This window comes from Jatropha curcas, chromosome 9, assembly GCF_041381405.1.
Source record: "Jatropha curcas cultivar XTBG-Jc1 chromosome 9, XTBG_Jcur_1.0, whole genome shotgun sequence".
NCBI classification, from domain to species: domain Eukaryota; kingdom Viridiplantae; phylum Streptophyta; class Magnoliopsida; order Malpighiales; family Euphorbiaceae; genus Jatropha; species Jatropha curcas.
In genome coordinates, this window is record NC_143159.1 from 4,571,556 (window position 1) to 4,816,090 (window position 244,535).

Below are 244,535 nucleotides of genomic sequence, written 5' to 3' on the forward strand. Positions count from 1 at the left end.
AATAAAAGTAAGGAAGGAAGGAAAACTGATTCACAATCTCTCCGAATCGAGAGAAAATAAGAAGCTATTGAAGAAAAGTTGTGTTGTGTATTTAATATTACAAAACTGTTATTCCCATCTTTACTGATTCTTGTCTATTTCGATCATTGTATTTAATTTTTTGATAGGGAGTTTCATGCTATCTCGATTAATTATAATATTCGGTAACACAATATCTATCCTAGGGTTTGGTGTTCAAGATATCATTTTATGAAACGTTATTTTCATTAACGTTTAATGTTTTATAATTTTTTTATGACACCGATTCTCATCACTTATCTTTACATTGTTCCTCTTTTTCATATTATTTTTTATTATTTTATATTAAACAGCTAATCAAATATTGTTTTGTACCAAACACTTTTATTCTAAACCATTATATAATCGTTTACCATTAATAGTTAATATTTAATAATTAAACACTATTAAAACAATTAACAGCTACTAATACAACTACATTTACAAAACAGACACTTGCTCTGCGCGAGCTAGTCAGCTAGACCCGTTGCTTCCTCCATATACACTTGTTCCCTTTTTGGGTCAATCGACGCCTAACAGTTATTGTTTAAATAAAGGAAAAATAATAAATTTGAAATAATGACATTTCCTTTCTTTCTTTTTTTTTTTCCCCAATCCAAACATAAAATGAAAATAACAAAAAAAAAAGTAAATAATATTATTCCCCAATGCTTTTCTCCGTTATTTTATTTCACCCCTAAAAATTCCAAAAAAACAACAATAAACGCAACCATCAAATTTTTTTCTTTGTTTTTTTTTACATTTTTTGTTTTCGATTTTTAAAATGTAATGTAAAATCGTTTTCATGTTTTTATCATTCGGATTCTCATTTTTATTTTTCTTTCGAAATGTGTTGTGTGAGACTCTTTATTTATTTATTTATTTATTTATCCTAGAGAATTAATGTGTTCTTGTACATTGGATGTCAATTCGATATTTGATTATTATAATCAAACTGAACTATTAGCAATTGATAATTTTGATTTTTTAACAAGATGGGTTGAAATGATCAGTAACTCAAATGTGATCCCTTCTTTTTTTCTTGAAATTCTTTCTCCATATTGTTCGTTGAGAGGGATTTTATTTTATTTTTTGTTTGGATTTTATGTTATTGTTGCATTAATGGGCTCTTTCTGCTTTCCTAAAATCCAGAGCCTTCCTTCGGATGTTCCTTTTTTTTTTTTTTTTTGTTTGTAGCTTGTTCTTTGTTTGCTTTGTATTTAAAAGTTTTGTCAGTAGAAAGAGCCAAAGAAGGGTTTGTTGAAGGAGAGAGAGAGAGAGAAGGGGGGGGGCGCGCTTGCTGTTTTAATTAGCTCCAGGATTAGTTCCAACTATAACTGCCGGGGTGAGTCCTCATTTTATTATTTTTAATTTATTATCTTTTGAAACCCTAATTTAAATTTCGTGTATAATTATAATAAAATTTAGTAATTAAGTATTTATCTTAAAAATCAATGCAAGTGGTGGAACCGATTTAGTTGAGCGTTAGCTTTCTATGTCTAAAACAAAGCATATGATAAAGAAGCAATCAAGGATTGACTTGTCTGGACTAAATTTATAGTTTTATTTAAAGACCAAATCAATAAAAAATAAATTTTTTTGTTAAAATAATAATACTTCTAACCATATATTGGAGAAAAAATTATGAAATATAAATAATTTTTAAAAAATATATATTTTTATTGATTTGATCCATAAATAAACTTCCAGTTTAATATTTCCCAATTAGAAAATATCAGTTCAATGCACAATATGTTCCAAAATTGACATTTATGCCATTCAACTCAGCATTTATAGTAAAGAAGGTAGAAAATTCTTATCTTCAAAGATGGAAAAGTTTAGTGTAGTGTCCTAATCATATAAATGAGCCTGTCACCTTTTTATATATAAAAAAGATTATTCACTAATAAAATGATAATTGAGATGGATAAGGATATCTGACTTTAATTACTGAAAAAAAATATAAATTCAATACTTGAAAAGCACGCTTTACTAAAAAAATTAAAAATCATTACATTAGAAGAGTCGAGATGAATTAGGCCTCCTGGTAAAAAAAAAAATAAATTCCGGAATGTTCTCGTATCATTTGGATACAAAACTATCCTCGTTTTTATAGTCATCCCTCTTATTAATGACTTTGAGCTACTTCTCATAAATTGACTCATTCAAATTATTTTTTATTTTATGCTTTCAAATTTAATATTATTAATGAATTGTCATTTTCCTTTGTTTTTCAGAAAAAGGAAATTACATAACTGACCAAGTGATCACAAAAAGAGTATGAATTTTTATAATCGTATATACATCCACCTCCCTACATGCATTTTGGAGACATTGTAAAAGTGTGCATCCCATGCAAAGTCTGTGTTGGTTGTAATTACTAAATACCCAAATAAAGTTTAACAATCACGTGATCGGCTGGCCAAGATCTAGAGAATTAAAAATACTAATTTTATATTTTAATCATTTTACAGTCCGAAACTCGTTGACTCGACTAATTCGGATTTTTATCATATAACTTCATAAAGTGGCAAAGCGCTTACTCCCGTATATTTAAAGGGACTCCATATCTAGAGTTTGAATTCGAAACCTCTAGTTAAACGAGAAGAGATCTCTATTATCTCATTTCACCCATTGAGAGTTAAAATTACCAATTTCGTTCTAAAAACAAAAAATTGCCGATCAAATTATATAATTTTAGCAGTGAATTTGAGTTTAAAGTTCTGTTTTCTTCTTCAATAAATATAGAGATAGCGAAATTAACAAGGGTACAAAATTTACTGTCCATTTCTTATAATAAGATAAAAAAAAAAATAAACGCTAGCTAATAGAGTTGATGAAGTTAATTAGAGCACGAAACTTATTATTTTAGATATGTAGTCCATTTTTTATGATAAGATAATAAAAAAATAAGTATTTTACATATAAATTTTGTTTTTTTTATACTTTTTTAATAAAAGCTTAGCTTTTGTTTGGATTGGTTGACTAATAAATACAACCAACCGCAGTAGGCTAAAATTACTGAGATAGTGATGCATGCATGTATACATAGACTGAACTTATGATGCAAAATATATATAAATAAATAAATATAATTTAATACTTGTAAATAAAATATTCAGGAACACAATGTTATTTCTAAATGCATGAAGTCTGTATAGAAGAATGTACTTAAAATTGTTGAACAAGAAAGCTAATAATGAATTATTGATTATGTAAGTGAATACTTGAAAAAAAATTTCTTCTATTATTTTTGTTAAAATAAGTGGTTAAAAAGAATTTTACATTAATTGATTGTTTGGAATAAATGAATTCATTAAAATTATGGAATTAATTTATAAATTTAAATTTCTGTGTTTATATGAAAGAATGAAGATTAAATTCTAAGAATTTAATTATATGAAAGTGAATATAACTGAATAGTTATAAATTAAATTTTACCAAAAAAAATGAATTTTTCAAATGAATTTTAGATTTAAACAACTCGAAATTTTACGATAAAATTATTCATCCTTATAATCTCCTAAAATTATTATACCAAGGATATTTTAGAAAATAAAGTAAATAAAATTTAAAATTTAAATTTATTCTAAATATCAAAAATTTATTTACTATCTAGAGTTCAATTGTAAATAAATTTTATATTTTAAATTCATTTATATCAAATATAATATAAAAATATTTGAATATTTGATATTAATGTATGAGAACAAAAAATACATTAAAAATATTCAAAATAAATTTATGTTTACCAATTGCATAATTCAATTTTAATTTATACAATATGTCAATTATCAACAATTAATGCAATAGGTATTTTATTATTTATTGGTGAAATAGAGTATTGAAAAAAAAAAAAAAAGGCGAGATAAGAAAACATATGGTTCTTATGAACTGCAATAACCCATTGGGTTAGCCTATAAATATCAGAGAAACTGCTAATTAGTCAGGGTAATCGTTCATACAGAAAACTCTTATTTCTATTATATTCTCGTCTTTTTCTCTTCTGCTTAAGAACCATGATAACACCAACTCTCTCCACCGCTTCACTCTCCGGTGTTCGGCTCTCCTCCGTCGTTCCGGCGGAGGTAACCAGCGACAAGGAAGACCATAAACTAACAAATATAGATTTGGCCTTGAAGCTCCACTACATTAGAGGTGTGTACTTTTTCACAGCCGAAGCAGTGCAAGGTCTCACGATTTATGAGTTGAAGAAGCCAATGTTTCCGTGGCTTGCTCAATACTACACCGTTTCAGGGAGAATACGAAGATCTGAAAACGGCGGACGACCTTTCATCAAGTGTAACGATGGCGGTGTACGTATTGTTGAAGCTTATTGTGACAAAACTATAGAGGAATTGATGACGGCAATTGCGAAAAATCATGAAGATCACAGCAGATTTCTCGTTCACGATCAAGTTCTCGGTCCTGATTTAGGATTCTCTCCTCTGGTTTATATACAGGTAATTAAATTTAAATTAAATTAATTAATTGCTAAATTACATATTACGAAATAAAGGGGATCAACTGCTGAGAGGTTTTAATGATCAAACTTTGTTCGTTAGACAAAAAAAAAAAAAAAAAAAAAAGGAAAAAGGAAAAACAAAAAATTAATTGTGTAAATGAAAAAGTTTAGTAGTTAGTGAATTTAATTTAAATATGTTTTTCTTTCAGCATCATGAATTTAATTTAAATGTGAAGGTAAAAAAATGCATTTGGAAACTAAATCCTTATTAAATATTTAATTGTTTTAAAAATTATTTTTAGACCAATTAGAACATAAGCTTTGAATTTAAAATTATTTTACCTCGTTTTAGTTAAAAAAAAAAAATAAAAGATCAAGTTTTTAACTTTTAAAATAAGTAAAATATTTGAAAAGAGAACTAAAAATTTTAAGAATTGAAAACATTTTATTTTGATTTTTATATCTTTGATATTGGAATTTAGGTTTTTTCTTTTGTTTTTATTTTTTATGAAATTTAAAAAGTAAAAAAAATATATTTTTTAGTATTTTTATCAGAATGTTTTAAATTGATTTTAAACTCTTAAATTGATTTAAAAATTAATTTTGAATCAAATTAATATTTAATGAAAAAAATTTAAAAATCCACCATTTATGGATACCTCTAATTGATCCAATAAATTTGGAAGCTGTCTTCCTTCCTTGTATGGCTAGAATAAGAACTACTAAGGAAGTTTAGAGTTTGAACCCCAGTCCTTTAAAATTTAAATAAACCGTACTGGCTTGATGACCAACTATGGCTATAGGTAGAGGGCTTGGCAGCTTCTAGATGGCTGGACTATGTTCTTAACTTCTCGTTAGGCCGGTCCAGTTCCCGGTTCAGATTGTCCAGTTTCCTTCAAACAAATGGATTTAGCTGGCAGTGACCCGGGGTGTCCAAAAAAGATCTGCGTGTCGAATCCGTCTAACATGCGATAGGACACATTTGGAGTGTAAAAAGATTTGCGTGTCTAGGACACATTTGGAATATGAATAATAAAATGGTAATCGTTAGTTTGTTTACCCATTAGCTCTTAAGCCATTCGGTAGTTTTTCATGAAAAGTTAAAAAGTAAAATTTTAGATGAATTAATTTTATTTAAAGGTTATTTTTAATTTTTAAAAATTATTTTAAATATTATATTACCTAATACTATAAAAAATAACGTTTAACATTTTGACTCAAAAAATTCTTGTTGAAAACCGTCTTAATAATCATCTCAATGTCTAAATACGATATGAAAATTAAACAAGTAATACGAATGACGCATATAATCCATTTAAATAATTGAGTTGAATATAAATTAAAAATATATGGACAAAAAAAATCCGATCAATTTAAATGCATACAAGTTAGAAAATATGACATTTATAATGTGTGTTATCCGCTTGATATATATATATATATATATATATATATATATATGAAATGATCATTTTATCCTTAATTAAATGGATAGGCAGGTTATGCGATTCAATGTGTAATATGATTTATTTAAATTTAAATTATGTATGAATCACTTATTTATGATACAAATTCATTTAAATTTAATTATAATTCGTTTAATATTGGTGTTAGGTAAAACATATTTTTATGTAACTATCCATTTTGACTCTGAGCTGACACGTTAAGGTGACAAACATTATGTCCGTGTGCAGTTACGAAAATTTATTATTTTGTTCCATCAACCGTTAATATTATGTTTTCGTGTCGTGATTTGATTTATTTCCGTGTTGTTGTGGACCTGCTCACGGGTTAAGCTATAAATTTCATTTTATCATGAAATTTGCGAGTCAAATCAATTAAATTTTTGAAAATTTTGGTGGCATTTTTTCTTTTTGAAATATTTTAAATCTAACGTGTTTCTAAAATAATAATAATAATAATAACATTGTATCGCCTTTACGTAGGTGTAGCTATGACCTTTTTATGGAACCATACAATTTATTGTAAAAGACCAAAAAAAGAGAGAGAGGGAGAGTATATAATATTTTTGATAAAGTGCTGGAAAGTACTGTTGGCTTGATTTGTTTTGAATGACCTATTTAGCAGGAAGTAGATTTCACAATAAATGTATTCCGAAAATTATTTTACTAAAGTATAATTGTTTAGTATACGAATTAACTTTTTGGAAATAAATTGTTATCAATTTATAAAATATAAATAATAAAATAAATTGATAAATTCACTGTCACTTAATTATAAAAGTGTAAATTTTATAATCATTTCTAAAAAATTTACTTCCTTTATTACAAAGGAAGTTAGATTATTTACTTTTTACGAAATAAAATTGCTAATGCAATAAATTTAAGTGTTTTATATATCTTCTAAAACGTTACGCTTCTTAATTTATTTACCTTCAATCAAACATTACTTATATTTATAAAAAATAGATGAAATGTTAGCATATGTTTGAATTTAAAGGAATAATCTCTACATGCCATGTAGTTTGTGTATTTTTGAATAAAGTTTGGACCACAAAGCTACAAAAGAAGGTAGCTATTTATTTCTTATTAATATACTTTTTTAACCAAAAAAATTGTTTCTAAAAAACTAGCTATTTAATATAAATTTACTTGTTTGGCCACACATGCTCAATCTCCTTGCACTATTTGTTGTTTGTTTCCCACTCCATTTTCTAGAATTATTATATGTTATAATATTATAGTAATAATTAATTAACTAATCTATTGTTTATTTAATTTTAAAAGAAATTATTGTTTATTTGATCAACAGTTCACTTGGTTCAAGTGTGGAGGCATGTCAGTGGGGCTCAGCTGGGCTCACTTACTAGGGGATCCATTCTCAGCTTCAAATTTCATCAATATGTGGGGCCAATTTATGAGAGGTCACCAGCTCTCCAATTCACTCCACGTGCCAAAGACCAAGAAACCCGAACACCCACCTTCACCTCTCAGGAAACCTTTTTCTATAAAACGGGTTGACCCAGTTGGGGACTGCTGGGTAACTACCGATAACTATAAAATGGAAACTCATGTTTTCCATTTCACAGCAAAACAACTAGACAACATTGAATCAAGCATTTCTGATGTAGCTCAGCCAGTCAATTTTTCGAAATTCGAACTCATTTCCGCAATAATATGGAAATCTTTATCCAAGGTTAGGGGGGATTCAGGGCCGAGAATTGTGACAATCTGCGCGAGAAATTCTCGCAATAGTGAAAGAGAAATTCCAAGCAACAAGATGGAGTTTAGCATTGTCAGAGCAGATTTCTCTGCAGCGAAATGTGATGTTCATGAATTAGCAAAATTAATTGCAGAGAAGAAGGAAGAGGAGAATAGCTTAATTGAAGAAACAATGGAGAGTGAGGATGGTAAATTCCATGACTATATAGCATATGGTTCTAATTTGACATTTGTGAATCTGGAAGAAGCAAATATTTACGGGCTGGAATTGAAGGGAAATAAGCCTATTTTTGCATATTATTCCATAAAAGGTTTTGGTGATGAAGGAACAGTTCTAGTGCTTCCAGGGCCGGAAAATGGTACTGACAAGAGAGGTGGTGGAAGGACAGTGACTGTAAATTTGCCGGAAAATCAACTTGTAGAGCTAAAGAATGAGCTTGTTGAAGAGTGGGGCATTGCTTGAGGTAAGAAATTATGTAAATGCAGAAATATTTGGTTTTTTAGTAAATGTGTTACTTGAATTTGGCTGTAATAATAATAATAATGTGTGATTAAAACTGATGCCAAACTATCAAACTTTAGGTGATGTTTGGTGATGCAGTGAAGTAAATGATTTGGCTGTTGATTGATTGTGAGGGGTGATGTGAATTTCAAGAAAGTAGCTTCTTGTTAGTAGTAATTGTTAAGGCCTTGCAAGGAGATTTTGGATTCTTAATGAATGTGTGAACTATAGATGATTATATATCATTACATTGAAGGCATGGACACCGGCCACGTAAACCGGAAATGCTTTTTTGTTTGGAGCTTCTATCGGCTATGAACCGATTAAAAAGTTTACCGAACACCTAACAATTATAAATTAACTATTGGATTATCAGCTACATGACTGAAGCAAACCCCTATAAAAGAATAGAGACTAACCAATTTATTAAGTTAAATCTTATTGTAAATAGTAATTTAATTTGTACTTTTATCTGTTTTAAAATATAAGTAATTTAAAATTTTGCACAAAGATAAAAAAAATAATTAATTTTCTTTAATTATAATAAAAATCAAATGTACCTTTTATCTCAAAATCAAGCAACTTGTAAAGGTAGTTATTGTATCTACTCATTCTATCGCAAAATATAAGTTATTTTTAAGTGATTATTTTGTCTCAAAATATAAGTTGTTTTGAGTATTTAAAGGAGTAATAAATGATGTTTTTCCAGTGTTACTCGCATTTAGATTAGTTACAATAAATATTTTCATAAATAACTACTCACTCAAACTCATTTTATTTGGATAGTTTGACAAACTATGCAAATTAAAAATTTAGTCAACGAAAGTTATTTATTATTTTTTACCCTTCGCTAATTGAAGATGTTAATAAAGTCTCTCAATAAAGGATTATAAATATTTTAACAGGAAAATAATTGTTTACATATTTGAAATTAGAAATCTTGCAAATATTTTGAAATATCTAAAAAATGAATAACAAGCAAATAAAATGGGATGGAGAGAGTATTTATTTTGAAATAAAGGATAGTTTGGTCGAATTACCCTTGAATTTGTTATAATTTAGGAGAATTAATTGATCGTTTGCAACAATTTTAAATTACTTATAGTTTGGATCAGAGGGACTAATAAATAAAAATAATTTTAAAAAATATATCATTTTATTATTTTTTAAAATAATAAAAAACGGCTTTATATAGGACAAAATAATCTCTCAAAGCACTTTTATTTTGATATGGACGGAGCAGTAAATTATGATCATTACTATAGGGGTGTTCTTGGAAATTACCACGGTTCCATTTAGAGTGATTTTGGCAATGATGCCAAACAAAAGGCAAATAAACGTTACTTTCATCCAAATAAGCCCATTGGGCATTGCCGCATTGGTGCCTCCTAATTAATATTAATACTATATTAATATTAATTTTTTTTATCCTGTGAAATTCTGTAAAGAGCAAAGTTCAAAATAAAACAAAACTAAACGAGGAATGAAGAAGCCTTCAAAATGTAACTTTCAATTATATACTACTACTAGTAAAATTTGCAAATCAATTAGGGTTGAAATTGGAAATAATTTATCAACAATTTTTGAACGATTGATTAATTTTTTCTCTTAAGTGAAGCGGAGTATTCGATTTTCATCCACAAAATAAATATTCAATAAAATTACTTTATCATTTAATGGGCTGATATGAAAGAAACATAATTTAATCTTATCTTAAACCTTATAATTTGATTTGACAGCGAATAACTAATTCTGCACTAAACATAAAAAAAATAATTCGACTAGAATTCAAATTGTTAATAAATCACCAATTATTTTACTCTCACGTTTCACTTTCGTCAAACTCAATTTCTTAGCAAATTTTAACTCTTCATGCACATCCCAAAACTCAATTTGACCCTTTCAAGTTAACAAAGACTTAATATAATTATGATGTTAGAATGACGTAATATTGCTATACGTAATAAGTTGCATGTTTTCTTGAAAAGCAAGTAAAGTGTGGTAAGCCACACTTCTCGAGTAGTGACACGTGTAAAATTACTTGTCATTTTTAGGTTTAGGTGCAAATTAATATATGATATTAATTAATATTTTAGGAGTAGATAAGCTTTTCAATTGTTATTTATTTTAACATGTTATTTCATTATATTGTTATAACATTTGACCTACAACATCTTATTATTGTTAAAAGCTACTCCAGTTTAAAAAAAATGTCATTTTTTACTTTTTTTTTTATTTCAAGATGAGTGTAATTTTTATAATTTCAATTTATAATGTTCCGTGGCATTAGCTTTTATATATTAATATTTAAAATTTTTTTCATTTTGATATTTGATGAAACGAAGGTTGTTAAGTGCCCTCGTAGGCCTATAATTCAACACAAGTTAAAGAAAAAGTGAATAGTGACTCCTTTTATAGGGAAGAAAAGGAGTAATTGTAAACAAAAGATCACATTTAATAGTTGCAGAAAGGTTGAACACCTTTTCTCACCCCCTTTGACCCTGGAAGAGAGAGAGAGAGAGAGAGAGAGAGACCCCAGCATTAGTACAATGATGAAAGAAAGGAAAAAGAAAAATGGAAAAGAGAAAGGACATTTATCATTTTCATTGAAAGAGAAGGAAGAATTGTCAAACCATGCGGCTGTGGTTGCGGTTGCATTTGCCGTTGCCATAAAGACACCAACGCGGAAACATAAAAGCTCGCTTACTTTGATCCCATCTCCATGGCGGCAGTCTGCCTTCAACTTTGCAATGACGCCTTTTTCTTTTTTTCTTTCTAAATTTTTATTGAATAAAATAAAGTTTTTTTTTGTAAAAAAAAAATTAACTGGTCAAGATCCCGGTAGGACCCACCTTAATACTCTACACCTGTTTCTCTTTGTCTTCACCGCATCTCTCTTCCACCTCCCGCTCTCTCTTTCGCTGCGTCTGTTGCTTACCCACCCCCATCTTTTAGGGCGAGGGAGGGGAGAAATTTCAACCAAACTATACCAAACCCAAACTCCGATTATTTCAAGGCCTCAAGGGTTATTTTATTTATTAATTTTTCAATTTTGTTATTGGGATTATAATTGATTTTTAGATCAGGATGAGTTCGGATTTGGTTAGGTATGTTGAGTCTGTCCTCGGGGTCTCGCTTGGTGGTTCTGTGACTGATTCGCTTCTTCTGATTGTCACGACGTCGGTTGCGGTGATAGTTGGGCTGTTTGTGTTTTTGTTGAAGAAATCGTCGGATCGAAGCAAAGAGGTGAAACCTGTGGTCGTTCCAAAGTCACTTACGGTGAAGAAAGAGGAGGATGACGCTGAGGCTCTTGCTGGTAAAACTAGAGTTATTATCTTTTATGGGACTCAGACTGGAACAGCTGAGGGCTTTGCTAAGGTATGATCACCCTCTTTAAGAAAGAATTATAAATTTTTGAGCTTTGATCGATTGATATTGTCTTTGGGATTCTATTTTGGATTTGATGTTTTGGGATTTTGCTGGGTTGGGTCCAACTGGAAGATAATTGATTATTGTGGCTGCTAATGATGGTTTCGGAAGTCAAAGTATTTCAACGACGAGCATTTAAAGTTATGATTTTGATTGATTTTGAAATTCAAAAACAGTACTTGGTTAATAGTCGTTAATAATAAGTGGCTTATGTGATCTGGTTATTTAACTTAGTCTGTTCTACATAGAAAGTTCATATTGGATTTTGAGATGAGCCAATTTTTTTCCAATTGCTTGGGGGCATTCTCTGACCAGCTGTTTGGAAATAGTTTTGTCACTTTCAAAAGAAGATATTGCTTTCCTTTGGCTCTCAAGTCTCAAGGCAGAAAGGGAAATTTTAACTGATTGTAGATTGAAGATTACAATTGTTGACTGCAAGCATAAGTTTGATGCTTGTTATCGTAGAAAGAATTGGACTGTTATTAAAGGTTTGCCCTTTATAATTTATTTATGGTTTTCATTGCAAAAGAAGTGGGGGACTTTTGGGATACACATTAAGGTTCTATGATAAATTTACCATTCCTTTATTCTTGGTTTTTCTATTATGCCTAGTGTTTCTGTAGATTTGACATCCTAGTGAGCATCATATGATGAGGAACGGACAGGCAACCAATGAGGTAAATTTGGGAACAGTCAGCCAAGGGAGGTCAAATACATGCATAATATTGTGATTTCGAGAAACTGGGAGCTATCCATGAGATGTGCAGTGGATTCCTATGGAAATTTTTGGCATAATGTGGAAATCATAGGTAGTAGGTGCATGCTGTTGTAGGGAATTTGCTAGGCTTTTTCAGAAGAGATGATTGCATGTGTATACAGATGTACTTTTTCATCTCTTTGTACATGTGTTATTGTTTGTCATCAGATATCCAGCCTTTGATTCAGAGAAGCAACAGCTCAATTCTCTGTGTTGAGCTTTGAATACTATGATCTATATAATCCATTCCTAATTTCAATTGATTATTGTTTTGATGAGGTTTTGTCCTAATATCATTGCAGTCCTTATCTGAGGAGATCAAGGCAAGATACGAGAAAGCAGCTGTTAAAGTTGTTGACCTGGTATGTTGGGAAGTATTGCTGCATAATGTTGTTCTTCAGAAAATTGGGTCTTTTGATTTGAATGATAGAATTTTGTACATGTCTATGGTTTTATTTAGGATGATTATGCTGCGGATGATGAAGAATATGAAGAAAAATTGAAGAAGGAGACTTTGTCATTTTTCATGGTTGCCACGTAAGACAAACACTCACTCTTACTGGTTTTTTGCCATATTCAAAATCCTATCTTTGGGATTTTAGAAAGAACGTTACATTCAATGTGCTTGAGCTTGGGATTGCAGTTATGGAGATGGAGAGCCAACTGATAATGCTGCAAGATTTTATAAGTGGTTGACTGAGGTTCGTGACTTTGATAAGATGCTAGAATTGAATGAGTTTCTCACAACTCATTGTGTTATCATTTATGTTGTATATTATATTTCATGCACTATCTTATTTAATTTCAGGAAAATGAAAGGGGAGTCTGGCTTCAACAGCTCACTTTTGGAGTTTTTGGCTTGGGTAACCGTCAATATGAACATTTTAATAAGGTAAATTAAGCATGATATATTCTTTTTCTTTTCTCAATTTTATAAACTGATATTATAATTTGATGGAATATCTTTGCAAAACAGATAGCAAAAGTGCTCGATGAACAACTTAGCGAACAAGGTATATTTGCATTTCGTTTTTTTTTTTCTGTGTGAGTGCTTGTTTTACTGTAATAGTTTGTAGAATTAATGTGTAGTTCTTGCTGATTGCCAAAATGCCGAGGATTTTGTTCAATAATGAATTTCATAAGTTTTCATAAATGTTTTTCATTTCTTAACTCTCAAGGAAAGCTCAATGGCTTGCGCATTTCATTTAGCAGAAAACATTGTTTGTAAAGTGCCAAATTGCAATTTGTTTCAATTACAGGTGCAAAACGCCTCATTCCTGTCGGTCTTGGTGATGATGATCAATGCATTGAAGATGATTTTTCTGCTTGGTAGGCTATCTAGTCAGCTTTGAACATTCTTTTGCATGCATTCTGCAATATTTATTCAAGCTGATGCCTTGTCTCCACTGCTGAGAAGATGGAGTTTATTTTCAAAATTCAAATAACTGTCATTTTTTTCTCTCAGGAAAGAATTATTATGGCCTGAGTTAGACCAGATACTCAGAGATGAAGATGATGTGAATACTCCTTCTACTCCATATACAGCTGCTATTCTGGAATATCGAGTGGTGATTCATGATGCTTCTATGACATCTTTTGATGATAAATCATCACACTTGGCAAATGGGAATACTGTTTTCGATATTCACCATCCATGCAGGTATTCATTAATTCTATATTTCCTCGTTAATTTGCACATGTTAATTATCAATATTATTGTTTATTGAAATTTTGATATTAATTTGATCACAACGGATATTTGAAACAAAGGATTCATGTAGCCGACTCCAGCTAGTTTGGGACTAAGGCTTGGTTATAGTTGTTCTTGTTGTATTCTTTACTGAAATTTGTGTTTTGCCTCTTGCCTCAAAGGGCTAATGTTGCTGTTCAAAAAGAGCTCCACAAACCAGAGTCTGACAGGTCTTGCATACATCTGGAGTTTGACGTAGCAGGGACTGGTATTACGTAAGTTCATTGTCTACAATCACTGTTTTTATCTACTACATGTATTTCATTATTCCAGTCCACTATAGTTACAAATTACATCTATTCTATGTACATCAAAGTATGAATTATTCTTTCGATTTTTTTCTCCCTTGATAGAATTTTTCCCGTTTGGATATGAACCTTTTATGTATCCCAATTTCACCGTCCTTTTATGGCAATGAGCTGAAGTCTAAAGGGTTCTTGTCCTGTCTTACACTTAGGTTATTTATTTTGATTTTTATCTCCAGGAAATAATGCTCTACTTAATTTTTTTTTTCTTTTATGGGATGATTTTATCTGTCTGCTTTCTCTTATTTCCTATGGTGGATTTCGGACTTTCTTGTGAGAGTTTATCTTCGCATGCTTCTTTGTCCTAATTTATATGCTTGTATGCCCTCTGGGTTTAGTGTATTATTCCCCTTAAAATGCTTTTAGTCATTTTCTGGCTTGGGGAAATCCGGCCTTTGTTTCAAAATGTGTTTTTGCATTTAATACATTTCTTCCATCTTCATGTTCTTGTTTGGTGGTGAATTATTGGTATATGGTTTTTCTCTCCCTTTTTATTAATTTATTAATTAGAATGCTTATTGCGTCTTACAGTGACGTTGAAGGTATGTAGTTCGCTAATTTTCTATCTGTTCACTTATTTCTTTAGGTATGAAACTGGTGACCATGTGGGTGTTTATTCTGAGAATTTTGACGAAACTGTTGAAGAAGCAGCAAAATTGTTGGGTCAACCATTAGATTTGCTATTTTCTGTTTACACTGACAATGAAGATGGCACACCCCTTGGAAGTTCATTGCCCCCTGCGTTCCCAGGGCCATGCACACTGCGAACTGCCTTGGCACGCTATGCAGACCTCTTGAACTCACCTCGAAAGGTGATCTTTTGGCACAAATGCCATTTTATGTCTGTTTATTTTCTGGTTGCCTTATCTGAAGTATGCACACACATGTTTTCAATTTCTTCCTTTTTTTTTTCCGTGCAGGCGGCTTTGATTGCTTTGGCTGCCCATGCCAGTGATCCTAGTGAGGCAGAGAGACTCAGATTTTTAGCATCACCACAAGGGAAGGTCAATGTATCGTTCACTCTTAGTTTATATTTGATTTTGTGAATTTCATATGCATCTTTGCCCTTCCTATCTTCCTTATGTTCATCTTTCTTTTTGTTTTTTTGTGGTCCAGGATGAGTATGCTCAATGGATTGTTGCTAGCCAGAGAAGTCTTCTTGAGGTAATGGCTGAGTTCCCTTCTGCAAAACCTCCCCTTGGTGTATTTTTTGCAGCAGTAGCTCCTCGTCTACAGCCTCGCTACTATTCGATCTCATCCTCCCCCAGGTAGTTTAATATTTGTCATTGAGTATTCAAAAATGCAATTTAATTGTTGGAATCACAAAAATATAATTTCTCATTATCTTGTGTGCAGGTTTGCTCCCAGTAGAGTGCATGTGACCTGTGCTTTAGTTTATGGTCCAACACCGACTGGTAGAATCCACAAAGGGGTGTGCTCAACCTGGATGAAGGTAACTGACTTGGCCTTAAATATATTGCATGCTGCAACTACTACTCTTGCCACACAGTACTTGATGTTTTAAGTTGTCATTATATGTGGACCACCCCTAGAAATGACTTTAGCTTTTGTAACATCTGATTTATACCTCTATCCAAATATATAATATCAGAATGCAGTTCCTCTGGAGAGAAGCAGTGACTGTAGCTGGGCTCCCATTTTCATTCGGACATCTAATTTCAAGTTACCATCTGATCCATCAGTTCCAATTATCATGGTGGGACCTGGTACTGGATTGGCACCTTTTAGAGGATTTCTACAGGTGTGTAATCAGTAATGTGTGGATTTCCTCATTTGTTATCTAAAGAAGAAAGCTGAAGTCTTTGTTCCTATCAGGAAAGAATGGCCTTGAAGCAGGAGGGCGCTCAACTTGGTCCTGCTCTGCTCTTCTTTGGATGTAGAAATCGTCGAATGGTTGGACCTTTCCTATGCACAACTCTTGATTGGATAATTATTGATAATGTTACCAGCTTATGCTCAACGTTTCCTGCTTTGGTTGTCTCCAGGATTTCATATATGAGGATGAACTCAATAATTTCGTAGAACAAGGTGTGATATCTGAGTTGATTGTTGCATTCTCAAGAGAGGGGCCACAAAAGGAGTATGTTCAACATAAGATGGTGCAGAAAGTAAGTACTTATGTACATCGAATGAAATGTGGTTGAAAATAAATCATAACTTAATATCTTTTAATGCAATTTGCAGGCAGCACAAATATGGGCCATAATTTCTCAGGGCGGATACCTTTATGTCTGTGGTGATGCAAAGGGTATGGCCAGAGACGTCCACCGTACTTTGCATAATATTGTTCAGGAGCAGGTATTTACACATTTCATTGGCACTGCCTTTTTTCCTGAAATGTGCTTGTGTACATATATATATGCCTGTGGAGGGAGGTGGTGTACGGCTCTTTCTCTTGAGAAGCATAGCATAAAAAAGTTAATGCTTGATATCTAATAGTTGTATCAGTGGATTGATATTTTTCTTCAGACTATGCTTTTTTTGTTTTTATTTTTGACATTCCTTAATGTTGAGGTCCGACTTGTACTTTGCTTTACATTGATATTATTTTGATTTTTCTGTTTCATCAATGTTAATTCTAAGGGGGATCCTTGTCCTTTGCAAACTTGTCAACTGTGGCTATTTTTTGAATTTATCATTATCTTTTTCTTCCCAATATCATGTTTATCTCCAATCTTTTGTTTTTCAGGGAAATTTGGACGCATCGAAGACAGAATCAATGGTTAAGAAACTCCAAATGGATGGGCGATATCTCAGAGATGTCTGGTGATAGCTTCCTTTTTCACATTCAATCTATGGTTGTTAGCAGTGACCTTTCTGAGTATAGCATTGAATTTATTCATCTACTTGCTCAAGCTTCTTGACGGGTATATCCAGCAGGGTCGATTAGGATGGTGGAAACCAAAACTTCCAATTCCTTTGAAAACAGAAATTACTCTCTCTACCTGCCCTTTTTATTGTCTTGAACTTCTTTTTTTTTTTTTCTCTTTTCTTTTCAAATACAAGCATCCTGTTAATCTCCTACACTCTCCTGAATTGAAAATTTTAAACGAGCAATAGCATGTAGCTAGTTACAGAATGTCAACAGACACGCACGGGTTGCATGTGTGAATCGTTGTAGTAAAAGATGGTAATGTGGAATAAACTTAAGTTTGTTCTTGAAACTGAACTTTTAATTTAAAATTTCTGTTCGTCTTTGTGCTTCTGTTGAGATGTAAAGATTTAAGCAACAACTCAGTAGCAAAATTTTATAAATGCCCATAATGGCATTAATTATGTAAGGATTAATTGTGATGCTGCAACTAGGGAGTTATATCTTGATGCTGCAACTAGGGAGTTATATCTTGATGCTGTCTCTGTTGAAGGTTAGCTGGGTTTTACTCTGCAATTTCAAACAGAAAAACTAAAGGTGATCAAATCCAATCCCGACTGAGAAATTTCTTCCTTTGTGTCTAGAAATTGTTATTAATTGTGATATAATTTTGATAGATCACATGATTAACATGATTCTGTAATTGATACACATGCATAATTTCTTTCTGTGAGGACTTTCGTAAAATTTTTTTAGGTTTATCATTTTACCATTTAATTTTCAGATTTAACTTTAAAGAACAAAATCGTGAACTCAAAAAATTACTAGTATCAGAAATGGCTAATTTGAAACTCCTATTTAATCTTTATTATTAAAGAAACCTCTTAATGCTTGCCAACGGGATGAGGCTTTTTTACTTGTACTTTGCTTTTCAATTCAACCAATCAAAATCGGACTGAGCTGGTTATTGACATTAATATCCTAAACATTAATCTTATCTAATTTGTGAAGGATTTTATTTTTTATATTATATACTCCATTTATAGCAAAATATATGGTTCTTACACTGAAATTAAATAAGCAATTAATTTTTCTAAATTATAACAAAATAAAAAATAATTTGACTGAATAAGGATAACATTAGGAAAAAAAATTATTCATTACTTTTTAAAATACTTAAAATAAATACAAATAAACGCTCAAAAACAATTTATATTTTAAGAAGAAATGAGTACACATTAGTTTCTAATCAATAAAGATGACGCTCTTGTATTTCTCTACTTTTCTTACTATTTTATAAAACGATAGGACGTTTCATTTTACCACTAATTCAATTTTATTATTATCAATTATAACTGCTTAATTATAATATTCTATTAAGTTAGCCAATTATTAATTTATAAAAAAAAAAAAAAAGTGAAAGAATTGTTTTTCCAACTTAGTGTTTTATCAAATTTTTTTTTAAAAAAAAAAGGGAAAAAAAGAAAAGGAAGATTGAAAATCTTTGTTACAGCTTAAGTGGGTTCACGGTTTCCAATATATCATTCAAGAGCTTTATTATTATGCCATTTTGTCCCATAATATCAAACATTATTGTTATTATATTTATTGATTTTCTTTTTTAGATTTTAGATAAAAATTGGATTCCAACTATGTGGGCCTCTACAATTTACGTACCGAAATCTCAAAACTCGATACTTTTATTGGTACATGATATTCTAATTTAATGAATCATCCTATAATATTCTTATCAACTATATATAATTATTTTGTTTTATTATAGTACATTCAACTTGTTAAAAATTACAAAATCTAAATTTATAGCGCTTGATATTACTGAATCCAAATTTGTCTTTCCATAGTCTCACCTACATCATCACAAGTCCAAAATCTAAAACTAAAAACAAATATTGTCCGTATATTTAGTTGAGGGCATTATAGTCATTATGTATCTCGATATCCTCTTCGATTTGCCACCCCGTTTCGCAAATTCAACCATACCGTACCTTTTTCTTTCCCTCTATACTACGCACCGTTTCTTTCTCCGCCCGAAAAAAAATTCATTCCAGTTAGGCGCTTGTCATTCACGCTCTTCAACGGTCGGTCATCGTCCGTACTTAGTACCCCTTCTTCTCCAGTTCTCTGCTTCTCGCTCTCTCTCCCGAACCTCACTCTCTCTCTCTCTCTCTCTCCCCCCGTCTAAAACCCTTGTTAGGGTTTTGGCTAATTGGGGCTTAACAGGTAGTTATTGTTCTGTGGTCTACTTAATGTGCAATTCTACGATAAGCAAACACAATGATTGAGAAATCTAAGAAACCGAAAAAGGGAATAATTAGTGAAGAGGACATTTCAACTCTTCTCCAAAGGTAACTTTTTGTTCTTGTTCTTATTTATCGAGATTTATTGGTGTTAATTGACTTTTTCTATTTTCTAATGGTGGGATTTTTGGTTTTGGGATTAAAAGGTATACAGCGAATACAGTGCTGGCTTTGCTTCAAGAAGTAGCTCAATTCGAAGGAGTGAAGATTGATTGGAATGAGCTTGTGAAGAAGACAACGACAGGGATTTCTAATGTGAGAGAGTATCAGATGCTATGGAGACATTTGGCCTATCGACACGCCCTGCTAGATAAATTGCACGACGGAGCTCAACCTCTGGTTTGCTTTTCTACCTTACCTCCTATTATCGTCAGTTTCCATCATATGCCATGTATGCCTCTCTTTTTTTTCCTTTTTTGAAGTTATTCTTGTTTTCTGTTTGCAGGATGATGACAGTGATTTGGAATATGAATTAGATGTTTTTCCGGATGTTAGCACTGAAGCTTCAACGGAGGCTGCAGCTTGTGTCAAGGTAATGCTGACATGATACTTGGTTCTGTTTAGTCAATTGCTCTGTTAATTGAAAAATTTTGAAGTTGAACTTCCCCCCATCCCCTTTTTTCTAATATAGACTAGACTAGACGTTTGATGTCTTGATTTGTGTTTTGCTTACTGGGTTCTCCAAATGACTAGTCTATCTGTTTAACTCCTGGTGAGTGGTGAGTAAACTAAGTGTTTATTGTGGAATTTTCCATTGGAACTTGGAGCTTGCGATCCTCTTGTTTTCCAAGCAAAAAAAAAAAAAAGATTTTAAATTTTATCCATTGTAAGAGTTGAATACGCGGTTGGATAAAGGATGAATTAGTGAAGAATTACTATCCAAATTGTATAATGGATTTATAATTTGCCATAGCGAGGTAAATATGGGTTGATTGATGTTTCAATGGGATAAAACATGAATGTCATGAAGTTCATCCTACTAAATAGGAATTTAAGGGACTTTTTAGCAGTCATGGCTCTTAATTATGATGCACTGTTATAATGGTCTCTGGTCCTTTCGTCTCTCTCTCTCTCTCTCTCTCTCTGTGTGTGTGTTCCGGGAGTCTTCTGATATGATGTTGGCAGGGACAAAAGCTTGAGGTTCTTTCTAGCTTCTTGGTTACTACCAACTATTGAGAATGTTGAATGGCAGAACAATTTTACTTTTGTCAAGCTGGTTGGTTGTCTACACTTGGGGATGGCATGTCAGTCTTCATGACTAGTGGAAATCAAATTTATTTTAGAAATTGTATTATTTAAACAACTTGTTGCAATTTTTTGCCTTGATTTTGTAGGTTCTGTCGGTTAATTTATCAGTGTGGTTTTGTGGTTAGGTCCTGATTGCTTCTGGTTTACCGAGTGACTCGACCCATCCAAATAGCACAACAGTTGAGGCTCCTTTAACCATAAATATACCAAATGGGAAGCCATGTAGATTCACATCAGAAAATTTGCAACCTGCTATTATGAAGGGGGTGAATATTACAGTTCCAGTTTCTGTTCAGAAACAGCCTTTGCCTGCAGTAACATCTGCTGAAGGATTGGATGCAAATGGATCTGGAAGTGGAGTGCCACGAAGGAAAAGAAAGCCATGGTCAGACTCTGAGGATCTGGAACTAATTGCTGCTGTGCAGAAATATGGTGAAGGGAATTGGGCAAATATCTTAAGAAGTGAAGTCAAGTGGGATAGAACTGCTTCACAGCTATCTCAGGTTGTTTTCCTTACATCAGGTCCCATTCACCTCACATGCAAGTTTCATCTCTTCTCTTTTCCATTTCATTCTGCGTTGTCCTTATCATGCATTATATTTGCAATTTTATTTTCTTGTCCCATAGGCTGGAAGCAAACACGTAGGCTTTTATGAACCATTTGATGATGTTTACTTAAAATTCTTTTTTACTTTCTACAATCATTTCTAGATATGTGATATCATTAATTCAATTCTGTGTGAAGTGGATGTACACATCATTGCATTAGTGGTCAATTTTCCCTGTCTAAGCCTTGATGGTTCTTGGAAATCATTGGGGTATATGATCTGCTTATATTCGTTAGTAATGACTTCAGCAGCTGAGGATGCATTTGGAATGATTTATACCTATCAGTATTGCACTGAGAACCATATGATGTTATGATACTCTCTGAGCATGTTTGCCCACTGTTCTAGAAGAATTTCTTTTAATAGAAACGTTTAAGGTAATGCCTGAACAAGTCAAATATTTGAAGATCTATGAGTAGTAGTAGAAAAAAAGGGACAAGAGATACCGATATTTGATGAGTTTTGTTATTTTGCTAGATTTTTCATGAGATGGATGGGCTATTGACAGGAGTGAAAAATTATCCACACAACTTTCACACAAAACTGTGAAGAGGTAGAGACCTTACCCCTTTTTGCAATACTCTCCCTTTGCCCAAATATTTTGGTATACAATATCTTATTTGAATACAAGCCACAATCTCAATAATTGGGGAGTCTCAAATATAGGATGTGTCCAAGGGAAAGCATGGCTTTGGATTTAGAGGCTCCCTCAGAAACTTTTAGAGTCGGTAATAAAGATGCAACTTCTATTTTCTTGTTTTAAGTTAATTAAGTGTTTACTGCTTTAGTGAGGATATGATCTAGATCCAACCCCAACAGAGAACTAGGAAACCCATTTGATAGAAGCAGGCATGTGCAAATAGATTTTTGATGAAAAGGAAAATAGAGGGATTTTAGAAGGAGCTATTTCCAGGGTATGGACATAGTGAGAAACGGCAGTCCTGATGAATGCCAGGGAGCTGCAGCTAGAGTGGATGATGTTTTCAGAAAGCACATAGTTGCCTATTTAATTTAAGAAATGTTTATAGTTGAAATGCCAACTGTAAATAACATATGTCATTTTAAATATTGCTAGTGGTTTGTGATAACTCTTCTTACCCTCTCAGAGAGCATTTATATATTCAAACTGCAATGTTCAATGAGTGTATATGTAATTTTGTTTTGCACAAATTGCCACTTTTGCTATTTCCTCTGTTGAAGAGAAGCTATGAAAAGACATTATATGATATGATCCCCAATTTGTTGCAGCGGTTTTTTCTTTGATATAGACGTGCTATTTTGGTTTTATTTGTGATTTATTTACTTTGGTCCATAAGATTTCTACCAGTGTTCTGCCCCAAGTCCCACCATGTTCCTTCACCACTTTAGCCAAAGCCCAGGAACATTTTCACATTCAATTTGATAATGTATAACTATAACTTTTACCTCAAGGCACGTTTTCTGTCAGAAGATTGAAGGTGCAACATAAAGATCAAATAAATTTCTTGTTTAACCTAGTTATAAAAAGATTAAAGTTAGAGAGAAAGAGGTTTAGTTCAAGAAAAACATTTATTGAGAACCATAAGATTTGAAAAGATAAATAAAGTTAAGGAAAATGAATGTGACTCTGATTGCATGCTGTGAAATATTGAAAATGCCAATGATATTATAAAACATTTATGAAATGGCATGATAAATTGATAAAACTGTATAGCAGCTGTTATTATATATGTCGGTTTTACATCAGATTGATATTTGGAGCAATAACTTGAATGTTTTGCTAAGATACATAGGCAGAACCAGTCCATGACACCATCTACAAGTCAATTGCATCTGCATATGTAATTATGGCATATAATGGGGGATTGCACTTCAACAGCCTTCTATCTCATGATGGCTAATCCTGCATTTTCTTCTTCTTCCAGTTTCATGGTTCCCATAATTGTTATTTGATATTTGCTACATGTGTAGTTTCTAATCAGTATCAGTACTGCTAGACTAGACAACCTTAGATTAATTTCTTCGCAAAGTATCTTCGTTAGATGTTTTTAATGCTAGATGAGGGCAACCTGAAATCCATTTTCAACTAAATGGTTAACTGCTTGTATTACTCGATCAATTTTTCTTTCTAATAAACTGAATTCAAATTTGTAAGTTGCTTGACGAAAAGTGGATTGAAATAAGTACTGCAGCGTAAACTATCCGATGTCATCTAGTTTGGTCAGGGTGTCTCGGATTCACCTAGTTTTCCGGGTTCAAATCCCGGCAATGGAACTTTCTCATTTGTAGGTTTGCCCTTTGCGGCGAGTTCTGTGAATCTTCTAACATTGTTGGTCATGTCAGTTTCAATCTGTGTTCACCTTTGTCATTGTGCTTCTCTTGTCTAATCTTCTGGTAATATTCAAGCTAAATTTTATGGTCTGAATCTGGTTCTTTTAACTGTTATGCAGTTTGAGATCCTTTTAGCTAGGTTTTTCTTTGCTTTTGTTCTCCTAATTATTTTAGTTTGTCTGAAGCAGAGGTGGGCTATCATTCGGAAGAGACAAGGCACTTCAAATCTGGGAGGCAACACAAGTAGTGTTCAACTAATTGAGGAACAGCGAGCGGCACGTCATGCAATGAATATGGCTCTTGATCCACCAGTTAAGAACACATTTACAAATAGTTCTGGTAATTTTCTTTTCCATCTCAATCCTCACATTATTTTTAAGAAACAGAAGTTCCTGATATGGTAAACAATAGTGAAAGTGCAAATTGTCATTACACTGATGAAATTTCTATTAATTCTTGCTTTTACGAGCAGTGGCAGTTACTCTGATTATTGGGAACATTGGTTCAATTCATATGATTATTGGTACAGGTGAAACTTCATCTGCCCAACATCGATTTCAATATCCCTTTGCCACAAAATCGTCTGTAATGGGAACATTGGTTCCTGGAGCAAAACCTCAAGTAAAGATGAGCAACTTAGTGAAGCCTGATATTGGTTCAGATCTAGTAAGAGCTGCTGCAGTTGCTGCTGGGGCCCGTATTGCTACTCAATCAGATGCTGCTAATTTGCTCAAGGCTGCTCAGGCAAAGAACGCTGTCCATATCATGTCCTCAAGTGGCTCTTCAATCAAACCAGCCTTGCCTGCTGGTTCATCTGGCAATCCAGAGGCTTATCCAAATGTTCGCGCTGCATCACTTTCCACTCAGGCAGCTGCCTCCCCTAGTGGTGCACACCCTGCTTTAGGGAAAGCTTGCTTACCAACCACTCAGCAAGCTCCTTCAACTTCTGGTGCAGCGCTGAACCTGTTGTCTGAACAGGCTAATACAGAACTTCCACCAAAGCAAGATTCTGATAATGCTAAACATGTTGAAACTTTGTCAAAGGATGTAGCAATAGAGCATGGAGAAGAAAAATCTGCAGTGTCGCAAAACCAAGATGCAGAGGTTAAAACTGAAGTGGATGTTGAGCAGAGTAATGCCTCACCCAACTTGGAGGTGGCTGAAAGTGACAAGATGGATGTCCTTGAAAACCAAGCTGAACCTCATCAAAATTCAAAAAGTGATAGTATCAAGGGTTTATCAATTGTGAAAGATGAGAATCGATCTGCAATTCGGGAGAATGGCAACAGTCAAATAATTAGTGCGAAACTAGCTGATCTGCCAAGCATGGAAACTGATGAATGCAGCGAAAAGGTTGAAGCTGCATGCGAGGCAGCTACGGTGACATAGAGAGAAGGTTAGAGTAATTTGTGCAGAAGTAGTGGGGAATTTGATTCTTTTACCCTTTTTTGGCCTTTTAGGTAATAATCTATTTGCCTTTTAATTGACTTTAGAGATTAGTTGGTGTAAATTAGTTAAAAGAACTGTGGAAAGTAAATGGTTGAAATGCATTTCTTTGTTATGGCACAATTTTTCTATTTGCAGTGGGATAATTTGCGGGGATTGTTTATCTGTAGATGACCATGTAAGAAAGGGATTTCTATAGGTGCTAAATTGCACCAGTTACCGATATATATAATAAAATTTCAAACCTTTGAAAAGTTTGCATATAAAATGCCAAATCACCATCAAATCCTTTGGTAATTCAAAACTTCATAGTTACATACAATCTATGAACTTAATAGTCCATCTGCTAAATTTTTTGGAGATATTATGTATTACGAAAGATTTTTTATGAAGATTTTATACGAATGTTTGTATGAAATAGTTGAATGAAAGAAAAATGGGTATTTGATCACTTGGTGGTAAGTTTCCTTTTCAATATTTTGGGGTGGGAGTGGGACTGCAAGGAAATCTTTTTGCAAAAGTAAATTTAGTACTAAGGAACGAAAAGTTGGTTTGTAATAACATTTCATCACAATCGAAAGGAAATTTTGGTAAATGTGAAACTTTAATGTAGTTTATCTTTAAGTTGCACGATTTCAAACTTCCAAAGCAGCATATCAGACTGTTATAGAAACTTAAGATACAGAGAGAGGAGGATCCTTTACTTAAATAATCACTAAAAATATTTGAGTAGAAGATTATACAGACAATAGAAACAACACAATAATGTTTTCCTCAAATTCTTTTTACGTTTCTAAAACTATCAGAATCAACCACAGAAAAGAGAGTACAATACAAGAAAAAAGATAAAAGTCTCCTTCAGTAGTTTTAAAGATTTGACAGAAAAGTGGAAAGAAAAAGAGAAGTCAATCTTCTGCGGGTGGCATATCACTTTCAAAGTCTAAAAATGAAGGACTTCCACAAGCGAAGAGCGATGGAGTTGGCCTGTGTCTTTGTTTCTTTAACTTAACACCAAATAAGAAAGATCTCAAAGGAATCCTTGATTTTGATCTTTGTCTTGGTGTTGAAAGTCCAAACTCCTCGTCTAAGTTTAACAGCATCTTCTCAACTTCATCTCTCAGATAACTCACCCTATCCACGCCTGCTCGCAGCTCATCTCCAACTTTATTATTTTCTTGTTTCATGTTCATAATTTCACCTTGAAATTTAGCAGCTTGATATTCACTTAGTTCAGCCTCTTCTTCTTTTGAAGTTTCTGCAGAAATTCTTGATATCTCTTCTTGAATACTGCATAAAGATGCATACCTACCACGCAATTCATCTTTCAGTACTGAATTGGTCTCTAACCATAATGTTAACTCTGTTAGTATCTCTTTCAGGTGTCTGTATATTGGTCTAGCGTCCGATATAGGACATTGATTTTTAACACTCCCTTCTTGTCTCTTTCCAACACTTGCTTCTTGCTTCTTGCTATTGTTCAGGTTTGCTAGCTCTTCCTTCAAGTCTTGAACCGAAGTTTGAAACTTTTTTATTTGATTGAATGAAGAGCTAAACCTTAACCAGAACTCCAGGTTTTCCTCTAATAGTCCATCAATATCCGAACGGAATTTTTCTTCAATAGCTGAAACAACACGGTTTGTATCATCGCCTTTTGTCTTTATTTCATTTCTAGTGTCCTTTGTAATCGACCTTTTAATGCCTCTGGATAATTCATTCATTGTTCCTCCGGGTTCTATGTGATTTTCATTTACAGAATCAGAAACTGACATCTGAGGTGAACTTAATGTTGAGTGATTAGTATCTGGTATGCTAACTGCTACGCTAACGCTTTCTGGAGACCCATCACTAGCTGAGTACTTAGACTTTGTTGAGTTGGTATCATTATTTTCATCTTCATTTTTTTTCAGAGAGGTCACTTTCCTTAAAGATCGAATCTCTTCATCTCTCCCAGCAAGAGCATTCTTTAATTCTCTTATCTGCAATGCCAATTCGAAGAACCCGTCTCGATTTTTCTTCTCCACGTTACCAAGTCGTCTTCTTACTTCCTTATAATTCCGCAGAACCGAAGTGTACTCTTCCACTAGAAGCTTTTCTCTGTCTTCTAGCCCACTATCAAAAATACGTCTAAAGTCCGGTTCATCTTCTCCCTCATCAGACTCCACTACCTCTTGCTGATTATCAAGGTTGGTGTCTGCATCCAACAATTCTTTTTTCTCATTTTCAGGCTTATCATTATCTTTCTTTTCTTCCTTTTGTTGGCCCTCAATCTCCATTTCGGCATTTAGTGAAGCTTTCTTTTCTTGGTTTGTGCCTGCATTGTCAACTTCTTCATGTGGCTTGGCATTTTTTAACTTCACTGACAAATGATCAATGCTACAACTTGCTTCAGTAAAATTTGTTTGAAGGCTATCATTTTGCTCTTTGACATTTTGGTTAAGACTCTTCACTCTACACAGCTCCTCCTCTAACTCCTTTAGCTTATTACTCATATTCTCTGAATTTTCCATTAGACTCTCCTTCTCCTCTTCCAAAGTCTTAATACGCTCCTGAAGCCCATCTGTTTCTGATTTTAATACATTTATAAGAGCATCTTGAGAAGAAACTGCAGTTTCTAAGCGAGCAATGGTTTCAACAAGCTCATTAATTCTCTCTGCTAGTTGCATTACTGTAAGTGAGGAATTTGAATCTGCTTCAAGTTTTTTCTTAATATTTGCTCGCAATAATTCTGTATCCAGACCATCTACATTTTCCAATTCAGTATCTTGTTCATCACTTGACGCCTGCAGATCTGTTTTATTGGAATGAAATTCTCCTTGTAGATTATTAAACTTCTTGATCATTTCCTTAACCCTCCGACTCTCTACTTTAACCTCTTCAGCTGATTGCTCTCTTTTCTCCTGCAACTTAACCAAAGTCTCATGACATGATTTTAGAGCTGTAGCTGCCATCAAATTTCGAGCTTCATTATCATCAATAACATCACCAATACGAAACTCATCTCGTAAGCTCATAACTCTTTCTTGCATACTAGTTATCTGGCTTTCAATTCCATTACACTTTGCATTACAACGTTCATATATGCTTTGCACAAACTCCCTTTCAGTTTGTAATGCCAAAATTTCTTTTTGTATCTTTTCAATTTCCTCTACAGCCTCTTCTCGAGTCAGACCTGAAGTGGGAGCAGCTTTAACAGAACTAGCAGTTCTCATTAGGTGATCCTTTTTTGGCCATATCATAGACTTGCACCTAAAGTCTTTCTTTGGCATGATAGGGACTCTTGGAATGTTTCCTCTAGACACAAGGGTTTTTGTCTTGTTGCTATTATCAGGAGAAATGGAAGGCATGGGAATGTTTTCTGCATAATCATCATCATCTTCCATTCCATACCGAACTTGTTCTGGAAAGACAGCAGCAATGGTGCGATTAGCACTCTGCAATTCTTTTGACAGATGATCATATCTCTCTGCCAATGCTCGATATGATCGATACGAGTCCTCAACATGGCCTATTAGCTCTGGCCGCTTTTTATAGTACATTTCAACTCTTTTAGCAAAAGAGTCTCCTTCATTTTCAATGATGTGTAGCATGTTTGACACCTTTTCCTCCATTTCTGCAATTTTTGAATGCATGTTGTGCATATTATTATAATGATAATCATGAAGTACACTATTTTGCACGCATAATCTAATTCCTCTCATAATTTGATTCTTTTCTATTTTGCTACTTTGTGAAGAAAATTTCAAGAATTATCAAATAATCACCTACATCTTCCACCTTCCTATTTCCTAGAAGTCCTCAACTCTTCAATGAACATTGGCAACAAAAATCAATTACAGACATTTTCTTATCAATGTTAAAGCTATAAGTTCCTAGTGGTCGAGTTAGGCCTTAAGTGCAAGAGGTCAGGGATTGAACTTGATAGTCCCTCGCCTTTAAGAATTTCTGATGCACTAAAAAAAAAATTATATAGCTACACATTCTTAAGTATGAAAATGGTAAGGAAAAGAAAAAATTGTTTTACAAAGAAACAAAAAAATCCATATTTTGACAAAGATAATGAAGCATTGCAACAGAGGTGGGCAAAATCAGTTGTGTCAATTTCAGATCATCATTAGAAGTAAGCAGAAGGGGAAAAAAAATTAAGGCTTCTCCAATTTCAGATGAAGATACAAAATAAACAATAACCCAGATTGGAATATGAGGGACCAAAAAAAAAAAAAACATTATACCTTGGAGATTTTCTTCCAGCCATTTTGACTGCTTTGTCCTGATATGGCTTGCCCACCACCATGAGTATGCATTGCTGGCTGCTCTCTGCAGCATTCTTACTTTCTGTTTTTCTTAAAATGTAAAACACCCCATAAAAGAAAGAAAACAAAAATTGGTGATTATCAAGATTTTTAAAGAGACAAAATTAAGAACACAGTAAAAAAAATAATAAAAAAGAAAGTTTTCTTCCAAAGGAACACAATGAGAGCTTTTGCCCAAATGCCTGACATGAACCAGACATGGAGGGGAGGATATTTAGGCCTGGATTATTGGAGGATCCTTTAACAAACTCAACGACAAGCATATGGATTTTTGGTACCACCCTTTCGTTTTTTGCCTGTAAGAATTTAACAACTTAGGATTAGCATTTATCCTTTATGTTATAACATATATTTACTATGTATGCATAATGACGGTTCAACTAGATAAAATATGTTTAAATTTAGCAATTCCATATTCAAACGAGATAAGAATTTTATGTTAGAAACAGGTTCAAGATCCTAACTTTTCTTTTGTTACATCAGAATTTCTAGGATTTTAAAATTGAGTGAACGATTAAAATATAGTTAATGTATGGTATTAGTTGGAATTACTTGAAACAAACTAAATTTATGTGAAACTGCTGAGCAAACCTGATATTTTACTTATCAATTAATGATTAGTGATAAATATAAAAATTAAAAGCTAATCAACACGTTCCTCTAAGGATACAATAGTGAGAGTTTTCAAATTCATATTTTCGCATCCAATATAAAAAGATTGAATAAAATTTTCAATAATGCAAAACTCAAAGTCAGTCAACATTCTTTTTACTTTCCCTAAGAATTTGTAGAATTATTAATTTTTTTTTTTTTATTAGAGAAGGGACTGAAAGGAGAGACCAAAAAAGAGAATGGAGAAAGAATTTTCTTTGGCCATTAAACCATTTTAATAAAATTAAAATATTCTAATTAGAATTGGCATGTTATATTTCCATCATATTTTTGCTGAAATTTCTGTTAAAGCAACAAAATTTATGAACTCTTTTTAAGTTATTACAAATTGATATATTATCAATACTGACAAAAAAATGTGAGTGATCGCATCACACAGTGCACTGCCAACATGAATAATTGTCATTTTTGTGGGCTCAGCTCATGTTTGTTTCCATATTCATTTTCTTGACAATAACGGATAATTAATTTTGTGATTAGGCCTACATAATAATTTCAAATTGTCCCTTTCAACTGTTACCAGAAAGAGCAAATATCAGCCTCAATTTTCAGTTGATGTTGAACCACGTCCTCACATATCAACCTCAATTTGCAATGGATGTAAAACCCCGTCCATTCTTGCTGCTCTTCTTCTACTACTACTACGGGAACTTCTTACCAGATGGCAATATCCAGCCGGCCGGTTGCCGGTTTGCCATCTACATCGAAGTGCAGTGCCGTTGATGAGATGACAAGGTAATGCATAATCGTTGCAATTATATACACATTATTTACATAGAATCAAATAATAATACAATCTGCATGGCCATTGTTAGTTATATACACATTATTTACAGCAAGAAAATGAAGCATGGACCTGCTTCTATATGCATACACGCATATATTTACATTAAAGAATTGCAATAACAGACACGACACACCTTTCTTTCTTTCTTTCTTTTTCTTTTTGTTTTTCTTTTTTTTTCTTTGTAAGATCTTACGCCACAACATAATTTCATTCATCGACGAGAGGAAGACAGCACGAAAAGTCTCCTTTCAAGCATGAATACAGAAGCCAACAAACCCATCATTCTGGTGCTTTGACCATTATAATTCCTTCATCCTTTGCTGTTTCTGCTTCTTGTTTATTAATACAATGCTTTGCCGTCTCTTTCGTTCTTTTTCTTGTTTTCTCCCCTCTTCTGAATTTTTTGTTATATCTTCAACTATATTTTTATAGAATATGTTTATGTTAAATTAATACAATAAATTCTTCCAAAATATCAGCAGCATTGAATGTTAGCCGTGCTGGAGCGAAGAGAGCCATTGTTCCATGTACTTTTTGCTATCTGCAGATTGAAGGTGAAAAAGGAAAAAAGCAAGGGTTAAACACCCAACATAGAGCAAAGATAATAAGAATTATCTATGCCTGCATCCACCATAAGAACCACACAGATGCCTATTCCAATTAATTATTTCATCAATGCAATTCTGTAACAAGTTTTGCTCCAAATTTGCATCCATACAACAAGAAAGAGTTTAACTATTAATTGACCCCTTAATAAAAAATTGCTCCCCATTCTTATTTCCTCCGCATCTTAAGGAGATAATAATCATCTGCTTCATAGAAGTTGCAAAAGACATTTCATGCAGTATTTACCTGGCAACCTTATACCGCTAATGCATTTCTTAGGAAATCATATGCTAAGACTATTGAAACACCCGTTACTTTCACAAATAGCTGAAAGCACATCTTCTTTTGGATTCCAAATAAAATTTTCCAGCATGGAAGTCATAAAGCAAAATACACAGGAGCATGCATGCACAAATAGAAATTGAGAGGAGAAAAAAAGATAGGAGGTTCTTGACCTAAAAATCTAAAGCATGGAAGATACCCAATCCTGTCTTCCTTGAATCTCTTGGGACATAACATTTTCAAACTGTAGAAATGTCCACAGTTAACTTTGAAAGTCTCAGCACAATGATTGAGTGTTACAGAATTCAATAACCCAGCAGCCACTGAAAATGGTCAGTAAATGGCTCATGTATTCAGGTCCCTATTAACTATTGATTGAAAAAATTTCAGACCTGATAACAAAGGGTGATGTCCTAGATTTGGCATTAGATATTGCTTTTCAATTTGACTTCTAACTAGATATTTGTTGTAAATAGTGGATCACAATAACAGATTACATTCAAATTCCAGTTAAAGGCTCTCTCAAACAATCACATTTCTTTGTATAACTGAGCAAACATCGCAAAGAGTACAAAGAAACCCAGTAATTCTGCACTTGGATTAATTCAATGTTTATGTTATTGCATAGCATAATGTAACACTGATCAGACAATAATATAACTAGTAGATTCTTAATCAAAAGTAAAGGAAGATAATGTTGGTAACTGCAAAATAGAGAAAAGACTTGACACAACGAGTGGAAAAAAAAAATTAATAATAATAGAAAATGAACAACTCTTACCATCAGAGTATCCATTTTGAATGTTGATAATAGCACCAAATATTTTGTTCTTTGAATTCTCAAATGCTTTATCTTGAGCTCGCCCATAACATGGGACTAGTACAGCGAAACTGTTGTCTGTTTCATCATCACTCTGGAATCCAGGTCCATGAGGCTCTAACCATCCAATAGAATAATCTGAATCATCAGATTCAGACCCAGAAACGCAGCCACCATCAGACGGTACAAGAACAACATCATATTCCCGATCAATTTTCCTCTCTTCCCGGCTATGCCATTTTCGCTTAACCCTTCTAGATGATGAAGCCACATTAGCCCCATGAACCAAGGGAAATTTCAAAGTATCTGAGTCCCATGAATCCACATCAGGTCTGGCATTCAAAGAAGATGCACTTGAGATTTGAGGCTCCTGATGCTTTCCACTCCACAACCACCATGAGAGATTGGTAAATGCCACAGCCATAATGAATAGTTAATTTTTTCCTGTTAAAAGAATTGACAATAAGAACAACATAAATATACATAAAAAAGCACCCCAAAAAAAAGAGAGAGAGAAGACGAAGAATGCTACAGTACAAAGGAAAACAAGATCTGGTCACTGACACATGAAAATAATGGAAGAAAGATTAAACCTTCTTATGATTTCCTTTGTTTCGCTGAACTAAAAAACCGAACAATCATCTCAGCTAAGCCCTGAATAATTCTTTTGACCGATATTTAGAAATTTCTCATTTAATTCTAACATAATAAGAAGCACAACCAAAAAAAGGCACAAAAGGAAACAATATAAATAAAAGCTATAAAATTTTCTCACTTTTTATTTATTTCTTCAAATTTGGCTAATTACACCCTTTATAAAACCACCAGCGGCTAAGCTGACAACAAATACTGTCAATATAATACCGCGAACACAATACAATCCCTACCTACTCTCAATAAAATACAATGAATCAACACATTCAAAAGTATAGAAAATCTAGCCAGGCAAGTTATAAACAAAAAAATCAAAACTAAAAACTATCTAAAAATAGAATAAATAGATAAATAGAAAAACACATAATTAGGCCAAAAATAGATCTATTAAGCTAACAATCATGAAAATAAACAAAATAGGAGACCATATAAAGCAAAAAAAAAAAAAAAAAGATTTTTATCAAATATAATCAAAACTCAAGCTTTTCTTTTTCTGGGTTTTACTAAAATTATTCAAACTTCCATAATCATTAATCAAAACAAGTAATCGGCCAAAAAACTGTCTTTTAAACTTGGAATATTAAAGGAGATTCAAAAAGGCACGCCTCTGCAAAAGAGTATAATGTAGATACCTTAAATTGCACAATTGGAATGTAGAAAACCTAATTCCTCTCTTTCTCTCGTTCTGTCTCTTCACCCGAGAGAGAAAGTCATAGAAATACGAATTTACAGAGAGAAGGTTTGATATTTTTTTGAGCTCTAATGAGAGATGTTTTTTACGAGCAAGCTGCCTTTAATAATTATTAATTTCCATTATTCAAAGGAAATTCAGTTCCGTAGGTGAAAAGGGCTCTACCTTGCTTACACGTGCGCAGAGGGTGGGCCCTATGGGAATTAAAAATTAGAAGTGAGGATAATTATGTCAATAAAATTGGTTTATGGTGGATAATGACGTAGATGAGTGAGGCTCTATGAACGGAGGATGCCAGGTCAGACTTGGCAGCTGCACGGCTGCCGGAAGGAGCGGAGGTCTGGAGATGGTGACGTGGCCCCGGATTGACCATAGAGATAGAAGTTGGATTTGCGTGTATGTGTGGCTCAAGCAAGTGAAAGCTGCCCCTTCGAGGAAGTCGAAGCCCACTTGGTAGGAATTTCTGGCCCTGTGGTTCTTTCCAAATGACCGGCTTGGTTCATAGCTGTTTAACGTAGACTTGAAATTGTCAAGTCTTAATGGATTTTTTTTTTTTTTTTAAATCCCTATTTAGACATAATCAATTTCTAATTAATTTCTGATTTAAGGAAGATTCATTTAGAGCAACGCCTCGTATTATAATTTCATACCCAAAATTGAAATTGATGAATTTCAATATAAATAAATAGAAATTAAATCTTCATTAGTGGCACAGATGTTTCAATTTTTTAAACATAATGATCCATTTTCGATAAATTGCATACGATGATAGTAAATAATTAAATATGTAGCTAGATTTATCCATCTATCATTTGATCAGAATTAAAAAAAAAAAAAAAAAAAAAACATTCCTCATGAATTGCTTGTTGGTGATAAGGGATTTTTATTGTACAGAACTATAGATCCCTTCATCACATATTATAATCATCTTTCAATTAAAGCAATGGTGTGTGTATATATATATATATATATATATATACAAACATTGCAAAGCAAACTATTTTATTCCACTAGTAATCTCCAATCACATCCTTTGAAATTTAGATAACTACAAAAGCAACCAATAATGTGATTCTATGTGGCATATAGCTTCTAAACCATAAAAATATTTTAATTTAAATCCTGCCCTAAAGTCCTCCCTAAGCTCTAATAGAGAAGGACAAAACCCTTGTTTGGTAGGCTCTCATTCTTCCACATGTAAAAGGAAATTATTTGATTAAGACTTGTTTTTTTTAATCATCTAATAGGATTTGAAAGGACAGTTTTGGGTTTACATCAAGTAAGCAATAGTGCACATGGTAGTTTATTGTTTGGTGACAATGACTACACAAATTTCAAAATGTTGCAAATCAAATTCCATTTCTAATTGTTTGTTTTTATTAGGGAATACTATGGTGACTTATGGCAAATTGGCAAGCAAATAATTGTGTATGGACCTACCAAATTCCAAACCCCATTATGTTTGTTACTCAATTATTAGAGAGGTCTCAAATCTCATAATAATAAAATAAATAAATTATTCAAATCTTAACTTCCTTGCAAAAACAATATTTTTCTTATGTTTTATTCTTGTTATTGTTGTGCACAATCTTGATTTTGTTCCTTGGAAGGGGTATGATAAGAAAAAAAAAAAAAAAAAAAAAGAAATTAGGTTTGGAATTTCTTGCATGCAAAAGGGTATTTGAAGGTGCTTTGCACGTCTAAATAACCTATTCCCCAACATTTTAAACATGGAACCTTATTGTATATTCTTCTTTTATTAATAAAAATCCATATATGTCTCAATAAAGAATTTTATTTTCATTTTTTATTAAATTAATAATTAATGAGTTATGATTTTGTAATACTAAAATTTTCTAGAATGCATGAGGTTGTAATAATGAAAATAAATTATTTATTATAAGATTATTTAGTTTTATACAATTATAAAGTAAAATCATACATAACTTTAATAATACTATATATATATGATGGGCAAGGAAAAGGTAACAATTATTACATGAAAATTAAAAATTTTATTTTCCTTTAGCAAACTTTCTTGCAAATTATTTTGTACTTTTCAAGAACTAATAAAGGACCTCTAATCAAATAATGAATTTTTTTTATATATTTTATTTATTTCATGTTCAAACAAGGTAAAGTTGGGCTCAAGCCCAATATGTAAGGCCGAATAGGCCCAAACACCATCTTCTCTTCTCTACCCACGAATACGATACAGTAAGTCCAATTATTTCTCTGTTTCGCAGGGAACAAAGAACCCTGCTAAAATCTCCCTTCTCTCACAAGCCGTTTTCTCCAAAAAAAATGAAATCGCACTCATTTTTACTCTCATCTTCACCATACCCACTTCGTCACTCTTCATTAACGGCCTACTTCTCTGGCCAAAACAAACCCACATCCCTGCCCTTTGTTTTCTTAGAGCTTAATAGTAAAGCCAAGGGAAGAGTCGAGAGTTTATGTATAGCTAGAGCCATGGATGGGTCCTCTCAGTCCGAGATTAAAACGAAGGAAAAGCATAATAAGGAGACTAAGCTTTGGGGAGGAAGATTTGAAGAGAGCGTCACTGATGCTGTGGAGAAATTCACAGAGTCCATTTCGTTTGATAAGGAGCTCTATAAGCATGATATCATGGGTAGCAAGGCCCATGCTTCTATGCTCGCCCGACAGGTATTTCTAATTCTCTTTTTTATTTTTTTTTAATGGGTTTTGTTTGGTGGACGAGAAAATGTGGACAGTAATACACAGAAAAGGCAAAACTTTGATTTGCTTAGAGAATTTCAGTGATGCAAATGTATTAACTTTTTTTGCTAAATGAGAGAGATTGACTAATAATGCTGTTTGTATTTGTTATTTCTTTTAATCAAATGTGCATGACTATTTAAGGTTGTATTTGTAGGGATTGATAAGTGCAAGTGATAGGGATAGTATTATACAAGGTCTGGATGAGATTCAAAGACGCATTGAAACTGGTGATTTTGTGTGGAGGACAGATAGGGAGGATGTGCATATGAACATCGAGGCTGCCCTTACTGATTTGATCGGTGAGCCAGCAAAAAAACTCCATACAGCTCGGAGCAGAAATGATCAAGTCTTGACTGATTTTCGCCTGTGGTGTCGTGATGCTATTGATAGGATCATTGTATGTATAAAAAACCTACAAGTTGCATTGGTGAGTTTGGCTTTGGATAATAAGGAGCTCATTGTTCCTGGTTATACACATTTGCAAAGGGCGCAGCCTGTTTTATTGCCTCATCTTCTGTTGGCTTATGTTGAACAGGTACCTATTGGTCTATTGCAAAGTATTTTAGTTTATTATGGTTTTTTGAATTTGATTGCTAAGCCAAATGATGGTTTATTGGCATTTATTATGGGTAACATGTTTCCTGTTTGTAACTTAAAAGAGTGTTAACTTTGTAAACTATTGAGAAAATAAAGGACATGCATGGTATGGTAGCATCCATTAAAAAGCAGCTATTGGGAATTCGCTAGACCTGTTATTACCAACTTGATATTTTTAACGACCCTTTTTGGATTTTGGAACATGTGAAAGGAAATTCTGCAGACTTTGGAATAAATTACTCATGGCATTATTTCCAAACGAAGAAAACCTTATCTAGTTTTGTTTATATACTTATGTTTTCCCGTATAAGGTGAACTTACCATGGTGCTGTCTTATAGCTTGAACGTGATGCTGGTCGTTTAATCGATTGTAGAGTCAGGCTGAATTTCTGTCCCCTGGGTGCATGTGCATTGGCTGGCACTGGTCTACCGATTGATAGGTTCATGACTTCTGATGCTTTAGGATTCACTGCTCCAATGAGGAACAGGTATGTGCTGAATCTTCGACGATTTTACTTATGAGATGCTAAATTAGATGGTCTTGATCTTATACAACCTTAAATATCTTCTGATTCCTCAATCTACAGCAAGAAATGGGGATCAATTGTCAACCAGTTAGCGAATATTTTGGCAAGACCTCTTACATTAGTTTCTAATTATCAGCTCAATCATGTCTGTTGTTATTTCTTTTTCCTCATATTGAGATGCATCTATATCTTTTTTTTCGTATTGACGATTGTTTGATGCACCGGGTATTACCATGATGAAATAATTGGAAAATTTTGCTAAATGATCAATACTTCCTTTCTGGATGCTTTTTCAATATTATTATTGTGAGTTATTTTAGTTGTAGCTTGATTTGACTCTATGAGCAGATTACTTCTGAAAAGGCCGTATATATCATATCAGTTTATGGGCCATGCCAACTGGGGATAGTTAGGTTGTTTTTATGTCTATCATTGAGATCATCAAATTTTGTTCTGTATAATTCTTGTATCTACTCTCCTTAGGTAGTTGGTTATATTTCATTATTTTTCATAGTATTGATGCAGTTTCAGACCGAGATTTTGTCTTGGAGTTTCTTTCTGCTAATTCCATCACAGCCGTTCATCTCTCACGGCTGGGTGAGGAATGGGTATTGTGGGCTTCAGAGGAGTTTGGATTTATCATACCTAGTGATTCTGTTTCAACTGGAAGTAGCATAATGCCTCAGAAGAAGAATCCAGATCCTATGGAACTTGTTCGAGGGAAGTCTGCTAGAGTCATTGGAGACCTTGTTACGCTTCTCACATTGTGCAAAGGACTTCCACTTGCTTATAATCGTGATTTGCAGGTAGATATACTTGTGCATTCATTTAATATGTAATTGATTAATGATGAAAGATTAGGCTGTGTCAATTTGTTGCTTTGGCTTATTCCATTTGTTGCTTTATATCTTGATCTTACCAGTATACTTCTGTATATAAATATCTGTCTCCTGTTGGAGATTGATTAGTCTCTCTCTTTTTTGAGACAGGAAGATAAGGAACCTGTTTTTGATAGTGTTAAGACAGTTATGGGGATGCTCGAGGTTTCAGCAGAGTTTGCACAGAACATTACATTTAATCATGAGAGAATTGAAAAGGCATTGCCTGCGGGACATCTTGATGCCACAACACTTGCTGATTATCTTGTGAAGAAGGCAAGTCGTGGTCAAAATAATTCTCCCCCCTTTATAAGATCTTACTTTTCTTCAACTTTCAAGAATGCATCACCTTATTTTACTGAGCTTATTTGTGTAGTAAGATTGATTTTGCATTTCATATTCCCAGGCTATCATAATTCTCCTTTTTTTTCCCTTCAGTTTGATTTTTCTGGTTTTATTGAGAATTATGATTATGACTACAAATTCTAATGCTGACGTGAATTATCGATCCACAATCTCTTCTGACTTGTATAACCATTTTTTGTTCAGGGAATGCCTTTCAGAACTTCCCATGATATAGTTGGAAGGTCTGTTGCCTTGTGTGTTTCCAAGAACTGCCAGCTTCAGGATCTAAGTCTTGATGACATGAAAAGTATAAGTCCTGTGTTTGAGGAGGATGTGTACGAGTATCTAGGAGTAGAAAATTCTGTTAAGAAATTCTCCTCATATGGTTCCACTGGGTGTGCGTGTGTTGCCGATCAACTTGAGTACTGGATTACCAAACTTGAAATTAGCCAAAGCAGAACTTGAAACATCAGAGATTTTCGATGGAGTTGTTTGCAGCACCTCTAAACCCATTTTGTGGAATTTCAGAACTGGCAGCAGACATTGGGTGGACCATAACCTAGACTGAGCACCCTGTTGATGCACTGTTACAATTAAGCGCTTGAGAGGGGAACATCACCAAGAAGAGGGAAGTATCAGTGTCAGGAATCAAAATATTGAGTGGACAATTTTAATCGGCCGTTGTTTGTTGCATCAGAAGAATTAAAAAATGACTTTGTAGATGGATGTTTATGTGCTTTTCTGACTATTTCATTCGTCTCCTGACTGCTCTTGATCAATGGCGGAATGTATATGTTTTCACCAATAAACTTCGTTGTTATAATCTTGTGGCATTGGTTTGGCTTCACTCCTGGGAAATTCGGTTGTGTTTTTCCACCTTGATTCGGCTGAGTTTGAACCAAATCTACTGTTTGCTCATCCTTCGTTATTAAACACCTGTTAGATAGTTAAAAATAAAATTCGTATTCAGTCTATATATCCAGTAATTAAAAAGATTCATGTCTATACAATGCTTAAAATTTGTGTACAATGAGTATACATAAACACACCATGACATTAATCCAACCAAATCCTCTGCTTCACATAGGAGATAGTTCAACTTCGCTCAAAATATGAAAGCAGAAGAAATCAATCACTTCAAAGAGACTAAAAATCAATATCCCGCAAACAAAAAGTAGTTTTGAAAGAGGTTTCAATCCCCACTTGAAACAATCCGGTTGTTGTATCTCATCATCTCAGATTTCAATGTGTTGAACTTCATCCAGCTTATCAACTATGTAAAACTCGGGTGCTCTTCCTTTAGCATTCAAGAATGTTGAGCTGGACTTGCTGGAAGAGGTACACAGGCTTCGTACTATAAACTTATTAAGCATAAAAACTTTCTCCTCTGTTCAAACGTTCTTGTTTGAGACCGCTGACCGCTTAGTTCTCGTTAATCTTTTAGGCTTATCCAGTACAACGGTTGTTTCTGCATTTTTTGGGCCCTCAATATTTTCTGGCCCTGAGAGAGACTGATCTACGAAATCAACCAAAGTAGCTGTTTTTTGCCCTGCCATCTTCTGGCGAGGTTTTATTGGACTTGAATTGACCTGTAGAGATTTATATTTTTCTGTTAGCTAGATATGAAGGAAGGGGCGAAGAAAGGGCGAATAAAACAAAAGGAATATAAGAGACTACTCAAAAAGGCATACCTGAGTGTTTCCAATTTCATGTAAAGGTTTCCTTCTAGGTGCACAATTGTTATTAGTCGCAGCAAGTAGAGAGATAACAACACCTTTCTCTGTTTCTGAGGAGCCTGAACAATGCACGGAGTCTTGACTCACTTCTTGTTGTGGTGAGTTGTCCATCTTGATAAAGAGAACTGCTCTGTTGGTGCACTTAGAGATTGCACAACCACATCCTATTCCACAGCTGCCTGTAGCAGCCCGACATTCACATTTTGATGTCTTACATAGAGACTTCTTACTGCAAGAACAGCACAACCGTGGTGTAGATTTCCCTAACCCGGCATTATTTGCTCCAGAATGTTCAGATTCAGATGTACCCATGAAGTCAATACTACTTGTAGCAGAAACGGAAGATTTGACCAGATCCACCTAATCAACAAATGTCACTACTCAATCAGATCCTATCTTTGTACGATGACTAACAGGTAAAGTTTGTTTCTGTGTCAGTGAGAATTTTTCTTTGATTAAAGTTCACACATATTACCAAAGCTTGAATAGTATAGAAATCCAAATTGGGAGATCAAGAAAAGGCAAGCCAGCCAAATGCACTTACGTCTAGCTTCTTTGTATGAACTCGAGCCCTCACAACGCCAAGTTGATTAACCAAATTACTTAGGCTGGCTACTTCTTTTTTCAGGTCTTTTAACTCTGAATCTCTCACCTTGCATTCAGCCTCCTTATCCTGTAACAAGCATCTTAAAGAACAGGGAACAGATTCCATTTAAGTGTTTCAGCTGTTGATGGTCATATATAAACAATGGCGAAAGGAAACTGTTGCAACCTTCAGGAAAATATTGAGCAACTAAACCTACCTAAAATTTTCCTGCCTCAGCATTTCCGCTTCTTCCTCAAACTTTCTGACCTCATCAGCCATCCTAGCCAAAAGCAATACTTGAGTAAATTTCATTTATTGGCTTCGACTTCAATTTGAAATTTGCAATGAAATGAGAAAATTAGAGATCCAAATCCATATGAAACGGTTGAAACAACATAGTCAAGAGAAGGGATGGAGACTCATTTAAAAGCTATAACACAATAAAGATGTACTGTAGACAATAACTAGGTAAATAACAAGAAATTGAGAGCATTGAAGTCCTATATTTAATTACACTTGAATAAAGCTACAGGTACTTACTCTTCCATTTGGCGTTCATATTCAGAGCGTATTTCCTCCACCCTTTCTTCAATTTTAAGTTCAAGCTTTATGCCCTGTACCATCATCATGTAAAGACAAATATGATAATTAACAGGTCATGGGAATAATTATTCTATCGTTCAAAAAGAAACAGACATTATATTCCTTAACTAGAATACCTGAATTCCAGTACTTGTACGAGTTTTGGAACCTAGTGGTTTTGAAATAAAGAAAAAAGGTTAATAAATCAAGATTAAACAAACAGTCATAAACTGCACCAAACAGTTGATTCCCTAACCAGAAGTTTTGGGAGATTCTAGTAACTCTTTCAGCCGCTTAGTAGCAAGAGAAGCTTCTTCTGTCTTTCGCTGCAATACCTGACCTCAAAATATGTGAAAATTGGGACAATGATTTTCTGGAAGGTAAATAAAAGGAGCATCAAAGAGGACAGTTTAGAAACTTAAATGTTAACTCACTAGCTTTTGCTTCTCATTTAAAGCCAGCAGCTTACGCATTTCATAATCATTCCTCCTTTGCTCTTTCTTAAGCTGATAATAGGAAAACATAACACAATGGAATAAAACTCATTACTTTCAGAAAATTGGCCTACCTGAATTAGGTACTGCAGTAAAATCAATTCTACAAGGATCCAGTAACACTTTAATATTCAACAACCAAATATCAAAGAACATGGAAGACAACTAAGTTGCAGAACTTCATATAACACGTATATGACTTTTTATAAATTTTTCATGGAAATAATATTTATGATAATCAGTTTAATGTAACCAAAATAGCTAACAGAACTAAAACTGATTGCTTGGGAGCATACTTATGGCATTTTAAAACATAATAACCCAGAATAGCTAATAAAAACTCAAGGCACATAATGTAAAACTCTCTTTTATGAGTTAAATTATTTGAAGCAATTCATTCTTAGCCAGTGAAATAGGTGAAATGATTAACTTATGCTTAACTACATTTTTATCACAAAAGTCAAAACGAAACTGAGGCATGAGATCTACAAGAAATTAGTATAAAAAAGGTGCGCAACTAATTTAATATCCCTAAACATGGACTATTATATTCCCAAGCCAGAATGCACAGCAAGGATAAATAATGAAGTAACAATCAACAAAAACCACCTGAAGAATTTCTTTCTCTAGTGAAGCCCTTGATAGCCTGAAATGCACAGACTCTAGCTTGATCTTGCAAAGAAGTTGAACCTTCAAAGAAGAAATAAAAAAGAGAGAAAAAAAAAAAAAAGGCAAAACTACCGTAAGTATTGCAAGCAAATACACACACAAGTAATCAACTTTCAAGGGCAAATTTCATGTGTGGCCCAAACAATCACCTTTTGAGCCTTCAATTTCTGAATTTCATCCTGAAGTGATATACCTGCCTCACCATTTTTTTGCTTTTGTGATGAATTTTGCTTTTGTGCCGAGAGCTGAGAACGTCCACTTAATTTCTTCTTCAACTCCATAACCTGAACAGAAATATATATTCAAACTTGCAACGTTGTTAAAGGAATCAATCATTCTAATGTGAATCAAATATCCACCTGTTCTTCTAGGGCACGAAACTTTTCAGAATCGTCATCTTCCTTTGGCTTTGGAAGGCCATCAATGGAAGTAGGTGAACCATTAGACAGCTTTTGCTTCAGTTCTTCAATCTCACTCTATCAATTAACAGAAAAATTAAACGAATCATATCTAAAGGTTCGGCGTAAGGAACATATTTATGCGATCTAAATAAATATTTTCCTACATTTTCTCGGGAGACAATCAGATTCAAACTGACACCATAATAAATAAATAAAAAATAATAAAATAGAGTCAAATAAGGAAATAAAAGAAAGTTTAACTAATGATATTGTGAAATAGAACATTAACCTTAAGAGCTTCATTTTCTCTCTCTAAATCATCCACTCTTCTATCAAAATGCTGTTGCTCTTGTTGCTTACTTTCAACTATGCCTGGTGATGGCAGTGCATCGGCAATGCTTGTCCTCTTCGATCGGAGATTGGGCTTCTTCATCTTCTCCGCGCAGAGAAACGTCGATCTGATCTAGGCCGCTCTCGGCTCTCTTTTGAAACTAGCAACGGACTTCTTCGCCGATCATTATAGTAATTTTGAATTTTGTGGTGTTTCCCTCTTCATTACACGAGAATAAATAGTCGAAGCGGGCCTAACTGTAGGGGTATAAGGGCCTGCATTATGTTTCTCGTTCCTTTCCTAGAATGTTTTAACAACGACAGGGCATTTGGAAACGACCCAATTGTTTGGCAAAATGGCCGCATTACATTACATGTCGTTTCTTCGGGATCTGTAATTTGATGAAACGACGAGTTTTATGTTGGTTTATAAGCGGATTGCAATTCCACTGTCGTCCCTCCGTTATTAAGTAACAGCATAATATCCATGGGCGTGAAATTCCAATAAAAAATACAGTTAAAGTGAAAAATCGTAATTTACCATTCTTCTATAATGGAAGTATTCTTGATTTCAATTGGACCAACCGATTATAATGTGATTATAGTAACCACGGGACATTAAATCACATTTGGTTTCATAATGACCATAATTTATTTGATGAATTCGCTGCATAAATAGAATATTATGTATCTAAAAAGTGATATAAAGGTCTGTTGCACAAAATCAAAATTAATTGTTTTGAATTTTTTTTTACATAATACATTAAAAAAATTAAATAATTATGGATTAATTTTTTATAAAATATTATTTTAATATTTTAAAATTAATTCAAATGCTAAGGTGCTGCGCAACAAATAATGAATCAGTTTTCTTGATCTGAATTAGATCAAACAATGAATCTGTGATACCATTAACAGAGCACAAAAACAACAATGAACAGTGTACAGATCACCACCAGAGGCTAGGAAAACATATCCTAAACTAAACCGTCTTCTTAGATTTCCAGAAAGAAATCAATTTCACATTTTTCCTACACAATCAATTACAAACTCAAGATTAATCATAATTTAGTGCTCCAAATACTTCCCCTCCAACAAAGCCACCGGAACAAGAATGTTTGATGTTAAGTGTAAATGATTATATCGGGTATGTCAGGAAATACGATCAAAGTTAACGGCCATAGTTCTCTTTCTCCTCAGAAGTTCTTGGCGGCCGGGCTGGACTTCTTGTAGGATGTACATTGGCTTCTTTATTAACTGATTCGTGTGATTTATCGGCATTCCTTTCTCTCAAAAGGGCACTGCTATTTGATGCAGCTGATAGCATAGCCCTTGGTAACTTTAAAGGCACATCTGCCTCATTCGAAACATTGTTCTCTGACTTGGCATTGTTTGATGCAGCTAATAACATAGCTCTGGGTAACTTCAAAGGCATGTCTGTCTCACCTGCACTATTATCTACCTTTTGAGGGACTTCTGCTTTTTCTGATTGCGTGGATGTGGGGGGAGCAACAGGAATCAACTGAATTGTGGATTTTGATTTTCGCCATTTCTTTCTCTGCTCAGGCTTTGGCGCATTGGATTTGGCCTGCAGGAGTTTTGAAATGTTCAATTCAATTAATAATCTCCAGTAGAAATTTTAAGCTTTAAATGTATCAGGAAAAGTAAAAGCACAGAAAAATGATATTTTAACTTAATTTGCCCAAGGAAAAAGAAGCTCTTAATTCGCAGTATTTAGTGTTATCAAAGGATCATACCACTGTATTCCCAATATCTGACAAAGGTTTCCTTTTAACAACACCATTATCGCTTGTCTCAACAGGCTTCTCAACCAATGCACTCTGAAGCAGCATTGCACCATGAGAAGCAAGATCGTGCTTCTTGTCTGTATCATCTGATCCTGAACCGGTCCCAGCAGATTCAGACATCTCTAGTTGTACCAATTCATCAAGCTTATCTTCTCTATTAGAGCATTTACTAGGCACACAGCCGCAGGATGTTCCACAGATGCCCTTGGCCGCCCGACATTGGCACTTTTGTGTCTTGCATAAAGAATATCTACTACAGGTGCAACATACTGGCGTAGTTTGTTCCATGGCAAAAGCTACTCCCTCACTAGAAGGATCCAATTTGGAGTTTTCTGGATCATTGATCTCCCCCGTACTTGAACTTCCACCACTTTTGCAAATTTTTTTCTTAACTCGCCGTTTCATTGGCCGAGCAGATTCATCATCTGCCATGTCCACATCTGACTGAACCCATTCATCATCTGCTGTGTCTGCATCTGAACGTTCTGATTCAGATATGTCCATATCCTCCATTAAAATGACAGAATTACGATGCACCTATTAAAGAGGGAAAGAAAGGGAGGCAATGATATGTAACATTAATCCAACAATAGAATCATATGTACACTGATAAGAAAATAGGGAGAAAGTAATTAATATATATACATAAACACTTCGGAATTGTTCACGTTGGATAAGAAAATTTACCTGCTTGCGCAATTCATACTTGTGTACATTGTTGAGGTCAGGAATCCCAGAATCTAATTGATTTCTCACGGAATATTTCTTCAATGCTGAATTCTGTGATCAAACATAAGATACTTAATGAACTAGAAATCAAAGAAAATAGAAAGCTAACAAATTAAAGGTCAGGAAACAAGTTGGAAAAACAAAAATGGGAGCTACATTGTTTACAATGAATGAGTTCCCATTAAAATAAAAGAGAGAGACACCTTGCATAGATATAAACCTAAATCCTAGCTCATATATTGTTCAAGGACACCAAAAAGAGAAAAAGAAATTGCATTGTTTTTAAAAGAGGCAAAATGCAAAAAGATACTTGCATCCAGCTCAGTTTACCCACAGCAACAATTTGTGTTTCTCATGTACAATCACAGTTGCACACACACAAGCACATTAAGTGGAACATAGAACATTGAATTCTGTCATGTCATATAGTTTTTTTCTTCCGTCTTCCATTTGATAAATACTAATGCATAATCTCAGAACAAGAAACGCAGGAACAAACCTGTGACATAACCTGATGGATGAGTTCTGTCTTCTGCACTTCAAGATGTCTTACTAAACTACTAAGTTTAACTACTTTTTCCTTTAAATCTTTTATCTCACTATCCTTTTCTCTGCAGTCAACTTCTTTATCCCTCAACACGCACCTTCACAAGGAGGAGAAAAAAAAACTCAGCCCCATTTATCATGAATGATATCTTACACGAATGAATCCATGTTAGCTTAGTTGACAAAATTCAACAAATAGAATGTTTTTCTTGTTATAAGAATTAGAAAGATTTCATATAGACAATTTATCGTTATGATTAGTAGCAATCAATTAGTTATAAAAATTATAGGGATAAAACATCTATATGAAATCTTTTGACTTGAAAACTGAAAAGAAAAAGAAGACACACAGGATTATGACCTGGAGGAAGATGCTAAATTAAATAGATAGTTCATGATATTTTTAGCATCAGCCAAAGAGCGAATTTGATTCCAGCGCCCCCTTCCACTGAAGCCCCGTTCACGTTCTTCTGCTTCTGACAATTGTGATGCCATGGAAACGAGGGTGCTAGAAGAAGTAGCGAGCATATTTTCAAGTGCAAAAATCCTAGAATTCCTTGCACCAGGAGACATTGCTGATGGATCACTGCATTTAAAGTCATTAAGCAAAGTATCCAATTAATTAGTATTGAACAAAACCTTAAAAAAATATCAAATTTGGTGTCAGAGTAATATTAGCACAAAGGAAACTTTACCTTAAATTAGTTTGTTTAAGCATCTGCGTTTCTTCCTTCAATCTTGCTACTTCTTTAGCCATTCTAGCCCTCCTAAAATAACAAGAAGCGCTTAATTGAAATCAGAATGTTATCAAAAACTATTAAAAAGATTGCTAAGCAACCTCAATGTTCTGACATTTAAAGTATCTGATAAAAATGTAGAGTCGTGAAAAAGATTATTGCCAAAATATACACCAATGAGGCTCTTTAAGAAAAGGCAAAAAACGTCCTCAAGATTTAGACACATCATGCATGAGTTAGCTGAATATAATGAAAGCTATAAATTTGACCTACAAAGAAAACATAGAAAATATAATGGATTTAAAGATATAATTCTCAAACTGAAACCACTATTCTTCAATGCAAGCTAACAAAATTACATATCCAACCACAAAATGAACTTTTGATAGACTTGTAATGCTATAGAGCCGACAATGGATATCTAGCTGGGTTGGTAAATGGGACTCACTCTTCCATTTGTCGCTCATACTCAGAACGTACTTCATGTACTCGTACTGTGACTTCAAGTTCATGCTCAATTGCTTGCATCATAGCCTTCTCATAAAAAGTAATTGTCAATAAGAGGATAACTCCCAAGCATCAATGGACCAAAGAAAATGCACAATTTAATGTACTATTACTGTTAGAAATACCTGAATATTGCCATTTGCAGCACCTGTATAGAATAAAAACACGTCAGCAAATTTAATTATGAACAAAGAAGTGCATGAGAGAGTAAATCTTCTCACCTGAAGAATCACGTGAGGATGCCTTTCGAGATTCTAAAAGTTCCTTTAACCTTTTGGTGGCCGTAGCAGCTTCTTCTGTCTTTCTTTGTAGAACCTAAAATCAGAATGTAAAAATGAAAAAAATTTCTAAAACACAACATTATAAGGAATTGAGTGCCCAAGTTCACGACAATTTACCATTTTCTGCCTCTGATTCAAGGCTAACAGTTTGTGCATCTCATATTCGTTCCTCCTTCCCTCTTTTTTTAGCTGGCAATACCAAAAAAAAAAAGAAAAAAAAGTGAAAAACAATAAAAACAAGTGCATCTTAATTGCAATCAATAGTGCGACATGCTTGATAATATATACCTGAAGAACTTCTTTTTCTCGAGATGCCTTCCACGACCTAAACTGCTCAGACTCTTGCTTGATCTTTTGTTGCAGAGAAACCTAAATGAAATGCAATTGCATTGACATCAAGATCATAAATTAGTTTCAAGTCAAATTGTAAACAACCCTCTTGATAGAATAAAAAGGCACCTTTTGAGTCTTAATTCTATGAATCTCCTCATGAAGTCGTTTTGCAGCCTCATCACTCTTTTGTTTTTGTCTCAACAATTGGGCTTGTGCGTCTTGTTTCTTTTTTAACTCCGCAACCTGCAAAGCAAAACAGGAACCTTGAACCAATTTCTATTTGAAGCAAAACAGGAATCCTGTAACAATTTCTATTGAAAGGGATAAGCAGTTTTTAATTTACCTGTGACTCGAGCAGAGTCAACTTTTGAAGATAATCTTCCTTCAACTTTTGAGCACCATCATCAGAAGTAGAGGATATATTTGCAAGATTATACCTCAATTCCTCAATCTCTTTCTGCCAACGGAAAACAGAGATTGAGATTGATATGCAATCATGACCATCAAAACTAATATCACAATATTACAAACCTGTAAAGCTCTCTTTTCCTGTTCCAACTCATGAACTTTCTTCTCATAATGTTGTTTAAGAACTGAAGTATCAACGCCCGTAAAACGCTTCATTTCAGCCTTTACCAAGTGAAAGAGATGCAAAAGAAAATAAGAAAACAGTAAACAAAATGCTACATTGGGAAATAAATACAAGCAAAGGTGAAAATGAATAACTAAAGTACTTTTTCAGATTCAATCAAATGGCTCGTGAACAACTTTGCACAAGTTGCAAATAGATCATATGAGATTTTTTTGGTCCTGAATGCTTCTCCCATATCTCATGCATTTTTGTGCCTTTTGCTTGTAAGAGAATAACCACAACCTAAATACTACGTGGGAACAAATATGTTCTAACTCCACAATTTTTAAAGCCGAAATGGAATAGCAAGAAAAACCGTTTGCATCATTAACAATTATATAATATTTATAGTGTTTACCTCCTTTTGTTCAAGTTTCCTATCTAATTCTTTTAGCTCCCTGTCCAATTTTTCTTGAAGGGAAGAATGTTCAAGCTCTTTTTCCTTTTCCTCGTCCTCTGCACATGATTCAAAAGATTTCAACTCTCATAAACGAAAATAAAATCTAAGTTGACTAACATGATAAGCAATACAAAAAAAAAAAAATCGAAAACTTGGGAGACAATATCAAAGGCATAAATTTCTAATTACTTACGTGCCCCTAAGGGCCCTAACCACTAGATTATCATGTATGGCTTCAATAGTTTCGATGCACTTGCGACCATTGAAGTTGACACATCAAATAAAATATGCAATAGTCGACAAAGCAAAAGCACTGCATATAGTCATACATAAGAAGCAATCTTAAGTATATTTATTTTTTCAAATAAAAAAAAGAACATTCAATAAAATAAAGCAAGAAACTATATTATAAATGTCAAACAAATTAAAATTAACGTTACCCGAAATTTCCCCAGCTTTTGAATCAGAGTTGGACGAAAGCTCATTTAGAGACGGGAATGAAGCATTTTTTGAGTGGAACCCTTCATCATCTGAATCCAAACAATCAATAAATCTGTTGTCCTTTGAGTTTGACAAAGCTTTCAGACGCAACAACTCTCCTTCAAGCTCTTGAATTTTTGAAACATAAGTCTTCATCACATCAAATTCCTAAAGGTTTTTAAAACTTTGTTAGCAAGGAATTCTATTGATTAGAATGTCAAAAAGTTGCAAATAACACAATAGTAAGTATCGCCCAAACTCTAACCTTATCTAAATTAGATTCAATCTCATCCCAAGATTTACCACTGCGAGCTGAATCAATTTGCATTAATAATTTGTCTTTTTCAACCTGCAAAAATTGACTAGTGTCAAATCTCATGATCCAATTTCATACGTGCAACTCAAACACCCAAAACTATAAATAAAGAAAACATAATATTAACTACTAAAACACATAAACATGAGGGGTAACCTGAGCATCAATAGCACGTTGTGTCAAGTGCTCACAACTAACCCTACGCTCCTGAAGCTCCCGTTGCAGTTCTGCATTACTGGCTTCAAGTAAAGATACTTTATGCTTCAGAATCTGGAAGAGATAAATATGCATCAGTTGAGCAATTCAACAAACATACGAGTACATAAATTACTTCTTATAAATAGACAAACCTGAAGTTCATCAAATGGTGCACCTGAATCACCACGGTAAAAGAGTAGTTCAGCTTGCAATTGCTCAATTTGGCTCCTCATCCTTTGAATCTGAGCTGCCATTGGATCTCGGTTCACCTTAAGATCAAATAAACGTGTAACTCATTCGAAGATAACCAATGTAAAGGGAAGAAAAAAAAAATTCCGCTACTTGCTACAAAAGCAAACTTACCACTGCTTTATTTTGAATATTGCGGGCACGATTTGCATACTTTAATGTGTTCAAAGTTTCTTCAGCATTCGTGTCAGCAGGACTAACACATGCTATAACAAAAATGAAAAAAATAAAAGGTCATAATTACTGCTTTGTACGTCACTAAAAAATGAAGTTATTTTGAATGCTAAAACACAATAAGTTTATAAATGGCTTACCAATCATCACCGTTTTGCTGTTTCCACCCAGAGAATCCTAAAATTTGAAATTTTAGCACTAGTAAGAAGAAAGCATTTTAACAAAGTAGAAAGGGAACTTTTGGAATGTTCAAGCATGATCTTACTTCTTGCTAACTTTTACATACATATGCACCATCTTATATTTCGTATTCCTCATTTTCATGATTTATTGGCGAACATAAAATATTCTTAACACTTCAACACATGTAACTCCCTAAAGCTATACAATTTCTCAATGACAAGAAGATGCCAATCGATCATAAAGCACTGCAATTTTTAGTGCGTGCAGAAGAAATTGATCAAGTAGAACAATCTAAGCCAAGCATATTAATATCTTTGTTAAACATAATTTGAAAAAATAAACTACAAGCAGCATCCCCTTCGAAAATAAAAACAAACAACTTCTATACCTGTAACAATCTAGTCAACTTGCTATCACGGTATGGGACATGGCCCCCTTCTTTCCTCTTCTTCTCATCTCCCAAGGAGCTTATAACATTTCCAAGTGCTAACAAACCCTTATTGATATGAATGCCTAAGACACATAAATTGAAATTATGCGACTAAAGTAAGACAGGGAACATAAATACATAAAATATAACATAGACTAATGCTAAAGTCAATCAAAAGCTTAGATTTTAAAGAATCAGGATATTTAGCCAAGGCAACAGTTGTTAGACACCCTTCTAACAAAAGCTTATACTATTACATTGGAAATGTAAAACAGAATATTATTAGTACCTTCTTTGAAACGCATGCCATCAGCCCCTGTTCGCTTTGCCCGTTCAGAACCAGCAAGGTCTACTAAATGTAGTTTTGCACACAATATGTCATCACCAATATCATCACTATTGACGTCATTTGTACCATGTGCAATTTTCTTTTGTTCCATAGTAATTGTAAAAATAGCATGAGAGCGACTGAAAACAAAAGATAAATTTAGTTTTAGATACTTTGTCGAAAATGGCGTTTAATGTTCTAAAATTATAAATAAACTTAAAAATGAAAGAGTTTCTATTAAAATCAATGAACACCAGTCTAGATAGACAACAATTAATTAAAAATTAGATGCCGAAATATAGACCTCGATTGGCTGTTCATGTTAGTACTTCCAGTGGCCCGAGACAGAGAACCACGCGATAAGTAAGTTGCCATCTCTTCCTTCGTTCTAACTTCTGCTTCAGTCACCCCAGCAAGTGTTATCCCACCATTCACTGTTTCCCTAATTTGGATTGGAACTCTGGTAGGCACTGCTGGTTTCATCGTATTTGCTCCTTCCGCTTTTGACAGAGCCGCTGAGTTTGGGTCTAGTAAATCAAATACCTCCTCCTTGAATATCTATTTGGCAGGAAAGAATTAGCTTAGCTAAATCCAATCTGCTCTAAAATAATTACTATGCAAAAATCAATTGGATGATTTCTTTTTTTTTTTTTTTTTTACCTCAATGAACGATACTCTTATCAAAAACTCTGTGTTCTCTTTAATTGTCTCAACCCTCTGAAATATATTCTCCATCACTTTAGGAATGATTCCACTGTTGGTTCCTTCACCGTTATAATTAGTCCCCATTGTATATGTTTTTCCTGAACCCGTCTGTAATTGAACAAACAACAAATACTCAAAACTTAAAGTTCATGCAAACTACAAACAACTAATAATTACAGGATTTGATATAAAACCTGTCCATATGCAAGAACTGTGGCGTTATAACCATTAAAGATCGCATCCACAAGAGGAGCCACACAATCGTCATATATTGAAGACGAAGCTGATCCCGTGCTTCCATAAACATAATCGTAGGTAAACGCATGTGACCCAATTTGAACCTAAATAATCCAAAAATTCGAGTTCACTTAATAAAATCTGAGCTTCCATTAGACAAAAGAAACAGAGCATTATAAGAACAACTACTCTATTAATACCTGAGGCTCTCCCGGAATGACGGTAATACAATCTGTACAGCCGATGAGAAGCTCAGATGTAATCAAAGGCCGAATATTAACAGCAACTCTCACACACTCTGCATTGTCCATCACGGATTTGTTTCAAAGACCGGAAACGATAACCTGATAACCCTAGAACACATCCAAGCAAAAATGGGAATAAAATCAATGAAAAAAATAAATCAGATGCGTAAAATCATTGCAACAACCATTTCTACTTCATTAATCAACGAAATGGAAATCTGAGATCTAACACAGAAACTGAAATACCTGAGCAGGAGACGCAGAATTTTTCTTTTTTTTTCTTCCTTTCTTTTTGCGGCTTTGTTCGTTTTTGAATGCAACAGAGAGGGAGAGAGAGAGAGAAGTGGTGGTGAATTTTGAAATATAGAAGGGATTGGTTCGTTTAGGGCGGAGGTGAATAAATTATTGAATGGGATTTGAGAAAAAGGCGCTTCAGGTCCGAATTCAAATTTGGTGGGGTAGGTCACGTGCGATGCATGTGCAGGGAATTGCAACGGCTATGGGGAGGGATTCGATTTTTGGAAACATTATTATCCAGACATGTTGACCTCCTAATTCCGGTAGTAACGAAATTGGGTGGTCACTATGGCTTGCGTTAGTTTGTCACTTTTACTGATTAGTATTTGCTATAGTTGAAGATATTCTTTTACCCTCGGTATGGTATAAAAGAATTTAAAATATCAAATTTATTTATACTCCGTTTGTTTTATAAAATAATTTATAGGAAAATAACTTGCTAAAAAATATTTTTCAAATGATTTATTTTCCATTGTTTGATTATAATATTAAAAATTAGTTAAAAATATTAAAGTCTTTATCTGACCATAAAAATATTAATAATACTATAAATTTGATAATTTAAAAATCTTACTGTCAAATATGAGAAGAATGTAAAAAAAAAAATGTCATTTATGAAAGCCGCCGATGGCAGGTGGTGGTAGTCGGCGGTGATGGTCGGCGGTAAATAGTAACTTGTGATAGTGACTATAATGTTTGTCAATATCTAAAAAATGTTTTACTATTTCTCGAAAATGGAAAATTATTTTTCTTAAAAAATAACTTAATTTTTCATAGATCAAGAAAATATTTTCCGTTGACTTATTTTTCCAAACGCTCCAAATAATAGAAAATTGTGAAAAATATTTTCCTACAAGTTATTTTACGGAAAGCAAACGAAGCCTTATAAATGAATTTTTCATATTTAGAATTAATTCAAAATTGAAAATTATTTACTTTTATTTTCTAAAATATTTTTGAGATAATAATTCTAAAAAGTTGGGAGGATAGATAATTTTATTATAAAACTTTAAATTATTTAAATTTGTGAAATTCATTTTTAGAAAATTTATACTTTTTCATGGAATTGATTTAACTATATTCAAATTCATGGATGTGAAATCTTTATTTTTTTTATACCAAATACAAAAATTTTGATTTATAAATACATACTATAAAATTTTGTGAAATTCATTCATTTCAGTCAAAGGGTCGATGTTAATTTAAATTCTAAGCACAAACAAATTTACAATAGTATAAAATAGTTAATGTGGAAAAATAACTTTGGTTCCTGTTTTAAGTACATTCTATTTTTTACTTGACTAGTATGAAATTTTTATATTTAAACAAATTTCTTTGATTATATTTTGTTTTATTACCATTCATTAGACTTACTCTTAAATATTTGTTATCACAATTTTTTTGGAATAATTAATTATTTAATTATTGGATTAAATCGTTAATTCATTCTTAAAATTTTAATTTCGATTAAGTTGAATAAATTTACCTAAATTTAGTCTACAGGCTCATCCATGAACTAAACGGATCACAATAAAAATATTTTTTCATTTAAAAAAGTGGTATTTAATTATTTCATCATTAATACAATATTATTATGTAATCCCTCAAGTCTGCCATGATTGTAGGAGGCCTATAATTTATGAATGCTATATGTCTATATATTTACCCAAATACAGATCGGGGCTCTAACGGTGTGTTGGATACATGGGCTTTAATTGTAGCCCATATGGGAAGAGTAAAATGTGGGCCCAGCAACCAACGGTAGAAGCCGGTAGTTGTAGACCGTTGAGATTCCTATGATTTAGAATAGAATTGCCTGTTCGTTGGAACATTCAAATAAGACTGGCGGCTTGAATTTTCAAATTCTACTCTTAATTATTACAAACCGCTAACCAGCTTTCTTTTTTTACGACCTTTAACCTTTTATTTTATTTTTCTTTTTAAACTAATATGACCTACTCTAAAGTGAAAGTTGTTGTGCCATTTAATTTATTTATTTTGATCTCAGTAAACATATTACACAGAGCATTTTTAACTCTTACATTTTTTTCACATATTTTTATGCTCGAGCAAAAAGTGATATTAAAAAAAAATAGTCTATTACTTCTCTTCTTCTATTATTTTATTATTTTCTCTGATTTTCAAATAAAATTAAATCGAATCGATTAAAATTAAATATGATCATTTTATTGTTTATCCTTAAATCTTTGTTTCAAAAATAGAAGAATGAAAATAATGATAAATTATTAATTTTCTCTCCATAGTTAATTTTTTACCTTTATATTTAAATATGACGAATAAAAAAATTATATTTTATTTTGTTTAAAAATAATAAAATTTTAGAGAATATAAAATATTATTATTTAAAATTGATAATCATACTCTCGTTATGAAATTGTGGCATTTATTTAATTTCATAAAATCAGTGAAATTTTTATTTTTCTTTGTTGATTTTCTCTCTAAAATTGGAGTGATTCCAAATGTTACTTCTTTTACTAATTTCTTCCCATTTTCCAAATCAAAAAAAGAAAAAAAAAATCTTTTTGTTAAATATTTTTCATAGCTATTTTATTAATTTCTTTCAAAAAGATACTTTTGTCCAAACAAAAGCTAACAACCTTCGTTTTAAGAGAATCAGGCAGCACTTATATGTTTGAGGCTTTGAGCTAAGTTGGGATGGCTCTCCCCTTCTCTCTCCTCTGCATTCCCATCATTGTATTTGTAGTTAGAAAAAAAAAAAAAAAACACGTTTTAAATTCATGACATTGCTTCGTGATATGTTTTAAGACGTAATATGCTTTTTAGTGTCAATGTATTCACATATTATAAGTGAAAGTTGTAATATATTTGTTTTTTTTTTTTTTTTTTTTTTTTTTTTTGTAGAATCAGACAATTGTAATAATTTTGACGTAATAACTGTTAAGTGAATATTACTTATATAATATTATTGGTACGAACTCGCCATATATATCTGTACACATGCCTTGCAAGCCCCATTCGTGGATGAATAATGACATTGACAAGGAACATATTTGTCATCTCTGTGTCCAAATATACACCATAAAATTTCACGAAATTATAAATATTTTTGGAATTTTCGCATAAGATGGCTTTTTATAGAACTTATCCAACCTCTAGAATATAACAGACTTTTATGATTGTCAATTGTTATTCCGGAAAAAAAAAATGTGACCCTAAATTATAGTTATATTTATACAACTCTCCTTCAACGTTTTGAAACTGACTTTAGCGTATCTAATTTTTAATTTTTACTTTCGTTGCATGAATGCATCTTTGCGTTGAAAATTACTCAAATATCCATCAAATGGCAAATAAAATGATCATTGTAACTTTTATAATATACAAAATTTTCTTCACAATTAATTACTTCTATTCCTCCATCTCTCTCCTTGAATCCGTCACAGAAAAAGGAAATGTCATCTCTCTCTTTAATGTCATGGAGCAATCAATGTGAGATTAACGCCTTCAAAAATAGAATTATGAAAAAATAAATAGAAATAAATGAATTTAAGCATAGCTGATTTCCTTTCTCTTTCTCATGGCAGAGATGTTATTACTACTAATTCATTATTTTTTTTTTTTAACTTTTCCCATCACCGGCTCATGTCCGGCCAGCTGCTACCTCCTCCCTGCCGCCTTTGCCTTACTATCGATCTCTTTCTCTCCATTTCTTTTCCGACTGGCGCAGTGATAGAGTGTGAGCTGCCTTCGTTTTTCTGAACTGAGTGGCTCCACCTCAGCCTCCTTCCACATTTTATGTCGATTTTTCAGCGAGACCAGGGATCAACCTGTTAGACTCTTCCACCGCTTCCTCCTCCTCTCTTGTCGAATGAAGCAGGCCACAAGTCCAAGAGTTGAGCCGACGGGATGGAGAAGAGATCATTTTCGCTGATAATGTGACTCTCTGGCCAAGCTTGATTGGTTGCTCGCCAGAAACTAAGAGGCGACAGAGGAGACGTTGGACCAAAGCTTGCGATCTCAGATCACGTCACCCAGGAGAAAACGAAAGTCTTTTTTGTGGTTTTGGTTCAATTAGCTAATTCTAGAAGGTTTTTGGTTTGGTTCAGTAATTTTTTTATGGTTTTCGGTTGAACTGGTCCAATTAGCTAATTCTATAAGGGTAGAATTGTCTTTTGATTTTTCTCTTTCTTTTGACCTTAATTTAGGAGATAGACTAAGAGAAAATTAGGCTAATTTTGAACCGAGCGAGGTAGTTGTATAACGGACTATTTAGAGAGGCGTGTATTAGTCTTAAAACGTTAAAAGAGACATATGTAAATATAGCTGGAATTTAAGGAGGTATTTTTTTCTCCCTTGTTATTATTATTATTCGTCGAAAATTAACTATATCATCCCCTTCCCAAATGAGGGAGAACATATTTTTTCTAAAATGGAAGTATTTTTTTGAAGAAAAGAAAATAACTATGTATTTAAAGAAATGTGTTTTCTCCTGTTTGAGAAAAAGGAAAAAAAATATTAAAGAAAATAATATTTCTTTTATTTTTCACCCGATTTATATATTTTGAATATCTCTTTAATTTGGAGTGAATATAACAAGGAATATTAGACTTTTACTTATTTATATTAAATTATCTAAATTTGTATTGGAGTTTCATTAGATTGGTAAGGCAAAATAACCCTTAAATAACTAAATCACATTTTATTGTTTAAAAATAAATGAGAGCATGATTGTCAATTTTCGATAATAGTACTTTTTTTCCGTAAAAAATTTTACCCTTCAAATATAAATTTGTACCACACACGCAAGAGTATAAAATAATTATAAACGAATTACTAATTTCTTATTATTTTTCTTAATTATTTTCCTTCATTGGCTTCTAAAATAAAGGGTAAAAAATAAATGAACACGTTCATTCATGCCGCTTTGTATCCATATTTGAAGTTTTTTTGTCCATTCTTTTATGGAGGTTAAAGTTTTATCAAGGTTTGTTATTAAAATGTATAATATTTGATTTCATTTGGTTGGAGAATTTATATATTGTTTAATTAATGTGTATCTTCGATCGATGGAGTCTGATAGTACGGTTTGTTCGTATATTGATGCTATTAAACTATAGTGGCATGAACTCATCCGTGCATGTCATATATAACAAGTTTTTTAAAAAAAAACAATATAAGTATAGAAGATCTGGTGAAGTTATTATGCAGTCTAAATCAATTAAAGGACCAGTTCCTACTACAAAAATTTATATCGCTCAATGTCATTTCCAAGCGGCAATATTTTTTTTACTTTTAGTTTTATTATTTAAAAGAATATAGATAGTTCTTTTATTGTTAAAGGATTAACGGACTTTTTATTAATTATATTAATTATGATAGTTATGACTGTTCTAATTGAGTATTTGTAATACTTAATTTTATTATTAATGAATTTTCTTAAAAAAAAAAAAAACAGGAATAAGAGTTCTATTCTTCGTTGACTTGTCGGTTTGCACGTGCCAAAAAGGCATTCAACAAATATCATTAACGGAACTACTCACTCCGTGAAACGGAACAAAACTAACTAACTACCCTATCCGTGCACGCCATGAAAATTTCGAGGCACCAAATCGCCACGTAAGTTCCAAAGTAAAAATGAAATTTGCGGGTCGCCACGTAAACTCTGCACAGTAATAAAATAATTAGCGGTCTAAAAAAACAAATTGCACAAAATCCAAAACAAGGCAATCTGATTGGACCACGTCAGCTAGACAATGTACACGCAAGGCGCACTTTAGCACAGTACCAAACCAATTTGTTAATCTCCATTTCCAAAATGGCAAAAGCCTCCCTCCCCATACGAAGATCTGTTCCCCATTTGAGGAAGCTACACGGAAACATAGGCAACTGTTTCGCTCGTTAAGATAACCCATTGCCTGCTCGTTTCTTGTCCCCTTTAGGGTCTACCGAATTTTCCCGGAAAGCTTTTTCTGTTTGGTTTGGTTCTCTTTGTTTATTGGAAGAGTCTCGTCCCCTTTGTGAGAGTTGTTGAAGCAGTGTTTTGAAGCACCTTTTTATGAACGGTGTTTGTATTTGTTGTGTAATTGCGATTTAATAGTTACCAATTGTGACTATATTTAGGTGATTGCAAAACTAGGGTTTTGGCTTTGGATTAGAGCTTGAAAGAAGAGGAGAAATTGAAAAAATTTGAAGGTTGAACGTTGAAAGGCGTTTTGGAGTTTCATTCGTTAAATTCTTATGAAGTAAATCTTTGATTAGGTAGATTTCAAATATCTGTGTTTTATCTTCTTAATTTTTAATGCCTATAACTGAATTGTTAGTTATTGGCCTACCTATTTTTGTTTGTTTATTCACTGAAATATTGGTGGTCTATTGATCTATCTTATCGCAGGTGTTATACTGTTTGCTCAGAACACTAATACCCGTTTGATCTCTGCATTCGCTTTCTTTGTAAAACTTAGTTCAGGTTTACTAAAGTAAAACTTGGTTGGAACGAAGTTTTAAATTGAGATCCTGGTGGCTTCTCCACTTTGAAGTCAGCTATGACACGAGCTAGTTCGATCCAATTGTCCCACGAATTATGGATTCACAGTAGTCAGGGTTGCTATGGCCAAAATACTGTATGTAACCTTATTTTTTTAAATGTCATATAAAAAAATGTCTCCTTTTTTTAAGTCTAGATGCTCAAATTTAATTTTAATATTATTTTTTAACTTAATTCTCTTTCATTTCCTTGTCATCCACAGAAAATCATTGGAAAGGGAACAAACAGAGTACATGTAGTTAATGTCAATCTTTCATCACGTAGTCTGGTATGTAATTTTTCATAGATTTGCAAACTTATCCGTATAGTAATTATTATTCTATGAGGATGTGATTGGGATAAGTTTTCTTTTTGAAAAACATGCAATTGCTTGATATCATGATGGTTTCGTTTAGCACTGTTGTTTAAAGTTTAGCTTTCAGATGTGGGCTTTCAAGTCACGAAGATTGTTCATGCGTCCAGTTTGTTCTTGTAATGCATGTGTGTATTCTGTGTATGAGTTTATGAATAATGAATTATTGTATTAGTATAGTAGCGTCTGAAACCATGGAAATTTCTATATTGCATCTTCAGAGACAGGATTCTTGGACTCTTCACTTTTTAAGTAGCACACATAGGCCAATATGCCATGCACCTTCCAGCTGCAATGCTTTCGTCTGCCGATCTCTTCTGTCTCCAGGAGGAGGAAATGGGATTCCTCTTCTAAAGTCTGCTTCTGTGGTCCTCAGTAGGTATGTATATTTCCCATGTAGAAAAGTTTTTATGCATATACACATCTATTTTCATTTTTAAAACTCAGGTAAAAGTAAATGTTGTGTCAAGCAATCTCAACTGACCTGCATTGATTTAGAAATGTATCGCTGTATTACCATTTTTCAGTGGCTGTTATTTTTTAACAATACCCTGCTCAATCTGATCATTAAGTTTATTTGCAGTTGCAGCTGTTATAGTTTCAATGGTGAGACTAATTTCATTAGGATAGGTCATTGTGTAGTTATTATTCTTTTTTGCTGATTTATCATTCTGCTTTAACTCTAATTTTAACTTTTAAGTGATAATAACTTTGCAAGATATATTTTAACTTCAAATGCTTAAACGCACTAAATATACATTGATATGAAACCAATCATAGTTGCACATAAACCTGAGTGCACAGCGGGCACCCCTTGTCTCAAAGGCAGAAAAATCCTCCAATTAAACAAGGATTTTAGGCCCTTTTCTCCAGGAATCACTTTTTTTTCATTCTTCTATTTATGGAATATATTTTTGACTGAATCTTTACTTAACTTTGATGAATTGTGTAGGTCATATGATGCCCTACGTGGAAGTCCTGTTGTGCTTAAGTTGATCCCAGCTGTTGGTATCATTGCTTTTGCTGCATGGGGTCTTGGCCCACTTATGCGTCTGAGCAGAATTTTTTTTCTCCATGTATGCATTTTATCTTTACTCTAGATCCTTCTGTTAAACCAGCAGTTCCTCAATTCCAGATTCATTTTAATCAATCTTCCACCTCACCTATTTATTTGTGGTAATTTCTGCAGAAATCTGATAAGAATTGGAGTAAAAGCAGTTCGCATTATGTTCTGACCTCATATCTTCAACCTTTGCTGCTATGGGCTGGAGCAATACTCATTTGCAGGTATTTTGGGGAAGTTGGGTTAAATCTTCAAAGACACGCAATTCCAGACAATCAATTAGTAATAACTGTGATCTGCATGTTTCAGAGCATTGGATCCTGTAGTTCTACAATCAGAAGCAAGCCAAGCTGTGAAGCAACGACTTCTGAACTTTATACGTTCATTATCAACTGTGTTGGCATTTGCCTATTGTATATCAAGGTTTGGGCACTTGCCATTGCTCTTGCACCTTTTTCAGGCTTTGTAATTACTTCTTATGATATTTGGATTTAGTCTGTTCAAGCACTTGGATGTTGATTAATCAGTTAGCATCATGTTTTTTATTCAGAACTAATCAAATGTGTTAATAGTCAGTTTTAAAAAAACAACAATGACTTTATTACCTTTTTAAAAAAATTGTGGTTTGCATAATTCATGAGCCTCCTGGCCAAATCTGGAAGCATGCATCTGAATTTTGTCTTCTGGTGTGTTCTCTTAGCCACTTACATCTGTTGTTTTTGTTGTAGGTTTTCTTTTCTGTTGTCAATATGTGTTTTCAGCTTTCTCTTTGTTATCATAAGTCTATGTTGCTTCTGCTAGTGTTGGCTTTAATTCAATGTTCGTAAAATCGCATTTTGGTCACATTTTTCTATTTTCTAGGCTATTTTTGGACGTTTAGTTTCTTTTGGGGATCAAATTGTAATTTCTTTTATGGCCATGTTTCCTCATCACAGCTTGATTCAACAGGCACAAAACTTCTTCATAGAGACAAATGACTCCAGTGATGCAAGAAATGTAAGTCCATGAATTCTACAGTTTACCATCTTTTGATTCCTCTGCATGTCTTATAGTGCTGCCGTATTTGCACTAGAAAGTTGAATTTCCTCATTGAAGAGCTCTTAGAAGTTACAGAGATTGATTAAGCATGATTGCCTTCAGCACCTGAAACTAAAAATAACCTTTAGCTTGGAACTGAATTTAGATGTTGTATCACTTAATCATGCAAAGTGATATGTAGGTTTGCTTTTTGGCGGAAACAAGGTCCAAGTAATGGTAAATGGCAATGATGCATCTCCATCCTGGCAAATTGATTAGTTCAGAGAAATTCCTTTTTTCCTTTTGGGCTCTCTTTCCATATTTATTAGCCTATTTGAAGCTTGAAGTTGACACTTTTATCCCTTTGACATGTTCAACTTAAACCAATAACTTCTTCATATTGAAACAATTGACCTGCATGTAGCATATTGCTTTTGTTCTGAAAGAATACAAATACTTGTCAGACTGTATCTTAAACTTCCTTTACATTTATTAGTTATGCATTGTGTTCTCAACAAGTTTCCTTAATATTGCTTTCATGGTTCAGAAGTATTGATGCACAATTATGCCATAGTCTTCGAATGAAAAAGTTCCTTATCTATTTCCCTCAGAACTGTTATTTATAAATAATTTGTTTTAAACATTTTTGCATTATTTGAATTTTCCTTTTCTGTGTGAATTTTTGTTTAACATTGAACGAAATTATAATTTAGCTATTGGGGAGGATATCTGATGTTTAAGCTATTACATAAAATTCTTTCTTGCCCTTGCAGATGGGATTTAGTTTTGCTGGCAAAGCTGTTTATAGTGCAGTTTGGGTTGCTGCTGTATCATTGTTCATGGAATTGCTGGGTTTTTCTACTCAAAAGTGGGTCACGGCTGGAGGTCTTGGTACCGTATTGCTCACTCTTGCTGGTCGTGAGGTAATTAATCCAATTTTCTATGCTGTTATTGAATTGTTTTGAAATCTTCATGTTATAGCTTGTATTTCATTCTCATATATGGAAGATGATCTTCATTTACTTGGTATTTTGTGCATTCAGATATTTACGAATTTTCTTTCAAGTGTAATGATCCATGCAACACGGCCGTTTGTTTTGAATGAATGGATTCAGACAAAGATTGAAGGCTATGAAGTTTCTGGAACTGTTGAGGTTTCTATTTTCTTCACTTCACTGATATTGTCATAAAAAAGGAAATAGGCAATATAGTAAGGCAAAACAGGTCCATAATGTATCCATGCATAATCTTCCTTCATTTGCAACCACATAAGATGAGTGTGAGTGAGAGAGATGGTTCCTTTTGCAAAGCAAGCAAGAAATGGAATTGGGTTACTTTTATAATTATGTTTTTTTTTTTTTTTTTTTTTTTTTTTTTTTTTTTTTTTTTTTTTTTTTTTTTTTCTAATCAATGTTTTATCTTGTTCCAGCATGTGGGTTGGTGGTCACCAACAATTATAAGAGGCGATGATCGTGAAGCAGTTCACATTCCCAACCATAAATTCACTATGAATGTTGTGAGAAATCTTAGCCAGAAGACTCATTGGCGAATTAAGACCCACCTTGCCATCAGTCACTTGGATGTCAACAAAATTAATGTGAGGTTCAATCTCAGTTTGCCCAATTCTTGAGCACTTTCACATACAGTCAGTAGGATTTCTTTTTCCTCTCTCTATTCAATCAAGACAAGGATTTTGATTGTGCATATTCTATGTGCAGAACATAGTTGCTGATATGCGGAAGGTTTTGGCTAAAAACCCTCAAGTAGAGCAGCAAAAGCTGCACAGAAGAGTCTTCTTGGATAATATTAACCCAGAGAATCAGGCTCTTATGGTGAGGCTTAAGTTTCCTTCTTTATTCTTGAAATTAAGATATATCTTCCCATGAAGACTTACAGTGAAGTAATCACTGTCTGAAGATAAAGTTGTGTTCCTGAAAAGAAATTTCTTGCAAACTTATTCCCTTCTCTCTGTTCTTTTTGTTTGTGAAGAACAAAGAGATGTAGACATTTGGAGAGAATATACTGTTTTGGTGTTGAAGACATGAAATGCATTAAACTTGTTTTTTGGACTTCATTAGGTTGTATTTCCCTTATTAAAAGGTTTTTCTCACCTGTGGTTGGCTTGTGTTTTCATTTGATACATGATGTTTGCATGTTCTTTAATGCCTTACTATCTATTGGTTGGCTTATGTTGCAGGTTTTTGTGTCATGCTTCGTGAAAACCTCTCATTTTGAAGAATACCTGTGTGTAAAGGTAAGAGTAGTTTTATTGTATAGTTATTGCATGTGATATTTATAGAAGAATTAAAAATCCATTGCTATTGTAACATAGAGCCAGAGATTCCGTGGTTAATGTTGGTTATTGTTTATCTATTTATCAAATCTTTGTCTGGGTGATGTTATGTGCATAATGGTCATTACGACTGAATAAAAAGTCTGTTATGTTTCATGGATTAATTCCTCAATTCTATTTTCTGCATGTTCTGACTCTTGATCTGCTGTTTTCTACTCGAGATTTAGCTGACTCGGTATTAACAAATGCAATGTGACAGGAAGCAATAATCTTGGATCTTCTTAGAGTTATAAGCCATCACCGGGCTCGGCTTGCCACACCGATCCGTACTGTTCAGAAGATATACAATGAGGCTGATTTAGCTAATGTACGTTCTGCTGACACTATTCTTACTCGTTCAGGAGCAGTTGCTAACCGCCCACTATTGCTGATTGAACCCTCTTATAAAATCAATGGTGATGATAAAACTAAAGCTTCAAGCCGTTCAGTATGTACCAATGGGGAAAAAGATGCGAAGGCTGAAGCAGCCTCAACATCTGAGTCCAAAGCAGATGCTAATGCAGGATCAACAACAAACACCCCTGAATCTAAGGGTTTGGCAACCCCAGCATCTGATCGCTGGCAGTCAAAAATGGTTCATGATAATTCAGTGCCAAACAATCCTGAAACAAAGAAAACTAGTGAAAGCATCGAAGACACATGGAAGGAGAACATGGGGCTAAATTCCGAAGACATAACTCTGGGAAGGGCAGCACCTGAAGAATATTCTGAATCTAAAAGAAGTGAGATTCCCTCAACTATTTCCCAGGCTAAACAGGACGTTGAAAGGTCTGCTGCATCAGCATCAGTAGCCAGGCCTCCATTGGAGGAGAACATTGTTCTTGGGGTTGCTCTGGAGGGCTCAAAACGAACACTTCCAATAGAGGAAGAAGTTGCTCCATCTCCTTTCCCCTCAGAGTCCAAGGAATTGGCTGCAAGCCGGAATGGAGGTGGGCCCCCATCTGTTGGAAAGGATAAGAAAGATGAATGCCAATAGTTCCTAAGTCAGATTGATTAGCTGGATGAAGATAAATGGTCAAATTCTTGGTGTTGTCTATGCAACTTTGAGTCTTCACCACTCAAATTGTGCAGGAATGCGACAGCTGTGTTTTTTAAGCTGTCGTTATGCTGTTTGTAAATAATTCATAAAATTAGAGCCGAAAAAAAAAGGAAAAATAAAGGCCTTGAAAAGCCAATGCGCTTATTAGCTGCAGTATGTCTTTCATTTGTTAAAAAATGTTGTTACATTATCTTTGTTTAACTGCTGGTTTATCATCTATTAAGATCATTCGGTGCCTCTGGAGCTCAGTTACTAACGGTTGTAGATAAATGATCTTTGTCCCACAAATATTTCTGTGTAGAGCTGCATTTTAATTTGTCACTTAACTATTGACTGCTACAAATACTTGAGGTTATTACTTGAAAAAACTAGTGAAAATGTAAAAACTGCAGAACATTGAATGATTGCAACTTAAAAGGATACGGATTTAATTCCCGTTGATGAAGCAAATAATAAAAAAGCCCCAGAAGGAGCAAATGCTTCCGGAAGGCACTTAACCCCTTAATGGTGGTCAACTCACCGCTTAGTTTGTCAACGTAGTGCAAGCAGGATTTAATTACAGTTGAATGGATTGAGGATACATGTGGTTAATACTAAAGAAGCGAAAAGCGAAAATATTTTCATTGCTAGAAAAATAAATTTGCCAATACTTTTCTCTAAGGAAATGCAAACCCCGAATAGATGAATGGAAGTTGATTAATTAGAAGAAAATGGAGAAGAAAGAAGAGATCAGACAAGAATGTGTAAAAGATGGAGAGACGGCCAAACTCATTCATAAATCGATCAATCAAAACTCTTGTAAGCATCATTGTTTCAATTGTACAATCCACCAAGTTTGTGTAGTGGTGATTGGAGAAGAGTAAAATCAATCTGCATATCTATTACCAGTTGCCACAACTTCGAACAAAATACAAAGCCAAAAATGTTCAGAATACCAGATATATACAAGTGGACAAAAAAAAGACAGTAGCACATGCAAATAAATATGCCCAAAATTGCAGATCTAAAATTTCTGCATCCACCCAATTATAATTGACACATACAATCAGGAATAGGGTATGTATATATTGATTGCTTCTCCTTTCTCGATCTAACCTGCCCTTGTCTATTTTTATGCCCATTGACAACTGCAACCTGAAATGCTGACCACTCCAAGCTCTTGTTCAGGAAAAGCGGGCCAAGCAGCAACATGTTTGGTCTTATAGTCTTCAGGTTCAGGTAAGCTCTATGTCCCAACTGCCATTACAAGTAACATTTCATCTTAAATTCCACAGTTGCAAATAAACAACTTATAACCTACTGTAAGCGATAGCCCACCAGAAATCTGTTTCCAGTGGATTCAACCAAAAGTAAAAAAAATTCGCCCTACAATATTCAAGAAACACATCTTTTAAAAGAAATTAACAGATTTTTTACCAAAGCATTATGCATGTTTCCTGGAGAAGCAGATATAAAGATATCACTCTGCAAGCTCACATAATAGTCGACTGCAGCCAATAATGAAGCCTTGCCTTCGACTTCAGCCAATTCCTCTTCAGAAGCCAGGCTTTTCTTGTCTTCCATGAAGGGAAATAATTGCTTCAAGGTAGAAATTCTTGCTTCTCCACCATATACCTGAAGAAAATTTCTTTAAGCTTCAACTCATAGGAAAGGAAAATAAAATTTTCATCAAAGCATATATCATTAGACTTATCATGAAAGTCTAATTGTGAGTGCCCTAAGATTCTGTAGAACTTTGGTGCTTCTTTGTTCTGTTTTCTTTTTTTCTTTTGTTGTTGTTGGGGGGGGGGGGGGGGGGGAGCGCGGAATGAATGACTGACCTTGTGTGAAGCAAGATAGAGACGAGTGCTATTGCTGAAACCTAAAGCAGCTAGCAGTAATCCAATCTCTTCAGGAGTCAATGGGCAACGGCCCTGACTTCTCAACTCTTCATCTGTAAACTGTGAATTTAATACCCTTCCTTGCCAAAGCACTTGGCGATATTTGGCCAGAGCAAGTTTTTCTGCTTTACCCCCACCAAAATCACAGGCAGAATGAGCAGCCATATCCTGTAAGGGTTCAGATTAAGGCAAGAGGACACAAAAAAATAATAATAATAATAATAATAATAATAATGCTAAAGAGTAATTCTTGAGTGATTAAGACATTTCAAAAATTAAAAAAAAGAAAAAAATCAAGTGATTAATACACCACTAGTAAAAAAAGTAAATTACTCATCAAGGAGGTACTGCAGTCTTCAACAATATACTGTAAGTTTCTAAACTTGGAAATGCCAAAAGGTCTGTTTTCACCATGGACCTTCATATTTACTAAGGGCATTCCAGGGCTTGTAAATTTTTGAAAACTGAAGAGAAAAGATTTCATTCTTTCAAAGGTAAAGACATCTGAATATATCATCTAACATGGTCTAAAATCTTCACGAGTGTTAAATAAGTCCAAAAACAAAACTTTCTGACTGTTTAGATGAGTTCAGGGTCATACTTTATCAAAGCGAAGATGCAACACCACAAACTTTCTGGATCCCAGATTTTCAGTATCATCTATTCTCTCCCTTAGGAACTCAGTCCTTGAGCTGCCAGAAGGATTGCGGAGACGATTAACAAGTGTCTCTCCCAAAGATTTTACATGAGGAACAAAAACTAAAGCTTCAAAATTGACTTTACAACGCAGGCGTTGGATGTTAGTTGGTAATTTGTCAAAAGCTAAACGGTGGGAGAATGGGGCAACAGCAGCGACTCCATAACTGCAAGAAGAAAATACCATCAAATGACATGCAATTCAATTAGACACCACTAATAATTTTTTAAAAGTGGTTGGTACATGAATACATGTTAAACATTTAGATCCCACATCGTACATCACCAAGCAGATGGTTTTATAAAGGTTATCAGAAAAAGGAAAATGGTTTCAGCTTGAGTTCAGGTAAAATCAAGGGCCAAGCCAATGAAGTCTAGAAATTTGGAAAATGTGATAAGGTATGACAGTGATAGCTCAGTAAGGAGATCAACCTACAAAATATGACATCAAACTGTATGATATCATGTAAGCATTTTAGAATCTCCCAAAACTAAACAAAGGAATATCACAACCAAACTGACATCTCCCTCTTTCAATTTTTCCTACATATGAAGTATTCAATAAGAATGTTGCAGGAAGATTTATGTCTTCAGCCATTCATTAATGAATTAACTAGGAAAAGAAATGACAATAAATTTACAACAAAATGCCAAAAAGAGATTGTATTACTATATTAGCAACTAGCAGGATATGCAAAAGGGCAAAAAGGAAAGAAGTGAACTTCGTACGGATACATAAATTTGAGAGAAAAAACCAAACAATCAACTTAACAAATCACATGGAATAGAATACTTTTTCTGAGTAAGAAACTCCACAAGTTGCAATAAATCTCAACAAAATCGGCTTTACATAATCTACCAACCTTTGCAATACAGGCAAAACATTTTCCAGATACCAGTCAGCTGAAGCATGGACAGGCGCTGTCTTGATTCTAGTAGCTCGTATACCTGTAGCATAATACTCACGTGTACTCCAAGAGTACTCATTGGGGAGCTCTTTAACAATAAAAATTTCATCATGTAGGACATCAATGAAGTGATCCACATCAAATATATCCACAAATGAACTGCAGAAACAGATATTATTTCCATTTTAAGCTCTCAATTTTAGACAGGAATTCACAATGTGAGAAATGTTTCTAAGGCAACTCACTCCCATAAATTACCTTGAATCTTGCCAGACAGGATTCACTTCAAGGTGTGGGATCACAAGCGTTGCATTTAGTATTTTAGCAACTGCCACTGCATCGCATATCTTCAAAATAAGAGAAAGAAAGTAAGTAAAAAATATTAAAAAAAAAAAAAGACCCCAACCACAATTACTTAAGTGGAAATAAAATTGGTAATTACAACAATAATCGACACATAATACTACAGAAATGTTCCTTGGTAGTTACTTACTCCCATTCTTTGCTGATTCAACCCTCCATCAAGAAATACCTGGATATAACCTCGAGATGTTTGGGGCAATGCTTCAAAATGTAATGCAAGTTCATTAGAAATTGAACAATCACATGCATATTATGCAAACATCACATACACACTATTTAAACACTTACAAGGAATAGTTACGGGTTCAATGCAAGGTTTCCATCCTTGATCAGGCAAAGGAGACCAAAGCTCAGACTGTTGCCTACTGAGCTAAAAAGTAAATATTTTCACTGATTCAGGAATATAAAAAAAAAAAAAAAAAAAAAAAAACACAAATCAGCCCCCAAATAAAATAAAGGGACACCTACTTACAATTGGGCGATTTAAGGCAGCTTTTAGAAGAGGCAAATGCCTAGGTTTTGGAGCATTCCATTCCTGCAATGCAATTCAAAACACAATCAATCCTTATAGAAGCAACACACAGAGAGACAGAGGAAGGGAATCTTGGATAAAAGGACTACAGAGAACAGGGAAGGCCAGGCTCGGCCCAATGGGCTGAAAAGATGAGGGAGGAAAATGGGAAGCAGAAGGACGAAAAGACCCGCAAATGCCTTTCTTTGAGACTGGTTATGGTGACTGTACAATAGCTGCTTCATTTTTCCCTGATTCGAAGTAGAAACCCTAATCCTAGATTTTCTCTTTACCAAATTTGATCAAACAGTGAGAAAATCAAAGCAAATTTCGTATCTTTTGGAAGTGATGAAGACACAGTGGAGGTTTCGCTTCTCTGTCGAGAAGAAGAGATCACAGACGTCTGTAATTTTTTTTTTTTTTTTTTTTTCTTCAGTTTGCAGGAAAGAGGATGGGCTATGGTGTTGGCGCCCTCACCGGTTTGGATTTACACCTTTATTTTGTTTTTCTCCCTTTTTTTTTTTTTTTTTTTTTGATTAATACGGAACTCTGTTTTTTTCAAAAAAAAATTATATATATAAATATACTTTTAATTGAGCTTAAAAAAATTCAGTAATAGGTAAAAAAAAATTTTCAACTATTTAGTAAATTATCTAATTTGATTGTCCAATAAAATGTAACTCTCATGTTTAAATTCATATATTTTGTTTCCACTAGAATGTTGAATTGAGAATACATATAATTGAAACTGAAAAATCATAAAAATCACATCATAAATCTCTAGCCACCTTGACTAATAAGTACACTTATTCTATTAATAATAGTAATAAAAATTTAAAAATAAAAAGATTTAATAAATTTTAATGATATAATATTCTCATTTTATATTGTTAGAGGTTGTATTTTTAACTCTTGTTTAAAATTTTAATTAAAAAAAAAAAAAAAAAAAAAAAAAGGATAAAGAACATAACAATGGGTTGCGAGACTCGCAGGTTCTGTTTGGCCAGAAGAAGAGAATAAACCAATGACTCTGTATCATCTTCTTCATGCAGCTTCCAAGGAAAACATTATACATTTGCAGTCCTAATTTCATGACTTGAATAATAGATATTAACACAAGAACCGAGCACTTCTCCTACAAGAGCAACCCACATGGTAATTGCTAATCATAATCGTAGTTAAAAATATAGCCATTATACTATTCACAGAATGGCATGTCGTCTAGTGAGATCCATGTTCACAATTATGTTAAACAAAAATCAAGACCGAGATTTCCACCTGCAGCCTAATTACAAGTGTAGATCCTTTGACAGGCTTCCGCCTAGAATTTCCTCCCCTTCTTCATGGGGAGGAGTAACCCTTCGCCTTTTTGCAGCTTGTTCTTCATCTGATTCTGCCATCACACTATCATTGATTGGTTCTTTCTCAGGTAATTCTGTCATCACACTATCATTGATTGGTTCTTTCTCACCTGATTTTGCCATCACATTATCACCCATAGTTTGAATATTATCATTGCCGGTGATCTCTGCCTTCTCGTCAAAGTGTTGATGCAATCCATTTTCTACTGTGTTGGCATCTTCATGCAATGTAGTTGGATCTTCTTGACTGAAGGCAAGATCACCATTTTCATCACCATTGTGTATTCTTTCAGAGTCTTCAGTACCTTGAATGGCAGAAGTCACCAGGGTCTCGACAGAGCCAGAAGCAAGTGTCTGTGTCGAACACTTTATGTTTTCCATTGACTGAGATACTTTATCAATTTTCTCTTCTCGACAAAGATCTACATCTTTCTCAACTGGGCGATTTTCGATAATCCCTATGTCAGAATCATCAGAGGCACATTCTGATGTTTCTGGAGATGAGTCATCATCCTCTCCTTGCATAGAAATTCCTCGATTCCAAGAAGGCTCGGCCCCAAAACCTCTGAGTGAATATGGAATAGAACCCGCTTGAGGTGTCATACAAGGAATTTGTTGAAAAATTGGATCTCCAGAAGGGTAATACATGAACTGCTCCCCATCTTCTGCATCATCCTGTGGTGAAAGGTACAAACATCAGTAAATTTATCAAACAAAAATAAGATCTAACACGCACATACATATGTAATAGCAGATAATCTAAAATTGCATAGGATAAATTATTCTGCTACAATAGTGAAAAAATATTGATACCTCTATCTGTTGCGACATAGCACCATTAAGACGGTAATAAGATGACTGGTCAAAGGATGAACAGTGTGCAAGTAATGAACCTGCAGCAACTCCTGGCTCAAAAAATTCCCTGAGAACCAGGCCTGGATCATTAACACAATCAGAATTCCTCATAGAAGATGCTTCCAATAGAGTGATTTCGATCCCTTGGCTGGTGTCCGAACTTGATAGATTTCCATGACAAGCTACAGTTGGAGTGCATCTCTCTGAAGCAAACTCGACTCTATTCCCTTTCACATTATTTTCTGGAAAACTAGACTCTGGTTCATCACTGCAATTACCAGAAGAGAGCTCCCTAGAACAATTGTCAAGGAGCCCAGAAATTAGCCTCTGGATTAGAGTACGCTTCAGAGAAGCCTCAGCAGGGGGAAACCAATCCACATTAAGCTGTCAAGGAAAAGAAAATCAAACATAAATGGTAAGCAAATAAGCATATGCAGAAGATCAATCAAATGGATAGCCAAGCAGCAGGCTCATCGTAGACCATGTTTACTACAATAGAAGTTCAGAGTACCTTCATCACTGAATACAGAGATAATAAAGGTTATATATTTCATCTTCTTATTCTCAAAATTTTTTTATGATTTGTACAATTATAGAATCAGTATGTTATCCATACTCAATTGCCAAGATTGATATGACTATCTAATGCAATCTAAAAGATAGCCCTCCCTAAAGGATAATATTGTTGAGGAACTTGCGACAGAGTGAAATCCACTTACGAACTTGGAAAGCTCATTTATTTTGAATGGACTGAAGTTCAGAGGAGCCTCGGCCAAAAATAGCTCCAGGTAGTGGAGCAGAAACAGGCCACAATCAAATGAATTTTCCTGCTGTGGCAACTGAAATGAACATGCATTAAATGTCAGAACAACACAGTATGCACATAAAGCCAATTCTTTTGCATGCATTCACATAAAGAGGCTAAAGCATAGCGCAATAATGTTTTAAATTAACACAAAAAGGGATTTAATACATTATGCAACAAATCAAAAATAACTTTTCTTGAACTCTTCAGCATCAAATACGAGTAGAAATAACTAAATTTTGTCAACAAATTAAATGAGTTTGGGCTAACTTATGAAAATGAATAGCAAGAAATTCTTTCCCTACTCGGCTGTAACTAGACGATGCTCGTCGCGATGAGATCATCATCTATGATTAATCTATAGATTTCTTTTTCCTTACTACTCAAAAGCAAATTGCTTAAGCTGTTATAGAAACTTAATTTTTTGCTTTAGCCTCATCTGCCTTAACAGCAACAACAATACCAACAACCAAGCTTAGTCCAAACTAATTGAGGTCGGCTATATGAACACTTTGTTTCAAATATCTGCTCTAATCAAATTACTATCAATGCAAAGCTAATTAATATAGGAAAAACATTTCAAAATTATCATAATGCTGTTACAATTTGCAATACTTTCCAATTTGGAGAGAACACAACTTTTCCAAAGGCCTGAATTTTGGTATAAAGTTATTTTGCAAGCCTGAACCAAAGATTACCATGTGAAACCAACCCTTAGACACTATTCCTTATTATGGTACCTCAGCGGCTAGAAGTAACTTTAATGCCAATTGATTTTGTTAACACTGCTGACTACACTATGAACTGAAGTAGCTAAATATCACAGTTAGTGGCGTAATACCTCAAGTGGGACAAACCGCAAATTCAAAAATTTTGAAGATAAATCTTCTGATGTCTCCTTTTGTCTTGCTTTCCATTCTTCCCATAGATAACTGTGAATTTCAGGAAAAAAAGCAACAAATAAGTAAGTGACAGCATGCAGCTTCCAGGAAAGTGTCTTTGTTCCAACGTAAGGCTAGCAAAGAAAAGACAATACAGAATGAAGTGGAGAAGTTTGTTATAAATGCATCTGTACCAAAATCCTGGTGAAAATCAACATTATATGTGAGATTTTAGCTGAATGAATTCCAGAGGGGCATCAACACAAGTTTCATATTTTTTTAATATACCAGTTCAGTCCTAGATAGAAAATGATATTTTCATATTTCCATCAAAGCACTTAACAAAGAAATCGTTAGAATCTCAACACCCTTACACTAAGTTAACATTTCGGCTGAAAGAAACACTAGATGACTTGACTGGACTATTAGGTGCAAAATGCCTTTTCACTCGCCCTCTAGTTTAACTCCACTTAAATAGATAAAATCATAAGAAACGAATATCATTATGGTAGAAAGAAAATTGATAAGAGTGTATTTTCCAATTCAGATCAATAATCAGAGAAGCTTGAAAAGACGAGAATTTTAACAACTCGGGGATACCTTTGCACAAGGTTTTTGAGACCCGCATGAGTTCCTTTGATAGAATCCATATGCAATATGCATGGCACCCTAAGGGAGTTCCCCAGGTCTTTATCTGAAATACAGTACAATTTATATGAATAAAAGGCAGCTTTCCAAACAGACATCACAGAAGACCTCTCAAGAACTCACCGTTGTAACCAGCCACTTCACCAGGATGGCATATTACTAATAAACTCCAGTGAAGACTAACATCAAAAATCACATATTGCATCAGTTTAATACCAATAAAACCACATCTCAGAGAATGCACAAGGTTCTTTTAAATCCACTTTCTTACTTGAAATTCACAGGGATGAAAACATAGTCTTTTCCAAATATATCCACTTTCCTTGTCCACTTATGAACACGTAAAAAAGCAGCCCTACCATCTGAAGCACTGGATGGATCTTTGTCTAGATCAGCAAGCTTACGAAAGAAAAAGCTATTAAAAAAATGGAACCTAAGCTTTTCTTCAGGTGGAATCTGATTCTTTAAATACCTGGCAACCAAATAATTGGAAAACAAAAGACGTTTTAAGTGTATAAACAATCATAGATAGCGAAAACAAGTAACAGAAGTTGCAAATAATGTAGGAGTTGAGCTGTACTTCTGTCATATTGCTACACCAATGAAGGCTAACTATATGATTACTTGAATATATAATGATCATGTCTACTACTTAAACAAAATAAATAATAAAAATGGAACAGGTCCCCAAAAAAAAAGGCCTCACCTATTTTCTAAAACTAATTCCAAGAATTGGAAACCCACAGGTATTTGAAAGAAGGCATATGATGCATGAAAAAGGACTTACTTGATATAGAAGTCAATAATCGTGTCATTGATAAATGTCTCAGGTTGAAGTAGATCAAAATCTCTCTTACTAATGGAAACTGCATCTGAATCCCCTTTTGGATAGACAACATCTTCAACAGCCTCTCCAAAACTGTAATTTCCCAAGAGTATTTAGCAACATGTTATAGTTTTTCAAAACAAATGCATATACATTTTATTCTCCATTTCAGTGCTACATAATACTCGTACCACAGGCAATACAGTAGCATACACGTTGTTTCAGAGGCAAACTATGATAAGGATAAAATCAATGCACAAAAGCACATCACATCACAGGCCTATTTGATAAAAGTGGCTTTGAAACACAAGGGTTGCAGAATCTTCATGAGGAGACATTGTGGCTAGGCAATGAACTCCCCTGGAAACTCCATTTAACATTTCCTAAAGCATTGCCATTTGAAGATAATTTTAAGATTGCCTTATTCAGGCAGCACCTTGGAAGTGCTTGCGTGTCTAATTGAGCAGAAATGGTGAAATTGTTCCTCCATTAATCAAAAATTTTCAAATGCTCTTGAACAGATTTACATTTTTACATTTTCAAAAGAGGGTAAGAAAGGACAGTAACTATTAGAAATGAGTTTGCTCAAACATAATCACATAAGCTCTGACTCTGATATATGTGAACTATGACAAAGACCATCAAAAGTAGTTTACATGATATTTGGGCACTCTGTTACAGGAAGCCACCACAAAAGATCTCTCTTTTATGTTTCTTATTATTGGCAGAATTTGAAGCAAATAAAATTCTCCTTTTCTTTTATTCTTTTCAATTGGTACAGTTCAAAACAAAACACTTCATTCACCTTGCCATTCCCTTGAGACGACATGTGATCCATTTATATTTTTAATCACATACAAGCATTCCATAATACTGAGTACAAATTATTTTAAAACCAAAATTTATTGCAGCAAGGTACAAAAGTACAAAGTACAGTTTTATACATAAGTAGAAATAGAAACACTGATGAACATGAACAGCAGATGAGAGACAACAGGTGGACAAAGTAGCACAAAGATACCACCAATGCCCCAAAAGTAACGTCATATGAAAATTAGAGAAGAGGAAAAAGATAGCCGTCACTCACGTTGGAAAATAAGACCTCTGTCGATGTAAGTCCCTGCCATCTATTCTGCCTTCCATACTACAAGAAAACCGATGAAATGCTCAAGAAAAATAAATAAGGAAAAACCACACAGCAATGAAATTATCAACAAATAAATAAGGCAGTAAGACATTTTGCATCCTTATATTGCAACCCATCATAAAATAATTTGCATTCATTTTATATAATAATATTTAATAATAATTAAATTTCACTGTAATAGTACCAAAACGAGCTAACGCGGGTTTTTGAGCTACGCTTTTTCCCGTTTTTGAACATTTTTAGCAAATAATTGAAAATAAACACTATATTATAATATTTTAAATAAAATAAATAGTCAAAATTTTTAAAAAATCACTAATTATTTCTGTGATAATAATATTAAAGTGATTTTTAATAGATTACATACATGATAAATTTACTGACTATATGTTTTAACCTTATGGAAAAAGTTAAGAGTATTGAATAAAATTATTTTTATTAATAAGAGCAAAATATTAAATTTGAAAAAAATAACATTATATAAGATAAGAAAGAAAAATATTGATAAATTACAATAGATAATCACATCCACCATTATCAACTTGATCCCGTGGAAGAAATTCAACATTAGCCAATCAATCTTCATACAAAGAAGAAAAATCTATTCAATTACATTAATCTATGAGGGAACAATGTTCTAAAACCACCACTATTATACCAGCAAAATTTGAAAAACTTACTCTCCCACGATGGTAGATAAAGCCAAATATTTAACATTGACCGATACAATCTCTTCCAGTTTCCCAGACCAGTTGGGCTCAACAACTGCAAACTCTAGCTGCTCAACCCCTAATAGATTTTAAATGGAAAACAAAATCAATAAAACAGGAATTTGAAGTTTCAAAGAACTGTAGAACAGTGAAATCATACGTGATATTGAAAATTTTGAATGAGGATAAACTAATAAAAGCTACATTCTAGATAGCAACTAGATTACCACAAACTGAAGCCAATTGTATGTATATAGTTTGGTTTTCTTTATATCCGGAATTAAAGTGTTAATGTCTAATATGTATCATGAGAATATCAAAGCAAGAAAAAATGAATAGAGCGGTCAGCACACGCTCAAAAAATAAGGAGAAACATCAATAATTTCAGGAGAAAAATGTTACTGAAGTTAGTATGAATTACATAATATATGAAAATAAACAAAACACATGAAGCACTAAATCTCTTTAAGGCTACCAGCCCATACCATAGGCATTAGTGGCTTGAACAGCATCCTTTGACAGTATGTCAAGCTTAACGATGACAGCTCCATACTGCAAATAACACACATAAGAAACTAAAGCTTTCACAAACTAAGGATAATCCAATTCACAAGATACCCCTCTAATGTTAACTAGAGCTCACCCTTTGAAGTTGTTGCGACTCAATATGAAGAATATCATCAATTCCCCTCTCAAATCTAAAGATTTCCTCATCTCCATGTGAAAGCATACCACTGATTTTAATGCCATCACTAGAAAAAGTTACCAGGCATCCAGTACAGTAATTATCCCGATAAAAAACATAATCAACTCCAATATTTACGATATCCTGCAAGTTTCACGAAAAGGTTTAGTCAGCAATCTTGAAGCTTTTGACCACTAAACAAAATCAGACAGTAGCCTGAATCTTAACTAAACGCAGAATATCACTTTGAACCAAAGTAGATCCTTCCTTCTACAAGCAAGCAACAACACAATATAGACTGACAGTGACACGTAATGCAAGTATCTGGAAAATAGTATAAGCAAAGACAATTCTACAGAATGCCATAAACATCACTTACTAACCAAAAAGGAGGTATAATAAAATAAAACATAAAGTGTGTTTTACATTAAACAAGAAATATGAACAAAGAGCATTTTGTCCCCCAATAGCATCTGAATATAACAGCCCAAAATGCTTCTAATACTTGGGCAACTAATTACACCCAATGGCACAGATAAAAATTCAAGAATTTACGTGACAGAGGATATATTAATTAATTCCATGGTGTTATAGAAAAATGCTACACGTACAAGGCTATGTGAGAGCAAACTAAAATGAGAAAACCAACAAATTATCAAGTGAATAATCTAAAGATTCGAAAAGGTTGGATCTTTCAAACAGAGATGTCAACTAATTTTCAATTTAGTACTCTTACTTTCATTCATGAAAGATAAAATACTATACCATTTCTGATGTGCTGAAACAATTATCTGATGAATGACCGTTTAAAGTAGCTGAAATCATGCAGCAAAGTACAGTAAGATATCAAAATACATGATTTGAATGCCCATGGACAACACACCACTCAGTAAATAAACATCAGGAGGAAATACCACCATCCTCTGCAATTCCAGAAGCAGGACTTGATGGAGAACTCTCGTTCATGCTTCCATCAGCATCTGATTTCAAACCAACTGGTCCACCCTGCAGTTTTTGGACAAAGTACGCATGAATTTTGTATAGAACAGTAAGGGAAAAAAAAATGATCCCAGGATTCAAATTGTAATTTACTAAACATGTGAAAAGCCCTAGTACATTGCATAGAGAGTCTGCAAGGACACCATTTGATTGTCTTTTCCCAGGTGACTGTGCGTCATGGCATGAAACCCCTGCCTCCTGCTCAGTAGAAGAACTTTTGGGTTCATATTTATCCATTGTAGAACAAGGGTCTTTCTTACGACTCAGAGATTCTGATTGGAATGCAGCATCTAGGATAGAATTGTCTTCTCTGGAACCAAAGTCCTCTCCAGCCATTCCCAAAGGAGCACATGTAGTAGCATTATTAGCACTATTATCGCGTTCAATTTCATTGGCATCGACACAAGTTATACTCCCAATTTCCTTTTTTCTAACATCAGACTCCTGGGTAACTGAAGACACAGCTGACAAAATTATTTATAAAATGAAAGGTGTTTACCATGATTACATCATCAATAAATTTTTTAATTTACTAGTAAAATATCAAATCGACAAGCATAAATACATGAGATCAAAACAGTGACATCAAACATAAAACAGATGGACATTTATAAGAATAGCAGAAGGGTTTCAGACTTGCCATGATTCTATGAGCAACGTGACATTTAAATTTCTTATTGCATAATAAACTCATAATGACAGAATTGCCACAATCCACAAACTGCTCTATAACACCAAATGACAGAAAAAAAAAAAAACTAAATTTGAAACAACAAGAGTGGGGGATAAGAAATTTTAAGGTAGAAGTCTTCCCACAAGATGCTTTAGAATCCCTCTGCAAATTTCTAACCAACCTCAAGAAATACAGGCTTTGTAACTTGACTTTAATCCCCTTCCAATCTATCAACAATTCTGAGTTTCTGACACGATCAATGCAGCCTTGAACCATAATTGCACAAACCTCATTACTACTGAACCCAAATTATGCAGAAACAAACGAAGTACATAGCTCTTTGTAAATGAAAAATAAATAAAAAAAACGCTTGACAACAATGGAAAAGCTAAAGCACGGATCAAGTTTCAACAGCTGTTCATGATAGAATGGTTGAGGAAATAGTTCATTTTAGCATATCAAACAAAAAAAATAACAATAAATGAACAAATAACCTATTGCATTGAATTATTAGAAGCACATACACTATATTGTGCTCTAGAAACTTCTTCTGCATAATCTTGACATGATAAAAGTGTATTATTTCCTTAAAGAAAGTCCCTAACCAGCTCCCAGAGAAAATGTCGCCAATAAAATCATGATTGGGAGTTGAGGGAGTCTTACAACTTGAAGTTACCATAGTAACCGAATCAAACTAATGAAATGTATTGATTTCGTAATCCAATTCCCAATTTGCAATACCGAACTGAAACGATAAAACTTATTCAGCCACAATTGGAGGCCGTTTTCACAATTACCTTCTATAAAAGGAAACCCTTGAAACAACCAGCAAAGCAAAAATAAAAATCGAAGGCCAAAACAGAGAAAAGGCAAGCTTAAAGAAACGGTACCGCGTTCGAGGGATTCGCACTTCAAAAAGTCGGGATTGTCAAGGCTAGGGTTTTTAAATTTGCCAACGATTTTACCAGCTGCGAATTCAGCAAGCTCGTCTTCTTCCTTGAAATCGAAAACTTCGAGGCCGTTCTTCATCGCCGAGAGATCCGAAACTCAAATAAATCGAGTCAGATACTTAGACTCGGCGAGACAAGGAAAATATCTCAAGAGACTCACTGAGTTGACCTGTATGGGTTTAATAAATTTCAATGATGATCGAAAGAGGGAGAAAGGATGCTAATTTTTGTACACGCGCAATGGGGCAATTGGAGGAAAGAAGGACAACGTTTATACTTGAGAAAAAAATAAAATTGGAAAAATTTGTTGGAGTAGATGGATTACGCGTGAGGCATGTGAGTGCACAGCACTGTTTAATCGGATGAGATGATCAGTATCTTTTTTATGACGTCAACGGGAGAGATGAATACACGCGCTATTAAGAGGAAATCGCGTCGGTTTTGAGTGTCGTAGTTAGTTAGTGTCGTATGAGTGCATCAACAAATTAATTACTGTATGGGTATTAGTGTACTTGTCTCATACAATGATGCCAGATTAAGCAACGTTTGCATATGATTATCTCCTTAAAAAATACTGATGTTATAACCGCGCAATGTTCGACGTTATATTAAAAAATAAAATTATTAGATAAAATAGATTCGCGTATTAAGTTCGAACAGATTTGCTTAACCTGTGATACGATTACGACCCATTGAATAATTATATTAAATTTATCAATATGAACACAATAAGTAATACGAATACGGCATGTATAACCCACTTAATATCATAAACATGTTAAATAAGTCATGTTGACCTATATATGACCCATATAATTTGTCTAGTAACCCGACTAATATCATAAACAGATTAACTGGATCATATTGATCTATATATGATTCACTTTAAATTTTTTAGAATGTTTTAAGTTTTAACCTATATAACTCAAATTATATTTAAAAATAAATTTGTATATATAAAATGCATAAATTCTTCAAAATTCACAACTAAAATAAAAAAAAATTAATAAAACATTAAAATTTAAATAAGATTTTAGTTGGAGTGGTTATATCTACCTATAAATAAACGAATTACTCGTCTAATCCGTATGTCAACTCGTAACACTCTAAACAAATCACACATCGGTTAAACACAATTGTGTAAATAAGTACATAACAATGGGCAACCCTTAGATTAGCAACAGGCCTTTTAGGCTATTGAGTTGCTTCTAGTGCAAGAACAAAGTCGTGTTGGCCTGAATTGGTTTGGCCCTAGGCTGCCACACAACTTGTATTTTGCGTACTAGGTGAATTGTATATATTAATGTATTATCCTTATTCAGTGTATTATGCTTCTAGTGTCTTGTAATCAACCGAGGTTTCTTTTTTTTTTTTAAGTTGTCATTTTTTTTTATTATTGAACAATCAGAAATACTCATTTAATTCATTGCACGTTATTAGTATTCGATATTACTCATTGTTTATACTCATTAATTTATTCTTGTATAGTATTAAATATGATTATATTTTTTCTCTTATATTTTTTAGATATTTATATAATGTTAAGATATGATTAATAATATTCATATTATAATCGAATAGTATTTTTCTTAAACTAATTTTAATATGATATAACATCTTTAAAAGTCAATTATATTTAATAAAATATTTATAGACAATAAAATGAAAAAATATTATTAATTATAAGATAAAATCACTTGAGTTCGTGAAGAACTTAGACATAGATAAATAGATATAAATAAAAAAAATCAAAATTTTAAAAGTTATATATATATAAAGTGTGAAACAATATTTTTTTATAGATATTTTTATTTTTTATTTTGACATTTTGAATTTTATTTTAAAATTAAAATAATGATCTGTTTTTTCAAACAATTGATATTGTAAACAACGAATGCTTCAAAGTTCAATTAGAATAATATATTAAAATAACAATACTACCTTTCAAAAAAATATTATTATTAAAATAATACAATAATATACTTTTGTTAATCAATTAATAAAAAAAGTATTAAAAATTATAATTTATCAACAATTAAAAATTCAAACTATTATCAATTATCTAATGACTAAGAATATTTTAAGATTTCTAAACTTTCACTAAAGTTATTATAGATAATCCCATTATTCCTCCTCATTGACACTCATATATATATATATATATATAATGTTTTCTTAAAATACCTATATTATTCTAGTTTTAACAAATTCTTCAATTGCCTTTCAAAAAAAAAAAAAAAAACTTAAAATTTTCACTTAATTAATGTAAATTTTTTTTCACATACTTTTAAATAGTATTTATTAACCAAGTACTTAAGCTACTTAAAAGTAAAATTATTTTATATAATTATACCAGAAATTTCACTATATTTATTTTAAAAATTTATTGTATATTAAAAATTACTTTTTAGATGAAAAGTGAAAAAAAAAAAAAAAAGTCAAACCAAACACCTTTGACAATAATTTTATTCAGAAGCTCATAAAAATATCAATTAGTAGTTGATTCAAAAATTTCAAAGCTATAAATTCCAAAAGCTCTATTTCTGAGATTTTTTTTATTTTTAACAATTGCTAACCGATTTATATTTGCAATAAAGAGTTCACTCTGTTAGATTAGATAGAGTCATAGATGTTCGTGTGTGTAAATAAGCACATTTAGCTCCAATAATACTAAAAATACAACATTATTTCAGGTCCTGGTTACTAAAATTCAAAGTTTTATATAGAAAATTACTTTTTTGAAAAAAATAGAATTTCAAAAAATATTACAGAAAAGTTAAATTATTGTATTTTAACGACAATAATTATTATTTTATAATTTAAAAATGTCATATTTTCTATACATGTTTAATTTATATTTATATATATATATATATATATATATATATATATATATATATATATATATATATATATATATATATATATATATAAGATGTCTAAATTTACAACAACCTTTATGGTGGAGAAAACTTGAATAGGAGACCTCTCAATATTTTTTACAAGAGGTACGAAAATTAATTAGATCGTGTCATTTTTTCTATATTTTTTTAATTAATTATTCACTGCTAAATTTTAAATTCATAATCTCACAATTCTAACTAAAGTATCCATAGAATACGTTCTCACTCATAGTTTGCCGACAAAACCTAACCATTTGTAATTAGCTCGTCCATATTTTCATATTTTTCCCAGCAGAGTATGATTTGGACAAAGAAAATTACTTGGTTCGAAATGTATGTTACACAATTTTTATGGTTGGTATTTAATTTATTTACCTTTTTTAATATAAAAACAATTAACTTTAGATTTCGAATCTTGATTTCTGAGAGTAAATTTTATTAAAGAATATATTTTACTAACTAACGTCGGTTGAAATAGAGTGGAGTCAGCAAACATTACAAAATTTGAAAAACTGCACTAAACCGATGTATTTCGGTTTTTCAATCTTTGATTCAAATACAGTTTTTAATTAACTTGAAGAAAGTTTAATTTTTCGGTTTGGTTCAATTTTAGTAAAAACTTTTAGTTACCGAACTAAATATTAAATGCAATATTGTTTTGCAATAATTATAATTTAAATTTAACCTATATTTTCAGATTTTGCCAAATATTAAGAATTTAAGAAGAGAAAAAAAAAAAAAAAAAGATATTGCATAAACGGAACCTTAAAATGCAGTTTCATTTTTATTCTAGAATGGTTTGGATCGGATATTAAAAATATAAAATTCAGAATCAAACCGTCTAGTTGAAATTTCTTCTCATTAATTAAATATTTTAAAATTGTCACGTTGAGATAATCCTCGGACGAGGTGAACATAGTTCCAACCCATTAGACTTGCAGACACAGGTTATCAGGTTCGGAGAAAAAAAAAAAAAAAGAATAGTGTATTTCTACAAGCGCATGACGGGGACCCAGTTAGTTTGGATCTAATGTCACACTTTGCTTACCTCAAAGTTCACTTGTAGCGGATTCCACAGTACCCATTAGTCTCCTCCGCCTCGTCCGTTGCAAAAAACTTTCCAGGTTAACTCTTTCTTTCTATTTCTTTCTTCTTTCGCATCATCGCTAAATTTTGCGATTCCATTCGATGGAGAACTGATTTAAAACATATAATCGCATTATTTGATTTCTGCCCTATTTTTCTCTGACCTTTTGTTTGGGTAGGTATGGTGGATCCATGGTGGATAGTGTTAGGTGCAGCAATACCAGCAGTAATTACAGGGCAAGCGATCAGGAAGAAGAAAAAGAGAGCAGAAGAGGAAAGGCTCAAGAGTGCAAGAGGGCGCGAAAAAAACTCTGATGAAATATTTGTTTGCGAGAAAGTATGTACATCAAAGAGAATGTTGAAGAAGGTTGGTGCATTTTCTAAGGACCCAATTATAGATACTTGTGTTACTGTCTGTGGGGTTTCTGAAATTGATGCTTGCGCTGATGCTTGTGCAAGAACTGTCTGTGTTAATCAACATCAAGTGCCTAATTGGAATGATGTTTGCTTAAGAAGGTGTCAAAGCGAATGCCTTGGACTTTCCAATTCCTCCTCTCTTAATTCTTGAGAGTTCAATGTAACTCTTTTTCATTTCTTGGATCCTTTGGTTTGAGGCTGGATGTTAAAAGCATCTTAAATTTTATTGTTGAAAATCTTTGTTTAAAACCTAATTATACTTGAAATTGCTTCTTTAGTTTTCATTGCTTATACCCTTTTAATTTTTAGAGTTCACTTGTAGAACCCTATCAATATTGATAGACTTTGATTTAAGCATAGCCAACTTCATAAAATTTAAAGTATGAAATTTTATTTTTACCAAACATGAAAAATTAGATTTGCAAATAAATTTGATAAAAAACTTTTCGTTTGTCAAACAAATTTAATGAATATGTCTATTTAGCCACACTAGAATCTAATATAATACGGAAAAGTGTGTTTGAATTAGCTACTTTTAACTTATAAATCAGTTTAAAATATATAATGTTTTATAAAACAACCTAACATTTGGTTAATAGATTCTCAGAAGTAAAGTAATTTATCAAAAGAGACCTAAAATGGTGTAATAATTAGATAGGAAGATTAAGAAATGATGTATTAATATAAAGTTTTTACCAATAGATGGGAATTCATTTCTTTTACCAATACATACAAACCTTGTTCGAAACCCATGTGATAGATGAAAGTCTCGCCTTATCTGTTGTCTATCCATCCAGGATTCATGAGTATGCAAGTTAGAAATACAAAAATACAAATCACGGTATAATTAAAATATACAAAGCAAGGATGCTCCATAGCTCATAGCAGGGAGGCAAAACCACCAAACAGGTGGTTTTGTTCATCCCCAAATGACCTTATAGGACATGGCTACCGCGATTTCATTCATAACTTAGACATCTCTAATCATCCACCAACTACCAAGGTGCAGAGCATGAAACAAACGTTAAAAGCATTCAAATTTTGGCCTGCAAATAAGATCATAAGAGAGTTCTTTATTGTCATATATGACAAATGGTGTTAGAAAAGACAGCTTCTGACAAAATACAAACTGACTCTAATCTAGCCAAGGCTCAAATCTTCCACTTCAGTTGGAAGATAAGAGACCACATTTTTGGTCTGTTACCAATTATACTAGTCTCTGATCATGTTCGGAGATAACAGAAAATATGCCCTTGCCCTATGATGATCAATGATAAGGTGAGGGAACAAAAAGGCATTATCACTAGTTCCTCATGGTCATCTTATACCAGGAATAAAAAAGAAGAGGACAACTAAAACAGAGAACTCAATTTCCTTCATTACAGATCAAAATTCACCTTTTTAGGATGAGATTACAGAACTCAAGTAGTGATAATTATATTATGAATAAATTGAAATTTGGTTATTGCACTGAAATAAACTGCTCTATGCCTATTTAGTGATCTTACATATTCAAAGCTTATGAACACAAAAGTACAAAATGCATATACTTGGCTACACAAAGAACAAAATTATGCCCTTTCAAGATATACATGACCAATTAGGGCACAATTCTCCAATTCATAGTGAGAACTTGCTAAAATGACATTGCTACATTTCATAACCTTAAATTAACAAGTTAGTCACGGTGGGTAAAAACATCTAAACTCTACAAACAAGAAGAAAAAAAAAAGAAGCAACAGATACCACTACAAGAAGTTAAAAACAATACCTATGGACTTCCCCATAGTGTGCCAGCTATAAAGCCCTCTTGCTTGAGACTTCTATACCTCTTACCAATTCAGGCCATAAAAACTTCCTCCATCTTCTCTCATTCCTTCTCTTGTAATTTATATCAAACATTTTGTAGGGGATATTTTCTTGGCCTTCCCCTTTTCTTTGCGGCAAACCCAGTGCCACTCCCATCCGAACTCCCAACTACTCCACCGCCTCTACCCGCCCCTGACCTTACCGGTGTTGGAGCTGGTGCTGCTGCTGCTGCTGCTGTTGGTGTTGGTACTGAAGTTGCTCTCACAGTACCATTTCTATCACCCACTTGGTTCCCAGAGGTAAAGGCTGGCGGTGTAGAGGTGCTGCCATCATTTTTATCACTACTTTGCTGCCCCGGGCCAAAAATTGGAGGCATCCAGTTTGGAAAAACAGACGCAGCCCCAGACCCGGAGGTTTTCGCACCACTTTCTGGATTCCCAAACATAAAGCCCAAAGGGAAAAAACCCCAGCAGCAGTAATAGGCGTCCTTCCCGGGCACTAACGGCGGTAACGACGGTATCAACGCCGCGTGAAACGCCCTCTGGCAATTCTGGCATCTTAAACAACAGTCCTGGTAAATCCGAGGGTACTCATATAAAATAAAACAATATGGACAAGCAGTCCAAAAAGACGATAGCTTCATCCTTTGACTCCGATCCGCTGAGCTATTACTACTACTAACAGAAGTTTTAACGCTCTCGCCTGTGTGTTTCTTCGATGCTGGTCGCTGGCTCCTTCTGACCGGTAATTTTCCTGAATTTGTTAAATCAACCCTAGAAAACAAGCTCAATTCGTTATCGTATAGTGATTTCTTAGCTGAATCCGATAAGACAGCCCAAGCGTCTGCGACAAGCTTAAAAGCTTGATCTGCGAAAGGGAACTTGTTCTTGTCTGGATGGAGAAGTAATGCAAACCGACGGTACTGCTTCTTTAATAGATCCTGGTCATCGGACCGGCGGTCAATTTGCAAGATCGCATACCAATCGTGGTGGTTATTAATGCGCTTCTCGGCGGACAAAAGGACGTCGGCGACGGCCAAGATCTGATCTGGGCCTTCAAGGAGAGGCTCTGTTTCTTGGGCCAAGACGGCGAAGTCTCTTGTACCGCTGAAATCACGGGATTGGAGGAGTTTCTCGGCGACTCCGAGCAGGCGCTCAGCTTCGCCTCTGTTGGTGGAGTTGGAATTTTCGTTCATTTTTTTTTTTTTTTTTTGGTGGGTTTGGGTTGAGAAATGAGAAAAAAATGGCAAAGCAAGAAAACGATGGGTGCGCTTTGGCTGGATGCTCAGTGGCTGCACGCCATATTTTGTAGGTTGACTAAATCGGGCTCTGTTTTTGATCATATTTTTTTATGAGTAATAGGTGGTGGGCAGGATCGATCGAGGGCCTTTGGTCATTTCGTCATATAATTCTAAATTTCAAATCAGGGGATGCTATTAAGTAAGAGAAATACTTCTGTTGATCAAACCGCTCAAATGGATGAAATCGATCCAAACTGTTATTTAAAAACCGAATTTTTAATTTGGTTTACAGTTCTGTAATCAAAATCGCTTAAATCGAATCAAACCATTATATAATATATATATCAACTTTTAAATAATCATAATCTAATTCAATATTTTCAATGCAAATTTTCTTTGCATTAATTAATTTATATTCGATAACAAATTATGGAATTAGTTTATATTGGATAGTAATTAAGTAATAATTTTATATTAATTAGATAAATTATATGATTATTTTATAAAAAAGTACAAATGTTAAAAACTCTTGGAAAATAGATTACTATATAATATATCCAAATTATACGTGACAAAACTATAAATTTTTATAAATTTTTACTAATATATGTAAAAGCAAATTAAAATTAAAATTTTATATTTATAAACTGCTGAATTAATATTTTATTAAATATGTAATACTTAAAATAAACGTATAAAAATTAATTTAAACTTCAACAACTATTTAAAATCATATCATAAATATTTTACGTTATAGTTTATATTAGTTAATTTTTTATATTTAGTATAATTTATTCTCTTTTTTTATTGTTAACTAGACGGATAAGGAAATTTAATTCTCTTCTTTCAAACCATTCAAATCGCTAAGTTGAACCAAATTAAATCAAACTGCAATTAAAAGTTTATTCGATATGAAATTTTTCATGATTTAACTTTGGTTTCAATTTTTATTCAAACCACTATTTTAGATTTGGTTTAATTATTGTTTCCAAACCGATCCACAAACTGCCCTACTTCTAGTGTATGAGTTCTGATATATATCAAGTAAATTATATATTGATACGTACAAATACGATTAAAGATTTTCTCTTTTTTTGTTTTTTTTTTATTTTTTATATGTCAATATATCATTTGGCTTGGTGAAATTTATAAGCATACCATAATTAGGGTTGCGATGATTTTGGTTCAATTTAAAATCAATTTTAGTAGAATTACTAGAACAACTGAAATTGAGATACGATTCCAATTTTTGATACATCAAAATTCAAATTCAAGTAAATAAGAATTTTCCATATATGAGATAGAATTTAATTATAAGTGATAAATACCGATTTTATCGAGATTTGAAGACCATATAACAAATCAAAATAACATAAATGATATGCGCTTTATATTAGGAGATAATTTCTAAATACCCCTCCCCATTATTTGCATAAGCCAGCTAGCGCTCTCACATCAAGTGTATAAGGAGGAGCCTTCCTCCTAGAAAAAGATTAATATCAATTTACAATCAAGTATCATTCATTATTAAGAGATCCTCATAATTCTGAGACTAATATGTATAAAAATTTTAATATTACTTATTTTATAAGCGGAAATGGCCAAATATGATATTTTAAATCAATTTAAATAAGTTAAAAAGATTAAAATTAGCTTAAAAAATCAAATTTGATATTTTTAATTTTCTAAATAAATTCATAGCTATAAGAGTAAGAGATTGGGGTCGGAATAACGTTATAAATTCTTTGCATAATATTTACCAAATTGGTGGTAACTCTTGTGGTGGAGATAGCTTGAAAAGATAGGAAAATCAATTAAACCATACATGGTTGGTTATAAATGAGTAATTAATAGTGTGTTTTTAATTTTACACTTATTTATATTAAATACAATAATTAGCTTTGTAATTTTTAAAATTTATTTAAGAGAATTAATTAATTTCTTATTTAACATGCAACTATCTTAAATGGCTTATATTTATAGATAGAGGGAGTACTTCATTATTTTCTCCTGTTATTTTCTTCGCTATTGTTTTTCCCTCTCCTTTCTAAATAAAATGTAAATTTTCTCTAATCTTTTAGCAAAATAAGACAATTGATTCATATAATGGTAAACATCTATGATTTGCAAAGCTCTTGTCACAAAATTTTCTTTACCGCCTTAAGGAAGGGTGTAATATTTATAAATTCCTTATTTTTGCATTTAAAACTAAACTTATTTTCCTATTTCGTTAAGAAATTAATTATATAAATAGTCTAATATTCTTAATGTAAAAAAAAAAAATACACATTATATTTTAATAAAACATGGTTTCAATTTATGAATGGAAAATAATGTTTAAAACAACTGTAATAATTTTAAAAATTAATTGTGGATAAACATCGAAGTTTATGATAATCAAACACATAATTTTAATAGCTTACGAATAGACAACAATGCCCAAAACATATTACGTTGAATTACAAAATCCAACCACATCCTATTTTGAACCGAAATGGGACCCTGCGGTGGGACACATTAAGGATTCGGAAACAACGAGGGAGCCAGTCGGCTCCAACACCAAGTGGAGGTTTGAAGCTGTTGGGTTATTGTACAGCAATTGGCAGTTTGGGCCCTAAACTGACCCAATAGGCTTTGGTCCAAAAGCTAATAATAATACTGCATTTCTTCCAAAATATAAATTGTTTTTTATTTATTATTTTGTCCTAAAATATAAATCGTTTTATATATTTTAAAAAATAATAAATGATATTTTTTCAAGTTATCCTTATTTACACCAAATACAATAAATACTTCGCAAGCAACCGTTGGTTTTGAAATAAAGGATAATTTGGTGAATTTATTATAATTTAGAAAAATTAATTGCTTCCTTAATCCTTATGTAAAAATTTTAAAAGATTTATATTTTGAGATGAAGTAATAATAATACTCATGGTTCTGAAAACCGAACCGAACCGAACCGGCCTATTCGACAGGTTTAATCGAAAATCGAACAGTGGTCCAGTCCGAGTTACATAAAGAAACCGAAAGTTTAAAAAATCGACACAAATCACTAAAAACTGGATGAAAATTGCCAACAACCGTTGAACCAGACAAGTTAAAAATTGGTTCGTTTTAAGTTTTGAGTTTTTGTCTCTAATTTGGGCCTCTTAAGAGTTGGCCCAATAATTTTATTCGTTTTGGACCTCTTTATTTCTAAATCCAAGGTCCTATTATATGAATTAAAACAATTAAATTTCTCAACTTTAAATATAAGTGGGAAAATAATATTATATTTTATTATACTTAATTGAGTTTTTTTAGTATTAAATTTAGTAATATCTTATTTTTTTGTCTAAAATTATTTACTAATTTTTATATTTATTTATAAAAGCCAAATTGGAGAATGTTTTTTTATTTGATATCAAAATTTCTTTTATCCTCTACTTTGAATTGTATTTAATAAATATATTTAAAAATATTATATATAAAAATCCGGTTGAATTGTATTGAATTTGGTTGAATCATTCAGTTCATTGACCAATCCGATTTTCAGAACACTAATAATATTAAATAAGTAATTATTAGGCTCTTGCTGCCCAAATTGTCCATAATGATAATTCTTTCTATTGCCGATAGGATGATGAGATCAATGGGATTTTAAACCTTACGAATGTCGTAGTTATTTGACCACAAAGTTGTAAATTGTAACTAAATAGTAATTTTCCTTTTAATAACTAATAAATCATTTAAAAAATATTGTAAAAATACATTCGGATTGATGAAAGGTAGAATCTTAAAACTTAAAAGCAAAGTTAGAAATCTCTGTACATATAATTAGATTCAATCCTAGAAACTGCGATTGCCTCCCTTTTCCATGTAGGCAGCTTCACTACTCTTATGAGAAGAAGACGTGTGTGGTCAATGATTCCTCTGCATCCCTTTTTTTTTTTTTTTTGCGCAAAAGAAAGAATAATTTTTACTAAGAAAATTATTTTTAATAAAAGAAAAATATTTTTTTCCCTTTTTGATAGAGTCTTGACATGATATTTTTATTATATTCTTCAATATATTCTTTTTTTTTTTTGTTTTTGTTTTTTTTTGTGTGTGAATGCAACAATTGATTAAAAAAAAAAAAGAAAATCTTATGAAAAAAGATAAATGTCTCGTCATATTTGAGACATTCCACACCCTTTCTGCACTTTCTTTTCTCTTTTTTTTTTTTATTTTGTTCTTCCTCCTTCACTTGAGACCTTTAATCGTCTTTTCACTCTTAACTTTCTACAGATTTATTTATCTAAAAATAGCACTTTATTTTTTTATTTTTACACGTTAAATACTTCAACATCTCGTTAATAAGACATTGATTGAAGTCTCGTTAATAAAGCATTGATTGAAGTGATAAACGATTCAAATCTCGTAAAGATGATAAGTTAAAACTCTCTCTATTTATTATAATTTCGATAATATAGCTTTTATAACAATTTTCAGAGATTTAAACACTATAACGTTTTAGCGGTGTTTAGTTTTAATTTTTTTTTTTACAATCATATCCATTTTTTTTTTTTCGAATTTAGTTAATTAAATAACTAATTTCTTTTTTTACCATAAATTGAATAACTAATTAAATAATTATTTTTACCAAACACTTCTAATTTAAAGTGCTGTATAAAAGCTACTCCCTCTGTCCCAAAGTTTTTTAGTGATTATTTTGTCCCAAAATATAAATCGTTTTAAGTATTTTGAGAAATAATAAATGATGTTTTTTCGATATTACCCTTATATAATAAATACTTCCACAAGTAACTATTGATTTTGAGATAAAGATTATCTAACTACGGACAACTAAACCTAATAGCTATAACAATTAACGGGAACAGATATACTGTATATAAATAGTTGTCTGGTAACATTTATTATGTTTTAGCCAAGTTTTTAAACCAAGAATAAAGTCTTATGAACACGTGCAACATTATCTAAAAATTGGTTAGGGGAGGATTGGGAGTGAAAGCAAAATTCTTGAATTTGGCATGTGAGATTTGAAGTGAATGAGGCAATCTGCCAAACTCTATCTTGGCTGAAAAACACTTTCTCCAAGTTCAAACAAGCACGCCCTCAACACTTCTCAGTTACGGAGAAGAAGATAACTGTAAAAGATTTCTTTTCTTTTCTTTTTCTTTTTTTTTTTTTAGAAAAAGGTTGGAATATATACATGAAAATACAGAATTGTATTGAAAGTTGAAATGGACGACACTACTTTTTGGACCACATACACAAATACGTGTACACTGAAGCATCTTCTTTGTTTTTACAATATTAACAACTCCAACCTTTGTCAATGTTGCATTGCACGTGACATGCATTGTCTTTGTGCAACATATTGTGAAGTTATATATTACTAAAATAATTTTTTACTCTCTCTGTCCTAAAATATAAGTCGATTTTGAATTATTATCTTGTCTCATCGATTTGAGTATTTTAAGAACTGTATTGATTTATCACGTTTCTGACATAATTATAATCATTTCATTAGGACTCCTCTCCTTTATCTTTCTAATATTTTTAAGACATTTCAAGGATTCATATAGCGTTACTGAGATCCAATTTATCCCAATTGATTGAAAATAGAAACAATAAATAAGACGTATGGATGCAAAGAGAGAAAGTTTTCTTAATTATATGTTTTTTAAGAATTAATTAATAGAAGCATATCACAACCATAACATTTCTCCTAATTACTTATATTGAGAATTTCCAAAAAACATATATTAAGAATATATAATAAGTAACTTAATAATGGTATGGTATATTAGTATATATTATAGTTAGTTCATTACAGGTTTCACTTAAAGAAATTTTCTTAATAATAATAATAATAGTGATTGACGATTGGATAAGCAGAAAGCCAGAAAGAGGGTACGATACACGGTGGGAGCTGCTGAAGGGGCAATTAAAAATCAGCCCATGATGTGATTGCAGGATGGCTAACTTTGTACGGAAAGCGATTGGATGCATAAAAAAAAAAATCAGTATTATTTTTATAATTTTAAAAAATAAAAAATATTCTTTGACATATAAAAAATTTAACTACTAAAATTAAGAATGCTATTTGTTTTTAACCTTTTTATCCAATACAAATCTCTTTTTTTCTGTTTTTAATAATCTCGCATATATATATATATTAACTCTTTAAGGAAAAAAAAAAAAAAAAGTTAGGAAAAGACTCCTGTTTAGCTACAAAGGGAAGGTATTGTAGCCTTTCCTTTCTTGAACACCAAAACCAAACTGTTTCTCTTTCTTTTTCACTATTTCCATATGCTGAAAATAAGTTAGAGGTTTTATTCATTTCTTTCTCTAATTGGTAGGTTTGGGTTTCTCTGATCGGACCTAATTCAAGCCAAAGCTGCTAAAACTGGAAAGGTGGTTTAGTTAGGTACGTATGTTGTATCTTTGCATGTTTATGAGTTCAAGATTTGGTTTTCTTTTGCTTGGATCTGAACTTTATTAGGTGTTCTTTTCCTCAAAGCTAGGGTTTTGCTAAATTCTTGTCTTCAATTTGTATAACCGTAGCCTTTTGAGTTCACTCTTGTTGCCATTTTATGCGTTAAAATTTCTCATCTTGATTGTACGGACAAATGTAGAAATTAACTATATTTGGTATTCTTGATTTTTTTTCTTGGTTCTGAAAGTAGGAAAGAAAGATCTTTGAGCTCTCTTCCTTTCTTTGCCATTTTATGCAGTAATAATCCCTATTCTTGGTTGTACGGACGGGCAAATGTAGATGAAATCATATATCTGGTTCTTGATTCTCTCTTTTTTTTTTTTTTTTTTTTTTTTTTTTCCTGTTCTTTTTTAAGAAATAAAAAGAAAGAGCGAAAGAAAGAAAAGGATCAAAAAAATGGCTAGGGAGAAGATCAAGATCAAGAAAATTGATAATATTACAGCAAGGCAAGTGACCTTTTCGAAGAGAAGACGAGGGCTTTTCAAGAAAGCTGAGGAGCTTTCTGTTCTTTGCGATGCTGAGGTTGCTCTTATCGTTTTTTCTGCTACTGGGAAGCTATTTGAGTATTCTAGCTCCAGGTATTGCTCTTCGATGGCTTAGATCTATTTATATATATAAAAAAATGTATGCACATCTGTTCTTTATTCCAACTCTTCCATTTTTTTTATTAAACGGGAAATAAATAAACTCTAATTTCATAGTTTTTTTTAGAACAAGAAGCTTCGTGTCTCGCAAACTTCTGTCTATAAATAAAAAGACATGCTTAATTCTCATAAACCATTAATCCCTATTAAGAAAAAGAAAATTAAGGACAACTTGGACATGTTTATAATGTTAGTTTGTCTTCTGCATTAAACACAATCTTCTTCATAGAGTTCGAGAAATGTACTTTTGTTGTCTAATCCATTAGGAAAATGATAATCAAAACCCATTTTGTATTACATTGCATATTTTTGGTACTTTGCTTGACCCTTTGATTACTATTACTGTTTATGTGGAATCTTTATTTATACTTGTACTAGTAACAGTGCCATCTAGTTAATTCTTTTTAATATATATTAGAGAGAGATAAATATATATTAATCACTGTTTACTTCTTCTTGTGATAAGCCATTAGTGACTAAATAAAATTGGGGTTTAATCAATTTTCTTGTGATAATCCCTATTAAGAAATTTTCAAGAAGATAGTTTCTTCAATATTTTAAATTGTATATTTACACTTTTTCCCTCCTAATTTCACTTATATTATGCGATTTGGGTTCTTGATTACAGTTTGGTTTATGATTGTCTTAAGAACATCTCTACGTTCTTGATATATAAATAACACGTTCTTGCTCATGAAATAATAGAGTCAATTTCAGTTTTTATTTATGTATATATAGTTTTATTAAGTGACTATATCAAAGGAAAGGAGTTTAACTCATATAGTTTGTTCTTTTTTTTAAAATCAAATCAAATTGTAATCAAGATAACTATTTGTGTAATTCTTTAAATAAATAATATTATACTCTTTTCTTTTCATGTCAAACAAAAAAAAGGTTATTTTTTGATTATAATGTTTTATTCTAATTAATAAATAAAGGTGATTAAAAGTGTTATTTTTTATTTCGCATGAATTTGATTTGAGCTATTTAACGTAGTTATAGCAGTTGATTGAAACTTATATCAGTTATCAGTTAGATTTGGTTCGGCTATAAATTAACTATCAACTATAGACTATATGAAACAATTACTATCAAATGCACAATTAAGAGAAATTTGATTTAACTTTTTCATATATCGAATGGGTAATTTGCACTTAACAGCTAGACCACATGTGTTTGGTAAAGATTTTAATTAGCATCTAATAACAGATAGGAGCTGCTCATTCAATCAATTGTACTTTAAAGTTTTTTCTAATCATTGCTTGCTCATTTGTCTGTAAATTATATTTGAATTATATTAACTTTATAAAAGTAGTTATTAATAAAATTATTTTGTTAAGTTAATATATTTTCAGGTGATCATTTTATTTTTAATTATTTTAAAATAAATAATTATTAGACATTATTATATATAAAAAAATTAATGTAACTAATTTGTAATGGATATTTTTACATTTAATAGTGACTATTATTAAAATTTTACTAAACAATCAGCATTCATCGACCAATTGCTAAACAATTATCGATTACTAGCTACAGCTACCAGTTATTACAAACAGCTAAAACAAACGAGTAATTAATCTTATAGAAACTTGTGATTTTGAACCTACCCAGTTGGAGAAGATTTACATGTGTGTGTTGTGAAATTCTTCAACTTGAGAATGGTAAAGTCCAAATAAGTTCAAACTTGACTGACTCTTTCCCCTTCATTCTCCTCAAAATTGTAATACTAACAGTGTATATTGCTATTTTCTTGAAGTATGAAGGACATAATCGCAAGGTATAATCTGCATTCAAATAATATCGACAAACTTGGCCGACCATCTCTTGAATTGCAAGTATGTAAACCCTTTTAGCTTTATCAGTTTTCTATTAATCAATATCAATCATTTAAATATCAAACAAAATTTTGCTATTTGTTTCTACATTCTTTGTTTCATTTTCTCTGTGACTACCAAGTTCTGCAGATTATATTAGTATGGCTACTCATCTTACAGAAACCAATTCCATTTATTGTTGTTATAGCTTGAAAATAGCAATCACGCTCGGTTGAGCAAGGAGGTGGCTGAAAAGACTCATCAACTCAGGTATGATATATATATAGTTTTCGTTATTAATGTCAGATTTTAAGTTATATAGAACTAATTGAAAGGATCGTTAATTTTGTATAACAGGCAGATGAGGGGAGAGGATCTGCGAGGCCTAAATGTGGAGGAATTACAGCAATTGGAAAAAATGCTTGAATCAGGACTTACCCGTGTGCTTGAAACTAAGGTTTACTTGCACGCACTATATATATATATATATATATATAAAAGCTTATATGATTTCTCCATTTATTGCTTAATATTTTTCCTTTTTCTTTTCCAGGGAGAGCGGATTATGAATGAGATCTCTGCACTTGAAAAGAAGGTTAGGTTACAATACCAACCACTGTTTTTTTTTTTTTAATCTTTTTTTGCGACAGGAAAAATGCGGAAATAGATATAGGAAAATGACATTTCCAATACAACTTTACATGGATAACTACATTTTACTCAGAGAGAGGGACAGACGCCCATGGCTCGGCGTTTTCATCTTCACAAATGTTGCTTTTATTATTCTTCAATAGGCTAAATATGCATTAGTAGCAGAATCAAAATATAAATGATGTTTGTTTGTTCGTTTGTTTCGTTTGCAGGGAGAGCAATTGCTGGAAGAGAATAAACAGCTAAAGCAGAAGGTAGAGATAGATTGATGAATTAATACAGTGAGAGATATAATTAAATGAGAGTTGTTAATGGTGGTTTGATAATGCAGATGATGAATCTGTGCAAGGGAAAAAGAGTTGTGGAGTCAGATATCCGTCTTCAAGAAGAAGGTTTATCATCAGAATCTGTTACCAATGTCTGCAGCTGCACCAGTGGTCCTCCTCTTGAAGATGATAGCTCTGATACTTCCCTCAAACTAGGGTAAGCTTGTATCTATAACTTTCTCCTTGTATATATAAAACCCTATTCTTCTCCTCCTGCAAGTGGCAAAAATAAAAAAGAAAATAAGCGAAGAAAGGAAAAATAAAAGAAAAAGAATCTATAATTGTAAGTGATCCTAATTAATACCAGATATATATAGTATATCAAGCAATTATATATATTGTTCTGTTCTTATTCATTTGGTTTCTTTCAACTGTTTGCAGGTTGCCTTTCTGGAGATGAGTGGATATATATGCATGGAAGGACTTACCCATTCTCGATGGATGGGCTATCTCTGCACCCAAACTAATTAAAAGCAAGTTTTTATCTATGATGAGCATATTTCTGACAATTCAGGAAAAAAGTATATATAAAACTAATTAAGTGTGATATAATTGATCATTTTATATATAAAAAATATTTGAGAGAAAAATTGAAAAATAAAAGGTCTCGAGTCTAAATATTAGCGGGGCTATCCTTGCTGTATATTGTATTGATTTAAAATGAATTACTAGATGTGATGGTCACAAAATAGCTACCGGTCAAGTGTTGACTACACCGTCTATAGGATCAGGGCATTACGGTCTTCAATCCACGTCGGGCAGCCCGCAAGTGGGCTATTATAAAAGTAGAGTCAATATTTAGGCACAATGCGTAATAAAATACTATCGTGAAGGATCCAACCTGGATCGCAGGCAGATAATTAACACCTTCGGCACAATGCAACCACCTTGGGTGGTAATAAAATAGCTAAGTTAAGGGATAGTTCTGCCATTCACATTATATTTAAGATATATATTATTGAAAAATTCTGCAGGATGTTAGCTTATGAAAGGATACCAATTTGAACCAAAACTGGACCCTACGATTGGACACACATTTAAGGATTGGGGGAGAACAATGAGGAACCAACTTGAGTTGGCTCCAACACCAGGTGAAGTGGGTTACTTTTACAGCACTTAGCAGTGTGGGCCCAACCTTATCCAATGGGCCCGGAGTTGCAGATCAGACGTCCATACTCCACATTCATAATTGTACATCGGCTAAAACGGGTGGGACCACAGCAACCTGGACATTTTCAAAATCCATTCTATTTACTGCGATCTGGTATTCAATAGGTTTGATTCAAATTGAATCAAATCGGTTTAAAACTTTAACTCGAATAAACTATTTTCTGTTAAAAAATCAAATAGATTTCAAATTATATATCAAACCCAGTTTTAAAAATTAAACTGAACAAAAATTTTAAAATTTTTTTATCTTTATTAGATTAAAAATCAAAATTGGTTCGACTTGGTTGATTTGACTATTTTTATGTACACCTTTTGATACCTATTATTGAAGGCTTTTTGCCAAATACATGTGGAGGAGAAGTCATATCGACGATGGATCTATTCATTGAAGTGACAGGCTACTGAACAAACCGGTGAGATTAATAGGATTTTTTATCATATTTTTTATTAAAACATTTGTAGTTAATATAATTTGAACTTGATAATTTTTATTTTTTATATAAGTATCGTTATCATTGAATGAAAGTAGAAGCAGTGACGGAGCTAGAGATCTAATGATAGGCCCCGCTCTCCCAAACAAATTTTTTTTTTTAATTTAATTTTTATTTTTATCCACTAAAATGGTAAAATTTTTTAATTTCACCCCTTAAGTCATGAATTTTTTTAACCCCTAAATTTAATTCCCGACTCCATCGAGGAGTAGAAGTAATGGAATTGTAAAACATTCGTCTTGGAAAGAAAAAATTTAAAAGGAAGCATGCACGTGGAATGCTGACAAATGGCTTCCAAGGAATGCGAATGGAATCTAAGAGACCACTTGTTCTCTCCATCAGTTTTTTTTGTCCTTTTTTTAATAATTTCATCACATAAACACATCTATAGATAATTGCACTAATTAATTAATTAATTAATTAATTAATTAATTAAAGTTGGTTTCCACCTGAATTAATTGCTAAGAGATGGGTTAAGATTTGGTGTATCAATTACACATTCCACGAGCTTCCTTGTGTCTTGTGTCTTTTCTTTTCTTTTCTCCTTTATTGTATAAATACCCACTTCCATGAATGAATCCATATTCTTGTTCTCGGAAGTTCAGAACAGAAATTATAAAATCTATTTTATCTTTTTTGTCTGTAATTATCGATATTTTTTTCAATATATAAAGAAAGCAACAGGCGGGCTCCATTCTCTTGAATCTTAAAGAGGAATTTGGTAAGTGGGTTTTGATGCAACTTGCCTGAACACAACACTTTCTCCGGACTTCAAACAAACACACAGATTAGATTCCTCAGTTATATATTTATTATGGAGAACCAAATTGTGTTCAAAGCTGAAATAGACAACACAGCCTTTTGGACCACATTGACAGATATAGAAAGAATCTTCATTTCATTGTCTTCCCTTAAACATATACTAATTACAGTATTAATTAATTAATTAATTAATTAACGAACTTCAACCTTTGTTAATGTTGCCTGGCACGTGCATTGTTCAACATCCAAGTTAAAGATATTACTTGTGTGGTTGTCCGATGCAATTATTAATCATTATAATTAAATTGTATAATATATATTACTTACCGTGATATTTTTAGGTTAATCACTATTATTATTTATATCCTAATATTTTACCTTTTTTCGAAAAGAAAAAATTTCATTAAAAAATAATTGAAGAGAATAATATCTCAAAATTGAAAACTATCAGGTAAATATACTATTATATCCCTAGAATTTGAAAAAAAAAATTTCCTTTAATTTTTGCAGCATATATATATAATTAAAAATAAAAAATAATTTTGCTGATAAAAAAAAGTAAATAATATGTCAAATTAGTAATTATTAGTTGATAAATGGGGACGTTATACATTGAATCCATCTTTGGAAATTTCCATAGAGAGAAAGAAAGAAGAACGATAATATTAAAATTGGCGTTGATAAGCTCATAACTCATAAGCAGAAATAGGGTACGATACAAACCAAGAGGTTTGGTTGTACGGAAAGCATTGATCCACATAAAATAATGTACTGTTTAATTGTTCTAAATAAAAAATAAAAAGAAATATTTTCTGACAAATAAAATATCGAAGTTGAAAATACCATTTTTTATCCAATGGAAATCTCTTTTTTGACTGTTTTCTAATTTTCTTTCTTTTTTTTTTTTTTTTTAAAGAAAAACTCTCCAAGGAAAAGAAAAATGTCGGGAAAAGAGTTTAGCCATAAAAGGAATGCAACCTTTCCTTTCTTGAACACAAAAACCAAACTCTTTCTCTTCCTTTTTACTCTTTCTGTTTAGCGTTTAGGTAGAGGTTTTATTCATTTCTTTCTCTAATTGGTAGCTTTCGCTTTCTCTGATCGGACTAATTCAAGACAAAGCTGCTGAAACTGAGTAAGTACCTTAGTTAGGTACTTACTGTATTTCTTTGCATGTTTATGAATTCAAGATTTGGTTTTCTTTTGCTTGGATCTGAACTTTATTAGGTGTTTTTTTTTTCCCTCAAAGCTAGGGTTTGCTAAAATCTTGTCTTGAATTAGCATAACCCTACCTTTTTGAGCTCTCTTTTGTTGCCATTTTTTGTGTTAATTTCTCTTCTTGGTTGTACGGACAAATGTAAAGTTCAACCATATCTGGTAATCTTGATTCTTTTTTTTGGGTTTTGAAAATGGAAAAGAAAGATCTGTCAGCTCCCTTCCTTTCTTTGCCATTTCATGATAATAATTCCTATTCTTGGTTGTACGGACAAACAAATTCGAATGAAAGTATATGTGGTTGTTGATTCTTTTTGTTTTGCTTTCTAAAGAAAGAAAGAAATAAAAAGATCAAGAAAATGGCTAGAGAGAAGATCAAGATCAAGAAGATTGATAACATTACAGCAAGGCAAGTGACCTTTTCGAAAAGAAGACGAGGGCTTTTCAAAAAAGCTGAGGAGCTTTCTGTTCTTTGCGATGCTGAGGTTGCTCTTATCAGTTTTTCTGCTACTGGGAAGCTATTTGAGTATGCTAGCACCAGGTATTGCTCTTTATTGGCTTATTAGATCTCTTTACATATCATCAATGAATTTCACTTCTACTCCTCCTCATTCCAACTCTTCCAGTATATATATATGTGTGTGTGTGTATTAATTAAATATGAAATAAATAAACAAACTTAAATTTCACGGTTTTTCAAGAACAAGAAACTTTTTGTACGGTAAGTAAAAAGACATGATTAATTCTCATAAAACCAATAACTATAAGGGAGAAGAGATAGTGAAAAACCGTATTAAGAATAAAAAAATGTTATTTTATCTTCTGCATCATCATAAAGTTTGATAAATGTACTTTCGTTGCCTAATCTATTAGGATAATAATAATCAAAACCTATTTTGTATTATATTGCATATTTCTTAGTACTTTCCAGCACCTCTTATTTCTAATTATACTGTTTATTTGGAATCATTATACTTGTACCAGTACCAGTACCAATACCAGTACCATCTAGTTAATTTTTATGTAGAGAGAGATACGAATATTTGTCTACTGTTTCTCGAATTTGGATCTGAACCCTTTTGATAAGTCTGAAACTCATTACTGACCAATTAAAATTGGGGATTAATTATTTTGACTTGGATGCGATATGAGTCGCAGAATGGCATCATTTTGTGGAAAAATGAACGTATTTAGGGTAGGTTTGAAGAAGTTTGGAGGAAGATATTTTGTAGAGTATTAATTGTTTCTTATTCAGTGAGGGAATGGTTGGTTGGTTTGTGGTAGATGGGATCACGAAATCATGCTAAGAACAAGTTAATTTCCAAACTTATATTATTGAATAATGCAGAACTAGAGGGATTATGAAATTTTTTAAATTATACATTTCCATTTTTACCTTAACACTTTCCTTAATTATGTTGACAAATGTTTCAACTACTACCCGGTTTGATTTGAATTCTCACATTTTGTTTTATAATGTAAATTTTCTGAAATTGAATTACTAGCCTAAAATCGATTAAGGATGAATTGTGTATGCAAACATTAATCTTTTACGATATTTATAAAGACATTTTTGAGATTTTTTTATATATAATGTGGTAAGTGGAGACAATATGTTCCAACTCTGTGCAAGTTTTTTGCAGTGAATCTTGTTTTTGTTTGTTTTGTTGGAAAGAGGAATTCTAGCAACTATTGGAGCTCCAATTTTCTTGCACATGAAATAATAGGGTCAATATATAAAAAGGAAGGAACAATATGCATTGTATAGACTAAGACAAAGGTGAAGATTTTGAGTAATCACATCTGTGATATCCATCAAAGCGAAGACTTTAACATTTTAAAGTCAAAAAAATTAATACATTTGACTTGTGTCAATTTTGGATTCAAAAAGTTAAAATTCATCAAAACATAAAAATTCTTATGCTTCTGAATGTGGTTGCTCTTGAGAGTAAAAATGCCCTTTCTATCCTCTTTTACGAATGTAGTAAGAGCTACTCGTTTCTACATCAGGTCTATGAGAATGAAATATTTTACGGTCCTACTCTTATTGTTGATGCATCGTCTAATTATTTCCACAATGAAATCATCCATATTTACTGAAAGAAAATACTTTCATTCTCCACAATTTTACTTATTTGTTTTATGAATTAAACGAATAAGAAAAATTAGGAAAAACAATTAAATTTGACAATCAAGGAAGAAAAATTAAAAGAAATATAGAAAAGATAGTATTTACTTTCTTTATAGTTAACTGTTTCATGTTTGATAAGGATTTAATCTCAATGAATTGTTGATTATATTAACTTCATTCTAGAATTGCTATTTGACTTGTATTTATATTACATTTGAACTACGTTGAACTTACAAAAATAATTGCTAAATAAAATTATTTGTTTTTTGAATTAGTATTTATATGGTTATTTTATTTATAATTATTTACAATTAAAATAAAAAATAATATATAATTATACTCAACTTCAAATATAAAAATATACGTAATACATGATACTGTATATAAACACTTTAAAGCCGACTATTATTATTATTATTATTATTATTATTATTGTTATTTTGAACAGCCAATATCTATTAGTTATAACTACCACTTTAAGCAAGCGCTACAGATTAGTAGCTATCATGAACAATAAACCAAACGGGTCCTATCATATGATGAATGTTGATTGTTTGGTAATTTTTAGTAATTGTTTTTGTTAAAATGTAAAATAAGCATTAAGAATATAATTATATATATATATATATATATATATATATATATATATATATAAATATGTGTGTATTTGTGAAGGTGAATATATTATTTTATTTTAATGTATTGTATAAACAAAAAATATTAATTAAATTTGTATAATGATATCTAATACTTAATTATTATTTAAATAATGATTTCATAAAAGATTGATTTAAAAAAAATGTAATTTTGTTAGTATGTATTTTTATAAGGTTAATATAGTCTAAATATGATATAACTACAAATCACTTAATAGATGATATAAAAAAATTTTAAAATGCAGCTGATAAAAGCTTATTAGTCTTTTTTTTTTTTTTTTTTAGCAGCTGTTAGTGGTTGATTTTTGTTTTTTAAAAAAAGAACAACATTCATCTGAGATAAAAGCATGACAAATTAGTATGTTGTGTTTTTTTTATCAGCAAATTATAATTATTAATTATAGATCGAGTCAAAACTTAGCAAATACAATAATTCTAAGCTCAGACCAATAGATCTTTCAATACGCTCAGACCAATAGAAGTTCCAATACACTCAACTTATCTTATAGATGTTAAATGAAAAAACATGGAAAACCTCAACAACTAAGAAAATGAACTTACTTCCTGAGATAAGAAGATACAAAGAAAACTATACAAGTAAAAATATGGTGCAATATCAAATGTTATAACTAAACTAGGAAATCATCACAAGCTTGTATGTTGTATTACTTGCAATCGTTTAGGAAAATTTGCATCTAACCTTTCAAATTAAGATAGATAAATCGAAAAAAAATTAGAAGTATAGAGCAAAATTTTTTTTTCTTTTGTAACTTCCTTGTTTCACTTAAAAAGCCTGAACCTTCTAATAAAATTTTAAGTATTGACAGTTGGAATTTCTTAAAAGGTTGATTTTACTGTTTCTTTCTTTCTTTTTTTCTTTTTTTTTTTTAAACAAACAGAAGCATGTTACTTAGGGTTTCAAATTTCAACTGCTACATATACATTTTCTGATTATCTTGCACTTCAAAAGTTTGTAAAGGAAAAAAAGGGTTATCAAAATTAGGGTTTGTGATGATTTTCTTTTATAATTTAAATCATTTAAGTATATATATATTTATATGGCAAATGATTGAATCTCCTAATTTCGCTAATCTAACAGTATATATTGCTGTTTTCTTGAAGTATGAAGGACATAATTGCAAGGTATGATCGGTACTCAAATAACATCAAGAAAGGTGACCAACCATCTCTTGAATTGCAAGTATGTAAACGCTTTAAGCTTTATAAGTTTTCTGTTAAATGATACTATAAATGTAGCAAATCTTTTGTTTTTTGTTTGTATTTCATTTTTTCTCTGCGTTTAATCATGTATCGAGTTCTGCGTTTTATATTTGTATGGCTACTCATCTTATAAAAACCAATTCCATTTATTATTGCTACTATAGCTTGAAAATAACAATCACATTCGGTTGAGCAAGGAGTTGGCTGAAAAGACTCATCAACTGAGGTATCATATGTATGGTTTTTGTTATTAATCTAAGAGTTTTATATATCTGTGTGTAGAACTAATTAAATGAACCAATAAGTTTGCATAACAGGCAGATGAGCGGAGAGGATCTGCAAGGGTTAAATATAGAGGAATTGCAGCAATTGGAAAAAATGCTTGAATCAGGACTTAGCCGTGTGCTTGAAACTAAGGTTTACTTGCGCTCATTGCTTTTATATATATATATATATATATATAAGCATATCATTTTTCCATTTGTTGATTGAGATATTTGCTTTTTTTCTTTTTTCAGGGAGAGCGGATTATGAATGAGATCTCTGCATTTGAAAAGAAGGTTAAGTTATAATACCAGTTACTCAAATTCAGTTTTTTACTCAACTCTGATATTGCACTTACAGATAGACTGAGCCTATTGCTAGTTCTTGCGTGTATATATATATATATATTATATATGTTAATTCAAGACAGGATTTTAATATGCAAGTGGAAGACTTTAATAACACAAATAAAGTTGCATATGTAGAACCACACATATATAACTTCCTTCATAATGAATTTGCACACGTAATGCCATCTTCGCTGATTTGGAGTCTGACTCAATAATTAAGGAAGAAGAAGAACCCTTAAAAGAAGAAGTGGAAATACCACGAATCTCAGCCTCATTGGCGTTGATAATTTGATATCCCACGAATGATAGAACGAACAGGAAACAAACTCTATGTTCTATCAATCCGTGGGAGTCGTTGTAACTGTTTGTTCTATAAGAAAACTAACTCTACTCAGCTCAAAGTATATATTATCAGCTGAGGCAAATTTTATATTTGTTTAGCTTGGTTTCTTTCATTATGCAGCGAGAGCAATTGTTAGAAGAGAACAAACAGCTCAAACAGAAGGTACAGGTGGATTGATTAATATAGTGACAGATATAATTAAGTGAGAGTTGTGGCTTATTATGTTACTGGTTTTTATAATGCAGATGATGAGTCTATGCAAGGGAAAAAGACTTGTGGAGTCTAATATCCATCCTCAAGAAGAAGGTTTATCATCAGAATCTGTTACTAATATCTGCAGTTGTAGTAGTGGCCCTCCTCCGGAAGATGATAGCTCTGATACTTCCCTCAAACTAGGGTAAGCCTCTATACAGAACTATTCTACCTACATTGATAAACCCTATTCACCTTCTTCTTCTTCTTCAAGGAGGAAGAAAAAAAGAGACAATAAAACCCAGAAAGGAAAAATAAAAATAATAGAAAAAGAAAACAAAGAACAGAGGTTCCATTATTAACATTTGCCTTTTTTAAACTCCAATTTGCAGATTGCCGTTTTGAAGATATAATGAGGCATATGGGAAGATAAAGTAGATTCTGTTAATATAAGGAATAAAGGCAGGTCCTTGTATTGATTATTTGAAGATAGGCTTATTATATATATATATATATATATATATATATATATATATGTCCATTTGTAAAATATAAATAAGTTTGCACCTCATACAAATGAAAACTTCAATATTCACCTAGTTCTCTTAATTATTTATGGCTGTTTCCCTCTTATAATACTGTACTGTGCTGTGATGTTCCTGTAAGAAAATTAAACAGACCTACTGTCTTGCCTCTAACTATATTACACTCTTTTAGAAAATACATGACTTGGAGGACTGGTCAAAATTGCGCTATAAAATTGAATCTTTGTGTTAAATATCGGTGCAAAACTCAATTTTGGATATATTTTTTCACTAATAATTTTTGATATTGTACAGTAAAGGGAAAAAAAAAACATATTTATTATGATTTATTAAACTGGATGGTTCATCTAACACACGAAACAACATGAAATAATTCTATTCAAAACCACTCAAAGAAAAATTTAAGATATCCGAATTGAAAATAATTCAATCCACCTTTATAAACCTCACCGGATTGCTGTCTCTAAGCTTAAGATATATAGATATTGGCATGACATGATTTCAAAACCATCAACTTTTAGTTTTAAAATGCTAGTTCCGTTCATACGAAGGATGTTTTAGAGCGGGTTTTTAGATTGCCCGTTACGATTTTCGTACCGTTTCGGAATCGAAATTAGATAATTTTTTTTAATTTTACAGCACAAATAAATAATAATAATAATAATAGAAAAAGACTAAAGCAATTTAATAAAAGCTTATAATTTATTTTTAAAAAATTATAATAAATAAAAGTTCAATCATAAATGCAGTAGTTTTCTTTGAAACAGAAATTGCCGACTACAATTTTATATTAAATTTTAACGGATTTAATTTTAATTTGAAACTGAACCATGGTTGTACCTACATAAATATAGCAACATGGGAGGGGGTAAAATTATCATCAAAACAACATCAATGGCATAGATAGAATTAAGCATGGAGTACTTTCTGGTACATCGGACATGTTTAGTGCATATTCAAGTAATTATAAACAGATTTTTGATAGATACTATAGCAATATTAGATCATTAGCTGTAAATAAGTATTGATACGTGGATAACTGCTCTATTAAGTGGATTCAATCACACCTAGTTTCTCCATTATTAATATAAGGAGTATTCTAAATCGCTAATATTTTAGGTCTGGATAGCCTAAAATTTAAGAATAATCTATTATTTTAAAAATATTTTAATGGGTGAAATAGCTGCAAATAGTAAAATATTAGCAAATTGAATATAAATAATGCTTAAAAAAATTTAAGAATAAATATTTAGTTGAAAATGAATATGAATAATACTAAAATTTTATATGGATTTAAGTAGATTGTTAAATTCAGCTGAATTAGTATTTACCTTCCTGGGGTAAAAAAATTGTCAATCAAATTGCTCTAGACCTGAAAAAGCTGCTCCATGTAATTTTTTAATATTTTCCCAACACCATTACCTGCTCATTAAGTTCGTGAAGCAACATTCCATTTCACTATCTCCACTAAGAAGAAAAACTTAACATGGTTCAACTAGCGAGTCCCTCTCTTGCGAAACCCTGTTCTCATTTTTAACTGGTAAGTGCCCAAGTTGCTTTTTCTTGTTATTTAGATTCAATTCTTTGGCTTTGTTCTATGTTCATGAAAATAAGATTCTTTTCAGTTCATTACTGAATTTTGAAAATTAGAGCTTAGAAATTTTTTCTCTTCTTTTCCTCGTTACCCAAAAGGAAGTTGATGGGTTTGTGCTCCATTTGGTAAAAGCAATGTAGTCTTGGGATGTATCTTGCTAAGCTGATCAGATTATAGTTTTTTGGGACTTAGGGTTTTGAATGTTTTGGTGGATCACTCACTCCCTGACATGACTTATGTTGCTAGTGGTGCTCGTATCAGGGCAATATTGGCTTTCTTTTGGGGTTCATGAATGGAATGCGAAATGGGGTTTATTGAAAGATTCTCTGTTCTTTTTTTCCTTTTTGGCTCCGTTGACAAAATAAAACTGGATGCTAGTTCAAATGATCATATTGGAGAATTGATTAAGGTATAAAATTAGAAATTTAAGAAAAATGAATGACTTCAAAGAGGTTTTTCTTTTTCTTTTTTTTTTTTTTTTTTTATTTAGAAAAATCAATGATCTACGTAACTATCAAATATACTTATCATAGTGGTTTTCTTGTCAACATACCCATTTGCGTTTGCAACTAGATTTGTCTGAATCAAAGCGAAAAACTATGGAAGGTAAAAGCTGCACGAGTAGCAAAAATCATAATTCAGGTGATGCCGAGGAAAGTAATGCTATTATGCAGTTGGAAGGGGAGCCCATGCTTGGGGACATAACTTGGGTGAAGCTTCATGGCGACTCCTGGTGGCCTGCAGTGGTAGACCACATAAATTGTTTTATTGTTTTTATGCAGCCTTTATTTTGACAAAACTTTTGGATTTACTACTTCATTATTTTTCAGGTTTTTGGAAGCAATGTCAGTGGGGATAGAGAAATAAAGGGTGTTCGTGTTAGGCTGATTGGGAGCTATGAATAGTTGGGGCCTCTTTCCCTTTCTCTAGTGGTTTCCATTCTTACTAGTAAACCTGTAAATTCTAACTTTGCTTGTATTTTGCTTCTAGCATGTACGTGGATCCTATTAAATGCCGCTCTGAGTTTCACATTGTAAGTGCCGAAATGCAACTCTCTGATACAGCCTATTCTTTATGTGTGATTGAACATATGCATTCTACAATTTTTGACTTTCAACCTGTTTATCTCTGTTTTTTTTTTTTTTTTTCCATAGACACTTGAGAAGAATAATGGTTCATATGAAGAAATATTTAGGAAAGCTCTAGAGCAGGTAACCTTTTTTGACCTTTCATTTGGAACTAATCCTAAGATGGTCATTAATATGATATAGAAGCTGCTTTTTGAGCAATCAAATAGTACATTATAGTAATTTATGGCTTCTCCAATCATTTGGATATGATGATAGGATATTTCTCAGTCGAATTCCAGTCGAGTAAAGGGGAAAGTAACGAAATCTAAAGGTTAGCCGTCTTTCTTTCCATTTTCTGGTTCACATGGTCTTTTCTCCTTTCTTTTCTGACCATCCCTTTCCTTTTATGCTTAGCTTCTGCATTTAGTGGTGAGGAAAGATTTATGTAGATGGATAAGTGAGTTAAGCAAGGTTTATTTAACCTATCCAAGTGGTTGGGGACTAAAGCTTAGTCAAGCGGATTTGATATATGATGGATTTCTTGAGAACTCTGTTAATTTTAATGCATTATGAAAGAGATTTGAAATAATAGGGCACTATGAGAGATGGAAATTTGAAATGAAAGAATCAACTGAGCCTCAATTCCATAGTGTTAGTATTAGCTGTATGGATATTTTTATTTGTGTGTTACTTCCTGAAACCATCTTTCATCTGCTTTTTGTCTTCTTCACTCTTGTGATTTGGATGTACTAGATATCATGTATCATGCATATGCCAATCTATGTTGGATATAGTCAAACAATCCTCAGCAGGTTTCACGTCCATAATTTGGCATATTCATCTTAACACTCTAATTTCTGCCTCATTTACCATTATAGGATATTGTTTCTCAGTTGCCCATTATTTACTACTACATGCACAATATTGAACTTGTATAAGGATGATTTGGAAAATTGTTGTTCAAATTTGAACTATTTAATTTTGCAAATAATTTTGATGCACTGATATGTGATTCAGTTATGGTTAGATAAAGCTTTGAAGCATGAAGTGTTGTGCTTATGCTTATTGAATATGCTGTATTGGGGATTCCTTAAAATAACATATTTCAAATAGAAAGATGACAATTAGCAATTTGCTTTATAATAGAAGGTGAGAAAGCAATTAGCAAGGCCTCCAAGCAAGATGGGGTAAAAAGAAAACTCAAATTAGACAGCTTAAATCCAGAAAAGAATACAAAAAGGAAAACATCTAACCGAGATGGGATGCAAAAGAAACTCAAGCAAAAGAGCTCAAGTACCAATGAACGAGTGGAAAAAACTGAAGAGTTTGACAGCACGCAGAAGAGAGTCAAGCTGAAAAGGCAAGGTGGGAAGGAAAAGCATAGCCCAAGAACTGCAGAGCGTGTTAAAAGCAGATCTTCTAAAGAAGTTGAGGTGGAAAATAAACACAAGCTCAACATTACAAACTTTGTTACTTTAACTTTGTTAGTTTCAAAGATCAACTTATTTAATTTTGTTATTTCTCTTAGGATGCTGCTTCGCCTGGAAGATCTCAAGAGCTGAGTGCAAGAAGAACCAAAGTCATGCAAACTCTCGGTCTAATTGCTCCTTCAGGATCTCCATTTCACCAAAAGGACAGATTTGTCTAAGTTTTGATATCTTTTCTTCAACTTGCAGATAATTTTTCATTGCCTCACCCTGCATATTGTCAATCCATTTTTTGTATTGCATTCAATTTTCATGTAGCTTGCCAAAATTGTATATGGATCCGAGCTCTTTGGCTGTGAGGTCACATGGATTTGTACAGCTCATTCTTGTCTAGTCTGAGCTCTTGATTGCTAGTATAAAAAATTCTGGTAGAAGGAAATCAGAACAAATGTTTAGACATCTAATACATATCTTGTGATGCTTCAATTAAGATATGTTTGAATCTATATGGGTTTGGTCGATTGAGTTGTGAAATCTAGATTCTGACAAATGTTCTATAAGGCATCTGGCATGTTTCTTCTTCTTTTTGCCCTCTTTTTATTCTTTTCCTTGAATAATTTTCCAACGATGTTTTCAACAGAGATTTGAAGTTGGAAGTTTTCTACTAGAACAAGTGGCAATTTATCTAGCATGCAGAAATAAATGATGGCAAAGATGGCCATACCATATGCATCTGGTGTCTGATATTTAGTATGCAGAAATAACTGTGCGTATCTAGCTTGCATATATTTTCTTGACGTACAAAAAGGGTTCAGCTTTCTTCTCAGCAGCAGAAGAAGAAGAAGTAGGACCATGTGTAAGATTTTATTACTGTTACAATAGTCTTACTCATCTAACTTCATATATGTCTTTTCTTTTCTGTTGCTTCTTGTTTGATTCTTTGCCCTTTCACTTGCGGACAGAATTAGAGAAGGATTTGAATGAACATATTACGTGTCAATGTCAATTCTCGGGATTGGATGAAAACACATGCCATATTCTACATTATCATCAAAAATGAAAAATAGGTTTATTATTCAACATTTTGATTCTTTTGTCCAAAACAGTCTGACATTAGTTCTTAAATAATAATCAAATTAATTATAAGATTCCTAATTTATGATTCTGTTAATCAAAATGTTAATAGAATTATAAATTAAAAACTTATAATTAGTTTTTTTAAAACAGAAACTTGTTTTAATTTGATTATAATTTTTTTTTTATAATATTATTTGAATGGGCCCGAGAAGTTATGGACATTAACAAACGTACATAAAGCAGGATGAAGTGTACTGAGAGCATAGAAACATGCCAATTGCAGTGAGGAAGCGTCACCTTCTATCTACGGTGTACAGACAAGGCCAAGGCCAAGGCCAAGCAATTGGAATTGCCTTCTTCTCAGTTATGTACGATTGTCCATCGGATGATGATATTACCTTACCTCTGGTGGGGGTCCACCCAACAAGCTCACATGCTTGTTTATATATTGTCCCTCTCTCTCCTCTTTCTAACAGTTTTCAAATTTTAACACATTGTACTTCGTATTGACACGTGTATGTTGTCAATTTATTAGTTTTCGTACAAGTTATATATAAGATTTTCCTTTAAAAGGAAAAAAGAAAATTTAGCTAATAGGGATACTTCACTTTCTTTATCAAATGTAAAATGCTAGAATTTGTAATCATATGCAACTATTCAGTCACAATCATAATTATAGAAAAATAAAAATTTCGGTACTTCATTATTCAACTATTAGCTTAATAATAATTATGAAAATTACACGATAAGAACATTTTGAGCAGCAACAACGATTAAATCTTAATTCCGAATTAATTAGAGTGACTATTTAAAATTTTTGTTTTTTGCATCCGCTCTTATCAATATCAATGCAAAGAAAAGTTTAGTTAGAAACAGTTAATCTACCTGGATTATTAAAAAAATTTCCAACCCAAAGCATTCAAATAATTTGGGATATTTACAATTATTATATAATTAATAGTAATAATTAGTACTATTTGTTGGTCCCCAATTTCCAGAAGAGAAACAGCTTTTTTTTTTTTTTTTTCTAAAATATATGCAATGAAAATTCCAGAAAAGAGTGATGCTGCTGGTTGGAACAGATGAAAATCCAAATCCAAATCCAAATTAATAACACCAGTAAATAATAGTGTAAACGAAAGGTAAATGCTACAGTCAATAATGCAAGGTTTAACTGTGTGGACAGTACGTAGTGTATATTATTAATAATGTGAAAGTGAAAATGAAACAAGCAAGCGAAATGATGGTGGGCAAAAGAGGTTGTCGGGGCATGATCGCTCTTGTCCCTTTTGATTCCCTTTTCTTACAACTTCTTCTTACAGAAAAGCTGTCGGCGCCGCCGTATGGGTGCTTATATAGTAATCTTCTGCCGTCGTGAAAATGACTCTGCCACGTTTCGCTTTCTCAATTAAGTACCAGCTTAATTATTTTAATTAGTGTTGTTTATGGAATTAGGACTCACCCCATTAACAGCTTTGTTGTGATGAGTAAGCTAGCAACTGTGTAAAGGACTATGGACACATATATACACATTATAAGGACAGGATTGACAGTGCCAATTTTTTTTTTGGGGCAAATCAGGTTCGGCCATAACTTTAAAAGCTTGGGTAATAGGTTGTTGCTAATTTGGTCATGAAAGTTTGGATTTTTGAAATTAGTTGATTGTGGGATTATTTCTATTTTTACCAGAAAGCCAGCAAATCAAGTAGTTCGTGTCTTTGTTCGGATTGTTAATTTTATATTTGAGTTAATGGGATGAGTCTTAAATCTTTTGTCTATTGTTCATGTCTATTATTCATGATGTCCTTTTGATTGATACTAATAATAATTTATCCATTTTTTTCAATAAAAAAGGAGTTATTTTGTAAAAAAATATTTGTGTTTTAAAAAGATTAATGAAATTCTTCAATTTTTCTTTTATTTCTAGAAAATCCAATAAATATTTTCTAAATTTTTCTAAGATCCATCTTTACCTCTTTCTCTCTTTTATTTTTATTACCAGATCAATGAAGAAAAAATGATTGAAAGTGGAGTAATATATTAGATGAGATAAATTATAATTTAATAAAATTGAGGATTATGTTATTATAATTTAGGTGATGCACTTACTTTTTTTTTAGTTACTGTGTAAAAATTTTAAATGATATATAAAATTAAACGATGGAAAAAATAAATAGGAGAAATTTTAAATTTGATATTTTCAATTTCCTCAAAAATTAATTAGACTATATATAACTTTAAAATTTAATAGTTAATAATTTATTTTTATGTTAGGATAAAAAATTTTATAATAATTGAAAAGAATTAAGATTATTTCAAAACTAAACAAAAGAAAATGTTAGTATAAGACAAAAACTCAGGAACACCATACTGCATGAATGCCATGTGAGAATATTGGAATTTGGAACTTAAAATATTATCTACCAGTATTTACAATTTTAGAATGTAAAATAAAAATTACATGCTGATAGAAAGAGCATCTCCATAAATTTTTCGAGAAGAGTGATTTGTTTTTATAATTTTTTTAATTTAATTGACCAATATGCAAAGAATCAACAAAAAAAAAATAGAGGACAAATGTTAATAATTAAATCCTTGTATGTATTAAAATGGCAAAAAAGAAAAAGAAAAAGAAAAAAAGGCTTTTAAGCTATACTACAAGTGAAAATTTGTCCTTCAACGTGCAAATTAATTAGAGTAAATCTGTCGAATGATTATGAATTACAACTTATATTGTACGTTTTCTACTGTCCACAATAGATGACCTTCTTATTTGTTTTCTTGCTTCTGGATTTTGGTACTTCCTCATGATTAAGTCAAATGTTCTAATTGAGATTCTGAATCATTAAGCTAATTAATTAACTAGTTTTTTTTTTTTTTAAATAATAACATTATCTATTTTTGGTAATTACTAATTTATATTTTTATAAAGAAAATTTATTTTAATTTTTTTAATCAGATATGAGTATTGGATCTCTTTAAATATGCAAGAGAAAACACTTTATCGTTTTGGTATAATCGAGAGATGTAATTCTTTAAACTGTAAAGCGTAAAGATTTTTTCATCTTTCTAGCAAAATATTTTTTTATGAATTGAAGTTGTATTTTTACCTAGAAATCTATTTGACAGGCGGGTTCGCATCTCGTACAACCAACCAACTGCAGTCATTTATTCTTAGAGTAGGAGAAATTTGCTTAAATTTACATTCATCCCAGAGTATCTTTCTAATAATCTTTCTAATACATTTGAGGAATAGGTTAAAGTTCGATTACCTCCCAAATTAATATTTTGTCGATAAAAAACACTTTGTCGTCTTATGTGGACTTATAAAATGTAAATTTGGATTAATTGAGCTGATGAGCTGGAAGGCTTAAAAAGAAAAAGAAAAGTTATGAATTGCATTTGCACCATTTGACATTTGCATATATCTTGACATGGCATTCGCCAGAGTGTACGGTTCACAGTTCTCACTTCCACTAAACCACTCATCAGTCCTTTGATTTGTCCTCCAACGCCCAATAAGATTCACCCTTTCTTCACTTTTACATTCTTAGTGGTAAAAAGCCTTATTATTGTCTCTGTTTACTCCTCATTATATAAGACTTTCAGTCTTCTTCTAGTACTAATAAAAACTTCCACTTTCTACTCTCATTTTTCCAGTTTTCTCTTCTTCTTTCTGCAACTTTTCTTCCTTACCTTGTTTTTATTCTCAACAAATGCTTCCTTTTCAAACCTACTATGGTTTTGATCACAGCCAGAACCGTTTTGTTCAAGAACCAACCTTAGTCAACGTCATGGAAATGGACGGTGCTGGTGAGTCCGTCCTCAGTTCATCATCAAGATTGGAAAAGAAATCAACCGAGGCATGCAAGAGTCATAAGGAAGCTGAAAGGCGACGTAGACAGCGTATCAACGCTCATCTCTCCACCCTTCGTACTCTTCTTCCTAGCTCCACTAAGGTTAGTTGGTTTGGTTTCGTTATATGCATAATTGTTGATTTTGTTAAACCGGAAGGGTATGGATGTAATTTCCGATTTGGTTTCTATATATGAACAGACAGACAAGGCCTCGTTGCTGGCGGAGGTGGTTCATCACGTGAAGGAGCTAAGGAAGCAAGCGGCTCACGTGGCGCGTCAGGACAGGGACAGTTGCTGTGGCAGCGAATCAGAGAGTGAGAAGTACTGGCCGTTTCCGGGAGAATCTGACGAGACGATTTTGAGTTATTGCGATGGTGAAACCAAGACGATGAGAGTGAGCGTTTGTTGTGAGGATAGGCCCGGGTTGAACCGGGATTTGTCGCAGGCGATCCGGTCTGTCAAAGCGAGGGCGGTTAAGGCTGAGATGATGACGGTTGGTGGGCGGACTAGAAGTGTGGTGGTGTTGCAATGGGGTAGTGGCGGTGGCGGTGGCGGAGAGGAGGATGTAGGAGTTTTGAGAAGAGCGTTAAAGGCTGTTGTGGAGAATCGGGTCTCGCGCTCTGGGCTGGGTCAGGTGGTCCAAAGGAATAAACGGCTTCGGGGTTACGATTTGGTTAATGGGGTTGATTAGTTTTTGGATAGATAGCGAAGCAATTCTCATTTTGATATGCTATTATTGTTTATTGAGTCTTCTTTATAGAAACCAAAAAAAAAAAAAAAAAGGGGATAACATTGACAAATTTTTAAAGGAGAAATAGATTTCGAAAGCAATTTTCTTTTTCTAAATTACATAACAGTTGTGCACTAAAATGAAAAAAAAAAAAAAAAAAAAAAACCTATCCAAAACTAATCCAACAAGGGGTCCTCTTGATTCAGCTGCCAGAAATTTATTCATACAGTAATTTTTTTAATAAAATAAACTGCCACTGATAAATTTCATCTGGTACAATTTAAGCCAAAACATTAAAAAATAAATAAATTGCAATTTAAAAAGAAAATAAGACCTGAATCAATTAGAGGTGAGCACACAATTTTGGAATTGACTAATTGAAATTGATTCGGTTTACGGTTTGATTGGCCATCGCTAAATCAATGATCGATTAAGGTTGGTTTGATTTATAGCATTGCACTTGTCCTGGTCCAAATTGCAAAGTATATACCATTCCTAGGAGGCCCTTCTGGCCCTGGGGGACCAAGCTCAAGCATGCTTTGCTTTCCAATCCTAAAAATATTCCCATGTTCTCTTTATAAAGTTCGAATAAAAAAGAGAGAAAAGTTGAGCTGTACATATGAATATCCCAATCATATTCCCACAAAAATGGGATAAGAAGAGAGCCATACATTTGGATAAGCTTGCCTCGTCTGCGTAAATGTCAAGCGCGTTACGAAACCATAAAACAAAACGTTTATATTGAAGCTCAAGCTCATAACCGCTCCAAATGATTAGACGACGCCGGAATCGGAGCCCGAGCCGGAGATGGTTTGGCAAACACGTAATTATTAAGCTGTTAGTTTAATTATTGCTTTCTTTTTCTGTTTCTTCAAATTCTTAGTAGTTCTGTTTTCTTGCATATTACAGGATTGAGAACTGGTTCGATTGTTACAGCAGTAGTTGCTTTCAGACATGTTTCAGTAAAATGGGGATTTCATGGCTCACCCTTTTCTGCTATCGATGGTTTTCCCAGAAATTGGCTTAATTCTGCCTCAGTGGGTTCCTTTGGCCTTTACTTTATTAATTATTTCCTTGACTTAATTAATTGTCTTGCAGAAGTATATCTTATTAAGTACTCTCGTTTTCTTTCTCTTATTACAGGAGAAGCTAGCGAAAGTTAATGATGTTAGATTGGGATTTCCCTCTTCGCATAAGTAAGTTCATGTGCTTGACCCTTCTTTAGTACGTTTACTAGGAATAAAACTTAAATTCAAGTTTGCTTGTTGGGTTGAATTATTTATCTTGTTATGTTAATTCTTTATATAATGCTTTGTAGAGAGAATCCAATTTTGAGAGTGGATGCTTCAATAAGTTCGTTAGGACTTGTTCAGGAAGATAGAAGTGTTCAAGTACAGAATGTGCCCAAAAGTGGTGGCAGGCAAAACTCGTTTGATGAGATGAAACAAAGGTTTCTGAATTTCAAGCAGTATAAATATTTGTAAGTAGAAGTTAAAGTACAAGCAAACGCAGGAATTTAATTGAAATTGCTTTGAACAATTCTGTTTCCTAACATCAGTTTTTCATCAGAAAGGAAGCTGAGCATTTTAAAAATCTTGCTGAATTGCAATCTCCAAAGGTGATTAACAAACTTGATTCTGTTAATTCGGTGCTTCTTAATATGCTAAAGAAGTAAATATTTTGTTTTCCTTTCTTGGATTCTGTTTGTGTTTTGTTAATTTTATGCAAGGAAAATTTGTCTAGTTCTTTTCAAACTGACAACTTGAACAGTTTATGGTGATTGCTTGTGTAGACTCTAGGGTTTGTCCATCTAACATTCTTGGATTTCAACCTGGAGAAGCTTTTACGGTTAGAAATGTTGCAAATATTGTGCCTCCACTTGAGGTATGACAATTATGCTTAATACCAATATTGGCTATCAAGCATAGCTGAGTTACATAATTCAATTCTTTTTTTCCGTTTTATAGAATGGACCAACAGAAACAAATGCTGCACTTGAGTTTGCTGTAAATACTCTTGAAGTAAGTTGTTGTCCTTTGAAAATAAACTAAATTTTTTTCTTTCTGAAGGATGCAAATTAAAATTGTGTTCTTGAGGCCATATATTAAGCTGATGCAAGAACTACCTTCCTCGCAAATTATCCAACATATCGTTGTTTTAAAGATCAAGTGCTTCTATATGTTTGAGCAAGCAATATGGTTGTTAAATTCTTGTAGGTTGAAAATATATTTGTCATTGGCCACAGCAACTGTGCAGGAATTCAAGCTCTCATGAGTACTCAAGATGAAAAGAACTCAAGGTTTTATTTCACAACCTTTTTCCTTCTTTTGTTATTAATAGATATTTGGAGATTACCTTACTAAAATCTCGATGAATTTTCTCGACGATAACTTCCTTACTGCTTTACATTTCTCATGTAGCTTTATTGAGAAATGGGTTGCCACTGCCGATATTGCCAAGTTAAGAACAGAAGCTGATGCTAGTGGCCTTAGCTTTGATCAACAATGCAAATACTGTGAGAAGGTTTGTTCTCCATACCTATCCACTTTATGGTGATGGGAAATGATTCAAGATTCTCTGTTAAAAATAATTGCAATTCCAATGAAGAAATATATTTATTGACTAAGACTTCAATTTTCATCCACTTTATCATGATGGGACATGATTCCAAGATTCTCTGCTGAAACTAATTGTAGTTCCAATGAAGAAATATATTTAGGGACAAAGACTTTAATTTGGCTTTGACTGGAATTTCAACTTGCAATCTCACAATTCTTGAGATAATTTACTAGGAATTCTTTTGGCACAGGAATCTATCAACCGTTCATTGCTTAACTTGTTAACATATCCCTGGATTGAAGTCAGGGTGAGGAAAGAGATGCTATTTGTTCATGGAGGATACTATGATTTCTTGAATTGTACATTTGAGAAATGGACCCTCGATTTCATAGAAGGCAACAGATTCTCAGCAAAAGACACAGAGTTCTGGTGCTGAGTTTGTTTGCATTCCACAAAATATGTTCTGCTATTGCAAAGATCATATTGATTTTATCATTTTTAACTGCTAATGTTCCTTTTTAGACAGTAAATGTAGATTTTTAATGATAAAGGTCTTGTGTGTATATCAACAATTATCAATTACGACTTGTTGGGAATCAAGGGACTATATTGTAATAAACATTGCTGTAATAGGTTTTAATAGCCTGCATAGTATTTCAGTTACTTCAACTTGTGATTAAATGTTTATGGAGCTGCTGATGTGCAAGTAGCTGAGTTGACATTTAGATACAGGCTACTGCATATCTGTTTGTATTTATGGAAAAAGACAAGTAATGACAAAGTATACTCTTTTTCCTACATTCGCTTTAAATTTCGGTTCTTCTATCGTCCTTTTCTTTATTTTCCTCGGTGTTCATATATTTTCTGGGTTACCAAACACCCTTAACATAACTACGAATGCTTTGTTTATTAAGAAAGAGTTTTCTGGGAGTTAAAGTAAAAGAGATAATAAAAACACCACAACTTTATATTCAAATAACATTTATCAAAATTGACGATAACTTTCATGGCAATAAGGATAAATAAACGGTTGAAGATCGTATTGAAATCTCATATCTCATATTTTTGAGGCGAAATTTTAATTCAAAATAAATCTCATAATATATTAGGATCCTAATCCTTAAAAAAATATTTGCAATAGCAAAATTTCTCTTAAAACAACTTGGAGCAATAGCTTTTAATCATTCTTGGATTGAGCAATACCCATGACCAACTAGCTCAGCGATAATAATCTTAACATAAAATCTTGCAAAACTATCGTAAAGGAGATTTTTAGTCTATGATGACTCGAAACCTTACTGACTTTCTCAAACACAAACTAAAAAAAATGTAAGAAATTATAGATAAAAAGCTTCGACACACTTTATATTAAAATATTTAAATTATACTATACACACATCAATATCCAATGTAATTCTTCAGATTTCACATCACTTATGGAGTGCGTGTGCATGAAAAGGGAAATGAAATAGAATATTTTACCAAAATTATATACTTGAATATCTGGTCATTGTCTCATGGGTACTGTGTTTGGACCATTATCTTTTAGGTTTTGGTTGCATTATATGGAATCTAAGTGTAAGCCTCTACAATATGAAGAGGATAACAATTATTTAGTTAGGTTGTAAAAAGATAAAGTGTAATGACAACAATTATTTACTAGGAGTTATGTTGCATGGAAACGAGATACACGATAATCTTATAAAAAAAAGTAAGAGATCCACACGTTCAGAACATAGCATACTAAATAAATAATATATTAATATTTTAAATAAATAAATAATCATTTATAATAAATCATAAACATAAAATAAAAATATTTAATTTCTTATTTCAATATAATTAGTTAAATTCTCAAAATTACTATCACTGTTGAAAAGTATATTAATAATGTGTATGCATTTTTTTTATGTAGGTCATACCATGCATAACTTTTACTATTGCATATTTTATGAAAAATTTTGCATGATACGTAATAAGACATATATTGGCATCGCAGCTTTTCAGCATATTTCAATAAGATACAATTTATCGTTTCATTATATAATTTTACTATTTTTAAATAATTTTATAAATATTATTTTATCTTTTAATATTACTCTATACATCTTACATATTATAAGGGAAAATAATTATATTTTCAGATAATATCACATAGGAGGAGGAAAAAAAATTAAATTAATATTAATAAGTAAAACTATTTTTTTAGAAATAAGTATTGTGTTTGTATAAGCACATGTCGTGTTTATGATACTATCACTTAGAAAACATGTCATGTTATGTTTACGTCGAAATTATAAAAAATTATTTTATCATTTAATATTAGTTCGCGCATCGCGCGGATTTTAACACGAGTGATATTGATATTGATAAGATAAACTCGGTTTAAAGCCCTCGAACGACAGGACGTGTGCGAATCGGTCGTTCGACCATCAAACGGTTTGTTTCGTTGCGTTGCCTCGTGCTTGCGCATCAGTCCATCGTATTTCGTACCCGTAATGGTTTTGCCCATTTTGCAAGCAATAGTCAAACGACAACGCATTAGCGACCCAAGAATGGTCGTTTTTGAGCATTAAATTTATTAAATTACGAATTATAATTACAGATACTTTTTGGTTTTCGTTTTGGGCTTTTACAGATTACAAACAACAAGAACAAATCGCCCAAGCTTAGTTTACAGAGACAGAGAGAGGAAATCTCAAGGAAGAAGAGCAGCTATTAATCATGATCTCTCAGTTCTTTGTTCTCTCACAGCGAGGCGATAATATTGTCTTTCGCGACTGTGAGTCTCTCTTTTCCTATCTGATGGATCTATTATAAAATCTTGTATAACCTTTGATAATTTGTAAATTTCATTCGTTTCTATTCATAGCCAGTTCGATTTTTAATTTTAATGCAATAGATCCAGCAGCTAGTTCTTCATTTCCGCATTTTGAAGTTTACTCGTGATCTAAAAATATTTCACTTAATTGTAACATCTCACTGGTCTAGCAGTTAGGGTTGCATTTCAGGAATTTATTAATCAATGAGAGGGAGTTTGTGTATGAGGACTTGGGAACTGGATTTTGCATTGTTTTATTCTATGTTAAATTAAATTGCATTTTGCAGATCGTGGTGAAGTAGCAAAAGGAAGTGCTGAAATATTTTTCCGTAAAGTGAAGTTCTGGAAGGAGGATGGAGACGAAGAGGCACCGCCTGTCTTTGTAGGTATTATGTTTCTGAATAATGTTTGGAAGTGTATTTTTCATATCCATTTATGGTATGAACATATTAAGCCAATGAACGTATGCCTTGTTTGTTAATTCTGAACTGTGTCATAAGCTTTTTGTTATGGGAAAATGTGTAGAGTTCTTTCTGGTATACATGTACGTATAATTTTTTTTTTAAAGAGAGAGAAATAAATTTTATTTTATTACTGCACCTCTTATGTGAGATATCCCAACAGTTTGCCTTAGCTTAGTCTTTCTCTAGTAGAGAATTTCTTTTTCCTAATTCAGTCTAGTAAAGGCTTATTTAGTTTAGCAAATGCTATCTTATTTAGTTTCAGAAGAGTTTGTAATAACTATTAAGTGAAATTTGGGATACCATCGGCTAGGAAAAGTTAAGAATGTTGATCGTATAGCTTCTTGATTATTTGTTCAGACTCGGAGCTCTTGGCATCTATGCTTTGGCTTCTACTTCTGTATCATTGCATTCCAAACAGTCCATATTTGGTTGTCATAATTTCTCTATATGCTGCTATTTGTCAGTTTTATTTATTTATTACAGTATTTTAGCTTTTTTTTCTTTTGATGTAGTTTTAAGAGTATTTTTCTTTATGATAACAAATATCTCAGCTAAAGTCAGTATGCTAATGTCCTGTCACAATTTCTTGTTTTATTGATAGAATGTGGATGGGGTGAACTACTTTCATGTAAAGGTCGTTGGATTATTATTTGTTGCAACCACAAGAGTTAATGTGTCACCTTCTCTGGTGTTGGAACTCTTGCAAAGGGTCGCTCGCGTCATCAAGGATTACCTTGGCATTCTCAATGAAGATTCTCTGCGGAGAAATTTTGTGCTTGTCTATGAATTGCTTGATGAAGTGATAGTAAGTTTTCTCATCATGCTTTCTATCCCTTTTTGATGGCATGTTTCTACAGGATATATGAACATTTGCTGCTTTCTCTCCTCATATTCTGTACTGTTCAGTCAGTAGATTTAAATGTGGAACCCAAGCCAATCTGTACATTCTCATACTTGTGTTCCTGGAGATTTTCTTTTAGCTCTTTGTCCTTGCTCTTGAGTTCAGAAATTATATAATTTATTCAATGCATCTAGTGTGTTTTTGCAGTTGGAGAGCCCTTATTGGCCCATTAGTTTTTTAAGTGACATTCTCTTACCCATATGCAGCTCAATCCAAAAATTCATTTACTTGACTGGATATCTTTTTTTGCAGCTCTTGCATCATGATGTATCATATGTTAATGTTAGTCCATTTTAAGTGTAATAGATATGTCCTTCCCATGAAATTTTGACGTGTTACTTAGCCTGTGCTCAAGTATTTGGGAAGCTTATATGATATTTAAACTCCTGTATCCTTGTTCCAGGATTTTGGTTATGTACAGACAACATCCACTGAAGTGTTGAAGTCTTATGTATTTAATGAGCCAATTGTGGTTGATGCCAGCCGTTTGCAACCTCTGAGCCCTGCTGCGATTTTTATGGTATGATTTAATCTGTGTAAATCAAGTGATACTCCGAATACACCTAATAATGATTGTACCTAGCATCTAGTTATAATTGATTCTTAGTACTTGGAATCAAATGCAGCAAGGGACCAAAAGGATGCCAGGTACAGCTGTAACGAAATCTGTTGTGGCAAATGAACCTGGAGGTAGGAAGAGGGAAGAAATATTTGTGGATATAATTGAGAAAATCAGTGTCACATTCAGCTCCAGTGTAAGTATTATTTAATTCATTTGAGAAAATCTGGTTGATATTTCAGTTCCAGTGTATCATGCAGCTATTGCAAATAACAATTGATAAAAGCAAGCAGTGACTCAGACAAAAAATCCTTACAGATCATTGATAACATTACATCATATGCATGTAATATGTCTGCTGCATTTTTGTTTTTGCTGTTACCTTGTCACTACATATGGTTTTCTTTTCCTCCTTTTCATGTGCTTAAACATTAGCGAGTTTTATTAGCATTTTCTGCAGCTATTAACTGGGTCAAGTTGTTAACAATGTGCAGTTAAGATCTCATGTTTGAGATCATTAAATGTCTTCATGCTCCACTGAACTGGATTGGTTGTTGTTTTTCATGGAAGATTTTTTACTTAGATAAGAAAAATACTTTATTTGTTTATTCAAATTTATTAGTCTTTTTTTTTTTCAACAAACAGGGTTATATATTGACGTCCGAAATTGATGGCACCATTCAAATGAAGAGTTATCTCACTGGAAATCCTGAAATTCGGTTAGCCCTTAATGAGGACCTGACCATAGGAAGAGGTAGTGGGAGATCAGCTTATGGTATGTATCAAGTTCACTGGCTATTAGCCATATAATACTTGCACAAGTAACTCAAAGGATTAGCATTTCATAGTCATGTTCCTTTTGCCAAATATAGACTTGTGGAAGCATGATGAGAACAGAACATGATTTAGAATTTGGAGACCATATTTTGTTGTAACTTATAACTTTTTTCAGTCAATAAATGGAGACATGATTTCTCATTGGTATAACTTTTGGTCCCTGATAAAACTAGTTTTGCTGAAATTCAGTCTAAAAGGTTATTTTCCCTCTTTTTTTTTTCATTTTTATTTTGTATATGGAGTCTTTATGATGGTTAGACACAGTTATCAGTAAGTAACTTTGTAGGTACTCTCTCTTATTTTCTTCTCTCTCTCAATTGGTGCTGCTTGCTGCAGATTACAGGAGTTCAACTGGGTCAGGAGCAGTTATACTTGATGATTGTAATTTTCATGAATCTGTACGGCTTGATAGTTTTGACTTGGATAGAACTTTGACGCTGGTGAGATAAAATAAAACCAGATAAGCTTGAAAATTATGCTTAAGTTTGAAAATCGTGTTCTTTGAAGAGGTTCCATTTATATATCTCTTGTTTCTTAGTTGAGTGCATTATATGCTCCTGTCAGGTACCCCCAGATGGTGAATTTCCTGTCATGAACTATCGTATGACCCAGGAATTCAAACCTCCTTTCCGCATTAATACTTTGATTGAGGAAGCTGGAGCGCTTAAGGTGAATACTACCCTCCTTATGCTAAATTTGCTGGATGATGAAAATAACTGAGCTTAAGAGGAACATTTTTTATGACATGACAGCATGTCTTGTCCATGGAACATCATGCCAAGACATGCTGTAAGGATTATTAGGCCTTAGACATAGTTTTAAGTGATGCTGCTGCTTACCACTTTTATATGTCTTTTGTATCCATGTTGCTGTTCTCCATATCTGCTGGTGCATATAGGCCGAGGTGATTCTTAAAATATCAGCAGAGTTTCCTTCAAGCATTACTGCAAACACAATTCATATACAGATGCCATTGCCAAAATATACTGCCAGGTACGATTTTCTGTAGTCTTTTATTTGGGGATGTGAGCAGAGTAGATCCTTTGTGCGTATCTTGGAATTTAACTGACTAAAACATGCATTTCTGCTAAATCATATTGTACGATTATGATTTAAAACATGTTTCCTTGTGGAGCCTAATTAGCTCCATTTTTCAGTTCATCGGTGCAGTAAGCTTGTGATTATCTGGCTTTCAAAAGAAACCGTGGACAAGTTTGCTCAATCTGTTTTCAAAAGAGAGAACTATTTGTCTAAAGTAAGACAATTCATTTGCATGGCTCACAATGGATATAAGTAGAAAATATAACTACTAGGAATTCTCTAAATGGGTGAATTGATTGAGGTGGCAGGCACAATATCCTCTGAAGTAGATATTAAGGGGATAGCAAAATCTTGTTTGCTTATAGGCAATGCCTCAGTAACTTGTTTGTGCATTTTGTTGGGGAAGTCATTAGTTTACAAGTATTACTAGACTTTGCAAATGCCTTTGCAGGTCTTTGAACCTAGTAAAAATAGGCAGTTCTTGATATTGGTCTGCTATTTAGGAGATTCAACTGAGACAGATCATACTGGTGGTTCATATAACTTTTTATTTATTTACATTGCATAAATTTTTAAAATTTCTTCCTATCTTTTTCAGAGCTACTTTTGATTTGGAACCTGGAGCTGTTGGGCAAACAACAGATTTCAAGGAAGCAAATAAGAGACTTGAATGGGGATTAAAGAAGGTGAGAATTTCTTAAATGTGTGCGACTTCCATAAAATTTTGCCTTCCATTTCAGTTATTATGCTCTTGCCAAGTAATTTTTAACTTACACATGCAATGTGCAACAGATTGTTGGTGGATCTGAACATACTTTACGTGCAAAACTGACATTTTCTCAAGAGTTACATGGTATTAATTATAATCATTTGTGATGAGATCATGCTTCAATTCATGATATTTCCTCTTCATGCTGCACTGAATGAAACATATTTATTGCTTGGTGCAGGCAATATCACAAAGGAGGCTGGACCAGTAAGCATGACCTTCACAATACCAATGTACAATGCTTCTAGGCTTCAGGTGAGCCATTAATTTTCCTTTGCAATCACAGAAATGTCTTTTCATAATCAAATATATACACTAGCAAAATTTCGAAGAGGTGGTTAAAGTCTATACATCTAATAATATGCATGGGAACTCTAATTTGCATTATACCTCTAGCCACTATTAATTTGACCCCCACCTAGAGGACTTATTTGCTGGGCATTTTCCCTGTGAACTGAATTGTGATGGAATTCATGGGTTTTGGCAGTTTGTTCAAACTGTTTCCTGAAACACTCATTTGTGAACGCTCATTTTGGCTACAACCTTGTCAAGAGGAATGAAAATCAAAAATTGCTGAATAGTCCAGCTAAAGTATAAAGTTTTTAAACAACCAAATTAAATTTGAAACTATTTATTAAGTTTCCTACTACCAAAAGGCAAAAGCAAAAGAACAATTGCGAAGCCCTTCTCTTTAAAACAGGCTAGGACCACGGCTTGGAAACGAGCTGCATAATTGGAAGATAAACTACATCAGGAGGTCATAATTGAGAATGGACCACCGGTATCTACAATATAATCCGCTTCTTCCTCCATTCAGCACAAGTAGCAATAGTGGTAGTAATAATAAATTGTCCGGAGAAAAGGGTGGGGCTACAGTTGATTGCCTGTCATCTCCTTATTCCTGTAATTTCAAGGCTTGCTTCTACAATTTTGCTGCTTTATATGCATATCTCTTGTGATTGGAACTAATTTTTAATTTTATGCACTGTGATTGGAACTAAAGCTTTAGCTGAGAGCTTAGTACATACTTCAACTTTTCCTTGCAACTCCTTTGTGTGCCTTTGAAGACATCCAATTCTTTTTCTATGGTTCCTTGATGCAGGTGAAATATTTACAGATAGCAAAGAAATCTAATACCTATAATCCATATCGATGGGTGAGATATGTGACTCAGGCAAATTCCTATGTTGCACGATTATGAGATGGTAGTTTCCCACCTACCTTTTTGTTCATCCTGACTTTGTAATGTTTTTGTTTTGTTTTGCTTTGCCCGATATGTTATTGGTTGATCTTTACCATACAAGTACTTCAATTTGAGCCTTTGTATCATTGGCTATGTTTTGCCAAACCTATTAAGAACGATTTTTTTTTTTTGTAATATTGTCGGTATTAGAATGTCGTTTTGTTAAATTTTATCATCCAAAGAACCTCTGAACATCTACATGAATAAAGCAGCCAGAAGGTTGGGAATGTGAAAAAGTTATGCTCATGCACCGACCTGTAGGACTTTAAACAGGCACTTCTTTTACTGGTTTCTGTATTTTAGGCCTTTAAACGGACACTCCCTTGTGCTAGCTGGTTTGTTTTATTGACCATCTGCCATCATTCTTAAAAATTTTAAAAAAATTAAAAATTGCATTTTGATAAATATTTTAGTTTTGTCGGTCAAACATTTCAGCTAAGTTATGGTTACAGTGTTCACCAACCCGTTTATATCTAATGATCATGTGAGATTTGAAATAGTTTGGTAAATGACTATTTCCTACCTATTATTTGAAGAATACATTATTAGATCCTTGTATTTTTTTTTTTTAAACAATTAACAGTTTAGCTTTTTTCTTTTAAGCTCCAAATAAATATTTGTTCAAAAGACAGTGTGAGATGAAATTGCACAAGCTTTCATGGATTTCTTTTACTTTGGAATGCAGAAGGAACAATCTTGAGTTCCAATAGATCAAGAAAGGCTGAGACCCTCTTAACTTTTGCTGAAAGAAATCACTGGAGAAATAAGCTTCATAACTTCACTTTTATAGCGTGAACTGAACATGTATGTGTTTGCTTTTTATAATTGCTTTATGCATGTGTGATATTTAACTTTTTATAATGGACAAATACTTGATTTTAGAGGGTCTCAAATACTGAAAAAATGAAATTTGAAGCCAAGTTTAATATGTCACAAGGTCACATTCGAAGTTCAGAGGATCATAAAAAAATGTGATTTATTTTATTTTATAAAAAAATAATATATCTATATGTATCATTTGATATGGACAGTCACTGTTCACATATAGTATAAAATGAACTTTCCAGGTCACTGCAATTTTTGAACTTAAATTATCAATCTTTACAGTGGAGGCGCTGCTAGCGAGGCAATCTGCTTGGCCTTTGCACCTATTTGGTCTTCCAATAAATTTTTAAAAATTAGAACTTTCTCCTAACTATTTTTCTGTCTTTTTGTTCGGTATTCAAAGCACTCCAATCCCTTGTGTTTAATGGAGAAATATTATTATACTATTAAACATTGAAAAGGAATTCACTTCTTCAAATTTTAGCAATCATATTCAACGGTCTATGGATATTATAAACAAACCAAAACCCAACAAGGTCAAAAAGAATAGGTCCCATTGCCATTTAGTTTGGCTATCCAAAAGCAACTAGAGGCTGCAACTTGCTTCTTTTGGATTTATTTGTACCTGTATGGTCAGTCTATTCTATCCTTTCCTATTTGTCCTTTTTGTATATTTTACTCTTTCTTGTATTTTGAGTTTTGACTAAACTATTTTTAGTAAATCACACTTGAATGTTTTCCGAATATGGTCTTAATACCATTTTTATGGTTTGTAGAGCAAGAGGAGGCAACCATTTAAATATTATATTATTAAGGATAGAATTTGAGATTAAGAGATCTCAAAACATCACCCTTATCGTTAAGCTAGAAATCATTTGCTTGTATGCAATTTCATTTTACATGACTCATTTATGACAATTACATATTTTGCACCATATGGTTAAAAGAATAATGATTTTTTTTCCTATTGTTCTGCAATAAATGGATGGACATTGCTATTATGTTAATTTAAATCTGTGACATTACAATTGACAAGGCCATCATTTCAAAACTAGCAGTCTGTTTGGTCAAATGTTAGCTAATTTCCGAATGGAATGGATTGGCATTTATAGCAATTAATTTCCAACCATGTCTTTATCAAAGCTGCGATACTTATTCATCTATGCATTACAAGGTAAGAGTTCTTTATGTATTTTTTTATTTATTATTTAATTTTTTTTCCCGTTAGAATCTATTATGTGATTAGGAGAATTTAGTTTAATAGTAAACTTACTTGATTTGTGACATGTAGATTACATGTTTGAGCCAATACATCAACCCTTTTCGAAATTCATATATTTTTAGGATATTCCGTATAATCTATTATGGAATTGATTAAAAGTTGAAATTTACAAGCAATTTTTTGATATCTTGAACCCCGAAATTGTTATTATATGATATATATACTTTGATATACTGATAATAAACCAAAAGTTACTCCATTTGTAACCTAAGGTCATCGGTTCGAATCAATAATTATTTTTTGAATGTTACCATTGTTTAAATTAAATACAATAAATGTTTTCATAAGTAATTATTAGTTTTGAGATAAATGATAATTTGAAATTTATTATGATTTAGGAGAATTAATTGTTTTCTTAAAACTTTCAAACGACTTATATTTTAGGGCAGAGAATGTATCTTTAGAATTAATAAGTGCGGTCGAACATTAAATTACCCTTTCTAGAATTATCATGAAATATCATTATTAACATATCATATCATTATCAACATGTTGAATTGGAAGTGGTAATTTATTGTGGTAATTGCCAACTATGATTAGAAATCTATATAAGCTAGTGAAAAACATTGATTACTCATTAATACCATAATAAGCAAAGCAAATTGCCAAGTGGGCACTCATAATTTAGCAAAAAGCTTTCTAAATGATGATGATTAAGATTAACTATATCCCATAAATGGCCTTCACATTAACCAAGGAAATTTTACCATTACAAAGTAAATTTTACTTTTGCTTTCCCACTGAAATGACTAAAAAAGATTCCTAATCCTAATAAAATTAAATCCAAATGCTTGCCTTTGTTAATGTTGCTTTAAACTTGCAATTTTTCACTCTTTGCCATTAATTGCCTAGGAATAAAATCTCTTGCTTTACTTTTAAAAGGATTTACATTCTTAATTGACAAGCAATTTAAGTTTTGAAAATTAAAATAAATAAATATCATTAGAATAAGAAAAATTACAGTATGATCCTTGTGATTTAAGAAATATAACTAGTCTATTTTTATGTTTTAGAAAATAGACTAAAATTTCCTTATAGTTTACTTCCATCAGACGATAATATCCTTCCGTTCAATTTTTATATCTTTTCTGTTAAGTGTTTTATGAAACAACGAAAAATATTTATTTTATCTCTTATCACTTTTGGTATATTTTTAAAAACATGAGACACACTAGTTATACTTCTCAAACTACAGAGATCATATTGTAATTATTTAGATATAAATTTTTAGTATCTCTCACTTGATCTTTGTGTTTTTTTTTTTTTTTTTTTTTTGTTGAATAAATGAAAGAGATACAAAAAGTTGAACAGAATGATCTACTAATGTAATAAAAACAAAATATACGAACAAATTTATATATTTTTAAAAACACAGATATATTACTAATTATATTTCACGAAACACAGATGTTGTGCTGTAATTTTTCCTATTGGAATCTGGCATATACTTTTGAGTTCACAAATAACACGTGTTAAATCATAATTGCTAAAGCTTAAAAATGATTATCATTTACTACCTTTTTTTTTTTTCTTTAGTTATAGAAATGGAAAAAGGATTTATTTTCTTACCCACCAATTTGGACTCTTATGCCAATCTGAATTAACTGATTGAGGAAATGTGGGTGATGTCAACTAATTTGACAACGCCCAAATGGTAATAATAAAGAAGCTGGCTTTCTTCATTGTTCATTCACGGTTCTGGAAACCTCATCTTTAATGATTTAATTTAATTTATTATTTATTTATATACAACCAATAATTTTACAATTTCAGAAATTATGATACATGTAATTCAAAATTTATTTTTTTCAACGTCAAATTGATGACATAACTTCTATTACTTCAATTTTTTTTTTCCATAAATTATCTCATTTCCAAATATGAGAGTTTACAAAATTAAATTCTTTTGAATTAAATACCTTAAGGGTGAGGTGAGTTGCTCAGCAGCTATTATCGATTCAAATAAAGTAGAATCATATGCTATTATCAGGGCCGTTGAGTTGTTTTTACTGTCTCATTTAAAGGATTGTCCTCTAATTGTTGAATCTGATACAAATAATGCGATTTGTTGGGTATCATGTAAGGAAAAAAAGACCTTAAAAATGATAGTATTTTCAATAGATTTTATGTCCTTTATCGACACCTGTCGCATATACAATTCCAGCTTGATTTTATAGAACAAAATTGCTTTGCAGATTCTTTGGTGAAGAAGGATGTTGAAGCGTTTAATGATTTTTTAGCTTGGTTTTGATTCGTTAGGTTGTTTCAATTTTGTGATTTGAAAATATTTTTTATCTTCTCATCTCAAGAAGAGATCAATCTTATGTAAGTTGAGATTTTTCGGATCTTTTTACTTAGTATTTTTTAAATAGGTTGAGTGTATTTGGAGAACCTGATGGTTCGGATTTAAAAATTTAAAAATGTTAAGTTTTTTCTAGATATAAATTAAAAAGATAAATATATATATTACTGATAAAAAAAACATTTATATAATCCGGCTTCCTAAATAGTGGGTTCTTAACATTTGAATGAAGGAACCATAATTTGTAATATTGTCAAGATTTGAATTTCTTAGTTATGTCAAGTGATTATATATTGTCGTGGTGGTTATACTAATAGAACGATGAATAAATGTTCAATTTACCTAAAATTATATTTAGATCAATTTAGGACATAAACTTTTGATTCTAAGATCAATTCATTATAATTTTGGTAAAAATAATAAAAAATTTTAATTTTAATTTTAAAATAAAAATAAAAATAATAAAATATTCTTGTATGGGACCATACACATTTTCTGAAAAGGAGAGGATTGAAGTTTGATTTTGGGAGAGTTTGAGGATTGTTTGGGACATTTACCTTTACTTTATCGTCGCATCTAAGTATGAACTGAAGGCCAATTCATTTCATGCATAGATTTCACTTTCGGCTTCTGATGTTAAAGCATATTCTGTGTTGGCTTTTTTATTACCCAATTTGGTAGTTTTGCTTTAAACCAACAAAAAGCTCCTTCCCATGCTTGTTAATCAAGTATTACCCATTTCTTTCTTTTGCTTCTACACTTCTTCTTCGCATCCTTTGTTCTATATTTGTTTGTTTCGCCTATTAAATTTGCTTATTTTTACTAATTCAATCGCTTACTGCATGTACAGATTATATTATATATCAACATAAAATTGAACTCATGATTTATTGATCTTGACCTCCATTTTAGCCGTTAAAATTAAGACTTCATTGATCAACATAATAATACATTAACCAATCGCAGTTCACTTCCACTAATATTATGTTCTATTTTAACACGATGTAGCATCAAATTTGATGTTATTGTCTTTGTTATAATTTTTTATTTTTTAAAACTTTAATTAAAATGGTAATAATTTAGCTTTTTTTTTTTTTCTTTTCTTAGGGTAAGTTTGTTTTAAAGATACTAACATGATAAGATAGTACAGTTTTTTTTCCCAAAACACAATAAAGACAGCAACTAGATACTGTGTTGATATTCTAGGTAAGGCTATAGAGGTTGCAAGTGGAAGAATGGAGTGTGGTTATAGGATGCATGCGGGTCCACTATGACATTTACTTTACACATTTTGTGTGTTTTAAATTGGGAAAAGGTCGAGCAAGCTTTGTCTCACTTTATAATTTTCATTTTCTACTAATTCTTTTCACTTATATAAAACCAAAATGTACTTGCTAAGCTAAAATGATTAGAAAAGCTCAAGATTTTAAGATTTAGATTTTCTTTTAAAGCTTTTTTTCCCCCTTCAATCAAGGGTTCAAAAAGACTTATTATTCGTGAACCATCTCAACATATAAGTATTGATGTAATATGTCGATTTAAAATTCGCTTAAAGTATCACATCCGCTCCTCGAGAAATTAACATCCTAAAACTCTTTTATAACTGGAAACGCGTAGTTTAAAGTTTACTTATCCCCGTCTACAATACTGCATCTTGTGTTTAATGGACGTGAAATTCGTATAGGGTACCACAGTTTTACGTGCAAACGAAATCTTCTTGTCAAAGTAAGTGAGCTTGAATTTCATTTCAGAGCTCTTTACCTCTCTTATCTTCATAGAGCAAAGAAAGCCAGACTATTTTGAATTCCATGATGACAGAGAGAGAAGTTGAGAAGGAAAGTAGAGAGAAGATACATAAAGAGCATGCCCCCATAACCCAAAAGATACAACATCAACGAGTCACTGTCAATCCACTCGGTCGGGAGCGTTCCATATAACTCTTCCCATCTGTCTCTAACTCTAAGCCCAACCCCAAGAGTCCAAAACCAGAACCAAAACCAAAGCCGAATCAAAAAGCCAAACGCTTTCTTAATTTTCTCCTTGCTATGTTATGTGTGGAACCCACTTTACCACCCCAACCAGCGGCGCTATTAGTCTTTACTTGGTTTCCAAGCTCACCCACCTTCTCTTTTTCTCCCTGTTTCTCTCTCTTTCTATCTCTATCTCTATCTCTTCTCTTCTCTTCTCTTCTCTTCTTTTCTCCATTTTAATAACAACTATAAACGAAACAAATCCCTTTTCTTTCTTCTTGCTCTTCTTTCTCATATTGTTACTCTTTAAAAATCCTCCAATCATAACCCATAACCCATACTTACCCTAAATAGATATTTAAATACACTAGAAGATATGAAAGGTGAATATGTAGAAGCGCAACACCATCACCATCATCAAGGAAAGCATGAAAACACTCTTAACATGTTCTCTAAACTCCAATCTCACCACCACCACCACCACCAACAACACCACCACCTTCCTTTCTCTCAGCACTTCCCGCTTTCTCGTGATTCTGAAGACGATGATACTAGAAGTACCGGTGCTGCTGCGGCTGTAACCACCCCCTCCACCGCTGCTGCTGCTGCTGCCGCCGCCATCACCCCCACCCAGAAACAGAAACCGATTGAACCTAATAGTAGCGGCGGTACTGATGGTGCTACCATTGAAGTTGTTCGCCGGCCTAGAGGTAGACCGCCTGGTTCTAAGAATAAACCTAAACCGCCTGTTATTATTACGCGTGATCCTGAACCTGCTATGAGTCCTTACATTCTTGAAGTTCCTGGTGGAAGCGACGTCGTTGAAGCTATTTCTCGCTTTTGTCGCCGTAAGAATATTGGAATCTGTGTCCTTACAGGATCTGGTACCGTCGCGAATGTCACTCTACGTCAACCGTCGACGACTCCGGGGTCTACTATTACCTTTCATGGCAGATTTGATATTTTATCGATCTCAGCTACTTTTATGCCTCAGACGGTGTCGTATCCAGTGCCTAATACTTTCACTATTTCTCTGGCGGGTCCTCAGGGCCAGATCGTAGGTGGTCTAGTTGCTGGTAGTTTGGTAGCGGCTGGTACGGTGTATGTTGTGGCAGCGACGTTGAATAATCCGAGTCATCACCGATTACCGGCTGACGAAGAAGGGAGAAATTCTGGTTCTGGTGGTGGTGGTGGTGGTGAAGGTAGCTCACCGGCTGTGTCTGGTGCCGGTGGAGGCGGAGGAGATAGTGGACATACTCAAGGTGGTGGCGGAGGAGATTCTTGTGGAATGGTTATGTACAGTTGTCATTTGCCTTCTGAGGTTATCTGGGCACCCACTGCAAGGCCACCACCGCCTCCACCGCCTTATTAAAGTTACTCACTAGTCACTGTGAATTTGAAGAGGGTATTTTTGCTTTTTTTTTTTTAACTTTTTTTTTAAAAAATTAGGTGTTTCCTTCGATGTTCATTATCATCATATCATATCATCACTTCTGTTTAATTGAATTTCCTCTTTCATGTTAATGTAATGCAGTAGTGATTTTAGCTAAGAAAAACAGTGTAGCTTCCTCCTCTTTTTAGAAAAAAGAAATTATTTATTTTTATGTTGTTTAAGCTAGAATTGAAATATTTATTGACAAGAAAGGTCATGAGCTGAACTGGTTCTGACGTTTTATTAATGGAGGGTGTCAAAATCAGCATTTGTCTGTGTATTTGTAGGGATGGGTTATTACCCAGTGGATTATTGCGTGATGGGCTATTGCTTTGAAGTTTGAGAAATTGATAGGCATAAGGGTGAGGGGTGAGGTGTGGTTCTGGTTCCTGCTCTGCCAGCAGCAGCTACAGTTGCACCACACAGAAAGATAATGCAGATTCTTGAAATTTTGCTGTTTGCTTAGCTTAGCCTTCTTGATTTGGATAAAGCGTATGGCAGTAAAAGAACGTGGCTAGGGTTATGCTTGCCAGTTTTCTTTTCAGACACACTGAAGAGAGAGAGATGCTTGTTTTCTTTCTTTCTTTCTTTTTTTTTTTTCTTTCTTCCTTTATCCAATGCCTTCTTGAAAGCTCTCTTCCAAAACCATCACTTTAAATTTTTCTCTTCTATCTTTTATTCTTTATATCTCTGATCCAATCTGTACTTTCCTTTGTCTTTTCTTCTCCTCTTCTTTCTTTCTTTCAAACATAATGGAAACAAAGATAGGGTTTATATATTTTTGCAATGCTTTTGATTCTTTAGCTGTACAGTGTTTTTCTCTTACCACCAAATTAATAACGGTTGCAAATTGTATATATTTGAAACTTTAGATGAGAAAATATTTGCTAAAATACAAATATCATGACAGTGGATGCAAATTGCTTCATTTTCTTAGCGGTAACTGATTGATTTATGATCTCATATTTTGTTCATCGTATGGGGATTTGAAATTAAATTGCCGTTGTCTATTGTATTTTTCACTAAGAAATTCTGTAATCTAATTTTTGGTACTTGCAAGTGTTCAACGAACGAGGCTGTAGAATAATTGTAATTCAAAGGAACATTCTATCGATTATTTATATCAGTACATGTATTAAGATATTAATCTGATAATTTTTTTTAATTGATTAATATATAATTACTACTAAATTGACACTCATTGATATAAAAAATAAAAAATAAATAAAAAAACACCCTTAATTGATGCTTCAATGAACGGTCATACTTGTTAAAACATTAAAAAAACAACTCATTGATTTAATAAAAAAAAATATTTAATTCGATATGAATTTAAATTTAACAGAATTGTCCCTTAATTAATTTATTAATTTTACTAAAACATTTTTTTAATGCTCAGATTTATTAATAGAATGTATGTCTTGAAAGCTGGAATATATAAATGAAGGTAGTTGCTTACCGAGAAGAAAAAAAAATAGCGATTTAGTGAAAAAAGGAAAAGAAGTGCAGCACATAGTTCCTGATTGCGAAGTTATAACAAATTTACTAAAAATCAGCTAAGTGAAATCTAAATTTGCGAGGGTGAGCTATCAAAATTGCAAGCTTTTGAAAATGTGCTAACATGAACAATACGATGGTCCCTATGTTTGAGGATTTATAGCTTGCTTCCATTAGATGTATAACCCTGTCTTCTCTCCTACTAATAAGACAACTATTGTATTCTTGACACTTGGACTCCTGAACTCTTGCTACTTCTTGTTCTTTCTTCGTGCAAATCCAGTTTCAATCGTCTTTCTTTCAGCATTTAACGAATTTTGTAAATTGTTATTACTTACTTGTCTTATTCATTCGGGTTGAGATTCATATTTGAAAATCAAAACCTCCTAATGAAAATCTTAAATTTTAACAACTGAAATATTTCTTTTATACAATGGCGCCACCTATTCTTGACCATTCTTTGCCCTAAATTGACACTTTCTTTGGTAGTGTTGTTCAAAAATATAATTTGTGATCATGTGTATAAAATAAATATTATCATAGCAGCAACGTTGTTATTATGAAGGGTTGAGTTAATAATGAGCAGATCATAATAATTACAAGTTTGTGGGTTTGTTCTTCTTAATTAACCCATTACTTGAAATTAGAAACCCTTTGCCCATTTTTTCTTTGGTGCAATGCTTAGACCTAATCATATCTCTAGTTGTTCACAATTGACTTTGCTTCCCAATTTTTTTCTTTGATTTTCCAATTGCAACCATCCTGTCCACCAACTCTATTTTTCTTTGCTTTTTACCTCATCTTGCATTATTTTGTTTTTATTTTTTATTTTTATTGTATTAGATGTTGTGAATTGTTTGGTTGGCTAGAAAGAAAAAAGGAAGGTTGACAATATACTGTCATAAGCTTTTGACATTGCGGTTTTAATTTTTTGGAAAAGACTTGCTTCCTACCGATGAATGAACTTAACTCATACAATAAAAAATAAGTAGTTTTGAAATTAAAATTACTACTTTACGTTAGCATCTCACATGTTTTAAAACTTTAATTTTTTTTTTTTAATTAAACAAGCTCATTTTCTTGTACATTGTAAGTATAAAATATTAGGAAACTTTTTCTTCCTAAGTTAATTGTTGTTGGGCTGTTTCTGTCATAAACTAACAATAGTATGTCAGTAAAACTGCTCAAAGCATAGTTACGAAATATTTTTTGGTTATCATTTTATTAAACTTTATCCATCAAATACTACAGTTAATGTGTCATTGAATAATATTTCATAAATACTATCAGTAGACGAGATAGATGACAACGGTATATTCTCCTTAAAACAGAAGTATTGAATTTGAATTTTGGGTATGAAATACTTTTTTAAAATTTAGTAAAAAATACTTTATCCATTTATGAACCTATCTATTGAATCCGAATTAGTCGGATCAATATACTTCTAATACTAATTGGTTTAAAAAGAATATTTCATATATATATAACCGACCCATTTGACAATCAGAAATATATTATATTAAATAATATCGCTTTACTAGAAAGAATGCATGGAAGGAACATGTCTTCAAACATTGCATATATGTTGAGTATGGGCATTGTTATGGTGGTTTCGTTGTGCCAATTCCAATATCATGTGATTGGTGAAGATGGGGACATCATTGACCAATTTTGTATTTTTTTTTTTTTTTTTTTTTTTTGAAAAAAAATCCATTATGCATATTTGAGTACAGAACCATTGAATTGAGACTGCTACCGATAATAAAAATAATTAATTTACATAATTAATTCTTTCTTACACAAAAAATAAATTGAAAGAAGTTTTATATATGTAACAAAGAATTAAGATTTTATTGGTAAAAATCTTGAAAATAAAAGGAATGGTAACTCATTTTGAGAATAGCAAGTGGGCCAAGGGGTCCACATAGATTTTCTACCAACCAAAGAATCAAGGACTAAACTCCAAGTCAAGAAAATTTAGTGTTGATCTACATTATACCTTCATGGGAATGTTGAATTTGTGAGACAGGGCCACATATATATATACACCAAACTCTTTCAAGTACAGTGCATTATTCAAAACCTTTATCAATAAATATCACCTAACACCATGCATGATGCAATCCTTCCTCTTTACTGTGTTTTTGCTCTTCTTTTATAATAAGTTGTTGGAAATTATATAAAAAAATCATCCAAAAATACTCTATTTTAATTTCAAATTAGTTGAGATCGGATGTATAAATCTTTTATTACATTTTATTCAAAATTCATACTAATGTTCAAAGGATATATATAAATGCAAAAATTTATTAGTAAAAGTATTTCGGTCTGTTTGGATATATTAAATTAATGGTCGTATATTATACTATTGTAAGATGATGTGAAATTTACATTATATATATATATAATTAAAGAGAGAGAGAGACTTAAAGATGTTAAAGATGGCTAACTTTCAAGTAGAAGGAAAACACATACAAAGCCACCATTTTACCGTGCGGCCGAAAGAAGAGATATAGATTGACATTGATTGTATAAAAGATTTCTAGACATTGCATACATTAATATATAATTATGTATCGTTGTCTGTTCCTGCTTTGTTGGACATCTCCTAGACTCGAGGGATTCTCTGTGGTCCGGTCTATTTTACATGGCTTTTTACCTTAATTTTCTTTATTCAATAATATATGCATGCTTTGGAAAAAGCTACTTAGAAATTAATCTACAAATGCATGCAATTGTAAATTCATAAATCTGTATATATTAGTCGCCTCTTTCACACATAGTAATGGATGATTAAAGCATAACTTTTTCAAAGCATTCATTGATCGACACTTTAAATTACATAACAGTGCAAATCTTCTTTCTTACTCCTTTTTTTTTTTTTCAGGACTCCACTTTTAAAAATCGAATGAACAGTATGAGAAAAAGATCAATTTGAGAATATATATATATACAAAATTATTCAAGGAGTATAATAATTCAAAAGTATTATTTTGAAATTTGAACTTAAGACAAGCGATTAGACGTATTGATTCTTATAAGATATTAAATCGGTGAAAACCGAAATCGATGTTAAATGTTGAAAAGTTACTTAAAACCAAGAAAAAAAAAAAGAAAAAAAGAAAAGAAAGGAAAAGAAAGGATTCTTTCTTTGCTATAAGGCATTGAAGTGAAGTTGGGTGTGAGAGATAGACTTTTGCATATACAAAAAGAGTAGCAAGTGCATTGCATTCTGCAGATGGCATAGAAACTTGTCTTCGTCGGCTACTGAGTGGTAGGTGACGTGTCGGTGAGGAGATATAGTGATCTGGATGCCATTTTTGTTCTGTGTCTTTCTTCTGTTTCCACTTTGATTAATTACTACTAATTAACAATTCTTGCTGTAAAAGCCATGCATATTGCTTAATTTGCTAACTAATGGAGCCCATTTTGAAGATACCTATAGATGTTGTCATTAACTATTTACCTCATAAAATTTACTTTAAATGGAATTTATAAATCAATACTACATGAGAGTAAATTTATTACTCCATCTCTCACAAAATATAAGTTATTTTAAAGTGATTATGTTGTAATATAAGTAGTTTTGAGTATTTTAATGAGTAATAAATGATATTTTTTCAATGTTACTCTTATTTACATTAGATACAAAAAATACTTTCATAAGTAACTATTGATTTTGAAATAAAGTATAATTTAGTCAAATTACCGTTAGTTTTATTATAATCTAGTAGAGTTAATTACTTCCTTAATTCTTGATCAAAAACCTTAAACGATTTATATTTGGGACAAAGAGAGTATTAGTTAATTTTTATGAGTAGTAATCATTTTTTATTTTTATTTCAACAAAGTTTATCTAACAACCATAGTTTTTGCAAGATAAAAATTGAATTCTTTTAATGAATATGATTCTATAATCTATTCATCCTCTCTGTTTCAAAATATAGGTCGTTTAAGGTTTTTACATAAGGATTAAAGAAACAATTCTCTTAGATTATAATAAACTCAAGGGTAATTTGACCAAATTATCTTTTATCTTAAAATCAATAGTTGCTTGTAAAAATATTTATTATATTTAGTGTAAACAATGGCAATATTGAAAAAATATTATTTATTATTTCTTAAAATAGATAAAACAATTTATACTTTAGAACAAAATAACAAACTAAAAACGACTTATATTTTGAAACAGAAAGAGTATTACGTAATACTATATTCATAAAAAAATTGTTTAATTTGTAAGAAGGATTTTAACAATTTTGTAATATAGCGTATATTGTTATATTACTAGAATTTAAGGGCGAAGGTTGAATAAGTAGATAGGGGTTTGAAGTCCTCCACTCCCTTAACTCTCGGTTTTAGATTCTGAAATCCAAAATTAAAGGAATGAAGGTTTCAGCCTATGAACGAGACCTCCGCTCAATAATTATAAACAAGTCAAGATCCACAAAATCTATGGAATGAAAAATGATGTTTGCTTTAATTAATTTTGAACTCATTGAGTTGGCTCCCGAGTTATTAAACTTGACTTGATAAACATATGGAATGGGTTTGAACCGAGCATAGTCACATAGAAATGCAAGGCATTAATTTTAGTCAATAAGGCATTATCGAAGAATTTAGAAGCGTGGGTATTGTTATGTGTAGTCTAATCCATAGAAATGACTTTGTTCAAAAACCGGATGCTATGGAAGGTGTATGAGAAAAGAAAACCACTAGTATGGGTCGAGAAACGAACGTGGGTTTGAGAACGAAAGAATTAAGTACACGTGTACGGCCCTGATAAGTCATTATTCAACAGTTGAAACTAGAGAAATGTCCTAACTTCTAACTAAGTAGCAGTATAAGTACTGTGGCAGACAGCTTGTAATAAATTAATAATGTGGAAACTGGAAAGTCAATTACTTTCCATTAAATCTCCCTAAAAAAAAAAAAAAAAAATCAATTCAACGCCTTTCTTGGTCTTACAATCTAAAAGTTAATCTAATTAATAATTTTATGTTTAGAAAAAATAAATTAATAATTCATAACGTTTTTTTTTTTTCACAAACAAACTAATTTCTTAATAACTATAAAATTTCATTAAGCAAAAAAAAAAAAAAAAAGAGACTTAATATCATTTGAATCTTTTAAATTTTAATATAATCTATTAATTCCTTAACTTAAAGTTCAAATTAGCATTGATATTTTTAAAATTATTTCCTCTTATTTTTTTCCTAGGAACTGTAATTCATTTTTATTTGTTAAAAAATTATTTAATATTTTATTTTAATTATTTTGAAATATGCAATAATTTTTAAGTTATTTTTTATTGTTAAGATTTAAAATAGGATCGGATAAAGTTTTTATTTACAAAAATTGAGTTTAGTTTAATTCAATATAAAAGATTATTTTACTTATGTCATTAAACTAAATTCGAGTCTAGCTATGTGAATTGAAAGCAGATAAATAATTAATTTGAATTTTTTATTAAAGATCTCTTAATACTTTTACACAAAAACTAAAAATTTAAACATTAAGGATTAAAAAATAATTATGACCGAGAGAGAGAGTTGGCCAATTGGTTATGGGCATAGAGGTGGTAGTGTCGAGTTTGGTAGGCGGTGGTTGAACCAGTCTTCCTACCCCACGTGGTATTCTGGTCCTCTCCAATTTGGCTTTATCTTGTTTCTTACTACTACAATTTTCTCTCTTTCGTTATCCTTAAAAGTAAATGACTATTTAATCCATAAATTTGACCATTAATTACAACAACATCCCTATGATTAATCATTCATTTTTAACCCGTAAATTTATTTAATCCTTTCTTTTTAAAAAAAAAAATTCATTTTAGAAGTTTGATATATAATATTTGACTTAATAATTCACGTTTAACATAATATTACTATTTAGCCTCTCATATTTATAATTATTATTATTCATTTTCTTACTTAATAGACACTTTTGAAATGAAGGAGCAAATAGTTTAATAGAGCTAAAGTTTAATAACTAAAAGATGTATTTATCAAATAAGATAGATGAAATTTATAATTATAATTATAATTAAATTTGAGGGACTAAATAATTTGCCCAATCTAAAATGAAAATTTCTCACCACTAATATTTTCTCTCTTTTTCGTTATCCTAAACTGAAAGAGATTGTACTGTTTTTTTCAAACTATTACAATCCATGCGGTCAAATTGGTATAATTGGTTTTCTTATTAGGATATTTGTTTTAGTGGGCCTTTCAAGTGCGAAAAAATGGCTTTCGATAACCTTCTTTATCCTGCTATCCAAGAAAACGAAAGCTTCTCTATCTTTTCTTATCCATGTCTAATTTATTAAAAAAATTTTTTTCACTAATTTCATTGATCCTCAATGCTTTGACAACTTGAGTTTGTGTAACATTTATAGATTAGAAAGATCCAATTATCACGTTAGAGTGGGCTCATAATCAAGTCCCTAATTGGATCCAATACTTTCTGGGCCAATCAAGTCCAAGAATGGAATTGTTGAGCCCAGAACATTAAAAAAAAAAAAAAGAAAAAAGAAAAAATTGCAAATATCGAGTATAGCCCTACAACACAAATTTAAATTTTCAAAAAGATATGAAACTGTGCAAAGCAACATAAACTTATAATTATTCATGATCTGAAGTAAACAATTGAGTGGGTTAAAAGAACCCCTTTAGGGACTCATTTATGAAAAAGTCCCTTTTCAGTTTGAACTATACACTATGAGAACAACTCATCTTCATAAGGGAAAAGGGAAAGAATTTGACAAAATGGGGTGGCTCATTTCTTTGAACAAGGCCAGCTACAACAGTAACATTAAATACAGATCTCCCTCTTCCCAACTTTTATTTACGCCCCTAACTTAAATTACTTGACAGAAAAATGTTTTAACTTGTTCTTTCACTTACTGATCTTCTAAAGGATACACCAGATTTTACAGGGTTAACCCGTCCTAATTTTGCCGAGTCAGTCTCCCTACAACTACTACTATTCCCTAACTTTCTAAATTGTTTACTCGTGTCAGAATGGAAAAAAGGATCACTATCCCTGATTTCCACATCCACTAGCCTGCTATTCCATTCGCCTTCTGCCACCGCCAGCCTGCTCATCTCTGGTGAGTACCTCGAGTACAAGGGGGAAGAGGATGACGATGAAGTGTCAGAATCAGAAGTGTTCCTCCAAGAGTTGTTCCAACCACCAAAAATGTAATCAGAAAGCTCATCAGTACTTGTAGAATCTCGGGTGCTCTCAGTACTGCATGAACCCTCATCCGAGTTGCTGCTAGTAAAAGAATAATTGTCACTTGAGGAGTCCTCTTCTAAAATTTTTTGAAGCCGGTTGAACTTCAAATAGAAAGATTCAACACTGGCCAAACTATCAGGAGAATTAGAATTTGGATTTAAGCGAACGATACTTGAGTGACTGGATGTGGATCTTGAATTCAATGCAGTATTCTTTGCATTGAGTTTTGAAGTGCCTTTTGTTTTTAGTTCACGAGACACTAAACTGTTCCTTATCAATCTTGGAGCCCTTGGTGAGCACCTGAAATAGAAGTAGTTGGTCAAAAACATCAAAGCAACAACTTATATTCATTCTACAAATTGAGCTCCTGAGACTGGTCACCTTGCATAAAGTAGCATGTATGCTCCTTTTGTTAAGACTCTGTCGAGATCCACAGCTGTTACCTATTCAACAATGGCCAACATGATACAAAGAATTAGTTAGGAGAAATGACATGAAGCTTATTTAAATGTTGCTACAGTGCATAAAATATATAAAACAAAGAAAGCAAATGAGAAAAGAAATTTTGTTAACAAATCTTAAACTGTATATCTTATGGCCCTAAGTCACTTGTCGGAGCTGGGACTGAGGGAGACCAACCAAATACATTCATGTATATATTGATTCTATGACAGGATTCTGAACATGTCTACTTTGAACAGGGAAACAGAATAGGTTAACTCGAGCTCAGCCACTGGCTAGTAGCCTAGTTGTAGACTGACCATCTCATAGCGCAAGAGGCTAAGGGTTCTCTCTAGGCCCCTTGCAAACCCACCCCCACCCCTCTCTCTTTCTCGTCTTCTATTTCTGCTCTCGTGTAAGAATTTGTGTGCACCAAAAAAGATGGTCAAACTCCCGTACAGATATCACAAACCATAGGCACACCAAAGGTCCACTAGCTGAACAAGCAGCTGCGCTCCTGGAAAATTTATGGGATAAAACACAAGTAGGCATCCCTTAGAGAGAAACCTTTTTGTTGGGCCAAAAAGCCTGAATGCTCCTTTCGTAGGAAGCAAATGTGATTCCTTGAAATGAGGTAATCAATTTTATCCCCATGTCCCCACTTCATTCATTAGATTCTGAAGCAGAATTAAATTATGAAGTACATGCCTCAAGACATCACAGTTTGAGCATCTCCCTCACCCAATTCCACCATCATTCTACCATCACACCACAATGAACACTGTTGCAGAATTCAACCCAACCACAATCCTCATAGACATCACAGATAACGAGCACCACCCACAAATACCATAGATTCCACCTGAGCTCTGTCATCAAAAGGCAAAGAAATCAAACTCATCAAATAGTTATTACTGCCACCTCTGTCATCACCATCCCTCATCACTCTACAAAAACAATCATGGTCTCCTCCACTGATTTAAGTTACTCATGATCCGATTCTCAAGGCTCATCCCACATTGGTTTTTTGATTCATCTAGATTCCTACACATGACGGATGCAAATTCTAACCTTCCATAGCTCTCTTTCTATCAACAACTCACTTATCTTTTCCACCACATATGCCTTATCTCCATCTCATGATCATCAAAGTTTCATCCTGATGATGTGATGATGTTAATTAATTTTTTGAATTTCCAAGAACTAAATAGCTATAAGGTGTCAAACCAAACCTCAGGGGGATCGCGATTCTATTTGTTTCTAATATATCCTAGAGCATAAAGTTCACTTAAAAATTCTCATTAGGCATCGATGATCAAGATACAGTTAAACTTTGGCAGTTGGAACTGGATATTTCAGGCAACAGAATAAGTCAAATCAGTGCTAGGGTCCAAATGTATAATCACATTAATTCAGTGAAATAGAAAGAAAAAGTTTAGCAAGTGCATGCAAAAGTTTGTCAATGTATAATCTATAAATAAACATACCGTACTATCATCAATCTTGAACCACTTATTCTGGATATTTTTTATGTAGCACACGTAGTGCCCAGAAAATGAAGCATTCATGATATCCAAATGAACAACCACCCCATAAAGCCTGTATATGGGTGATTTGTCACTTGTGCCACTAATATATGGTGCTAAATCCAGGATCTCTGGGAATCGAATGGACTTATTGAGCTTTCCAAATTTACCTGACTGTAAAGTTAGCACAGCAAGGAAATGAGAAAATTTTCCAATAATACAGGAGAAAATATTCTATAATAGTTACCTGAAAGCGCTTCAACACAATTGTAAGTACATTGGGTGCCTCCACTATTGTCAACTTTTTCTTGGCCTTCTCAAAAGATTTGCATCTGAATAGAACCATAATGACATAGAAGTCAAATACATTCAAAGCCAATAATTCCTAGAAAACAAAGAACCTGTTAAAAATTATGAAAGGGAATGGCTTGACAATCATCATTTGTTACCCAAATTCTGCTACATGTATTGTAATAGACAAAGTAAAACAAAATTCAAAAAAAAGAGAGTTTACATGGAATACATACATCTCTTACAACTAAAGAAGAAATGTGCATACTTCTGCAATACATTATAAAATGGCAACATGTGCTAGTACATCTAATCATGATTTTTTTCGGATTATTATGCCAATTTAACCAAGCTTAGAATTTTATTAGAAGTATCATTACACTTAGCAAGAAGTTTTGAAGCACAAGACACAGTAGAACCAGGTATCAAGCACCTTACATATCATCATATTCTGTCCTCAATTACTTGTTATATAAATTAAGTTTCTGACATTCTGTTGTGCTGTAAAATTTTAGTAGAAAGGACACGTCAGCATATTATGTATAAAAATGAAGAATCATTTTAACAAAAAAAGGATAAACTCTAAGCTGCCCCCACTCCCCCCAGCCATACCCCAATTACAAAGCTAAAACCCAAAACCTCCCTTCTCAAGAGAGAATACCTCTACAAGAAAAAACCATTAGCCACTAAGACTTTGAACTGATATAATAAGATGAGAAATCAACTGAGATTGTCCAAGAAGCATAAAAATAATACTAATTGAAGACAAATTTCATTGGAAAAGATAACCTGACCAACCTGCTGCATTGATATTTGTTGTCTCCATCAAGAAGTTCAGTACTCGTGAATCGTTTAAGTGCATCTTCAAGCTTCCCTATATCCCCTTCTATTTCAACAGTAAGATCCATCATTCTTTCATGCCGCTCTGACTTGTAATGGCACTTCATGCATTTTATCTGTTTTCCAATTATGTTCATAACATAAATTCCATCATGGAGTTTTTCCAATAATTGGGTCACTTTGATGCAATAATCATTAGGACTAATAAAGAGAGATAAAGAAACAAAAGGAGTATAAATCTCTTAATGTCATAATCTTCAAAAGGTTTCACCTTTGAGCGAAGGTAACCTCCAAAAGTAAGACCTATGAGAGTGGTTTCTTCCTCAAGGGAACCTAATACATTCACCCCAGCTTCTTTAAGGCAAACAGATTGCATTGTATCAATAGCATACCTGTAAAATCATTTCACTGATCTTGTATGAAATTCTCTAAAAAATGAAATCATAAAAACATGGAAAATGCATTTTCCTTGTGGGCCGCATGCTCACAAACATCTCACCTTAGGAATTCATGTGCATCTTCTTCCCTTCCACTACCCAGCTGACTTCCAATGTTGTGCAGCTGAGAGAGTATACCGATAGGAGAAAGTGGAGATTTCCCTTCCTTTGCCTTCAAAATTAAACTTTCAAACTCACAAGTGAAGCACCATTCTTTATTTACACCTGATATGGAAAAGAATCGCAAACTCATTTGAAACTATGCAATTGTTATTAAACATATTAATTAAACATTCATCATGTAGGATTAATATTACGAGCATGATAAGAAACATACATTCTTTAGCATGGAGTCCTTGAACAAAGTAAGCTGTCAGGGGAGGAGTAAATGCCAAGCATTGAAGAACAGCATTTGCATAACAGCTGCAAAAATACAATGGCATATAAGTTGTAAAAAGTTCAAGTAAATTTAATTAAAAAATAACCTCAATGAGAAGAGGCCAAAGATAAGACAGAAAAGTGGAACTGTTTTTCTTGCAAAAATGTAAGAGCTCTTCCTGACCTAATGTTTTCAGCCCATAAAACAATGTACACGAGTAAAATTGTAACATGCAGTATATATCTTGGCCGGAATGGTATTGTTTTACAATGTATCTGGTGACATCACACCAGTCCTATCTGGTAGCATTATCTCAAGCAAAATACAAAATCTTCAAGTGATGTATAGATGGTCAGGTGTTGCTGGCAAGATATTGGTTGTGTTGACTATGCGAGATCATAATGAGCATAATGTTAGCACTGTGATTCTCAATGTTCAGGCAGCATAACTAGGAGAGATTAGCACACTTTTTTTTTTTTTTTTTTTTTACTCAATCACATATTTAATATCGAAATGGTTTCCAATCAAGCTATTCAAAGAAAAAGCAGAAGGAAGTAAGCACTGAAATGATTTATGCAAAAATGCAGTGAGAAACAAACAGAAAAACATGTATCTACATGTTTACTCTAGATGTCCCTTAGACCATAAACAGTAATAATCATGCAAATTGTACACTGAAGAATGGAAGGAGATATATTCCCAGTATCATTTATAATAACATCCTAATATATAAAGATGGTCTATGTTGCTTAAAAATTGATGGAAACACAAATTTTATCAACTAAATACTATATTGTTCAGTTATTTAAATATTCTTTATATCGTCAAAATGTGTTTGATATACCTGTTTCCACAATTGACAAGGCCACAAGGTTTCATTTCCACCTTGCTTGAAGTATATAGCTTTACAAATAGATTGTATGAAAAAAGCCCCTAAACAACAAAAACAAAAATAAATTAAAGTAAAATTCAAATGCCTAGAATAAGAAAACTAGATGTAAGCAAATAAAAAAAAAAAAATTTAAAAACAAACCTTATCACTGTATTTTGCATATTTAGGTCCTCTAAGTTGGTCAACAACTTTCCACATAGATGATTTTAGTCCACTAGCTGAGCCTGGAGAAGCAGCTATAGCATCGGTTTCAACATTGTCCACTTTTCCAGATTTCACACTCGGAAATGAATGCTCATTGGCACTAGAAGCCAAATGGATTTGAGAAGCACTAGATGAATCTCTGGACTTAGAAACATGTGAATCACTAACAGTATCATTGTTAATAATATTTAATCCGTTCAGGCTTGAGGATGGAGATTTATAACCATTGGATTTTGAATCAACCACATGTGATAATTCTCCATTGTTCAAAGGTAAATGAGCATGTGAAGAGGATGATGACACAGATTTTACCTCACTCAGCTTTGACACATTGGAACCATAACCTGATCTGTTATCTATATGACTAGACTTCTCAAGGCTCATAGTTTTGGAACTCTTTATCCTCAATGTATCATAACTAGTGTTTTTTGATAAAGATGCCCCATCAACAGGCCTGCTAGTCCCCAAAGGAGATGGATGTGCATCACCGGACATGGTGCCTTTCACCTCTGAGGTTTGAAGATTTAAAGAAGAAACTCTATTACTAGATAAATCAAACTTAAAATGTAGGAATGACTCAGAATCAGATAACTTCATGTTAGCAGCTGCACTGGAACTGGGCAGATTTGGATCATCTTGAGCAACATTGCTGGACACAACAGGCTTGAGAGTTCTATCCCAAAAACCAGAAGAAACTTTACTAGACTGAGTATTTGAACCCTTGCGCATGGCACTGATACTCTGACTTGAACAACCAGTGGGTACATGCTGCATCTCTCCATCATTGCAGCGAGATATATTTGATTCGCTACATTTATTAAAACTATCAACAGAATCAGCTAAACTTGCAAACTTTGGAGACACAGGCTCAGTTTCCTCTGCCTTGTTTAAAACAGGCTCAAGTACGTTAGGGGCGGTATCAAGAGCTGTTGTTCTATCTAATCCCTCAGGTTCATTAGAACTGATACTCTCACCAACAGAAACGTTATCAGATGATTCACCACCGGTTGGAGAAGTGGAGAAACCAGAAAAGGAGGTGCTTGATGATTCAGAAGAAGATGAATCCCCTGTATCTACAACAAAATCAACCTTAACATAATCAGCATTTACAAGTGGAACTGCAGTAGTGCTACTAGAATTAGATAATACAGGTCCATCAGATGATGTCTCAATTGATTCATTTCCAACTATGTCATAAATAACACGTTGACTTCGTTTTGCCAGCTTCTGAGAAGAATTGCCTCCGTCATCATTAACATGATAAGTGGTGCTCGGAGGACAGCATTCTTCCTTGTGACCTTGTCGCCAGTGTATTATTTGACACTTTCCAGAACTGAAAAAAAAAATCAAATTATATCATAAACATACAACTAAATAATGGAAAACAAAGGCAACAAAAACTACAATCACAAATTGGAGGGAAAAAAATTTTATTGATTTGAAGGTGAGAAAAATAAGAATACATATATTAGAAAACACAGAGAATAATTTCATATTTTCATTAACAAATATTATTGTAATCTTAATCCATGTGTTAGACTGCTTCTTGCTTATTCAGATAAACAGGATACCATCAGAATCCGAAGATTTCACATTGCTTAGGGTTTAAATAAGTGGCAAAGAGGTCTTACAGCCCACACAAAACCACAAGTCTGCTGAGTAACAAATTACATCCCCGCATCTCTTTGCTACTTATAAACCATTTATCCATATGACAGCATTGGCCAAAATGAAAAACATATATGAGATTATCACAGTTAACAAGCAATGAATTTCTTTGAAAGCCTCTAAAATCACAGCCCATCCAGTTGTAGAACTTGATTATTTTCCTACTATTCTCCCACTTTACCTCAAACAAATGGAAAATAACAATCAGAATATTAAGAAATCATCTCCTCAAACAAGCAAAATTCAGTTTAACTACCAACATAACATTCAAACACACATTATAAGCAAATGCGGGAATAGTAAATCCAGCTTCCAATCTATGTCCAAAAAATGTCTCAATTTCTACATATCCAGAGGATAAATCCTAAATATCAAACACTAAACTAAACTTAAAATTATAAAATAATAATAATAATAATAATAATAATAATAATAATAATTCAACCTGTAATTGTAAAAATAACGTACCAATATCTGACAGTTTTACACCGGGAACACCTTGTGGTGGTAGGAGAATAACAAACGGCACACTGATAGTTATTTTTTGAAGCAGAAACGGCCACATAGGAAACAGTAGCCTCAAGCTCAGCCCTAGCGGCCTCCTCCGAAGCCAAAATCAATAAACGCTTGATCTCCTCTTGCCTGGCTATGGAAAGCCGCCATTTCCGACGAATTACAAAGCCGATCACCGGAAAAACCACACAAAGCAGAAGGACCAGGCTCGAAAACCCTAGATCCCCGGTAACATGCATTTATCCACCCGCACCTAACACGCATCCAGCAAAATTTACGATCCCTGACCTCCTAATATCACCCCCACACATAAGTGAGGCAGTTTCCAGCAGCGGTGAGGCTTATTCTGACGACTGCACAGGCAAGGCCCTCAAGATCGGAATACAAGAAATAATATCGCACTTCCGACGGCTACGATTGAAGATAATTGACAAAAGAAATGTCGTTTTCGCTAGGTGTTGAGGAATATTTTTCTTTTTTCCTTTTAACTGAGCTTGTGTTCGCTATTACTGTGAGCTCGTCGATTTTTGGACAACCACCAGATCGAGATTTTAGGGCTCTGTTATTTTGTCATTTTAGAGAGAAAGAAGAAGGGAGGGAGAATTTAGATGCGGAAAATATAAATTGAGTTGTTTAATTTGATTTTAAAACAATGATTTTTTATTATTAAACTAAAGAAATTTTATGGTCGAGGGAAAGGAATTTTGTTTTCAGGCATCGAGAAGCGTGAATTCTTTGCTCATCAAATATTCGGACCGCTGGCCCCACTCTAGTTCCGGTCCAACCGGACGGCTTGTTTTCTTTTTCTATTTTTAGAGATCAAATTTTGTTTTAATTGATTTGAAATTTTTATTGTCTGAAATAATACTACAGGCTATAATGTAATCTAAAATAACACTGCAGGCTACAATCTTTCGCTGTACCACGATCAAATTCCACGAGTGTGAGAAATATTTATTAAATTATTTAATATTTAAATAATTATTTTGTTTTTTTGTTGAAATAAAATAATTATTTTGTTCGGACAATGGTTAATTTATAAGTCAAAATTATAGAGTGAATTCTAAACCCTCTAAAAGAATCACTATTTTATTTTTTTAACTTAAAAAATAAAATAATTGCTCAAACAAAATTAAGAGGGAAAATCACTAATTAGGGAAAGTTTTATTGTCAAAAGGACTTAAATTGAGATTTTTTAAGTTTTATATTTTATTAAAAATAAAAGTATCAATTAAATCCTGTGTGATTTATTAAAAATAATTTAAATTTTAATAATAAAAAAACTAAATTACAATTATATTTGTATAGTAAAAAAGATTGAAAGTATATTTTTATTTTTATTTTTATTTTTAGAGGGAGTGTATTTTTATATTCAGGTTATGTAATATGTACGATGTAAACTCAATTATTTATAGGACATTGGGTTTTCTTTCTCTTTCTATGTTAGTTGATTTTTTATTTGGTTGCAAATATTCTATTCTAATCTTATGAAAGACACCTAATTGGACGGTTGCCTGTGGAGGCATGTGATGGTGGAGGGATGCTTTGGGAGGAGAGCAAGGTTTTTGGCTTGGTATGATATTCAACGGCTGAGATTAATCGTAAGTACATGATTTAGTAGGATAAGCTGTTTTCGAGTATCAAGTGGGCTCCATCTGGTAGAAATTTTCTACCCCACAAAGTCACAAACCCCCCCTCAATCAAGTTCTTTTCCCCTTCCTAGGTAAGCAAGGGGTAAATGGAAATCTTATCTCTATCCCATCAACAGGGTTTTGATAATGAAGGGCGGTGATAACAAATTTAAGTGGATAACTACCTTCATTCTCATAATAAAATAATAACTTAGTTTGGAAACTTAATTTTTTCATTTAGCTGGGCTTGTGTCGGTAATTATTAATAATATAAATTTGATGATTTAATTAAATAAGTTGACCAAGTAAACTAATGAAAAATTGGTGTGGACGATACAAAGAATCAAAGAGTCAAAAGTTGGAAACAATTTTTCTAAAGCATTGACGGTGACATATTTTTTTTTTTAGGTCTCCATTTGCATGCTGCTAGTTAGACCCGTGTTACATTTTTTTAGATATATATATTGGCGAGTATTTTTGAGATTAAAATTAAAACACTTTTTTTCTATATAAATTACTTAAATAAAATAATTACTTTTTGGCAAGTATAATTTTTTAAATATCTTGCATCGAATATACAACCTATATAAAAATAACAAAGTTTTTGAAATTCTTTGTATTTTGTCTAGTAATTGATTAAAGCTGTTAGTAAGTTGTCAATTAGATATGATCTAATTGATTTTTTCATTTATGTGAAAATTGAGATGTTCTGAATTGAAATCTCTTAATCATATGAGTTTTCACTAATTTATTGAATCAGCGTTGAAGAAAAAAGTTATTACCTCCAAAATATTAATTATTAAAAATATTAATATTAATGTAAAAAAATAATTGTAACTATTTTTATAAAATTAATACGGTTCAAATATAATATAACTAGAAATGGGTTAGTAGCTCTAGAATGTTATAAGCAATTGATTTAAATTTCTGTCGGCTATTAACTGTTGATTTAAATTCTTACCAAACTTCTCTAATTTAGGTATTGAATGTAATTGACTTGTAAATTAATGAATAATTTCAAAATCTCGAGTTATCAAGCATGTTGCAAAAATAGTCAAATACACGCAAAGAAATATAAATGCACAATATCTACAACTTACAACATAAGAAATGATACACAAATGACTTTTACAATTAATGCAAATGAAATTATTGAAGAGAATAGTTGGCCAATCACACTTTTGAAAATGAGATTTTTCAAAATTGGGGAAAAAAAAAAATAGTCAAGCACTTGGTTTGAATAGTTGGCCAATCACACTTTTGAAAATAAGATTTTTCAAAATTGGGGAAAAAAAAAAGATTTGTTGCACGTGGCTTGAAATTGATATTGGTAACGGTAGCTTTATCTACAGTGACTTTTGCACAGTCGAAAACCATCATACATAGATGCAAAAAAGCAGGAAATTATTTTCTTAGTTGGTGGTATCTTAGGTTGAGCCTCCAAAAAGTATGTCATCCTTTTTCTATTTCCTTGGGCTAGCAAATTGGAATTTTAGGTCCTACATTAGAGTAATTATTAATTAATGTATTGCTAATTTGAAGTAATAATTTTTTTGTTTACGATATTAAAATTATTTTAAAATATCTTAAATTTTATCAAATGTATTATCAAAAATTTCATTATATACAGTCTATTTCCACGGTATAGATTTATATGTAGTATAAATTTTAAAAAAAAAGTGGACTTTTTTGTATGCATGATATTTTTCATTGCAGTAATGGCAATGCAAATTGGTTATTTATTACATGAGGGTAAATCACCTCTCGTCCCAAGAACCAAAATTCACAAGGAAATTGCAATACCAGTATTTATTTATTTTTGGAAAAAATTTATTTATATTATCATGTCAGCAAATGGATTTATATTTAAGTGCTAATTGCACTCATTAATTAATCAAATTACAGTGACCCTTCACTTGTATAAGAAGTCACTAAATAGTAAATAGAACAATTTCCTTGCGAGGGGCCAAAAGAAAATGTTTAGCTGTTCATGCAATATATTTTCCTAAACAATTGACGTGCTTCTGCTGCCAGTCAACATTTTTTAATTTTTAAACTATATATTGTCTTAAATTATTTTTTATATTTAAAAAAAAAACTCATAATTCAACTAGGTCAGTCTTAGACGAGACGGTGATTCGTTTCCGGAGATGATACTATTATAATAGGCATAGGTGCAAAAACTGGATTCTGATTTGATGCTCTGACCCAATAGTCCAAAACGCATATCACAGTGTGGCGTTGGCAAATGGCAACCTGTGAAAACTGAAAACCACAACCTGTTTCTGCCGTCTCTCTCTGTTTTTTCTTTTTTCATTTTCGAAATAGCAAACACATACCTAAAAACTATTGCATTTTAATTACAATTTATCAGTTTAATTGTATTTGATAAATAATTTCAAGCTTGGTTTTTTAAATTTACCAAATGAATGTAAATGAGCTTTTTTTTTTTTTTTTTTTATCAACTGAATTTTGAGTAGCTTACCAACAATTTGGGTAAATTATTAAATAATTTATTTTTTGCTACAACTTTCTATTTATGTAAAGAAGAATTTTCTTTTTGAAATATATGTAAAAGTTGCAATGAAAATCAGAACCAAAACAAAACACAAGGTTAGACAAAAATGCAGTGGCGTTATTCGGCCTGTGGAGATTTGGACCGCCGGCCCACAAGTCACCTAAAACCAACCCGGTCGACCCATGCAGCTCCCCACTGGCGCTCTCGAATAGTCGTTAGCTCTCGTTCCGTTACGAAATTTCTCTTTTTGTCTACAGTTCCGTTCTCTAATATGCTAATCTCGAAACGAATACTCCAAAGTCAACATCACCTGACTCAAGATCGACAATCAATCAATCATGACGACGGAAAAGCTTGGCTGCGTGATCGTGGCCGTCGACGGCAGCGAGGAGAGCATGTACGCCTTGAGATGGGCGCTCGACAACCTCAAGCTTCGATCTTCTGCGCCCGACTCCACTGAAACCGCTGGCTACTTCCTGATACTCCATGTCCAATCTCCACCGTCAATTGCTGCTGGTCTCAATCCCGGCGCTATTCCGTTCGGTGGACCCAGTTAAGTGTCCACTATCCATACCAAAGTTACTAGTGCTTATTTCAGTCGATACTGAATCTGTTCATGGTTTTGATTTGATTTTCTTGAGTTAAAGCTAATTACTAATTGATTAGTTTGATTTTTTTTTTTTTTGGAATTTAATAGCTGATTTGGAGGTGCCTGCCTTTACGGCGGCGATTGAGGCGCATCAGAAGCGGATCACCGAAGCTGTTTTAGAGCATGCTTTGCAGATTTGCAGCGAAAAAAACGTGAGGGCTTTTTTCCTTTTTGAAACCGATTTACTTGTTTTAGTGTACCAGTCAATTTAGGATATCAATTTTATGGTAAATAGTTATCAATTATTTTATTGGAACTTAATTTTTGTTTAGGCGAATGTTAAAACGCAAGTGGTTGTTGGGGATCCAAAGGAGAAGATTTGCGAAGCTGTTGAGAATTCAGGTGCTGATTTGCTTGTGATGGGGTGTCGTTCTTATGGCCCTATTAAAAGGTATTATACAAAGAGAAAATTTTGGTTCATTGCAAGTATTTGGAGTGGTAGAATAATATTTGATGTAATCATGTTGGATTCTTGTTTTTTAAGTTTTGAAAAGTCAAACAGCTTTGAAAAGTCAAGGAAATGGTTTGATGATTCTCATTGTTTGAACAATTTGCATGATTATTATTTAGACTCAATCTTGTATAGAGCATGCTTTATTCAATATCAGCTTTGATGATGAACATGGTTAGTATCCTTGTGCAGTAATTTGATGGGAAGTAAAATGATTTTTTTCTTGACATATTAAACAATGAGGAGATTGAATAGTTTTCGGAACTGTTTGTTTCGGTTATTGTCCATATTATAAAACATGCCGTTCAAAGTTTTGACATAAAGCAATTTTTGGATGCTTTTGTGATGCATTTCCATCTTAGTCCATAATGCTTGCTATAAACAATGCATCCGAAAGGGTGCTCCTGTCATAAGTAGCTGTAATAGCAGGGTAAAAACAGATCCCAAAAGATTAGTTGTGTAGTTGGAGTTTAATCAATATTACTGCTTCCTTTGTGCAGTTGCCGGTTAGGGTGCTCCTTAAATTTGCTATTTTCCATTGTCAACTAGTTGTGCTATTTGATTATGTGCCAACATACTGGAAAGAATTTTACAGGAAGCTAAAATTTACAATATGGTATTTGCTTTATAGCTATAGCTTAAGGTTATTTATTAGGGCTATGTATATCCATTACAAAGTAATTGAACTGCATAACCATGCATCATCATCATCATAAAAATTAAGGGCATTAGCAATATCCATCCAGAATTACTTCATTTTGGTAAGCCAATAAGAAGAGCTACCTCTGCCAAAAGTGTTTTAGCTAAAGAACTTCAGATTTAGGACTGCATGGTAACTTTTCTATATACATAGGGCGATAGAGACCAAAGTACCTACTACTTGGATCTTCTATTTTGAAATGCTAAGAATTTTTGCTTTGTTTGAATCGAAGTTCAAAGTCAGAACTCAGAAGTAATAATATTTTATTTGGACAAAATGATGTTCGCAGTGTTTATGCCAACAATTAGCCAGTAGTTTTTCCAATGAGTAAAGACAGGGACAATAATCCTGTTCAAGTGATAAACTGATGTTATCTCAAAGGATGTTGATTTACAAAGCATCCTTGGATTATTTTCAATATCTGAATTATCATCTGCAGGTGTTCTCAGTCGTTGGGTTCATAATATTCTGTTTGGCCGTGTGATGTTAGATGAATGAAGAGTTTTTGCATCTTTTCAACTGTAGTTGTTATTAATGCACATATGAGGTGAAATTTCACCATTACAAATGTAAATATTGCAATTAGCAATTAGTTTTCTTTCCTGTTAGCCATGGTGCAAATGTCAGAGATGGTAGCTCACAGGATGACAAATGAATCTAAGAATGACAAATCTAAAAGTGATTTGATTTGGAAATTCCATCCCTCGATGGAAAAGGGCTAGACTGCTCGAAATAGCAGTTATAATGAGGGCATAGATGAACAAGAGATATTTTAATGAAAGATCATGAAACTTACATGTATGGACAAATATTTGCTGGGTAATCTCTTTTTACTCTATGTTATGCTATGTGCTGCGGCTGAGTTATTTTAGGTAGCGATTATTTTTGCACAGAGAAAATGTGATAGGAAGTTGCTATGCTTTATGCAATGATTTTATGATAAAGCTAAGGGTCCTTGGAGGAGCACTTCAGATGCTCAAGAAACATTTCCCTTACCATAAAATGCTATTAGAACTTTTGATGTTGTTTTACTTTTTCACTTGAGTTTGGCTTACTTTTTGTTTAGTTTTCTGAATTTTTTTAGATGGTTTTACTACTTTGCCTTTTGTTGCTAGATTTAATTTCCCCCAAACTTAGATGTGCATTTGAAGTTTGCTAGGCCTTTGGCAAGCAAACTTAATCCAATTGACATCAATAACTGAACATAAAAATGTGATTAATATGTCAATGTGGTTCTTTAGTATCCTAACTGTGATGAAATGCATAATTTTAACAGGATGTTCTTGGGAAGTGTAAGCAACTATTGCACCAACCATGCACAATGTCCAGTCGTTATAGTCAAGGGCAAAGACACTTCAGTGTAAGATTCATAACCTAAAAGAGGTATGTTTGTTAATTTGAGCACTTCTGGAAGCAACTCATGTCTTTAATTCTTCAAGTTATCATCTATTAGCCTTCCATAAAATTATTGTTTTTGCTATTCTTTTGTGTAGATTAATTCCATGTTATGATATAATTAGCCAATATTTTGTAACTTCCAAGAATGTGCTCCAAGGTGCATCCTTTGCCTGCCACTTGCTATTTTCTTTGCCTGCCACTTGTTATGATACATCTGACAAATTTATTGTTTTTCTTTACGTAATGCCATTTTGAAGTGCTATTGATAAATTTAGCTTTGAAAATTTCTTTGTTTTATTGTCATGTCTAGGCTTCCATATTATGTGCTCTAAGACAAATTTAATTGTTGTTACCAATCAGAAATTTTCCATTGTCTGTGAGGCAATTAAGTTGTTGGACTAATGTGTTCATAATGTGGATTTTAAATTCAACTAGTTTACTTTATTGTTCATTTCATGTCCGATTTTCTATTATAATCTGCATAGTCAGTGCCTTGTTTAAGAATCCTAGGTTTTCCTAATCATCACTTTAAGAGTTAGGTGTTGGATGTCTATTTTTCTGCAAAAGTAAAAGTACTAATAAAGTCTGCTATGGTTTAACAGTGCCAAACCCCTCTTCTTATTACCCTCTTTTGATGATAAAGTCTAGTATGTTTTAATGGTGCCAAACATAATGCACAACCTATTGCGCTCTGGGGAGCCTTTTCTTTTTCACCTCCTTTCTCTGGGTTGCTTTTGGAAATGTTAACGAAGTTAACACTTATTTTAATTGTTTCTGCTAACTTTAAATTTCTCATGCAAAATTAAGCAGTGTTTAAATTTAGTTGCAACAAAGATACTCATGTAACCCTATAGTCAGCAGTTTGTCAGAAATCTAAAATTGGCCCAAGGATCCAAAGAGTTTTAAATTCAGTTAAGTTTAGGGAAACATGTTAAGAATTTACGGAACAGGTCTAATATTTGCAGAAGCCATATGGAACGTGTTAAAAAGATTGTTGTTACTGGAGAAGCTTAAGAAACTTTTGAAATATGGAAGAACAAAATTTAGTTTTGAGAGTAAAGAATTCACTCGTGAATTCACTCATGATTTCATTCAGAATAGTACCTTTGCAAATTCTTGGATTTGTATTTTGCTTGAATTGAATTTCTTTGGACCTATAGGGTTCATAACATTATGCTCTGATTGACAGTTACAAGAATGTGATGCTAAGTGTTGTTTTATTCTCAAGATTACTATTATGATAAATATTTTATGAACAAGCAATGTTCCATAGATCTTCAACAACTTCAGCAAATTAGTGGACCACTCTATATTCGAAATATTTTCTTATCATTTATATAATGGAAATCTTTGCATGTAATTCCATAAACTTCATAAATTTTATTTACTGGTAAGATTTTAACTTGAGTTCTACTTTTTGTCTTCTGTAATTCTGTTCAAATCATGCAGTAGTTATGAAGTGCTTTGCCCATCCTTGACAAATGCGGTCTTCTAGTTGAATATGGAGATATTGGAGATGCAGTTTATGTTACTTGCGTCCAGCTCTGCCTAGCCATCCCTCTTATGTATTTTGTGAGTGAATCTGGGGGGAAAACTTATGTGTGAAAATTATCCCTGTTTGTGCTGTTGCTCATGTGTGTATGTGTATATATAAATTTGTTGTATTTGTTTGTGTATTCATTTATTAAATCTGGTGGGATTTTTTTTTATTGGATTTTAGTTTTGATGCTTTTTGACTTATAGTTTGGTGAGATATAACAAAACAAACATTTTAAGACTCCTTATGATTTGGTTTATTGCCATCTAATAGTGTATGGCGAAGGAAGAGCAATTAGCATGGTGAGGAAGGATGAGACAAATAACGAAAATTGCGCATGAAAATCATTTTTTTTTTTTTTTTGTGTGTGTGTGTAATTTGGTACTGCATTGGCTTAAAATAATGTACCAGAGTCCCAAGACTATTTGCTTTTGAAATGCTGGATTACAGATAGGCAGAGAATGGATGGATTTCACAGCATTCCGCTTCTGTACACAAGCTGATAATAATTTGGACAGTGAGACCTCGTGACTTTTGTGGGGTATTAGCTTTTGCTAAAATCACTGAGTGGTTGATTAGGGCTTATTTGTGTGTTTACTTTTGAGTCCTTTTCAAGATTAAAGTGCGGAATGACCATTGAGAATAGATAGATATGATTTTTTTTGTCTTTGGAAAGGATAAAAAATCATTTAGTTTCCTTCACAATAATATACAATGAAATGAAGATTCAAATAAATTAAATTTAATCTTAACACATGTTTAAATATAGTAGAATATTACTAGTGCAAACTAGTCATTATTATGGTAAACGGCCTATGATTACTGATTAGGAATTCTAACTTTAAATCATTAATTATTTCAAAATTGGTTGCATAAAATTGCGTCCTTTTTCAGTTCATTCTGTCCGACTAAGATTTAAATTTACAAGTTTACGGTTTCGGAAATAAACTGAACCACAGCTCAATTGTTATCATCTTTTTAACTTTACTACCGAGTACCAACCAAAGAACCATTGATTTGCAGAGTGAACTGAAATGTGGGTGACTGACAGTAGTTGGCGTTTGTGAATCTCTTAAATCTTAATAGATATTTTCTAGCCAATTGAAGTCACGTGGCAAAGTTACGGAAAAAGGTTTTGTTGTATTTGAGGAATGATAAGAAAAAGGATGGATGAGGAAGATACTGATGGACCCATACGTCATGGAAAAGTCTCTGTTTATGCCCGTGACCGACCGCATCTCGTGCGTTGGCCCATCTACGCCCACAGTTCAGTTTTTTTTTTTTTTAAGCATTTATCAGACAGACAGATGGGTTCACAATTCACAAGCTTTCCTTCGCATCTCCCATTCCCATTTTACCCTTCATTAAAACGTTTTCTTCTTTTTTTTTTTTTTTTTTTTTTGGATATATTTTGAAAGCTTAAAGCTTCCTATAAGATTAAACAATTGAACCCATAATTTAAATACACCATTATATATTTTGAAATCTTATAGCATTTTAAAAGGTCAAAATTTGTAGTACAATATAATAATAATTTCAAGAATCACTGTAGAGATTTAACAAGACAACAACATTCTTTATCGAGCAAATATAATAAGCATTGTCCTTTTCTAAATTTTCTGGGCCTTAAAAAGAGCATATTTCTGTCTGTTTTTCATTTGCAATTTGCAAGTTGGATTTTTTTTTTTTTTTTTTTTATAGCGCATCTCGATATATGGGATTAATTTACGGCTTATTCTAAGTGTCGTTCTTGATCTAAGTGGACCCCATACAACGTTCTATCTTGCATGCAAGATACATGTCATTGTATGTTCGAAAACCCAAGCAATAATCGAAGGGGTATTTAGTAATTTTATATCCCTTCGTCTTCGTATATATAATGTCTCCATGCACATACTACAATTGCAATAACTAAGCAAAGCAAGAGCCCTTTTTCCAAATTTGGAGAGTCCACTCCAAGCTATGGACTCTGCAACTTTTACCAGATTTCTCTTATTTGCTCTTCTGATTTCAAGCACAAGAGCTCTTGTTGACTCATGTGCCTCTCAAGCAGATGAGTCGGATCTTTCAATTATACCCATCTATAGCAAATGCTCACCTTTTAACCCACATAAGCAGGAGACCTCATTGCTTAATACAGTCATTAACATGGCCACTAAAGACCCACAACGGCTAAAGTACTTGTCAAGTCTACAAGCCCAAATGACCACCGCTGTACCTATTGCTCCAGGTCAACAAGTTCTAAACATTGGTAACTATGTGGTTCGGGTTAAATTGGGTACTCCGGGTCAAGTTATGAATATGGTCTTAGACACTAGTAATGATGCTGCTTGGGTACCCTGCTCCGGTTGCACTGGTTGCTCCTCCACCACATTCATTACAAATATCTCTTCTACTTACGGGTCATTGGATTGCTCCATGGCCCAATGTACCCAAGTCCGTGGATTTTCATGCCCGGATACCGGAACCTCTTACTGCCTTTTCAACCAATCCTACGGTGGAGATTCATCCTTTACAGCATCACTAGTGCAAGATTCGTTATCATTAGCCAAGGATGTAGTCCCCAATTTTCTTTTTGGATGCATAAACTCTGTCTCGGGTGGGTCAGTTCCTCCTCAAGGGTTATTGGGTTTGGGCCGTGGATCCTTATCACTTCTTTCTCAATCCAGTTCCCTTTATTCGGGTGTATTTTCATATTGTTTACCCAGTTTCAGATCCTATTACTTCTCGGGTTCACTCAAACTCGGTCCAGTGGGTCAGCCCAGGGCCATTAGAACCACCCCACTTCTACGAAACCCACACCGGCCATCATTATACTACGTAAACTTAACCGGAGTTAGCGTAGGCCGGGTTTATGTACACATTGCCCCAGAGCTTCTAAAATTTGACCCGAATACGGGAGCTGGAACCATTATTGATTCAGGTACGGTTATAACCCGATTCATTGAGCCCATTTATACAGCAATCAGGGATGAGTTTAGGAAACAAGTGAAAGGCCCATTTTCGTCTTTAGGAGCATTTGATACGTGTTTTACAGCAACAAATGAAGCATTAGCTCCAGCCATAACTCTACATTTCACAGGCCTAAATTTGGTTTTGCCTATGGAGAACAGCTTAATACATAGCAGTGCAGGCTCACTGGCTTGCTTGGCTATGGCTGCAGCGCCAAATAATGTGAACTCAGTGCTTAATGTTATAGCCAATTTGCAACAACAGAACCTTAGGATCTTGTTTGATGTGCCTAATTCTCGCTTAGGAATTGCTCGCGAGCTATGCAATTAGGTTTTATCTTATTTGTATCTTTTTTTTTTTTTTTTTTTTTCCCTTTTTTTAGTTTGCTAAAATTAATTATGTTTCCCAATTATCTGTAAGATAGGTTGTGGATTTAATAAATAGGAAAAGTCCTGTAGCCCCTTTTTATAAGATTGTGTTATGTGATGTTTATATCTTAAATTTCAGTTTTATTTATTAGCTAATTATACTTATTATGTTCTATTTATTCATCCATATAAAAGGAGCAATTCTTATGCGCAATTCCAACATCTTAGCAAAATTAATTGATTTAATAATTATTAACTGTTTTAGTAGCATTTAGTTTTTTAAGTAGTACTAACTATTTGAGTAGGTTATATGGATTAACTTGCTATCACTAGTTCAAACGTTATGTTAATAAATTCATGTGTCAACGAGTTCAAACACTATATTAATGAATTCACGTGTTAACAATATCTGCTAAATAACTCTAAAATATTCTCCTTTTTCTTAGTACTAATGTTAACTAATAAAAATTGTACAAAATTTTGTTAATTAATAACCATCTTTGTTATTAATTTTTTACAGTAATTTTTTGAAAAGATAAATAAAATAGCTAATAAATTTAGACTGTCCCAATTCAATCTCATATGAATAGTCCTAACAATTATAATAATAATTGCAAATGGGAATGTAAAAGAAGAGATTTTGTCTCTCTTAACCCCACCATTGATGCACTCCAATACCTTCATCTCGTAATCTTCCATACAAAGCCAAACATTCCCAATAAGCCCTTCTACCTCCACAGTTATTACCTTTACCTCCATGGCCTCTTGGCTTACATTCCATAAATAATTCATCGACCAACCTTATTGCCTTACTCTTCATCATCTCCTCTACAACTTCTGCCTCTGCCTTCATAACCACATAATCTTCTTCCTTCACATTCTTTCTTAACCAACCAGACATCCCTATTTCTTCCACTTGAGGCAACTCCTTCCCCGGCCAAGACTCCGGTAAAGTCTCGATTTTATACACCTCAAAATCAAGATTTCTTGTTGGATAGTTCTTCGCAAACCATCCAGTGCCACTTCCTCCTTCCTTCTCCGGCAAACCTACATCGATAAACACACGCCGTGGATATCCTTCTAGTGAATCACCTAATAAATCCGGTAGATACCTCGTTTTCTTTAAGTATCTACTTGACTTTCCTGAAGCTGATCGCGGTGGTTCTAAGAGTACATCTTCTAGGTTGTTAAGTGCTGCGTGTCTTGCTTCACTTCTATATGCAAAGAGTTTTCTTTGTGAGCTGAAATCTATATGATTATGACTAGAGAAAGCTGTTTTCCTCAGAGCTATAACAATGGTCGATTGAAACCTCCTGATATAGACTAGTTTGTAATTATATGGTTTATTGAATACAAATGAAGGATCATGATGGATTAATCGAATAACTGATATACCACCAATTTTGAGGGCCCGATCAATGAATTCTTGAGATTCTTGAACAACATTGAAGCTATAGATAATAGCAAAATCCAAAGATTCATTAGAAATTATGGTTTCCTTATCTAGTTCAGAAATGGAGATAAAATCCACATTATAATTATCATTTAGGATCTGAGAACTATAAATGGCATCATCACCACCGTCGCCATTGCTTATAAATACAGCTTTATCACCGGTTTTAATAAGGCCTTCATTTGCTAAATCACGGGAAAGGGAAGGCAAGAGATCAAGATGTAGTGGATTAAGTTTTGCAGGCTGAATAACTGTTGGTAGAGACAATGAAGGAAAATGGAGACCAAATATGTTTCCAAACAATGGGAACGAAACAAAAATGAAAGCCAAAACAATTAATCGAGCGAAAAGTTTCAAAAGTCTGGAATGAGGAAGCTTGATGATCAAGTACGTATCACCATTCGAGCAAGTTGAAGGCAAGGCCTTCATTTTAATGAGACATTTAGAAGATTGGAACTCCTGTTGAAGTTGAATAGACATGTTTATACAAATAGAATAATTTTATTGTTTCTAAGAAATGCCTATATGTGTAAAAAGAAAAGGAAATACTAAAGAAATCTTTTTATTTCTTTACAGAGGGAAAGGAAGAAAATAAGGATGGAAGAGGAAGAGGAAAAGGAAATGACTCAGCGAGAACGTAAACTAGCGGCAGTGTGATTTCCACTCACAAGGACCAAACGGGTAGTTTGCATAGTATACCAGAGCAAAATGAGGTGCATTAACTGTTGAAGCTCCATTTCTTGATTTTCCGACCAAAATTTGGTGATTTTTGTTGTCAATAATTTCCGTTTGATGTTAGGGACAAAGAAAGAGACTTTGTGTTTCCTGCTTTGCTTACAAATATAATAATTTTCAGTTTTTGTTTGCAGGAGATTTTTATGGGGATGAGAGGCCCTAGGGTTAATGAGAATGAGAAAGAAATATAAGGGAAAGAGGGAAGGACACGTGAAGCTTTGCTTTGTTTTGTTTTTGGGAGAGAACGGTTGGCCCTACGAGAATTGTGTTCAGCCATTGTTAAGTTTTTGTTACTGCAGATTTCTCTCTTGAAAGAATGTGTTTTATTTATTTTTATAATAAATTACAGCGAGTTTCGGTTGCCAATGCTTATTAACGATTTTAATTAGTCGATACATACATATTCATATTAGTTGGAAATTAGGATTCTCAATATGACATATCATCATGATATGGTATTAAGATGGCTACAAATATATACCACAATCGCTTTCACGGAGAAAATAATAATAATAATAATAATTTCAGAGTACATCATTATTCTTCAAATAAATAAACATTATAAATTAATAAATTTATACGATTTCCTTAATATGGTGACTATTGTTTTTTTTTTTTATAACAGTAAAGGTAAAATTATTTAGAAAAAGTGAATTCTTAAGTTTAACTCTCACAATTAAAAATCTTAATCCTTCATGCTAAAAAGTGAAAACAACACTTCTATCTGTTTAGTTCAAGCCAACATAAAAAGAAAAGGAAATACAAAATTGATTTGAATAATGACGATTAGAATTCTACTAAATTTCAAACCCAATGGCCAACGTGCCATGCTTGTAGCTAGCGTGGGGTTATAACCAATTTGCGGGCCCTTAATGAGGTCCTAAAATATACAGGCTGTAAGCCCATGAATTTGGGCTGTCCATGGTAATAGACTAACAATGGGCGAAACGAAGAAAAATCAAGACAAGCAATTAAGGGCTGCTCTGTTCCTCTGTCTGACTTTCTCATGCGAAGACACGGTAACAATTTGTTCTTGTGATTACTATATAAATTTCAAAAGTTAGGATCTTTTTTTTTTTTTTTTTAAATAATAATAATTAGGAAGTCCCTTCATCATGTTGATTATTGAACTTATAGTCTTTTTTGTTATTATGATTTTTTTTTTTTGTTAAATTGCGATGAAATATCAGTCTTGCTCTTAATAGAACCTGAAATATTAATCCTAATTTATTAATAGAAATTCATTAGAAACAACAAAATATTATATGTTCAAATTAAATTATTATCGAAAACTTTAATAATAAAACTTGACAGCTTTACTGCAAGGACGAAATTGAAACAAAAGTATTTTGTGACTTTCTTTAGTTGACAAATCAGAATTCAGCAAAATATTAATAGAAAAACTATTTAGTTGAACGAGAGAAAATCTAATTGATTTCTAAATTTTTTTTTTTTAAATGTAAGCTTGCAAATTTTTTCTAAAAAATAACAAGTATTATGTAACAAAGATAGTTTAATAATAATTTAAAAATTAAAGTTAAAAGATAACAATTTTTAGTAATAAATTTAAAGACTGCGATTCAAGGTGCTTATTATTATAAAATAATAATAATAATAATAATAATAATAATAAATTACTGAAAAACTTTAGAATGCCAAAAAAATAAAACGCTAAAGCTTTAAAGCAATTTGATGCATTGACCCAAAAACAAAAACAAAAACGTGTTGAGTTAGATGATAGTGGGTTAAAGAAGTCAAGTGACAAATACCATTTGGGCAAATGGGAGGCAACCATGATCATGACTCATGACTTATATGAGGCTTAATTAGATAGGAAATTTGGCTACATCTCCTTTTTCTCCCTCAATTAAGCCTCCCCCGTATAAAAGCTTCGTATCAGTAATTTATTGTTGATTTGATGCTTCTCCACTATTCAGAAATTTTTATATATTCTTTTGTGCATATCATACGAGACGGATTCAATGTTTCAAATTGCTGTGAGCATATATATATATATATGTATATATTAAATATGTGGAAGTTTCTGTATTAAATTATTTCAAAATACTATTATCCGGAGATTTTTTCAAGAAAAAGAATTATTATCATAAGAATCACAAATATGTTTGTTATTAAGCAATTGCAAACATTATTATTCTTCTTCTTTCTTTCCTTTTTTTCTAAATAAATAATATTTGTCTCTCGATAATTAAGGAGTTTAGTTGGCAAATGGTTGGTTGCAGTTGCGGACTCAAAGTCGAAAAGACCTTTTTCGGACAGCAATAAATAAGTTAGCCAGCTTAGCGCGTTTTCTTCTGTCCAATCAGACCGATACAGGTTCACAATAGCTTCCATGTTTTAAATTTTTCGTCCCTTATAATAATTATTTAATTTATTTAAATTATAATAAATTATTAAGTAAATTAATTATATTATTTTTAATTTTATATTAATTTTTTTAGAAAATCATTAAATTGAAATGATAATTATTGTTATTATATAAAGAATAAATAAGAAAAAAAATATTTATTACTCTTTTGAATCACAAATGTCACAAATATTTTAAAATAAATTACTTTCTCAAATGTGATAAATATTATAAAATAGAGATAGTACTAGAATACAAGCACTTTTTTTTTCTTGTATTTTTCTCTCTGAAAAATAATTTGTTTAAATTTAACAGTTTTTTTTCATTTAATGACATTTTTTGAAATATTAAAGTATAATATTAATTATTTTATTTCAATTTCAGTCTTATAAAAAGTATACGCATTGAATTTTGTCTCATTAAATAAACATTAATTAAAAAATAATTTACTCAATCCTTAATTATTGTATTTAATATAAATAAGAGTAAAATTTTTAAAAAATATAATTAATTTCATATATTTTTAAAATAATTTATATTCATATTAAAAAAAATCATCTTAACACAACTTGTATTTGGCGAAGGGAGTAGAATTTTATAGACAAAAGTGCTCGAAACTCCAATAAGGTGGGAAAAAAGTGGGAAAAAAACAAATTAGGAGGGTTAGCAGATATAACCTGAAGTCCAAAAGTAGCGTCAAAGTCAGGCCGAGGACGCTAACAACTGGGAAATAAAATTTATAAAATACTGATGGAAAAGCAAAAGAACCGGTCCACTCGCCTCTCATTCCTAAATTTAGGGCATCAAACATGAAAACATGGACCCCAACATAACCGCGTATCTCCGCCACTTCTACGCACCCTACTCTATTCTTCTTCAACACTTTCCTTTCCCTTTCGCCTGCACCAATTGCACCCCTATATATTCTCGCTAAACTCTCTTCTTTCGAAAACATCCTTCTCTTCAAATCCTTTTGTAGCTCTTTGCCCTATTTTCTCTAGCATATGTCTCAGAGGCCTACAGTCCCTCACTCTTCTTCTATAGCTTTTAGCGTCCACTCTCATCTTCTCGTTTCCAGTGACTTGAAACCCAACTGGTTATAGTTTTGATTTATTTTTTTAGAATTTTTTTTGACACAATATTGGTTTATTTTTTGATTTTTAACTCAAAAAAGTAGAGAGGAGTAAAGAGAAAGAGAGCTACTAACCATGGGTGCCAAAGGTTTCGTTGAAGGTGGGATTGCTTCGATTATTGCTGGCTGCTCTACTCATCCTCTGGATCTGATTAAGGTCCGCATGCAACTTCAAGGCGAGAGCTTGCCAAATCCACAGCCGCAGCTCCACAATCTCCGCCCTGCTTTTGCCTTCAATTCTTCTACTTCTGCTGCCGTCATTCCTCCTAATTCAATCCATGTGCCTTCGAGGCCGCCACGTGTTGGCCCTGTCTCTGTTGGTATTCGCATTGTCCAATCTGAAGGTGTTGCTGCTTTGTTTTCCGGCGTTTCAGCTACTGTTCTTCGTCAGACACTCTATTCCACTACTCGAATGGGCCTCTACGATGTTCTTAAAAAGAAATGGAGTAATCCAGATACCGGAAACATGCCGCTAGTGAGTAAGATCACCGCAGGATTAATCGCCGGAGGAATTGGTGCGGCAGTTGGTAACCCTGCCGACGTGGCGATGGTGAGGATGCAAGCCGATGGACGTCTTCCTCTTGCTCAGCGGCGTAACTACAACGGAGTGATTGACGCCATCACGCGAATGTCGAAGCAGGAAGGAGTCACAAGCCTATGGCGCGGGTCTTCCTTGACGGTGAACCGTGCGATGATCGTGACGGCGTCGCAACTGGCGTCGTACGATCAGATCAAAGAAGCGATTTTGGAAAATGGTGTGATGAGGGACGGGCTGGGAACGCACGTGACGGCAAGCTTCGCGGCAGGGTTTGTGGCGGCCGTTGCGTCAAATCCGGTGGATGTGATCAAGACTAGGGTTATGAACATGAAGGTTGAGCCAGGAAAGGCCCCACCGTATAATGGAGCCATTGATTGTGCAATGAAGACAGTGAGAGCTGAAGGGATTATGTCCCTTTACAAAGGATTTATACCTACGATTTCAAGGCAGGGGCCTTTCACTGTAGTTCTATTTGTGACTCTCGAGCAAGTGAGAAAATTGCTCAAGGATTTCTAATCAAATTTGATGATGACGCGACAAATTAGTAATAATTAATTATTGTTTTGAGGCTTATTTGAGAAATTAATATGCATTTTCCATTTAGCTATTAAATTATTATTGACAATAATAAGAATTCTTCGATCTCCTTTTAAATCAAGAATCTGACTTGTCGCATATTGCGTTGAATGGTGACTGTTTTAATTGAATTGCCCGAGAATTTTGTGACCTAGGGCAGTAGCATTAGGTGTTTAGTGCATGAAACTGTGCAATTTGCGGCAAGAAGGCACTAACTGCTGGGGCCCTCCACTAGAGAAATTGGTCAGTGCAAAAAAACGTATTGCATTAATGAATAGGGGGTCAATAAGGCTTTCCAAACGGCAGCCAGTTTCATTATTGAATTGCTAAAATTAAGTAACCAGTTCCAAAAATGATGAGATGCAACTGATTTTGCTAAGTGGAGGCTTGACCCCAGGTCCTGTAAGAGCCTGGCTAAACAACTCCAATTTACATTAAATTTGCATTTATCCAAAATACAAAAATGATGTTAACAGAATCCTGCTTCAAATCTGAACCAGCAAAAAATCAGAAGCTAACTTAAATACAATTCAGCTAATGCATCTCAACTTACATCAAGGAGATGATTGATATGTACAACCTGGGTTATCAGGGGGGTGTCAGGACTTTTGAACATCTTTCAGTATAGCCATCAAGTACCTCCAACAAACATGCTATCCCACAAGCTTCTTCATTTTCCAAGTGCCATGATCAATCTCATTTAAATTGCTAAGGTAGGATATAAACAATGTGCTACATAAAAACAATGAATCATAAAGTTAGTATCATCTGGAGTTGGTTCGTGGAGTTGCTAGAGGTTGGCTTCCTGATCCTTTAGATTTGCTAGAATGGCCTTCAGGTCTTCCTTTGTCTGGACTTTCCAAAGATTTTCCTCCGTCTAAGTGACTACCTGATCTTTTAGATTTTTCAAAATTTTTATGTGATTGACCTTCTATACCCAACCCTTTCTCTGGGTTCAGGGGATATTGAGAGCTCTCTGCGCCTCTACCCTTTTCTGGATTTTGAACTTCTGAAACTTGGCTCTTGTCTGGGACTTGGGGTAATTGACGGACTTCCGGGCCTATAACTTTATTAGGAGTTGGAGCTGCAGGACCTGAACGGCCTTTATCTATGATCTCATTTGTAAGCTGGCTGCGCCGCTCCTTCAGAAAATTGAGTCGGGTTGTCAACTTTGTCAGCGCAGAAGTAGTGGAAATCACTCCCTGTTTTGCACACAGGCGTGGCAAGAAGCATGATTATACTAGAACTAAGGGGTTTCCATGAAAGTAAAATGTGGAGTTGTTTCAGGCCAATTTGGCAACTTGAAATAAGCAAATTACTTTCATGGTTCTGCGAGAAAGTAGAGAACTTGTATGCTAGAAGATTCAGAAATCCAACTTGCATACACAATATCTTACACCCGAACCACCAAGACATTAGTTTGATTTTTTTTCCCCCTTGAAATGATGCTTCTTCCCCCCACTCCAACAAAATTATAAAGTTTAATGGCTTACCTCAGGTCTTAAGCCAGACTTCTTGGAACTGGATGAAGACCTGGAGTTGGTGCTGCTACGAACTGGATCTGGATGCTGACTGTGAGATGAATACTTGTTTGGTGAACTAAAAGAGTCATCTGCACTGGTATCCTGTCATAACCAAAGCCCACCGTTAATTAATGCACGTTAATAGAGAATTTACATTGGCAAGAGCTGTGCTAGTTAACAGGTATGCTAGCTTCATTTGAAGTTTTTAATTTCTATTTATTTATTTCAGTTTCAGCTTCTTTTTGCTTATTAGCGATCTAATTAAACCAATCACAAGGCATACTAGCTTAAACAATGCCAGGCACTCTTCAAGGCAGCAGTGGAAAGGCTGCATATGATAGACAATTGTCTAACAAACGTTCCAAAGTGAAGAGTCTCATGTACTAGCAATATCCTTTGTGAACATGGCCAAAATTGGCCAAATTAGGATTTGTAACCACTAGTGTCATGTTTCAGAAAATTAAACCATAAAAGCAAAAACTGATGGAATCTAACTAGTGCTTTAAGATGTGAGTAACACAAGAAGAAATGAGGAAGCTAATAACAGATACCAAATAACAAATTAGCCTTACGATATCTGTTATAAGTCAAAATTATCCAGAATTGACTAAAAGAGATGCCATCTTTTAACTAAAGTCTAATTTGACTTGTCAACAATATATACATTAAATGCCAAGTGGCAGCTACCTTATTTGCTGACCTTCCAAGCTGTGAAGTAGTAATAGCTTCAGTATCTCTCTGCTTATCTTTCCTGCAATCAAACTATGTTATCCTGAGCAACACCAACTTCCATTCGCATAGACACTAAATATATACATTTTTAATTTTCTGTGTTTCTAAAAGAATCAGCATAGACAGACAACACCTGTTTGAAGAAGAAGTAAGAAGGTTTTGTATATAGATCACCTGTTTGAAGTGTACACAGGCTGAATGCTTGAATCAAGTGTAGAACCATAATTTAGCTCACGTTGTTGAATCAGCTGCACACTCAGGTCATCCACCACCAGTTTCAAATTGGTGACTTCTGACTCTGCTTGACTTACTTCCTCAAGGTCAGCCTTCAACTATAGCACATTTTGCAAAATTAATAATTTGTTGAAGCCAAATTATAATTAGCACTTAACAAAGCTGGACTAACTTTCTCATCAATGTTAACAGGAACAGGTTGGTGTGCCTGAGATTTGTGAAGTCCTGCTTCCAGAGCTGTTCTCTTATCTCTCTCCCTTTGCAGCTCTTCCTGTAATCTTGCCACCTGCAAATACATTTAACATCTACAATGACAATTGCACCTTTGCCAGTTGTAGCATTATATTGGAAAAACTCTAAAACCATTTCAACAAAGTCCATAGAATTTACTTGATGAAAACTCAGAAGCAACTATAAATATGTGAGAAAACAACAACAATAAGACAGTAAAGATACATGAAACTATGAGTGCCATATTCCAGGCATCAACATAAAGATTCAATTTTTTGCATCTCTTTGCGTTCACCTAAGTATCTTCTAAATTACTGAAATTCAGTCACCACAACTTAAATTCAAGTCATGCTGAAAACGTAAACAAGTTACTAAAAATCACAAAGGTTTTCTTCTTCCGCGTAGGTTCTTTCACAATGTAAGGCATGTTTGTCGTAGCATCACTTATCGAAGAAGGAAACAAAAGCATAACAAAATCATGCAGTAGAAATATACTGATCATGATATTCTCACTTAAATAACCTATAATTTTCTTCTTTCTATGTAGCGTGACTATGACGGTTTCCTAGTTCCTTCATGATAAAAAATATCAAGCAAAGTATAACTAATTAATCCATTCCCCTTCCCACATCTCCTACCAAGCCTGCAAAGAAGGGAAGAAAAAAAAAAAAAATTTTTTTTTTGGGGGGGGGGGGGGAAGAGAATTTCAGCAGGCACCTCAGCTTGCTTAGACAACAAAAATATCCTTGTACAGTAAGCTAAGGAGGGAACAAAGGCAAAATCATTATAACAACAAAAAGAAAAGCATAACTCTCCCATATGGAACGTACTTCTTGCTCAAGAGCTAGACGGCGCTCGTGCAAGGCCTTCTTTCGTTCTTCCAAGTTGGCTTGAAGAACAGCGTTACCTTTAACCTGTAAGGAAAACAGAGTGAATTATTGTCAAAAAAATCCCAGAAGACTTCCCTCTTAACTAAAAAAGAGCATCATCTGAAGTATGCACCTCTTCATAAATTCTGTGTTGCAAGTCAGTTTTAGTCGCCTCCAGCTTTTGGATTTCATCTCTACATTCAGGTCAAAAAGTCAGATGGAAGTAACCAGGAGTCCAACTAGTATCTGTCTACACTGCTTAAAGAAAGGTGTCATGGAATTTCCAAATATTTCTTTTTTTTTTTTTTTTTGGAACAAAAAATCTGCAACAAGAATAAAAACATGACGCATTTTTTAAAGTTTCTATATCCTTATCCTCCAAGAAGATGGATGAACTATTGATGCTGGAACTACAAGCATCCATGTCAAACTGTTCAAAGCTACAGCATAAAGTGAGGGGCACCTAACTATGAAGGAAATTACACATTCAAAATGTAATTGAGCTTGATAATTACAGAGTTCAGGATAAAGTGAGAGGTACCTAACTATAATCAGTAATCATGAAGGAACTTGCATATTTTACAATCCAAAAAGTAATCGAGCTTGATAATTATAGAGTTCGTCAGGAAAAAGAAGGTTAACTTTAGATTTGAAAAGAGGAGTTTAAGAATTGACATCTAGAGCTTCTGTTTGCAGTCTGCTACCATAGGAAACCAATTGACAAAAAGGAAATGGAACATGCACTCCAACAAAGATACCACAGAAAGGAGAAAAACTAGGATTTTGAAAATTCTCAAAAAGAAAAATCCTAAAATATTTTTCATACATCAATCGCAGCATATTTCCTCAGAATATAGTGGTCGTTTTGATTATGTAAAAGGAATGAGAAGATGGATATCAGGGGAAAAACATCTTCCTCCTAGTATTTAAGTCTTAAAAATTGCTCCATATTATGCCTACTTTTCTTTCTCTCATGCATGCAAGTCTTGCTTGAATCATGTTTAGAGCAAGAGTTATCTGACATTCCAGATTTACCCCTCAACTAAAAAATTGAAACAAAATAAGTTTCGCATACACAGTTAATGGTGTCAAGGGGCTAATATGAACATAAAATATGCATGATATATATGAAACAGGGAGAACTTACTCATCATCTAAAGGGTAATCAATGGATTCCATAGAAAGGTTCTTCTTTGCCTGAATCCATGTCCAAAAATAAATATAAAACAAAAAAAAAGAAAAAAAATTATACTCTCGTATCAAAATAGCTAATCATTGTGAAAAATAGTATTCTTTGGTAACAGGAAAAATGATAAAATATGCAATCCAATTTCCCATATTCCTTTTGCAAAAGGGAGAACAAGAAAGTGGATGAATGCTAGGCGGGGAGGAAATTATTGATTCTGAAATGCCCAAACATAGATGCATAGAGAAAACATACTCACAGTGATACGCCCCCAAGTTGCAGGTTTAGTGTTGTGTGCAAGTTCATTAGACATGCTCACAGATTTTCCAATGCATGAATGTCGATCATTTGTTTGCTTATTCTCCAAAGTAGTTTCCCTAGGAAAATCTCTGAATAATTCATCAGACTCAATTGTACGCATTGCCACATTAATATTACTTTGGCCCAGAACATTCTCGCTCCTCTGTACATCACTATGTGAAGGTAATGATGTTGGAACTACACTTAAGGACTCCAGAGTGACTATAGAATCATTAGCCACTTCATGGGGCTTGGAACCACAGCTAATATCTTGGCAATCCTGCATCTTTGAAGCAGCTAGGGTAAGTAATCTGCACCTTTATTTTCTATAGCAGCCAAATACAACCACTCTCAGTGCAAACCACATTTCCACGTCTATAGTACAGAAATAATGTTTATGCTAGAAAGTACAGCTGACGGACCTTTTTGCCAGGCAGATTGTCACCGGAACCACTCTCAGATCCAGTTGCATTGTTATGACCATCATCTGTGTAAGCATCAGATTCTTGGGATGCATCATCAGGTTCATCATCTTCATAGGACTCATCATCATCCGTTACCTCCTCATCATCACTTCCACACTCTTCTGAGTCAGAGTATATTCCAGGGGACACATCACCACCTTCCTGAAGAAGCTATATTAACTCAGAAAAAGTACGAAGTGGAAAATAATTTTAGATGAAGCTATACCATCATTCTTGAAATTCAACATTTTGATTTCTTTACTAATTAGTTCATTATTACAACTAGAATATCACAAATTCACATTTTATTGCACTATAAAGTTATCATATAGTTTTTCAAGCATTTATACTAATATTTTATTTTTACTACCCAAGTAGAAGAACATACAATATGGGGTAATTGCAGCTAAAACTGAAACTGCAAATCAGGAAGATGTTAGCACCATTTTCCATCTGAAAATGGACTTCAGAGCCATTAATGACTTCATGTGAAGAGGAAAATGAGAAATCTATTAAGTTTAACTTGTCATCCCCTCCAAATTCCATTTGTCTATCCGTAATCATTTTATACTCCAAAACATTATAAACATAATTCAAATTTAGACATCAGTATGCTTTTGATGTTAGATTGATAATGTCATATCAGAAGCAATTCAAAATAAAAGGAGAGAATCACAGCCTACACTGAATATCTTATCATACTCCTCCAGTAATGTTATAACAATGGCTTGAGCATGATTAGCTGCAGCAGCTGCTTGTAGAAGTTGCATGGAACCATCACCTCCCACATCAAAATCATTTTCAATTTCACAGTCACCGGCTAGAAGGGGACGAAGAAGTAAAGGTGCCATACATGCAGCAACAGCTGAAGTGCTCATTCGATTCACAGCTTTGTGGGAGGCCACAGTTTGCATCATCAATAGAATTCTAAACGCACAGAAAAGTGAGATAATTATTTAAAATCAAAAACGTAGTTACAGCAGAGAGCAAAACTTAAGCGGGAAAAAGAAGTATATTCTGCATGGGGAAAAAATTTGGTAAAGTGAAGACATTACCATGTTCATTCCTGATTCCATAAATGGATGAGATATTCTAGTCTACAGAGTGCAGATTCTTAATTCAAATGGCTAAAATTATGTATAATTTAAAATTATCATTTGAAAAAGCTTAAATTAATAAGAAAAGGAATATTTAGAGCACACACCTTCCATATTCCACATTACAGTTCTTGTGAAAATACAACAAAAAGGACAAATAGATCTTTACTTTAGTTTTCAGTTTCCTATTGGTCATAGGCATTGCAAAGAATTTTGACTGCCACTAGAGATATTTCATGTGATGTGACTAACTTCAGCACTTATTTCTTTTGCTCTACCCTAAGAAACCATAGGTATGAATTTATGAATCTTTCAAGGTCCAATATGAGACCATGTGGTTGCAGATAGAGAAATAAAGAGTGGCATGTCAAAATTATCTGAGAAAAACCCAAGCAAAGATGGGAGGGAAACCAAAATACACAAAGTAATGAAGAAAACTTACAGATGCTTTAAGGTATATGTCAGAATATCCACATACCCTATAACAGACAAAGGAGACATCAAATACCTTTGTAACAAGCGACGATTTGGCTCAGGGAAGTTCTCTAATATTGCTACTCGCATGTTATTAACTCGGTTGGCACGGTCAGTTCCTAAACATTGAAATTGTCAAATATAGGGAAAACATGCATTAAAAAACTACGTAGTGAACTGAAAACATCCAAATGTACTGGCATATGAACAACATCAGAACCAATTTCCTTGACTAATTTCCACTGAACTTTTTAAGAGGATTACAACTTTATACAGCAAGAATGTCAGCTTAATATCTCAAATGCTTAAGGTATATATCATCACAAATTTCCAGCACTCCGTTTTCATTGTGTTTCCTATCACTATCACAAGTTACCAACACAAAGTCATTAAGATTCCAGTCTTTGACCAGATTCTTTAGCTTAGTCTCATATCCAAGAAAAGCAGATCAAATTTGTGCAAGGTAGGCTATGGATCAAATCTCGTCATGGATTTTTAAATCATGAACTGTTACTATTGATTCAGAAATACCATCTAGGCAAATGCTTCCTTCCAAAACTAGCTTGAAAAATCCAATTGTTGTAAAACCTTAACCTGATCACCTACTATATATTAAAATATTTATCTAAAAGAGAACAGTTATATTTATGGATTTTATGCTTTAATGTGCATAACTCTTACACAAACTTGTATTCCACTTACCAATGGCATTGAATATTACAGAAATTATTTTTGAACAGTGCATACAAAAGCCATGCAATATAGGAATCCTTTTGATTTACATTGTCCAACATAGTTTATTACTTCACAAAATTATAAACATCGCCTTATATTCTATTTAATTTGACCAACAAGAGAACTAAATCCCTCTCAATCTTGAAAAGTGATTGAAATCATCAGAAGTAAAATTATATTTTTGGAAGAAAAAACGTTACTCTCCAAATAAGATTTGTGATTCTACAAGTTTTCTATGCAAAATGAATAAAGAATAAATGAATGTATAAATTTATCAATTGAAAGTGCACTTTGGCAGTTCCAAATTGCATTGTCATATAATAGTAAGTAAATTAATACATAAAGCAACATAGTATCAGATGACAATAATAAAATACACACTTCAATATAGACTTACGAAATGATTGTAGCAGTGCATTGCAGCAAGATGCAGGGACTGGAGACGATGGCAACTCACGGAGGAAATACTGGAAAATTGCAAGAATATTAAATAAAAAGGTTAAACAAAATGCTCTCAACTTCATTTCTTTTGACTGAAAAGGAAATACCTTGACACAATCACCAATCACATGTGCGTCTTCGTCTGCAGCGAACTCTGTTTTTCCTATATGATAAAGCATGATCCAGAACATTTAAAATATAAAAGAGTAACAAACGAAATTTACAATATGATGCAACAGCCTTATATATCTATACAACATAAGCAAATAAAGCTTTACTAATTAAATATGATCTCAACAATTTACTTCTTGGAAGTACTTGTTAAATGTTTCAAGGAAAAGAATATGTAAACATTAAACTTTAAATTGATTTAAAATGTGAAATGTGACAAAAGATAACTTGCATCATCTGCAGTCAGGGAAAAACTAAAATTGGTAAACAAACCTTGTTCATATTCCCGAATTCGATGCTTAACATCATCAACAGCTGCAGCTTGCCGCAAGATTCCTTCCACCTTGACCCCTGTTTATTACTTTCAGTCAATCAGATTCAAAAAATTGGGAAAAGGAAAACAAATATTTCCATCTTTAACCAATAGCAAAAGAGGTTTTTCTAACGTGCCAGAGATCTCGATGGATTTCGAAAAGACCTCTACATGAAACTGAAAGCTTTATGTTAAGAATATTTAGAAGGAAAAATAAGTTGGAAGAGAATATTGAAAAGGGAAATTAACATAAATATTTCTGTGATCCATAATTGTTTATCTAAAAACAAAAAGAATGGAATTGAAAAAGCACAAAGAAAAGTTATTATTTTCTTCCAAGGCATTCTACAAAACTTGAAGAATCAACGCACAACTACTAAATCACATGCATCTTTTCCAAGCAACAAAATATCCACAGCAGGCTTCTAAATAACAGAATTGGAAACAATAACAGGAAATTGGTATCATGGAATCATTGCATATTGGCTATTGCTGCGAATTTTTCAAGCAATTAGCAAGATCACTCCGATCATCAATAAACAAGAAATATTAGTTAAAAAATAATAAAACATCTATGATATTAAGTGAGGAGTAACCTAAAGGAACAATTTATAAAGTAATAGAAAGTTTTGATGAAAGAGTTTGCTGATCACTCATCATTGCATAAATGAATGATTTTCAAAAACCAGAACTAGTATAGACAGTATATAATATAGATGTTTCCAAGACTAAGAAATGGAGACCCACTCTCCATTTGCATGTGAGCAAAAAAAAGGGGAGACTTGGAGTGTCACAGAGATGTAAACAAAAAATAATAGCTTTAAAGTGTTTGCATCGTTCCTCATGTTTTGCCTAATATTTTCGAGGTGATTGGCAAATCACTTGCAGAGAAGCGGAAAATAGTGGCATGGTAAAAATTCCACTACGAAATGGTTGATATGTTATGAAACAACCATTATTTAGAACCCTAGCCCATAGACTACCCAGAGACAAGTAGATTTTGGTAAATTTCAAGTAAAACTAATTTACAGCCATGTGCACAATAAAATTCTAAGAGATTATTATAACCTTTGGGCACAGCTGGAGACCACTCAGCAATTATGTCATCTCAATACATGCATAGTCGAGGCACACGAAGAAAACATATCGATCCAACAAAATGGAAAAGCATGTTCCACGCTGAGTAGAGAGGATATGAAATATACAGTCTTAGAAAATACATGTCAAAATATAATTGAATGGTATCATAAACAACCATGGGAAAGAAAAACCTACCATGCTCTTCTATATACCTAAGAGCCTTTTCTAGAAAAGAAGGAGATCCATCAACATCTTCTAAAGCTAGTAAAACTGGTCTGCCAATGACCAAAGCTTGTAAAGGCACTTTATCCTTTGCTGCAGGGGGCAAAAACAAAGAGTCAGTATCTTAACTGAGTGAAAAATTTCAGGGGTACGGGATGGAGAATAGGATTCCAAGTTCTGAACATCACAGAATAACCAATGCTGCAAATGCCTCTAAAGAAACTTTGAAGAATTTCCATGCCCAGTAATTTAGCCACAGTGGAGGCCCAATATGAAGATCCAATGGAAAGTAAAAATTGGAAGAATGATATATAAAGGTCATGAGAGAACACCATGTGATATTGACATTCTTGTTACTTGAAATTACGAACAAAATTGATAGAGAGTTGGGTTGCTACTTGTTTGCATAAAGAATAGATTTACTTAAACATCAGTGTTTTGAAATAATTGACTAATTGTCCAAAATGTTCGCTTCTCATGTATTTGCAGTGTTAAACTCAAGGGTCTTGGTACATCAAGCAAAAGTTTAGGCTATACAAGACTGTCAAATACAAAAAATTATAGCAGCAAGCACAAAATGTTAATGCAAAACGAACAATATATGTTGCTTACACTGTTCCGGAGAATCATTAGCTCCTTCAAGCTGATCATTCTTGAAGATACCATTTTGCCCCATCGCAAGACAAGCACTTGGTGCTTGTGCCAGAGCATTTTCGAGCGCAGTCTTCCACTCATATAAATCTTCCGATGTTTCAGCCTGTATCCAAACATATGTAAATGGTAAACAAAATTTCAATAAGGCCTTGAAGAGGTGATCTAAACTGATCTGCAACTCCATTCATTAGCAGCAATAAACAAAATTTCCATACGAAGCCAAAATGGAATCACAATTTATTGTTGAGAGTTTTCTGCAATTATCATAAAAAACACTCAATGGAGTAACCGCATTAGTGAAAGTAATAACCTTTTCATATTTGCAATTAGTTAAGGCCCGTAAAATATATAGATATCTGTCAATTTGGGTGTGAAGAGTCAAACTACTTCCGTGGTTCAGTATCTTAATATATATAAACTAATTGAGTACATAAAATTTCCTACAAAGAAAACAGTCTTCTGGGTCCATTTCTAATATCATAATGCAACTATCTAAACCATTCAAATTGTTGCAAACATTTATGAGAAAATCCACTTCATGTTTTATGCTAATACAAGTAAAAAAGGATGTTGCAAATTTGTTCATGGCAAAAGAATGATATAGAATTAGAATAAAAATGCATAAAAATGCCAGCTTGCAAAATAAAATTCAACTTGTTTATTGGGTGATTGGATCATGCTCAAGCTTCACTTTGAACCTTGTTTATTAAATGAGCTAAGAATGATAATCCTTGAGCTAGATTTGAATGGCTCAGGAACAGCTTGATTCATTAACTGGTTAAGTTATTACAAATCATGTTACCTATTCTATACCCGTTTTAATATCCTTTCTAAAAAGCAACTCTTCAAGCAATCACAAATAGAACTAACTTCCAGTAACTGAACTGAATAACTAAAAACTATTATATGAGATTTTTGCAAGCAAGATAAGTCGAATATCCTTAAGCTCCAGTTCTTTTTAAGCCCTGGAAGAATTTATTCATCTGTGCAATAATACCACGAAATCTCAAGAGAAAACGTGATAAAGAAATATAGAACCACCTTAAGAGTGAAAGTTCGCCCGTCACGGCCATCAGGAAAGAGAACAGTCAAGAGCTTTTTGTCTGCTTTGACAACCACACTAGAAATCATCCAAATAAAGTACTATGAAGTTAGAAAACTAGACTTCATTCTATTGTGGAAACAATTACAATGGATGAACAGAAATGAACGATGTCTAATTTGAAAAAGCAAGCTGACCTGCCTGAATTGTTGAGGTCAATACCACCAAGAGTCAGGTTCACTTCACCCCCTTTTTGAGGAGCAGTACTCTGGAAAGTTTAAATATAGTAGGTGAAATTTATTCAACTATAAAAATGCCACACCGCAACCAGCAAGCAGGAGAGAGGAATGAGACTAAATTTCCATTAGTTAGAATCCTGGATGAGGTGCTGGGTGAAAATTAAAAACATTCCTTATTTATTACTATATGTGAAACTACTTACTGGATCACTTCTGAAGAAAACCAATGAAGTTCGTGTTAGAATAAACCACCGCTTCTTCCAGGATGTCCACCCAATTCCTACATAATAAAAAAATTGAAAAAAATAGAGAATTTAACTTCAGAATAGGCCAATGATCCTCACAAAAGTAATGACAGATGTACCTAAAATATTTATGTTACATATAAGAAATTAAGAATGGAGTTAGCAAAATTTAAATATTGTGACTGGACTATAGATGTGCATATTCAACTCACCTTTAGATGATATAAAAAGAGGCCCACTCTTGAATATCTGCAACACAAATTATATACATCAGGTAGCAAAATGCCTAGGATCTTAAAAACAAGGGATTATAAATCAAAATGAGCAATAAACTAGATGGCAAAAAATCTAATATGAACTAGCGGATAAAATCCTACACTGGTCCACATAAATGAGGCAACTACTATCAAGATTTATTTCATATAATATATTATGAAGGATTAGTTAAATATCCACACGTAATCCATATAAATTATGAGGTTAGAAAAATGGGAAGACAAAAAAATGTTATGATGACCAACAATGATGGTGACAATAACTAATGGTGATCAGCGAATCTCATGAGAAAATATACAAAGATAAAAATAATAAAATAACAACAATGGAAAGAGTTAAACCACCGCATTTCCAGCCCGAGCACGAACATCGGGCTGTCCCTGTGGCGGGGGACCTGGAGGAGGTTGAGGAGCAACACCATCTCCCTACACAAAACGAAACACAAACATCAATTCTGTAGCCAAAATTTTCCCTACTTGACATGCGATCACTGTACAAAACGAATTCTAATTTTAATTTTAGTTCAAAAAAAGATAGCGCCATGAACAAGCAGATTCTACGATTTGAGCGGCATTGTGTTGAATCACATTGTAATCACGAAAACAAAAACCTAATTGTAATAACAAAACCTGAGGCGACTCTGTGTGTGCATTCGTGATCGTGTTCTTGCTCGTAGTCATGGCTTGATCCACAAATCACAAAATCACATCTCAGTTGACGATCAGAAACCGAACACACTCTGCAACCACACCGCCATGACCGCAATGATGAAGCTAATGACAATAAAATTCCATAGAAACAGTTAATTTGCAGAATTAAATATTTTAATTGAGAATGTACCTTGATTAGATGGAGAAAAACGAAACAAAAAGGAAAAGGAGAAAGGAGAAGGAAGCGTAAAGATAGAAACAGAAGAGAGACTTTAGAGAATTTTTTTCATATTTTTCCTTCTTTTTGTTCTTGTCTCTGGTGGAGCTGGCTTCTTTCTCTTTCTCTCCAGAACTGATTTTTCTTTCCAACGGAAACCCGGTGGTCAAGCAAAAAACCTCCCCATAGAGAGCGGGTCCTCCTAACATGCGGCACCTGTACACGTCATCCGTATTCTTAGTATTCTCTCTCGCCGAACGTGTTGGAGGGAAAATAATATGCATGAGAAGGGTACTCTATGTAATTTCCACTCATGTCACTGTCTAGTTTAATGCGAAATAAAAGATTTATGTTTGTTTGGAGTGTGGTGGAGCAGGTCCTTTCTGTTCTTCGCCAATTGCCATGCCAATGGCAGCTTATTATGTTATGCGTTAACACGTCTTTTTGAATGGACAGTACAGATATGGGGTCAAGCAAAGTTGTGCCTTCTAAAAAAAAACGTATTTTCAAAAAATTCATTTCATATTTTTTTTTCTTATTACATATTTAAATTTATAAAACCGTCCTTACTATAAGTAAAAATTCATTGATTAATTGTCTTGTCTTTTTGTAATAGAACAGTTTATAATTAATTATTTTGGAAGGGATAATTTTTTTTTTAAATATATATATTTAAAGAAATTTTAGTATTTAAAATTAAAAATTAAATATTCTCATTCTAACATGAAAATAAGTTTTTGCTAGCTAATTTTTAATGCATGCACTCTAATACCAGACTAATGTATCTGCAAATATTATTTTTAGAGTAAATCGAGTAAAATAACATTATTTATGAATAACGCAAAGACCTAAATTAAATCTAGTATTGAAATAAGAAAGATAAATTTTTTTTTTTTTTTAAACATGATAAATGTGAAGTAATTTGCCCACTATTGTAGTGAGAATTGTTTCTTCAAAAAAGAAAAAGAAAGTCTGTTTATCTATTGAAGGTGGGGCAAAATTTGAAAAGTAAGGACATAACTGAAGGAGATATTTGCAAGCATAAAAAGACTGCAACTGCAAGACCATAATAGAGAATAGAGAGTAAAGAAGTATGGCATGAAATGGAAAAATTCATTTGCTTTTTTGTTGCAAATAGCATCATCATCATCATCACCAATGGACTAATAATTCAGTGCTCTAATGTCTGTACATACACTCATTTATCAGATTTTTCTTTTTTCTTTTTTCTTTCTTCCAATTGCCTTTTTGAATCAATAAAAATAATAATACCATTCATATGGCCACATGTGCAGAGACATTAGTGCTCTAATGTCTCACTATAAATATTCAGTAAAATACCATATGAAAAATAGATCAACTCAATTTCACTCAGTGACTTTCTTTGTAAAAAAAAATGGAGCCAAATAGTAAATCTATTTTATAAAAATTTTTCTGGATTAGTAAATCTTTCGTTTTTCGTATTAAATCGAGAAGACCAATTAGACAACAATGCATTGACAAATAAATTTGTTTTAAAATTTTAATTTGCAATTATGAAAATGGTTTAATTTTAATTTTATTTTCATGAGATTATTTTAACAAATAAGACTGTTAGTTTTTGCATAAATATTTTCATCAAATATTTCAAATGCTAATTAAAAAAATCATTTATTTTTTTCTTTTATTTATTGGTAGATAAAAAAAAATGGAATAAATGATATTTAACCCAAAATTTTTTTATTACACTTTTTAAATATATACAGTATAAATGATATTTACCATATTTAATATTTAAATATCATTTATTTAATTCTTGTATCCCATCAATTTATTTTTTTATTCATTTATTAAGATGCAATTATAACGTGAGTTTGAAACTGAAATATATGCGATGAAATTGATTTTAGAATGCAATCGTTATAACATGCAAAGTTCAAAATATTTTAAACGGATTGCTCCATAATATATATAGTTTTTTTATAAATTCATCAAATTGATAAAAACTGAAATGCTACTGAGATGATTAGAATATGAGGTGATACAAACAAACCTTTATTGATTGTTATAAACATTTCTGAATTGCGGGTCTCTTTCTCATCCAGGATGTCAAAGAAAATGAATAATTGGTGGCGTTGATTTGCTGCACTCACAAACAACTGTTAATGGTCATTAGTGATGGCCGCGACTGGACTTTGACAAAGCCACGTAGAGAACAAGACGCCAACATCAATAATGCCACAATTTGTAAATGCAAAATAGTTTTGCCCTAATTGAGGAACAAACGATCTTTTTACCTTAACTAGCGGTTTGTTAATTAAGAAACACTTTATTACAACCGTTTATGGAACCATTCATGCACCATTTAAATTAATAATAAATTTTTAAGTGTAAGGATGATATTTCTAAAAAAATAATAATAAAATAGTAATAATATTTTACCTAATAATTAATAACACTGTATCAGTACTTGAAGATTTTACCTAATGGGTACATATCAATTGAGTCTTTCATCCTCAATGGTAAAAAGAAAAACAAAATCAAATTTGACCATTTGAAAATTAAGTAGAATACAAATTTTTTTTTTTTTTTTTTTTTACATATAATCGCTCACAATAACAAAATTGAAAATTAAAGATTTCTGCACACTGAAAATTAATAAATAATAACTATAGGGTACAATTAATGTACAACCAGAAATGTTTTGTCGTGTGTTGGACATGGAACATGTGTTTTGAGCACTTATTGGATTGTCTTTTTACGTAAATTCAAGACGGGATAAATATTCTAGTGTCCCATACAAAAGGCTAACGTATAAAATTAAATCTGAATTTTACATGTTTAGTCGGTAATGCCTGTGAAAGCAAAATAATGTTATAATCAGTGGTGGACCCGGTCCAAAGATTTAGGGGGCCAAAATATAATTTTAATGTAATAATGGAGTCAATTTTTTTTTTTTCAATTTTTTTTTGGACTTAATATTAATTTTTCAACTGATTCCGCCCCTGGGTATAATCAATATGTTTTTTCTATAATTAATATTTTAAAGGTACATACAAACAATTTTATAATTGATACGTAACGATCTATCTATATATCTTTCTATATCTATATAATTATATTCTATAAATCTATATAATTATATAAAGGAACATTGACTTTGCACTCCCTACATTTTATATTCTTTTTGTTTAAATTTTTTTTGAAATTTTCGCTTTATTTTGTATAATAAAATAAATATTTGAGTTGTTTGAATTAATCATATTTATTTCTAAAGAGTTGTATTGTATATTATAATTTTATTAGAAAAATTAAATAAATAAATTTAATCATATTTTTTCAAAATCTTGCAAGATCATTTTGGTCAATGCATTGCGTAAAGTCATTGCAACTCTCATCAGTTATCCTATAATTTGATTGTCTTCTTTTAATTAAAGCTCTACACTCGAGCAATCATGCATGATTTATCATATTTTGATTTAGTGTTATTGTTTGTAAAGTTTTATTGAATGAAACTCAGATGGAATAGTTTAGTGACAAAGAGCATTTACAGGTTTAATCATCAAAATTTAAGTTATGAATTCGATCCTCTTCAACATAAATTTCTTCCAAACTAGCTTATACAGTAAGGATAATTGTATTAAGATAAGGATTACAAATCCTATGTTATATGTTAGTTAAAATTTATTTAGGAGTCTAGTTTTATTATTGTAATATATTTTAGTATTATATGTTAACACAATCCTTTTGCCTCTGAGGGCGAGCGGACATTAGTCAGGTTTGTCGACCATTAAAACAGACACAGGTCTGAGTAACTTGTGCAAGTATAAAAATAAAGTATATTTCGATGTCCCTCTTTTGCCTTTAAAGACAAGCGATGATTAATCAGACTTGTAAACAATTAAAACAGACACGAACATGGATGATGCTTTGTGTAAATATATATATAAAAAAAGCATGATTTATCATGAACCTTAAAAGCCAAAAGATGCGTGAGTTGGGGGTTCCATGGCCAATCATTTTCGGCATTTCATGCTGGAAAATTTGGAATAGGAGGAATGTATGGCTTTTTCAGCAACAACATATTCGCCTGAACACTTTAGTGAAAGAGATCATTTTCTTTGCTAAAGAAAACTATAATGCAGCTGATCTGTTACATGGAGGGATGATAAGTACTCAAGTAAAAGTTTGAAATAGATTTCAGGGTCACCCCCTATTGATCCCTTCTTCAAATTGAACACAGATGGTTCATTGGGAAAGCAAATGGCGTATGGAAGGAGCCGTATTAGGGACAGCTCAAGACAATGGATTAACGGCTTCGTAATTTCCATTGGGATATACTCTGTACCCAATGCAGAGTTATGGGCTATCCTCGAAGGACTTAAGATCGCCAAACTAATGGGAATCTCCCATATCAAGGTGGAATGTGATAGTGAAGCAGTAGTTCAAGTTATACAAGGCAAGATGGCTTCAAGTGGAGGTGTCCAACAGCTTTTTCTGGCTATAAATAATATTATCAGAGATAATTGAAATTGTATTATTAGTCATGTCTATAGGAAGGCTAATTATAGTGTTGACTACCTTTCTAAGTATGTTAGGAATTTTATCATAGGAGCTCATTTCTTATCTCAATCTCCGTCAAATTTGATATGGTGGCTAAACCATGATTTATATGATATTACGCACCCTAGACTTTGTTTGTAATCCTTAGAACCTAACTCTCCTTTTGATCAATTCAATGGGGAGTATGCTATCATTCTTTGTCGTATGAATCATTATCTTTTCATTCTAATAATATGTGATGATCATATATATATATATATATATATAACTTTCAAAATCCAACATTAGCCACTTTTAAGAATTGAAGAATTAAAGATGGAAGGGTCCATGGACAAACAACCAAATGTTAATCTAAAAATGGACTCTTGACCTATAAGTGAATCTCTTTTTTTTTTTTAAGTATATCTTTTACAATTGTTTGATGTTTTCAATTGATACATGGCAATTATTTCATTGTTTGCTTTTGATTCTGATTGGTAATATGATTTCATATTAGTTTATATTTATTTACTCAATATAAGATTTTATTTATTTTTTAATAGATAAAAAATACTGAAGAAGTTTTTGAGAATCTCTATTTGTTTAAATACATCATTATAACCGATTTAATTGTATTAGATTTTTATTTTTTTACTCACTACACTTTTGGCGTTGAAGTGCATTAATTTCAGAGGAATTAGATCTAACTATTTTAGCGAACGCCTCTCATGTGAATCATTTTGATACTTTAAAAATTAAACGTTAAAGAATTTATTATATTTATCGACAATTTCTAAACAAACTTGTCTCGGTCAACGCTAATCCATTGAGTACGGATGTCAATTTTCATTTTTGTTTATTTTTTGATTGCTTCTTTTAGTTTCTTTTTGATTGAATTGTAATATTGGATTTGTTGTTTTCATTAGTTTTTCATAGTTTAGTGAAAATTTTCATAAAATTTATTTATTTATGTGCATATATTTATAATAAATTTTTGAGAGGGATCTTTTATGTTCAATGGATTTTCAGAAAAGGAGGCCGTAATTCGTAAAAGCAATGAGTAAATCAAATTTGCTACAAAATATATAATATTTCACTATAGATGGGTTTGTTGATATTCAAGCTAAGTGTTCTAATGTTTGATTTTTTTTTTCCAATTATAGTTTTTGAGTTTACGAAAAAAAATTACTCATAGTAAAACTTTTAGATTTTGATTCAATAAAAATAAATATATAAAAAATAAAAGATAAAGAGCGTATTTGACAATATTAACTGTTACTATTATAGTAACGGTTAAATGTTAGCTATTAAAAATATTTGATAAAAGCATTTGTTTAATTAATTAAATTCAATAAGAAAAGATAATGAATATGATTATAAAAAAAAAAAATTAATATTTGCGAAACACTAAATATTAATCAAAATATTAAAGTGTTTAACGTAATTTTTTTCGACCTTTAAAAATTATTATTATAAAATTAGTTTTATTATTTTTATTATTAATTTTAAAATTATAAATCAAAAGCTTTTTAAAATAACAATAATAATTATTCAAATTATATAAATATCAGCGCACCAAGAGCGGAAATGCAGAATGAACTCACACAATTCCTGACCATGAAGTATAAGTAATAAATAATGAAGAACCAAAAGCAGAAGATAAACCAATCAGAAGGGCCATTTCCGTGCAAACGCCAATTCACGGAACTAAGGGGCCTAACTTACTTATACCTAAACAATAAGTAATAACCTAAAAACATAGCTGAAGAAAAAAAGAAAAAGAAAAAAGAAAAAGAAAAAAGTCGTCTTTCTGCTGCAGACAACGAATACAACAAGGAAACTGAATGTCGAATTCCAATAATTCTTCCTCTGCTACCAAACGATTTCTAGGATCCCCAAACAAACCAAAACCTATGGACCAGCAATTTAACTTTTAGGGTTCTTACAACCAAAAAAGAAAAACCTAAAAGAGAGAAAAAAAAAAAAAAGAGAATATCATAATCAGACTCGATTCTCTAATTTCAGGCATGGAAATCGAGGTCTCCAGATCTTCGAATCTGGTATCGTCATCCTTGGATTTGGAGAGGAAGATGGAAGCAGAAGAGAAGGATCGGGTTCGGGTTAAGAGGAAGACCTTGCAAGACGTGCTCGAGCAGTGCCAGAGAGCTCTCGAATTGCTTAGTAACACTGATGATGTTGACGATGGTAATGACTCTAACCGTGGAGGGAAGCTAGCTTTGGAGGATGAGGAAGAGCCAGGCGGAGAGACTACTAGATTGTCGGCTGGTGATCGAGAAGCTGAGGAGGTATGGTTGAATTGTTTTTGGGGCCTGATTTTGTTTAATTGTAGTTTAGGTTCGAGTATCAAATTTCTTTCTTTTGTGCTTCTTGCTTAGTTTATTAGCAATAGGGTATTTGATATATGTTTAAAATCTTCTTGGAAATTTTGTCTTGCTTTTTTGTTGATCAAAATGTCATGGCTTTGTCTTGCCGTGCAAAGTTTTGGAGTGATTACTTGTTTAACATGAAGACCATCTTTAAGAACTTGTCTTTATTGGCTGGTATCCATTTGTAAAGTTTAATTGATTTTACCCTTTTAAGTGTTATACAAAGTTTTTTCTTTTAGTACTGTTACTATTTTCTTATTACTCTTTCCTTTGTATTATTATTAATTACTATTGTTAATATTATTGATCCACCTCCTCCTGGCTAGAGCTTTTAGGCTGGCTGCTCAAACACTTTATTACTCGTTTGTTTTTCTGCTTTGTGTCATTACCAATTCATGTCTGATATAAACTACAAAACTGTTGAAGATTCAGATGGCAAGGTCAACTGTCATGTAACGTTTTCGTGATGGCTCATAAGATGTAACTAATTTTCCTAAAACTTTTACGCACTGTAACTTATGCATTCCCACATGTCTGCTTTCCTGATGCAGTTGTGTGACCTTCTCAAATCTAGAGTTGAATGCCCTGACTTTCTCGAAAAGCTAGAGTCCGCTCAAATGTCAGTTCCACAAACTATTACTGGTATGCATCTGTAGATGATGTTGATAATATCTTATGCAAATGATCCTTTTGACTTGCTGCTTAATAGGTTGCTTGGACTTTTCATTCACATCTTAAACTTTAACTTTAAGATTTTGCTCCTTGGATATAGAAACCTAGATGCTAATAGACTTCTTCTATGGTAGCAGAAGAAAGTAGTTCTTGGGCCATGGTCAGTAAACATGATCTTTGGGGAGATGAAACTGTTGATTCTGATCAAGAAGATTATGTTCTTGTTCGGCAAGAGGACATAGTAGACGGCATTGCTTGCTTCATGGCAGCGTATTTGTTGTCCCTTAAACAGACTAAGGTGTAGAAAGTTTCTTGTCCTTATACTTTTTTCATCAGTTATTAGGGTTATGATAAAGTTTATTATTAAGTATACTTCTGTTTTTTAACTATACAACCTTTTTCTGGGAACTTCTGCATCTGTTACTTGATACGGATGCCAAACAAATTCTCAAGTTTTGTTAATTCCAAGTATGCATAGACATTTTTGTGCTTATGTTCACTGAGATATAGTTTGGGGTATGCCTCCTTAAGTCAGTACATTTGAAGAAACATGAATGTATCTCATGCATTTGCACAAGTACATAAATGAGGACAGAGCATCACATATATCATATGGTAGCACAGAAACTATAAAATTACCCATCTGGCTTTTAGATTGATAACCATTTTCTATTGTTGATGATTAGGTATTGATTTTGTATCTTTATTTTCTTATGTCATTTAGCATGAGCTATCTTTTGGACATTGCTGATGTTTTTGAAGCTATTGCAAGTTCTATGTATCATTATGCTAGTGAAATGAAACTGAATAGCGACATTCTACATGCAAAGCATCTAATAGTGCTTCTTTTTTTTTTTTTTCAGGACTTGACCCCTAACCAACTTCAGGATGGTCAGTTTGAACAAAATATTTTCCAATTATTCTTTAGTTCTGTGTTGCATTTCATTTTGTGCATCAGTTCAAATAAGATTCATTATGACCAATTTGTTTGATAGAGCTCTGACACTCTGTTAATTTTCTTTTAGCCCTTAGCAAAACATTCTCTGTAAAAAAGAAGAAAGGGAAGCTTCGGAAAGCATGGGATGGAAGCAAAGTCATCTACAATGTAGCATCTTGGGGAGCAACTGCAATCGGGTAGGCTATTCGATTTGTTTCCCATTTAATGCAGCGGTTCTTTCTTCCTTACTCTGTCCTGTCATTTTGTCTTGGCTATAGTTGTCCCATAGTTTGATGTTTCTGTGTAAAACTTCTATTAGCATTTACTCCATTTCTCTTTCCTCTTGTTTTCTATTATCTATGAAAAGAGGAATATAGCATTCAATTTTTTTTGGTAGAAATAATATGCTTCCTGATCTCTGTTTTTTTCTTACATAACAGGATTTACCAAAATCCAGTAATTCTTAGGGCTGCCACTAAAGCGTTCTGGACTTCTTGTCATGTAATATCAAAGCTTCTCTGATGTGCCTGTCTGGTATTCGGATTCACTGTTGTATTTGTGCCTGTGCTGCAAACGCGGCAGAGTGCTCCTCCTGTTGTATCTCATTCTTTTCATGTGTTGAATTGATTGATTACTTGAATTTAATTTAATATTGTAAATATTTTTCAAGTGTTTACGAGTGCAATTCAAATTCATTGGAAAATCTCCCGACGGGGTTAAAGTCTCTTGACGAAAGTTGTGTCTTGAGACAATCATGTTGCCTCGATTGTAAGCATGCGTAACGTTGGGGTTTAGAAATTGGCTTAGGTATTACTTGTTAAATAAAGGCATCTTTGGTATTTCTACGCGGAAACTCGTTTGAAATTCACTTCGTTTTTTATTATTCTATTTGATGATAGAAAGTTAGGCTTCTCCTAAAGGAAGCTTGCTTGACATGACAAGCAACTGAAGAAACCTCCACATTGGCGTTCAAAGATAACTTCATGCTCTAATTTAATTGTATTTTATTCCAGGATACTTTTAAAACTCTTCCCAGCCATTTTTAGCTTTAGCGCCGTGAGCAACTCGTTTATCTCGAAAACTTTGGGCCTTGCTCTATTCTTCGTTGGCAACTGGAAATTATTAGCGCTCAGGTCGCTGCTACGCAATAGAGCACTTACTGAGTTGAGAATTGCTGAACACTCGTTAGACTCTCAATTAAAATCGCTACACTTTCTCAAATTGTTCGCTATACTTGTATCAGGTTTTAGGATACAAATTTTGTAATAATTTAGCTTCCTTGGAAAATATTTTTTGGATTGTTGGATGTTTTGGATATTTAGAAAAATCAGTCCAAAATATTTTTTGTTCTAGTCAAAGTTAAAGAAATAATTAAATCATTTAAAAACAAAATAATTTTCTAATTTTAAAAGGAAAATATTTTCCAGATATTTACAAATTTGTTATAATCTTATATTCACACATTTATTTCATCAATTAGGAATAATCACCATTCATTATCAGTCACTGTAACCACTGCGAACCATTGTCATTTTTATATATTTTTATCATATTTAACAATAAATTTTTCAAATATAAAATTCTTATAGTTCTATAATTTTGTTTGAGAAATTATAAATTTAATATTTTTAAACTAATTTTTTAATATTGCAACCAAATAACAAAACTAAAATATTTTCAAAATACAAGAAGTTTTCTAAAAATAAACGAAATCTTAATATCCCTATATATTTGTATTATTTCTCGTCAGCACAAAGGTTCATCGCTTGAATGCCAACAAAGACTAATTGACAAATTTATAGGTTAATGGTTGGGCAAATCAGAAATTTTTGTATCGTATATTTACACCGGATTTGAAAGGGATAGTATTTGCACTATAGTCTGATGCAGAGTGAAAAAGAAAGGCAAAGAAGCTTATATCTATCTATATAGCATATTACATATGTAGGTGAAATTAGACTATCTCAGTGCTCTATATATCTATACCCAAAAATGAAAAAGAAATAAAAATGAAATACTTATTGGAGAATGGCAGACTGGTAAAAATGACGAGCAACTGAGACACTTGCTCCCTTGACAAAATTGGTTGCACCTGCAGTTTTGAATGCATTGGTAGAACTGATGGCCATAATTTGCAAGAGGCCAATGAGATTAACTTATATCATCGCTGACTTACCAAGTTTCTGCTTCACGTAATCACAAATCCTCGTAGTTCTCATATCTACAAACGGAAGCGGTTTCAATAGTAGTAGCCATTGTCCTTGTGATTGGGAGTGTCCTTGCATAGCATTGAACGGACTTCCATGATCGATCTTGGTGGCTCAAGATCTTTATCTTGTAGTGCATTCCCAAGCAGCTGCTGCATCTGTGAGGCAAAGGTATCATCCAGGACCTGTAAATTCACAGAAAGGTCAACCACAAGCATATACCATCATTAACAACCAATGCGTTTTGAGTAGTTCACCCTCTTAAACAATCAGTTTAAGAGCAATATACATAAATTCAGTTGGAAAAGTTTCTTTTAAGCTTTATATTTTCCATTTCAGTTTCTCCAAGATCACATCATAATTCACACGACTTGGATCATTTTGGGCAAAAAGGTATCACCATCAATGGAAGAACATAAAGGATTATTATGGAAAATCTAATGCCATAAAAAGTTGGATATGGTGGCCCCAAAATGCATTGCCACATTTTAGCTCTTAATTGTCAGTTTATATTTAATTGAAATCAGTATCTCAATCTATACTAGATAATTTGAACTAGTAAAATTGCACAAGCAGTACTTACAGATACTGCTATTCGCGATCCTTTATACCAGGACCTATTTTCTTTTCTGTTCTCCAAGAAACTAAGAACATCCTGTCACAGAAACAAAGAAAGAACTTAGGTTCAGATGACTCCATCATGACAATTTTTTCAGTCGATCTATTCCCATAATGCTCACCTGCCCCATGCGGTCCCAATAGCCTCGACAGATTGCAACGAATACATGTGTTTCAAAAATAGACTGGAGGTGATTGATTGTATTTGTCAGCTGGTCTTTTAGTGGCTGCATTCTACCTCTTATATCAGATTCTACCACGGATTCCTTTGCTTCCTGGAGAATCTTTTTCAATTTTGTAGTATTCTGCAACTTTGTCTGCAGGAAACAGAAAAAGCAAATGAGTGACACATCAAATCAGTACATAATCTAAATTCTCCACCAACAGAAAAAAGAATACAATCTAGATTGCTGCACAATAATGCATAACTGCAATTATAAATGTAATAATAAGTTTATGCATATTTCCAGTTGAGCATATTTTGCCTTGATTTACTTATTTATGAGACTTAAGCAATAAACATAAATGATGACACATTAAAAGAACTCTCTATCATTTTTAAAATGATACTCACATTTTCTGCTAGTTTTTCTACAACAGCTTGTAGATAACTTCTAAACTTCGCTCTCAGCATTACAGTCACTTCGCTAAGACGCTCTCCAGGAACTGCATTTCCACCATCAGGTATGCAAGAACCCCATGACTTGAACTGAGATTCTATCTTGGGACGCAAGACATCAAGCATCCTCTTCATGGAATTCAACATAATTCCAAGCTGCAAGAAACCAAAATGTAAATTCACAAAAATATAGAATTGTTAAAGGAATCTTAACAGTCAAGAAGTCACAGCTCACCTCGTCAGGAACTGTATATGAACATACAGATCTTTGTGTAAGCTTCATCACATACTTGAAGCCAAATTTCTTGGGCGCCAAATTCTCCTTCAATGGTGCTAGCACATCAGCATATTGTTTGTCCAAAGCCTCCACTATTGCCTTCTCAACATCAGCAATAGCCTTTTTGATGAGGCAGAGCAATACAAACATGTTCAATAAGTACAAGTTTATTGTCATCAAGAAAAGAAAAAGGAAAGCATCATGTTATCAAGTGGATCCATGGAAAGAAAAGGGGTTCACTTGCAAAAGGACAAATCAAGCCTCCATCATGGGACAATATATACTGATTTACAACCTTCTTATAACCACTTTCTTAACTTTCTTTCACATATAGTCAATTCCTTTTCACCTCCACAGAAAAGGGAGCGATTATTTATACATTTGCTCCAGGGGACAGCAAAAGTTGAAGTTTGTAATAGTAACCATTATTCTAGTTACCTATTACTGTAGTTGGACAAGGGAACAATTAACTACAGTTGGAACCCTTGATCCCATCTCAGAAAGCCAACAAATTTTGTTGGTCAGTCACCAACCACGAGACTAACAATAGGGTAAAAGAAGGCTCAAGGATGCATAAACAGCAAACACAAACCAACATTACAGGCAAGCATCAATTTACAAATACTGACACACTTTTTTTCAGGCAGTGTTTACACGTCACAGTGCATAATTTTTCTTTTAAGGAAAAAGAGTGGAGGGGGGCTGGAGGAAACAAACCAACTAAGAAGAATCTCAACCTAATTAAAAAGAAAATTTTGAGTTGACATTAAGAACTTTATATGCTATGACACCTAAGAATTACTTTTACTGTTTTACAAAGTTCTAATATTAATTGTGCAAAATGTTTAAGTTCTTCAGCCACTTTTATAATGGTGTAACATAGACATAACAAAGTATAAATAAGAAAATTAAATTCAGTGTAAGTCATATAGGCATACATTTTCTAGGACAAAAATGTACTCTGGCCATCGGCAAGTGATGACTTCATAGTTGTCTAGAGTCTCTCTAAGACGGTCATACATCTCATCGATAAAGGGAGTAGTAGAATGTTGCGTCCTGACTCCTGACCATTTTACCTGCAATTAAACAAGTTTTAGACAATTTTCCAAGGAAAATCATTCCCTCAAACATACCTTGAATATAGTCATTGAACTGACATCTTGAAAAATTAATAAAAGATAAAAAAAAAAATTTGCAACTTATAACCATCATGCGACGATGGAAGAAAGAGAAGGTAATTGAATCTAACCATAAAGTTATTTGACATTTATTGTTTTTATAATAAAAATTGGGATGTACATATTCAAATGTGAAGCAAAAAACATAGAGATCAAGCTTAAGGCAAGAGAATCATTCCAAATGTCATGTCGCTGGATTATAAACTGCAAGCTCTTCTCAGAGTTTAGAACAGATGCAAGAGGACTGAACAATAAAAATATGCTATTGCTTGACAAATGTACCTTGTCTAGTTTACATGACTCTAGCAAAGAAAGGCGCTTGTCTTGAATCCATAGCATGATATACAAATGGAATAACTCTTTTGCATCAACTCCTCCTTTCACATGACTGAGAAAGATAAAAGAACCAGATAATGTAAAGAGAGATGAAACAATGTAAAGCAACAAATATGATTTCTATTGCCTGGAGCTACCTAATGTTCCAGCTGGCAAGGTCCCTCTGAAAATCAGCTGTTGCAATAACGAGTTCCGCTACATGAGGTGAAGGACCAGTTGGAGGGCATGCAAGTAGGAAAGCCCGCAATCTATTGCAAAGCTCTGTGCTGTATATGGATGAAGATAAATTTGGAAGGTCTATAAAGCTGCATGATAAAATATATGAAAATCAGAATCCCACAAGTCTGGCATCAAATCACTGGAACTACCAGTCAATTAATCATATTTGGCTATGCAGTTTAATTACTTTGTAAATATAACATCAGGAAGGACAAACGAAATGACGTAAAAAATCTTCAAATTCAAAAATCAAAAGATCCATTCTGTATGTTCTCCATACCTGGGAAGTATATGTTGATTGTGGATTTCAATATCAGTACTAATTTCATTTTTAATGTTCAAACAAAGGGAAGTCATCTTCTGGTAAGCTGTGGACATTGCAACCGAGTCCATCAAAGTAGCTTCATTGTTGCTAGTAACAAATTCATCTGTCTCTGTCAAGTGCCTTCGTGACCTTTTCCTGGCAGCAGCCTGGAGGAGATGCTCTTTAAGTGATACAAAAAAATGGAAAGACTTGAAACAAGGTTTTTATAGTGAGAACTTCAAAATTCTTGTACCTGGAAATAATGGGTGAGATTTGTTTGTGCCTCAGGAGACAATATGTCATGAAGAAGGGTATATAGCTTCACTGCAGGTTCTAGTGCAGGTGCTGCAAGTCCAGTTGCAGGCTTGAAAACATCCAAAATACCAGATAATGCTGATTCATCAAGAGACTTGTAGTTCTCAAACACTAGAGCTAGAATCTGTTCAATCTGATCCTTGATTTCTCCCAAAAGCCGGTTCTAGTGAAATATCCAGCAATTATGCATGTAGAATTTAGAGAGTAATGAGCAGCAAGCAGGCAACAACAAAATAAATCGCAAGAAAATAACATGAGAATGGCTAAATTATGAGAGAAACAAAATATAATCAATGATTGAACAACCAAAAGAACGGTGGTAATCATATGAGGATGGAGAAGAAAATATTGTGCATAACTTGTGCAATCTGAAAATCCTAAAGTTTACCTCCTGATGACTCAACATACTCTTGTTATGGCCCTTCATAATCACAGGCATTAACAAATCATGCACCAAGGTCAGGCAGTCAGCCGTGGGTGTAGCTACATCCATTATATAGGAAAGGTACCTGTCACCGTTACATATTAGAAACCACAATTGCAACAAGAACCAAAGAACAGAAATTGGCAGAAACTACATATTTGCTTTCATCTTACTCCTAATATTTGTTTTTTCCTTCTTCCTTATTTCATTCTTTTTTTAAATTCTCATGGAAGAAACATCAGACAGGCAATATTGATACAGAAAGTGCACAACTTAATGAATCTAGTCCATAAATAATTGAATTTAGTTGACAAACATTAATCATGAATGGTCAAGCACAACAAGTCCTTGTTACCTCAACTTGGTATAGGCATCTGAAACTCCATAATATGATGCAAATTCAGTAAGGAGCCATTTCCATGACCCATAAAGCAATAAATTCCTTTGCTGAAATTGTTGAATCTTCATAGCAACTTCTAGAACAAGGTCATATGCAACCGTCTCAGCTACAGAGCCACACTAGGATAAAGAAACAATAATCAGTGTCATATGTTACTTGACATGAATCCATGATAAGAATTAAATTCCATACAAACACTGGACATCTTGCATGCAACTATCCTGAGGAGTACCTTGTCTCTTTCACAAGTGGAGCCAGAAAGAACTCTAATTTCAAAACCCACCTAAAACTACAATCAACATGTCATTTATAGCACTTTTCATCTTTAACATCAAATATATAGCCACTGAAAGGATAAAACAGATAGTTTGTTTCCATAATTGGAAAATGAAAAATATGATTCAGATTTGATGAGTAGTAAATTAGTTAACACTCTTAATAATATCTCTAAATTCCAATTAGCTAATTTTGCTTCCACAATCATTAATTGTAAAATCAATCTAAAGCCTTTGCAGATATACTCCTCTTTTTAAACAGCACATTTCATCCATAATTCATCATATCATGGCCATCTAAGTTGTGATCAAATTCTGTTTAATGATCAACTGCAAAACAACCCCAAATGTGGTTGAATCGTGACACAAACAGGAGATGACTTTGACAATGTAGTAAATATAACAATAGCAGCTAACCTTGAGATTACTGTCATCTGAACTCGTAGAGTAATTAATGTAGAGTTGTAGTTTGCCCACAAGCTCATGTTCTGGTTCTCTATAAATAGACCACCAACGCAGCTTATCAACCTGCCTCCAATAGGTATAAGTCAAAGCCAAGTAACAATTAACATCGCCAAGTAACTTTATCAAGGCTTAGAAAGTATTACCGGATCTTCAGCAATAGTTGCAACTTGAGCAAGGACACGGCCATAATAATTCCCCTTAGAATCTTGGACTTCAACGATTAAATCATCCCCTAGACTATCTGGAAAGCTGTAGAGTTGTCAATACCTTTCTCGAGTAGATTTTAAGAAAAACAAATAACTAAAACTGAGAGCATCGGATAATTTGCACATACAACAGATGGGTTTCACCAGATCCAGGCTGCATCCGGATGCTATCTTCTTCTGCTGAACTTTTCAGTCTTAACAAACACGAGAATGTTTCTGATGACATTTGAAACAGAAAAAGAGGTCAAGAAGGTATGCATAGCGTGGGCCAATGATAAGCTATAAACAGCTTCAGATGTTTAAGCCAGCAAAGGAATGAAGCTACCTAAAATTTACCCATCAATATCTAAGCAAGTAGATCAGAGGATATTTACCCTTGGAGATTGTATTGGACAGTTTAATGAGATTAGGATGTACCGACAGTAACATATGAAGGCTAATCTTTATTTATCTATTTTTCGGTTAAGATAAATAACATTCTTGTCAGGATTTGCATACCTTGAACAACTTCATATGATGATGAACTGTTACGTAGACTTGTCACACCAATTTTAAGGAGTCCAGACACCTGTTTTAGATACTGAGTACTGGCGTGCACATATGCCAAGCTTTGACGGGAAAAAGAACCATTTGCAGGTAAGCAATGTGCAACGCGGATTTTTCGAAAAGCTTGCCAGGCAGTAGAAAGTGTTGACTGCAACTTGGAGAAACGATATCGGACAGATTCGAGTTTTAGCTTTGGTGCCCTAAGTGTCAGAGATGACATGCTACAGCCAGTAGGAGGGTCAAGAACTGTCTTCACTCTTCGCACTGCAAAATCGATGAGATATTAGAATAAGTCGTTGCAAATACTTGAATAGTTATGTCAAAGCTGAGATAAACACCTTGCACTTTCATCTTCCCAATGATTTTCTTAGGTTTCACAGCAGTACCCTCACTAACAAGCTCAGACGAGCGCTTTGCCAGTAGTTCCTCTTCTGATTGCAACAGGACAGTCTGTACACTGTAGTTCAAGAGAAATGGAAACTGGAGTTAGTGAAAAACTGAAAATTAGAACATTTTAGCGTAATGCCTATAGAACTTAATTGACAATCCTTCAAAAGAAGGAGGAAAAGAAAATAAAATGTCACCCGAATGCCTCCCGTAATAAAGCACATTCATTTTCCAAGAACATAGGAGCTTCCATGCATCCCCGTGCCCAAGCATGAAGACAAAGCCGCACACATCCATCATATGCAATCACAGCATGCCAAGGCCCCAATGCACTGATTTTATTTACAAAAAGAAATCAGTACATTAAAGAACAGAGTAGCAGGAATAAGGTTCTTGGGTATAATTTCATCCACAATTGTAATGTTGAACATGCACACCTTGCATGAAAGGTTGGAAGCCGAGCTGGGTTTGAGCCAGAAGGAATAGCAGCTTCCACACCAGCAGTTGTTCTGTTAAAAAAGAACAGGATATTGGTTCCAATACATAAAAAATCTCGGATATCCACTTTCATGAAATGCTGACAACATGTCTTTCAAACTAAGAATGTGCACAAAGTTTCTGCCCAAAAGGGTCACTTAACAAAATTTTGCGAACCTTAAAAACTGATCAGGATTCTTGTTTCCAGAGTTATCCTTTGGTTCACCTACAGAAGTAGGTTTCGTTTTGCTTGTCTCGTTAATGGTAGAGAAGTCAGAAGAATCTGTGATGCCTGTGGTTTTATGAACTCCAGATGCCAGTTCACCCGTTTCTTTAATTTCCTGACCAGAACCACAAAATGGAGGTGCACTGGGAACATCATCATCATAAGAAAGTTTCTCATTCTGCAGGTTTCTGGAATGCAAATCCTGTATGACAAACAAATCAGTGAGAAAAATTGCAAAACTGAAGAATAAGAAATCCTAAACAAGGAAAATACAAATGGTTTTCACTCCTTATTCTTTGCCTTACATAGTAACAAATTAAATTAACATTTCCCATATACAATTATCAAGGCAAAGTTTGCTCTACATAGAACACTGATAACATTAAAATATATTTATTAAAATATTTTAAAATACTGAATCCCTAAGATATCTCCTAAATCCCTCAAGTATCTGGTAATACGGTTAGTAATATAGGATAGTGAAGAGATTTTCTCCACTACCCCATCTATCATAATCTTTAAGCAGTTGCTTATTTCTCCCTGTATAAATATACCAAAAGAGAAAAGACTGAGGGACAATTATCAATGTTCTCTTTTCCTTACTCTTCTTTAATGTAACAATTCTCTCCAAACACTCTGCAAACACAATTACACTTTTTGAGATTATCAAATACCATAAGCAACAAGCAAATGGAGAGAAAATATTAATATAATCGTGTGAGATTATACCCAAGTCAGTTTACTATTTCAAGCCGGTTGTTACCTATCCACCTTTTTCCCAAATGCATTAACGAGTTCACTACAATGCTAGTGATTTTATGCATAATAATCATATTTGTATCAATAGTGACTTGATAGTTGAGATAGAATAAGCATTGTCCAAAAGGAAAAACAAGCATTATTCCAGATTATTGGCTCAGTTGAGGAAACATTTTAAACTAGAAACTCAGTAGCTCATTCTGTGGAAATGAACAGGTAGACATTTATGTAGTCAGTAAGCCATAAGTTCCAAAATCACAGAATCGAGGAAATTTGACTGTAAAATAAGATTCCTGATGAAAAAAGAACTGTTTCATCCAATAAAGTTGAAATTGCTAGTAGCAGAAAATTTCCGTGCTTCCAGTTCCAGCAAGAAAAGTTCCCCTTTATTTTTACATCATATTACATGAATATGAAACAATTACTCTTCCTTTTTTCTTCTATGAGACCTGTGTTTACTGATGATTATTAAAATTACTACATTCTTACGTCCTTAGTCAGACATATCTAGAAATCGAGACTTTCAAATTTGCAAAATACCTGATCCTGAAGGTGAAACGTTAAGGACTTGTAGTGAAGGCGCAGGCAGTTTAGCGAATATATCAGCAAGCATTTCAAATTCCAAATTGAAGATAATTTACATAAACTAAAACAAACCTTTTGTCTCAAAAAAAAAAAAGAAAAAAAAAGAAAAAAAAAAAAGAAAAGATAAGAAAAAACAAACCCTTGGACCAATGGTTTCAACGTTAGCCTGAGAAGACACCACACTCGAAGCATATCCTTCAGAAACACGAATTCTACTCCTAGGCAAAGCACTACTAACACTCCCAGCTTGAGTAGTAGAAAACTCAGAACTACCAGCGGAATCTGATTCCTCCTCATCATCCTCGGTATAAACATTCCTTTCAACCGGATACCTGCTATTTCCTCTAACAAACCTCTCCACCACACTTCCGCCTCTCCCCGCCGCAACCGTCTCCATAGACGAACTAACATCGGAGTAATCACTGACATAACGCGTTCCTCTTTGTGTAGCATTTCCATATCTTTGCCTATTAACACCAGAACTAGGGATTCTTTCATGTTGAGGAGAGGAATCAAGAGAATACCGTCCTCCATAAACATCATCTTCATCTGACTCAGTAGTTATGTCATTGTCGGAAGCAGACCGACTATCGTCGACATCGCCAGGTATTGTACGGGACACCGGAATTGCAGTGGACGGCAAGTGTCCGCTTCTGAATTTAGACGGCGGAGGCAAGCCAAATCCGCGGCCGCCATTTCTATAGTTAGCAATCGGATCTATTTTAGGCCTTAAACTCGAATGCGAAAGAGGAGTTTCCTTCTGGTTCTGAAAAATAGCAAACCGAGCAATGTCAGTAAAATTGAACTGCTATTAAATGAAAGCAATGCAAAATTAGAAAGTTAATAATTGAAAATTATGAATATAATTAGCATTAACAGTAACAACAACCTCACGAACCCAGCGAAGGGCATTAGAGTCGAGTCCTTCCGTGAACATTCTCTGCTTCACCTAACATATACGGAGAGAGGAAGAAACAAAAATCAGCCTTATAATACAAAAAACGAAGGGTAAAATATAGTGGAAAACAAAGTAAACTCACATAAGAATCCAATCACAGGTTTTCATTCAAAGCTAAAAGAGCTGGATGAGGGTGATACAAGAAGAGAGAATCAGCGTATGTTCTAAATGTGAGAGAAAGAGAGGAGATCAACTTAGAGAAGTTGAACGTGGTGTGAGATTTGAGAAAGGGGCAAAAAGGTTTGCTTCCCTCAAAAGCTTCTTTGCTGGTTCAGTTTAGGCTGCTCACCCGCTCAGCTCTGAAGGACTGCAGGAGACGCAACGCTTTGTCTTTGCAAAATTGAGGTTTTTTGTTTTTTCGTTTTTCAAAATTAAAATGAGTGCATAAATTAATAACAAATCAGAGTCAGGGATGAATGTTCAAAATTGATAAACCTGCACATATAATGGTGATATGCAGTGTAATTCCTGATTAAAATGAGACTATAACTTTCTAATTAGGATTGTATTAAATTTGTGATTATTTCGTATATTATTAAAAAAAATTATATTTTATTTTAATGATTCTAATTTATTTTTTATCAAATAGAATTTAAATTTAAATAATAAATTAAATTAATTACCTCTAATTTTATTCAGTTAATAAAGTTAAAATCTTTAAATATATATATATATATATATATATATATATATATATATATATATATATATTAAAAGGAAGCTTAGGATTGTTTTTTATAATTTCAATGTTACCACCTTTAATAGATGCATTAATGATTAAATTTCTATTTAACAATTTTTTTAATTAGGCATTAAAGTAAGGGAAATGAAAAATATTTTCTCCACGCGACGCCGTTCCCAATCTCTGCGAGATGGAATGCAGTGGATTAGTGACAAAAATGGTAAGTTAACCCGATAATAAAGCACACGTTTAAAAGCGAGGACAGGTTGGTGCAAAAGTAACGGGTAGAGTTGACGTAGCAAAGGAACTCCGTTTTCTTTTTAAATTGAAAAACATTAAAGAGTCGAACGTTGTAAGTGGGGACTACATTTGCTCTAATTTTCCCGCTTATCTATACTAAGGAATCACTCACATGGTATGATGGGCCCCACGTGACTCATACTCTTTTTTATCACCCTCCTTTCTCTGTACTAATGTGTGTGTGTTGAGTCGTCCGTTCTTTGGTTCGTGTCTTGTTTGTTTTATAACCCATAATGCCCGTTTAGCAACTTAGAAACAAACAAATTTACAAGGGACCTAATTTTTTGAAGTTGGACTTGGAGATTACAAGAAAATTAAAATTGGGACAGATTCCAAAATCCATGTACTCGAAGAAATTGGTCAATGATTGACACGTGTGAACGTAGATCGTAGAGTAAAGAGTGTTTTTAAAAAAATAATAATAATTTTATACAGAAGACCCACAGCTATTGTTGAGCCCATCATTCCACGTATTGACGGTGGAAATCAGAGTAGAAGAATATAAGCTTTAATTTGAAAATTGTTTGAACATGCTGCTGATGGAGAGACATTTTTCAAATTTATATTCTTAATCTCACTTGGACACTTCTGACTCGTACCGGACCCACAAAGATTCGTTAAATAAGAAATGGACCGGCGTTGATGTAAACTGTGCGACTCGTAAAGTTAGCGATATCTCGTTTGCAAATAGACAAGATTAACCAGTCTAGAAGGCACTGACACAATGAAAATGAGTGGAAATTTGGAACCCAACCCAATATAACCTGCCCGCCTAACGACTTACCTATCAACCTACCGTTTTAGGAAGGTCGACCTAACGAACGAGACTGGTGGGCTTATTTGGTTTAAATTTATGTGAAGAAAATACTTCAAACATTCGAAAAGAAATTGTGTTACACAAATCAAATCCAGGACTTGTAAGCCTCGAGAATTCCGCCTATGCAAGTGCACAATGCCACAACTGATTGGCCCGTTTGCAGTGACTTCATATATTACATAATTCAGACATACCCACAATTTTTGCATACCAATCAACAATGCACAGGCCAAACTATAAGTTTATCCAATGGCTTGCATGCAAATTGGAGATGAGAAAACAATACAGATAAGAGTAATATGATGATCCTTGATGATACTTTCCATTCTCGCTTTCACATCCAACAAATTACAGATGAATTTTTATGAACAAAAAGTTTATTTCAAGACAACTCGAGTGACAGACAATGGAAATTTATTTCCAGTGTATATCCATGTAATACAACAAGGTCAGAGTCAATCAATTATTGGAGCTTCTTTTGTGTAACAGAAAAAAAAAACATGCATCATCATGATTGTCATTTGTTTGAATTCAATCATACAACGCATCCACATTACACTCCCCAAGGAAAACTTTGATACTGAGCGGTGAACCACAACTACCTTCAGCTATAATTGCTCTGTCATTGGCGGCCATGTGTGCAATAATCTTGTATATCATTTCAACCTGAAATAACGAGTAACTAGAAGGTTAGCATGAGATTTTCATCTCCCGAGTAATTTTAAGGAGGATAATCTGCATACATCTTCTTCTGCATGGCAACGTTCAGCTACTTCTTGAAGTGTCAATGGTTCAACAGGCTCTTTACAGCTGAAATGAGAGTCAGCACAACATCATTATCAGTAACATATCCCACTTCCAGTAAAACAAAGGACAAAAAGACGAGACAAGAAAAGAAAACTGCAATCTAACTGGTCAAAACTATTTAGAATTCCACATTTTTAATTCTATGATACTCGAACCTAATCTCACCAAAATTAATAAAATTTGCAAATGAATTCTAGCATTAGTAAAGCTACATATTTAAAATGAATTCTATAGTTAATCTAAACATAAAAATTCATTTATAGATGAATTTTTTTCAATCAAAGTCATATTCATTTGCAAATGAAATAGATTCTGTATGAATTTATTCCAAATACTTTGTAACAGACACCTTCGACCACCAAGGAAATGTTTTCCACCTCAAAAGAGGGGTTCCTAAGCTATTGCATGGGAATTGATTTTAGGAGGTCAAAGAGTCCATTCTGAGACACAGATGAACCATTCCTCTTCCTTTACGCACTGGTCTGACCTGTCTTATATTTAATTAGTTCAAAATCATGGGTATAATAATAAAAATCTATTGTATGCGTAAATACAAGTGCATTATTTTGTGGATGCTGGCAGGATTTCAAGCCAGGCAACATCTTCATAAAGAAATGCTACACACAAAGATTTAGCAACTGTGCTGCCGTACAGAAAATTCAGCATGAGGAATTAGAAGGCAGATTGATGGGACATACCTTGCCTCATTAAGTACTGCCAAAACCCGCTTCTGAAGGGCTAAAACTTCCCCTGCTGCCTTTTTCCCAGCTTCCACACCTGAGATGAAATTAATTGCCAGGCAAAAAAAACCTGTCAGTTTGGTTTTCTCATTAAACATGAATGAGTTCTACCGAAGGCACATGGAGTACTAGGGCACAATATCATGTAGCAACCGCAACAATTGACCTTCATTTTCTCACTTCAACACCCAAATGTCATTTGGAGGCAAGAGGATGAGTATTTACCAGGTTGATGATAAGCATTGATATTAACTAGTGAGGCATATATCCCAACTGCTCGTTCATAAAGTGCAACAAGAGCCCCCACGGTCCTTGGTGTCACTTCTTGCACAGTAACTGTTATGGACTCCCTGTCATTACCATACAGCGCCGACCGGGTGCCCTGTAAATTCGTTTTGGCAGTGGAGCATTCATCAGCAATAAATCAATAAGATCTAACTTCTAACTCTAGATTTAGAACCACTTGGAATTGTTCATAAACAAGCTTTCATTATATCTATACATCTAACCTGTAGCATTCCAAATAGGTAGTCACCACATGTGACACCTGGTTCAAGCTCCCAATCATGACCAGGGGGTCTATCACGTAGCACTTCAATGAAAGTCACAAAGAAATTGTGCACACCCTCTCTCAGTTGTTGAATATAACTAAAGAAAGGAAAAAATCGGTGCCTCAGGCCTCAAAATAGAGAGTGTTAATATAATTTAATATAGATGTTATAGACAATAAATAGCACTTACGCATGTTGATCTGTACTCCCTTTATTTCCATAGACTGTGATTCCTTGATTAACCTGTGAAATAAGAAAGGTCCAGTTATAAACAATAAATAGCACTTGCGCTTTTAAGTTCTTCTAACTTAAAGAAACAAATCCTCTATGTTATAATAAATTGCAAACCCATGTTTACAAAAATATAATAATTTGATTCAATCTGATGCATTAAAGCAGACTCACTTGGGAAAAGAAAAGGCAACAAATAATTTACATATGTAGATTACTTCCACACTATATTTATATCCTGTAGTGATTTTTAACTATTTTATTCAATAGCTTCATTAAGTTACATAACCACATTATGAACCAAGGACCATGCCTAAAAGGTTTTCGGCCAGATATCTGTCTAGGACACAAGAAAAAGCACATACAGCATAAGTGATATCCCTTTTAACTTTTGAGATGTCACTATTAGTCCTCACCTGGCAGGTGATTTGGTAATTTTTAAAAAAAAAAAAAAAATCAATCTTAGAAATAAAAATTTAACAAATGGGGTAACTTCAAACGTTAAAAAATTATGTCACGGAAAAATGAATGAGGAAAGTGCCAATAATGAGAACAGCAGCAGGGGGAGGAAGAAGAGGATATTCTTCTAATCAAACATACCCGATTGCCATCCAGGTCAAACTCCTTGCCAAGGGATTCCATGACCAGCTGCTGCAAATACCTACTAAATAGTAATAGGCTGTCTTTGTATGGAAGGACAACCATGTCCTGCATTAAGTCAAAGTACACAGAAATAACATATGAAATCAGTTTTGACTTATTACAATTGAGACTATGGATTTTGTATATGGAAAGCAACAATTACCTTGGATCCTACCCCATCAGTGGCCCAGTACCAGCATAGAGCTAGCAAAGCTGCAGGGTTATCCCTAATCTGAAGAAGAAGAAAGGTATCAGAGGGGAAATCCTAAAATGAGCTACAATTGTAAGAATGAAAAAGCAAAGTAGAACAAAAGACTAAGTAACATTCCACGCTTAATCATGCAACTGTTCTCATGGTAAGCAGCAGTTATTTCTAAGTTGATTATCAATTTATCATTGATCTCTGAACAAACTGTTCAATCTGTTCCAGAACTTAAAAAAGTGGCCTCCCCATGCAAATTAACAGAATACACCCACGTTCCAGAAGGTACAATGAGATCAGACTTACTGAATTTTCTTTTCATCAGTCTTGAACTACCATAAGTGCATTCATAAAGAAGCTTCTCAATGATAACAGTACAAGGACATTAGATTATCTCCAGGACTGTAAATAATCAAATTTTATAGCTATGCAGATACGATGCAAATGAATTTGAAAACACATGGGTTGGTTCTTTAAGAGATAATTCATTCTTGCAATTTTAAATGTTGAAGATAGATCAAAATCAATGCTTACCACTCTAGTTCTATTTGCTTCATCCATCAATGATGCACCAGCAAGCATTTCTCTAATGTTGATCCCCTGGAGTAAAGATAACTTCCAAAGAATTAATGCACTAAAATTGAGAGTGACCAAAAATATTAGGTTTTGAATTCAGTGGTCATTTACCTGAAGTGCAGCAGGAAGTAATCCAACTGCCGACATTTCAGATGTCCTACCACCAACCCAATCAAACATAGGGAATCTAGCTAACCAACCCTCAATTCTTGCAGTGTTGTCTAGTAATGAATTTTCTTGTGTTACAGCAACACCCTGAATCAAATTATGCATATCAATTTCAAAACCAAAGAAAAAGAAAGAGAAACTGCACATAAAGTACAGGGGTTCCACATAGAAGTCATAACTCCATCAACAACAGCAACAGAGCTGGAATTAAGTTAAAATTGAAAACCTTCATCACTTCATAGAAATTTGAATACCTTCATCACTTCATATAAAACAAAGACCAAGTGCATTCAAACACAAACCATTGAGTTGTTTATCACATGTAAAATAAAATAGAAAAGTAAAGCTACAATCTCAAACATAGAAAAGAATTGCCAAGTGAGGCTGTGATGGAATCAAGATCACTAAAATATTTGAAAGTAGTTTATGCACCGTAAGTGTCAATAGATTCTGGGAGGTAAAAGCAACAAATCTGTCACTTCTAAGATTATGAAGTTCAGCAACGGATACTTCAAAAGAAAATGCAGCACATAACATGTACCATTATGAGTATTTAAAACCGCCAATTGTCTTCCACAAAAGAATACCAATGCAATTCCCTTGTGTATAAGAGAGTTAACCACACTGTAGAATTAATCCCAGAAAAATAATTAATAATTAAAAGCATAAAAGACTAAATATTGCAATATATAGCAAATTGAACAGTACAATCTAGTGTCTGTGCAAGTCAACCAACATTTGGTCAGTTATTGCCCATCATAATGTTTTATTGCAACTACAGTTCCAATATCAAATAAATATTTTCAAAATAGCGACATGAGGCATTGGAAATTAACAAAAAGCAGAACAAGAACCTGAGACCAAAACCTGTTTTGCAAAATTCAGGCCAGCTTCACGAAAGGCCTTCTGTACTTCCAACAAACCATTTCTAGTTTCAGGGGTACCTCCACTCTGCAAGGAATTAAAACAGATAGAACATTGGCAAAATTTTAACTGCGGGGAAAGGTACCCAGAGTTATAAGCAAATTTCTTAGTAAAATGTAAGATGTACATGTATACCTTTGAAATCACAATGACAAGAGTAGAAGCCAGCTCAGGGCCAAGCTGAGCAATCTGATGATCAATTCCAGCTGGATCCGTGTTATCGATGAATCTTATCTGCCAAGAAGATAAGAAAATGTTACTTGCCATAACAAAATTTCAAAATAATATTAGAACCAGCCACAATGGGTTGACCAATTCCTGGTTCGAAGATACCTTCAGAGGAGGATTATCAGGAGCCAGAGCCTCAGCAACAAATTGTGGTCCAAGAGCTGAACCTCCGATCCCAACAGAGAGTATTTGAGTAAAACGACCTTCTGGAGGAGATGGCGGCCGAATCTGCAACAATGCAAAAAGGAAGCAAAAGGAGACAAACATCCAACTGAAATTAGCATCCATTCGGAATCATAATGCCGTTGACATCTCAAAACTATAAGTCTATAATATCTATACTACAACTTCAAATAACCGATGACCGCCATACCAGTTAAGGTAAAATTGGCGGCACAAGACTGACCTTACCACTGACGATTTCATCAGCGAACTTGCAAACGGCGTCGAGCGTCAAGTCAATCTGCGTTTTTAGAAAAGTATTAGGCGCGAGACTCGAATTCCTTAACCAATAATGCCCAACCATCCTCCCTTCATCAGGATTCGCAATAGCGCCCTTCTCCAACTCCTCCATATCCGTAAACGCCTTCTGTAGTCGGGGCTCCATCTCCGCCACAAACTCGTCCGTGAACCCGACCCGACTTACATCCAAATAGAGCCCTAACTCCTTGTGCTGGTACAACCAGTCCACGTATCTCCTCCATAGACTGCTAGGATCTTTCTCCAATCCTTGCTTCGGCTTGGTTAGCAACTTATCGTTTGTCTTCGACAAATTGGACGAGATCTCGCGAGCTACGGCCTGAGTTTGAACAAGCCGAGACGACCGAGTTGGAGACGAGAGTGAGGTTTTGATGAGCTGTGGATTAAGCGTGGTTTTAAGAAGAGGGGTTTTGGGCTTTAGAGAAGGGGAAGAGGAGCAAAGGCCGGAGAGCGAGGCCATTGCGAACAGGAATCGTCGCCGGCGATGATTACGGAAGAATATATAGAAGACAAAGGAGAAGAGATGGAGACTTTCAGTTAGTCCATAACTGGCGATATTTTTTATGAAACCGGAAATATATGAGAAATGTAGTTTTCGGGCGTTGAGGGGTTTTGAATTTCTGTCTTCTACTGTTTTCAGGCTGTGACTGTGATTGTACAAGAATAGCAAGATGATTGGCCAGTTGGTTTTTCTGTTGCTCACTTGCTGAAAAAGGGCCGTTATTTACTTTATAATTGCGATAATGCCCTCATATATTCCCAAGGCTTTGACTCGTCTTGTTCCGTAAAAAGAGAGAGCCAAATGGGAAGGGTAAGTGGGTAACATCGCCCCTCCATTTTTTTTTTCATTTTAGCCGACATTGTTGAAAGATTCCTTATACCTATTCCAATGGCAATTAGTTTTTGGTAAATAACTATTTAGCCCATAAAAATTTTCTCCTAATTATAATTCTGCCCCCCTTATTTAATGAATATACTAATCAACTCATAATATTTAGTTTTGTTAAATTAATATTTTTCAAAAAAGAAATGCTTTGTTAAATTACTCCTTCCTTTACAAAATGTTATTTTTTGTGGTTAAGTTAACAATGAAATAATAATTTAATAATACATGTCAAACTAATAACTATATTATTTGGCAGGAATTAATCCTTAAAAGATGTAATTACAATCAAATGTTTATGTGGAGGGAATAAATAATTTTTAACCTTTGTTTTTTTTTTTCCATGGATTAATATTATTATAAAATTGTAAGTTTCAGGTGGTTGCGCTTGCACCTACTCCCACTCCTTCATACTTCTATTGCACAGTTGCACTCTCACCGTCTTACAGCATTATTTGTAATGCACATTAAAAATTAAATGCCAGCTGACTTTATTAATTTTTTTCACCTATTCTAACCTGGTACCAAAGAAGTATGTTTAATATTATTTTTACTTGTATTTTTTTTTTTTTTTTGGTTCAAATGCATCATATATAGGCATATTTAGAAAAAAACAAAGTCATCTAACTTTCTCGTTAATGTTGAGCTATAAGGTTCTTTTTTCATTCGCTGATGAAATGATGATTGATGAAAGTTAGTTGTTAATAAGGAAGGGTTTGGTGTAGAATGGCGACAGTGTGTTAGAATACAGAAATGTTAGCTATTAAATAATTATACTATTTTAATAATTTGAATTAGATACACAAAACAGACAACTTTTTACTCATTTTAATCCCTTTGACGCCTTCCGCTGTATAAATTTGAAACATTTTAATGAAACTTTCAAATCATAAAACAAATATATATATATATATATATATATATATATATATATATATATATTTGTTTATTTTTTGGAAAGCCAAAATGCTGAAATAACCTTGTGAAAAAATTTTTGTGATCGAAAAAATTCGAATTTGATACGTTTTGTAATTCAGTACTTTAACGGTTCACATTTAAATTCACTAAAATTCAACTTTTTGTCATTTCATTTCATAAGCTAAATCATTTTGTAGTCAATTAATGAATTTAATATAATTTTTTATAAAATGTGAAAATCAAAAAATAAATAAAAAATGTGTCCAATAAGTGATATCGCTCTCTGATCCCAGCTGGAAGAGGTCTATTTTGCGAAAAAGATATCTGATACGTTCCACGACTGCAAATGGACTAAATCACACATTCGAACTCCTAATGACGCAATGAACTGAGTTTCAAGCTTGGACCACTAGCGATTTGCGATGGGTCATCGGCCAGATAATAATCCTCACTACCCAACAAATGGTTTCTATTTGTGTCTTTGGCCTACAAATATCTCTCTCTCTCTCTACTCTGCTGCTCCCTTTGAACTCACTATTTCGTGCCGAAAATGGAACTTAAATGGTTTTTTCTGTATGGTGGCATTTCAGAATATATGATTTGTTTCAATTTATATTAGTTTTCATTTTCTTAAATCCATTGGTGTTTTTGCTAATGCTATTTCAGCAGCTAATGGGGGGAAAAAACACACTTTCATTGGAATATTGATTAGAGGAAACAATTGTGTTTATGTCAAGGATTGATTAAGGATTTGAGAGACTTGCTCAGAGATGATTGAGAAATGAGAATAGAGACAGAATAAATTATTTTGACACTTCCTCCAGTTTGATGTTGAACTCTATGAAAGCTATCATATAGAGATATTTTAGCAAAATTTTTGGGATTTTAGGCCACATCTGGAAAATACCATCTGCGTTTTTTTTATGGTGAACATGCTTTTCGTGAATCCTGATGGTCCTTTGTCCAATTCTTTTCAATATTGTTCTTGTTAATTTTGAATCTATTTCCAAAATTACAGTGCGTACAGTACAGGTACAACATTCGTCAATCATTTGATCTTAAATCTAGATGGAGCACAAGAGAATGGGTAGAAGTAAATCTTCTTAATAACATAATTATATAGAGAGAGAGCTTAATCTACTGTGTATTATTATTCTAATTCAATGAAGAATATCAATTAGTAATTCTATTATATTATCAATTAATTAAAATTTTTAACTCAATTTGAAATTTCAATTGGCAATTCTATTATATGATTACTTTATTATAGTCATTGTTCATCAAGTTAGAAAGAATATGGATTTTTTTTTTTTTTTTTGAGTTTTGTTATTTTGTACAAAGTCATTTTATTATAATTTTTTTGTAATTGCTTTGCAGACATATATAGCAGCTATATTTTTTAATTTGATAGTAAACTAATAATATTTTCAATAATGTCATAAAATCAAAAGAAAATTCAATTTTTTAACTAAATAATTAATCCTCACACCACTTATATTCTTTTATCAATTTAAAAATATCATGTATTTTCAAAATTTTTATTAATAGAGCTCATTTAATAAATAAGCACGATATAATAAATAAGCACGTTGAACTCTATAAATATATGCTTGAATTCAACCTAACAAGAAATGTATAATTTTTTTCATTGTATAAAAATAAAATAAAAAATCACATCAGAAAATAACAAAACCCAAAAAACAATTCAAGTTTAGAAAGCTTCAACCAGAAAATTCCCCGCAAAAACAATTTGGAGGGTAGCCACTAGCTACTAATAGCGGACCGCTATTTAGCCTCATTACGCACAAATCTACGCGGCACGCCGATTCCTACACACACACGTCAACCACCGCATGACCAACAAACCAACAGACCAGCGATTTTATCCCCTCCCGCACTCGACGCTAAACTAACGACCTCCGCTCCTTCAACGCCTAATCCAAAGGGAATAACATGATGATTTGGGAGGATTTTCCGCCGGACCAAACCCAAACCCAAGACCAAGAGCAAGACCGATACCAATACCAATACGAAGACTCGCATCTTAATTTCGATTTCCTTTCTCTAGTCTCCAAGCCGAAGGTGATACTTATAACATTTCCTTATCTATATCTTCGCTTTTTTGTGTAATTTTTGAGTTATGGATTTGTTAATTGCAAATGTAGGACTACTATAAAATACTGGAAGTGGAATATGATGCTAGCGATGACGCAATTCGCTCCAATTACATACGTCTGGCGCTGGTCTGTAGTTTTTCTTTTTTATACTTTTCTTTTACTTGAAGAATTTGGTTTTAGTAAATTTAGGGTTTTGTCATGGTTTAAGCTGTTTCTTGCAGAAATGGCATCCGGATAAGCAAAAAGGCCAGGATAGTGCCACTTCTAGATTTCAAGAGATAAACGAGGCTTACCAGGGTAAGTATCATTCTTCGTTTGCTTAGTTATTTCATTTTCTCGTAACTTAAATTTCAGCTTTGCTTTGGGTAAATAGAATTTTATTGTTGTTTTGACTTAATTTGGCATCTAGAATTATATTTGTGTTGTGCATATACACGTGGTTAGGCTGTGATGTAGAAATGGTGCATTTGCTGCATCCATTTATCATGTTGCATTTTCGTAATAATTAGCAAAAACTTGTAAGCTTTTGTTTATGGTTTTTCATCTTTACTAGGTAGACTTTGAAGCAGTGAGATACCTATTTTGTGCGAAAATTTGGAGGTTAGAGTGTTCTTTGGCAAAATTTTAAAGAGCAGAGTGGTTGTTTATGGTTCTATTGCTTGTGCTGGATAGTTTTCCTAAATTGCTTTTGTAGTTAGTTACACGTTTTAAGAGGGTTGAGGTGCAAGAGAAGGCATAAGAACGATGGAGCCAAAATCAATCTGAAAAACAAATGATCTGTTGGAGATTTGGATCTTCAAATGGTATACTATGAGTGTTGGCATCATAGGAAGTGAAACCCTTCTCTTTTGTCATGTTTTCTGCACGTTTTCCATGTGAAAGAATCAGTGACTACCATTTTGGCAATTGGGTGTTCTGGGTATTCCTTTAGACAGTAAGTTTAAAGGTAATTGTGTCAGTAAAAATTGTGAATTTCATTCTCCCAATATATTTGGAGTGATGTTCTTTTGTTATTGCTTTATTGTTTTGGTCTTTTGGAATGGAACTGGGCTGCCCCTCTTATAATAGAGATAGCTCTCCCTTTTCCTTTAAACATTCAGACGCAGGGGAAGAATTTAGGGCAAATTAACTCTCAACAATTAGGGCTAGAATAGGATGATTTTGGTTGGAACAATATAACATATGGGTTTCAAAGAAACCCTTAGAATTAAAATTCTGAATTCAATAGATAAAAAACAATACCTAAAACTAATTGCTGCTGTCCTATTTATATTAGTTAGGACAAATCCTAATTCTATGCTGAAAAATATTCCTAATTAGCTAATACTCCTAGACTGAATAGTATACTTATTTAACTAAATTCTAACTAAAGAAGTAAAACTGAAATTATTTCCTAATTAATTAACATTCTTTAATTTAATTAAGAATCCTAAACAAAGAAGGAAACTAAAAGAAAACTTCTTAATTAGTCTTGGATGCTCCTGCATCACATTCCTACCCAGCTAGGATTCAAACTTGAGACCCTTTTATCAAAACCTCAAGTCTCAACCATTAGGATGTCTCCTTTGTTATTACATCACTTGTTTACCTGATTTCAATATGTTCCATTTTACCTGGTTCCTTTTTTTTTTTTTGGAGAAATGGTTCTGGTTGTATGGACTATGAAGTTGGTGTTGTGATTCCAAAATGGCCTTTTAAATGAAGAAAGCGAGACCATACCTGGGAAAAAAGGTGGTTCTGGTTAACTTTTCATTCTTTTCACCCATCTTCATGTATCTCAATTTCAGAGAGGCATAGGCCTTTTTTTTTAAAAAAGCTTTTTATAGTCCTTTTCTTCTCCTATTTACGGTGCTTAGGCTCAGTCGATGTAGTCATGGACCAATTTTGAGTGACACTCCCATTCGATCATCTGTTGGTAAGATTTCAAATTGTTGAGAGTGGATCTTCAACCATTGGATAAGTGCTGAAAATGTGAGAATAGACAACCCAGTGGTCGTGGATATGTGGGGATATGGTATCCCATGTAATATCGCATTTGCGATGTCTCCATCAAGCTTTTCTAAGTTATTTCTTCTCCTCTTATGAACCCCATCCGTCTCCTTTTTTTTTTTTTTTTTTTTGTGGGGGGGGGGGGGGGGGGGGGGGGGTTGGCATAAAAGACACTTTCTCAATCTAAAGTCTGTCCTTGAGTATTTGGACTAATTCATACAATAATGAAGCAAACATCGTGCATAATTTTCTTTCACTTTCTGTAGGTAAAGCACGATTAGGTTTGCATTGTTAGGTGGTTTTGTTTATCCTGATAGGGTTCTAGGAATACGTAAGAATTTATGCTTTGTGTACATGCACTCGTAGTTTTATTGTTTTGAGATTTCATTAAGGTGATGATTCAGTCAAATGGCAAAGAGGAAGTCCTCTATCTGATAGAACAATATTCCCAGCTCAGAACTAGGTTTGATGGGCATCTTTCTGATTTTTCTATTAGACAAAACAAAAGGCTAAATGGAAAAGGAAGGATATCTGTGGTTTTAGGTACTTAGTTTATATGGTATGTCAGTATAACCTGCTCAACTCCTGAAGTCATCTATTTCTTTTGCTCCAATTGCTTAAATTGATGATGAAGGCTTTTGTCAGGGCAGCATAATAGGTATTTCAACAGAGAGAGATTCAATTACTTGTCAATCAATTTGAATGAAGTGATTTCCTTTTTCATTTGGTGCAAGGACTACATGGTCTGTAATGGTGAATTTAAGTTTCTCTGTAACCCATGTGGCTGGAACTAAACCTTTCTATAAATAGACACCTGTGATTATGTTTAATTGCTCTTTCTCCTCCTTGTTCGTTATTTTAGATATTATAATGAAAATCAGTGCCTCTTCATTGCTTCAAGTTGCATTTTTGTCCTTACCTGTTTTGTTTTGTTCTAATGATTTGAGTGCTGACATGGATTCCATGGCAAACTCATGTTTATAATGATGTTGAGGCCTTCCGCTTGGTTGAAAATGCTTGCCATTTGTTTCGCTAAATATTGGAATCATTGCTGAAGAAGAATGTAGACTATGCTATACGTCTACAACTTATCCTGCATACCTGCTTGACAATTAAATGTTGCTTCTCTGAACAGTTTTAAGTGATCCTGTCAGAAGGAGAGAATATGACACGAAAGGGATGACCCATGTCTATGATTATAACATAATTGTAAGACTCTTCCCTGTTTCTAGTCAAGCTACACTCTTTTTCGTTGTTTTATCAATAATGGCCCAAGTGTCCTTACATTTTCTTATATTGGCTGCAGGATTATCTTAATCGGTACAAGGGCCTGATATTAACATGCAATGGCCTTGGGATCAGGCATTCTGTCTGGTAACCTAAATAATCAGCTATGCATGTGCAGAGCTGCTGCAAGTTCTCCATACATTGTACCCAAGTAAATCCACGCTGAGTCTCCTTTCGCTGGCAGCACCTCGAGTTGCGAATAGCAGTACAGTCTAGTGCATATGTATATATGGCAGAAAATGATACTTAAGTTTAACACCTTATTCCTGCTGGTTCCTCCCTTGTAAGGGTTGTGATTTTGGTTTGGACAGTCGGGAGTGGTGATTTGTAGTTTTATTGGCAAACACCTGCAAGCAAGTGAATGTTTGATCTTCATGCAAATCTTTGAAAAAAAATTCTAAAAATATTAGTAATAACGAGTCTGCCTATAGATTGGGATAGAATTATATTTTCTCAACCCCACTCTGAGATGGAACCTGAAATTGATTGTGGAGAGAATTTAGATAATTAATTCATTTTAGTTGTCGGTATTCTCAGATGAGTTTGGTGATGTGTTGTTTATATCCATTATTTTGTGTTTTAAAGGCAAAAGTATAACTTAAGATCCAATTATATAATATGTATATACATACGTATATATATTTATTAGCAGTGGTTTACGGTAATGATTAAGATGGGAAAGAATCAAACAAGCAACCTTATCGCCAGCTGAGGTGCATGCATGTAAGGCCAGCTTAAAACAATTACAATTTGATGTTAAAAGAACTATTGATTTCCCCATCAACTGGTTTTAGTCTTACAAGGTTAAGAGAACAGAACATTGTATATTTAAAACAACATTCCATTTCATGAGCAAAGCTAGTGCGACATCTTAAATTTTGAATGCTAAGCCTCCGTTTTTGGGAAAAAAAATATTTTCATAAAAATTTGTAGAATTCATATAAATTTTGATTTTTTGTGTTTGGAATGAAAAAAATTGAAGATTTTGATTCTTCGAAATTAATTTTATGAAATTGAATATAAATAAATTAAATTATATCAAAATGAACAATATTTTCAAATGGATCATGTAACGAAATTGAATATAAAATTTATTTTTCAAAATTAATTTGATTAAACTCCGTTAAAAAATTAATTTGATTAAGTAAAAAAATTTTCTATTAATTTATTTGGGTTAAAAATTTTGTTCAAATTGTTGGAGTTGGCTGAATGATCCCCAACTAAGCATCGTTTGAATTTAAGTGGAAGCTATGTAGTCATCATTTTTTAATTTAAATTTCTTTAAGGTGGCATTTTAACTTGATTGAATTATGGATGTTATTAAAATTTTTTATTATTTGAAGGATTAATTGCTTTTTATAAAACGCAAACGCAATTCCCAAGACGTTCTAAAGAAGTCTAATTAGGTTCATCACCAACGAAAAGAGTAAATCACAATGATTATCTTCCTAAACAAGGTTCAATAATGACACTAAACGCGTTTCCGGTCAAAATTACCCACTCGCCCCTCCATACCCCAAGCAGCCGTCAAACATTAAAAAGATCCTCCTCACTCCCAACCAACCAAAACAACACAACATTGAAGCCACCGAACGCTAACACTACCTTTGCTCCTCTCTCTCTCTCTCGGAGACCAAACTCGAAAAACGGCCATGGCTGCTGCTACAGTTCCAGATAATCTAACCAGAGACCAGTATGTCTACCTGGCAAAGCTTGCCGAGCAAGCTGAACGCTACGAAGAGATGGTCCAGTTCATGCAAAAGCTCGTCCTCGGCTCTACTCCGTCTGGCGAACTCACTGTGGAGGAGCGTAACCTGCTCTCTGTCGCTTACAAGAACGTGATCGGCTCGCTTCGAGCGGCGTGGCGGATTGTGTCCTCAATCGAGCAGAAAGAGGAGGGGAGGAAGAATGAGGAGCACGTTGTCCTCGTCAAGGATTACAGATCCAAGGTAGAGAACGAGTTATCAGAGGTTTGCGCTAGTATATTAAGGTTATTGGACTCTCATCTGATACCATCGGCGACCGCTAGTGAATCGAAGGTCTTCTATTTGAAGATGAAAGGAGATTATCACAGGTACTTGGCTGAGTTCAAGGTTGGAGATGAGAGAAAGGCCGCTGCTGAGGATACTATGCTTGCTTACAAAGCCGCACAGGTATGTCGTGGTTTTTGCCGCCCTCATATTCGCTCTATTGAAATTTAGAAGCTATTGAGAGCTTGTCTGTATAATATTGAATAAAGATCGGAGCCGTCTGACATCTAGGGTTTTGAATGAGGGAATCGATTGGATTCAGAGTCTAGTAGTGTGAGTGACGGAATTTGGTTTTGAAGTTTAGGATTGACTTGGAAAAGTTGAATTGTAGACTTAAATCAAAAAAAAAAAAGTAGCAGAAAGAGAGTTGAATGCTGGAAGATTCTGTGGGAAGCTATAACTGTGTGATTCTGATTTGTTTCCTGATGTCTTCTCTTTTTTTTTTTTTTTTTTTTTTTTTCTTCTCTTTTATTTTTTAAGGATATCGCACTCGCAGATCTTGCACCAACACATCCGATCAGATTAGGACTGGCACTGAACTTCTCTGTGTTCTACTACGAAATTCTCAATCAATCTGACAAGGCTTGTAGCATGGCTAAACAGGTAGAACTTTCTTTGTCCCTTTCACTTGTATTTAACCGTTAAAACATTCTTAGATATGCTTCAAGCTTCTCTTAGTCCAATCTTTCAATTGCTGTTGAGAAAAGCAGTGGATTCTTTACATTTTAATATCGTTCCAGCAGGATATTAAAGTGTGTAAATTGTTAATTGAGCTTTCCTATAAGAACTAGTCTCCCCATTATTATATTTCAAGTTGTTATATAAGCTATCATATATGCTTTTTATTGGTTAATTTTGAGTAATTGTTTTTTATGTCTGACTTTCTAGTTCAAGAATTCATTCAAAAATTAACCTGTGTTTCTAAAATCGAAAAAACGTGAAATTTGATTTCCTTTTCAATGAGTTCATTCTTTTTCTGTTTTATGATGTCTGATAATCTGTGGATACTTGTAGGAAATAATTTAATATAAGTAAAGCATTAATAATAATCACTTACATGTGCAAATAGATGCTCTCATGAATGAAGTTATATTGTAATTGCTAGAGCTTAATGACTGTGAATCAGGAAGACATAGGAACCTTTGTTGGCATGCCTGTCTTCTCTTGTGATTGTGAGTGATCGAATCAGAACCTAATTGTTTTTGTGTGCAACCATCTGGTAACAACAAGGGTTTCATAAGTGGAAATTCACAAATAGATTGAGTGCTGAGGGATGAGTCATTTATGGGCTTTAACAATTGTTTCACAGAATTTTGCACTTTTCCTGCTTTCCCATATATGTATGCAAGAGGCTGGCAGAAAATTGCATTCTTTTTGTGCACGATTACATGCTAAAAATGAGAATTCCATTGCATTATCCTTGTTACCTTTCTGTGTAGGCATTCGAGGAAGCAATTGCTGAGCTAGACACTTTGGGAGAGGAATCATACAAGGATAGCACTCTAATCATGCAACTCCTTCGGGATAACCTCACTCTTTGGACTTCAGATGTCCAGGTACTCTCTCTCTCTCTCTCTCTCTCTCTCTCTCTATATATATATATATATATATATCACTTGTCAATGATATCTTTGTTGGGAGCGTTATAGTGGCCATATATTAATTGCTGTAATACCTGATATGTCTTTACCTAACTCGTACAATATTTGATTTTCTGACAGGACCAGTTAGATGAGTCATAAAAGGCATCATAAGCTTGGTCGGTCCTAGTCTTCTTTTGGAGGAGGTGGGCTTTGAATGTCATCCATTTGTCCTGATTAAAAGTGTGTTTAACATGACACTATGGTTTATATTTGGACTGAACTTCATTTAGATTTGAAGTTATTTTGGAAAGAGTAGCATTTGTTGTGAGTTAAAATGTCCTTTTGTTTGATTGCATGTTTGTCAGTGTTGTTCTATGGCATTATATTCTCGATAATTTATATCACCCCAAAATTAAATTCACGATGATATTTAGCCTTAGATAGGATAAAGCTAAGTCGAGTGGAAAGGATACGAAGAGGGCATGGAGTAAATTTCACCGTCCTGTGTAATAGCATTACAAACTCGCCAAAGTAATCAAGTCATAGATATCTCTTGACAGTAACATGAGCTTTTCTTCAAAAAAAGACAAGAACCACTGTCTTCCCTTCTTTTATTTGTTTCAATTTGAGGGGAGGAAATTCATATCTGAATTCAGACCAATTCCTACCAGATTTGACATCACCACAGCTACAATCCACTTCAATGCTCTAATCCGTGTCATTCTTCCCTGTCACTTCAGACAACCAATAAAATTCTCTCCGCCAATAATCGTTATCATTTCTGGATGATGTAGCATTGAAAATAACCCAAGAAAAAACAAAAGAAACGAAAATACATGTATCTGACTGCAATCATGTCACGACCCGATTCCATGGGCCGGACCGGCACTAGGGCCCAGGTAAGCTTAAGGCCCCCGAGGCCCGTAGTCAGCCTGAAACACTAGAATCCAATATCTCGGTATAAATTTCAACATTCAGCCCATATGATTATGAACAATAAACCTCAATATTTTATTATTTCTCGGCCCAAGTTTATCTCCTATAGCATTCTAAAGTTCGGGCCCAATTTACAATACATCACATTCTAATATGGACTTACAGGATTAATTTGTCTATGTTAATACACAACTAAATATATGTAAATTTTTACAACTGCGGAGTCACTAACTGTTTGGTATACATGGCTTTTTTATACACATAATTACATAGTAAAATAATTATGGCACTATAAAAATTTCTCTATTGCCCTGCGCCGAAGACACATAGCCTAAATCGGATTAAAGAAAAACTTACTTCCTGAAAATTCAAATAAGACATGTGAGTTTTCTAAGGAGTAATAATTATTGCACAACACACGCAGTCACACAAATATGTAAACATTTCAATCTAGTCATTCGACTAGTTATATGCTCACGCAGCCAGTCACACAAATGGCACATACCAGCACTCACACGTAATGTCACCTTCAAGTAATCAAGCAAGTGGTAATTAGTCAGTGGCACCACCTGAAACCCCAACGAGCCGTCCTCACACATGGCTCGCCCTCTCGTACATGTGCACCAGGGAGCCGATCCCCCATACGGCCAACTGGTCTAATCCTCACTGACCAGTCCTCTCATTGTTTTTCTACTCTCTCGTTTCTTTTCCATATCAACAGGAGGCAACCCGGTGGTCTCCATCCAATCTAGATCATCAAGTGCTCACAACAGGAGGCCACCCTGCGGGCTACAATCAAATCTAGATTATCAGGTGCGCAACAACAAGTAGCCATCCTGTAAATCCCCATATAATCTATATCATCAGGTGCACAAGGGGGCGCCGATCTCCCATTTTCCCGGCCGACGGTCAAGTATCATATCGTATTCAGGATCCATATCACAGACCGTCCTCACAAACCCATGGTGGTCCACTTCATCCCAATTCCACACAAACAAAGCACAGCATTTTCACAACACAATTAATCAAACATTGCAATCAAATGCAGACATATTGATCAGTTGGACATTCATTCTCAAATGCAATTAAATAGCTAAATAATTACCATTAACAACAAACAACAACAATAAAATCAATGATAAGAATAAACAGTAACAATGAAAATAATTAAATACTTAAATAATTAAATGAATAATAAGGAAAATAAATAAATAATTAGAGCACTCTGTTTATTATGCATTAGGTTATAGAATTAATCTAAATAAACTTTTTAATTATGTTATTAATTAAAACTAGTTCAAGTTCTAACGAAATTTCGGCAGCACCTCCCCTATAATTTGGACTATCCACCTGTTTAGATAACACAGTATTATTATATATTTATCAATCAGTACACACAGCCCATCCATCGGGCAATCAATCAATTTAAGACCCCATCCTCCTCCCAAAACCACGATATCAACGCTCAACCATTAGTTCACAACAATTATGTTTCAATGATAATGACAATCATTATTTACATCATATAATTATAACTAGCTAGTATAGCTAATTACCAAACAAATGAAAGCTTTAATACATACATAATCAAATAAAACTTATATCAGTAAGTTAATTTCAATTACTTTCATTTCTTCGTTCTTGCTTAAAGCTAATACGTCACATTTTTTTTTTTATACCTTGGTTAAATTTTATACTAGCCAATAAGAACAAATGCTTCAATTAATTATAATTCAATTAGTTTTTTTTTATCCAATTAATTATATATATAATTATAATTAATTATAAGTAGCTCGACTCGCCCTTATATATATACTAATATATATATATATATCAATTCTTATAACTAGTTTATCTAAATGTTCTCAATTATTCAAATTAGTTGTTGTTCATCAAAATAGGTCATTCTCAACCTAGCTCGTATATGATATATGAATCAATTCATTCAAATTTTCAATTTAATTGACTAATGATCACTAAGTTTAGAATTTATACCAAAATAGGAAATTGGTCTTAGAGCATACCAATTGAAATTCAAGCGACGATTCCACGATCCTTGCGAAGAGAGGAACATTCTGTCCCTGGTGCCTCGCCGGAGACTCGCCGGACCGCCGCCGCCGCCGCCGTCCACGGTGGCCGGAAAAGTTGGGGCCACCCAGAATTGACCCTTCTTCACGCCACCCCACTCAAATTTCATCGAGGAGTCCGTTTTTGATGTCGGTTGTGCGAGGTTGGCCCTCCATTTGGCTGAATTAGTCCGACAGTAGCTTGGTGCCGCCATTAATGGTGATTTCGCCATTTCAAGCTTTGTAGCCGGAATTAATGGAGGAGAAACACTCACAAGGTGGAGGTGACTCGATCGACGCCTGCCTTTCGTGTTGACGTTGCCGGAATTGCTCGATCTCGTCGGAGATCGAAGAAGGAGAATTGTCGATGGAGACAGTCCCGCTTCGCGTCACTGGAGACTCTGCCAGTGTGGAAGGAGGTCGGAAAACGGACCAGGAGCTCTAGCGGAGACGATCGCCATCTCGCTCTCGTCGAGCGGTGGCCGGAAACGGAGGGAGAGGGTGGAGGGAGGCTGTCGCGCGCCTGAAGAAGGAGAGGAGAAAGAAAAGAAAGGAAAAAAAAAAGTAAGGCGGTTTCTAGCAAACTCTAGGCCATTCCGGTTCGATTCAAACCGGTTTGGTCCGATTTAGTGGTTTGGTCTCATTTCGCTTGATTTTCAAGTTTTTCCCTCGGTTCTCGGATTATTTGGGTGGTTCTCGACAAATTAAACTGATTTTCGGGCCTGATTCAATTTATTTTAACCGTTTAATTCGGTTTCATAATATTTTCTCCATTTACTCAATAATTATAAAATTATTTATAGTAACAATATTTGATTTTAGGATAATGATTTTATATATATTCATAATAGATTAAATTACGGGGTTTCGTATTATTCTCAAAAATTTTAACCGTTTACGATTCAAAATTTCTTTTCGATATTTTATTTGGGCTTGGGCCTGACTCGTAAAATTTTGGGCTCGAATTGAGATTGTTTGGTATATATATAGCCCATTAGTTGAAAATCGAGATTTTTGATTTATTAAAAATTCGAAAGTTTTCAAAAATAAAAATTCGGGGTGTCTCAATCTCCCCCCCTTTAAGACAATTCGTCCTCGAATTGAAATTTAGCAGGAGAGAGTAAGAGTGAATACATAGGGAATTCAAAGTCATAAGAAATTACTTCCATCACTAAGGAGATAGCTCAAGAGTGGATAATATGAACCGATGAAAGAAAAAGAGTCAGGTATTCTAATTGTAATTCTATCGCCAATCATCCTATTTAGTATCTCCTAGCTAAAGCTTACAAGAACTTGAGTTCATTACCTAAATCTCCAATTACTGTTTTCAGACAGCTACTGAAATCTTTAGAAAATCTTTCTTTAAATAAAACTTTTACAATAAAACCGGATTTATCAAGAAGATGCATAATATATGTCATCTATGTTTCTTAAAATTATATAATTTCTTTTGAAAATTTAAATTTTCACTAAGCATTCCTTTATGAAAACCGAACATATAGTTTACAATTACAAAACGGCTGAAATTTAATTTACTTATAATAATAAGATTTAATTCGTTTAATTTACATATATTATTACTAAAACCTTTCTTTAATCAAAAGTTCAGAAACCATTACTTTAATCCATAATTTTAAAAAAAATCGTTTTATAACTTTCATTGTCTATTAATATCACAAGGCGACTTGGGCTCACTCTCTTGGTTCTACCTATATATGTCTTGTTTTCCCTATAATATTCTTATTATAGATAGGTGCAATTATTAGATAGCTCCTGATCTAATGACCTCACTGTACTACTAGTTATCATGCCTCTACAAAGATTTTTATTTTTATTTTTATTTTTATAATTTTAATGCTTTTAATTTAACTATCAATTTCGCTTTAACTCAATCTCTCAAGTTACTCTAAAAACTTATCAATAAGATTGATTTTCGTAATAACACCTTTTACTAATTTACATTCCAACTATGTTGCTTATCAGTCCACTATGAAGATGTTAGAGTACTCTTATTACTTATTTTGTCTACTTGTTCCCCTTTATACTACTTATCATTGTAAATCATAAGTCATTTACCATCAGCATTTCAACCTATCATTATTATTTATCCTAAATTCCTAAATTAGCTTACATCAATATTATACCGACTAATTCTTACTAAAATTATATTTGATTGATTATTCATTCAAATTCAATTTAATTAACTAGTAATTATTAAGTTTATAATTTATACCGAATATAAGGAAATTGGTCTTCAATAAATTTTTCTTATATTCCGACCAAATACTACCTTACCATCCCAATATCACATCAAATCGATCTCATCAACTCCTTAGAGTCTGATTTACATATACTATGAACTACTTTTACTCTTTTGTCCATATCCTCCTAGACTACAATTTCAAACCATAATGCTAACATTTTAATTAGTCTCATTTAATTAAGTATTAGGTACCATATGTGGAACTATTAACTTAAAATTAGCATCTATCTATTACTCACTTATATCTATTCCTCACTTACAACTTGTTATATGAATCATTTCTATACCCTTAAATCATTCCAGTCCTTTTCTAATCATTCCAGTCCTTTTCTAATGTTACTTCTCCCATTTATTACATTAAACAGTCCTACACTCTAACTTTGGTTGCAATCTAGCTTCTAAACTAGAATTGTCTCCTCAAACCTTTCCAATGTTATGTTCTTACTTAGCTACTAACTGTCTACTTACTTAATATCATCATCACCACTTGTCTTATTCTTCTTTTCCAAATCTTCTTTAGAATTTTTTTATTTTTTTTTTTTTATTTTATTTTATTTTTTTTTTATCCTCACAATCATTTCATTTTATGAGCCGATCCAATTGGCCCCGTGATATAAATAGACAACTTTCACAAATAATTTTTTTTTTTTTTTTATTATTTTATTATTATTTTTTTCTATATATAAATAATCAATTTTAAGTTATTTATCATAACACAATTTTGAATTCAAAATTAAAATGGGTTTTAAATTTAAATATCGAATATCAAGTAAATAAAATTATAAAAAGATTATCCTTTGAATAAATTCTAAAGAAATTCAGTAGCCGTGCTGAATACTAAAATACCGATTCCTAATCACCCAAAGTTCATCAATGCGCCGTACAAATGAAAAACCTATTTACTCTCTACACTATCCTATTCACTGACAGGAATAGAGCTCACATGAAAAGTAGTGTACTGGGTGATCAGGCCAATCCACTACCATCAGGTATTACTCTATTCCCTAGCCTAAGGGTCGATACCAACTCTAGCCCTTATAGGTATTGCGATGGATTATCTTATTGTCTACTTTCACTTCGAACCTCTAATTACTTCCTCCGTAATCATAGATCTACGCAATAAGTGTGGATTTTCCCACCTCATAGGGTCTAGTGCGTCCACCATCCCTAGGGAGGAAAATCACAAGGTTTCTTTCCCTATGTTGGTTACGGCCGATCCCAACATAAAGAAATTTCCTATACTCCGCAGTTGTGTCCTAAAACCCTAACCTAAGCTCTGATACCAACTTTGTCACGACCCGATTCCATGGGCCGGACCGGCACTAGGGCCCAGGTAAGCTTAAGGCCCCCGAGGCCCGTAGTCAGCCTGAAACACTAGAATCCAATATCTCGGTATAAATTTCAACATTCAGCCCATATGATTATGAACAATAAACCTCAATATTTTATTATTTCTCGGCCCAAGTTTATCTCCTATAGCATTCTAAAGTTCGGGCCCAATTTACAATACATCACATTCTAATATGGACTTACAGGATTAATTTGTCTATGTTAATACACAACTAAATATATGTAAATTTTTACAACTGCGGAGTCACTAACTGTTTGGTATACATGGCTTTTTTATACACATAATTACATAGTAAAATAATTATGGCACTATAAAAATTTCTCTATTGCCCTGCGCCGAAGACACATAGCCTAAATCGGATTAAAGAAAAACTTACTTCCTGAAAATTCAAATAAGACATGTGAGTTTTCTAAGGAGTAATAATTATTGCACAACACACGCAGTCACACAAATATGTAAACATTTCAATCTAGTCATTCGACTAGTTATATGCTCACGCAGCCAGTCACACAAATGGCACATACCAGCACTCACACGTAATGTCACCTTCAAGTAATCAAGCAAGTGGTAATTAGTCAGTGGCACCACCTGAAACCCCAACGAGCCGTCCTCACACATGGCTCGCCCTCTCGTACATGTGCACCAGGGAGCCGATCCCCCATACGGCCAACTGGTCTAATCCTCACTGACCAGTCCTCTCATTGTTTTTCTACTCTCTCGTTTCTTTTCCATATCAACAGGAGGCAACCCGGTGGTCTCCATCCAATCTAGATCATCAAGTGCTCACAACAGGAGGCCACCCTGCGGGCTACAATCAAATCTAGATTATCAGGTGCGCAACAACAAGTAGCCATCCTGTAAATCCCCATATAATCTATATCATCAGGTGCACAAGGGGGCGCCGATCTCCCATTTTCCCGGCCGACGGTCAAGTATCATATCGTATTCAGGATCCATATCACAGACCGTCCTCACAAACCCATGGTGGTCCACTTCATCCCAATTCCACACAAACAAAGCACAGCATTTTCACAACACAATTAATCAAACATTGCAATCAAATGCAGACATATTGATCAGTTGGACATTCATTCTCAAATGCAATTAAATAGCTAAATAATTACCATTAACAACAAACAACAACAATAAAATCAATGATAAGAATAAACAGTAACAATGAAAATAATTAAATACTTAAATAATTAAATGAATAATAAGGAAAATAAATAAATAATTAGAGCACTCTGTTTATTATGCATTAGGTTATAGAATTAATCTAAATAAACTTTTTAATTATGTTATTAATTAAAACTAGTTCAAGTTCTAACGAAATTTCGGCAGCACCTCCCCTATAATTTGGACTATCCACCTGTTTAGATAACACAGTATTATTATATATTTATCAATCAGTACACACAGCCCATCCATCGGGCAATCAATCAATTTAAGACCCCATCCTCCTCCCAAAACCACGATATCAACGCTCAACCATTAGTTCACAACAATTATGTTTCAATGATAATGACAATCATTATTTACATCATATAATTATAACTAGCTAGTATAGCTAATTACCAAACAAATGAAAGCTTTAATACATACATAATCAAATAAAACTTATATCAGTAAGTTAATTTCAATTACTTTCATTTCTTCGTTCTTGCTTAAAGCTAATACGTCACATTTTTTTTTTTATACCTTGGTTAAATTTTATACTAGCCAATAAGAACAAATGCTTCAATTAATTATAATTCAATTAGTTTTTTTTTATCCAATTAATTATATATATAATTATAATTAATTATAAGTAGCTCGACTCGCCCTTATATATATACTAATATATATATATATATCAATTCTTATAACTAGTTTATCTAAATGTTCTCAATTATTCAAATTAGTTGTTGTTCATCAAAATAGGTCATTCTCAACCTAGCTCGTATATGATATATGAATCAATTCATTCAAATTTTCAATTTAATTGACTAATGATCACTAAGTTTAGAATTTATACCAAAATAGGAAATTGGTCTTAGAGCATACCAATTGAAATTCAAGCGACGATTCCACGATCCTTGCGAAGAGAGGAACATTCTGTCCCTGGTGCCTCGCCGGAGACTCGCCGGACCGCCGCCGCCGCCGCCGTCCACGGTGGCCGGAAAAGTTGGGGCCACCCAGAATTGACCCTTCTTCACGCCACCCCACTCAAATTTCATCGAGGAGTCCGTTTTTGATGTCGGTTGTGCGAGGTTGGCCCTCCATTTGGCTGAATTAGTCCGACAGTAGCTTGGTGCCGCCATTAATGGTGATTTCGCCATTTCAAGCTTTGTAGCCGGAATTAATGGAGGAGAAACACTCACAAGGTGGAGGTGACTCGATCGACGCCTGCCTTTCGTGTTGACGTTGCCGGAATTGCTCGATCTCGTCGGAGATCGAAGAAGGAGAATTGTCGATGGAGACAGTCCCGCTTCGCGTCACTGGAGACTCTGCCAGTGTGGAAGGAGGTCGGAAAACGGACCAGGAGCTCTAGCGGAGACGATCGCCATCTCGCTCTCGTCGAGCGGTGGCCGGAAACGGAGGGAGAGGGTGGAGGGAGGCTGTCGCGCGCCTGAAGAAGGAGAGGAGAAAGAAAAGAAAGGAAAAAAAAAAGTAAGGCGGTTTCTAGCAAACTCTAGGCCATTCCGGTTCGATTCAAACCGGTTTGGTCCGATTTAGTGGTTTGGTCTCATTTCGCTTGATTTTCAAGTTTTTCCCTCGGTTCTCGGATTATTTGGGTGGTTCTCGACAAATTAAACTGATTTTCGGGCCTGATTCAATTTATTTTAACCGTTTAATTCGGTTTCATAATATTTTCTCCATTTACTCAATAATTATAAAATTATTTATAGTAACAATATTTGATTTTAGGATAATGATTTTATATATATTCATAATAGATTAAATTACGGCGTTTCGTATTATTCTCAAAAATTTTAACCGTTTACGATTCAAAATTTCTTTTCGATATTTTATTTGGGCTTGGGCCTGACTCGTAAAATTTTGGGCTCGAATTGAGATTGTTTGGTATATATATAGCCCATTAGTTGAAAATCGAGATTTTTGATTTATTAAAAATTCGAAAGTTTTCAAAAATAAAAATTCGGGGTGTCTCAAATCATAAAGGAAGAGAATCCTCTATCCAGTCCAATGTAATTTTAGCTGCCCAGATCATTCGCCACGACTGAATGTCATGGCCAAATCAGAGATAAGCATCGAAAGAACATACAAATAATTTCTGATAAGGGCCCAGATGAATACCACCATAACATGAATGATCAAGAAATAGGATTTGATATGATTAACATATATATATATATATATATATATATATAAATATATTTATTCAACTAAAAGACAACCGACAAAACAAGAGCATGTACATATAGGTTTCAAAGCATAAAAAGCCAATTTACAAGCAACCATAGAGCTGGAGACCATTTAAGTGATGATCGCCATTTCATTAAGAGCAAAGTTTTAGCAATCAAATTTTTGCAGTAAACTTGAGAAGTCAATCCCTTGTGCTGTTCTTTAGCCATTCCAGGTATGGAATGCTGCCTCCAGTAATCGGCAAAGAGATTACTTCCGGTACCCTGACAAAAGGAAAAGAGCAAAGAGTTACAAGCCCAGGATAATAAAATTGCTAAAAGCTGTCATAACTTCATTTTCATTAATTTATCTCCACTATTTCTAATCAAATTCTTCTCAAACTGAAAGGAAAGCCAACTGCATTGATCCTACTAAATACCATGCCAAATTTCTACATTCTTAGTTGGATTCAGATGTTTAAACCCATTAAGTTAATCTGCAATGCCTTCCACATGTATCACTCACTTAACATGCAAATCAAATCTTCCAAGAGGAATTTATTACTTATTAAACGTTATACATACTCGTATTCATGATTTGCCTTGACATGCTCTGTCAATGCTTCCAACAGAGATTGCCTAGTCTTAATTATAAGCAGTTCCTCTGAATCTGTCTGGATCTGCAACCAGTGTAGGAAAGAAGCGATTTTAGCTTATTTGCATAAAGGCTTAGATGCACAGAAGATGTAAAACTCGAGACTAAAGAAATTTGAAGTTCATAGTCTTCTTTGCTTTTGAATTGATTTTCATTAGTTAGGGAAAATGGATTCATACCTCTCCTTTCCACTCATATACTGACTCAATACCTGCATTTTGGTATATTTAGGCTTCATCAAACATTAATTTCACAAAGATGTTTCGGGTTAGGACATTCTCAATGCAACAGCTGAAGTAGAACATATAAATGTAAGATTATCCATAAACAAGAGTAACAGAACAATGGGAATGAATAGCTATATTAGGCTTGAAAACAACGTCGTCTTAGAGTATTTCCCCTTCGTAAGAAGATAACTACATGAAGATTGATCCTAAAAGATAATACTAATACTTTAGTTGGATGCAACTATATTAAAAACTGAGGTGGATGCAAGAAGATACAAAATTATAATTAAAAAAAAAAAAAATCATAGGCCAACAAAGGTGCTAATGCAAAGGTAGGTAACGAATAGAAAGAATGAGCACATGCCTGGGACTATGTTCACACATGCTGCTAATTTCTCTTTGACAATGCTTTGAGCCAACTTCTTTCCTGAAAGCATAAGCATACTCATAATTTCCAACAATCATAAATAAAACATCATATGAAGTGTTCCAAAATGAAATACAAACCCAAGAATGGCTGAAATTAAAATCATCGAAACATTTTTAACCACACAAAACTAGGAAAAAGTATCCAGAGTTCTAACCCAAAGTATGAGAGTGTAATTCAATTTATTGTGATCCGAATACCAATAAGTTACTGAACAAAAATCAAAATTAAGCATCTAATTTAAATCCTTAAACCCTAGTAAGAAAGGAAGCCTTATACCCAGAAAAAAAACAAGGGACAAAGAAAGGAAAAGGAAAAGGAAAACTAACCAGCTTCTCTATTAGGCACAGTGACGTAAACAACAATACTGGGTACAGTGTTGCCACTTCCTTCCATTCTGACAGTACTAGCTCGCGATTGGGTACCAAACTTTGATCTAATGAACGATGTCCACCAAAATTCAGTAAATTTAACTCAATTTAATAAGGAAAATAATCAAGATCCAATCTTTGTTCTTTTAAGAAGAAACAGAATCGAAAGGGTTTACCTTAGTAGAGGTACAAAGGGGAGAGACTGAGCGCAACCCGTCTTGAGGGAAGAGGAGAGCGGGGTACACAGATTAGAGAGGCCCAAACTTAACATGCAAAACGCCCCGACTAAGGGCAAACGCCGTCGTATTGTTGAAGAAGAGAAGACGGATCTTGTTGAGCAGAGCACTGAAGCCATTTTTGGTTTATATAGTTAGTTAATACTGTGAGATGGTTTCATTTGCTTCCATTAGAGTTTTGGTTTGATACTCTTACCACCTAACAAAGACACGCAAAAAAATTCCAAGTCTGAAATGGTTGTTTCATTTAACAGTTCTGAGACAGCATTAGGCCTTCTTCTTTGTGATTGCCTTGTCCTGTTTTAGGCCCATTAAGCCCATCTTTTTGTATAATCAACCCCAATTTCAGTTATTGTTAGTAGCTTCCTTCTGCCGATTCAGAAAGTCCGATGAACTGCTAATTCTATCGAGCTTTTCTTTTATTAAATGTTAATTGATTAGTAATTATGTTACATTTATACTATATTAATCTTATAAAAATAATAACTATTGATTTTTTCTTCAAATTAATTTTTTTATTTATTTAACATATTAAAAAAATAATATATTAAATTAAAATTAAATGAAGCCTATAGTTGAATGGATGTTTTTCCAATTTTAACCCACCTTTGTAATTAATATAATCTAATCTTCAGAATAAATTAATCAAGGATCAATACTGGAAAGCTAAATCTTTTTTACATGTATAAAGATGGAAAAAAAAAATAAAGAAAGAGAAGTTATTGTGCTTGTACATCTAATAAAGGATCAAGATCGAAATCTAAATCTTTTCTACATATAGCGGTGGAGGGAAAAGATAAACAAAGAAGAATTATTGTACTTGTACATCTTATGTGACTAAAAATATGTGTATGGTCAAATTTTATAATTCAAAAAATAAAAGCAGTTAGGATATATACTGATTTAAGAAAAAATGAAGTGTAAGACAATGTGCACCTCCTACAGAGATCTGAAATGTCACGAGCAAATTGCAACTTGCATTTTTTTTTTTTTTTTTTTTTCCTTTTCAAGCAAGAAAACTATTTTGGCAAAAAAATTTTAACGGCATGCTCTTTAATCAATTGCAAACAAAAGATTGTTGCATATGTAACCAACCAGCTTTAGATTGTCAATTCTCTCCTCTTCTCTTCTCTTCTTCCTCTTTTTTTTTTTTTTTTATTTATTTTTTATTTATTTTTTTTACGTAATAATAATAATAACAACAATGTATTATATCCTGACCTCTTCTCCCTGTCCATCGGTGTTCTTGTATATTTTTTTCTTCGAGTTAACGTCCACCATCTTTTATTAATGGAATATGACAATGTGACATGTTTGTCTATTAATATTCAGTATTAAAATTTTAAAAGGATAAAGTTGTAGAAAATTTCACTTAGTTGTATTGTTTGAAAGTATCTAATTTTTTATTTGCAAGTTTTATTTGAAATATTAATTTCTTCTATCAAGACTTCAAACAAAAAATTTAAATTTTCTACATTTATATTTATTATTCCTCTAAAAAAATTAAATGTACTCGTATTATATTATTTAATAATGAATTATCAATTTTTTATTATTAATAATAATAATAATAATAATAATAATAATTAATTCGTTCTTATATATTCTATTATATTGATCTATTTGGTTAATTCCATAATTATGAAAATCACAAAAGCAAAAAAGAAATAAAAACCTACTGTAGATATCAAATTTCAAAATTAAGAGCCAAGAGGCTATGGACCAACTAAACCTTTTTTTTAATCTTTTTTTTCTCTTTATTATCACAATATTCTCGTATCTTTTGTATATAAAACTATTCTTATTTTAAGATTTGTGATTCGTCTTCAGGAAATATTTTTTTATCTAAATCTCTAATCTTATAGAGATAATTTCCTGAATTCAAATATATCTTACCACTAGAGTCATTTCTCGAGAGTTTAGCCTTTAAAATTAATGTTTGCTATCATTATTAATTTAAATAAATTTCTTTAGCCAGTGAAAGTTTTTAAGGTATTGAACAGTCCATTTTAATGATCTAACGTTGGACAAATTCCAGTAATCGAAGTGAAGAGTGAAGACAGAAAGTTTTGACAAGGAAGGACACAATACATGATATGAGTGAATAGGCAATGTGTAATGGAAACAAAGCAGGCAAAGGCAAAGACAAGCTAACGAAATAGAGGGATTTTGGAATTATTGATTAAAGAATGCCATTAATTGGTCCTTTTAATCACCATAACTCTTTGCCAGCTTGCTTCCTATGGCCTTTTCCCATTTGTACTTTTGCCTGTCATCACCTACAACTTCAAATTTCAGATTTCAGAACTGCATTTATTTAACATACTTTAATACTCCTAACAACGACAGCTTCTTACTTACAAATTTCACTATTGCCTTCCTTCTTTCTATAATTTATTATTAATCCAGGAGTTTTGCAATTTGATATAGAAAAAAATTGCTTAAACTAGATTTATATCTCTACTTATGGGCCAAATAAATAAAATTAAATATTTTTTTTTTAAAATGTTCCGACTTTATGATTGTTTTCCAAATATATGATTAAAAATATCACCGTCTCAACATAAATATTTAATTTCATTGGTTTGGTTCATAACTGACCCGATTTAAATAAGTTTTTCCCATTTGATACCATATAATTCTTTTGTGAAATAATCTTTTCTTTTTAGATTTTTCACGAGTATTCCTATATTCTGTTCTTTTTGTGTAGGAGACCAATTTCATTTTGGAATTCATGAATTCTCCCTTTAAAAAATAATAAATGTTTTTCATAATTTAATAATGGAGTATGTATTTTATAAGCAGAATATATATATATAAGAGATCGAAACTTTAATTTATAATAATTTCCCTCTTAAAATAAATTTAAAAGAAAAAAATAAAGACAGAGATTAAGTCAAGAGAGGTGACTTTGCCAGCTAAAATAGATTTAAGATAAAGCACATACTTAATCAGAGATTTCAGAACGGTAATCACTTATCTGGATTTCAAGTTTCTAATTTTTGGATTGAGGTGGGGTCCAAATTATAGACAACAAGAAAATAAAATATTACAGAATAACACCAAAAGGAAGGGAAATGTGGACCCAAAACCAATCCACGTGTGTTTTATTCCTATTTTCTTTTTCAGTTTTTTTATGGTAGAGGAGAACCGGTGTTTAATAGTGGAGAGTAGACACCGGAGATATGGCGGATGTTATGGCTGTTTTTGACAGTGGACCACCGTGTTGGGAGATGTTGCACATGCTTAGGTGACTAAATGTTACAGGCTCAATGCAGAGTGTCTTTTTTTTTTTTTTTTAAATATAATCTTTAAATAAATTTGTTTTAATGAAATTAAAGTATGGGAAGGTGTTAAAATATTAAGGAGTGAATCTCAAGATTTTAGGTAGAGTTTATTAGATTTAATAAATGTGTTACATTTAATACATTCCACAATTTGGATTTTCTGATTCCATAATTTGTAGCTAGTGGTATATGAATACAAAAATTTTACTATTTCATCAAACCATATGAAAATTAAATAATTGCACCACTTGGATTTTTTTCACTTTATACTATCATGCTTAGCATGGATGTAAAGGTTTTTTTTATAAAATATTCAGCAAAAACATAAAGTTTTGGAAAGTGAAAGTCTATGGTTTCAAGATTCTTTAACAGCAAGGTTCCTAATGAAAATGGAGGGAAAATTTTTCAACTCATGAATGATATAGAAAAACTCATGAATCAAAAGAATTTTCAACTTTATGTATTTATCATGAGATAAATACTAAATTAATAAATTACTAATCTTTTATTAGAAAAATTGATCAGACCTAACCCGTTACTCACTCTTTAAAAAAAATCCAAACCATTGTGAGATAACATATCCCCAAAAGCCTACACATAAATATTTGAAGCGTGAAATTTCTAGGCAAATATATTTATGACCCAACATTTGAAATATGATAGGCTTTGATATCATATTATAAAATGCATGGAGTCTAACTCACTCTACAAATTTAACGCTAGGTCAATGAAAAGAGAATCGCTCAAATCTTATATTTTGAATAAAGACCTTAATCCAAATCAATGTGAAATAATAGTTTTTAATATAAAGATTGATATATGGCTTCAATTTATACTTCTTAATAAGCATAGTTTAGCTAGATTCAATCTATAACCAAAAACGAACATAAAGAATGGAAAATCTAACAGCTCACAGTGTCAGAATAAAAATTGAAAGGCTTAGTAGGCTTTTTCCCATTAGAAACAAGAAGCTTTTACATAGAAGGAATATGCCTGAAATTTTCTATGACACCAAACAAATGAAATGCAAGTGCCCCATATGAAGTAGGTTGATGAGGAATCCAGCATTACGTGTGATCATATGGTAAAGCCTGTGTTATATCTTTCTTTAGCTTTGTGTGGGAACAAACAAGATTCAGTCAAAACGGTCAATTGCTGAATGCTGGGTTAAAACTCTGGTCAATGTGCTCTCGCATATGACTGACCTCACATTGGGTTCCACTTTCTAGCAGTAAAAAAGATAAGACAATATCTAACAATGCTTGTCCGATGGGTTTTCTTTCCTCATAATTTTGTTTACCATTGTTCAGAATTATGGTAAAATAATAAAAATATGCAATTAACTTTTGAGTCTTTTATCTCAATGATTTTGAATTATCTCAATGATTTTAAATTAATAATAAAAAAATTACCAAGAATAGTCAAGATTTAGGTTAACGATAGTAGATGTCTGATTAAATTAAAAAATAAAAACAAATTTAAATAAAAGAAAAAGGAAGTAGTTGGTTAAAGAAATTGATAATGGGAGTGTGAATGACACTCTGTGAAGCTCGAATCTCAAGTGGCATGCATATATAACTATATAACAAAGAAGACTATCTCATAAGTTTTAAGACCAAAAATGGGAAGACCTCATTTGTTTCTTATTCTCTTTATCTCAATTAAAAATGCCAAACATGGTCTTTGAGATTAGCACAAAACTGACACCGTCCAAAGGGAAGAAATAAATAAATAAATAAACATTGGATAATTTTAATTATTTTTTAATTTTAATTTTTCTGCAAAAGGTAAAATTCAAAGTGAAGATAAAAAAAAAAAGAAAAAAAAAAGGAGAATTTCAAAGAAGAACAGCATATTGGAAAAAGGGTTAGAAATTTGTGTCCCTAAAGTCTCTTTAGAAACCCAATTTTTAAGCACATGCTTATGGATTAGTTAATTTTGAACAAAGGATCCTAAGTTAAAATCTTTCTTTATCCTTTTTTTTTTTTTTTACCGTTATGGTTGTTTAATTACTGTGTGCATTTGTGCTTAGAAAGGAGATGTCTTGGCCCCTTGTGGCAATGTATTGCACACCCCCCAACCCCAAAAAGGGGGGAAGTGTAAAAAAATTTTTCAATATGGTTTTGCACATTTTCATTTCATAATTTGTGGTTTTTTCTTTTCTTTTCATAAAAATTATATATAATTAGGATCCTTAATCATATTAATTTGTACTTATATGGCATTGGATTAATACTTTCATATGTCAATTCAAATTTAACATATGAAAGCTACACATTAATGCTGTTAAAAAATTACACTCTCGATTATTAACAAAATGAAACGTAAATGTCTTTTTCATAAAAAATTCACAAACAGTTAAGTGAAAAAAAAAAATATGAAATTTCTAAATAAATTTTTATATTTTTTGCAAAAAATAATGTCAAACGTATTTATATTTTTCCGCAAACAATAATGTGAACCTCCCATTTTATTAAACCAAATTTTTTAGGAAATAGATATCATCAAAAACATTTTTGGGTCCTTTTACATTTTACTATATTTAACCTTTTGTAAATTAAAGAAAATAATATATAAAAAATAAAGTAAATAAATTTATTTAACTTATCAATTTTAATTATATTTGAGTACTTTTAAACTTTACGAGTTTAATTTCAAATAATAGCTAAATTAATAACTTTTAAAACTATGAATTGCTAATAAATCATTTGATTTATTAATGGACGTTAAGCTATATAAAAAAAAGTTATATTTTTTCTTTATACATAATTACTTTTTTTTTTTTCTCAAATTAGCTAAATAATCTCCATCTACACCCAAACATTGTACCTATGCTCAACTATTGGTTACATGTGCAATGAAACACATGTTAGTCTTGTCTTCAAACAGAAAAATCCAAGTCAAGGAAGATCTAAATATGCTTGAAGGATGCTTTAGAACCATATATTGAATTATTAATTATTGACCCCAAACTTTGGCGCCATAAAAGAGTTAGAAAAAAAAAACACACACACACACACACAAAACGGTGAAGCACCTAGTCGAGGGGCATCTATTCTACAAAATAAACCCAAATGGACCAAAATATTAGCACATGTACTTAATTAATAAGACTCTCCTAAAGTTGCTCTTGCTTGACTTGAAAATTTTTGATCAATGGGTTGAAACCATTTTTACACCATTCCCAAGTAAAAATTATACCATTTCTTTACTCATGTTTTTAGCTTTTAATAGCTAATTTCTAGTGATCATAGTAATTAACCTTAAGTAAACCAATAAGATGAAAATTTTGGCTATGGTTATCTGCCTAATTGACCATTTTTGGTAGTGACAAGTGAATGTTTAGGTAAAAATGTTTTGTACTTTTCAGATTTTTGCATTTATAGAACTTAAAGGAGACGCTCCCAAAAGTGCTAAAAAGCAAAAGGGCGTCTCTTTTTGTGATTCTTTGTGCTGTGAAAATTAAAAAGACTAACCTTTTAATTTCAGTCTATAGATTTTGGATGATTTTGAGAGGACTTTCTAATTTTCATCATTCAATCATAACTTTTTCGGCCATAGGATTTGAAACATTAGGGTTTAGGAGTCATACGTGTCATTACAATGCAATAGGGTACCCTACAACCTTACGTTCATGTCCTTGGAAATTTTAGATTCTCTTTACTGTATAAACAAATTGGTCCACCCAAATATAAATTAAATCCTAAAAAATTGTAGGACTTAATTTCAATTCTCTTCTTAAAAAAAAAAATCAAATTCTCATCTCATAAATGGTTGTTTCAATCACTCTATTTTGCATTATACACATTAAATCCATTCTTATAAAAAGAAAGGAAATGAGAAATACAAGGACATGTAGTGCCCCTGCAAAGAAGCTAAGTTCATCAATAATTGTACACCCTCATCATTAATTATTTGGATATATTCACATTATATTCACAGTAAGGTTGGCAACAACCTTGGCCACATTTTAAACCAATTTTTTATTTTTTATTTTTTTTCACGAATCAAACATCCATACTTATATGACATCATATTTACCAAATTCAAGCGTACCAAATGAAAAAGATAAATTAAAAAATAATTATTTACTGAAGTCAAGCATATTAAAGCAAAAAAGAGAAGTTAGAAATTTATTTATTTATTTTAAAAGGTTATTATTATTTAGTCTTTAAATTTGGTAAATTACATCATTAAAAATTTCAAATTTTAAAAGAGTTATTATTCCGCCGATTATTTTTTTCATTATGTGATATAAAATTAGAAAGAATATCCTTGAGAGTTATTATTATGTAATCTCTGAAATTTAATCGAATATATTAATAAGTATTTCAAACAGTATAAACTTGTTATAATTATTCGTTTAATTGTTATAAAAACATTTGTCTATAATTATATTTGCAATTATATAACTTTTACATTTTTTATTCACATTTTTATAATGACTAATAAGAAGTTCAGAACTGAATTAATGCAATGAACATAGAAATAACCCGTTATTTTAATTGAAAAATAATTATTGACTTAACGTGGCCCACAAATGGAAAAAAAAAAAATAACAACATGAGTAATTGTTTTTTTTTTGTTTTATGTGTTTGTGTTTTTGGTGCTGTATTATCGTACGAAATGTAAGTGTGAGAAAGGGCAACAACCCAAAAAAAGTACAGTAATAGTCATAATTGTAATTTCTGCAGGAAACGGATGTTTCCAGTGAATAAGACCACACGTGTCAACGTGGGAGAACTAAAAGACAAGCTTAATGCCCACTGGTCGGTCCTCACTATTTTTTCCTTTGAATGGTCTCTTTTTACTCTTTTATCCCCAGTACGTTGCATCTATTTACTGTGGCAGACCAAAAAATTATTATGCGTAATTAAAGAAAATTCCTGGTAATATGATATGGGAAATTAGGTTAAGTAAGGAAAATCAAATATAAGATGATTCAGATCTCTGACTCTCACGAAACTAGAATCAGAAAAAAAAAAAAAAAAAAAAAAGAATCAGAAAATTTCACATAAGACATTGGGGATCAGGTTCAGCGCCTTCCTCGTGGTTGCCATTTTTCGTTTGAAGACAATCAATTGATTAATTAATAAATATTATTTAAATTTTCTTTTATTTATAGGAAGATTTATCGAATCAGATAATAGGAATAACCTCTCTTATCTTGGAGAATAATTTTACATGTAATTTCTCAATTACATAATCTCATATCTGAAATAGAAAAAATTGAAATAAAAAAATTCATGTTCATAAGTATAAGAAACATTAGTGGGAGATATTATTCGATATATCTAACCAAATAATTTTGTAGATAAGATTAAACTAAATATATAAACTCTCCAAATACGGAACAGAAAGAGATTTTATAGGAAGTCAAAAAGAAATGCCATAGTGGCTGAAAAATAAAAATTAAAAAAAAATATAAATATCTATTTTGGGAACATTTACATGTATGTAATTACTATATATATATATATAACAAATTAATTAAAAATAATTTTTAATCCAAACGATATAATTTTCACTGTTCATAAAAAAATGATAAAATAGTAATAATTTTTAAAAAATTTTTACTCTATGAGGGGTAAATGATTAATTTTTTTCAAAATAAGAATTGGTGAGTGTAAGATAAATGATATCGAATACAATGTAAATTGCACATAAATTAAAAAATGAAAGTTGTTTTGTTTAGCTGAAATTTTTTCCATTTTTTGTAATTTGACTGTGTATTAACTACATCATTGTTCTTTTAAAGTCAAATGTCTCATGCTTTCATCATTTGATAACCCAAAATTAATGGATTCACTGTAGAAATAGAAAAATGGATGAGAAATGTCTACATAATAGTTCTACTTATCTTATAATGTCTAGATCTATACAGACCAGTAAAACATGTGCGCCAATTTTACAATGAGCACTGATTCTACATGTGTTTTGTGAAATTCAAAATCTAAGAAATATGACACAATCCTTAAATTACGAAAATATCTCAATTATTGTCATTAATTGCACTTGTCAGAAAAATCAAACAACATAACCTTTGTTTTAAAACAATGTAAACAAGTGAAAAACAAAAAGAAAAGAAAAACACTATGTAAACAAAGTGAAAAAAAAAAAAAAAGAGTTATTTTATATGTAT

The 244,535-nt window shown here is 33.0% G+C and overlaps 30 protein-coding genes, 2 long non-coding RNA genes, 1 other non-coding gene and 1 pseudogene across 55 annotated transcripts; 19 read left to right on the forward strand and 15 right to left on the reverse strand.

The window, feature by feature from the left end:
* The first annotated feature begins 3,988 nt into the window (after positions 1 to 3,988).
* Positions 3,989 to 8,419, forward strand: CER2 (HXXXD-type acyl-transferase family protein). Its single transcript, XM_089725716.1, has 2 exons — positions 3,989 to 4,520; positions 7,295 to 8,419. The coding sequence occupies exons 1-2, from the start codon at positions 4,077 to 4,079 to the stop codon at positions 8,165 to 8,167; spliced, it is 1,317 nt and encodes a 438-aa protein (XP_089581842.1). The 5' UTR covers positions 3,989 to 4,076; the 3' UTR covers positions 8,168 to 8,419.
* A 2,688-nt stretch (positions 8,420 to 11,107) lies between these two features.
* ATR1 (P450 reductase 1) lies at positions 11,108 to 17,490 on the forward strand. The gene is made up of 18 exons (XM_089725715.1): positions 11,108 to 11,584; positions 12,695 to 12,754; positions 12,853 to 12,929; positions 13,036 to 13,093; positions 13,201 to 13,284; positions 13,369 to 13,405; positions 13,652 to 13,721; positions 13,858 to 14,052; positions 14,265 to 14,357; positions 15,034 to 15,259; positions 15,368 to 15,451; positions 15,564 to 15,715; positions 15,804 to 15,900; positions 16,060 to 16,209; positions 16,284 to 16,361; positions 16,454 to 16,576; positions 16,653 to 16,766; positions 17,158 to 17,490. The coding sequence occupies exons 1-18, from the start codon at positions 11,294 to 11,296 to the stop codon at positions 17,236 to 17,238; spliced, it is 2,070 nt and encodes a 689-aa protein (XP_089581841.1). The 5' UTR covers positions 11,108 to 11,293; the 3' UTR covers positions 17,239 to 17,490.
* Positions 17,491 to 19,272: 1,782 nt separating this feature from the next.
* LOC149493492 (uncharacterized) lies at positions 19,273 to 25,464 on the forward strand. Its single transcript, XM_089726233.1, has 6 exons — positions 19,273 to 19,646; positions 19,745 to 19,937; positions 20,044 to 20,130; positions 20,972 to 21,349; positions 23,953 to 24,103; positions 24,294 to 25,464. The coding sequence occupies exons 1-6, from the start codon at positions 19,576 to 19,578 to the stop codon at positions 25,151 to 25,153; spliced, it is 1,740 nt and encodes a 579-aa protein (XP_089582359.1). The 5' UTR covers positions 19,273 to 19,575; the 3' UTR covers positions 25,154 to 25,464.
* A 578-nt stretch (positions 25,465 to 26,042) lies between these two features.
* LOC149493493 (spindle pole body component 110) lies at positions 26,043 to 29,811 on the reverse strand. The gene is made up of 2 exons (XM_089725526.1): positions 29,440 to 29,811; positions 26,043 to 28,820 (listed from the first exon to the last, which is right to left on the reverse strand). The coding sequence occupies exons 1-2, from the start codon at positions 29,531 to 29,533 to the stop codon at positions 26,116 to 26,118; spliced, it is 2,799 nt and encodes a 932-aa protein (XP_089581652.1). The 5' UTR covers positions 29,534 to 29,811; the 3' UTR covers positions 26,043 to 26,115.
* Positions 29,812 to 30,928: 1,117 nt separating this feature from the next.
* LOC149493494 (uncharacterized) lies at positions 30,929 to 34,130 on the reverse strand. 3 transcript variants are annotated; one of them, XM_089725869.1, is made up of 3 exons: positions 33,974 to 34,130; positions 32,649 to 33,131; positions 30,929 to 31,520 (listed from the first exon to the last, which is right to left on the reverse strand). In XM_089725869.1, the coding sequence occupies exons 2-3, from the start codon at positions 33,109 to 33,111 to the stop codon at positions 31,471 to 31,473; spliced, it is 513 nt and encodes a 170-aa protein (XP_089581995.1). In that variant the 5' UTR covers positions 33,112 to 33,131; positions 33,974 to 34,130; the 3' UTR covers positions 30,929 to 31,470. The 3 variants fall into 3 exon arrangements, with proteins under 3 accessions (XP_089581995.1, XP_089581997.1, XP_089581996.1); XM_089725871.1 differs by lacking the exon at positions 33,974 to 34,130 and adding an exon at positions 33,463 to 33,738; XM_089725870.1 differs by lacking the exon at positions 33,974 to 34,130 and adding an exon at positions 33,281 to 33,434.
* A 2,123-nt stretch (positions 34,131 to 36,253) lies between these two features.
* LOC149493495 (L-Aspartase-like family protein) lies at positions 36,254 to 39,944 on the forward strand. Its single transcript, XM_089726023.1, has 6 exons — positions 36,254 to 36,699; positions 36,929 to 37,309; positions 37,711 to 37,859; positions 38,413 to 38,704; positions 38,888 to 39,052; positions 39,326 to 39,944. Exons 1-6 carry the CDS (start codon positions 36,337 to 36,339, stop codon positions 39,584 to 39,586), a joined length of 1,611 nt encoding a protein of 536 aa, XP_089582149.1. The 5' UTR covers positions 36,254 to 36,336; the 3' UTR covers positions 39,587 to 39,944.
* On the reverse strand, positions 39,920 to 44,150 carry LOC149493496 (chromosome-associated kinesin-like protein). 2 transcript variants are annotated; one of them, XR_016322581.1, is made up of 13 exons: positions 43,879 to 44,150; positions 43,548 to 43,664; positions 43,338 to 43,472; positions 43,129 to 43,209; positions 42,460 to 42,531; positions 42,282 to 42,360; positions 42,163 to 42,194; positions 41,984 to 42,057; positions 41,661 to 41,723; positions 41,402 to 41,543; positions 40,813 to 41,217; positions 40,171 to 40,710; positions 39,920 to 40,057 (listed from the first exon to the last, which is right to left on the reverse strand). XR_016322581.1 is itself a non-coding variant. In XM_089726024.1 (12 exons), exons 1-12 carry the CDS (start codon positions 44,020 to 44,022, stop codon positions 40,513 to 40,515), a joined length of 1,542 nt encoding a protein of 513 aa, XP_089582150.1. In that variant the 5' UTR covers positions 44,023 to 44,150; the 3' UTR covers positions 40,066 to 40,512. The 2 variants fall into 2 exon arrangements, 1 of the variants encoding a protein (XP_089582150.1); XM_089726024.1 differs by lacking the exon at positions 39,920 to 40,057 and having other exon boundaries at positions 40,066 to 40,710.
* A 651-nt stretch (positions 44,151 to 44,801) lies between these two features.
* On the reverse strand, positions 44,802 to 53,838 carry LOC105630709 (P-loop containing nucleoside triphosphate hydrolases superfamily protein). Its single transcript, XM_012212625.4, has 28 exons — positions 53,683 to 53,838; positions 53,392 to 53,544; positions 53,149 to 53,295; positions 52,910 to 53,062; positions 52,554 to 52,807; positions 52,211 to 52,389; positions 51,880 to 52,004; positions 51,449 to 51,485; positions 51,249 to 51,340; positions 51,038 to 51,154; positions 50,844 to 50,957; positions 50,637 to 50,720; positions 50,332 to 50,539; positions 49,850 to 49,947; positions 49,392 to 49,490; positions 49,204 to 49,317; positions 48,987 to 49,103; positions 48,816 to 48,896; positions 48,645 to 48,716; positions 48,468 to 48,561; positions 48,372 to 48,394; positions 48,188 to 48,273; positions 47,698 to 47,769; positions 47,364 to 47,588; positions 46,956 to 47,100; positions 46,415 to 46,507; positions 45,677 to 46,264; positions 44,802 to 45,507 (listed from the first exon to the last, which is right to left on the reverse strand). Exons 2-28 carry the CDS (start codon positions 53,500 to 53,502, stop codon positions 45,091 to 45,093), a joined length of 3,945 nt encoding a protein of 1,314 aa, XP_012068015.1. The 5' UTR covers positions 53,503 to 53,544; positions 53,683 to 53,838; the 3' UTR covers positions 44,802 to 45,090.
* A 5,688-nt stretch (positions 53,839 to 59,526) lies between these two features.
* On the forward strand, positions 59,527 to 66,320 carry LOC105630708 (mechanosensitive ion channel protein 2, chloroplastic). 2 transcript variants are annotated; one of them, XM_012212619.3, is made up of 14 exons: positions 59,527 to 59,973; positions 60,107 to 60,335; positions 60,462 to 60,527; positions 60,833 to 60,990; positions 61,564 to 61,687; positions 61,801 to 61,898; positions 61,984 to 62,097; positions 62,610 to 62,670; positions 63,465 to 63,614; positions 63,735 to 63,845; positions 64,121 to 64,288; positions 64,410 to 64,523; positions 64,889 to 64,945; positions 65,244 to 66,320. In XM_012212619.3, the coding sequence occupies exons 2-14, from the start codon at positions 60,258 to 60,260 to the stop codon at positions 66,018 to 66,020; spliced, it is 2,076 nt and encodes a 691-aa protein (XP_012068009.1). In that variant the 5' UTR covers positions 59,527 to 59,973; positions 60,107 to 60,257; the 3' UTR covers positions 66,021 to 66,320. The 2 variants fall into 2 exon arrangements, with proteins under 2 accessions (XP_012068009.1, XP_012068012.1); XM_012212622.4 differs by lacking the exons at positions 59,527 to 59,973; positions 60,107 to 60,335; positions 60,462 to 60,527 and adding an exon at positions 60,676 to 60,739.
* A 505-nt stretch (positions 66,321 to 66,825) lies between these two features.
* On the reverse strand, positions 66,826 to 70,894 carry LOC105630707 (O-fucosyltransferase family protein). Its single transcript, XM_012212617.4, has 10 exons — positions 70,552 to 70,894; positions 70,403 to 70,465; positions 70,219 to 70,300; positions 70,061 to 70,131; positions 69,826 to 69,914; positions 69,523 to 69,726; positions 68,565 to 68,826; positions 67,904 to 68,131; positions 67,500 to 67,697; positions 66,826 to 67,319 (listed from the first exon to the last, which is right to left on the reverse strand). The coding sequence occupies exons 1-10, from the start codon at positions 70,684 to 70,686 to the stop codon at positions 67,110 to 67,112; spliced, it is 1,542 nt and encodes a 513-aa protein (XP_012068007.1). The 5' UTR covers positions 70,687 to 70,894; the 3' UTR covers positions 66,826 to 67,109.
* A 564-nt stretch (positions 70,895 to 71,458) lies between these two features.
* LOC105630706 (Cysteine proteinases superfamily protein) lies at positions 71,459 to 81,235 on the reverse strand. 3 transcript variants are annotated; one of them, XM_012212615.4, is made up of 16 exons: positions 80,922 to 81,235; positions 79,476 to 79,822; positions 79,277 to 79,364; positions 79,125 to 79,174; positions 78,318 to 78,503; positions 78,160 to 78,226; positions 77,645 to 77,753; positions 76,905 to 76,961; positions 75,779 to 75,910; positions 75,263 to 75,463; positions 75,115 to 75,170; positions 74,944 to 75,037; positions 74,304 to 74,394; positions 73,377 to 73,496; positions 72,616 to 73,041; positions 71,459 to 72,477 (listed from the first exon to the last, which is right to left on the reverse strand). In XM_012212615.4, exons 1-16 carry the CDS (start codon positions 81,058 to 81,060, stop codon positions 71,731 to 71,733), a joined length of 2,910 nt encoding a protein of 969 aa, XP_012068005.1. In that variant the 5' UTR covers positions 81,061 to 81,235; the 3' UTR covers positions 71,459 to 71,730. The 3 variants fall into 3 exon arrangements, with proteins under 3 accessions (XP_012068005.1, XP_020533642.1, XP_012068004.1); XM_020677983.2 differs by having other exon boundaries at positions 79,274 to 79,364; positions 79,476 to 79,810; positions 80,922 to 81,234; XM_012212614.4 differs by having other exon boundaries at positions 79,274 to 79,364; positions 80,922 to 81,234.
* A 3,563-nt stretch (positions 81,236 to 84,798) lies between these two features.
* LOC105630705 (uncharacterized protein At5g64816) lies at positions 84,799 to 85,689 on the forward strand. Its single transcript, XR_016322454.1, has 2 exons — positions 84,799 to 85,008; positions 85,150 to 85,689. It is a non-coding gene; the product is annotated as an uncharacterized protein At5g64816 (transcript).
* A 387-nt stretch (positions 85,690 to 86,076) lies between these two features.
* Positions 86,077 to 88,496, reverse strand: LOC105630993 (Chaperone DnaJ-domain superfamily protein). Its single transcript, XM_089726472.1, has 2 exons — positions 87,159 to 88,496; positions 86,077 to 86,433 (listed from the first exon to the last, which is right to left on the reverse strand). Exon 1 carries the CDS (start codon positions 88,389 to 88,391, stop codon positions 87,282 to 87,284), a length of 1,110 nt encoding a protein of 369 aa, XP_089582598.1. The 5' UTR covers positions 88,392 to 88,496; the 3' UTR covers positions 86,077 to 86,433; positions 87,159 to 87,281.
* A 6,092-nt stretch (positions 88,497 to 94,588) lies between these two features.
* LOC105630704 (MADS-box protein SVP) lies at positions 94,589 to 98,958 on the forward strand. 6 transcript variants are annotated; one of them, XM_012212607.4, is made up of 10 exons: positions 94,589 to 94,662; positions 94,781 to 94,848; positions 95,273 to 95,495; positions 97,321 to 97,399; positions 97,587 to 97,648; positions 97,736 to 97,835; positions 97,932 to 97,973; positions 98,242 to 98,283; positions 98,361 to 98,512; positions 98,737 to 98,958. In XM_012212607.4, the coding sequence occupies exons 3-10, from the start codon at positions 95,314 to 95,316 to the stop codon at positions 98,753 to 98,755; spliced, it is 678 nt and encodes a 225-aa protein (XP_012067997.1). In that variant the 5' UTR covers positions 94,589 to 94,662; positions 94,781 to 94,848; positions 95,273 to 95,313; the 3' UTR covers positions 98,756 to 98,958. The 6 variants fall into 6 exon arrangements, with proteins under 6 accessions (XP_012067997.1, XP_012067998.1, XP_089581941.1 ...); XM_012212608.4 differs by having other exon boundaries at positions 94,613 to 94,662; positions 95,283 to 95,495; XM_089725813.1 differs by lacking the exon at positions 94,589 to 94,662 and having other exon boundaries at positions 94,678 to 94,848; positions 95,156 to 95,495.
* Positions 98,959 to 101,713: 2,755 nt separating this feature from the next.
* Positions 101,714 to 107,783, forward strand: LOC105630702 (MADS-box protein SVP). Of its 5 annotated transcripts, none has more exons than XM_012212603.4 (9): positions 101,715 to 101,910; positions 102,323 to 102,531; positions 105,900 to 105,978; positions 106,163 to 106,224; positions 106,304 to 106,415; positions 106,517 to 106,558; positions 107,076 to 107,117; positions 107,201 to 107,352; positions 107,540 to 107,783. In XM_012212603.4, exons 2-9 carry the CDS (start codon positions 102,350 to 102,352, stop codon positions 107,550 to 107,552), a joined length of 684 nt encoding a protein of 227 aa, XP_012067993.1. In that variant the 5' UTR covers positions 101,715 to 101,910; positions 102,323 to 102,349; the 3' UTR covers positions 107,553 to 107,783. The 5 variants fall into 5 exon arrangements, with proteins under 5 accessions (XP_089581937.1, XP_012067993.1, XP_089581938.1 ...); XM_012212605.4 differs by having other exon boundaries at positions 101,719 to 101,910; positions 106,316 to 106,415; XM_089725811.1 differs by lacking the exon at positions 107,540 to 107,783 and having other exon boundaries at positions 101,714 to 101,910; positions 107,201 to 107,356.
* A 1,292-nt stretch (positions 107,784 to 109,075) lies between these two features.
* Positions 109,076 to 112,317, forward strand: LOC105630701 (uncharacterized). 2 transcript variants are annotated; one of them, XM_012212601.4, is made up of 8 exons: positions 109,076 to 109,232; positions 109,860 to 110,032; positions 110,117 to 110,190; positions 110,277 to 110,319; positions 110,441 to 110,497; positions 110,633 to 110,687; positions 111,503 to 111,789; positions 111,885 to 112,317. In XM_012212601.4, the coding sequence occupies exons 2-8, from the start codon at positions 109,886 to 109,888 to the stop codon at positions 112,002 to 112,004; spliced, it is 783 nt and encodes a 260-aa protein (XP_012067991.1). In that variant the 5' UTR covers positions 109,076 to 109,232; positions 109,860 to 109,885; the 3' UTR covers positions 112,005 to 112,317. The 2 variants fall into 2 exon arrangements, with proteins under 2 accessions (XP_012067991.1, XP_037494877.1); XM_037638949.2 differs by having other exon boundaries at positions 111,506 to 111,789.
* A 4,008-nt stretch (positions 112,318 to 116,325) lies between these two features.
* Positions 116,326 to 117,564, forward strand: LOC105630700 (putative transcription factor bHLH107). The gene is made up of 2 exons (XM_012212600.4): positions 116,326 to 116,819; positions 116,917 to 117,564. The coding sequence occupies exons 1-2, from the start codon at positions 116,577 to 116,579 to the stop codon at positions 117,406 to 117,408; spliced, it is 735 nt and encodes a 244-aa protein (XP_012067990.1). The 5' UTR covers positions 116,326 to 116,576; the 3' UTR covers positions 117,409 to 117,564.
* A 382-nt stretch (positions 117,565 to 117,946) lies between these two features.
* Positions 117,947 to 120,804, forward strand: LOC105630699 (beta carbonic anhydrase 5, chloroplastic). Its single transcript, XM_012212599.4, has 10 exons — positions 117,947 to 118,270; positions 118,357 to 118,484; positions 118,591 to 118,643; positions 118,766 to 118,927; positions 119,017 to 119,065; positions 119,218 to 119,331; positions 119,415 to 119,468; positions 119,664 to 119,746; positions 119,868 to 119,970; positions 120,257 to 120,804. Exons 1-10 carry the CDS (start codon positions 118,255 to 118,257, stop codon positions 120,440 to 120,442), a joined length of 948 nt encoding a protein of 315 aa, XP_012067989.1. The 5' UTR covers positions 117,947 to 118,254; the 3' UTR covers positions 120,443 to 120,804.
* A 1,819-nt stretch (positions 120,805 to 122,623) lies between these two features.
* LOC105630698 (Clathrin adaptor complexes medium subunit family protein) lies at positions 122,624 to 128,877 on the forward strand. The gene is made up of 13 exons (XM_012212598.4): positions 122,624 to 122,788; positions 123,115 to 123,209; positions 123,893 to 124,096; positions 124,596 to 124,712; positions 124,819 to 124,947; positions 125,397 to 125,526; positions 125,925 to 126,028; positions 126,153 to 126,257; positions 126,487 to 126,581; positions 127,228 to 127,315; positions 127,422 to 127,482; positions 127,580 to 127,653; positions 128,501 to 128,877. Exons 1-13 carry the CDS (start codon positions 122,731 to 122,733, stop codon positions 128,597 to 128,599), a joined length of 1,359 nt encoding a protein of 452 aa, XP_012067988.1. The 5' UTR covers positions 122,624 to 122,730; the 3' UTR covers positions 128,600 to 128,877.
* Positions 128,878 to 134,905: 6,028 nt separating this feature from the next.
* Positions 134,906 to 136,624, forward strand: LOC105630697 (Putative AT-hook DNA-binding family protein). Its single transcript, XM_012212596.4, has one exon. The coding sequence runs from the start codon at positions 135,397 to 135,399 to the stop codon at positions 136,390 to 136,392; it is 996 nt and encodes a 331-aa protein (XP_012067986.1). The 5' UTR covers positions 134,906 to 135,396; the 3' UTR covers positions 136,393 to 136,624.
* Positions 136,625 to 144,704: 8,080 nt separating this feature from the next.
* UBP16 (ubiquitin-specific protease 16) lies at positions 144,705 to 153,062 on the reverse strand. Of its 2 annotated transcripts, XM_012212595.4 has the most exons (12): positions 152,332 to 153,062; positions 150,133 to 151,528; positions 149,944 to 150,032; positions 149,058 to 149,143; positions 148,783 to 148,945; positions 148,555 to 148,675; positions 148,242 to 148,399; positions 147,400 to 147,484; positions 147,114 to 147,326; positions 145,567 to 145,628; positions 145,358 to 145,485; positions 144,827 to 145,221 (listed from the first exon to the last, which is right to left on the reverse strand). In XM_012212595.4, exons 1-12 carry the CDS (start codon positions 152,613 to 152,615, stop codon positions 145,049 to 145,051), a joined length of 2,958 nt encoding a protein of 985 aa, XP_012067985.1. In that variant the 5' UTR covers positions 152,616 to 153,062; the 3' UTR covers positions 144,827 to 145,048. The 2 variants fall into 2 exon arrangements, with proteins under 2 accessions (XP_012067984.1, XP_012067985.1); XM_012212594.4 differs by having other exon boundaries at positions 144,705 to 145,485; positions 152,332 to 153,059.
* Positions 153,063 to 156,743: 3,681 nt separating this feature from the next.
* On the forward strand, positions 156,744 to 161,432 carry LOC105630694 (Adenine nucleotide alpha hydrolases-like superfamily protein). Of its 2 annotated transcripts, none has more exons than XM_012212592.4 (5): positions 156,744 to 157,077; positions 157,223 to 157,326; positions 157,447 to 157,565; positions 159,602 to 159,685; positions 161,173 to 161,432. In XM_012212592.4, exons 1-5 carry the CDS (start codon positions 156,864 to 156,866, stop codon positions 161,216 to 161,218), a joined length of 567 nt encoding a protein of 188 aa, XP_012067982.1. In that variant the 5' UTR covers positions 156,744 to 156,863; the 3' UTR covers positions 161,219 to 161,432. The 2 variants fall into 2 exon arrangements, with proteins under 2 accessions (XP_012067982.1, XP_012067983.1); XM_012212593.4 differs by having other exon boundaries at positions 156,751 to 157,077; positions 159,602 to 159,708.
* Positions 161,433 to 163,154: 1,722 nt separating this feature from the next.
* LOC149493497 (Eukaryotic aspartyl protease family protein) lies at positions 163,155 to 164,683 on the forward strand. The gene has a single exon (XM_089725847.1). The coding sequence runs from the start codon at positions 163,223 to 163,225 to the stop codon at positions 164,540 to 164,542; it is 1,320 nt and encodes a 439-aa protein (XP_089581973.1). The 5' UTR covers positions 163,155 to 163,222; the 3' UTR covers positions 164,543 to 164,683.
* LOC149493498 (uncharacterized) lies at positions 164,544 to 168,187 on the reverse strand. Its single transcript, XM_089725848.1, has one exon. The coding sequence runs from the start codon at positions 166,511 to 166,513 to the stop codon at positions 165,230 to 165,232; it is 1,284 nt and encodes a 427-aa protein (XP_089581974.1). The 5' UTR covers positions 166,514 to 168,187; the 3' UTR covers positions 164,544 to 165,229.
* Positions 168,188 to 170,032: 1,845 nt separating this feature from the next.
* LOC149493499 (mitochondrial uncoupling protein 5 pseudogene) lies at positions 170,033 to 171,379 on the forward strand (annotated as a pseudogene).
* A 373-nt stretch (positions 171,380 to 171,752) lies between these two features.
* On the reverse strand, positions 171,753 to 185,027 carry REN1 (Rho GTPase activation protein (RhoGAP) with PH domain-containing protein). Of its 5 annotated transcripts, none has more exons than XM_089725922.1 (24): positions 184,832 to 185,027; positions 184,540 to 184,683; positions 184,252 to 184,335; positions 183,847 to 183,883; positions 183,593 to 183,669; positions 183,348 to 183,418; positions 183,150 to 183,228; positions 182,067 to 182,211; positions 181,428 to 181,547; positions 180,113 to 180,190; positions 179,776 to 179,831; positions 179,625 to 179,694; positions 178,527 to 178,611; positions 177,605 to 177,848; positions 176,880 to 177,083; positions 176,417 to 176,743; positions 176,119 to 176,168; positions 175,105 to 175,165; positions 174,933 to 175,016; positions 174,044 to 174,157; positions 173,812 to 173,969; positions 173,593 to 173,656; positions 172,876 to 173,007; positions 171,753 to 172,584 (listed from the first exon to the last, which is right to left on the reverse strand). In XM_089725922.1, exons 2-24 carry the CDS (start codon positions 184,588 to 184,590, stop codon positions 172,147 to 172,149), a joined length of 2,829 nt encoding a protein of 942 aa, XP_089582048.1. In that variant the 5' UTR covers positions 184,591 to 184,683; positions 184,832 to 185,027; the 3' UTR covers positions 171,753 to 172,146. The 5 variants fall into 5 exon arrangements, with proteins under 5 accessions (XP_089582048.1, XP_089582049.1, XP_089582047.1 ...); XM_089725923.1 differs by having other exon boundaries at positions 184,255 to 184,335; positions 184,540 to 184,649; positions 184,751 to 185,027; XM_089725921.1 differs by having other exon boundaries at positions 184,540 to 184,649; positions 184,751 to 185,027.
* Positions 185,028 to 190,974: 5,947 nt separating this feature from the next.
* On the forward strand, positions 190,975 to 193,963 carry LOC105630689 (uncharacterized). Its single transcript, XM_012212582.4, has 6 exons — positions 190,975 to 191,604; positions 192,237 to 192,327; positions 192,495 to 192,655; positions 193,221 to 193,248; positions 193,383 to 193,491; positions 193,735 to 193,963. The coding sequence occupies exons 1-6, from the start codon at positions 191,326 to 191,328 to the stop codon at positions 193,814 to 193,816; spliced, it is 750 nt and encodes a 249-aa protein (XP_012067972.1). The 5' UTR covers positions 190,975 to 191,325; the 3' UTR covers positions 193,817 to 193,963.
* A 1,093-nt stretch (positions 193,964 to 195,056) lies between these two features.
* Positions 195,057 to 205,493, reverse strand: LOC105630688 (pesticidal crystal cry8Ba protein). Its single transcript, XM_012212581.4, has 23 exons — positions 205,158 to 205,493; positions 205,007 to 205,066; positions 204,257 to 204,883; positions 202,725 to 202,975; positions 202,508 to 202,579; positions 202,268 to 202,402; positions 202,022 to 202,140; positions 201,636 to 201,947; positions 201,266 to 201,353; positions 201,075 to 201,180; positions 200,884 to 200,994; positions 200,147 to 200,310; positions 199,756 to 199,876; positions 199,306 to 199,530; positions 199,029 to 199,219; positions 198,667 to 198,834; positions 198,476 to 198,581; positions 197,954 to 198,091; positions 196,974 to 197,135; positions 196,694 to 196,894; positions 196,242 to 196,436; positions 196,085 to 196,156; positions 195,057 to 195,686 (listed from the first exon to the last, which is right to left on the reverse strand). Exons 2-23 carry the CDS (start codon positions 205,052 to 205,054, stop codon positions 195,534 to 195,536), a joined length of 3,765 nt encoding a protein of 1,254 aa, XP_012067971.1. The 5' UTR covers positions 205,055 to 205,066; positions 205,158 to 205,493; the 3' UTR covers positions 195,057 to 195,533.
* A 1,778-nt stretch (positions 205,494 to 207,271) lies between these two features.
* Positions 207,272 to 213,082, reverse strand: PGI1 (phosphoglucose isomerase 1). Its single transcript, XM_012212580.4, has 14 exons — positions 212,350 to 213,082; positions 212,049 to 212,171; positions 211,851 to 211,949; positions 211,659 to 211,742; positions 210,735 to 210,878; positions 210,582 to 210,647; positions 210,009 to 210,077; positions 209,804 to 209,911; positions 209,163 to 209,215; positions 208,931 to 209,069; positions 208,647 to 208,803; positions 208,380 to 208,458; positions 207,618 to 207,684; positions 207,272 to 207,540 (listed from the first exon to the last, which is right to left on the reverse strand). The coding sequence occupies exons 1-14, from the start codon at positions 212,881 to 212,883 to the stop codon at positions 207,406 to 207,408; spliced, it is 1,857 nt and encodes a 618-aa protein (XP_012067970.1). The 5' UTR covers positions 212,884 to 213,082; the 3' UTR covers positions 207,272 to 207,405.
* A 2,855-nt stretch (positions 213,083 to 215,937) lies between these two features.
* Positions 215,938 to 220,060, forward strand: LOC105630685 (Chaperone DnaJ-domain superfamily protein). Its single transcript, XM_012212579.4, has 5 exons — positions 215,938 to 216,306; positions 216,390 to 216,467; positions 216,563 to 216,638; positions 219,466 to 219,539; positions 219,637 to 220,060. The coding sequence occupies exons 1-5, from the start codon at positions 216,178 to 216,180 to the stop codon at positions 219,706 to 219,708; spliced, it is 429 nt and encodes a 142-aa protein (XP_012067969.1). The 5' UTR covers positions 215,938 to 216,177; the 3' UTR covers positions 219,709 to 220,060.
* Positions 220,061 to 221,164: 1,104 nt separating this feature from the next.
* LOC105630684 (14-3-3-like protein G-BOX factor 14 kappa) lies at positions 221,165 to 223,585 on the forward strand. Its single transcript, XM_012212578.4, has 4 exons — positions 221,165 to 221,770; positions 222,128 to 222,250; positions 223,087 to 223,203; positions 223,369 to 223,585. The coding sequence occupies exons 1-4, from the start codon at positions 221,270 to 221,272 to the stop codon at positions 223,387 to 223,389; spliced, it is 762 nt and encodes a 253-aa protein (XP_012067968.2). The 5' UTR covers positions 221,165 to 221,269; the 3' UTR covers positions 223,390 to 223,585.
* Positions 223,586 to 224,217: 632 nt separating this feature from the next.
* Positions 224,218 to 226,751, reverse strand: LOC149493501 (uncharacterized). The gene is made up of 2 exons (XR_016322428.1): positions 226,191 to 226,751; positions 224,218 to 224,497 (listed from the first exon to the last, which is right to left on the reverse strand). It is a non-coding gene; the product is annotated as an uncharacterized LOC149493501 (long non-coding RNA).
* A 3,165-nt stretch (positions 226,752 to 229,916) lies between these two features.
* LOC149493502 (uncharacterized) lies at positions 229,917 to 232,450 on the reverse strand. Its single transcript, XR_016322437.1, has 2 exons — positions 231,890 to 232,450; positions 229,917 to 230,196 (listed from the first exon to the last, which is right to left on the reverse strand). It is a non-coding gene; the product is annotated as an uncharacterized LOC149493502 (long non-coding RNA).
* A 703-nt stretch (positions 232,451 to 233,153) lies between these two features.
* CUTA (Nitrogen regulatory PII-like, alpha/beta) lies at positions 233,154 to 235,317 on the reverse strand. Its single transcript, XM_012212577.4, has 6 exons — positions 235,047 to 235,317; positions 234,829 to 234,935; positions 234,437 to 234,499; positions 234,025 to 234,056; positions 233,776 to 233,870; positions 233,154 to 233,475 (listed from the first exon to the last, which is right to left on the reverse strand). Exons 1-6 carry the CDS (start codon positions 235,223 to 235,225, stop codon positions 233,394 to 233,396), a joined length of 558 nt encoding a protein of 185 aa, XP_012067967.1. The 5' UTR covers positions 235,226 to 235,317; the 3' UTR covers positions 233,154 to 233,393.
* Between the last annotated feature and the right edge of the window lie 9,218 nt (positions 235,318 to 244,535).

Bases quoted from the DNA above. Each gene is read 5' to 3' on its own strand.
- CER2 (XM_089725716.1), top strand. From the start codon at position 4,077: ATGATAACACCAACTCTCTCCACCGCTTCACTCTCCGGTGTTCGGCTC. The intron at 4,521-7,294 runs GTAATTAAATTT...TTTGATCAACAG, and splicing joins CTCCTCTGGTTTATATACAG to TTCACTTGGTTCAAGTGTGG.
- ATR1 (XM_089725715.1), top strand. From the start codon at position 11,294: ATGAGTTCGGATTTGGTTAGGTATGTTGAGTCTGTCCTCGGGGTCTCG. The intron at 13,094-13,200 runs GTTCGTGACTTT...ATTTAATTTCAG, and splicing joins TTTATAAGTGGTTGACTGAG to GAAAATGAAAGGGGAGTCTG. The intron at 16,767-17,157 runs GTATTTACACAT...TTTGTTTTTCAG, and splicing joins ATAATATTGTTCAGGAGCAG to GGAAATTTGGACGCATCGAA.
- LOC149493492 (XM_089726233.1), top strand. From the start codon at position 19,576: ATGATTGAGAAATCTAAGAAACCGAAAAAGGGAATAATTAGTGAAGAG. The intron at 19,647-19,744 runs GTAACTTTTTGT...TGGGATTAAAAG, and splicing joins ATTTCAACTCTTCTCCAAAG to GTATACAGCGAATACAGTGC. The intron at 20,131-20,971 runs GTAATGCTGACA...TTTTGTGGTTAG, and splicing joins AGGCTGCAGCTTGTGTCAAG to GTCCTGATTGCTTCTGGTTT.
- LOC149493493 (XM_089725526.1), bottom strand. From the start codon at position 29,533: ATGCTGCAGAGAGCAGCCAGCAATGCATACTCATGGTGGTGGGCAAGC. The intron at 28,821-29,439 runs GTATAATGTTTT...CAAAAATTGCAG, and splicing joins GCTGGAAGAAAATCTCCAAG to AAATGGAGGAAAAGGTGTCA.
- LOC149493494 (XM_089725869.1), bottom strand. From the start codon at position 33,111: ATGGCTGTGGCATTTACCAATCTCTCATGGTGGTTGTGGAGTGGAAAG. The intron at 31,521-32,648 runs GTAAGAGTTGTT...TTCAATCTGCAG, and splicing joins TCAAAATGGATACTCTGATG to ATAGCAAAAAGTACATGGAA.
- LOC149493495 (XM_089726023.1), top strand. From the start codon at position 36,337: ATGAAATCGCACTCATTTTTACTCTCATCTTCACCATACCCACTTCGT. The intron at 36,700-36,928 runs GTATTTCTAATT...TTGTATTTGTAG, and splicing joins CTTCTATGCTCGCCCGACAG to GGATTGATAAGTGCAAGTGA. The intron at 38,705-38,887 runs GTAGATATACTT...TTTTTGAGACAG, and splicing joins CTTATAATCGTGATTTGCAG to GAAGATAAGGAACCTGTTTT.
- LOC149493496 (XM_089726024.1), bottom strand. From the start codon at position 44,022: ATGAAGAAGCCCAATCTCCGATCGAAGAGGACAAGCATTGCCGATGCA. The intron at 42,361-42,459 runs GTGAGTTAACAT...TTTTGAGGTCAG, and splicing joins TAAATGAGAAGCAAAAGCTA to GTATTGCAGCGAAAGACAGA. The intron at 40,711-40,812 runs GTATGCCTTTTT...AAATCTCTACAG, and splicing joins ATGAAATTGGAAACACTCAG to GTCAATTCAAGTCCAATAAA.
- LOC105630709 (XM_012212625.4), bottom strand. From the start codon at position 53,502: ATGGACAATGCAGAGTGTGTGAGAGTTGCTGTTAATATTCGGCCTTTG. The intron at 50,958-51,037 runs GTTTGTCTATTT...TATCTCTTCCAG, and splicing joins CACCATTTGATGAACTTCAG to ATTCTGAAGCATAAAGTATC. The intron at 48,395-48,467 runs GTGAGAAGATTT...TATTCTATACAG, and splicing joins ATCCTCACGTGATTCTTCAG to GTGCTGCAAATGGCAATATT.
- LOC105630708 (XM_012212619.3), top strand. From the start codon at position 60,258: ATGACACGAGCTAGTTCGATCCAATTGTCCCACGAATTATGGATTCAC. The intron at 60,991-61,563 runs GTATGTATATTT...TGAATTGTGTAG, and splicing joins GCTTCTGTGGTCCTCAGTAG to GTCATATGATGCCCTACGTG. The intron at 64,524-64,888 runs GTGAGGCTTAAG...CTTATGTTGCAG, and splicing joins CAGAGAATCAGGCTCTTATG to GTTTTTGTGTCATGCTTCGT.
- LOC105630707 (XM_012212617.4), bottom strand. From the start codon at position 70,686: ATGAAGCAGCTATTGTACAGTCACCATAACCAGTCTCAAAGAAAGGCA. The intron at 70,466-70,551 runs GTAGTCCTTTTA...ATTGCATTGCAG, and splicing joins CCTGGCCTTCCCTGTTCTCT to GAATGGAATGCTCCAAAACC. The intron at 69,915-70,060 runs GTAAGTAACTAC...CTTATTTTGAAG, and splicing joins TGAATCAGCAAAGAATGGGA to ATATGCGATGCAGTGGCAGT.
- LOC105630706 (XM_012212614.4), bottom strand. From the start codon at position 81,060: ATGAAGAACGGCCTCGAAGTTTTCGATTTCAAGGAAGAAGACGAGCTT. The intron at 78,227-78,317 runs GTGAGCTCTAGT...TGTTATTTGCAG, and splicing joins AGTCGCAACAACTTCAAAGG to TATGGAGCTGTCATCGTTAA. The intron at 73,042-73,376 runs GTAAGTGGATTT...TTTCCTTGACAG, and splicing joins TAAATGAGCTTTCCAAGTTC to CTTAATGTGGATTGGTTTCC.
- LOC105630993 (XM_089726472.1), bottom strand. From the start codon at position 88,391: ATGAACGAAAATTCCAACTCCACCAACAGAGGCGAAGCTGAGCGCCTG.
- LOC105630704 (XM_012212607.4), top strand. From the start codon at position 95,314: ATGGCTAGGGAGAAGATCAAGATCAAGAAAATTGATAATATTACAGCA. The intron at 97,649-97,735 runs GTATGATATATA...TTTGTATAACAG, and splicing joins GAAAAGACTCATCAACTCAG to GCAGATGAGGGGAGAGGATC. The intron at 97,974-98,241 runs GTTAGGTTACAA...TTTCGTTTGCAG, and splicing joins TCTCTGCACTTGAAAAGAAG to GGAGAGCAATTGCTGGAAGA.
- LOC105630702 (XM_012212603.4), top strand. From the start codon at position 102,350: ATGGCTAGAGAGAAGATCAAGATCAAGAAGATTGATAACATTACAGCA. The intron at 106,559-107,075 runs GTTAAGTTATAA...TTCATTATGCAG, and splicing joins TCTCTGCATTTGAAAAGAAG to CGAGAGCAATTGTTAGAAGA. The intron at 107,118-107,200 runs GTACAGGTGGAT...TTTATAATGCAG, and splicing joins ACAAACAGCTCAAACAGAAG to ATGATGAGTCTATGCAAGGG.
- LOC105630701 (XM_012212601.4), top strand. From the start codon at position 109,886: ATGGAAGGTAAAAGCTGCACGAGTAGCAAAAATCATAATTCAGGTGAT. The intron at 110,033-110,116 runs GTAGACCACATA...ATTATTTTTCAG, and splicing joins ACTCCTGGTGGCCTGCAGTG to GTTTTTGGAAGCAATGTCAG. The intron at 110,688-111,502 runs GTTAGCCGTCTT...GCTTTATAATAG, and splicing joins GAAAGTAACGAAATCTAAAG to AAGGTGAGAAAGCAATTAGC.
- LOC105630700 (XM_012212600.4), top strand. From the start codon at position 116,577: ATGCTTCCTTTTCAAACCTACTATGGTTTTGATCACAGCCAGAACCGT. The intron at 116,820-116,916 runs GTTAGTTGGTTT...ATATATGAACAG, and splicing joins TTCTTCCTAGCTCCACTAAG to ACAGACAAGGCCTCGTTGCT.
- LOC105630699 (XM_012212599.4), top strand. The intron at 118,644-118,765 runs GTAAGTTCATGT...AATGCTTTGTAG, and splicing joins GGATTTCCCTCTTCGCATAA to AGAGAATCCAATTTTGAGAG. The intron at 119,971-120,256 runs GTTTGTTCTCCA...CTTTTGGCACAG, and splicing joins AATGCAAATACTGTGAGAAG to GAATCTATCAACCGTTCATT.
- LOC105630698 (XM_012212598.4), top strand. From the start codon at position 122,731: ATGATCTCTCAGTTCTTTGTTCTCTCACAGCGAGGCGATAATATTGTC. The intron at 122,789-123,114 runs GTGAGTCTCTCT...TGCATTTTGCAG, and splicing joins TAATATTGTCTTTCGCGACT to ATCGTGGTGAAGTAGCAAAA. The intron at 127,654-128,500 runs GTGAGCCATTAA...TCCTTGATGCAG, and splicing joins ACAATGCTTCTAGGCTTCAG to GTGAAATATTTACAGATAGC.
- LOC105630697 (XM_012212596.4), top strand. From the start codon at position 135,397: ATGAAAGGTGAATATGTAGAAGCGCAACACCATCACCATCATCAAGGA.
- UBP16 (XM_012212594.4), bottom strand. From the start codon at position 152,615: ATGCATGTTACCGGGGATCTAGGGTTTTCGAGCCTGGTCCTTCTGCTT. The intron at 149,144-149,943 runs GTATATCAAACA...GTATTTTTGCAG, and splicing joins CTTGTCAATTGTGGAAACAG to CTGTTATGCAAATGCTGTTC. The intron at 148,676-148,782 runs GTGAGATGTTTG...ATGATTTTACAG, and splicing joins GATGCACATGAATTCCTAAG to GTATGCTATTGATACAATGC.
- LOC105630694 (XM_012212592.4), top strand. From the start codon at position 156,864: ATGACGACGGAAAAGCTTGGCTGCGTGATCGTGGCCGTCGACGGCAGC. The intron at 157,078-157,222 runs GTTAAGTGTCCA...GGAATTTAATAG, and splicing joins TATTCCGTTCGGTGGACCCA to CTGATTTGGAGGTGCCTGCC. The intron at 157,566-159,601 runs GTATTATACAAA...TAATTTTAACAG, and splicing joins TCTTATGGCCCTATTAAAAG to GATGTTCTTGGGAAGTGTAA.
- LOC149493497 (XM_089725847.1), top strand. From the start codon at position 163,223: ATGGACTCTGCAACTTTTACCAGATTTCTCTTATTTGCTCTTCTGATT.
- LOC149493498 (XM_089725848.1), bottom strand. From the start codon at position 166,513: ATGTCTATTCAACTTCAACAGGAGTTCCAATCTTCTAAATGTCTCATT.
- REN1 (XM_089725922.1), bottom strand. From the start codon at position 184,590: ATGACTACGAGCAAGAACACGATCACGAATGCACACACAGAGTCGCCT. The intron at 180,191-181,427 runs GTAGGTTTTTCT...AGTAATAAACAG, and splicing joins TAGGTATATAGAAGAGCATG to GGGTCAAGGTGGAAGGAATC. The intron at 178,612-179,624 runs GTAAGTCTATAT...TTCAATGTTTAG, and splicing joins TGCACTGCTACAATCATTTC to GAACTGACCGTGCCAACCGA.
- LOC105630689 (XM_012212582.4), top strand. From the start codon at position 191,326: ATGGAAATCGAGGTCTCCAGATCTTCGAATCTGGTATCGTCATCCTTG. The intron at 192,328-192,494 runs GTATGCATCTGT...CTATGGTAGCAG, and splicing joins AGTTCCACAAACTATTACTG to AAGAAAGTAGTTCTTGGGCC. The intron at 193,249-193,382 runs GTCAGTTTGAAC...ATTTTCTTTTAG, and splicing joins CCCTAACCAACTTCAGGATG to CCCTTAGCAAAACATTCTCT.
- LOC105630688 (XM_012212581.4), bottom strand. From the start codon at position 205,054: ATGTTCACGGAAGGACTCGACTCTAATGCCCTTCGCTGGGTTCGTGAG. The intron at 200,995-201,074 runs GTAATACTTTCT...TATTGGAGGCAG, and splicing joins CAACTATTGCTGAAGATCCG to GTTGATAAGCTGCGTTGGTG. The intron at 198,092-198,475 runs GTACATTTGTCA...GTTTAATTGCAG, and splicing joins AGTCATGTAAACTAGACAAG to GTAAAATGGTCAGGAGTCAG.
- PGI1 (XM_012212580.4), bottom strand. From the start codon at position 212,883: ATGGCCTCGCTCTCCGGCCTTTGCTCCTCTTCCCCTTCTCTAAAGCCC. The intron at 212,172-212,349 runs GTCAGTCTTGTG...GCATTGTTGCAG, and splicing joins ATGAAATCGTCAGTGGTAAG to ATTCGGCCGCCATCTCCTCC. The intron at 210,078-210,581 runs GTAAGCATTGAT...CTTCTTCTTCAG, and splicing joins AAGCAAATAGAACTAGAGTG to ATTAGGGATAACCCTGCAGC.
- LOC105630685 (XM_012212579.4), top strand. From the start codon at position 216,178: ATGATGATTTGGGAGGATTTTCCGCCGGACCAAACCCAAACCCAAGAC. The intron at 216,307-216,389 runs GTGATACTTATA...TTGCAAATGTAG, and splicing joins CTCTAGTCTCCAAGCCGAAG to GACTACTATAAAATACTGGA. The intron at 219,540-219,636 runs GTAAGACTCTTC...TATTGGCTGCAG, and splicing joins TCTATGATTATAACATAATT to GATTATCTTAATCGGTACAA.
- LOC105630684 (XM_012212578.4), top strand. From the start codon at position 221,270: ATGGCTGCTGCTACAGTTCCAGATAATCTAACCAGAGACCAGTATGTC. The intron at 221,771-222,127 runs GTATGTCGTGGT...TTATTTTTTAAG, and splicing joins TTGCTTACAAAGCCGCACAG to GATATCGCACTCGCAGATCT. The intron at 223,204-223,368 runs GTACTCTCTCTC...ATTTTCTGACAG, and splicing joins TTTGGACTTCAGATGTCCAG to GACCAGTTAGATGAGTCATA.
- CUTA (XM_012212577.4), bottom strand. From the start codon at position 235,225: ATGGCTTCAGTGCTCTGCTCAACAAGATCCGTCTTCTCTTCTTCAACA. The intron at 234,500-234,828 runs GTTAGTTTTCCT...TTATGCTTTCAG, and splicing joins TGTGCCTAATAGAGAAGCTG to GAAAGAAGTTGGCTCAAAGC. The intron at 233,871-234,024 runs GTATGAATCCAT...CACTGGTTGCAG, and splicing joins TATATGAGTGGAAAGGAGAG to ATCCAGACAGATTCAGAGGA.